Genomic DNA, 223929 nt, shown 5'->3' on the forward strand with positions numbered 1-223929 from the left:
TTTTTTTCATTCATTTATTTATTTTTAATGTGTCTTATTTCTGTATTACTTTATCTTTTTTTCTTTGTTTCTTTCTATTTGCTTATTATTTGCTTATATATATATATATATATATATATATATATATATATATATACTTGCTTATTTTCCTTTTCACAATTTATTTATTATTGGTTCTATTATTTTATATTTATTTTTATAAAAAAAAAAAAATTATTTTAATATTTTTTTATTTGTATTATTTCTGTATTTTTTCTTTTCTTTCTTCTTTCTTTCTTTCTTTCTTTTTCTATTTGCTTATTTATTTATATACTTATATATTAACTTGCTTATTTATTTTCTTTTTATTTAGTGATTTAGTATTTGTTTTATTATTTTTATATAGTTTTTTGTTTTTTCATTTATTTTCTTTTTTTAATTTGTCTTATTTCTGTATTACTTCATCGTTCTTTTTTCCTTCTTTCTTTCTTTCTTTCTTTCTTTTTCTTCTGTCTTTCTTTCTATCTATTTGCTTACTTATTTATTTAGTTAGTTGCATATATATATATATATATATATATATATATATATATAACAATTTTATACAATTATTTGTTTTTATTTTAGTATTTTTTTTTTTTATTTGTCTTTCCTTCCTTCCTTCCTTCCTTCCTTCCTTCCTTCCTTCCTTCCTTCCTTCCTTCCATGGAGAGCTGCTGACTTCCAGCAACAGCGATCGTAGGTGTTTCCATGCAGCGACTTTAGAAAGCTTAGAATTGTTTAACTTTATGCAAATTAAGAGTGACTTGCGGGGGCCACAACTAATAATATTGAAGACTGTGTCTGTGGAGTTCAAATGTCATATATGTAAACACATACGTGAATATACAGTATCTCACAGAAGTGAGTACACCCCTCACATTTTTGTAAATATTTTATTATATCTTTTCATGTGACAACACTGAAGAAATGACACTTTGCTACAATGTAAAGTAGTGAGTGTACAGCTTGTATAACAGTGTAAATTTGTTGTCCCCTCAAAATAACTCAACACACAGCCATTAATGTCTAAACCGCTGGCCACAAAAGTGAGTACACCCCTAAGTGAAAATGTCCAAATTGGGCCAATTAGCCGTTTTCTCTCCCCGGTGTTATGTGACTCGTTAGTGTTACAAGGTCTCAGGTGTGAATGGGGAGCATGTGTGTTAAATTTGGTGTTATCGCTCTCACTCTCTAATACTGGTCACTGGAAGTTCGACATGGCACCTCATGGCAAAGAACTCTCTGAGGATCTGAAAAAAAGAATTGTTGCTCTACATAAAGATGGCGTAGGCTATAAGAAGATTGCCAAGATTGAAGAACACAATCAGAGATATATTAATAAATATCCTGATGCATCTGAGCTTTATAGTGGCAGTGAACGGGACCAAAGAGTATGATGCACTTTCTTCAGCTTCATACCCATTGGTCCCGTTCCCTGCCACTATAAAGCTCAGATGCATCAGGATATTTATTAATATATCTCTGATTGTGTTCCTAAGAAAGAAGAAAGTCATATACACCTAGGATGGCTTGAGGGTGAGTAAAGCTTGGGGTAATTTGAAAGTGAACTAATCCTTTAAATTCCCTAGAGTGACGGCACAGTACAGTGACAAAGTGGCTGCCGGTGTGAACAGGGTGTAACACATTCTACACTCTTATCAAAAGGTTTAGTGGGGTTCTATATAGAACCCTAGGGTTTTTGGTTCAATTTTAAAGAACCTTTATGCCAAAAAGGTTCAAAATAAGGAGAAATGTCTTAAATGACTGCATAATATACTTTCATGTTTAACGGGTTATTTCAATTTTTTCAAAACAAAATGAATTAAAGCTAAATCCATAAAATGGTCCCATGATTGGAACCCCTAAAAGGTTCTATATGAAGTGCCTTATAGAACCTTTAAGGTTCTACAGTATATAGAACCTTTTTCTTCTCATACACTCACAAAAGCCAGAGAATATTTGATATCTGCTTTATCAGTGTATAAAGAAATACCACATAACCAACGGCATGTGTATATTCTTAATCTGTGTAATGTAATGTAATGTAATCTGCGCTGTTAAATTTATTTAGAACCGTTATCAGAACAAATGAGCTTTGATTTATAACTGAACATTAGAGAGATAGATAAAGAGAGGGAGGGAGGGAGACAGAAGAGAGAGAGATAAAAAGATCTCTTTTACTGCCAAATTCTTCTTGTCTTTAATCATGTTTTCAAAAATCAACAATCTTTTTCACATAGACAGTAACATTTGCTTTTGGACAAGCTCATTATGTACAAAAACAGTAAATACCGCAAGTTCTGTGGCTCACACACATCTGTCTGGCTCTGTGTTGTTTAAGTTGGACGTTTTCTGCATTTTAGAATTTCTGACGTAATGTAAAGACTTAAATAACACAGTGGGATGGCAGATGTGATTGGGGGGATGTTGAGAGATGGAGAGAGTGGAACTGTTCCCTGTGTGAAAGGTGCAGAAGTAGATTAAGATCCCGAGGGTGGAAGCTTATCTGTGTATGAAGCGTTACTGATTAACTAACCTCACACATACATAAAAACACATGACACACATTTATAAACCTTTCTTGCTCCGCTTCTGTCAGCAGTTATCCATTTGATTTGGGCTGATGAGAGAGAGTTTTATGTCTGATATACAAATAAATAAACATCTGAAACATTGGCAGTGGAATAAATGTCTCATAACAGTAAGACACAACTAGTAAACTGGAATAAACAACTTGATTTATCCAAACCTATGGGATAAATCAGTGCTCTTCAGCCTCTCCAGGGCAGGACTTCTGCAAAAGTTAGAGTTTTGTGTGTACATTTTTTTTTCTTTGCATTTATATTTTATACAGGTTCTATTCAGATTTAGAGCTGAGATGCAGTATGTGGCATGTTTGTGACATGTAGCACTCTCATTGGGGACACAAATCCCTACTCTTTCCCTCTACTTTCCTGTCTGTCTCCTGTTCTGTCCATTTAAAGACATAAAATGTCTGTGAAATAAAAAATAAAAAAACACAGGTTCAGTAGCAGTCCAGCAGCTGTATATCCCATCAGGCATCAGTGATGAGCCACTGGGCACAGCTGGTGGATTGGAAGTTACACTGATGTCACACTCAAGGGTTTCTATGTTTTTAATAAATAATACATTACAAATAGTAAATATGAATTCAAAGTGTATTACTTTTCCACAACACTACAAACCTGCAGCTTTGTTTTGTGTAAAAAAAATAAATAAATAAATAAATGTATAGAGTTCACATAATTTGCATTTATCCATTCTCTATATTAATAGTCTGCTTGCTCAGTATATTTCATACACATTATACTCTTACTAAATTATGAGGGCAACTCTCCAAACACTACAGTTCAAAGCCAGATATCATGAGACAGGCTAATTCGTCTGACACTAACTACTAAGGAAATTTCCCAACGAGCCAATAGGACGCACTGGCATGTGAAGTGGAACTCGCACACATCTGGAATCAAAATCCGTTTTTAATCAAAATAGATCATATTTAGCCGAAAAACAGACGTGTTTTTCCGTCTGAAATATGACTGGTGTTGGCACACTGATTAAATTCTCATGCAGTTCAGGTTCCTCTGCTGTTTACTTTTAAAACATATTTATACATACATAATTCAAGGAACTCCAGATCAGTTGGCCGAAGAGAGGTTTTAGTATATACAATATATGCCTAAATGAATTTGATCAGTGATAACTTCTCATTCACTCTACAGGATCCCTTTCATTTCAGTAGATGTGATGGTATCAGTCAGCTAGAAAAGCTATGAATGTTATTAAGAAGGATAAAGTAACACAAAACTTTTCATTGTTTCTGTGAAACCGCTAAACCTTTGTTTTCTCTTTGGGGTCTTAAAAATCCTGATGGGGCTTTTTAATAGATCAAAAAGAGACTTACCAGTGAAGAATCATGTTGAGACATAAAGCTTTTTTCTAACCTTATAAGAACTGATTATACACAAAATTTCAACTTGCTAACATGCTTTAAACATCCTCCATGAAAAAGAGACCACATAAAAAGGATGAAGAAATAACTGTGATGATTTTTCCCATGCTCAAATGTTCTGACTGTTGCACACACTGTAAAAGTACACTGCTTTCAGTGCTTTATTATGATGTGTTTTATTGTGTGTTCTCTATTATTTTGTGTGTGTGTGTGTGTGTGTGCGTGTGTGTACATTTCTTATTCTAGACTGGAGATGACTTCCATACTTGTAGCCCTGTTAAACGTGTACAATTTGTTACCTGCCTACTGGTGTGATTTCAGATATTAACTTGTTTGACATCTGCTCCATGTGTGTCTGCCATGATTTGTTCAGGCAAATAAGAGTGAACATCAAGCCATGTCCAAACAGGCAGACTGAGGTTTGTGTCTAGAGAGGCAGAAAGGCAGTTAAGTTAATTTCATGTGATCGTAAATTTCCCTTGTAGTCCTCCACACCTCAGATTGGTTTTGACTTGACTGTCTTGAGACATAACACTCTTATGATCTCTCTCAGATAAGTCTTTCAATGGAATTTGCTGCTCTCTAAACGCTGTCTATCACATATCCGCTGTAATTTATGCACTCAAACGAGCAATGAGGCACTGATAAGACTGATGAGGTAATGGAGAGGCAGCTGTAGTATCACATTCTAGAAAAGTAAGTCATGGGGTTTCAATTTACCATTTGGTGTACCATTAAATGGATAGTTGTATATTTTTAACATTAATAAGTCTACCAACATGCCATATGAAAGCTTTAGGGACTATTTGAATTTAAAATTCACATTCCTGCTTGTATTGTACAACAGGGTCACTATTGTAATTTTTTTTTTTTTTTTTTAATTTGGTTTAAAGTGCCCCTATTATGCTATTTTAAAGGTTCTTAATTCTGTTTTGGAGGTCTTCTATAACAGTTTTACATGCATCAAAGGTCAAAAAACACTTTCATTTTCTCATAATATACATTGCACATCACCACATTTTTCAATGATTCTCAAACAACTTGTCTGATGCTTCACTCTCTCTAAATCCCCCCTTTCCGTGAGCCTACTCTGCTCTGATTGGGCAGATGGCCCAGTCTGTTGTGGTTGGTCTACTGCTTACACCACATGCAGAAACAAACACCCATTACCATAACTGATTCAGCTCAGGAGGCTTCCGGAGCTCAGCGATTGTACACACTGTAAAGACAGTAACGATGGCGTAGATTTTACCATATCAATCTTAGTGCGAGTCCAATGATGAAACATTGGAAGAACTAGTTATTCAACCTGAACCTCCATCACAAGAACGACTTGAGCAGGATGTTTCTCAGTGATACACCACTCAGTTAGATGTTCATCATGAGATTTTGCAACATGTAATTCCTCTACATCACCATTAACAAGTGTATATTTCTAATTTATTGCAGTGCACATGTGGGAACTATATCATTAACTGTATCAATAATAGTGCTAACGTTAGCCAAGCACTAATGTGAATGACTGATGTAACATTATGGTTTGTAAAACAAATCTTGCTCCATCCTTTATAATTACTCAGAGTTGTAAGAATGACAGACAATCTGCATTAATGGACACAATTTTAGGTAATAGCGGACCATCACAGGTGATTTGCAGAAGTATTTCAGTAAGACAATGATGACGCGAGTTAGCCCGTTACCTGGAGACCTAGCACAATATAAAACACAAAACTACGTATTTTGAACACCCGGTAGAAAATAAATACATCAATAATTAATCATACTTACAGGCTGTGATTCTGAGGAGCAAGTTGGTCCAAATAAAGTGGCTATTATTGTCCTATCTTTAATGGCATATGTAAATCCCATTTAGACCTCTTGGAGATTTGAGAAGCAATCATGAAAATGTTATTCTGCTGTTGTATCACTGTGGTAATTTTAACCACTGACTCTTCACATCCTCATCCTTTTGGAGTGTTTACAAAGAGAATTTGCAATTGCTGAGCAGAAAACAGCGTCTTCTTGACATGTATTGAGGGTGGGTCAAAGTAGACGTTGTTCACAGGCAGCCAATGAAGATCATAGGCAGGCATTAGGCAAATGTGTTACTTTGTGAAGTGTAGCCGTCATGGAAGTGGGATTCGAATTCCTAACGACTCGTTTAGGCTGTTCAGAGTCGATTCTTTCTTTTTGAGAGACAATAACTTTTTTATCGTGCGCTTTCGGCTTCACAACTTTGCAGACCGTTTACATTCACAGACAGCTACATTACACATTGCATGAAAGATAATATTTGAAAAAGCATAATAGGGGAATAAAATGGACACTGATGCTGATGACAAAGATGGACACAAATGAAATCGCAGTGGCTGGAAGCCAACAGCAAAGCACTTTTCATTCTGCTATAAAGTGTGGTCCTTAATTGGATTCATTTTTAAGACTATTTTGTACGTTAGTATAAGTGGACAGTAGTGCTGAAACCAAGTACTGTACGTTTTGAACCCTTTTCTCTTGCTTTTGTAGTTCTGAAGTGATTCTTTGTAAATGAAATGGTGCTTCAGGGTCATATTCTTTAACACTGTCGTTGCATTCAGCATGTGTCTTGTTTTCTGTTGGCTGTGCAGGAGAAACAAGCAGCAGTCACATTAGCTGATACGGTGTGTCCCGTGGCTGTGATTTCATAAATGGGGATGCTGCTTCTTTCCTCCAAGTCCTTGATTATTTTAGATGTAAATCTCAGTGGCTTCCTCAACTATGCTTATTAAAGCTAAAATATATAAATGCAAGTAGAAATATGACAAAAAAATGCTCTGAAACATCTTTTCTTTTCAGATAGTGTCACATGGACCATGCCCTACATAATCAACTGGAAACTCACATTCAGGTCTGGCTACATCATGGTCCAGTCTATTCCCAATGGAAAAAAAATCAAGTCTGGGTCTTCCTTTTTTCCTCACTTGATGTTTAGTTTAATTTGGGAATACACTACCATTCAAAAGTTTGGGGACAGTAAAATCTTTTTTTTAAGAAATTAATGCTTTCTGAAAAGTAAAAGTCACAGTAAAGACATTTATAATGTTACCAAAAGATTTCTAGTTCAGATAAATGCTGTTCTTTTGAAAATCAGCATATTAGAATGATTTCTGAAGGATCATGTAACACTGAAGATGAATAATGGCTACTCTGAAAATTCAGCTTTGCCATCAGAGGAATAAATTGTTAACATATATTAAAATAGAAAACAGTTGTTTTAAAGTGTAGTCATACTTCACAATATTACTGTTTTGCTGTATTTTTGATCAAATAAATGTAGACTATGGTGAGCATAAAAGACATTTAAAAAAAAAAATCTTACTGACCCCACACTTTTGAACAGTAGTGTATATCACATTGCTGTGTTAAAATATGTTGTGAATACTGGTTCATGTTGACTTTAATACTCCATATTTAGTATCTGAAAACGGTTTATCATACGTTGTTATGGCTGTAGTATTATACAAAAAGAGGCATATATAATATTGGGATCTTACTCAGAAAATAAATCAGCAACTCTACTTGTTTGTCTGATTACAAGAACTGACCGCTCTGTTATTGCCTTTCAGTCTCTCTGAAACCTCAGAGTTAGAGTGTGTGACCAAATGACTGTTTGCATATAGTGTGTCAACGTGATATATGTTTTATGTTGACACTTTCAGCATTTGCATGAACAGTATCCTATGTTTTCCTATGACTTGTTTAGTGAAGGCAACCAAGCAAATAAATGCAAATTTCTCATTGCACAAAAGATTGATTTCAGGGTTGGAGGGGAAGAAAGGGGTGGATAGATTTTCTTCTCCGTTTTCAGAGCTAAGTGGCTCTGAGACAAGAGCAGCGTACACTCCGAACATCTCATATAACCACACACACACAAACACACACACATTGCACTCATTTCTAAATGCTCTCTCTTTATCGTGGCTGATGAAATCATATTTCAGACCTTCATTAAGAGAGCTGGGATGAAATAGATCATTTAGAAAGAAAACACATCGCTGGACATTTCCTTCATCTGGTGGTTTTTCTCAGTTCTTTCATCAAAGGAGCAACATATACATTTTCATTCTTCACATCTCTCATATTCATTACCCAGAAAGCATTTATGTGTGTGTGTGTGTGTGTGTGTGTGTGTGTGTGTGTGTGTGTGTGTGCGCGTGCGTGCGCGTGTGCACCTTTATTCCTCTGTTCATATTGAGAGGATACAGCTGCTCCTTTAGATTTCCCAAACATCCCAAAACCAACCTTTTTGTTTATCCAAGAGTGTGAATTACAAACAGCTGCATGCAGTACAACATGACGTGTGTGTGTGTGCGTGCGTGTGCGTGTGTTAGCGTCGCCTGACCCCTTCATTTCCTGTGTCTGTGTAAAAGTTCCTGCTGATTGTTCCTTGGGGTTGGAATCAGAGACACAACCCAGCAGCCAACCACTTCCGGGAAAGAATCACACACCCTTCTCCTGTCTCTTTAGCTGCAGCTTCGCACAAGCAGAGAGAAACAGAGAGAGAAACAGTTTGTTTGTGTGAATCTAAATAACCGCAAAATGAATTGCTTTCTATTTATTTTGAATCATTTTACAGTTGATTGAAAACAGTGAAAAGACACACAAAAAGGCCTTCAATCAGCTAACCACATTATATACCGGACCATATTGTTTTTGTGGCCGCAGATAGTTCTCCGTCTTTGTGTTTTGTGTGTGTGTGGGTGTTGCCTGGTTCTAACTGTACATGAACTTGATGACTGTTTGCTTTGGAAATTAAATGATATTTCTCACAGCATACCCATTCTCACTTGCGTACATGTGCTGCTGTCTCACTGTCCCTGGGCCTCTTTCTCCCCCATCCAACAGGGACTTGACAGCGTAGGGAATTGTAAGCCAGCTCTTTGAGTGTGGGTTTGTAACAGGGCTCAGCCCGGCCTCTCTTTGGCTCCCAACCCTGTTGGCTTTGGTCGCTGGCTTCATGTCTGGCTGTAGTCTCTGCTGAAATAGTTGGCTATTGCATTAGTACTGGATTAATCTAAGACATCTAATGCTAGTCTATTAGTATACCTACTTCTGTTGAAACCTTGTTTGGAGTGAATAAGTTTACATTAGACATTGAAACGTACACTACTGTTCAAAAGATTCTTGGAGGAAAGACGTTTTTGAAATAAGTCTCAGCAAGGCTGAATTAATTTGATCAAAAATACAGTAAAAATTGGAATATTGTGAAACATTGTCCCAATCTAAAATACTTGTTTTCTATTTTAATATTGTAAAACGTCATTCATCCTGTGATGGAAAAGTTGAATATTCAGCAGCCATTATTCCATTCTTCGGTGTCACATGATCCTTCAGAAATCATTCTAATCATGGTAATTTGCTGCTCAAAAAAATGTTTCTTTTTATCATCAGTGTTGAAAACAGTTGTGCTCCTTAATATTTTTGTGGAAAACCATGACACACTTTTTTTAAAAGAACTGCATTTATTTGAAATAGAAGTATTTTGTACCATGATAAAAGTCTATACTGTCACTTTAATGTGTGCTTGCTAAATTTCTTTCCATAAAAATATCTTACAACTCTTTTGATAGAGTACATTATTAACATATTGACAGCATCTAAAATCCATGAACAAAACTTTTAGGTTCATAGAATATTTAATTCATGGAATTAATAGGTTGATTTCATTGTTTTTAAATGTTTATCAATGACATTAAATACATTAAATACCATCACATTTAGGTAATGCATTTTCGCAATTTAACATTATAACAGTTTCATTCTGTTCTGTGTCATATTCAACTCTTTTCAGAGGATATTATCACTCTACACAAGCCTAAAATTTAAAATGCTATATCGAATGGAAATTCTGCCATCATTTAATCATCACACCGAATTATCATTTTGTTTGACAGCTGCAGCTATAAAAATGACAAAGACACCATAAAATGGCCATAAACGTAATCGTTTACTTGTGTGTTACATTCCAAGTCGTCAGAAACCACATGATAGCTCAGCGTTAGAAAAAGGCCGTAATTTAACTTTTTATGCATGTATAATCATCCTCATCCTCCATCATACTCAAATGTTGCATGCATTTAAAAACTGGAGACTTAAAAATATCTATATAATAGTGTGTTGTAACTAAAAATCTTTGTCACTGTACATTTATCTGCTTATTACATTTTTTATGTTGTTGAAAAGTTTGGTACTCAAAATGATTTGTGTCTGAAGCTGTGCATATGTGAATACTTTTATGTTTAAATGCTGTCATTATTGTACATGCATGTAAATGATACATATGAATAATAATAACATCAGGCTGATCAGACATCTACGCGAAACTATGCCGATTGGATTATTTTTCCAAACAGGACCACTACTTTCAAACAAGCCTACATTGGTTTAAACATTAATGAAGTTGCCTTTAGTGTTTAACCAAATACTACAATTCCTCAAAGTAGGCTGCATTACTAAACCCCAGTATGGAGGCCCAGAGTAGAGCTTCCCCCTTTCCTAATACGTTTTGTTATGCAAAATAAACAGTTAAGCGAAAAAGAGGGGCTTTCTGAGGTCTTTTATGTCAGTAGGGGTTGCTACTGGTAATGCTCCACCCTCTAATGCTACATTATAGACTGAACCTTTAATGGCACAGTAAGGGCTGAATCTGCACATGCTGAGAACAAGAGATGAAAAACAGCATCGCTTCCATTGTCTCGGGACAAATAAATACTGACAGAGATGAAGAGAAATAGGAAGATATGAGGGACAGAAAGAAGAATGTGTGTCTTCTATAGACAGGATGTTTGTTTTTGCAGTGCTCAGCGTGTACTATTATTTGCGGCCCTCCTCTCTTGTTGTCTGTGGTTGATTAAGAGAAGAGATTTCACGGCAGAACGCGTTTGCCTGTGCAGGGAGAGGCTTCATTTCACAAACCACAGAGAGACCACTGCAGTTCACTTCTATAAACATGCCTAAAACCAGCCGAGGATTAAGATCATTGTTTGTCCTGGACCGCAAATACACGCCGACAGCTATGAGAAAGAGAGACTGCGAGTTTGCTTTTAATCTGAATTTGCTTTCTGTAAGTATGGGTTATGTTCTGTGGTGATTTAGTAGGAAAACACCCTCCGTATGTGTCAACAACTTAAAAATGTATGGAAATATAATGAATATGAAAGTATAATCCATCAACCGGTGCACTTGCTTTGCATTGTATCATTTAGATGTTTTTCGACGTTTAAAACAAGCTCATTTTAGAGCATTCATGCCCCAATTAGCAGGTCAGAAAGGGTTTTTTTACATAATGTATTTTCTTTATTTAGGCATGATGTGACACCATTGCACTGAGCATTCTGGTTTAGTCACATCACATCACGCCACTCGCTTGCGGTGTCAACAGTGTGTGTTGCCATTATTAGAGATCTGCTGTGGGCCCGACTCTGTTATTCCAGCCATAAAGCCTCAGCCTTCACTGTAGAAGTCAAAGCACAACACTGTCATCTTCCTCTCTGGCCTTGTCACAGCCATCAGCAGCAGCGGCAGCCTAAACACTTTGATGAGTAAATTGGATGTTTTGACCAGAATGGGGGGTTTTGGCTTCACTGCGTTTATGCATCCCAAGTAAGCGGCTGCTTCCTGAAGTCTCCTCTAATTCCGTCTTTGACTTTTCTGCGGGTCAGCTGGAGCTTCACGATTCTTCGCTTTATGCGTGTGTGAATGTGAGAGAAAAGGAGAGAGTTAACAAAGCAAGACAGACAAAGAAACACAAAAAGAGTCTCTCTCTCTCTCTCTCTCTCTCTCTCTCTCTCTCTCTCTCTCTCTCTCTCTCTCTCTCTCTCTCTCTCTCTCTCTCTCTCTGTTCGTCTCACTCGGCCCTTCTGTCTATGAATGTGAGAGACAGAGACATGCAAAGGAATGTGTGTCAGACAGAAACCAAGAAAAAGAGAGAGAAACAGAAAGATTTCCTAAGCTTACGCTTCAGCTCATGAGAAGTACTTTGATATTAGATCTGTCACAGTATATTTATTTTACATAGCCTATATGAATGTGTGTGTGCGTGTCTGTGTGTGCATTGCATGAGTAAGGCTATAATGTTGATTTAGACATACTTTTCACATGAAGACCTCACATGTTATTACACTACATTGTATCAAGTGCAGTTGTTAGTAGTTATTTCTACCTGATTTGGCACTTAAAAATTACTTTTGATGGTATAACTAAATGCGCTCATGTTTATTCAATCATAATAAATAATATATGTCTGTTTTTTTACTTTAAAATGAAATTTTTCAATTTTTTAGTGCATTTTACAAATACAAAAATAAAGTTCCTTTTTATCTATTAAATATTATCCATATATTAATTAAATACTTATATATATATATATTTATTTATTTATTTATTTATTTTAAAGTTGGCAATAAAAATTCACCTTATTTTGTAAATGCATCTTAATTCTTTTACATTTTGTTCTTTTTTGATAATTTGTTTCACTCCACTCAGATGTATGTCACAATATGGAAGAAAAGATCTGCTGCTATGTTTCATCTCTACCTTAATATTTTTGATATTACAAAATAGAGTTATAATTTTTATATATTTTATTTGAATTATTATAATTTTATTGTTTTATAATTTAATAATATTTTGACTTTATTCTTTAAAAAATGTTAATATAAACCACATGGAACTTTTTTTTAAAATTACCAGACAGCTTTTTTCTTCTATTCCAGAATAAGAACAGATGAGATAACTTTTATGACTTTCTAATACATTCAGCTGTAGGAGTTTTACCATGTTGAACCAGTTCATCATTTCTCTCCTTTGTTATTTCAGTGGAGTACCATGGGATTTGAAGTCCTTCAAGTCCTATGTAAAGCCTCTGAGGTTGATCCTTTCATAAAATTTCTGGGGAGCAGACTGTGATGATACAGATATACTCACTCAATCTTGCACAAACCACTGTTGTGTGTCTTTTATCAACATGTTTCACATAACAATGTCTTTTTGTCCTCCCACTCCTCTCTCTTTTCACATCTTTTCTCTCCAGTCTCATGGACACGTTGCGAAAGAATATAGTCAGAACTGCAACCCCAGATTACAAAAACAGCCTGATTTCCCATCAAAATAAGATGCACACACACACACTTGATCGCTTTTGGATATGTAAAGCAGAGCTTAAATCTGGGTGTTGTCCAGATCATATGATTCAGTATTAAATATCTTAAATATTTTGCTGTGGTTCATTTAGGCATCTTGGGTAACATACATCTCTGTGCTGTGAAAGCCACGGCACAACTACAGAAGATAAATAGTAAGATGATTAGCTGTGTGTGAGAGAGTGAGCAGTGCATGCCTACATCTGTACAAATAGAAGGTGTTAAAAGTTTTCTTAGCAGGAAGGCAACCGCTTACGATGAATCCGTCAGCACCGAGGGGTCAAAGGGAAAGACACGTGGTAAAGGATACAGCGGTGTGTGTTTTCTGAGACGGTTCTCTGTGGTGTGTCTCTAGAATACTCACACACACACTTATTTATTCACTTATTCAGACCAGCCATTTTTTTTTTCATGGTATTCCGTGAAAATATTGTTTTGGTTTGTGTGTCGACCTCAAAAAACATAGATGAAAATAAGACTGTATAGTGTCTGCAGGGTCTGTGCTGTGTATCTTTCTGTAGTTTGTGCTAAAACAAACAAATAAAAAACAGTTTACTCAGCCAGCGCAGCTCTCTCTCTCTCTCTCTCTTTCATCTTGAGAAAATTTGCAGTTCTGTGATATACAGTATGCGACAGTTCAGGACTAAGTAAGATGACAATAAAATCAAACACATGGTGTCATTTCATTGCCAAGTGTAAATTCAAACACCGTCCAGTTCAAAACAAAACATACACACAGTTAATTGAAAGTGTCACTGAATGTAATTTCTTCACATGCCTGCATCTTGCCGTTCACCCATTCTAAATACACCACTTGCTTTTGTCCGAGACGTGTGTGTAGTGTGTGTGTGTGTGTGTAGTGTGTGTGTGTGTGTGTGTGTGTGTGTGTGTGTGTGTGTGTGTTTGTGTGGTCCTGGTAAACCCTATGGGGACCAAATGTCCCCACAACAATAGTAATACCAGTAATTTTTGACCTAGAAGGGACAATTTTTTTGGTCCCCATAAGGAAAACAGCGTATAAATCATACAGAATGAAGTAAAAATGCAGATAATTTTCTGTGATGGGTAGGTTTAGGGGTAGGATTAGGGTTAAGGGACAGAATATATAGTTTGTACAGTAAAAATCATTATGTCTGTGGAAAGTCCCCATAAAGCTAACACAAACATATAAAAAAAACATATAAATATATAAAAAATATATTTATTTATTTATTTATTAAGGTTAAGAAATTAATAAATCATAATATTTATAAATTATTCATAAATATTCAGCAAGGGCACATTAAATTGATCAAAAGTCAAAAGACAATAAATGTTTCTTGAGCAGCAAATCAGCAAATTAGAATGATTTCTGAAGGATCATGTGACACTGAAGACTGGAGTAAAGGGCTGCTGAAAATTCAGCTTTACCATCCTAAATTACATTTTAAAATATATTAAAATAGACAGCTAATGAATTGTAATAATATTTGACAATATTATAATAATATTTTACAGTATTACTGTTTTTTTCTGCATTATTAAATAAATGCAGCTTTGAGAGACTTCTTTTAGAAACGTTTTTAAAAAAATCTTATAGACCCCAAATTTTGGGGGGATAGGCGGAAGTTACTTAAAAGCATTAAATTGACATATGTCTGTCTGCTGCCTTTGGCGGTTCAGTGAAATTTTTTGGATGGCGCATGCTTTTGTGCTGCCATCAGCCAATCAACTCAAGAATGATTAGTCACATGGCATTTACAGCTCAGGTGATTGACCTGGGGAAAAAAAGAAGCTTTAAGATGGCAACTTGCCGATTGCTTACTTTCAGAGGGTCCTTTGCCAGCCAGCAACTGCCATTGAGATAAATGAGAATGTTAACAGATTTCTCCAGACATTACAGACCTCATTGGATGGACAGAGACAGGATGTGGTGGTAATTTTCCTGATGCTGTGTTGTAAAGTACTTTATCTTTCTCCATCTCACCTACACACACACAAACACTCACACTGAATTTGATCTACCATATAACTGCACATGCTTTACCTCATCTCCTCTTTGCACTGACACTAATGTAACTTGGCAAAGAGGACAATTTTTCTGTCATTGGGGAAGGTGTACGGGGCCGTGGACCACACATTCAGATACACACTCATACGCACAGGCTGTAATAGAATTGTGAGTCAGTATTTGTATAGCTGAGCGGATACTGGCTCTCCAAACATCAGTTCAGAACAGTCGTCCTCCAGAGAAGCACACACACTGTTGTCATTCATTCATACAAACACACACACACACACACAACATGTTGGGTCTCACAGGTCTGAAATATTACCTGCAGGTATCACTTGTTTCAGTGAGTTTGCATATTCAGAAGTAGCAGTTGCAGCCTGTTCCTTTTGAATTTTTGAACATTTTTACAATTATTTTACTAAATAAACAATGAATATTCCACTGAACAGCCACACAACAGACCCAGGAACACCTTTTTACGCAACTTGTTTATGGCTAATTTAAGACTAATGCAATGAATATGGCTGGTATGAGAGGGTCTGGGGGAAAACTGTGACAGCCCATCACTCAACTCCATCTGTGAATCACAGTGTGGGGTCTCATGGCTTGGACATGGGGGGCTTCTACTGGCCCTGCTCACTTGTCTTTGTGGAGAATATAGTAGATGGATAAAGTTTTTTTTCTACCAAAATATCTTGGCCACTCAGATACAACCATCATCTAAATGTGGCTTTACAATATTTTTTTATTAGGCCAGTCAGAAAACAGTTATTTAAATTTTAAAAAATTATATATTATTTTAAATTTCACATGATCCTTCAGAAACATGTTCTAAAATGCTGATTTGCTGCTCAAAAAAAAAACATTTCTTATTATTATCAATGTTTAAATCAGTTGTGCTGCTTAATATTTTTTTGGAAACCGTGATGCATTTTTTCAAGATTCTTTGATATATAGAAAGAGCATTTATTTGAAATAGAAATCACTTGTAACATTATAAATGCCATTACTGTCAGTTTTGAACAATTTAATGTGTCCTTGATGAATAAAGGTCTAATTTGTTAACATTAGTTCATGCATTAACTGACATGAACTAACAATGAACAATATATATTTTTTAAAGCGTTTATTAATCTTTGTTAATGTTCATTTAAAATGATCATTAATGTTAGTAATGTTATACAACTTTTGACCTTAGAAGTGAATTGTGGAAATGTTGAGATCAACATTAGCTAAGATTAATGAATGCTGTAGAAGTATTGTTCATTGTTAGTTCATGTTAACAGCATTAGTTAAATACATTACTTAACAAATGAAACCTTATTGTAAATTGTCAAGTCAGACTTTATTTAAAGAGCACATTTAACACAATCGCAGTTTATCCAAAGTGCTTTACAATAAGGAATATAGGAAGAGTTAAAAAGCAAAACACAATACATAAATAAAACATAATAAAAAATATTTTAAAAAGTGTTACCAGAAAAAAAAAAAAAAAAATCTTACTGACCCTAAAATTTTGTGAATATATTGCTGAATTACATAAAAAATACAGGCATTTAAAGAGCCACTCAAACATCCTGAAAGTGTGAGCAGCTCAGGCATTAGGAAAACTATTTCTAATTCACACAGTGAGTTTGATTTATCTCATTAATTTCACAACAGATATTTAAGCAGGCTTTTTCTCCAAAGATAAATGTCACAGCAGTTTAACTATTAGTGTTTAACAAGGAGACAAACAAATTTATCTGTGCCTAGGACAAAGAGGAGATTACAAGAAGAAATAAAGAGTCACAGGGAGGTTCACTTTTAGCTATGCGAGAAACACGTCTTATCTTTTTATCCAAGGTTAATAAATCTCTACAAATTATTTAATACTTTTAATTTAATATCCCTAAATAAACTGTTAAAACAATATTCACTTCTTCACATTATATGCTAGACAAAAATTGTGACCGTCAAGTTGAAAGCAAAACAATAGAATAGAATCCGTTTAAACTATAGTTCCTGAATGTGCTGTAAGTGTTAACAGCAGACTGAGATCAATTCTGACTGAAGGGAACCTGAATACTGTTGTAAGAAACTGTTTAACTGAAGGGCTTTGACTTATGTGTGTTTTTGGTGCAGATTTGCGGTTTCTATGGCTCCTTATGAAGCAGTTGGTTGTATTTCTGAGAATTCCGAAGCACAAAATCAATCAGCACATTTCATTACGCACACACACATTCCACACAGAGGTATGTAATGCAGATTCTGCTGCCCTCTTCTGTCATTCTGACAAACTGCAGCCTTTCACCACTCTCTTTACAACACACATACGCCAAGTACAGGATACATTAAACTGATTTATATCCAGAAATACTTGTATGTATACTGTATACTTTCACTTTTTGAGAATGACACACATGAACACAGATTGAGTAGTGTCTTTCTGATTAGTGGTGTTCTGTAAACCTCAGCAAATTCCCAACTTGACCTTTATCTTTCAGGGGTCAGATGTCAAGGATCATGATGAGTAACTCAGTAACGTGGGAAAGGGGGGCACTTGCATACACTTCAACCCCTAATCAAAGGCACAACAACAGTGTACACGTGTAAACCAATTAATATCTTCCTCCAAATTCAGGGTACTAGAATAAGATTTTTATTTCCGTGTGTGATTGATTCAGTGGAACAACTGTCCTCTCTTAAAACTGTGTATATCATGTGAAACTAAGTGTTTCTGCATCCGTTTGTAAGTAAATGCCAGCAAGTGTTCTTAGTTGGTGTGCGTTTCAATTGATCTTTATCTCATCTTTGAAGTTTGACTTATGCCCTCTCAACTGTGACCCCATGTTGGATAAAGCTGCGGAGGGGTCGGGTAATTCATTCACAAAATGAACATACACACAAAAGTTCTCTCAGTCTTCTCAGCAGCACAGCACAAAACTAAAGAGTATGCATATCGAGAGAAGAAAAGAAAGAAACCAAGGAAAACATTGATAAAAAATAGTGGAAATAGTGAGAGTGTGTCTTTTTCCTTCTTTCAATTTTCTACTTTTGGGGAAAAATATATGGAATTCTGCAAAATGGATATACACATGGTCAAATAGAGCTCTTAATGTGATGTCACACCCTTATAGGAACACCCACCTGGAGGGTAAAACAAGGTTGTCCTACACTGCCTGCCAGTTATTTTTTTAAAGGTACACTACGTAACTTTTGGCCTGTTAGCGGTTAAAAAAATAAAAACTGCAACGTTGTTTTGGTTGTGCTTCAGCTCTGCGTGACAGTGCGGATGGATGAATATGGTTATCCTACTGCTTATAAAACATTCACTACTAGGCTTAAGAGATATAACCAGTTTAGATGGAAAGGATCTTAAGATTTTTTTTTTTTTTAAATTTAAAAACATTTTAAAAACATTCCTTTTTCTTGCAGGATTAACATTTATATGCTTTTAAAAACTAAATGTCCCCAACACTTGGGCCAATGTTAGTGTGTGTTGAAATAACAGATGCAGATGAACAAGATTAGACGGCTGTCTAAATATATAACCTCATGACTTGAGTAACAAGCTGAAGTAATAAAGAAATCCAGATTTGCGTTTACCTAGTAACAGAGGGTTTGCTGAATTACACATAAAGAACCAATCATATTAGAGAAAAATTATGTAATGAGCAGTGTTGGGCTCGTTACTGAAAAAAAATTATTTTTTACTCATTACTAGTTACTCCTTTCAAAAGTAATATTATTACCTTACATATTACTTTATGGCAACAGTAATTAGTTACACTATTAGTTATATTACTTTTCCTTCACGCCCCACAGAAGTTGTATTTGTATATCTTCCCCATAAAATTCTTCTAAAATGTTACTAACAATATATTTCTGCCTCATTATTTGACCAAAATCCACACAAGATCACAGTCAGAAGTTATTAAAACACTCAATGGTGATTAATAGTGACTTTTAAGTAGAAGTGTTTTAATCTCATTAATTGTCATGTGTAGCTTGAAGCTAATTGTAGCTATAATTTCTCTGTTACCCATATACGATTATATTTCATGATGTATTTTATCAAAAGAAATCACATTAGTTCATAAGAAAATGTTTTGTTTTCCAAAAAGATTTTTTAATTATAGTAATATAATTTATATTGGGATCAGAGGGATGTGGGTGGGCAAGCCATGTAATGCCAGAGTAAAGTAATGCCACAACTTACACAACGGTGTTCAGATCATCTTTTCTCCTGACAAAATCAATAGAATGGCAATATTTCCATCTGAATGTAAGCTTTTCCATATTCCAAGCTTGCCTGCTGCACTGGTGACTTCATGTGCCTATGCGAGTCATGAAAATTATGAAAATAAATCTTGGAATTATTTTATTGTTGGATTTCAAATCAGTAGGCATCTTACTGATCTTCCAAAAATTACTTCCAGATACTAGAAGATAAATTCTTCAAATAGTGGTACAAGAGGATGTGGTGCTGGTCCTTCAAAAGTCACTTTAAATCTATCTATAAAGCCTATTAAAAAAAGCAGTCTTCATGTATATTACTACACTTTAGTATGTGATTCTTAAATATGATCAGAAAAAAAAATATGATCAGAAAATCAACTTGCAGTGATCAACTTGATTATGCATGCACTGCATTTCCATTCCCAAGTGATAGTGCTTGAGTGAAACACTAGAGACCTTATTCCCAAGTGTGATAGTGTTCAAAATGGGCAAGACGTCGTCCGACTCGAAGCAGGTGTCGAAGAGGAGATGCCTAGTAGAGTATACATTTGTAAGTGTTGATTAGGAGACTCCCCAGGTCAACTTAAGTCTGGTGTGTAGGGGAAGTCTATCACAGCTGACTGTAGCTATACTCATTAATAGACATAGTACTTCCTTGAAAATAAATTCCAGCACAACGCTACAACAACCATAATAAAATGACCCTTCACCTTACGCTTTACAGTGAACTCTTAGAGAGCTACTGTACATATGTCAGTGTTCAATAAAATACCTTACTTACCTGTTGAATAATAAAACGCCATCTCCACGTTCTTCTACAACATTTCAAATCCCTCAGTTCTCACCATCTCTGAAAAGCCAAGTGAATCTTGATTCTTGTTTTATTACGGTCTCTGTCGCATTCTCTTTTTGCAAGCAGAAGCTTTCTCTGTTGGGCTTTTTTTTTTAAAAAAAACAAAAAAAAAAACAGGTGATTTCCCGGAGTTTTGAAATTTAGTTGCGTCAAAGTAGCTGGTGTGGTGACAAATCAGGTCCTCCCTTGAAATCGGGTCTCTATTAGGACCCCAAGCGTACTTTTAATAGGAACTCTGTTTAGCGCCTGATTACAATTCCTACAAAATCATGTAATGATAAATGCTGTTTGAACTACGTTATAATGACCATTAATGTCTGTATTAGTTAGCTTATGTACTAGCATAGCATATAGATACCCAGTTAGCCTGATAGCTTAGTTTATACACGCATTATACACTTAAAGTCTTAAATGTAATTGTGTTAATTTAAGTGTTAAATGTCCAAATATTTCAGTTAAAAAATGTAATGATGTTCAGTTATTCACTTAATAGGCTATTATTTTTATTAATTAATTAACAGTTTATCAAGTGAAAGAAATTGTTACATTTGTTTTATTATGCACTATATAGTAAGTTATACATACTTTAAACTAATATCGTTCACATGTACTTGGTATAATCATTAACTGATAAAGACCCGATTTCGAGGGAGGACCCAATTTGTCATGACACCGGAGCAACATTTCTCTGTTTACGGATATGACACACATGGGCGAGTGGCATCCCACTCCGTCTAAAATAACACTTATAATGGGCTTACCATAGTGAATCAGACAAAAAGACATTTTGGAAGGACTGATGGTGTATTGACTCATTATTTAAATTTTGTTAATTTTGAACAAAAAAAGTTATAGTGCACCTTTAAGTAATGTACATTGATATAAAAAAAAACAAATTCAGTATTCACCATATTGATGATCCATCCATCCATTTATTCATTCTTACCACTTATCCTAGGGTCACAAGAGGCTGGATGCAGGCCTATCCAAGCATCTCGGGACGCAAGCAGGGAAACATCCTGGACAGGGGGCCAGTCCATCGCCTTGTTGATGATGCATACTATATACAGGCAAACAAAATATGAAAGCAATGTGCTAAATTGCACATTAAGTGTTTTCCCATTAAAAAAAAAAAAAAAAAAAAAAAACATTAAAATGAAAATGCTAAATATACCTTAATGCAAAAGACAGTGCGTTTATACATGTATACTGTATGCTTCCTTGCATATAGTATGGATCATCAATAAGATGTCCACTGAATTTGGACTTTTATTATCACTGTCTTAGTACATTAAGCGTTTTACATGTTAAGCATTTTAGTTTGTTCACATACATTTGTTTTTCTTCTTTTGAGAAGTGTTTTAAATATCTGTGGCTTGAAACAGATGGAAAATTGATAGGCCCGTGCTGCAGTTTTATGGATGTTTTGCCACGCCAGTCTCCATGCCAGTCACATGACCGAAAACTATAAATTGGGAGCTAAAAACAATATAAAATTATTCAAAATATTTAATAAACAAAAAAGTGGATGCAGGGATGTGTAAACCTTTCGAATTGCCAGCAGTCTAATGTCATAAGCAGAGCATCATTGAATATCGGCACTCTGAATTCCACAGAAGGTTCCGTAGATTTCAGTGGAATTCAGTGCTGACAGATTCCATGTGGGATTGATTGTGAAATTTACAATGCCGCAACATTTCCCTGTTGTCTGCCGAGTCTTGATGTACCATTACAAACGTGCTAGAACATAGTTCATCATAAAATAAGACAAGCTAATCACAATGAAGGACAGGGACATCATATTTGCCTGTAAAGGTGCAGAAAAAGAATGTAACTGCTTGTCTGTGAAAAGACAAATTTTGAGGGCCACTGCACCAAGATAACATGTGATCTGAAAGACCTAAAAAGTTGCTCCAAGTGGATTCTCCCTGTAATTAGTGTTCTCTATTTTGCTTTGGATAAAATCTAGTATTTAGCATCTGCTACTAACTAACATGACCTCAAACTTCAACACTGATTTCCGGATGAAAAGAAGTCAGAGGAGCCCCCGCCATTTCTCTTTTACAAAAGCACTCAAAACAAATGCTGTCTGAGGAGAATACTAACTCTTTCATAAGTCCTGCAGGGCTTGCAAATGCTCTAGAGTTTATTTAAAACCAGTAAAAGATCTGGACAGAGCTAGCTAGGCCCCAGAAACACACCTAGTCCCTCAAGGCTTATTATAGCACAGGATCAAAAGTCCAGATGATAAATCCGACCCTCCCCTCTCAACACTTTCCAGAGGCCCTCAGTTCACGTTGTTTTCTCTGCTACTGCTGCCAAGTTTCGCACTACAGACTCTTACATGGGTTCATAGCGCCATCTAGTGTGGAAAGTCTGTGCAAGCCTATCTATCTATCTATCTTACAGAAAATGATGATAGAAAAAATCATTGAATATTGATGGAATATTGAACACAATATCAGTTAAAGAACAGTTAAAGAATTTTGACAAAAGGTGTCCTTTTTCCTGGTTAAATTTTAAAATATTTCACATATACATCTTCTGTATTGTTATGCTTTCATTAAGTAAACTGTGTACATCTTAGAGCAATAATTTTACAAATTACACCCACCTTGCACATCCTTTGCCAGAAATCCATTCATCCCTACTTCTCCAAAACATTTTTACAGTACTGCAGGTGTTAAAGAAAGTACTGTAGTTGTTTTATTGCCATGTAGAAAAATGTCTACCCTAGCTTCTAGTCTTTTACCCCAGTTTCATTCCTTTATTAGAACAGTATGTGTAGGGGCTATTTAGGCGAAATAAAACTGATGATTTACCTGTAAAAATTAAGAAATATAATACAGTATTAAAATAATTATAAATGATAATAAAACTATTATATAAGAATGAAAAAAGTCAGTTGTGTTGACATGTCACAATGCCTGGTTCCAGTGCTAAAACCAAGTGGTATTCACAGTTTCTTTACCGAAAACGGATCAAAGTGACCGGAAGACAATCGAAGGCACATTCCCCCAGTGCTATGACGATGCTCTGTGCTCATAACCGGGCTCTGTGTGTCTGCCCACCCGAGGAAGGCGAAGGGGGTGATTCCTCAAGGGGTGGGGTGGGCAACAATGCGCGCTGTTGAATGGTGAGCGCATAGTGAATGAAGTTTCAATGGAGGAGGCAAGGATGCGCGCGACAGCGCACGCGCCACACCCCCGCCTTTAATTAAAACATCTCAGGGTTCGGCTGAGTGCGAGCGAAGATGGCGACAGAGTAGAGGAGACCACGGAAAGATGACAAGCCCCCTACAGACAGACAAACGCGCACGAGCTCTTCACCCCACCGCCTCAGAGATGCCCGCGAATGAGTAAGACGCGGCTGCGTACGATGTGTTGTCAAGGAGATGCGGGGTAGGTGATGGAGTCTCGCGGCATGTGCTTTATCATGCACTGTCTCGGTAATTCAGACGCAGGTGTTTGCAGTGCAGCTTCATTTTGAGCAGCAGGTGAAAGGGATGCTTCGAGCCATCATGTAAACGCCGCGGTGGGGAATATTGCGGAGGAGACCCGCCCGTGTGAGCTCGCGCTTTGTCTCCCCCTCTAAAATATGATCACGGGCGCCTGGCGGTGTGGAAGGAAACTTGACGCCGAGTTAGAAATCTGCCGCGTGACCGAACCCATCGACAAACCGTGCGCGGAGCCGGAGAAGGTGCAGAGATGGCGCATGAGCCTCGCGTCGCTGCTCTTTTTCACGGCGCTCCTGTCTGATCACCTCTGGCTCTGCGCGGGAGGCAAGCTCCGCTCGAGAGACCGGACTCACCGGAGAACCTGGAGCAACGCGACTCACGACGCCCAGACGGGCCTTCGCGATGAGGACTGCGGGGTTCTCTTGAGCAATCTGACAGAAAACGGGCCAGAGTGCGTGGAGGCTGACGCGCGACGCCGCGCGCCTCTGGAGTCCGCGTGCTCTACGCTTTACCGACAGAAGAGCGGCTCGGTGAGCTCCTCCTATTCTATACCGGTGCCCACGGTGTCGCCACACGCGTTTTTGGAGTACTTCCGGAATTTTAGCTTGTCGTTTTGCGACGCGCTCACAATAGCGGACCTGCTGGAGAGCATGACCAGTCCAGACGGGCTCAACTGCACCCTGGCGCGTGTCATTCGTGACCTGTTCAGCGGCGGACCGGAGGACGGGGACGTGTGCAGCGCGTGTGTTCACGCTTACATCCGACTCGACCAACACGCTCAGGAAAAATATGAGGAGTTTGACTTACTTACGCGCAAATATATGGCGGATGACTACTCAGTGCGCGCGCAAACGCACCTGTGTCAGGTGAGAGGCTCTTTTAGTTACTACCATAAACATTTTAGATGAGGTTGTGTACATGGATTTAAATGCTCTACAAGAAAGCACGTAGTAATACCAAGCACCCACAAACTTGAGTGAAACATTTAGCATAAATGTGAATAATGAGAGCATGGTCATTTTTGTGTTGCAGGCAGTGTATAAAGCCTGGCTTTGTGCAGAATATTTTCCAGTTCCCCAGCGGCAGTGTGTAAGGTGGCTCCCGTGCAGGCACTACTGTGGTGAGGTCACAGCCAGCTGCCCCTTCATCCTACCTGACAACGACCGTCTGCTGTATGCCGGCCTGCCCAGCTTTCTCTGTGCAGGTAAACGTCAATCAACGCAGGTAACACAGTACATACACTGTAAAGCTCAAAACTATATGGACAACCCCTTCTATTGCAGTAAATGTACAGAATTGTGTGCTTCCAACTTTGTTGCAACATTCTGGGCCGGTTGCATGAAAGTCCTTAAGTTAAGAAAACCCTACATTATGAGGTTAAGGGTACCCTTAGGTTCTAACATGGGTTGCAAGAAAAAAAAAAAAACTTAAGGAACCTTAAGGCTGTCATTAAGTATTTTCCCTTAATTACTTAAGTGTTCTCTTAAGTTCTTTTATGCATTGCAACAAAGTTCTTAGTAACCATTTAGCCCTAAAAAAATTTAAGGGACCAAAACAGGTCCCTTATGTCATCTGCTGAACTCAGACGCGATGGATGCGGGTCTAGGATTCAGACACAATATAACACGATATGCTTTTTTCTTATTCTTGTTTTCCGGTTGGAAAAATTAATAGGAATGCTTCTTGTTTGCTGATTGGCTGAAGTTTGTGATAATCTACACGATCAAAGTTTCAATGCCAAATTTCTCAAGCTTTTAACATTCATAAATGTAATTTCTGTTCACATGCTTTTTTTGCTCCTTGGGAAACTAATGATAATGATATTTTAACTATCCAGTCAAATCAAATCTGTTATGTGGTATTCAAGACATGCTTTTTTAAATGATATATAGGTGAATAATAGTAATAGTAATAATAATAATATTAATAATAACAATATGCACCAAAATAAATGTTATAAATTCAAAATATATATATAATATACACCACAGATCAAAAGTTTGGGGTCGGTAAGGATTCTTAATGTTTTTGAAAAAAGTCTCTTATGCTCACCACGACTGTTCAGAAATACAGTAATAATGTGAAATATCACTACAATTTCAACAAACTAAGTTTTCTATTTGAATCTATTTTAAAAGGTATTTTATTCCTGTTACTCCAGTCTTCAGTGTCACAAGATCCTTCAGAATGCTAATATGCTGATTTGGTGCTCAAGAAACATTTCTTCTTCTTCTTCTTCTTCTTATTATTATTATTATTATTATTACTAGTGTCACAATTCCTTGCGTCTTTGTTTCATGGACTCTTATTTTGATATTGTTTTGTCTTGTTGTGCCCATGTTCAGTTCCTGTGGTTTAGTTCCTGTTTCCCTTGTTTCCATTGCTGTCTTGTTTTGTTTACATAGCAACCCTTGTTCAGTCAAAATCGAGGGAGCGAGGGTCTGTCCATATAAACTTCCCTCGTCCACTTCACGAAGTGGAACGAACTTCAAAATGGCGGCAGGGATTCCCCCGAGGGGAAGTGCTTAGGGAAGTTCACGAGTGCATGTCTAAAACTGGAGTGGAACGCAGCCTTGTTAGTTTCCTTATCAACCCTTGTTTGTTACCATGACAAAATATCACCTACACCTGTCCTTCATTTACCCCTATCATCTTGTGAATATAAGGGGTCATTTGCATGACACCATTTTTAACTAAAAATTTAATTTATGTGTTTTGGTCATTCATTTATATGGCAACAGCATTTTGGTGGCCTGAAAAAGCAAGTGTTCAGTCTTTAGACGCGTAATGTTTCTTTACAAAGTGACATCGCCAACTATTTATTATACCATGTTGTAAATACCCATTTTTTGAGTGCAAGCAAAAACATGCTGTTTTGGTGCATGTGTCTTTAAATGCAAATAAGCTTCTGCTCCCTGCCCCCCTATCCAGAATAGCACTTCCTTCATTCACAGCTCCTGCATGCATCAGATACTCTGCTAAATGCTAAAAACAAGACATCTGCTTGGTTTTGATTATCACCTATATCCCAATCACGCCCAGGGACATTGCAGGTCTTCTTCATCATGAAAGTTTATTATCTGCATGCGTTTTAAAGCTATAGTATACCGGTATAAACTTCAATAAAATTTATAGTTTAATGAGCGTTTTCACTGGCAGGTAGACCAATGTCTTGTGAGTATTAAACTAACTTCTCTTCACGTTTTATTGTGCTTAAACTGTCAAATACACAAAAGGTTGACAAAAACACACAAAGTTCACATAAATACAGTTGGTTATGTCTGTGAACGTAAACAGCAGGGACAGAAATGGCATGTGTATATTAGATCTGTGGTGCATTCCCTTCAAAAACAAAACTAATCCATTGCGTCTTCTGCGGCTGAGATGTCGGGAGTAAATGAAGACTGTTATGTTCACTCTTACATCCAACAACAAAACACCTCAATTGCTTACCAGACAATCCTGTAGCTACAGCTGCCTTGGCGTCGAGACAATGGCGTACTCTGTACAACTCGCTCAGGGCGGAGTCTATGCTACTACGGCAGTGTCCATTAACAGTCGTGGGCGGGGCCTGTACAAAGTGACGTCAGTTTGTACAGAATCTGCAAATGGCTTGTTCTGAGACACTACTTATTCTACTGACCCCAAACATTTAAATGGTAGTGTATATGTTACCGGCAATGCGTGATTATGCGTTTTTGTGATTATGTTGCATACTTTTCCTAGGCATTCTATACATTACCTAGGTATTATACAGAATGACAAGCCGGCTGGCCCTTTGGCATTGTATAGAATGCCTAGGAAATGTGTGAAATATAAACCATTTCATACTTTGCCTACAAACTTCAGGCATTCTATATATTCCCAGGCATTCTATACAATGCCGGATTTCACACATTGCCGGTCACATATATAATAATAGGCCTAAGTATAATAAATATTCAGAGAAAGACAATTAGACTACATTTTATTTGATGGGGGGTGGTAAGGGACCTATAATGGGTAGGGGGACACTGGGTTGAGAACCACTGTTCTATATGGACCTCACTGTGTGCACAGGCTCATTGCTATGCTGGAATAGAAAAGGGTATTCTTCAAACTGCTGCAATGAAGTTGAATTCTTGAGAAAATTTTTCCCCCACAGAAATTACACATTTGGCATTATAAAATGGTTAGTTCCTGTCCTTGATTCTGATTGGTCAATAGCTATGTTTTATTCATGATAAAACACGACTATGACCGCTTCACCCAACAGTTCTGTGTATCACTACACAACACCCTTAGCAACCACTCTCAGCAACGTAAATTGTTTGTTCTCAATTGATATTGTTCAGTGAAACTTACTGTATTATGTAGAATTGTGAGAAAAAGATTGAGTGAGTGAGTTTATTACCTCCATTCAGATTTAGCATTTTCCTTCAGGTCAGTCCCATGTTCATAATAAAAAATCTGTTTAAATGTCCGATGTATTATCTTGTCCTTTTAACAGTTAAAGGGTTTTCCCGTGACTGACAGCGCTAGTCAAAGCATTTGTCAGTTGCATCTTGTTCCGTGTTCACAACAATTCAGTCTTTTCAATATAAAAGTCTTCGCTACTGACTGACAAACTCATAAAGACAGTCTTTGCCATAATGGTGTAATAATGTAACTTCTATTGCTGTTCATGGTCAGGGACTATTTTTTCCAGTGGAAGGAAGGCTTTTAGTGAGACTTTACTTCATGAAAGTTGCATTGATACATATATTTTTTGGTTTTAATATTTGTATTGTGTAGTAACCGTTTTATAGAAGTAATAAGGTACTCGAGGCTAGTGTTGTATCGTGAATAAGTCACGGCTGAAGGGATTGCAGGCAGTCTGCTTTGCGTTGTGCCTAACAACGCCCTTATTAGATATTAAGCAGACACTTTGATCCATATGCATTTTTAATTGGTGGTCACTTGGATCAAAATAAAATTAACTAGTTAACCATTAAACTATTTACACCACTGTCTCCACTGCCACAACATAGTTAACATTTATTATTAGGAAAGGGAATTGCAAGGAATTTAACAATTGGTTCTGATTCCTCTCATTTGAATTTGTTGAAAACTATTTGGAAAATGCAAACTCTGTTTCCAAATGTAATTAAATAATAAATGTAAAACAAAGAACAAGTCTTTTATTTTTATAAAATACCACTGATAAAACTGTTATAAATGACTAAAACTGAAATAAAAGTAAAGTTCATGCTAAATAGACATTTTCAAAACTAATAAAAATGACAAAAGCACATAACAAAATCACTTAAACTAAAATTAGTATGAAAACTGAAAATATAAAAACAAAAGCTAATTCAAAATATTAATAAACATTGGGTTCATGGAGCTCAACGTGATGAAATGAATGACTTGCTGTTCAGTGAGTGAGTCGGAAAAAACTCCAACTGATTTGTGTTTGTGGTTTAATAAGAAGAACCAGCTTATTGGAGATATTCATTCAGAAATGTTTGTTTTTGATTCGCTAATATGACTCAACTCCTAAGAGCCATTGGCTCTGTGTACAGTGTTCTGTCCTACTCTAAGCCAGTGTTTCTCTCTCTCATCAGGGTTTGAAGAGGAATATTTGACCAGTCAGGGTCCAGACTGCTGTGATGTCAGATGGAGTGGGTGTGACTCCGCTGTAGGCGCTGCATGTGCTCTGACACGCCTCCCGGGCTCATTTTCTTTGCATAGGAGGTTATCATCAGGGGCGGTGTCATGTACAAATCGTCTTCATGGCAGTAAATTAAAACTGTGTGTGCTTGTTCTCTTCTTACTGCACACTGTCATCTCCATAACAACATTTCAGCATTGCAGCACTGGCTCCTTGGAGGCAATAGTACCTCTAGAAGAAGTTCCCATGAGAGAGGAGTAAGAGACTGGAATATCTCCCCCTTTTGGAAGACGCACATACTGTGAGAGTGTTTTTGTCTGCTGTGCATGAGACGAACCTTACCAAATGCCTGGAAAACACAGGAAGTCTCAAGCGTCTGTGCCTGTCTTTTTGAGGGTTGGAACATCTGGCTCGATCTGAGCGTGCATGTATCAGTGTGTTTGTTTGAGCGAGTGAGGGAGTGAATATTTTTAACTGTTTTTCAGTGTTTCGTTTGTTTTATCAGGACTAACTGCACATGCTAAAACACAGTTCATGAATGACAATCTTCTTTTGTTTTAGATAACACTCATGGAAACAAAAACGATTGTTTGAATAATGGATGGATGACATTGTTACATTTCTCCTCTAATAAAACCAACACTACTGGAGACATTTTTCATATTTATGATTCTCTTATATACATATTACAGGAGCAATCTGCATTTAGGGTGGTTTCTGTTGGCATTTTCTATTACGTGTTCTTTTGTATGTCTTTTAACAGTATTATTTTCTGTTTTATGGTCTGTTCATAGCTGTTCCTCTCTTTCTCTCTTTAAAGGCTTCCACACACTGCTGTAGCCAACACCTATTAACGCCTCTCACATCTACTCATGGGTTTTATGTTGTTCTTGATGTTTAGGGCTGTTAAGGGGGCTTTGGTAGTTACCATTTAGCAGATGCTTTTCTTCCAAAACAACTCAGTGCACTGAAAAAAAAATACTGTGAGAAAAACTTTGGAAACATTACAAATTCACTCCATGTGGTCTGTCACAGTTCTACAAACTCTCCAATAACAACATGAAAACAAGTTTGAAATTATTACATCAATCAGTCAGGGTGGTTTGGGGAACTTACAGCATTTAAATAAGGGTCAGTGAAATCCACTTTGATAGTAAGTGTATATATTTCAGTCTGCTCTGTTGTCAGACTGAGAAGCAGTTGTGGGAGAAAAATTAGCTGTGTTTAAGTGTCCCAGAAAGACTGACTGCATTAGTGGTGAGGATTTAGATTCTTTTGGCAGGTTGTATCATAACGTCAGTAGGTGGCGACAAGTGACTGTCTTTTTGACTGAGTTGGTGGTTTGTTTATAATGATTCTTTCAAAAGCAGTGAATCAAGGATCAGTTCACTTTCAAATGAAAATTACCTCAAGCTTTACTCACCCTCAAGCCAACCTAGGTGTATATGACTTTCTTCATTCTGATGAACACAACCTGAGATATGTTAATAATTATCCTGATGCATCCGAACTTTATAGTGGCAGTGAACAGGATCAATGAGTATGAGCTGAAAAAAGCGCCTCCACCCACATCCATCCATCCATCCATCATAAACATACTCCACACAGCTCCGGGGGGTTAATAAAGGCCTTCTGATGTGAAGCGATGCATTTGTGTAAAAATCCATACCCATATTTAACAAGTTATGAAGTACAATATCTAGCTTCCGCCAGACCGCCTTCTGTATTCTACTTATGAAGAAAGTGTAAAACTCTCGCAGTTAAAAAAGCTTATGCTACGTCCTACGCCTTCCCTATTCAACTTACAGAAAAAGCTTAACTGACGTGACGCCAGTTCCGTTTTTTCCGTAATTTGAATACGGAAGGCGGTCTGGCGGAAGCTAGATATTTTACTTCATAACTTGTTAAATATGGAAATTTTTTTTACACAAACGCATCGCTTCACATGTTTATGATGGATGGATGTGGATGGAGACACTTTATTCAGCTCATACTCGTTGATCCCGCTCACTGCCATTATAAAGCTTGGATGTGTCAGGATATTTATTAATATATCTCTGATTGTGTTCATCAGAAAGAAGAAAGTCACATACACCTAGGATGGCTTGAGGGTGAGTAAAGCTTGGGGTAATTTTCATTTGAAAGTGAACAAATCCTTTAATTCAAGAATGATACAAATGACTGGCTTTATTAGTCAGTCACTGAATCATTCATTCAAACGATTCGTTCAAAACACTGAATTATTTAGGAACGAATCAAGTGACTGGCTTTATGGGTGAGCCACTAAATTATTAATTTAAACAACTAATTCAAAAACAATAGGCTTGTTCAACTTGAAGCAGTGCTGCACAGACCGTTCGTATATCACATCAAAGTACCGCGAGAGTTATTCTAAAGCATACAGAGCTGTCAGCTCTCTAATCGCTTTCGCTGTACTTTGATGTCATACATCGATCGGTCTGTGCAACACTGCTTTGAGTCGAACAAGCCTACAGATTCATGAGGCCACGTACACACTGTAAGTTTCAGGAGTGACAACCGCATTTAAATGCGGGAGTGAATCCCCTAAATTATCGTTACGTGTGTGTACGGAACATGACTCACTCTCGAAAATGCGATGATTGACAGGAAACCAAAGCGACGTTCTGGCGTCTCTCGTGTTTGGTATCCGTTATCGTGACCAAAGTAATATTAAAGTGACAAAACACTCGTTTTTTTCAGCAATTTAACTAAACACACTAACACAGTCGACGGAGGCGTCGTGTTTTGTTTATGCTTGTATAGCCAGTTTCACACAGCGCGCGGCACTCATTCTGTGTTGCCATGGTCACTCATTATAAGCTTTTTGGGCTCGTCTCATAAAGCAAACGGGTTTATGGAGTTATTAAAGTGAGCAGACATGAATCGCGATTTTCAGCATAAAGCATTTGGATAGGCTTGTGCTTTCCCTGTGATTCGCCTCGCATACACGAGAGACACGCGTTACACCGGTGCACGTAAACGTCATTAACAACTAGTTGTTAAGTTCGGTTCCGTACACACTGCGTGGAATTTCTGTAAATGCGGTTGTCACTACCTGTATTTTTTGGGAGTTAATACGGTTGTAGAATGCGGTTGTCGCTCCGTATTTTACTGAACTGTGTGTGTACAGAACGCGATTAAGCACTAAAAGGTGTACTGACAACCGAATTTAGCTGCAGTGTGTACGTGGCCTCAGAAACGAAGCATGAGTGAGTCATTCAATCAAACAAACACACCCCTCCCTTTATTGCTCAGCCCCCAAAATGCACGAACACGCAATGCAAGAGTGGATGTCCCTTTATCATAGCAATCATATGATCATATCATAATGCTTTGTGAAAAATAAAGTGAATATGACAAATGAATGTCAAGGAAGAGCAAAAAAATAACATACAGTACACAAGAGTAGGCTGTACAAGCAAGAGTTTGTTGTTAGTCACCAGCAGCACAGCAGCTCCAGACAAACAACAACACTTAAAACTGTCCTGTTACTATAGTTAACATTACAACAACAACATATCTTGGTTCTGTGAAACATCAAAACCAATGTTACTCATGTATGGAGCAGAAACAACGCAACCTCTGTGTCTGTTTTCAGGCCTTCCCACTCTCTAATGTTTCTCCAGTGCTGGAAATCTTTTCTAATATTAACGTGGTTCCAAAAGCTCATGCCTGTTCATAACCCTTCTTTTCCCAGTGATATTCCTCTGACCTTTACTCTTTTGTAATGTCTCTCAGCCATCTCTCTTTCTACAATCTTTCTTCAAATCATGAGTGTATACGCCCCCTACCGTTGATTGGCTACAAGTGTGTTGTAGTGCTCGGTCCAATCCACATTCAACAGAGTTTCTCAGAAATCGCTTACTGTACCTTTAAGTTCTTCATGTATTCAGTGTAGTTGCAGGACCTTTTTGTCTGGCTTTTTTCAGTGTTTGCATACTGTAAAACAGGAACATTTCTAGTCGGGGACAAGACACTAAAAACCGGGACTTTCCCCAGTAAACGGGGACATCTGGTCACCCTAATAGATGGTTAAACACATCTAACTTGTTTCCTCTGCATATGTGTGTGTTCATTTCTCTGTATTGTTTCAGTTATCCAGGTCGTTGTTAGTCGTCAGGTAGAATTTACTCAACAGCAGCTGGGTCTGCTTATCCATTTGTTGAAGACATTGCCCTTTATCTCAGTGGCTTCATCAGTTTTCTGTGAGTGTTGAAGTCTGATAGATAAAGTCTGTGAGCTGAGTCATTGGATCTGTTCTCATGCTGCTGCTTCAGTGGGCCTTTTTTTCCTGCTGAAATGATCTCCTCCACGATCTAAACTTCTACCGGGATGTTCTGCATGAGCACAGACTTGAATCTTTCTGATTCTGATGCCAGTTCTCCATGTACGGACTTTGAGACTGTACTGTGGCAAACCAATGAGCCATGTATATCATTTTCTACTCATTCTTTTATTTACCCGTCAAATGTTAGTGCACGTCCTTTATAGGCCTGTGTGGTAATAGTTTTAGCCAGTAGGAGGTAGTGTTTTCTCATAGTGTGTGAGGTTTGAATGTATCTTGTATCTTGCAGATTGATCAGCATCAGTTTACCAACTTCACTGTATACCTCTACTTCATACTGTAAATACCGCTGTCTTCCTTTTTGTAGTGAAAAGAATAGGCCTAGCTATTCGTAAAAAGGTCAAGAGACGCATTTCACAAGGAGGACTAATCGAAACATTTTATGGTTTGATCATTAGCTAATCTTCTGTAAACTGTAAAAAAAAAAAAAAAAAAAAAAAAAAAGTTCAGGAACGTTCTCTCACTCACTAAAATAAAGCAATCATATTTTAACATTAAGTTCATCTTTAGGATGGTTCCCGTTGTTACTATGTGCTACATTTTGTAAGCTACTGGCCTTACTAATAATAATTGTTCCTCAAAAACCTAGAACAAACCGTCTACACGTGTCTCTCTTTCTGTGTGTGTGTGATTACTGTTTTCTTAAACTCTTAGCACCCTGATTCCAGCCTCTCTGGAATCCGAATGGGCTGAATTCTCTGTTAAGTTAATTTGTATAATTTAATTTCAACTGCCCAAGGGTCTTAGAGCCATACCTGAATATTCACTGCAGTTTTTTTTTTTTTTTTTTTTTGGTTTGATGCATTTTTTTTTTTTTTTTTTTTTGGTTTGTTTATGTGCGCCTGCGTGTGTTTTGGCGAATGTTGTTGTTGCGCGTTCGCGTGCGCGCGCGTAAAAGCGTATGCGTTCGTGTGTTTAGAACTTGTTCCAGACTTTCTGGGTGGGTTAAGCTATTGTAATGATGCTTTTATTACATTATTTAGTAATGTCTGCGTTTATAGTTCTATCGTGAATTGTCAGAGGACATCGCCTGAGTGTGAGACAGCTAGACCGCGTGCATGTGTGTGTGGCGCTGAATCGATTCAGCAGCAGTGTAGCTGTGAATATTTAAGTGATTTAAGATTAAAGAGTCTGGAGTCGAATAAAAGCGGCCCAGATTTAATATAAAACCATATTAAAGAGATTCAGCTTTATGAGGTCACAGAGGATCTGCAATACACAGAGCACAGCTGTGAGTGGAGCGAGAACAGAGAAAGAGAAAGCAATGAAGTGAGAGGTCAGATATCATCCATCAACCTTGGACTGAATTTTTCTTCTGAATTACATATTAAGCTCTATAGATAGACTTTCCCTCTGAGCCTGCAGTAATGCTGACTCAGATTATGATACTGCATCATGTTTACTCAAAGTAAAAAAAAAAAAACCCTAGAGACAACTACAAAGTAGTTACATCCCTGCAGGATCTCTTCGTAAACCATCCATCCCGCCACTTCCATCCTGCTTTTTGCTGCCACTTTCACTATTTTTCACATTATTAGAGTGACAAGTCTGAAAAAGCAAGAGAAAGAATAGCCTTAGTGGTTTCTATAGAAAACTATTACTCAAACAGCACACAGCAGAAGAGTCATGCGATTGTAATAAATAACCGAGTATTTTGGAGTTAAATTAATATGGTGTGTGTGTGTGTATGTGTGTGCTTTGGTGCTTGACAGTATGATAAATGTGTGTAAGTTAGAGTGCATGTATGTGTATAATTTTGTTGTTTGAAAAGCAGTGTGTGCTTGTGTGTTTCTGTGCATGTGTGTGTCATTTGATGTTTTTGTTTGATTGGCAGTCCTGTCCTGCTTTTAACACTCAGTCTGCTCTGATTCTCAACATATGCCACAATTACACTACCAGTCCTCAGTTCTAACTCTTTAAAGATGTGGAACTTCACACACTTGCACGCTCACACATGCGCACACACTCTCACTGAGTAAGCCTAATATACAAACATGTGGTTAGGGAAAGTTTGACAAGAAGGATCAAGATTGTTTAAGAGTAAAATAAATAAATAAATCATGATCTAAATCATGATTTCCAAGGGTCCTTGGGGGTCTCTTATGGATCTCCAGGTGGGTCTGTGAAAGATTTTCATGACATTTTTATATCTATTAACTAATGTCTAACATTCTAATTAATAATTTATTAAGCATTAGCTATATAAAGTAATAATGCTAGTTGTTTAAAATGTAGCCTAAGTATAGACCTATATGCTGGGAGTCTCTAGTTTGAAAACCCCCTGGTCTAGAAAGACAACCAAACGAATTAGAAAACTCTTGACTTCATCAGCTAACTTATTTTTTACAGATTGTTCCTTTCAAGAGGTTACGAAATGGGAAATATTGTGTAATCGGCAGCGAACGTGTGACGCTATTGGTAGCGCTATGATTTGTGTTTGTTTGCGTCCTCTGATGAATGTCGTAGTCGTAGTGCCTCGCGCTCTTTTCCGCGGGAGGATTTTCAATGAGTTGACGTCACGCCGGCAGCCAATCAGCTGCTAGGGGTCGGTCTCTGGAACTGGCCGCAGTAGGTTATCAGCCTGAAACCTCGCAGTCCGAGGTCAGGAAGCCAGATGAGCCCGCAGAGAAGCGATTGCTCACCGCGACCAGCCTAAGCCAACAGTCGCTGAGAGGACGAGGAAGTTCGGTATGAGCGGCAATGCTAACTGACCTGCACGCAGCCATGGTACCGAAGCGCGAGCCGGCGAAGTTGGAAGAGCGCGAGCGCACGCAGGCGGCGTGTGAGTGCCAAAGCCAATGCAACAACTGCAAAATCTTCCTGAGTTTATTCATCCTCTCGCTCTCTCTGCACCTCGTCACTCTCTTCTGTTACCTGGACCTGCGCTCGGAGCTCAAACGCGAAATATCACAGAAAAACAAAGATGAGGTGTCATCAACGGGGCCAATCCCGCACTATGAAGCCACAGCGCCAGTGCTCCGGTTACCGGACACCGACCACCCAACAATAGACGATCAGGTAAACTGAGTTACTGAGTTATCTGTTGTTCTACACAAAGAGCAGGCAGGCAACGAAACTTGCTTCCTGCTCTCATGTCACTTTGCTTCAGCTTCTGTTATTGAGAAGAGAATTTCTTATTGTCTTGCACCCCAGACTATTGATTGTGTGTGTGTTTGGAGACCTTTTGTTAGAGTCCACTTCCTCTAGGTCAGTGCTTATAAATCCTGGTTCAGAAGTGTTGCAGCACTGTTCATTTTGGAGGTCTCCTTTATTTGACACACCCAGGTGAGGTCTTTGAGCATCTACTAATGCGCTGATGTGTAAAACATCCAAAATGTGCAGTGCTTTATTAGTCTTCTATAGGACCAGGATTGAAAAACAAGTAATTGTTTGAGACAGAAAGTCTCAGGTTATAATGATTTCTCATTGAGTGAGTGCTGTAAAATGATATATTTGTCCATTTTCAAGAGCCATAGCACATTTACATTTACACACACACACACAAAAAATCACTGCACTAAAATAAAACTTTAAAGCAGCAATTAAACTTTAAGTAAAATCAAACAAGTGCCAAAGTCACAGCCTGTAGCGATTAGGTCATTTCATTTTTTTTTATGTAACACTTTCTTTAAAAAAAATCATAAAATTAAGTAGAAATGACAAAATTGTGATAAGTTAAAATTAATGTAAAAAACAAAAATGATCTTTTACACTGTATTTGTTGTAATCAGTATAACTATTATTAGTATAATATGCTATTATATTAATATTATAATATGCACATTCAGCCACAAAAAAAAAAAAAAAAATGCAATCTGCATTTAAGGCTTTTGCTCAAAGGCACATGAATTGCCTTTTGCAGGGGTTCAGTTCCCTGCGAGGGTCTTTAACCCTTTAACCCCTAGATATGACAACCACCTACCTAGTTTGTGAGCTAAACTTCAGTCACTGATTTAGATGAGCATTTGTCTCTCGCTCCACTCACGTTGTGCGTCAAAAGCCCGGGAGTAACAAGCTTCTCGTAACTGTGAATCGTTCACCTGCAGGGGACATTTGTTCTGTTTAAACAACATCTGTCCTTTTTACGAGTTCTCTTCATCAGACGCACTTTTACTGTCAGGCGGCACAGGTCGCTGTTTATTTAGCATTCGCTGCGGTTTGGCCCGAACTCGTGTTTGATTCCTTTGGCAAAAGGCCAGGCTCGTCGCAGCATTTCCTGATGTTCACCCCGCGGGCAGTGCATTAGTGCTGAATCCAGAGCGCTTGGCTCAGGGATGCGTTTTATTAGACATAACTGGAGGTGAATTCTGGAGGTAGAGTTACACACACAGAAGATTCCTTCCTGCAGTGAATGAATGAATCTAACGTACGACTATGGCCTTTCTGAAGTGAATATCAGGGTGCAGAGACATCTCGTTCTTAAAGTTAGTTGTATAAACTGTATGAACTGTCTTGTTTGCTTACTATGATAATGATATAGATGTTGTCATCCTAATTGTCCATTACTGCATCCACAATTTTCATATGTGATTTTAGAGTGTATGGAGCAGCCCTACATAGGTGCACATGGCATCGGTGTGTGATGGACACCATGTCTTGAACATTGAGGGGGACCAAATTTTTTTTTTTTTATGTAAAGCATAAAGAAATAGAACAGTGAATGAAATTCTAGGTCTAATTCTAGTGGAGAAATAATTGTTTGAACTATTAGCGAATAATATTTGCATTAATTTACATTAAAATATACACACATGCACTTTTATTTGTATGCCTAATATGTCAAAAACGTAAAACATTTCTCGTTTCGTCACACTCAGTTAGGAATTATATGAATCACGTAAATTTTCAATTCAAAACGGCCATATTTGAGAAAAAAGTCAAGTAGTTTGCATCACTGCATGCATGTTACTGTCGGTCTTTGACATTTCTAATGTAAAACAGTTGATGTATTAAATATTTCGCTATTTACATCTTACCTCACTCTTTCAATGTTAAACTGATGCTTCGAGCCGTTTCTAATTATGGGGGGGGGGGGGGGGGGGCTTGTCCCCCTCAATGTCAATGGTGGTTACGGCCCTGATGGACACTCACCTTGAAAGTATTGTTGCTAGGCATGGTGTTATTGTGTGCATGTGCGTGCCTATATGTGTCTGTGAGTATTGCGCTGATGCATGTCGGAAGGCGGCGTGTAACCATGACAACTCTGATTGATAGAGGGAGGCGTGAGCGTGGTTAGTCTCTCTGAGTAAAAATGACATGCAAGAAACCACAGAGCGAGAGAAAGCGTGTGTGCAACATGACCACTCTGCTGTCATGTAAAAACTGCTATAATTAATATAGTTTCCCTAGGAAAACAAAAACAACCAAAATCATTTTTAAATTTGTTTTGGTATGTTGTATGGTTGACGTTTTTATGACAAAACGGTATTACTTAATACTAGTGCATGGTGTAAGTATAAGGTTGCACAAAATAACGGTACTATCAGTATTGTGTATATATATAACGGTCAAACCTGAATATTTAATTGTGCATGCTCATTTCTTTTAATGTTTAGTTTACCTTTGTCGCTGTCTAATGCATTCTTAAAGTCAATATTTTAAAAGGATAGTAATTTAATAACACTGTTAAATGTAATCTTCTTGACCAAATCAAAATACTAGTTTTTCTAACTCTTTCTCTCTGTTCATTATAATGTCGTGATGCCTAAACGTACTTGTATCATTTAAAATGATTGTTTTTGGTGTTTGATTTTTAAAGACCAAATTGTATAAAATGTACATATCGGCCATTTATTATTGGTCATAATCCCTACATACCTGAAATACTCTCTATCAGATATGAAAATGTTATCGACGTCTCATTGTAGCACATCCATCTCTCTGTTTGTGCTCCAGTGAAGGTCATACCTGTTACAGTGGATCAGACCTGCTTTTCTTTTACAGTGTAGATGGGATCTTTCCTTTGTTAGAGTTTATGTGTGTGTGAGAGAGAGTATGGGAAAACGAAGGGAATATTTTCCCCATCAACCTCTCTCTTTCTCTCTCAGGCATTATGGCATGTGGCCAGATCGCAGTGTGAGCTCTCTAATGCACACACACACTATTCCTTATTAAGCTTTGTAGGTATGGGATTCCTCCTCGACAGGATATTACATTAATGGATGGAGTCAGCCACACTCTAATTACTCTCCATTCAACTATTTACCGCTGTAACTAATACACACACAAGTTTCTCACATGCTCGCGGTGTGTTAGCCCGAGTCCTTTGTCCTTTGAGTTAGCAGTGAGGAGTTAGCAGTAAGGAATGTGCTTGTTGATCAGCATCTTAGATCTGATATGGCTAACACTATATATCCCAGAGCGCTGCTCTGTCTGACTGATTGCAAAAGTGTGTGTGTATGTGTGTGCTAATGAGGGATCTAAGAGCGAGTTCACCTCAGCCAAACAGGTGTTAGAGAGCTGTGCTCTGAAGAAACAGAATGTTTGCACGACTTTAATGGCTTTACTTTAAACAGCTGGATCTATTTAAGGAGTCCCAGACAACAGCCAACACACAGATGTGTGTGTAAGTTTGGGAACCAAAGCTTTAAAATTACACATTAGAGCGGCATGATGATTGGATGGATGGATGAATGTAGATAGATCACTGAATCAACCTGACTACAATAGGTCACACAAATGAAACTGAAAGTTTTTTTTTTAAGGGTCAGATCAGGCAGACATACATTTTATTTTTTTATTTTTTTTAATCTTTTTTACAAACTAAATGGATAGAATTCTATGGTGTCAGAGTAGCTCAACTCTTTTCATAACAGTATGGCTTTTCCACTAACAAGCTATTTTTTAAACAAGTTGCAATATAGCGATGTCACACTACATTGCCTTTATCTGTGATTTTGTATTGCGCATCTCTAGTTTTTAGCTAAATGAACTAATTAATGTTTGTCTAAATTGTTCATTCTCGTTCTCTCATAAAATATTGAAAAATCTAAATAGTGAATCAGTTCATTTGGATGATTCTTTTAAATGAACCAGTTCAAATTGTTTTTCATTGAAGCGCAGCCCTTGTTAAGATTCCTGCACAATGACATTATACATTGTTTTTTGTAATTATGAACTGTCTAAAATAATATTGTAACATTTATTAAAATAATTAAAGAAAATATAATGTAAATGTTCTTTATCTCTTTCTCTCTTTTGTGGCAGATAAATACTGTTCTAAAAAGACTATTTTCAGATTAATAAATAGATAGATATTCACGGTAGGGCGGGCTGGGTATATACACAAATTTCAGGATTTGATTCGATTTCGATTCACATGCTTTTGATTCGATTCCAATTCGATATCGATTAATTTGAATATATATCAGATATACAGTACATGACAAATTTTCTCATGGAAAAAAAATTCTCAACTAATGCTGTAAACTAGGAATGCACCGATACCAGTATTGGCATTGGGCCCAATACTGTACACGTGAACTCGTACTCATTGAAATGCTCCGATACCAAAAACCAATACCACGTGGCTCGTGTACAGTGTTTGTGTCCAGACAAAGAAATTGACAAGAGAGCATAATGGAGATATCAGAGAAGGATGTCTATGAAGTAAATGTGTCTTATTAACCGAATATTAAACAAATTAAATATTCATGCATTGCTGCCGTTGCGAGTTAAGAGAAAAACGCAGAGTTTGTTGAGCGCATCTTTTTTATACAGACATCGCTGGAAGGTTTGTAGTTTGGTCGAATATGTCAATAGCAAAGAAAGTAAAATGAGGAACATATTACTAACATTAACTGATGATAAAGAGAGAGAGCGCACACACTTCTGTTGCATGCTCTTGGTTGCTGATCGCTCACTCAGCATACATGCGTCATTTGGATTAAAACTAAATCGCATATGTAAGTAAAAACATAAAGTGTTACATGATTTAAACAGGAATAATTAGGCGTGAAAATAATGGAATGAAATATCTTTACATATATATCCTTTAATTAACAAATTAAGCCTAAAAACTAATTAACTAATATTCTTCTGGTTTCTATACCCAATATTTTTAAAAATTACAAATGCAATGAATATACAGGTACCAAAAATGAAAGTATCAGTATCAGACTCGTTCTGGAAAAAGTTGTATCGGTGTGTCCCTACTGTAAAATATACAGGGAGTCAGTTGGTACTACATTACTATATTGAATGTTAAAATTAACTGATTTGTATACAAACACTTTACACATGGATTTTTTTATAATAAAGTTATAATACTACCTTTATAATTACATAATTATGTTTCTACTCCAATTCATTTTTTGAAATATAAATATTTAAATGGTGGCTGTCATAAAAACTTAACAGGTTTATTCAATCATACATTAAATATTGAAGAACAGTAAAAAAAATATATATATAATGAATATGTAATATGGTGCGTATATTTAGCAAAATGCTCTCTTCTAGTAGACTAACAAGTTTATGGTCACTGAATGGCTTTTCTGAGGTAAGTTTAACATTACATGACATTGATTACAAGCTTATTTATTGACGTCTTTCTGTGGTTGATTGAGTGATTACATGAGACATGATACATATTTTGGTAAGCTGTACTGTATCTTTTAACATACCTTGTGATGTTCATTCAAGTTTATTTCATGCTGTAACTAGTAGTAAAGCAGAAGTGATGATCCCTTCATGTCTGCTTCGTAATGCCGCTTCGCTTGATCTGAGGCGGCAACAGTGATCAAAACTGAACAAAATGAACAGAATTTGAAAGTAACAAAGCACGGAGCTTATTGCAAATTATTGTATGGGATGCGCGCTCCACTTTTCTGTTCATTCATCAGCAGAAAACAGCATAGACTAAAAGATTGATTATTGGGATTTAGGAATCAATATCGGTTCATAAAAATCGAGAAATCAATATTTTTTTACCCAGCCCAAATTCACAGTCCTGTTGCTTTTATTGTTTTTTGGTGGGTGTGACTTCATCTCCCCTTATTTACTGTTCTTGAGCTACATACCCAGGGTAGATGCTACCTAAACCATGACCTATGACCCTTCACACAAGCCTTCCACCTCAAAAACAACTGGAAACACATCAATGGCCTCTTTGACAATAAATTAAGCTTTTGAAATTTAAAAAGGTTTTTTTTAATGTGAGCTTATATTGGTTGTGACTGGAGTCTGAACACCCTGCCCCATTTTCAGCATGACTGTCCCTAAGTAACCCAGCGTGTGTGTCTGCTGGCCTGTGTGTCTTAGTATTTGTTTGTGTGCGCATGTTAATCTGTCTGTAAGAGCCTGTGTGTGTATGTATAACGTTGTATGTATAATAACACCCATTATTCTGGTCCTGCTTGGCATTTGTGAGGAATGCTCTGTCTTTCTGTTGTGGTGTGTGTATATGTGTGTATGTGTCTGTATCTGTTAATATTGTATTTTGTCTCTGTTGTGGTGATTTAAACTTTTCGCAGCGGTTTGTGTTTCCTGGTGGTTTCCGTCCTTGTTGACATCTGTGCGAGTATGTGTCTTTACACAGGAATGTAATTCCCTCTGTTGAATCCTAAACGAGTTTGGTTCGCCCTGGGGTTCACCGACTGAGAGAGTTCCAGACAAACATTATTGTCTGTGACCAGGCTATGATCTGTCATTAAGCTTAGAGATCAAGAGGTCATGTGTGAGTGTGTGTATATTTTGACAAGGCCTCCTGTTATCACTCCACTGAAATGACTCCTCTGAATAAAAGCAGTTAAGATGTTGTATGTTAAATTAATTTGAGCACAGCTGGGTGGGTGTATTTGATCATTTGTTGCCTTTGAGGAAACCTCCGTCCATTTGGAGAGGTAGAGGACAAAAAGAAGGGAAGATGAGTGAAATCTTGACTAAACAGGACAATCTAGCTCGGTGTCTGTGATATGTGAACCTCCCTGTGGTTTGAGATGAGAGCAGAGGCTTGTGTTGTTTTTGGAGTCATTACCAGCATATTCTTGATGGTCCTCTGAGAATCATATGAAATGTTGTTCTCAATAATGTAATCCATATGTGATAACATGCTCATAATCTAAACCTGCTCTAATCTGTATGTGTGGACGTGCACATCTGTATGGGGTGTGTTTGAAAATACTCTGATCCAGATGAGGCTGAAGTAAGAGTGATGAAGGTGGCATTTATAATCATAGATATGTTCTTTTATTACTATGTTCTTGACTTGTGCCCTTAATTCTGATTTCTTGTTCAGTGTATTGTCCTCTTGCATATCAATAATAATCAGAGATGCACTGATGTATCGGCCAATAATCAGTATCGGCCAATTAAAGAAATTATTTTCACTATCGGCCGCTTAACATGTCAGACTGCAACTCATACTGTGTGAAAAAAAAAAAAAAAAAAATCTCTCGTGTTGAATTTAGGGCAAGTAAATGTGACAAAAATGCATTAACGGTTTAAAAAATAGTGACGTAAAAGCAGGCTCTATTTGACCCTACGAATCTCCCGCAGTTCAAGCCAGGGTTGCCAGGTCTGCAGTTTTTCCCTACACCAAACACTGGTGTACCTCTATTAATAATTAGTTAAAGGTGCATTTTATTGATTCAGAGATGCAGGTTATGATTAATGATTTCAATAACGATTTCTGCTTCTGTCAGTTAATTAAAAATAATTGTCGTGATATCGGCCTGCTGTTTCTTTGTCCTAAAACTTGCATAGGTAACAAGCCTCCAATATCTTTCCTTCTTGGGGTTGCCAGATATCAAATGCTTAAATCCCCAAACTGAGCTTTTTTATTAAAATGATATATTTTCTACTGAGTGTTCTTCTTTTGTAAATCTGGCAACTGTGCGCATGTGCTCTCCCTGGGCTGCAAAAAAATCACTGATTTGGTGTTGCTGCTACTAAATCAATGAGTGAATCTCTGTGATGAATTATAATAAATCTAAACATGATTCTCGACCATATTGTTTGCGAATGGTTGCTAAATAAATGCACTTACGTAACCTCTGTGCTACAATACAAAGTATAAATGTATTATTATTTGGAATTATTGGAATTAATATTAGGAATTTCATTGTTTTAGCTTTGAGAGAAGCTTCTTTTTATAATATATATATATATACATATATATAATATTCCCCATCTCTAAATTTTTCACAAGGGAATAAAGACCCTGATATACTCACAGCAAAGTTCTTTTTCGTTCTTTGCTTTAAGGCGGGTGCACACTGTGCGATTTATAATAGTCCTTTACGATTGTTTCTTGCCAGACTGTACGAACATGATCCTCCTGTCACACTGTGGGATCTCAGCTGTCCTATATGTCAGACTGTACGACAGTCAAGACGCGTTAAAAACGGACGCGCGCTTAAATTTGTCCGGAGTTTTACATCAACCCACACACATTCGGTGACAGTGAGCTGCATTACATGCAGGACTGAAATGGTGGCTAACAAAGAAATCTCTAGCGTTAATTTTGATTAAGGCTTATCTTGAAAAACGAAGACAATTTGACATTTGTCGTAGGAGAAGTCACACTGCAGGACTGTGCGCCAAAACTTCTGACACTTCCAGAATTAAAATTTGATCGCAACGGTCATTAATCGGCTGTCGGTGAACATGTCAAACTAGCGATCAAAGACTACAGATTTTTGCCTAGGATTATAGGAATCTTTTAGGGTTCTCAAAATGTGTTTCAGATGACCAAATCGTGGCCAAAATTGCACAATGTGCACCCGCCTTTAGGGTAAAAAGAACTTTGAAATACATTAGCAGCAATATACTGTTAGCGAACATCCTGACGCTGTTCATGCTGCTGAGAGTAGTTAATCTTTGCTGCACGCTTTTGTTTCAATAACAAAATAAACACACAACAAAAATGACAACGATGAGAAAATACTAGGTAAGAAAGCATCTGATCATAGTGATGTGGATGTTTGCACAAGCTCTGCAATTTGGCACTCCAGTAAAGTCATGTCACGTTTATTTATGAAACCAACAATAAACTAAATGCACTGTAAATGACACAATTGTGTGTGCTTCATTAATTTATTTGCGTCAAATTAATTTAACAGTTAAGGATTTTGAATTAATTGCATGCGTTAATGCGTTAACGTTGGCAACCCTAATATAAATGCATATATATTGGCATTGGCCATCAAAAAACCTTTATTGGTCAACCCCTACACTTTACCTTAAGGTCATAGCAAGCTTTCCGTTCATATAGTTGGAACACCTCTTGTGATGGTCATTTTGGCATAGTTTAAGGAAATTAGTGTAAATGTAACGGTTAACCTTTTGTTAGAAAACTCTGTGTACTTTGCAAGCGGCCTCCCTTACATGACCATGGAGCTGTTTTACATATGGTGACATTTGTGTGAGGCTGTAATGATATGAATCTGAAATATGGATGCCATGCCAAGATTATATCATTGATTTATGATGACTCAGATGATTGTTCATGTTTTTCTGGCTAAACCCATGCCCTGCGTCATATATCTAGCAAGACTCCGGAAATGAATATAAATTTGGGTACATAAGGATGTTTCTCTGCTGTATAAATATGTAGGCCATATGAAATGATTCTATTATTAAATAGAGGCTGGCATTAAAGTAAAAGTTAGTTGGCATAGAAGTATTGTCATCTTTTGATTAAAGGAATCGTGACGTCACGATATCAGTGGTTTGGATATGGTGAAATCAAAAACTGATTTTATAAACTCATTCATACATGGACACAAAACATTGTCTGACTCTTCTCTTCGTTCTTTCTCTCTCTTTTTCTCACCTTCTTTCTTTCTCTTCTTCCTTCTATCCAAAAGCTGTATGTTCATTTGAGTGCTCGTCAAGCTGTTGAGCAGATGTCTTCTCTCTTTTGCTCTCTCTCTTACCCACTCACTAGCCTCTCTATCTCTTGCTCTCTCTGTTTCATGTGGTTTGTGGTTTGTCCCAAATTGGAATTGTTTAAAAGCCACAACACAGAGCCCTTTACACCAGGCAAAGCAGAGGAGGGGGGAACAAAGCCAGCAAGAGGGAGAATAAATCAAGAGAGCAGGTGGAGAAGAGTATGTGCCAAATTGCAGACAGGTGCGGCCCAGCCTCGACGGAATCGCCATACACTCGCACGTAAAATACTAACCACTTGATCAGCGCTGCTTTTTCTGACCACCTGACAAGCCCGCTATGGCATCATCCACCCGTTCAAGTCAGGGTCAGGGCAGCCACTGTCTGACGAACAAGGAAACTTCTGTTATTTGTTGATTTTTGGGGTTTTCTCATCCTATGATTGGTTGACGTGATGCCTTTTGGCGCTTTTCTTTTAAGTTGGATGTCTTGAAAAAACATATCATATGAAACTTTAAAAGAGTTATCCCTGAGGTCTCCCGTGAAAGAATGTTTCCTTTTTTAAGGTGTTTTAATAAAGCCATTAAAGTCTGGCATTAACAACACACTATTGAAACAAATCTATTGAAAAGGTGGAGCAGCAACTCCAGTATTGAACAACAAGCTGAGCACATTCCAGGCACATGTGCGTGCATATGTGTATGAACGTATGCACACATTTCTCTTGAAAGGCACTAGATCACATGTTAATTTAATGTTTGTTCTAAAAAGCCAGACTGATGATGGTGTGAATCTGTGAGTGATCACGATAGCCAAAGTGTGTGTGTGTGTGTGTGTGTGTGTGTGTGTGTGTGTGTGTGTGAATGCATGCGTGTTGGTGGGTGGTGTTTGGAGCAGAAATCATCTGGCATGTTTAAAAAGAGTCTCCAAGAACCAAATGACATCTCCAAAATTACATATTCATAAATAAAAAGTGGGTCTGCTGCTGATGCATACTTTTGTATGTGGCAATATCAGTCTTTGTCTCTCTTTAAAGGAATAATTCACCCAAAAATTTGCATTCTGTAATTACTTGCCTTCATGTCCTTCCAAACCCCTACAACTATTTTTTTCTTCAGTGCAACACAAAAGAAATTCTGAGGACTGTCCAGTTGCTCTTTATGACGTGCGTCCTATGTTGTATCCCATACATAAAATCTTTATTTTTTCTTTATTTTTTGACTTGGGCTGGTGCTCTGCATTAAGTCATACACTATAGGCATGCTGCCAAATTGGTTAAAGAGGACCTATTATGCTTTTTTTACGCTTTCAACTTTCTAAAATGTCTGCAAAGTTACAGAGCACAAAGTCCACTCCAAAGGGAATTGTTCTCTATATCATTAAGCACCGTTTCTGAACTCCCTGAATCATCTTGATTGTAGTCTTAAGTTTTCTTCTGGGAACATATACTTCACAATATTCCTCATTGAAATAATTCCTGCTCAAGGCATAGGCTATGCAAAATAAAGAGGACGAGGCCTGGTTGAGTTGCATTAGTAACTATATCATATCGAGATCTCGAAAAATGTTATGTCGATAACGATAATTAGCTCTGGACATTTTTACTTGATATGGATTACCCTTCCAGTCTCACACGGCAGAAATAAACAACAATAGCATATTCACGGTGAATGTCCACTAGAGCAGCAAAACTCTGCTCAGTGCCGCTGACAACGCTAAAATGTCTCCGTTTTGGGTTGTGTCTGTAGCGAGTGTGTTTAATCTGTTTTTTTGTTTTGTTTTGTTTTTCAACACACGGGCAATATAATCATCACAAATACAAGCGATTACAGTTGGAAATTGACAAGCTTTGTTTTTGAATGCCCTAATTAACACCAAACCGAACTTGCATTACCCTCTAAAGCTGAGGAAATTGTTGGAAAAAAAGGAACACAACGTCACTGGAAGTGGTTTGGGTAACGAAGTGCAGGTTAAAGGCCGGTTCACACAGAATGCATTTTTGTGGTGGAAAACGCAATTCAAAGTTCGCTCTTAAGACTCGTTTTTAAAAGTTCTTTTAACTTGAGGGCTACAGTCTAACGCATTTGTCTAACATGTTTACATAGAAAAACAATGCAAAAATATGCTCTGTGTGAACCGGCCTAGACAGTCTGCAAAATATTTCATCGTTCCAACCAAGGTGGGAAACGCAATGGACGTTTTCCTGAAACAGTACCATCCCAGCCACAACATAGAGAGTACAAAAATATGGTCCCATGTGTAGCATAATGACTGATTTACAGTGTTTGCATTTTGCACTTTTTACTCAAATTTCTAGAAAAAGCTGCTAGCATTATCAAATTATATATCGTGATAAATATCGAGATCGATCAATATGGAAAAAATGATTGTGATCATGTTTTTTTCCATATCGCCCAGCCTTAGTTGTTGCCATGTCCACCCTGGATCTAAAGCCTGGGATACACTGCACGATTTTAGCAATCCTATAAGATCATTACTTTATCACACTGTGCGACATGGATCTATTAAACTTGGGTACGACATGCATGTAGACTGTACGATGATGACACCTATTGACTCGTAGGCTACGATGCAAGTTTCTATAGAAGAATAAAATGTCATCAGCATGCGCTAGTGGTTAACAAAAAGACCATGTTGAATCACACTTTGGCAGTTGTAGTTTTAATGTGTGCTGAAAAAAAAGGAAGCGGCAAAAGAACAAGGAAAAGAGCTTGAGGTAAGCAGTTTTAAGTTTTAGCGCCATGTCGCGTTGATTTTTTATGTTGCATTTTTATTGGCTGGTCAGTAGATGTAGGTCGTAGCAGCAAACACACTATGCGTTGATCATGCTGAATTTCTGACACTGTCAGAAAAAGATCATAGGCTATCTTTGGTCGCAAGACCAGGAAAACAGCCGTCTTTGAACCTCTCTCACTGTACGACATAAGACCACCGATTAAGAGCCACTATCACAGAAATCGCCACGATTGTTTCACGATGGCAATCTTGCGACTGGGACAGCCAAAAATCGTGCAGTGTATCCCGGGCTTAATGCGATTATGGTAAGGGGTGTGACATGTCCAAAACACACTCAAAGCGGTTGATCAATCACAACACACTGATCCATCCGACCAATCAGAGCACATTGCGCTTTTCAGAAGGAGGGGCTTCATAGAGACCGGAACTAAACAAGAGTATTACTGACAGCTGCTGCAACAATGTAAAATTTGAACATTCAAGCATGACAACCTATTCTAGTAGATCCCAATAACAAAATCAAGATTTTGTAAAAGGGCATAATTGGTCATCTTTAAGATAAATATGTGTTCAAAATTAGACCTGTGTAGAACTTCAAGATGTGGATGGATTGTAATAAAATAACGTACAGAAAGTTGAACTGTTTTATACTTGCTGGAGTATAATCAAAGTTATTTGCTACAGTACTGTTACCATATCTGTTGGTTCTATTGTAAAACAACCATTACTCATGAATTCATTATGAGACCTCATCTGTGTTACACAAAGGTTAATTTTTCTTTAGTTTAAAGCCAGCTCTAGTGACTCATGCAACAAACATGAGAATGAGAAGGATGAATATGGAGAAAAAGGTATCAGAGAAGAGAAATAATGAGAGAACGATTGAGGAAAAACAAAAATAGGAGCGAGAGAGAGGGACATTCTTTCTTGTGTGTGCTTGATGAGCCAAGCCTTTTGTTTGAAGCTGTCATGGTTTGCATACAACACAGCACAACACACACGCTGAGACGTGTAATCCTTGAAAAATATGTGGAGGCCTCTGTGATCTCTTGCTTACATGTTTCCCTTCTTAAGTTCGGGATAAATATTTGTGATGTATGCGTACGAATCTGTGTGCGCAGTCCAAGCCGCAAGAGTTTGTTACCGATGACCAGGCCCACATGGGATCTGTGCCTGCAGAACTCTGCAGATTTCCACAAAATTTTGACAAAAGCTTGACACATTCCTTACCCCTTGCATGTTTGTTAATTAAATATTTTGGATAATATGATTATGCTTTCAGCTACCAGTATGAGTGTAGTACATTTAAATGCATTCTGCAGAATTCTGCAATTTTAGCCCAAAAATCCACAAACAAAATGCAAAAGTAGGCCTAGTTCAGTCTGGGCACACTAACAACACTGTCTCATGTTGTTTGCTGGGGGGAAAGTGAGGGGGGGAAAGTGAGTGTGGCTATGGTTAAGTGGTTGGTAAAGAGCAAATCTGTAGTGTAGACTGGTGTGCATGTGTGTGTACATATGTAATAGTCTGTATTAGCATATGTGCATGTTTGTATACTGTGGCGTGTGTAGTTTTGTGGTGTGGTATTGATTCAGCTTGAAACAGACCATGTACCCTCTATCCAGAGAGGTTTAGATGAGGCTCAGAGGTGAAGACTAACAGATGACAGAACCGACTTCTTTAAGCTGTCCTTGATTCTCTCTCTCTCTTCCTCTGCAGCTGCTCATTTTTCTGCTGTATTCTGTTCATCAGCTGGTATTAATCCTTCCAAACACTCAGGACACTTCAGACAAACGGGAACGCCTCACTTTACAAACCACTTATGGCACCAGACACACGACCCTTGGAGTATGTGTTTTGAGAGTGAGAGAGATAGAGAGGAAATGGAGCCCAGGGTCTGGTTTTATTTAAGAGGGCAAATACTTGTATGCAAGCACATACAAACTCGTATGCACACACTTATGCTCACTGGAACAGTTGTCGCTTAGCTACAGTGATGACAAGCAGAAATAGCCTGACTGTGCAGGGATGAGACAAAGTTACAGAACAAAATGGGCTTATGACTACACACACACTCATTTGTGGTTTTGTCGAAACGTTGATCACTTGCCATCTCTAGATATAAAACTAATGTGCCAATGCTGAGAAGGACAAATTTGATTTGATTTATTCAGCAACATTGGATGAACTAACCCAATTTGAGAATGTGCGTATTGCGTAAGGCTGCTAGTTGACCTTGTCACATTTCTAGATTCACATTTAGATTCTGTCTTCACTCTGGGATCGCTCATGATCTGATGTTTTAAAGTGTTCACACATAAACCTCACTGGGACGCTTCATTGTGAATCCAAAAATCTTGTCAAATGTCATGGCCTGATCTGATTGCAACCTCTGGAGCACATTCTGCTCTCATTTGGCAATATTCATGGGAGGGTGTAACAGTTTTTAGAGGTTGCTCAAGTTTAGCGGAGGTCTCAGAGGATTCCATTACGAGATCTGTATATAGAAGCAGGAGCAGGGATGACTGCTTCTACAGTGCGTTTTGTCAAAAAGATTCCAGAAGATTTCATTTGCATGCTAAAATGTCACACTAATAACAAGTGGATGCACAACATTTCTAAACTTAACATCATTTATTGACTTGATTTACATAAAAATTTATCATTTATCAAGCTGAATTTTTCAAGTTTGTTGGAACATAAATGTAAACTTAAATATACATTTAAATAAAATACAACTTTATAAATAAAAATCAATTAAAAACTTTGTCATGTTGCACAGCCTTGTATGCAAGGACAGTGCTAAACTCTTAGTGATTTCTGACATTCTTGACGGTTAACGTTAGACAGGTTTAATGAGGATAATAACTGTGCGACAATATATATATATATATATATATATATATATATATATTAGTCATTGGTCGGAACACATCATTTTATTAGGCTGATGTCCATTTCGCATTACACAGTTGATGGAAACACACGCAGATGCGCATATTCTTGAGCTGAATTTTCATTAATGCAAAGTTGGATGGAAACCCGGCTATTGTCTGCATCAAACCATGCTTCCGAACAAATGTCATACACTTCTGTGCAGTGGCGTAACACAAATCCGCGGGGGTTCAACCAAGAAGAGGAGCCAATGGATATCACACAAGAAGCAAGAAGTTATGCCAGTAAAAGCTTAACCTCGGTCAGTATTCAAAGTGAAAATAAAAGTGACGGAGCTGCCTGACGCTGCATTAACGGAGCATTTTCTCTCAGAGACGAATTTCAACATAATATGCTGATAACGGTATATAACTGTCTTAATTTATTCCATTATTTCTCTTGTTGCCCGTACATATAGTGAAACAAATGAGAAGAACAGTATTTCGTGTTTTTTTTTTTTTAAGTTGGTGCTTGAAGTAGCCTAAAGCTGCTCTTAATTTTCATTTATGACTGCAGTGTTAGGAAATATTATAGACTGTTAATAATTTTAATTATAGGTCTAATTCATTGTATAATTGACCTAAAAAATGTTTAAAACATTTTCAAAGAGGAGCTGATAGCCTAATCTTTTATTATCCTCACAGCACGTCAGTTATGCGGTGATGCGCTGTAAAATTATTGCGGGGCAAATTTATCATAATATTAATTTAATAATAAAAGTAGCTTACCTAATAGTAATAATAATAGATTAGAAGAATGTAACAGGCTTACATTAATTGGAAATGCCAAATCCTCTTAATATTGCCAATATTTGTCGGAGTAACGTAGCCCTCAATCACGCTGCAGTGTTTGTGAGAGCTGCCGCCTTCTCCACCCCAAGCACAGAGTGAAATTCTCCGACTCCGATACAGGAAAAATAAAACAGAACTTATAACTAATATGTTATGTATGGCTAATATGTTAGCAAGCAAGCTGCTGGTAGTTTTGGACTACAATCCTTAAAGTTAACTACAAGTAAGCGAACCTTCAACCAGCTGTAGCATTATGCCAGTTCCCGACGGTTCTATGCTATCCGTTGTTTCTTTCACTAAGTGAAACAACACTTCATAGTTTACTAGTAATATATAGTAAATATATGGCCATAGGACTTTGAAATATCAGAATTTAAGCCTTAGGCTACCTTTATCTCCCAGTACTGTTGTTGAATCTTCCAAAAGTTTCAAATCACATGCGGCAGCAGCACATTCCACCGCACCAATAACACCGGGCTGCCCGCGGACGTGCCTGGCTTTAAATCAGCGCTACTAAACACGGATATCGGCCGATGCCGATATATTAAAAAAAGACAAATATCGGCCCGATATATCGGTCGGCCTCTACTTCACAGCGGTGTGCTTTCGTTCCTTCCTAAAAGCCCAAACATCCAAATCAGACAAACAATTTAGTGTTGTAAAATGCAGTCTACTGTTGCTAAACTGCAGGACGTGTTTGATATTAAACAGCGTTATTAAAAGCGCATTAAGCCGCAAAAGAGACACTGTTCCCTAGGGGGATTTCTATGCACACGCTCTGAGTCTTCACATGAACACAGTGGGTTATGTCTTAAGTAAACACACACAGTTGAGAAAGAAAATGCCTGTGTAACCGTATATTGGATCTGTGCATTAACTCTTAAAGTGACAGCAGCCTAATAAACCTGCTGCAGTCTTTCATTAATGACAAAGGAAAATCACTCACTGATCTTGACTGAATAACTTAAGTAGCTTTAATAAGGATTAATCTATATTTAATGTGTACAGTAAGACTATGCAGTGTTATTTTACATTTGATAAACTTACATTTTTTACATTTGTTAAACTTTTTGTTGTAGGCTATTACTTATCTGAATACCACTGTTAGTACATCTTCCTGAAAATATTTGTATTTTCGTTCTGTTGTACTTATTTTTCGCTTTTGTTTGTAATTGTTGTTTCTTTGTTCTTATTGTATTGCTGACTGATTACTTGTTTTATGTATTTGTTTTAAGGACTTTTTCTTACATTTGCTAACCTAGTATTAGTTTTTGCTGAAGTATTTATAATTGTGAAATTTCACTGATATTTAAAATTACTCATATCAACTTTGATCAAATCACCCACCAATAATTATGTTAAATAATCGTGATTTCAGTATTGACCAAAAATAATCGTGATTATAATTTTTGTCATAATCTAGCAGCCCTACAGATAAGATAATACAATCTTGGTCTCCAAAAGGACAAAGAAGTCTTTGGTATATGTAATATTTTCTTGAGGCCAATTCACACGGCTCTAACAGACACCAACCAATGGTGACAGTCAGATTACAGTGCATCACTTCTCAGACATTCCAGACAACACCAACAGACTCAGACGGGGTAACACCCTGATCCGACAAAGTGTTTGTTGCCTTTGGTCAGTGTCTGTTGGTGCAGTGTGAATTAGTCTTTAGATTAAACTGGAGGTTTTTCTCACTCCACACCACAGGTTAAAAATATAATGAAGAATACAAATTTGGGTGGTTGTAGTATAAAGCTCACGAAGACAAAGGAAACAGTCTTTAATATAGACCTCACTCAGGAACACGCTGGAAAATGGGTCACACACACCTCAACATTAACATAGACAGGACAAAGGAACTCAGGAAGCACAGGGCTATAAATACTAAAGCAAAAAAGAAACGAATAGGATAGGATAATTAATTGGACAACAGGTGAGCAGAATGAATAATCAATACAACACAGGAAAACTAGGTCAAATGACAGGGCAATCACCTATGGAAAAAAGCAAAATAACTGACATGTGAGGGCATGTAAACAATAACAAAATTTTTATTTTTGTGCAGGGCTTTTGTGCCCAAACAATCAGACTGCAAGTGATATGCAATATAATATGAATGAGAGAGTGTGTCTGATACACTGGAACCAATAGGCTATTGACACACATCTGTGTTTTGTTTTGCATAAATATGGAATGCATTAATCACGTTTTTTCGCTACGCTTTATTTGAAATTGTTTTTTATGTGTCAACTTCTGGCTCATCCAATGGAGTGATTTTGGTGCAGGCTACCATCGAAAATGGTGGCAGGGCTATTATTTCAGTTCATTTTTGTGACGTTAACTGTGCAGAATTACAGTTTCTGGATATGGGTTGTATAATAAGGACCAAGCCATTAGTTTTCAGTCAGCTCTATTTTACTTTGTAACAGTATTTGCAGAACCACAAATGTCTGCTGAGTGGTATTTTTTTAGAAGAACAGATTTCTTCAAATTGGATATTGGTCTGTTTACTGTAATAGAGGGCATAATGGCTATTCCTCTCATTCCTTTGTTACTGTGTTATGAACTCTGATATTTGGTTGGCCACAAATATGCAGCCCAGTAACAAATATTTTGTGTGGTTTGTTTCGCTGTACTGTACGAGAATGCTCTGTGAGAGTGTGTAATGTGAGTAAATGTATATTTATTTCCAACAATATCAGTGGAACCCAAAGCATCCGTCTTCTCATGCTTGTGTGTGTGAATTTGAGCAAGATGGGTGTTTTTCAGAATCGGCAGCTATGTCAGTTTGTTGACTACATCTTCAAAACAGCTCTTTACATCTTCCAGTCTCTTTCTGTCTCTTTATCTCTCTCCCTCTTGCATCTATCCTCTGAGTCATAACAGTTGAATCATTTGCTCCTGCTGAACAAAGCTCTAATTGGGGTTGTGTGTTTTCATAGCTTTTGTTTAATTTATTTGGTGGTTTTTTTTTTGTTTTTTTTGTCAGAAAGGAAACTGGAGACTGATCTTCTGCCCAGGCAAGTGTGAATGTGAGCATACTGTTCATATCAAGAATTGTTTTGGTTACGTAGGTGTGTTGTTTAATGTTTAGGATGTTAAGTTTACAACTTGCTTTTAAGTTCATTGGTGAGTGTCGACTGACCTGTGCGTGTAAGGAGAGTGAAGCTACAGGATTTCCTCTGGAGATCCACTTTCAAGATCAGTTTTTTATTGGTAAATCTATGCCAGTATTTCCCTCACCGCTCATGACAAAAGCAGTCATATTTTGCCTGATTTGCCTGATAAATGGGGCATGTGCCACAAAAAATAATGTCAAGAAAATGCATCTTTCTTTTAAGTTGGCCTTGCAATTGCGAGCCATGCGTAGTAATCAACAACGCAAAAATCTGTCATTCGATTCACAAACAAATGACTCTTATGAACTGATTATTTTGAGTCTACAAAAGCATACAGCGCCACAAGTGAAGTCTGATTTATGAACAAATGACTCTTTATGAATGACTCACAAACTTAGGAGATACTGTTTCAATTAGTCTGACGAATCCTTCTCTACTTTGGAATTGAAATATAATTGAATCGAGAGCTTGTGAAAACAAATTGAATCCGGAAATTTGTATTGATGCCCAGCCTTAAAATATATTTCACCCTAAAATCAGCAGAATTTATATTTTGAGCATATTTTTTGTTTAATGCATTGTAACTTTTTTTTAAAAATCAGTCAACATTCTGTATTCTGTGATCTCTTAGCGTCTTGCCAACTTTTCATTTGTGTCAAGCTATCATCGCCATGTCCATGACACATTTATAGTGATCATCTTGCATTGGAGATTAATGTTTTTTTATATTTTATTTTATTATTTGCATGATGGAATGATGATATAATGCTTTTTTCTCCCGTGGGATGTAACATGAAATAGAGCAATAATAGATGAAAAGACAGAGGGAAATGAATCCAACACTAACAGCAGTATCAAAGCAGGAACACATGCTTTGATCAGCTTCAACACTGAAATCTGCAGACCGAAGAGCAAGTAGGTCATCAGAAGGTTTTCTTGTGTTTCCATTTTTGTACTTCTATCCAGATTTCTCCGAAGGTTAGCTCATAGTTTGGATTTAAAACCTATGAATAAAATCATATTAATAGACTATCTGGTTATTTTATCTTCATCATAATAATAATAATAAAAGCATTCCTCCTGAAGGAAGATAAGGTGATATGAGGATATAACAGGAGAGGAGAAGAAAAGGGCCTATTGATGAAGAGGCCAGTTAGAGTTTATCACTCTTTGCATCTTTTGTGTCTGTGTTTGTGAGTGTGTACGCACATCTTTTCCAGTGTTGGTCCCAGATGGGCTCCAGCTGTATGAGTAAAAAGCCACATCCAGCTGTCCATGCTGTGTGTGTCACACTGGCCTCTAACTGGAGAAACTCACCGCTTATGAGGTGAGAACATGTTGAGACCACTGTCACATAAGGTCTGGCACTTTTCCTTTATGTGTGTGTTTTATAAAACTGCCAGCCATTTTAACCATTGTTGTAATCGTTGTAATAAGCCATTGTAACCATTGTTAGCATATTGAGAATGACATACTCACAATGAACGATGAACGTGTGTGCTTTACTTGAAAAGTCATCCTGTACCAAACTCAAGTCCACATTCCTATCAGGTCAAACACCGCTCTGACCTGCCAGTCAGTATTGTGTGCTCGGAAACACACTTTGTGTGTGTGTGTTTGAGAAAATATAACTCTTGCCAGAGAACATTTGATTTCTGATGTGCTCTTTAGCCAAAGCAAGCAGAGCTGTAATCAGATTGCCACGGTAAAAAGATCCCTCCACTGAGGGAGTGACATCATTAACTGTTGTGAAGGTCTCTCATTCGCAACCTGACACAAACTGTTCGACAACCTTGACATGCTTTGCTCAAACTCTACTAGAGCCCTTTCTTTTAAACCCTTTTAGAACGTCATTGAACTTGTTTAAAGCTATTTCTTTCACGTAAATGAGCCATAACATCATGTGAACACTCTAGATGTAACAATGTTTGTTATTATTGTGTGTCAACGATAATAGTTGTATCAGCCCCCCCCACCTCTTTTATAATCCTCTTTTACTTTTGAAAATTACATGTAGTGTTTCAGGTTAATTCTGATAAATTGGGCCACTTTTTGGGATTCCTGCCTGATTTACTACTTGAATTCACCCAACATGCTTTCAGACGGCTACGGTGCTTGGTCTGTTGTTTGTACATTTTAAATGTCATGTGCTGGAAGCTAAAAGTGCTGGAAGCTTTTGTGCTCCTCTGAAAAGGGGATATGTGATTTTTATTATTAAACTCTTGGCTTAAATAGCTCCAAATGATTGTCTAATGATGGTAATGACGTGTGATTTATGATTGACCGGTCGTGAGATGGTCTCCCTAGAGCAACGTAGGATTAACTGCCTCTCACAATATTGTAATGGTGATAGAGCTGGCTGTGATCTCAGAAGCTTTCCATTTCCTGGAATACATCTTCCAAACTTTCAGCTAGAGGCCCAGATCCTTAACCACTAAGCTACCACTGCAGTCTGTCAGATTCTCCAGTTTAATCTAGGCATATGTCTCTTCTGCCCATGTCAACGAAACGTCTTCATATGCAAGTTAATTGATTCAGCATCACACTTTAATACACATTTCATATACGCACTTGAGTGTGTGCGTCTCTAGAGGATTGCATCTCTCAGTAGGAGAACCTATGATGTCAAGTGAGCTTCATTGGTCCAGGAGGACTGCGGTCATTCTCAACAATGAGAACATCTGCTCAAAGCGAGTGCTGTCTTGCTCTGTGATTGGGTCATAATGTCAAACTATCAAACATGTTAATCCATCCTGACATTTTTTTCCCTTCTTCTTCTAGAACATTCTGGATTTATCACGCAATTCTGTCAACAGATCTCTGCCCATCAGTGTTTAATTTATGTTAATGGGCAATCAACAATATGTGGATGGTTTATTGAAATATTTTAATGTCGTTTATTGTACATCTGGTATCTTGTGGGGGTTTGACCATTCGATCTTTGAGGGTTTCACCACTGAAGTGATAATTGACATGATTTGCAAAAACAAACTCGTACTGCTAAAAACTAATTTTGTCAGCTATTTTTTAAATTTAGTCTTAGTCTCAGTCCTGTGCTTAGTTTTATTTATTTATTTTTTTTTTTTATCATATTTGGTGAACCTTGTCCTATTTTTGTTTATTCAAGTTAGGGGTGTGTGATATTGACAAAAAATAATATCTCGATTTCCTGGGATTCTGTCGATAAGGATGATCAGACGATATTTTGCTGAGTGTGTTATTGTGCTGGTACATTGGCATGTTTGGGACTGCCATGGACAGCTGACTCCTAAGGTTTTTGTTATTCTTCATATTTTGTGTGGTGGTTAGTTCGCAGCAGTGACAGAAATTAAATTTTCCAATAAGTTTAAAGTGATTTTTACCTTTTATCTGCATTTTTACCTTTATAATGGCATTTTTCCATACCTAATTAAATGTAGCCTATGCATCATTTATTATATCAAATTATTACATTTAATCAATAAATTAAATTAGAATAATAAGACATCTATAGGGCTGTTACCAATCAGATGAAATCAGTATCAACAAAATCCATCTTGGCAATGCAGAGGAAACACAGAAGCTGCATCTGAAGTGGCATTTAGATGTATTTACACAAGACTGTTTAATGCAGCTCAGAGGTGACATAAATGCATTTAACCTATAGTTACAAATGCATAAATAATGTTTTGATGTTTTTAAGCATGATTTTAAAATTGAAAAGATACTTTAAATATGAAACTAAAACTGCTATTTGGCGGTCACTGTTAATGAGCGAAACATTGAGACATTAAAGGGGGGGTGAAATGCTATTTCATGCATTCTGACTTATTTACACTGTTAAAGATTTTTCAACAATGTCTGTGTCCCAATTCAGGGGCTGCACCTTTTGAAGGCTGCATACATATTCATTGAGGCAGTCTCATTTAAGAAAAATAACTGTTAGATTGCAAAGTAAGAAAGAAATTACAGTATTTTACACCTCACAATGAATATCAATGAATAACAATGACATCCTTGATGACGTATGCAGGCTTCAAATGCAACCTCCGGAGGACGCAGCCTCTGAAATGAGACGCAGCTCCTGTCAACAAAGGAGTGTGTTTTTGGTTGTGAGGGAAAGATTACCTTTTTCAGCTTCCCAAAGAACCCAGCGTTAAGAGAACAGTGGATGAAGTTTGTTTTTCCGGGGCAGCAACGGAGTTGTGCATGCATGTTTGTTTGTTCCCGGGATTTCGGTGATGCTTTGTAAAGTCCCAGTTCAGCGCTGGATTTGCAGATCACGGGTGGTGAGTAAAACTCCATCAGATGTCTGTGTTTTGTTGGCAATCGGCGTGCAAGTGCAAAAAATGTAAACAACACAAACGTTTTTGTTCCCTTTTTATTTATAATGATGTCACAGCTCTAAAATGTAAAAACTTAATTGTTTTTTTTAAACTGTTGTATAAAATCAATATCGCATTTGCAATCATGCTGATATTTGGGGGGTGGGGGGGAACGTACAGGGGCATTTTTTATGGATTTTAATAGACGCAGTAGTCTATCCTAAACCAAAAAGGCTATATCACGCAGTGTATGCACTCTCTGGGCATGTTTTTGTTTGGTTTTTGCCAAATGAGGGACATACTCGATAATGTCAGATTGTACATTGTTAAAACAACAATTACGATATTATCGTAGAAGTCAAGTTGTCTGGGCATTTTAGTCTAGTTTTTTAGTCAGTGAGAAAAGTGAAAACACATTTTCGTCATGCTGCGTAATGGTTAAATTATAATAATGATTATTTTGCTCAAAATTATAACCGCAATGATTGTTTTTATTTTATTTTTGCACTTTCGCCAGTAAGCACAAATCAAGAGAGTCAACTGATACGCATGGTTTATTTTACCTCATCTAGTGTAGATTTATTATATCATAATAAACACCCTGTCTGTATTATGAAAACTGGTAAAACAAGAAACGTCTATTTTAAAACCATTCTAAATTAAAACCATTCCAAAAATTCCAAATTACATTTGATGTTTTTCTATTAAAACAACAGCAAAAAAGACTTTGTATTGTACAGTTTGTATACAGTTTGTATAACTGTATTATACAGAGGTTGGTAAGTGCATTTATTTAGCAACCACAATCGCAAACAATACAGTCGAGATCCATGTTTGGATTTTTTACAGTTCATCACAAGCTTTGATCACAGATTTAGTTGCAGCAAACAGCACAAGTGACTTGTGACAGAACACAGACTGCCTGAATGACCATTTAATTTAAGCAGAATCTCTCAAATAGAGATCACTAAACTCCAGCTTGTTTGTCTGTGTTTTGGTGGGGGAGTTTTTTTTTTTTTTTCAGATTATCTATGGCGGCATTTTTGCAGTATAAAGAGAGCATGAGTAAAACACAGAGAAGAAAATGCATCCTTTTACCAGAAAGGCTCTGATTGGGGGATTTAAGCTCTTGACATCTGGCATCCGCATACATGAATGCTCGTAGTAGAGGCTTGTACCGCACTGTAATATTTTGTCTCCTCTTTTTTTTTTTTTTTTTTTTTTCCCAAAAAAAATGAAGAGATTTTGGCTTAAAAAAAAAGGAACATTTTAGTCTTTTTCATCAACGATATTGCCTGTTGATATAGTCACATTTATCATTTAATGACTTGTCAACGCAAAAAGCTTGTCAACGCACTTATTTTGTCATAGATTTCAAGCTAAAATCAAGTGTGCATCAGTGAACCACTCACAGACTTTATGTAATAACCTGTAATAACCACATATATTTTGGAATTATGTGAAAGTGAAAAAAATTAACATAGAGGGATTTGCATTCACAAAAAGTGTTCGTATACAAGTCAAAATTTTTGCAAACCACCCTGAAACTAATCAAGTCCTACAAAGACTGACAGAAACTGTTAAAAAAAAAAAAAAAAAAGTCAAGTCTGAATCACAGTTTATGGCAATACAAGCAGCATAAATCTGGCAATAGAGATGTGCGGTTTCATTTTTTTACCCGTATCATCTCGTCAGCACAGCGCTAGATTTGCCAGAAACAGCGAAGACAGCTGAACCTGCACAACACATGATAATTCATTTACGAAAGGTAAAAAGCAAAAAAAAAACAATTTTTAGACTCTTATGAACCAATTTCTTTAATTAATTGTTCAAAATGACTTTTCATATGAGATTTCATATTCTTAAAGTTGAGGGTTTATAACTGAAGTGTTCATGAGTTTACAATTTTGTAATCATTTTACACCTATAATAAGTTAAGTTAAGAAATTATTTGCAATTTAAAGTTTACTTCAGTTGATATCTACAGGGCAGTTTTGATTGTGTTGATTAATATTTTTAAATAAATGTTAATAGTATTTTGTAATGTACCAAATTAGAAGGGTCCCTGAATAATTTACAGCATTAGATGAGAGAGGATTGCTTTCATATGTAAGCAAAATTGACAATATATCCAAAATATGCCCAGATAAATTGGAATCAAATTGTGGGCTTCTGAATCAGAATCAAATCTAATATTTAGTATTTTCTGTAGCAATGGTAGTCACAGTGATGACACAAATGTATAGCATTTTGGACCTAGTTAATTGCCCCTGCTGGTCACTTATCACTGTGGGTTAAGAAGAAGGGTGGAAATGAACTCTGGTTTGACACAAATAACACAATAAAAAGTCACATTACATTGTGAGAAGTGTTTAAATGTGAGATTTTTTTTCTTCTTCTGTCAGAACAGGTCAAGAGCAGGTTAAAACTGTTTGCGTAGAGGGAAAGTTTTGAGAAAAAAATGACCCCTAATGTTTCAGAAAAACAAGAAAAATGTAAATAAAGTGCAGTGTATTAATGTGATACACACATGCTTTCTTGTAATGTGCTGTGTTTGTGTTGCGAGTATGTCTGTGTGGTCAGTCTGATTAAAAAGGTCGTTTTTCTCCTGCTGTCAGCGGAAAGAATGGAAACTGTCAAAATAAGTATGAGTGGAATAGATGCTACTGTTAGCTCAGACCACACACATACACAACTTCTTCAACACGCAATGTCATACAATTCAAACAGAATAAATTAGGCCTCTTACAGCGTGTACCCTTACTATAAATATTGTTTCAGAGCAACACATGTGTATGTGTGAGTCTACACTGTGTAAGTATGAGGGTGTGAGTGTATCTGTCCTCGGTGACAACTGACAAACTAATCACATGCACGTATTTATCATGCAGCAGCGTTTATCTGTTCACAATCTCATGTTTTACAAGCATGAAGAAATGTACACACATGCGGACACACGTTTGAGGGAAGCAATTTTAGCTTGATGGAGCATTTGACCAATCAGGTTGTGGGTGGTCGAAAAGACAAATCTGTCTCTCTCGCTCGCTATAACTTGTGTCCTCTAGTGTGTTTTGGCAACACTTTTCAATAAGGTTTAATTCATTTTTATTAGTTAATGCATTTGGTACCCTACCACTTAAAAGATTGGAGTTGGTAAGATTTATATTTTTATGTTATTACAATTTAAACAATTTAAAATTAAATGTTTTCTGTTGTAACATATTTTAAAATGCAGTTTATTCTTGTGATGGCAAAGCTGTATTTTCAGCATCATTACTCCAGTCTTCAGTGTCACATGATCCTTCAGAAATCTTTCTAATTTGCTGATTTGGTGCTCAGGAAACATTTCTTATTATCATTGATGAAAACGGCTGTGCTGCTTAATATTTTTGTGGAAGCTGTGATGCATGTTTTGAATGTGTATGGATTATATAATAGATTTAAGGTTTAAAAGAACGGCATGTATTTGCAATCTTTTGTAATATAAATGTCTTTACTGTAATGTTTGATCAAATTTTGATCATCCTTGCTGAATAAAAGTATTAATTCCTTAAAAAAAAAAAAAAAATCTTATTGCCGACCAATGTTTGAAGTTTTTAGTGCTATAAATAGATTGTTCATTTTTAGTTCATGATAACTTATACATTAACTAATCTAAAAAAAATTGATTTTTACAAAAAAAAAGTGTAAAACGTTACCTTATAAATAATCCCACTGTGCATCTCTTGTGATAATGCAGTTAGACAAAGTTAGTAATGACCTTAAAGAGAGAAAGAAATTTTGTGCACAGTTGAAAAAGGGTACAATGGTTCCTTTAGTGTGTGTGTGTGTGTGTGTGTGTGTGTGTGTGTGTGTGTGTGTGTGTGTGTGTGTGTGTGTGTGTGTTGTTGTAAAAGAGACAGATGAGATGTCTCACACTAGAGTCAAGTTACAAGGTCTAGACTGCACAGATCTGTTTCTCACACACACACGTCTTGCTAAATGAGGACATACCATAGACTTCTATTGTTTATATTTAAAACTAATTATAATTACTGCATACTAACCCAAACCATACGTCTAAAAGAAAACATTTAGCATATTTAATATTAGAAACACATTATTTAAATCCCTTTTAGTTAGGATGGTGAATTGAATGTCCCCAAAGGCAGGTTTTTGTCAGATTTGGCTAACTTCTAAGGTCCGTTTGGTCCCTAAAGTACATGTAATTAAACCTGCGTACTCACCTTCTTTTGTTGCTGATCATAATTGTAAATAAGCAGATCATTGTAATCTTGGAGAAATGTTTTCAATGCTCTCTCTCTCACACACACACATAGAGACTCTGAGCCAGAACATCATGTCCAAAGGCTGGAACATCCTCTGGCAGGAAGACAGGCCTACAGTGTCTGATTTCAAACACACAGTGGATTAAAAAACACAGCAAGGTGTTTACAGATCTAAAAGTGTCATCTTACTGGTAAAAACACACACATACTCATGTTCTTGCTCGCACTTCAGTGTTTTAGATGGATACGTGAATACACATGACACCAATGCACTCTGGGGCTGAACTCTGTGATTTAGTGGCTTCTCTAATCACATAAATAACATGAATTTTACCCATACACAGCTGCATGACCCTGCTAACCCTGCTCTATGAGTCTGTGTGTGTGAATTCAGACTCCTTTCCCTTCAACAATCCTGCAATGAAGATGACAATGGCAGTCTAGGTTTTGTAACGTGACTCTACTGTGAAGCACAGCAGGGTTATGTTCTCTGTCGTACTGACACAGACACAGATATGTGCTACTGCATCTGACCCAGAGTTTCTCTTCTCTCATCCTTTCATTATAAGCATACATGGGAACTCCAGACTGTCCTGAAGTATCCTGACCTGATAGTTATCCCTGAATATAAGATCTATGATTGTGTGTGTGTGTGTGTGTGTGTGTGTGTGTGTGTGTGGTTCAGGTGTCAGGTATGGCAATATCCAAAATTCTTGTGCTTGACATTCTTTTTGGTCCCCATGAGGAAAACAGCTTTTAAATCATACTAAATTGTTGTTGTGTTTTTTTTTTGTTGTTGTTGTTTTTAAATGCAGAAAGTTTTCTGTGATGGTTCGGTTTAGGGTAGGGTTAAGGGACAGAATATACAGTTTGTACAGTATAAAAATCATGGAAACCTAACAAGGAAAGAATGGAAATTAGAAGAAGGAAATTGAAAGACTGAAGGACAAAAGAAAAATAGAGGAAAGGAAAGGAAATACAGAAAATGGAAGGAAGAAATGACAAGGAATGGAAGGAAAGAAGGAAGGGAAAAGAACAGAAAAAGAAAATATGAATAAAAAGATGAAAGGATGGGGAAATGAAAAAGAAATTAACAAAGGAAGGAAAGAATGAAGAAGGAAACAAAGGAACAGAAAGTTTTTACTCTTCAGAGCACAATAACCTCATCAATTCAGTAAAAATCTCTTTTTCTTTCTGTGTACGTGTGTGTGTGCGTGCATGTGTGTGTGTGTGCTGTAGGCATGCAGCGCTATTACTCTGGTCATATGTGAGATAATGATAAGAAAAGTATTTCCTTTCTAAATAATTCATTACGTTTATGTGATTCTGTTTGTGTGATAGATCATCCAAATGGAATGTCTTACTGCTGTAAATCCACAGGGTTTCTCAACACACACACACACACACACATTGTTCATTATGTGTTGTCTTTCAGCAGAGGTGTGTGTGTGTGTGTGTGTGTGTATAGTTACAGTTTACATGGTGACATTTATTTTATGAAGAAGTGGATTAGTTTCAGTGATCATGTCTTGGCTCAAACTCAAGCTGGAGTTAAAATGTAAAATGCTTTGAAAAGGCTCCATGAATTAATTTTATTCTTCTGCACTGTATTTAAAAAAAAAAAACGTATTCCTTCATCTTCACAGAGCAGATGGAGGGATGAACACACAAGAGGGCTGGAGAGAGTCATTCATCGTACCAAACGTTCAGGTAAAAAAAACCCTCTTTTGTGTGTGATGGTATTCATGAAATTTAGAGCTTATATTAAGTGTGTGTGTATGTATGTGTATACGTGTGTATGTGAGTATAAAGCCTGTGAGATTGCCAGAATTTCTCTTTGATGTGGTTTAGAGTTCAGAACGAGATGCATTTCCTTCATTTGATCATGCTACCTCTCACTCGCTCTCTTTCCCCCTTGTTCATTCCTTCCATCTTACTCATTATTGGGCTATGCTGCGCGCACCAGTAGTTTATACGTGAAATCCCTCTCCTTTTTCCATTCTAGTAGCTTCTAACAAACCGATATTGCACCTCTGTCTCTTTCTCATTTGCCGACTCCAGCTTTGGTTACCTACTCCTTTTTCCACAGCAGTGATTGGCTCCAGTTGGCAGCGGTTTGATTGGCAGGTGGTTTTGGCTTTGATTATGGCTGTGCAGTGACTGGCTCTGATCGGGAGTTCTACTGTTTCAGCTTTTGCACCTGTGTGTGTCATGTGCCAAATCAAATACCGACACAACACAGATAACATGCACGCATACCACACACAAATGCCATCGCAACCACTGCTAAAGCAGATGTCTGGAGAGCAGGGTTACCGATGATTTATACAATATATATTCAGTATATGATATAATGCGGTTTAATGTTAACAAAATGAATGTGGATCAGGAAGGAATTATACAAAAAATTATATGATAGCCTTATGGCTTTATATTTCACATTGGTAGAATGACATGAATAATAATATTTTAAATAATAAAACAAATCTTTCTTTGGTCCACTTGTTATATTCAGCTTTCATCAATTTTAAAAGAGCTTTATTTTGGTCAAACATGTCAAAACTAATGACGCTTTTTGCTGAAATCTAACCTTTTTTTTTTTTGAGATCACAGCCTACAAATGAAAATATGGGCTTTTATATAATTTTTTTTTTTTTTTTTTTTTTGTGTGTGTGTGTGTGTGGGGCAGAGGTCAGCAGACAACACTTACTGTAATTGTCCTATTACAAAAAAGAAGTCTGAGAGGAGTTGGTATTGTTTTACCCCCATAAACTGTCATGAACTGCTCCATTTCAGCACTAGACAGTTGTGCTATATTACCTTTGGTAATGTGACCGCGTGTGAACAGTCAAATGCAATTTTTTGGTCAAAATGCCCATCTTGGCAAGTTATCAATATAAACACAAAAGGCAATTATTGTGTTTCAACTGTTATTGAGAATAACAAAAATTGGCTTTACTTTTGTTGCACATCTTAAGAGTGCGTTATGTAAACACATTTACATACTGTAAGTAAAATTTCATACAATTTATTAGCGAATTAGGCCCAGTATATTTCAGATTATTGTTCTGTATGTGTTTGTGGGAGTCTTGTGCACTAAACTGTACCAGTGTTAATTTTAACAGCAAATTCTGATTTAGTTTTAGTCGTGGTCTTTTGACTAAAATGCCATTTAGTTTTAGTCATATTTTAGTCATCTGAATTGTTTTAGTTTTAGTTTTTTCTAAATATAAGATTTTAGTTGACTAAAACCTAGTCTGTAAATAAGAAACAAATATAAGAACAAATAAATATTATTTCTTATTAAAGCTACCAAAATGCTCAGGCAAGAGCAGTGAGTAATTTTTCTCTTTTTCTTTTGTTGTTTGAATTGACATTTAAGGATGCCCGTCCACACAGAGACGCGTTTAGATGTATACGCAAAAATTTGTATTGTATTGGCGTTTCGTCCAGACGGATCTGGCGTTTTGGGAGCCTGAGACCGCTTTTTTTTTTTTTTTTTTTTTTTTTTAAACCGGGTCCCAGGGTGGATAAATCTGAAAACGACACCCTTGCGTTTTCGCATGTACAGCCAATCCGTATATTTTGTGAAATGATGTCATCACCCCACGCCTCGACCCTAGTCAGACACCGCTACATCACATAACAGCAACAACAACAATAGCGGACTGTATGCTTGCGTTCGTGCCGCAGAAGCTACCAAGCCTATTAGCTTTACTAAAATAAAGCTTTATTTCTAAGCTTTACTAAAGTTTCTATACAGCGCGCAAGGTTTATGCACATTCTCCAAGTCTTATTCTCCGTTTTTTGAGTATCTCTGTGGCAGAATTACAGTGCCACATACTGATCTGGCATTTATACTACATCGTTTTGAGTCGGTTTCAGCGTTTCGTGTGTACGCAGATATTTCTTGAGACGAGGATCGGATAGGGAAAGCTCTGGCTTTGTGTGGATGTGGCCTCAGACAGCAGCAGGTTTATGCTTCTGTAACTTTAAGAACTAATGCACGGATCCAAAGATACACATCCGATTTTCTCCCATCTGTTTACGTTCACTTAAGACATAACCGACTGATCAAATGAATACTCAGTTTGATTTTTTTTTTTTTTTTTTTTTTTGTCCTTTCAAGCGCGATAAGACGTGAAAGAGCCCTTATTGTATTGTATTTTAAATTTCTTTGTTTTCCCAGAGATTGTCGCTCCACACAGTTTCCAAATGTTATTGTTTTCCTTGACATCGAATGTAAACGTGCAGCAAGTGTATGCCATTAACCCTCCGGGTGCATTATCATTCAAAAGTGCACATCTAACCTCCCTACCACGCAAAGAGTTTAATTGTGATTGAATCTCTTCCCCAATCGTCCCTCCCTAACATTTTCATCTCATTCGTATTCATTTGACGAAAAGGTCAATAGATTGTTGTTATAGTTTTTGTCATCTCAAACTGGTTTTTAAAAATGCCGTTGATGACAGCTATGACTTATTGGTCAACTAAATTAACACTGAATTGTACATTAAATTCTCTTACACACACTAGTAGAATGGCACACTCAAGTGTGCCGCAGATGGACTCAGGAAACAATGTCTGTAATATGCTGAGCTGTAAATCTCTGTATATTTGACAGCAGTGTATGGATGTTAATAAATCTCTAACATACTGTTATGTAGACATATTGCAGGGTATTGCATACAGCTCAGTGTGTGTGTTTGAAACTATAGACCTCACTCATCGCCGTGAGCTCATTTTGAACCACGTGCGCACACATAGCTCATGTTGTAGTTGATTTTTATGGCTTAGTTGTAATTCTGTTCAACTAAATTTCCATGAAATGTTGACAACAAATTTGAATTGATTCGATTTTAGTATGAAAATCAAACCATCAGACTGGTAGGCGAGTATTAAAGAGCTACTCCATCTAGTGTCAAACTGTGTGGAAGCGTCTGTGTCTACATGCGTGATTATTTATTAAAGGAAGCCATTTCTAATCCATTCTTGTGATCAAAAGTCACAATGTTTTCTTCCTACTTCTCAGATTCATGGGTCAAAGCACTTGCACATGGACATACACAAACTCACTCACTTTGTGGCCTCATAAACATGCACTTTGTGAATGTACAGCTGGTGTTTGGTGTGTTTGTGTGTGCAGCTGCATGTTTGGTGTGAAATATGGTTCCAATATTGTCTGTCTTTGATGCTAATTTGTTCCATTCATTAAAGACTTTTAACACTCGTTTTTTTTCTTCTTCGCCCATTTAAAACAAACACAGACATACCCACTGTCAAGTAACCCTCCCTTAAAATTCTTTGGACGAACGTGCAAACATGCGCGCACACATGCAGACCAATTTTTATTTTTTTGGATTTATTTTTCAACAGTTAAAAGCACTTACTACGGATTAAAATCCTAAAAGATTATCTTAGCTGCATCTATATTCATGTGTAAAATTAGAGTCAAAAGTTGCAACTACAAAATGGTCCATTTTCCTGATGCTTCTCTGAAGCTCACCGTCACCACCAAAGGGAGTTCATTCAATCTGTCAAACAAACATCACATCTGGTAGTCTTTTAATTTAAACATTTTCTGATGAAGAGATTTTTTGAGAACTAGTAAGAATTGTGTAGATAATAACAAAGGTTTTGTAAAAACATACGCAGAAAGCTAGATTATTTGTGAGGGCGAAATTCACTAAAAATGTTGCATGTTTTTTTTATCTTAAGCTTTGAAAACCTGGCAACTCTAATACACTTAAGTAATAAAATAATATGGTTGGCATATTATGGCACCTGTCAAGCACCTGACAGTTTATGGGCCATGGTGTCACTGTGTTGTTAGCACAGAAACATGCATAATCAACCTGACTATAGTTTGCGCTTCCATGATTACTAGAAATGTACAAAAACTTCTTCTTAACCGTTTTAACCATCTGCTTTCCATGGCCATTAAAAGTGTTGTGTTAATTGCACCTGGCAATTGCGGCTGGTTCAACTGAATTGCGGGTGGTATGTGAATAGGATGCAGGGTTTGCGCATGAAATAACTATTTGCTGAGTTCACTCCAGATTGTTTTAAAAAGAACACAGGAACTTCTGCAAAGCGGTACTGAAGGCAGGTCAAGTTCTTTGCATGCTTATTATGCATGTCATGTTTGGTTTTTGTTGTGCATGTCTGATTTTATATATGTGCATGTTGGTCTTTCTTCCAACTTGAGCTCCCCCTCCCCTTCTGTTGTTTTTCATATAATGAGAAAAAACGATTACAGGAAAAGATTAAAGGCAGCAAGTTGTTTCTCTTCACTTTTGATATTCTGTGTTTTGAGAAAAAGAGATATCGCGTGCGAAGCCCACCAGACAACACAATGAAAGCAGCAGTCATTTACAAATGAGTTGAAGTAGTTTTATTGCGAAAAAAAGACCCCCGAATACTAGCCAACACAAACACAAGAGTGACCTCAGGCCTTAGGAACACAGATCTGTCTCCTGAGAGTCAGTGTGTGTGTGTGTGTGTGTGTGTGTGTGTGTGTGTGTGTGTGTGTGTGTGTGTAGGCAAAACTTTAAACTATAAAACAGTGGATTTTGTCAGACTTGTTTATTACGGATGTGCTCGATTCTCACATGCACACACAAACACACTTGCAGGATATGGTTTGACTGTTGTCTCTACATACGTGGCTTCAGTTGTATTATAGATTGTTGTTCAGAGAGAAAATGTATTAAACAAAAAATGTAGTACATGCATATACATACTTATATGTGGCCAAACACACAGAGAGAGAACAGGCCAATGCATATTTTAGTACTGAAATGCTAGATGTTTGTGTGTGTTATTTGTAGGCACCAGCAGAAGCAAATGTCCTACAAATTACACTGGGGTTTGTTTTTCTGTGGTCATGTGAGTGTCATCATCAGTTTAGCTACTTTGAAGCAAATAAACAGTCTCTTTGAATAAATCATCTTTTCTGAAATCTGAAGCAGACGTTCAGGAGGAACATTTTGTTGCAATTGTGATTGTGAATGTAAAATGATACATTTTCAACTGATTATCTCTTATCCCTTTTCCAGAAACTAACGGAAAAAAGAAAGGAGAGCGGAAAAAAGGTAATTTCATTTTCACTGTTATTTGAAAATTAAGTGGCAGTTTTGAGGTGGTTTGTTTTGTTTCTCATCAGTTTTTTTTTTTTTTTCCTGAGTGCTTTACTGTTTCAGTTTATGTCAGACTGATATTGACCTCTCTCTCTCTCTTTCTATCTCTGTAGGCAAGAAAGGGCCCCCTGGCGCTCCTGGACCTCCAGGCCCACCTGGTCCACAAGGTCCTCCTGGAATTCCGGGGATCCCGGGGATCCCAGGCAGTAATGCAATGGGTCCATCTGGCCCACCTGGCCCTCCTGGACCTGCAGGGCCACCTGGACCACAAGGTCCACCTGGACCACAGGGACCTTCAGGTTAACACACACACTTGCCTCTACAAGCAGTCGCAGCAAGCTGCTAGTTTAAAGTACTATTCACATCAAGAGCGATCCTTCTTGGTGTGAACAGATCATAGTGCAAGACATTGATATAAGCAGTTCCCACAATTACAGTTAATTCAAGAATGTTTAGCATATTATGATTACACGATTCAAACTTAGAGTATTGTAAAATTATTTGTCATTTAGTAGATGCTTTTTATCCAAAAGCAACTCATTTCTTTTCCCCTGTGCGTCAATAGGTGGCGCCGATAAAGCCAAGCACAGAGAGACACAGGTATGTGCGATCTCTTGCACTGCTCATCTCTCCATGCTACTTTCTCTCAGTAAAAAAGAGGATGTTTGGATGTGTAGATCAGACACAGTTTGAACATGATAATGAGTATGTGTAATGACTGTATATAAAATGTGCTTTTAAATTTGTGAATGTTTGTGATGTTTCTGTAGCCAGCTGTGGTGCATCTTCAAGGTCAGGAAACCACTATTCAAGTGAAAGAAGGTAAGAGTTAAATAATGATCCCTTACGTACACACAGCTACATGCATATGCTTGAAAATGCTTATTGATATTGTGTGTTGGCATGACTTTCATTTGTTAAAGGCGGTGCAAAGGGTTCAGCTGTAAAGATGGCCAACTGGGCCAACATTTGATGGGAGAAAACAATTCACTACTGTTTATTATTTCATTGTTGTTGTTGTTGTTGTTGAAAGAAATTTAAAGTAAATGCTGTTTTTTAACTTTCTATTCATTATATTATCCAGAAAAAAAAATGTATCAGTTTCCACAAAAATATTAAGCAGCACAACCAGTTTTCAGCCTTGATAACAAGAAATGTTTATATAAGAAAAGTTATTTTAAATTGTAATATATATATATATATATATATATATATATATATATATATACTGTTCAAAAGATTTTTAATGTTTTTAAAAGAAGTTTTGTCTGCTCAAGGCTGCATTTATTTAATTAAAAATAAAGTACAGTAAAAACAGTAATATTGAGAAATATTATTACAATTTAAAGTAATTTTCTATTTGAATATATTTTAAAATGTAATTTATTCTTGTGTTGGTAAAGCTGAATTTTCAGCATCATTACTCCAGTCTTCAGTGCCACATGATCCTTCAGACATTGTTCTAATATGCTGATTTGCTACTCAAGATACATTTATTGTGTACAATTGTACAAAATATTTGCGTACAATATTTTTTTTTTTAGGATTCTTTGATGAATAGAAAGTTCAAAAGAACAGCGTTTATTTGAAATATAATCTTTTGTAACATAAATGTCTTTACTGTCACTTTTGATCAATTTAATGCATCCTTGCTGAATAAAAGTATTAATTTCTTTTATTTCTTTTCAAAAAATTCTTACTGACCCCAAACTTTTGAACAGTAGTGTATAATGTTACAAAAGCTTTGTATTTCAGATAAATGCTGTTCTTTTGAACTTTCTATTCATCAAGGAATCCTTAAAAAAAAAAGTACACAACTGTTTTCCACACTGATAATAATAAGAAATGTTTCTTGAGTAGCAAATCGGCACATTAGAATGATTTCTGAAGGATCATGTGACACTGAAGGCTGGAATAATGATGCTGAAAATTCAGCTTTGATATTACAGGAATAAATTACTTTGTAAAATATATTCAAATAGAAAATTTGTAATAATTATAATAATATTTCAATAAATTGTAATAATATATCACAATATTACTGTTTTTACTGTATTTTTAATTAAATAAATGCAGCCTTGGTGAGCAGACGAAACTTTTTTTTAAAACATTAAAAATATATATATATATATAGTACTGTGCAAAAGTCACCATTAGATGTTGTTTTAGCAATGATATAATGACATATATAATTATTTCTCAGTCTTTTTAATTATAGAAACAGAATATATAATATATAAACAGAAAATACAGTAAATTTGTATGCAGTATTAAAAAAAACAGAAAAAAAACAGCTTTTATAGGCTAAAGTGGCAAGTACTTAGTGACCTCCCTTACACTTGAGCAATAGCAGGAACCTGGCTCTCTTAAATCTAAATGGAACGGAAAAGAACTGGAAGACCAAGAAAACTTTCAAAATCTGAAGTTTCTTTTTTGAGAAAATGGAAGAAGTCTAGGAGGTCACACTAAATACTGATTTTTGCTTAAAGAAACAGTTTTGTTCAGAATTTGTTTTACATTTTATGTACATATTCCTGTATTTTCTGTTTGTATCGTAAGAAAGAGATTGAAAAATAATTATAAATAAATTATTCAAAATAATAAAGAATTATTAATGATATTATTATTTATTAATGAGAACTGTATAATTTTTTGGTGTAAGGGTCAGTGAAAATGTTGACAAGGCAAGTAGAAATGTGTAAAAACTCCTTAGAGTTGAGCCCTGCTGTGTACGTGTCTTAATTATGTGTCGCTGCTGTCATAACAGATGATTGAGTATTTACTGGTGTCTGTTTGTGAGATTTGTCAGAAGGTGTGTTGAAGAATTGGAGAATGATCTCAATCCATCAGAGAGTGTTTAAAATGCACTCGCGCTCTGGAGAGCTGGAAGTCCTGCTTGACGGAACATACTTTATATATAGTCAGGTAGAAGTGAGTACAGTCCCTGGACTAACTCTACTGCTTATACACAAACATATACACTATACATTCATACAAATACAATAAAAAACAATTTATTTTAACAATATTAGCATGATTAGAAATCAATAACCATTATCCCAATTTGCTTTCTGTGTGTGTGCAACAGGTATACTACCTGAATTTCACGGACATAGCAAGTTATGAGGTGATGGTAGATAAGACTCCATTCTTACGCTGCACGCGAAGCATCGAGACCGGCCAGCGCAAGTTTAACACCTGCTACACCGCGGGTGTGTGTTTGTTGCGAGCGCGCCAGAGGATCTCCATCCGCATGGTGTACGAGGACACCTCCATCTCCATGAGCAACCACACCACCTTCCTGGGCAGCATCCGTCTAGGGGACGCCCCGGCTGCTGGACACACCTGAGGCCATCGGTACGCAGGTCGACCTGATCAGACACTCATATCATGCTCTTTAGATGTGCATGAGCCAATGAGCTCACAGACCACGCCCACTGAACTCAACTGAGCCAGTATGACTCATTATCCCCGCCACATTGACATACCCAATCTACAGCCAGCAATTTATGAACTAACAGGTTTAACTGCATATCTGTCAAGCGTCAGACAAACGTGACTATGTAGCATCACCAACACTGACAAAAAGAACCAATTCTCTCTGAGCACTGAAACACCCTCTTTTAGTCCTCAAACATTAGCAGCACAACATTCACCACAAATAATCAAACTGTCTATTTACAAATGAGATGACACTGAATGAACATTGTGACCGGAACTTCCTGAATGAACAGTGTGAGCGGATGAGCTCAGCGCCATCACAGCTGCCGTGTGTGTGTAGATTAAATCACACGCCGCCCATCCAGCGTTAGCACAGGGAGGAAGTGCACCGACAGTGATTGCAGTGACTGGAACTGCAAAAGGAGTATTTCAGTGAGATACTCTAATGTGTTTGATGCACCAATAGCAACCCACTCAATCGTGACATTCCATTCAACACTTCATAAATAGTGAACCTGTGTACTATTCTTTTTAAATAAGCACTGATGTTGGCAATGTATATAAAACAGAATATCTATGTTCAGTTATCTCTGATCTTTTACACACACAGTCAAGATACCCATTTTTAATATGAAGTCATGAAGTTCTGACAGTTTTATTTTTTTGGCATGGTTCTTTGCTCTTTAGCTGACATTACCTGTAGGAAAGACTGAGTGTGTGCATATGATGGCAGTGGTTCAGGCACTAAAATTAATGATTCTTCATAATGGTTTCCTTCATCAACATTCTAAATATATGCGATACAATACCATATGCCTCCTGTAGGGGGCAGTCGTGCTCCTCTAGAGTAAATGTAGCACTGAGAGTTTGACTGGAAGAGTTTGGTTGTGTTTGGAATAGATTATTATTGTAATACTCTTACTTTTGCTGCAGTATATAATGTGCATGTAGTATAACTAATATATATATTCTACCATTCAAAGGTTTGGGATCAAACATTTTTTAAATTCAGTTCTATTCACAAGGACACCCGAATGATCAAAAGTGACATACATTTATAATGTTGCAGAAGATTTCTATTTCAAATAAAAGCTGTACTTTTGAACTTCCTATTTATCATATTATTTTGAATAAAAATGTATCAGGGTTTAAATAAAAATATCAATCAGGACAACTGTGTTTAACATTTTCTAAGAACAAATCTTCCGTGAGCAGCAAATCTGGATATTAGAATGATTTCTGAAGGATCATGTGACACTGAAGACTGGAGTAATGATGCTGAAAAATCAGCTTTCATCACAGGAATAAATTACATTTTACAATATATAAGAATAGAAACACGTTATTTTAAATTGTAACAATATTTCATATTGTGCTGTATTTCTGATCAAGTCAACTTCTTTTGATTTGACCCCAAACTTTTGAACGGTAGAGTATATACGCACAAACTTACTGAATACTGTATCCCACAATGCAAAATACTACCAGTATCCTCGTGATTTGATGTGACAAATATAAAATTGTACAAAATATGATTTTAAAAAATAACATCTAAGATGATAACTTGCCGTCATGACAAGGTACAATGTGGCATACTTTCATAATCTGTTTTTACATATACTGTTTTTAAGCATAGTTAGCAGTATTCAGTAGATACTGCGCAGTATAGAGTAAGCAGTAACCTAGTGTTCCATTCGGAACATTTGAGCCTATTTTCGACTCTAACACATACTGATAAAGTCATGAATCAGCGCCTGACTGACAGCTCAGGATCGTGGATCTAAATGGGTTGTAGAGAAAGACTGAATTATGCGAGTGTAGTTTAGTTAATAGGAATCAGATCCAAGATCCTCACAGTGAGAACAAACTGCTTTATTGTGTTCAAAGGTCTTGGAATAAAAAGAACCATGGGAATTATCTGGAACTTTCTAAAGGGAGCTGGTAATCTGCCCTCAGGTTTCCTCTCCATGTTCCCACTGTCTCCACATGGAAATGTAAAAACAAAACAAACCAAAAACACACAGGAGAGTCTGAATGTGATTCTGATAGACTGGTTTATATCTCTCTCTTTCTTCCCTTAAACATCATGTCCAACCGACAGCTTGTTTTAGTTTTTGTTTCTGGTGTGTTTGTGTGTGTTTTAGAAACGAGTGTGTCTTTGTAGGTAAATGATTTGTATACTGTATGTAGTCCTGTTTTACTGAAGATAATGTATATTTGTAAACTATACAGGGAATGTATATATGTACATAAGATATTTTGCTCTTTTGTAATTTTTTATGTCCTATTAAATTGTTTTTGAGAGATTGTTTTTAAAGAGTGGTTTAATTTTCTATGTTCCCAGAGAAAGAGTGAACCAGTTAGAGCTGCAGTTTTGGTGTGCAGTGCCCCCTAGTGTCAATAAAAAAAAAATTCAGTTATATAATTCACATATGATCATCGGTATGTGCTTGTATGGTAGTGATATGAGATGTTTGTGGCCTAATTTAATTCAGGTTATGATGTTTGTTCATCAGATCAGAGTAAGTTTATGTTAATTAAAACTTTTAGTAGAGAAACCAAATCAATTTCACTAAAAGTATGTCAACTTCATTGCTGTTCCATACTGTGTAGATATAGAACAGAAACGTCCTTTCTACCCGTGTGTGTGTATTCAGTGTTAAGTGGTCTGCAGGGTGGCGTAATGGCTAATAACACCTTACAATGTCATTCTTTCACAAACATGAAGGTTTCGTCACCTCTGTTTCCACATTCCTCTCTCTTACTGTCTACATCGTACACACACAAATACAAAAGACAGGATACATTCTTGGCACTAGGCTTTTGTCTGAAATCTTAGGACAATTAAGTCAAAGAGCATGAGACAGAAAGCAAGGACTCGTCCTCACAAGCCCCCTGACTGCTTCAAACAGGTGAACAGAACGGTTTCTAGGTGAGACTCCTTTCTGCATCTCACACCTCACTGTCCGCAGCTCACTCATGTTTCTGTTATTGCTCAGAACTCAAAGACCCTGTCAAATCGAATAAGAGTATGATGTGCTACACCTCAATTCATGTCCACTGATTTTCTAAACCGTAGAGATATATAACATAGAGATATATAGCATTTAAAAATCAAGTCCACAGTAAGTTCAGAAATATTTTAGGTTTCCATACAATTATTCATTGGTATATTTTGGAGAGAATACCTTCCTGTGGTTGTTAGTTCCTCATTCAGTAGTATATCACTTCTTGAAGTTTACAGTTCCACAATCAATGTTGACTTGATATGATCTCTTCAATATGATTTTCTTAAATTAAAACCTTTTTGGTCCAAGAGTACATTTGTCATAATGTGAATATTGTGCATGTAAATGTATTGTTCTGAGATTTTTGGATCTGGACAGGTCAACGAAAGGTCAAATTAAATGGAAAGATTCCATGTCTGGCTTTCAGCCTCTCTTTGAAAAGCACACTGCATTTCATAAATACTGCATACAGCAAAGAAAAATACACAAGTGTGTTTGTGATCATACTTATTTATGGATTAATATAAAAACTCAGAGAAACCCACTGGTTTATTTACAGCGAGCTTGCCTATTTACAGCACACAACTCTCATAAAACCTGTTGATTAGGCCTCCGATTACGGCAGGATTTGTTGATCGGATTAGGAGCCCCGTGAGGCACTTGTATTATTCTAGTTCCATTAAAGAAAGGAGAACTGGTTTGTTTGATCTTAATCCCGACTAATTCATGCACTCGCATGCACATCAATTAAAATTCCTGTTGCAGTTTCGGCCACTGATGGCCCATTGCGAGATCAATAAGCAGTCTATTCTTGATGCAGGTTTGTCCCGACACATTTCAGCAGATCGTATGCAAGGACGAGTCGAATCAAAGAGAAGCTTTTCTCGCCTTTCCGTGGAGTGGCCGAGCTGCCTGCTCGCAAAGATGAGGGATATGTTATTTCTGATTGTCTCGGTGAGATATGACCGCTCTGGAACCTGTGAATATTCACACCTATGTGATGATCAGACTAGAGTGATTAGCACCGGCAGGACTGTCTCAGTCGCCACCATTCACATGCGCCAGGCTGCATTCCGCAACTGAGGCACATTCAGCTCAACTGAATAAGCATCGGCTGACCGTACGATTAAAATAGATTTGTGTTTACTGAACCGTTTTAGTTCATGAGCGCTATATAGTGATTGTATATATGTTTACTAGTAATAGTACACAATCAAATTAGACTTCGTTAAAAAAAAAAAAAAAAAAAAAGTAGGGCTCGTCCGGGATTTGAACCCGGGACCTCTCGCACCCTAAGCGAGAATCATACCCCTAGACCAACGAGCCGCGCCGCGTGAGCGAGGTTTGAAAACACGTATTTTAAGGTATTTTAACAGACACAGTAAAGTTTCAGGCAGAAAATGCTTCATTCTTAACCCTCGAGAACCTATAAACGGTAACTTGGAAATGTATTCTAAGACTTTGTTAAGATTAATATAGAACTATGGATCATTGACATTTAATGCTCTCAGCAGCTTTTGCCTAGTTACAGTGACCTACTGCTGTTTTAAGATGTTTGCGCTTGTAAGGCTTGAGGAACGAGAAATCCGGCTTATCTTCAGGGAAAAGCCGAATCAAACATATTTTAATGTAAATGAACGGGTTGTTGATCCCGTTTGGACAGACATCTTCAAAAGACTAAAGCCTAATTGTTTCCTTTGGGAAGGCGCACACCCTGAAAAGCTGAGCTTTAGAGATGATGAGGCTGTTGCTAATGGCATTTTTTACCCTTAACCTCGACAAATCAGTTAAAACGTTGTTTGCTCACAAGGCTACGCGCAAAGGAAATAACAACAAACAAACCATTAATATATAATATATAACAGTTAATATATAAAAAACAGTGTTTGCATAGTCGACTGGCCAGGGTAAGGTACATTAAACTTTGCTAATTGGGTTTGATCTGCTTGATAGTAAACACTTTCGTGAGCTTTGATAAACTCTAATTTAATTCAGCTGCAATGGTTTGACATACGCTGTTTGTTTAACTGGTGTGACTAAACAATGTGGTTAATTTTGTTCTTTTTCAGTATGTTTTCCCTCCTATAAATTAACTGTAGTTGGTAATCCCTCCGCGCGCTTCTTGAATATGAATATTGAGACCGCCCACGCGCCATGGGGGGCGGGTCGAGCCCCATTGCTGACCTATGAAAGAGAGAGAGCTTCACTTGGACGCGGACACATTTCAGCGTTGGCATCAGGCAGTTCGGTGAGCATCTTGACCACTCAAACCGGACTTCATTAGGATTTCTAAACGACAGAACAACGATATGACAGAACACAGGGATTTTCTTCTATTTTTCGTGATGTCTTTGAGCGCGATTTATCCATGCACAGGAATATCGTGGCTGTAAGTATTTATTTTTATTCTGCAATTGCGACATGGGGATTAATTGAATGTTTTATGATTTATACATTTTCAGCTAATTTATTCCAGCTCTAACTGTATTAAATGTCTCGTTGATTCGAGAACAGAATACGTTATATTCAATAATCATTCAGATAGGTTTTATGAACGAATTCGTTTAAGTTCATTGAAAAGTTCACCAAATAATCATTGCAGTTTCTCTGAGACTTTTGCCTTTTGTATTCGACCGAACAGGTTCAGAACAAACTATGACAGGATTTTCATCTCTTTTTGTTTTTGTCGATTACCTTGTTGAAAACACGTTCAGTCACGTACAAGATAGCATTATTCACTAACATAAAGTTAGGATGTTTAGCTAACTAAACTATCTGTCAGACTGGCTCAAATATGGTGTTTGTATTTGCAGTGGTTTAACGGCAAACGGCAGCTCTGTCGGGTGGAATCAGACGCACCACTGTAAACTCCTGGATGGGCTCGTGCCAGATCAGCTTCAGCTCTGCAAACGGAACCTCGAGCTCATGCACAGCATCGTGCACGCGGCCAAACTCACCAAGAGCGCGTGCCAGGGCTCCTTCAGCGACATGCGCTGGAACTGCTCGTCCATCGAGAACGCCCCTCACTTCACCCCGGACCTGGCGAAAGGTGATTAAATCTATATTTATCTATATCAGCATTGTATTGACCAACAGCCACCCTGCTTTTTAGATAGAGATTTTAGATACAAGTATCAGCTGTGTAAAAAACACTAACTTGCAGACTCAGGTTGCTAGTGGTTGCATAGGTGATCTAACAGTGCTATCTCTGTGCAGGGACCCGCGAGGCAGCGTTTGTGTTCTCCCTGGCCGCTGCGGTGGTCAGTCATTCTATCGCTCGTGCCTGTGCTTCTGGAGACCTCCCCAGCTGTTCATGTGCACCAGCACCGTCGGAGCAGGCGGCCCCAGACTTCCGCTGGGGTGGCTGTGGGGATAACGTTCGCTACGGCCTGCAGATGGGCTCGGCTTTCTCAGACGCGCCTATGAGGAACCGCCGCTCGGGACCACAGGCCTTCAGACTCATGCAGCTTCACAACAATGCAGTGGGAAGACAGGTAACCTCAATTGCGTGCTTACTGGCGTCACTAACATCATTCAGCAATTTCATTTCATTAATTTGTGTCTATTTTGCTGTTTTTGTATAGGCACTCATGGATGCTCTAGAGATGAAGTGCAAATGTCACGGTGTTTCTGGCTCTTGCTCTGTGAAGACCTGCTGGAAGGGCCTTCAAGACATCAACAGCATCTCCGCCGACCTCAAGTCTAAATACCTGTCGGCCACTAAGGTCATTCCGCGTCAAATAGGCACCCGCCGACAGCTGGTCCCCCGGGAGATGGAGGTGAGGCCGGTCGGAGAGAATGAACTTGTCTACCTGGTCAGCTCACCTGATTACTGCTCACAGAACGCCAAGCAGGGGTCATTTGGAACCACAGACAGGTGAGATATCCATCATCAATCAGGATTATTGATTACTGATGAGTTGAGAGAGAGAGAGAGCAATCAGTTCTCAGTCACTGTAATGAATGAGGGATTATCACTGATCTGACAGATGGAACAGAGCACAAAGGAAAGAAAAGAGGCACATGAATAGAATCAGTTAAACATTATCACACAGACACAGACACAAATACTGATTCTCACAACACAAACACTCAAATGCTGCCGTATGAGTTATTTGGTTAAAGTAAACTATGTGTAAATAATTTGCTCTACCTCATCTCTGCAGGCAGTGTAACAAGACTGCAACTGGCAGTGAGAGCTGTGGACTCATGTGTTGTGGACGGGGTTATAATGCCTATACGGAGGTGCTGGTGGAACGCTGCCAGTGTAAATATCACTGGTGCTGTTACGTGTCCTGCAAAACCTGCCACCGCACCGTTGAGAGATACGTCTGCAAGTGACAAAGCCACCTTATGGACTGTCTTCATCGACAGAGACTAAGAAGCGTGGTGCAGTGCTGGGCAAATGTGCATGATCATTTTAGAGCCATAAGTGAGTGGATAATCCTCTAAGTGCTGTAAGGATGGCATAAAAGTGAAGAAAGAAGAGCCGGAGTTGGGGAATACGGATGGTGAAAGAGTTAATGAATGGCTGTAAACAAAGAACCCTGCGGTGAGGCCCTCAAGGCACCCCGTGGAAAACCAGAGTGATAAGTAGTGGCCGCTCACAGCAAAACTCATCAACTCCGACACAGAGAAAGAGACTGGGGGAGGGTAGGACTGTGCTGGTGAAGAGTGACTTTACTGCGGTAATACTTAACACATTGTTTAACACATCTGTTTTGGTCACATGAATTTCACGACACCGGTTACACAGCAGAAAGAGATGGAAATCAAACTGTTTAGTTTGGTTGACCTCAGAAATTCTCTGCACTCAGTATTGATTATGAATATTTTTATAGCAAAGTAACGTGTCCTTTATTTTTGGGATGTTAATTGGCTGAATTTTTCCATTGTATTCATGAAAAGAAAGATGAAGTCCTCGCTTTTCACTCTGGGAAAACTTGTACATTTTCTGTAAAAAATGAAAATTTGTATTTATTTTATTAAAAATATTTAATGAGAAAGAGACTAATTTGTAATTTTTCATCATAAATTGAAAATGCTGCTATTATTTACTCAATCTTTTTTTTTTTTTTTTTGAAGAATGTTGGTAACCAAAAAGTTTTGGTGACCATTGACTTCCATTACATGGACAAAAAAGCACAAAATAGATATTTCTCAAAATATCATCTTTTATATTCCACAGAAGACAGAAAGTTGTAAAGGTTTGGAACAACATGATGGTGATAACAGAATTTTTGGTAACACTTCACAATGAGGTCTCATTTGTTAACATTAGTTAAAGGGATAGTTCACCCAAAAATGAAAATTCTGTCATCATTCACTCGCCCTCAAGTTGTTTCAAACCTGTATAAATTTCTTTGCTCTGCCGTACACAAAGGAAGATATTTTGAAGGAAGTTTGTAACCAGGCCGCTTTGGGGCACCATTGACTTCCATAGTAGGAAAAAAAATACTATGGAAGTCAATGGTGCCCCAGAATTTATCAGTTTCCCACATTCTTCAAAATATATTCCTTTGTGTTCAACAGAACAAAGAAATTTATACAGGTTTGGAACAACCTGAGGGTGAGTAAATGATAGAATTTTAATTTTTGGGTGAACTATCCCTTTAACGTGAAATTACTATGAGCAATATATTTTAGAGCATTTATTAATCTTTGTTAATGTTAGTTAATAAAATACAGTTGTTCACAGTGGGTTACTACTTATTTAAAAACAAAGAACATGTTGAAATTGACATAAGCTAAGATTAATAAATGCTGATTCATTATTAGTTCATCAACTAATGTAGTTAACTAATGTTAACAAATTAATTATTATTGTAAATTGTTACCATATTTTAATATTTGTGTCAACTATCCCTTTTAGGATCTTGCTTACAGTCTGAATCAGTTTTTTTAGAAGATTTATGTTGCTCAGGTTGTGAATTTTACAGCAGTTCTGTATGTGATCGTGAGCATGTTTTCTCTGATCTCTCATCAACATTCTTTCACATCAAAGACATTTTCAGGATATCAGTGCTATAGAGAGATTAAGAACCCAGATAGTAAGCATTCAACAGCAGCTACAGGAGAAAGAGACAGAGGGCTAACCTGTTCTGCAGTTCCTTTTGTCCTTTGATTTGCCTGATTTTTATCTCTGCATTGTTACAGAAAGACAAAGGCACACACAGACTTCTGGGCCCTATACAGGACAGGTCTGAGCCTCAGAGGGGGTTTAGCTTTGCTCAGCGGCTTACAGTTACAGTTAAAGTCTTTGCATTTTATATCAAAGATGCTTGTTGATACTGGAAGAATTAGTGATGTTGCTAAAATAGTAGCAGTTATTTAGGTGTGTGAGATGCTTTTGATATCTCAGAGATGAAGGAGCATAATGGAGTTTCTTTTTCTGTATAAAAAATATTGATCTCTTCTGAAATGAGATGATTCTCTCTCTTTTTCTCTGTTGACTGTGCACCTGGTGTGAATCTCTGTGGAATGCAGCGCTCCATTTAACCGGGTCCCATGTATTGTTTACTAAGAGCACAACACCACACTCCCACACAAAGAGTATTTACACACACAGTCTGAGGAAGAGTTTATTAGTGCTTAGCTGTTTGCCAAGTGACTGTGAAAACAGATGCAGGACAATCCCACCGATCTCTGCTGACAGATTCATCCAAACCTCTTTTTCAAACACACATTTGCTTCACATTGATTTCTGTTGTTTTTATGCGGAGATGATATTTTCTATCCCCTAACGCTAAACTGTTTTCTTCGTGGTGACCTTGGGATGGTCTTTCCACAATGTTGGTGGCTTCAGGTTTTACCATCAACCTGAGCCACACACAAAATCAAGAGACAAAATCTTTTTATATCATCGTCCATTAATTTACACTATTGACCTAGACCATAAACCTTCCCCTTTCAAAGACCTTTTGGCTTTTTTGGTTTGAATTAAAACATTATTTAGTCCCTTTCGTAAGCTATTCACCTCAAGAAAGGGACATTTGGTCCATTTGCTTGATTTCCACTTGAGTTCTGTGAAACAGCAGTTTTTGGACCGTGTATTTGAGTGTGTGTGGCACCTGTCAGTTCTGCCCCCCATATTGCTGGTGCTGCAATGACAAAGCAAAGGGCACAAAAAGCTGTAAATCTCACAACATAGTCGGACACACACACGCACCATACTGAGAATAGATCTGCAAGTGACTCCAAATATGTGAAGAATCAACAGCCTGGCGTGACAAAAATAGAACTTAAATACCTTTTGATCAATGCGACAAGAAAAATAAGTAAGAAAACTGGGTAGAAATGTTCACATGTATGCTGTTATTTCAATTCTCTTCAGCTCATTGGGGTTTTCTGGTGTTTATTTGATTGTCTGTGTTGGCTGTTATTCTGTAGGCTGACAGTTGATGTATGTTGCATGTTCCAAGGGTAGAGATCAGGGTTAAAGGTCATGACTGGGTTAGGTTTAGTCCTCCACTATGAGGGGAATTTTCTTTTCATGGCGAGAAAGACAAAATAACCTTATAGCCCATTAAAGTGAAAAAATATAGTATCTTTAACACACATGAGAGAGTGCACAGGATCTCACACCTGCTCAAAGGCCTTTAGCTGCAGACAGAAAGTTAAAATGTGTGGTTATACATCAGATTAGGAAAAGACGGGATCAGGATCAGTGAACTGAATAAACACATTTGCCTGAGCCTAGAGAGAGTTCTCGTCTATCATGATAACAGCTCTAATGTGTCTTGGTTTCCTAACAGCTGATCATGCTAGAGGTTCAGCGATACAACACCATGGGAAAATGAGTCGAGTTTCCGCTTTGTCCTAACAAAGGCTCAGTCTTCTCAGTTAAAACAGCAGCCCTGGAATATGTTTCTTCATGAAGTTTATTTGTCCTACACAGTATGAATAATTTGATTAAACACTCAGACTCACTAACTGCAGGCGAAATCATTAGTATCAGCCAAATGTGCTAAGTTGCCCTCATACACTCACACAAACAAATAATCCAGCACACAGTAATGCATACAGTGGGACAAATGGTTTCTGAATGCTAATGTTGTCACAGATCTGTGTTTATACTGGGTGTAAAGCTTTCTAAAATGAAAACTGAGTGGACCTGTGGGAGATCTGTTTTTTAAGGTTTTTGCTTTTCCTATTTGAATTTTTAAAAAAATATATAGTTCAGGATGGTCATGTTGACAGAAAAAGACCAGGAGTTTTACTTGCAAACTAGTTTTACATGCAAACTGAGAGGCTTTTCTGAATATTTTCACTGTGTTAAGTCAGCCTTTTGATAAATTAAAGAAGCAAAAATATGGTGTGGGAACTCATACCATTTATATACTGTCCAAAGGAGAACAAGAGAGAAATTCAGGGCATGAAAGTAGTTTTTGCATTGTGTATTTTTTGTGTAAGATATTAGGACTTGTTTTGCCTAATGGCAAATTGTTTTTTCTTGTTTATGCATAAAAAGATAGGATGTTATGCATAGGGTTTTTTTCTGGTAAACTCGTACTTAAATTCGTATTGTAAATACATAACCCTGTTTATGTTTATATATTCTATAATAAGGGCAGGATGGTAGCTACACGTACCCTCCATAACACACTTAGAGACGGCAACAGCAGCTTAGGACAATTAAAATGTAACAGTGTAACAGTGTATTTTAACTTTTAGATGAGGAATGGGTTCAATTCTTTTTCTAATCTGTTCATTGACAATTCTTCTATGGCAAATGTAAAAACAAAGTTTTGAGGTCACTATTACAAAAGAATATTTTCCTATTCCTGTTAAAAGAAATGCTTTAGAAGGTTTTCAAAAGCTGACTCAATCAAAATTAGAATTAGATATTTTTAATTTTCTTTGTAACCTAAAGTTAAGGAAATTCACTTCAAAACAATTAATGATATTTATCCATATAGCGAACTTTTAAGGATAATATGATGTTATACATTATTTCAAAAAGATCTCAGGAACATCTTTTCTGAAATCGATTTTCTTAAGCGCGTTTGTGGTTAGTTACAAAAAATGTAATGCCTGCTTTTTGATACCACATTGTTAAGTTTGGTGTTTTTTATGCAAAACAAAGAGACTGAATTTTTTTTGTTTAATAATATTTTAATTATATGTAAGTTTTATTTACACAAATGTATATTTTGTTGCTCCAAGTTTTGCAGCATTTAAAAAAAGTATTTAAATTTCTTATTTTAAATCTTAAAGCAGCTAAAAATGAATGTCTTAAATTATTTGCAATGGCTATTAAGTTAAGTTTAATTATATTTTAATTTATATTTTATTTTATATACCTCGCTATTTATTTATTTATTGAAAAAAAATGTTAACGATAATACACAATTTATTGTTATCTAAAGAGGAATAATATGGGCTTGGTTTAACCTTTAATGCGACATTAAAACCACAAGCAGAGCAGTCGTGAACTGATCTCTACTGACATCTACAGTCAGTCGGTCAGAACACCGAGAACCGACCGGATACAAACTCAAAGAACAGGAACCGACGGAAGCCGAGTTGGGTCTTAAATACGCTTTGAGAAATGGCGGCTGCTGAAGACACAAACAGTACACAAAACCCCAGTGGTTCAGATGCTCCGAAGCTGTCGGATTTACTGGACCGGGGTTGGAAGCTGTATGATGAGGTGGACACCACGAATGAGTCGAGCAGCTCCAACGCAGTACAGGTGAAAGTAAAGCGCGGCATCATGCAACTGGAAGAGGCGACGAGGATGGTCAATCAGCTGAATCTGTTCAGGTTAGAAGAACACACACAGACGCGCTCTCACGATAAAGAAAACACCGACTGCGCGCGAAGTGCTCATTTTATAATCAACGTTGTTGTCAAAGCACTACAAGCTAGCGGCGCGCTGATTATGATGAGAGTTATTTTTCGTCTAGTCATCAGTTTCAAATTAAAAGAGTAAATGTGCTTTATATTTTTACAGTGCAGTAGTATACAAAAAAGGGCATTATTCTACGAAACTGTGTATTGTTACCCAATTCCTGAGTATTTACAATATTACTCAGCTGTGTATTGCGTTTTACTTTGGATTGAGGACTTCATGGTTATGTCATATCTTCACCAATTTTCTTTTTTGGCTACACATTAGATATTACAAGCATAATGGTTTTATATATACATTTTTTTGACCTAAACAATATAATTATCTAGTCAAGTAATGTAAGTGTATTGCGCTAATGCACATTGCAGCAGTAGTTTAGTTCATTCAGCAGCTGTAATGTATTTTGTTTGTATTTTGCTTATTTAAATATCAAACTACTGACAAATAAAGTAACAATATTATCAAACTGTTCAAGAATGTATTTGAACATGACAGTTCAAATACAAATTCAAAAAGTCACATGATCATTGTAAAACAACAGCCAGTGTAAAACGAATTAATTAATTGACGTCATTTTTTTTCTGGTAGTCGTAATGAGGCACTGGAAGAGATCCCCACCACCGACCTGAAGTACCTGCTGTTGCCGGCTCTGCTGGGAGCGCTCACCATGAAACAAGTGAACCCCAGCAAACGGCTGGAGCACGTGCAGGCGGCCCACGTCTACTTCAGGGACTTCCTCCAGAGGTGCAAGGACTATGACATATGTAGTTTTCAGCTGCCCAGAGCCAGTGAGAACACAACAGATACTCCTACTGAGGAGCGGATGAATCCATCAGTCCCCATGCCAATGTCACAGCCAGACCTTATCGCCATGGCAACACAAAGACAAGCCAAAATAGAGAGGTGGGTTAGGATTGAATATTATGCATGTATCTATCCATCATCCCAGGGTACACCAATAAAATCTTTTATAATATTATTGTTTATTATTATTATTATTATTATTATTATTATTACATACACTACTGTTCAAAAGTTTGGGGTCGGTAAGATTATTTAAAATGTTTTTGAGCAGCTTTTGCAACAAATCAACAGGGTATACGCATCCCTGACCAAAGTTCAATCTTCACTGCTGAGGCAAACACTCATTGAAATTCATTGAGACTTCTTCACAACAGAATTTTTTAATAATAACTGATTCAAAATCATGCCTTGAAGCATTGGAATCTATAAAAAATGATTACCCAACTATTGTGAAGATTTTAATTAAATTGTTTACACTCTTCACGCACCTGAAACCAACTTTAAATGCATACACCAAAAACAAATGGGATCAGTGCTTAAACAACAAATTACATAAATTAAATCCGGATGTTGGGACAAAACTATATTCACTTTTAATAATCGCTGGGTTCAAGTTGTTTATACAAGATGCCGGATAGGACACTCAAAACTAACACATTTTTACTATTTGGAGGAAACTATCCAATGTGTTCATCTTGCCTGAATCCATTGTCCATTAAACATATTTTACTGGACTGTAATACTTCTACCCATTTAAGGAAATTGTTTTATTCTCTTGATTCTTTCGAAAATGTTTTTAACCAAGTAAATCCAAATTTAGTTTTTAAGGTTTTTAGAAAAAAAAATAATCTTAAACATCTTATTTAGTTTTATTTTTGAATAACTAAACCTGTTTCTCGCCATGGATATAGCCATAGAAACTGGCAAGGCCTTAAAAAAAAGAAAAGAAAAGAAAGAAAATGTTTTTGAAAGAAGTCTCTTCTGCTCACCCAAGGAGCATTTATTTGATCAAAAATAAAGTAAATAGAGTAATACTGTGAAATTGTTACAATTTAAAATAACTGTTTTCTGTTTTATGTAATTTTAAATAAACATTTTAAAAATTAGTATCTATTTTAATATATTTTAAAATGTAATTTATTCCTGTGATGACAGCTGAATTTTCAGCATTATTACTCCAGTCTTCAGTGTCACATGATCCTTCAGAAATCATTCTAATATGATGATTTGCTGCTCATAAAACATTTCTTATCATCGTTGAAAACATTGCTGCTTAACATTTTATATTCAGGATTCTTTGATGAATCGAAAGTTCAAAAGAACAGCATTTATTTGAAATGACATTTTTTGTAACATTATAGATTTCTTTATTGTCACTTTTGCTCAATTTAATCTATGATGAATACAAATATTAATTTCTTTTTTAAATCTCACTTACGCCAATCTTTTAAACAGTAGTGTATATGTAATATTTGTAAAATGTTTGTATCTTTTCCATCAGTCATGCTAATGTTTTTGTAACGTTCATGTGTAGGATATTTACTCTTTGGAAGTTGTTTCCAGGTTTAATCAGCGTAAGGAGACAGAAGCCAAGCTGAGTGAGATCAGAGGACTAGTTGAATCTGGTTCAGCTGATGAAGAGGTGGTGAGAGATTTTTACCTGCTGCATGTGCGCAGGTGGGTGACACTAGCACTTGAGGAGATCGACTCCATTAACCAGGAGATAGAGATACTGAAACGGATGGAGCTTTTCAAGCAGGTATTTGATTGCCACGTAACTCTGAATTACAACTGTGCTTTTATTATGTGCGAATGATGTGTTTATGTAAATCTACCTCTGGTTTACTGCAAAAAAAATTATATAAGATTAATCACAATTTAAATATTTGAATTGATTTGAAAGCTTTATTGATAATTATTTGTCTCTATAGAGCGCCCCTCAGCCATCCCCACCCAAAAGACCGCCCATGAAGCCTTTTATCCTGACTAAGGATGCTATACAGGCAAAGTACGTGTGCGTTTGGAGTATGCCTGTGGAGGTCAGTGCTGTAGTACTAGTGCGTGTGTGATTGGTTTTTTCCATGTGTTGCAGAGTGTTTGGTGCGGGGTATCCCAGCCTTGCCACCATGACAGTGGACGAATGGTATGACCAACACCGGCGACAAGGATGTTTACCAGACCAGGGCATACCACGCAGCGCAGGTGCTTACACACACATTGAGTGCTTAATCTTTCATTAAAAAATATAAATAGAATCTGTCTTTAATTTACATTCAATTAGATGTGTTCAGTAGGCCTGTCAAAATCATGAAATTTGCAGTTATTGCAAATAAATAATTGCAATTAGATCAAATTACCACAATCAGATGATTAATCGACAGTCGCAACAGGCCCAGCGTTCCTTTTATAGTACTAAAACTTAGTAGAGAATTGCCTTTTTACTCAATTCAGTACTTCTGTCTTTCCTCCACCGCAGATGGCAATGCAGAGGAGGACGAGAGAGCCGAAAGAGAGAGGAAGGAAGAAAACGATGATGAAGAGGCACTGCAGAAGGCACGTGACTGGGACGACTGGAAGGACACACACCGGAGAGGATATGGCAACCGCAAGAACATGGGCTGATCTGATCTCATGCACGCACATATACACACGCACACACATATGCGCATCCCTTCAGTTCCCACAAATAAATGCTGTTCCCAATGCTGCCAATGTGACATGGACACAACAGAGAATGGAGCTGTAGCGGTTAGTTAATTTGGTTACTTTTTTTTTCCTAAACCGAGTTTGCATATTTGACATTCTTTTAAATGTCTCTTTGTAAATCTTAAATGATGAGACCTTAAGCCCCTGAGCATCTATAAAGATGGATGTTTGAGCCTCCTCATTGCATCGCTCCACGTAATTTTTTCCCACATGGTTAAATGTTTGCCTTTTCATGGATGTTGTTTTGAGTGCAAGATTTCTACGGAAGTGTTCCCTGTATCGTTAGCTTTTAAATTCAAAATCCGTCAACTCAGAAGGACGTTGTCACCCACATAATTACACCTTATGTGCTGTTTGATTTGGAGCCAGATAAGACTGCATGTTCTTTAACTATTAGCAGATATTACTAGGCCTCGTTGTCTGGTTCAGATGAGCTACTTCAGCGAAGACTGTTCAGCAAGAGCAATTAGAACAAGTATCAGCACTTGCTTGGATCTGACACTGATTAATGTGGTCAGAATTGCTGAAGAAACTGTGGGACATTGGAACAAATTGTCTAGAATGCCTTTTTATTCTGAAATTTATTTATTGCATTATCTGGAAATTTTGCTTTTCTTTAGACAAATCTTTGTAAGGTCAACCTCCTGTTCTTGAGTAAACATAAAGAAAAATCACCTATAAACAGCCTTTTTCTTCTCACTTCTGTTACATGTAATCTGAGATGTATTAAATTACAAAACGTATACGTTATTAGTAGACAACACATTTCAGTATAGGTTTATTATCAGCATAATTTGAGAGATGCATTGAATTGAAAAATTAACATGAATTTTTGAGGATTTGGTATGTCCTCTGGTTTTAATGACAGCTCTACAAATGCAAAACCCAATTGTCCATATTGTAGCATGATTTTACAAAACGACAACCAAAAAATCTGAGCTTTTCTATATGTGCCGTTCATTGAGAATGCCTTTTAAATTTCACTTACATTTTAATTTGGTAGCAAACAGGATGCAGAACTGCAATCTGTATTTGAATGTAGGAAAGTATAAAACTTTTTAGTAATACTTATCATTTTTTTTAAACGTATTAACCATAAACATGTAGTGATCAATGTTTTAAAGCTAAATACCATAAAAAGAACGTTTGCTTGAGACAATTTTTTTTTTTTTTAAATTCCGGTTCAGTAAATTCCCCAGGATCTCTTCCTGTTCAACATCCTGTGTGGTACAGTGTTTATTATATAACTTTTTTTTTTTTTTTTTTTTTCATGTTCAAAATCCTAAAACTATTTTCAGGTTTAACTGAAAGTCTAGGGCTTTTGCACCCCGCTGTATATCTAAAACTTATTTTACAGGACATGTAAACATAAATACTATTAGTATTATACTAAACAGAGTAAAGAGCACACGTTGGCGACACTTGTTTTATTATCAGACAACTAAACATTTCTATGCTTTCACTATTTCTTAATCCCTCCCTGTTCTAGCATGTACTATTCTAGACAATGTTTGAATCTTGAGATGAATCGTATGTTGTATTTTTCATTTGTTAGTCACATTGGATAAAAGTGTCTCCTAAATGAATAAACGTTAACGTAAATAATTAATATTTAAGAGCTACAGAATGCATTTAACTCAACAAATAATGACAAAATTGATCAGTTCCAATAAAGATCAGAAGATGTAAAGAAAAAAAAAAGTTTTAGTATTGTAGGTTTAATTGTGGACGTGGAAATCCATTGCGGAGGTTTCCATGCTCAGAGGAACTGTTGAGTGGAGCACGAGAAGGCCGATTCTGTGTCTGTTTGAGTGATAAAGAGCAAGAGAATTATTTATTTGAAGAGAAGACCTTTGATCATCCACAGTAAGCTCATATCAGAACAGCTTCTAAATTGCTCATATGCTGTATATTGTGCCATAATATGCTCTCTGACTCCATGGAAAAAACAAGCAAACTCAAGAATATAAATGTTTACCAATCTATTCCTGAAACTGTAATTGTTTAGGACATTTGTGAACCTTACCAGGTCTTCATATGTGTGTGAAGGGGCTTGTGGTCTGTAATTCTGGTGGTCTTCATAGGGGTTTTGGCTGGATGAATCTCTAGCATAAGGGTTGCTAACAATCTGACCCCGACCTGCACCAGTGCTACAGAAATACACAAATACACAACACAAAAAAACACTGAATTAAACCCAAGGACATGCTATACAAAACATGGAAATTTTGGTCTTTATATATATAACCCCATTTCCAGAAAACTTGAAAGACCTTCAAAACCTGTGATTGGTTAATTCTCTTTAACCTTTATTTAACTGACAAAAGTACAAAGAAAAGATTTCCAATGTTTCCACTGACCAAATTAATTGTATTTTGTAAATATAAACAAATTTTGATTTTTACTCCCAAAATATTTGGGACAGGCAAAATAAAAGTGAAAAGGTTATAGAATATCCAAGTTAAACTGTTTTGAAACAGTCTACAATAAGCAGGTGAATTGATAATAGGTGAGGGTATCTTGATTGGGTAAAAAATAAGTATTTAGAAGATGGGTCATGGCTCACCACTTTTGTGCCAAATATCATGAGAGAATTCTCAATTCAAAATCACTTTTCTCAATGCAAGATGCTCAGTCCATGTGGGGCAATGCAGGAAACCTCTGTTGAATGTGCGTGACCTTCGAGCCCTCAGACAGCACTGCATGAAAAATCGTCATGCTACTGTGTTAAATAAAGCCACATGGGTGTGGGAATACTTTGGAAAACCATTGTCACTTAACACAGTCTGCCGCTGCATCAACAAATGCAACTTGAATCTCTGTTACGCAAGGAGAAAGCTATACATCTGTCCAATGCAGAGATGCCGCTGAGCTCTGTGGGCCCAAGCTCATCTCAGATGGTCCAAAAGACAGTGGAAATGTGTGCTGTGCTCAGAAGAGTCCAAGCTTGTTTTTGGGAATATGGACGTCAAGTTCTCAGTCCCAAAGCCGCAAGAGACCAACCAGACTTTTCATCAGTAACAGGTGCAAAAGCAAACATCTGTCATATGTGTGAAGGAATGGAGGCGTATATTGGGATTGTACAGAGAGATATACTGTCATCAGAATTACAATGCCAGGCCTCGTTCTGCACATGGTTCAACAGAGTGGTTTCTAGACACTCTACATCGTAGAAAGATCGGCTTGACAGCCTGCCAGCAGTCCAAATCTGTCTTCTATTGAAAATGTATGGCCCATCATGAAAAGGAGAATCAGACAACGATGACCACAGACTGTTGAGCAGCTGTTTTGTATCAGGCAAGATTGGGGAAAAATTCCACTTGCAAAACTGCAACAATTAGCATTTTCAATTCCTGAACTTTTAAAAAGTAATTAAAAGGAAAGGTGATGTGACACAGAGAGGTAAACATGACTGCCCCAACGTTTTTGGAGAGTGTGGGTTTACAACCTTCAAAATCAAAATTTGTTTATATTTACAAAATACACTTGTTGATCAATGAAAACATCGGAAATTTTTTCTTTGTACTTTTGTCAGCTAAATAAAGGTTGAGAATGAACAAAACACAGATTCTTGATTTTATAGCATTTTACTATATATATATGTACACACACACATACAGACAGTATATTTTAGCAGAGAATCTGTTTTGAAACCTTTATGAGCTATTATTATCAATTTATGTAGAATTATCAACTACCTGTAGGGCTGTACAGGACCTCCCATTGGAGGATCATGCATACCATTGTACATCCTGTGGAGACAAAGTAAATTTAAGTGACATTCTTCAGTCTCATAAGTATTTACTGTATACAAGCAGCACTGTTATTCGATTCTAATTATATGCTAAATGTGCCAGATTATCTGAAAGTTAGCATCGTTTCAATGGAGAATTTGAATTGCATTGTTTGATTCCTCTAGCACAGGCCACCAAGCATCCTTCACATGTTGTACAGCCCACATACCTGTTTGTCTCACGGGGTCTTCCATCAGTCTTGACAACAGATTGATACACACTACTGGATGGACTGAAGAGTGATACGGATAAATATTATAATACATTATGATACGGCAGATAAAATAAACAAAATTACTTTCCAACTACTGCAGTAATCTATAATATATAGAGGTAAAAAAAAACAATGGTTTAGTGTCTTGTCTTGTAATAATTATAAACAAAAGAGATCAAATTCACCTATAGGGCCGGTTGGAATTGGCTGTCATGGGAATGTGATCTTGTTGTACAGGTCTCATGTTAGGGGGAGGTCGACCCTTTAAAAAAAGGCAGAAAAAAACTTTTATAGTTGGCAGACCATTCAGGAAGTTGATATGCCTGTCAGGCTTTAAAATCTCTTATCCACTGTTTATGATTTGTTGCGCTGTTTTTATGACTTTCAAAGGTAGTTCCAGGTGGTTTCACATTTCTGATTAGGATTATGGCAGCCTAGTTCTACTGGTACGAATCAATAACTATTTTTTTTAACCACAAGACACATTGACTCACATTCATATCAGAAGCAAAAGTAATTCCAGGGAACAAGTCCTGCTCTTTAGAAGCTGTCTTGTGTCTCTTCATTTCTTCACTGGACACACACACACACACATGCACAGAATGAATAATTTAGACATAACACAAAAATTACTTTACAGCATCATGGACTGTAAGTCATATTTTTTAATTACCCTCATAAAGTCAGACTATGTAAGAGACACTTGCTATTGAAGCTATTCAAACTCAATAAAGCCATAATCAGCTCCAATAAAACTAGAGCTGTGTTTTTTATTCTCACCCTGTGTGGCTCTTTTCGGATGACAGCATCAGCACGTAAACAATCACCCCCACCAACACAGCAAGTGTGAGACCAGGCAGAGATGCCACCAGGGCAAAGGTCGTTACTGTCCATCTCTGAGAACAGTTTTCATCAATGTAAAACTCACCTTTTTTACTGTTGCACCTACACAGAGAACAGAATATAAGGGTGAATCCAAAAACAAGCTAAAGTTTAACTTACAGTGCAGAGTACAAAAGGTGGGAGATTACCGACAGAATGGTTGTTTATCGAAACAGATACATTTGCTTTTTGTGCCATCACACTCATTGTTGGAGTCGCATTCATTAAAGTCAGCAATATTCTCACAGACAGCTGAAAAACACACATACAGAAACAATTGTAATTATTAGCTTACAGCTAATATATCATGATTATTTGTGAAACAGATACTACACAACAATTTTAACATATCTGAGCCTTCTTTTGGACACACACTTACAGTTTGTCGTCTGTCCAATTGCCCCATCAGTAACAAATAAGATGAAACACACGTACAGTAACACCTTCATCTTTTAGTTCTCACACACATCTGAATTCTACCAGTGGCACTTGCATAATAGGCTCTTTGCTCTTGACTCGGTTATTTATTTATTTACACACACCCAACACAGCGAGAGCTGGAGCATGCGCAAACACTCACCTACACATATTGGATGTGAAACTCTTGCTGTCTTGAAGATATTTGCAGGTGTGGACATGTGAACTTTGGTCCTGTGGTGTAGCTATTAAATAGCTTATTCAGTTTAATGAATTAACATGAGGTGAACTGATGAAGAATTATTAAGTTATAACAATTATAAAAATGCTATTTAAAGAAGTTTTAGATGGTGTTTATGTCGTCACAACGCAGAACATTTAACTTTTTTCACTGACATTTGGATTCATATTAACTAAATGTTACTAAATTAACACAAATACACTACCATTCAAAATTTTCTTTTTGTTCTTTTTAAAGAAATTACTATTCTTGAGCCTGGTTTCTCCAAAGGTTTCTTTTTTACCCCCTCCGTTCTGTCACCTGATGGAGTTTGGGTTCCTTGCCACGGTCACGTCTGGCTTGCTCAGTTGAAGACACTTAATATTCAACAGAATTACTGATCTGACACTATTGTATGAGAACTCAACTGAGCTGGATGATGACATCACTGTTTTCTGGAGAACTGCTTTATAAATGAAGAACCATACTAAATAATTTGATGTTCTTTGCAATGGAACTGAATCAACACTGAACTGACTTCAGCTGAACAATGACATTATTTTCTTTTAGAGCATCTGTACAGTCAAAATGAACTCTGCTTGCATCAATGAATCATTTAAAGCTGCTTTGAAACAACCTGTATTGTATAAAGTGGTATATAAATGAAGGTGACTTGACTATTTAGTTGATTGAACCCCTTGTATATTTTGCATTAATTACTTTTTAGAGGATAATCTGGGTAGATTGCAATTATTTTGTCTTCAAGGAATCATGTAGATATCTCATGTAGCTTCTAAAGGGCGGTGCTAAATGAAAAAAAGATTTTTTTAAAAAATAAGAAAATTTACAACCCATGGCTCTTAATGCATCATCTTACCATCTTGAGCATCAGTGAATGTTTTCACCTTGCACTAAAAGTTTGTCTGAGTCACTCAATTGTCCTCAGTGTGAGAAGATAGATCTCAAAATCATACAGTCACTGTTGAAAAGGGTTCAAATATGCAAAAGATGCTGGAAAATCAAACAATGTGAGGAACATGGAGGATTTTTCTGAAGAACAGCGCACAGTTTAACTGCTCAGGACAAACAAGGGACTCATAATCAACTATAACAAAAACTTAAAAACATTGTTGATCATCTAGGAAATAACGCACAATATTAAGATTCAATGTAAACTTTTGAAATGGTTTGTGTAAATTCAGTTATTATTTTGTCTTGTGGACTATATGTCAACATCTGTTAGGTGAAACAGCTTATTCAGGAGCTTATTCAGGATTATTAAAAAATAACAATGCAATACTAACATCTTCTGCAAGGGGTATGTAAACCTATGATTAGAACTGTATAATGTTACAAAAGATTTCTATGTCAAATAAATACTGTTCCTTTGAACTTTCAATTCATCAAAGAATCATGGAAAATGCATACGGTTTCCACAAAAATATTACAGCACAACTGTTTTCAACATTTATAATAAGAAGAAATTATTCTTGAGCAGAAAATCAGCATATTAGAATGATTTCTGAAGGATCATGTGACACTGAAGACTGGAGTAATGATGCTGAAAATTCAAGTTATTTCTAATTATAATAATATTCCCAATATTACTGTTTTTACTGTATTTTTATTTATTTATTTATTTATTTTTTCAAATAAATGCAGCGTTGATGAGCATGAGACTAAAAAACATTTAAAAAATCTTACCAACCTTAAAACTTCTAAACAAGAGCAGTGTAAATCAGATGGTGTCACCGCAGCACTGATTAAAAAAAAAAAAAAACATGGTAGAGGCTCCACACAAACATTTTAAATCTAATAAATAGTACGAAGCAAAACTGTTCCTCTTCCTAACTCAATATATATAATTTTATACCCCTGAGCTCAGGGGTATAAAATCAAGCACCTAGCCATGCAGTCTGCATTTACAAACATTTGTGAAAAAAAGAAAATTGTCACTCTGAAGAGCTCAGTGAAATCAAGCATGGTATTGCGATATGATGCCACGTTTGCAAAAAGTCAGTTCATGACATTTCATCCCTGCTAAATATTCCACGGTCAATAGTAAAATGTATTATTAGCTTCATGGGTTTCTATGGCTGAGCAGCTGCATGCAAGCCTCACATCACCGTGCAATGCCAAGCGTCGGATGGAGATGTATAAAGCATGCCGCCACTGGGATAATGATATATGGGGATGTTTTTCAGGGTTTGAGCTAGGCTCCTTACATCCAGTGAAGTGAAATCTTAATGCCTTCACATACCAAGACATTTTGGACAATGCTATGCTTCCAACTTTGCAGGAACAGTTTGGGGAAGGCCCTTTTCTAATCCAGCATGACACAGTGCACAAAGTAAGGTCTATAAAGACATGACTGGATGAGCTTGGTGTCAAAGAACTTGACACATCTCAACCCCATCAAACACCTTTGAATGAACTAGAGATTGCGATCCAGGACTTTTCATCCAACATCAGCGCCTGACCTCACAAATGCTCTTCTGGATGAATGGGCAAAAACTCCCACAGAAACACTCCACAATCTTGTTAAAAGCCTTCACAAAAAGTGTGGAAGCTGTTATAGCTGGAAAGGGGGGGTAATACTCTATATTAACGTCTATGTATTCAGAATGTGATGTCATTACAGTCCCTGTTGGTATAACGGTCAAGTGCCCCGATATTTTTATCCATATAGTGTATTTCTACATTGCGGGTTTCACAATGACAATTACATCACAGGACAGTTTTTACATTTTACTTGAAACATAAAAAAATTTGACAAGATAATTTTGGTTATTGACAAACTTTGCATGTTTTATTTCCAGTTAAGTAATAAAAATAGGACTTTTTTTATTTTGGCCTTTTTATATATAAATAATAAAATGAGTTCAATGAGTTTTAAAATTAATTTTGAAATGATGGATCGTAGATAAAAGTGTAGTTTGGCAGAGTGAATTAAGGTTTAGGAGGGACAAAAAGTGTACATTTCAGATACATAAAAATTTATTTCACCCATTCTCCATCACAAACGTTGCCTGAGCCACTTAAACAAAGCTCAATAAGTCATATAAAAATAACATGTAAAACAACCATTAGAACACTACGAAATATACAGTTATGTGCAACACCATCATGACCAACAGGACAGTTACACACAGCACATATGACAGAAGAGGAATAAGCATGTGTTAGTTGTCAGAATCCATGTCACTGTCTCCTCCAACAGATCTGAATTCTTCACTGTCCTCCTCATCATCACTGAGCTGTGCCTGTGTGAGAACACTAGGCCCTCGCCTTCGCTCATCCTCCTCCTCCTCCTCTTCTTCCTCTTCACTTATCCCGTACACCTCCTCTCCATCCCGCTCTCCTGTCCTGGGGCTGGACACCTGCCTTTGCATCTGACTGTCTCCATCATAGTAGCTGCCATAGCTATAACACACAGGAAGTGAAAGAGTGCATTTAGAAATGAGAAGACAGGTGAGAGAACATTTATATGTTTTATTAGACTGCAGATTGTTTTATTAATGAGGTAGAGATATTGTACTATCATTTCCATCACGTTTATGCTCACGTGAAGTTCCCCTGCTGCGCTGCCATGAAAGTTTGTAATTTGAAGGTGTTTTTAAGTCTTGTGGTTTAAAAAGCAGAGATTTTAATGAAATGCACTCAAGTAGAGCCACTGCTCATAGTGTGCTCGAGTACTGAAAAGAGTTCTTTTTGATGCCTTACTGGGCTTCAACGGTCAAATATACACACTTGTGTGTCCAAATGCCCGCCGTTTATGTCTTTAGTGAACATAAACAGTTGAGAAAGAAACAGATGTGTATCTTTACATTGGATCCATGTATTCAGTCTTAAAAGTGACAGCAACCTCATATACCTGCTGCCGTCTCATTAATGTTAATCAAAAAAAGAAAAAAGAAAAGAAAATCACACTGCTCTTGACTGAATAACTTTAGTAACTTTAATAAGAATAAATGTATATTTAATTTACACAGTGAAGACTATGCAGTTTTTTTTGAACATTTGATTACTTTATACAATTTCTGTAGTATTTCTTATTTCTAGTGCTTGAAGTTTTTCAGGTGTGTCTGCTCTATTGTAGTTTTTTTTGTCCTATTGCTTGTAATTAGTTTCTTTGTTCTCATTTTATCACTGACTGCTTACTTTGTTAATAATATTCTCAGCCCTGAAACTCAAGCTTTTTTCCAATGTAACATTGCTAACATTGTTTTACATTACAGAGAAAAGGGCATTACCAAGATGTACTGAGTAAACTGACTAACATAAAATAACTTTTGGTGAATGTGTGTGAGAATGACAAAGTACTAGGTATTAGGAAGCACATTTGAGACTTCCTAAGAGACAATGTAGAATTAAACAACTACATATAATAAATAAATCACAACACCCACTGAAGTACAATGCGAACATTAGTAGTATCAACTTGGTTAATGGGCTACCAAACAAAGACTCTAGCATCCTGCAGCTATTGAAGAACAGTAGCATATGTATAATACTGATACAAAATCATGATTTTACATGGAATTACATCAGCCTTATTTGAACAAGAATATGTTTGTGTGCATGTATTCTTACCTGACATTGCTGTCCTCCATGTGTGTTACCCCATCAGGCCCCTCCCCCTCATAAGACATCATACTTTCATCCTGCTCTAGTCCAATCCGTGTGCTCTCCTGATGCCCCAGTTCAGCATCACTGTCACTGCCACTCTCTGACAGTTGGATAGCTTCAAATTTAGAGTAGAGAGTCAATGTTACATACACAGCAAAATTCTCTCTCTCTCTCTCTCTCTCTCTCACACACAAATATGTCCTCATAACGTAACTATGTCCTCATATTTATGTCGTAATACCAGTGTAATACCCATGTCATTATACAAATTTGTGTCCTCATAAATCACAAAAACGCACGTGCACGCACACACACTTACAAGAGAATGGATTATCCCCTTCCTCCTCACTGGCGTCGTCTTCTGCATCTGACATCAACAGATCCTGGTAAAGCACACTGGCCTGTGGTGGCCGGCTGGAGCCTTCATCATCCTCGTCCTCCTCTTCATCTCCATGTATTCGCCTCTGTGGCCGCATGAGAAGATCGTCATCATCATCATCCTCGTCCTCATCATCCAGATCTCCCTCTTCAGCCTAAAAGTACATACAAAATTCAAATCTCTGACACTGATCTCTGACACAAATCATTGCATTTGCTTTGATTTAAGTTAATATTGTATTTAAGGTAACACTTTACAATAAGGTTACATTTGTTAACATTAGTTAACTACATTAGTTAACATTAACTAACAATAAACTATCAACAGCATAAAATTAAGTGTTAATCTCAACATTTATTAGAACATTTTTAAGACCAAAAGTTGTATCCGTCAACATTAATGCAGTGAACTAATGAACATTTTTAACTAAAAATATATTGCTCACAATTAGTTCATGGTTGTTAACGCATTATCTAATGTTAACAAACAAGACTATATTGTAAATTGTTACCTATTTTGTTTAATGCATATTTTTATTTTATTCACAATAATTGGTTAATTAAATCAAACAGTAAGGGGTAAAAAAGGGACTGAGAATCCCCTGTTGAAGACCCCTGGTTTAAAAGGTGCACGTGTTTATTACCGGAGCAGGTGTTTTAGGTTTGCCATCATCATCTTCCTCAAATCCTTCTATGTCCACATCAGACTCCTCCTCGCCCATTCTGCCTCTGCCGTGACGACCCTAAATAACGTACACACAACAATGTACTTCAGGACAGTGTGGAGGCAGGAGAGGGAGAAGGACAGGACCAATCAGAAAATGCATGCAGCAGACGATGTATAGATGGACAGATGGAGGGAGGGATGGATTGATGGAATTAAAGGCACAATATGTAAGATTTCTGGATTAAAATATCCACAAAAAAAAAAAAAAAAAAAACACTAGAACATTATGTTGACTTGTGTACTTAAATTATCCCAAATGTTTTCAAGAATGTTTAAATCCAGAGAAATAAGCAATTTTAACCAGTGTCCATGCGTCGCCCATCAATGACATCATACCCGTGTTACCCTCGGTTTCTGGTTTTATTTTGTAGAAACCATGGAAGCACCAAAAGTGTTTCATTAGACAGGTGAGCAACTGTTTGGATGGATACATTCATTGACAGAAAACTAATCATGTTATATAGCTCAACACAGTAAGTCTTATTGTTTAAATCTCATTTTCTTGATATACAGCGAGTACCATGTTTTACCATGCCTAATATCAATCTAGCTTACCGCAGTGTGCATTAAGTGTCTCATAGTAGCCGGCGAGCGAACGCAGAGTAGCACTATAACTTTCAACACATAAATGTATATAATATAATAAACAGCGCTGCTTTACCCCACATAAGCTTGACCAGAAGAAGCAGAAGCGGCGACTGCAGTATAACAAAAGTTCCGCTGCTCTCGAGCCGTGTGTCGCGCTCGTCTTTCATTAGCAATCGCTTCAGCAGCCTCGTTTCTGCTTGCACAGCACTCGGCCCTGCTCTGCTTCATACTACAGTAACGTTAATAATCTCATCCATGAACATGATTTCTGCCCGAGTCCCATCCTGATTCTTTTCCACCGGCTGTAGACATGAAGACAACACCTCCCATGATTTTGCGAAATCAAGGCATCATCAAGCTACGCCTTCGTTTTGAATAAGCGACATCTAGCGGCGAAAATTTACATATTGTGCCTTTAAGTTTTTTTTTTTTTCAGTTTAGGTTTTACATTTTTTGTACATTAAAACCTTAAGAGGTGTTTCAAAACTAAAAAAAGTTGATGGCTGCGACTTTGGAGAAAATGCTACAGATTTGCCCCTGTAAGCAGGATTTCAGTTACAGTCATTGTTCTTGGCTGGTAATTGTCTCTGGAAAAAAATCTCATTTAAAAAACAAACAAACAAAAAACAAACAGATTTTGGATCAGATTTAGCTCACTAAAGACCAGTTCTAAAATCATTCCTAAACATACCTAATAGTTGAAGATGGGTTAGAAAGCAAATCAAGCAGCACACAGAAACCATCACAGGGGTGGGTGACCACAAAATGGATGGATGAGAGGACATATCTAAAGGGGCAAAGCAAGCCAGCCAATAAAATGGACGAAAAGATGGATGGACAGAGGAATAGATGGATGCAGAGAGGGAGAGAGGAATACCTGCCCCCCTCTTTTCTCAGGGGTGGGAGGGATTAGCGTAGCCTCGGCTAACAGACTAGAATCTCCCTGCAAACTCACAGACACACTGTTCTCACACACATCAGGCTGAAAGAAAGAAAGAAAGAAAGAAAGAAAGAAAGAAGGAAAGAAAAGAAAGTAAAGAAAGAAAAAGCCCCAGACACAGAAAGACAAATAAGTTGTAATAAAGAGAGGAGGAAAAGACAGGAACAGTGAGGAAATGTGAATCAAACAGCAGTGCAGAACGTTCGGACTATGAACGAGAGAGAGAGTACAAGCCTTCTGTTCTGTTTCTGGCAGAGTCTCTTATGATGACATGCTTCATTTCACCTGCTATGAAATACACTTGCACACAGAGCAGTTGAGACACCCAAGACCATGCCCTCAGTGTGATGTGTGTGTGTACCTGTGGTGTGTACGGTCCAGGAGTCAACGGGTCTAAGCTCTCAAGGTCTGCAGCGTCCAGAGCAGCTTCTTTAGCAGTAGAGATGTCCTTCTCCAGTTGAGTCAAGTGTTCGTCATACTAACAGATAACACATTAAACATCTCAAACACAAAGTCAAACAAAGCACACACAATAGCAAAGAACTCCTTCACTCTCACAAAGACGTACCTCTGCTAAAGTCTGCTTGCAGACATTCACAATTTCCAGAGCTGTTTTGGTATAAGGACTATCAGGACCTGAGAAAAAAAAAAAAAAAAGAATGCATACAAATGAGAAATCATGATTTTTATTCAAAATGAAACAGCATTTTCCTAACTAAAAATATTCATGTATTTCTCACCGTTGTACTTGACACTGTTGGTGTGAATGAGACCAACATCAGAAAGAAACACCTCCCGGTTCTGATACTTGTGTTTGGAGATGTTCTACACAAAACACACACACACACACACACACACACACACACACACACACACAGTTCAGAGATTCTGAAATAAACCACATTCCTACTGAAGTTTCTAGTGTCCGCACACAAATATTCCTGACCTTACGGAGACTGTCCAGATCCATGGGGTTGATGATGACTTTATAATAATCAGGAACAAATTTCTTGTTAACAGGATGATGGAAGGGCCAAGACTAGAGAGAGAAAGAGATATATTAACTAATTAAGAAAGAGCAATTCACTTTATTTTTGCTAAACGAACATCCTATGGAACTATCAAAAACGACAGATTAGCTGGACATCTTTTGTTTCGGTGTTAAAGCTGCTGAGCAAGTTTGTTTAATGTCAAAATACTTTCGTAGTTGAATGTAAAAATCAGCCCTAACTTTGATATGTGGATTAAAGATGGGTTTACTTGTATAAAGTTAAAATAATGTTGATTCTCACTCATAGGCTCTTTAAGACCTTTGATCAGACATGGCGTTACATCATTTTATTTTATTTTACTGCTTCAGTTTTGTTTCTTGGTTATGTTAATTGGGGTAATAATATCGCTCAATTTAAACTGCAATGAACGGGTTTGTTATCTGTGCACTTGTTATTCAATGTAGGAAAATCCAAAAAGAAATAAAAAATAAAAAAATGAAAATAGGTTAATATTGCCCAAACTTTAAGAGGAAATTGACTTGCAGTTACTAACACTGGATAAAATGTGTGGAAAATCCTCAAATACAAGTAATTATAAAACATTAAAAGGTAAAACAGTAAGTGGTTGCTCACGTCAGGGACAGCCATCATCTTCTGTGTGACAATGTTGTCGAGGATGAAGGAGAAAGCGACCTGATCATCATCGTCCAGAAGAGGATTAATGGCTTTTTCCAAACGAACCAAACGCTCCTCTTTCTGCAAAGGAAGTAACAATAATTACTCTCTCTTTTCAAGTGTTTTTTTTTTTTTTTTGTCCTAGTAAAATATTCATATCTACCTCTTTCAGTTTCTCATCACACAGACTCAGCATCGCTTGACTAACAAGGGTTAAAGGATGCTTTGCACCTGAAAAATACATATATTAATACATAAAAATAGATCATGACTACATCTATTCTGAGTAAATACCCTAAAAGATTAGTTCTCTCAAAAATGAAAATTCTGTCACCATTTACTCACCCTCATGTCGTTCCAAACCCATAAAACTTTTGTTCATCATCAGAACACAAATGAAGATCTTTTTAATAAAATCTCAGAGATTTCTGTCCTTCCATAAACTACGCAACTACCAATTTGATGCTTCAAAAAGTTCATAAAGAGATTGTAAAACTAATCCATATAAATTAAGTGGTATATACATTGATTAACGCACACATCAATTGTGGCAAACAGAAGCTCAAGCATGTTTGTTTGACGTGCGAGAGCCAATGAGGTTTGTTCTTGTGTGTTAAGCAAGTACAGTTGAGCTACTTTTTATGTTCACTGATCAATGTTTATATGTGAATAAAAGCCTAAATTCAATCTGTTCATCATATAAAGCATGTCTCTTCAGAAAAATTGGACTAAACCGCTCAATTCATATGGATTAATTTTAAGATCTCTTTATGAACTTTTTGAAGCGTTAAAGTGGTAGTTGCGTAGCTGTCAATGGAGGGAAAGAAAGCTCTTGGATTTCATCAAAAACATCATTTGTGTTCCGAAGACGAACGAAAGTCTTACAGGTTTGGAATGACATGAGGGTGAGTAATTAATGACAGAATTTTTCATATTTGGATGAACTAACCCTTTAAATTCCTATATGCACATGTAAAAAAGTACCATTATACGTTGCACTATTTTTGAAGATGAGTTCAACGCTCTCTCTGAACTCTTCTCGTGAAGGGTACATGCGCTTGCGAACATTTTCACGTAAGGTCTGCAGGTCCATCGGCCGTGTGATGATCTTGTAATAATCCTTAACCACTTTGCCATTCACAGGAGTGTGAAACGGGTACGTCTGAGAGACAAACACCATATTCAATCAATGTGTCAAAGCATGTTTTACGTCCAGTATATAACATAGGTGAATGTGTCTTACATTAGGAAGGTCCCTCATGTCATTAATGATGCTCTCTAGGACTGAAGAGAGCGTGACCATGGGGTCTGTCCTTCTGCGATGGATGGACTTATGAGGACGCTGAGAGAAATATAGAGAGTATAATGAAATATGATGGCACACTAAGATGCTGCCATGTGCTGATCACTCAGGGTCTACAGGAATCTGTGAAAAACTACTGCACAAACAAACACTTAAAACATACTCTTACATTGAGGTAGTCACAGTGCACTGTTGTCCCCACACGTCTCTTCTTTTTAGGAGGAAGCTGCTGCTTGGGGAACTTCAGAACCAGAGATTTCCTCCGCACTTCATCAGCACTGTGAACATATTAATCATGTATCATAACAACATTACAAATACTAGCACATTTCAGCAGCTTAGAATAATGAATGTAATGAACAGTATTTTGGTAAATATTTTTAATGTTATTATGCATACAGCATATTAATTACTATTAATTAGTGAGTAAATGGAGACAGAATTTAAATTTCTGGATGAACTAACCCTTTAATGTTTGGGAATAGTCATTTTGACATGCTTTGCGATTAGAACTGTGACTGACTGCATTGATCATCTGAACTGAAGCGCATGTGCAGGAGCGGCACTCCTCAAAGTGAAAGCGCAAACATTTACATCACCATATTACATTTAGTTTTAGTAGTGTGATTATTCAAAGCATTTGATGGTTTATTTTTATCATGCAAGTGCATTAATAGCAGGAGAGGCTGGACATAGCAAGCACTGGCAGAGTCTGTGTGCACACGGCTTGTCTGTGTAAGAGATCCAATGAATGCCTGCACTGAAAGCATAAGTGTACTGCGTGAGAAAAAAAAAATGAAAGTTGTCTGTGCCTCTGCATGCTTAATCCACTCCGTGTGTTTTGATTATCAGCTCGCACACACCAGCTATATAGGCGTAAATATTTAATTTGTTTAACAAATGTTTAACATGCTATTAATTTGATACATTTACTTCATAGACATCCTTCTGTGATATAGCCATTCTGCTCTCTGTTTGCTGTTGTCAATGTTTCTTTGTCACAAGCACTGTAGTGTACATGCTACGTGGTATCAGTTGTTGGTATCGGAGTATTTAAAGTACGAGTACACAAGCGCAGAATTGGGCCCGATACTGGTATCGCAAATGGGTGCATCCCTATTTAAAAAAAAGTCCACAAACATGTTATGCAACTACCATGTCTGTATTACCTCTCAATGAGCTGTTTTCCAAGCACAATCTTGGTTCCTTCTACTTTAATGAGTTCTTCATTGTCATTGTGGATCACAGTCTTCTCGAGCTCCTCTTCCTGCTCCTCTGTCATGGCCACCGGATTAGAAGGTGGGGCATTAGTTTGATAGTACAATGGGCAAAATTTATTGGTTCTCATGTGGCCAATTGCACCACAAGCTCCACACTTTAGCTGTAGACGAAACCAAAAAAATTGCAATCAGTCTGTGCAGACAAATATGATGTGCTCATTTCATTCACAGCAAAACACTTTCAGAAGAATTGATCACATCAGTGATAAGCAGGAGTATTTTTTAATTTTTTGTACCTTCAGGTCTGGTCGTTCTTTGGCCTTCTTGGCCTTTTTCTCAGGTGGACCTTTAAATTTGTCTTTCTCCTGGTTTCGTTTAAGGCGTCGCAGTTGCTCCTGAATTCTTCGCCTTTCCTTTCTCATCTCCTCCCTGTGCTGTTCATCGAATAACGCAAACTTGCGACTGCAGAAACATGAAGAACAAACACAGACATTGTTATTAATAAAAATAACAATTTTATTTTATACATTTATTAATAATAATACATTTTTTTTTTTTTTTTTTTTTTACATTTGTTAATATTTATATTAAACATTTTAAATAAAAGTGTGTTCAAAACTATATTAGTTTTTGCTGTGTACTAGTACCGACTACTGAACTTTCAGTTTAACGACAACCCTACTAAGAACACAAACAGATACTTACATGAAGTCATCATCCTTTGTGGTGCGTATACGCAAATAAGCGTCTATAACGGCCGGTTTGCGTACAGTCTCACAGCGCACATACTCTTTGCCATCCTCGTCACGGAATGTGCGATAAATTTTCAGCCTTCGCCCTGTTGCTGAAGAGTTCAGGCTAGTGACGGAAGAAGCGTCATCATCTTTGTGAGAGCTGGTGGAGAGCGCGCTCGCTAAAATGCACAAACAGACGCTGTGTTATTAGATACAAAGAAAGACAATGATCTGGGTATAGACGAGGGCTGGGTTAAAAAAGTTGATTTTAATAGATTCTCATTATGATGAACTGATATCGATTCTTAAATCCCAAGAAACAAGATTTTAGTCTATGCTATTTTTAGTTGATGAATGAACATAAAATGTTTAACCTTTAATATTATAGTAATGTACCAAATAGTGTTCCCTGTATAGTTAACAGCATTAGTTGAGATTTTTTTTATGTACTGTACTTGATACATACCCTAAATAATCGATATTGAATTGAAATCAGAATTGAATCGAATCGTAAACTCGTGAATCGAAATAAAATCGAATTGTGAAATTTGTGTCAATACCCAGCCCTTGCATAGACAGTTTCAATTTCACACACACGTACAGCCTTTGCGTCGTTCCTTGCGGCCCCTCTCTCTGTCATTGTCCTCTCCCATCAGCATCCGCTGCAGCTCTTTTCTCTCCTGTTCTTCTCTCTCTCTGCTGAGCTGAGAACTGGTCTTCTTATTCTGCAACATGTTTTCTATGTTCTTGCCCATCTCCTCAAAATCACTATCTTCTGCTGAGCTGCTGTCTGTGTCTGTTGATAACACCTCTGTGGACTCCAGTACTCTAAAAACACACACATTAACAGTTTATATGCACAAGAACATTGCAATATTAATCAGAATTGTCATATTCCTATTATGTAACCGTCGTGTTAGAGTTAGAATGAGCATAAACAGTGCTACTGCAAAACATTTTTGTTGTGAGATATTGCAGAATGAAATGCAGAAGAGTTCTGCTAGTTTCTCTCAGGTTCTCACTTGTTCTGCAGGTCAAAGATCCTCTGGCACTCCTCTTTGTAACGTTCCTGATGTTCTGCTACAGAGAATCGAGACCCACGAGCAAATTTACTCATAGGCCCCTCCCCTGAACGAGCCTGTTCAGTAGACATGGTCCTCACGACGTCGATCACCTCCCAACGGGAAAGTTTCTTTATCTAAATACACACATACATACACATATTAAAGAATATAAAGGCAAGAGACTACAAAATGACCACCAATAAACATTATCATTACGGAGATAGTCAATAACATTAAAAAAATTACACACAGCACCTTTATTCACCTATAACTATTAAGTGATTAGCTTAATCTGAGGTCAATCAGAGACTGTATCTTTGATTAGTTCAGTGTCACCTCTTCCTCAGGAACTCCAAACTTGCGGAGCAACTGTTTGGCATTTTTGAGTGACAAGCGTCTCAGATCTGCATCAGTCCCCGTCACAGTCTTTTTCACTGGCTGGGGCTCCCGATCATCCTGAGCATAAACAGGAAACACAGTGTTTAATAATGAGGGTGTGTGGACATTCTCATGCATCTGAAACATTCTTAATGGCCAGGAGCTGTGCTAAATGATCAAAAAGCATGTACCTTCTGCTGTGTAGGTTTGTTAGGGACTTTAACATATGAGAAACCTTCTCCACAGCCGGTGGGGTCAGCAACCCCTGTGACCTCCAGGAGACACTTCCCCTTCATGGCTGCAATGAACGCCCGAGTTGTGTTCCATGGCGCAGTTCGTACCTGACCATACCACCACATTAATAAAACCATAAATAAGACAAATACCATCCAGCATAAATACAATATTCAAGTTTACTTATTTAACCCCTGACCTCATCATCAATCTTCATCTGGAATTCCTCTTCATTCTCTTCCTCAGGTGCAAAAAAAGACTTTTCACCATAACCAGCATCCTGGGAGAGAGAAGTGTACGTTAGCTGGTGTGGCTCTGTAAGGAAAGTGTGCACATCGGGATAGAAAGCGCGCATGTGTAAACCTTTAGTCTCTGCTCCGCAACCAGCATACTGTAGTACGCACAACACTGCTCTGGAGAAACCATTGCTCTGATCTCCTCTTCGGTTGGAAGCCGGAAATCAGGTTTCAGCACCCACCAGTTCGAATCCATGCCTGATAAGAGTAGGTATGAAAGAGCTTCAGCACAGAACACAAACTGCATCTGCTACGCAAGAACTGCAGACTCGGATGGCGCTTTCATACTGACAGCATTTCTGCTGCATAACAGACCTGCAGTTTTAAAAGAAAATACATTGACTTCTGGTTTACTTCGATGAACTTCCTTTAATAATGGCCATAAATTATAAAATGGTCACTGGAAGTGTGTAATTGAAATGAATACAAACTTGCTCGTCTTGAGATCTGATTTACACCACATTTACATCTTACACAAAATGTAACCCAAACTGTAGCTATAACCTGCTAAAATCATCTGGATTTAGACAGATTTACAGCATAGAAAGTTTTTATGTTTGGATCCCTGCTATCTGCAAGATCCCCGTCAATCTTGCAGACGTCTTTTTTTGTGGAATGCTGTAACCAGTTAACATGGGCGCAGTATGTGTAAAACGAGGCAGAATTATGTGATCTGGTGTATTTCCTTAGCTTTCTGTTCCTGTCCTACCTTCCCAGTAACAGGAAAAGTACTTGCTGCATCTGTCAATTCTCCTGTCTGACAAAACACACACACAGTAACTGAAAACATTTTTTCTTTCTCTAAGTTCCTCCTGTTTTCTATTCCCTGTGTATTTCTTAATGAAAATGACAGCAGGAAAACTTGGGCTAAAAGTTGATCACAGAATTTAAGATGAACATGTGTGCATGAGAGTAAGTGCACCTGTGCGTTTGAAGTCAGCACAGAGTTTGAGGCGTTTGCGGATGCTGCTTTCAGAGTGAGAGGGAAAAGCTTTCTTGATGTCCTCCATACGTATACGGCGAGGACGATCTTTACTCTTCCAGAACAGACGATAGATGAACACCTACAGAGAGAGAAACTATTTAATACACTCCATGAAAACCCAACAGGTGTTACAAACAGGATCATTTCAAACTTCTATAGGTGTCCCACAGGGCTGGATGCTGGGCTCAAGACCAATTCATAATTGTGTTACTCTAATCTGCATGTACAACTGAAGATGTTAAATACACCAAGTAGTCAGCTCATAGTAGTACTGTCCTACATAATCAGCCATTAGATTTTCAAAACTTTGCTCATCCATACATAACTTATCACTTGTTAACATGCAAGCAGAATAAAAATTGGGAAGGCAGGAATGGGTGCTGCTGCTACCTGTAGGAAATCTCGAATGTGTGTGTTAGCTCGTTTAGAGTTGGGCCCTGGCACCTCATAGAGAGGGCACTCCTGACCAACAACAAATATGTCCACAAGCTCTCTGATGAAGTAGCCCTGCCTTGTCCGGATAATCAAGAAATCAGTCTCAGGCATCTTATGTAGATAGATGGGAGCTCTGAACAAGTTATTTTCAAAGGCCTGTGAAATACACACACACACACACACACACACACACACAAGTGCAACATAATTCAGAAGAACAACAATTTAAGGAATTGCACAATGTGATAAAATAAAAACATGAACTTGAAGAAGGTGGCAGAGGGTGACAGGATTGTGTAAGTGTGTCCATATGTTACCTGCAGTAGTTGTCCAGGGTGCAATGATCCCAGGAATGGAGAAGTGTGACAGTAAACTGTCTCTCCGTATTTACAGTCAGGTGCTCCTGGGTCTTTACCTGGTTTCTACAGACAGAAACATTGACAATGCCATCATCAGCAGTGACCTTAGACTTAGAGAGCCAGATCCAAACCAAGACCTCAAATTATTGAGACTTAGATCTTAGGCTCAGACTTGATCTAGTTCGAGTCCCAGAAGATTAAAATCACGTTTATGTTTCAAGTCTTCAATCAAACCTTACTGGATATCTCAGTGGCCTATGTGAATTTGTGACTTACTCTTTTGTAGTAGTTCTTGATCTTGGTCGCCATGCCAACTTGCATGAGAAGGGGAGGATACTCCTCACTATATTCAGCCAAAATCAGGTCTCCATCTTTTCCTGTCAGATCCTGAGCTGTGCGCATAAAGAACATGTCCCCTCCGCCCGATGCTTGACGCTCCTGCTCTCGCATCTGAGAGAGATTTTAAAATATAAAAGGACAAATGAAGGACAAGTGTGAACTTTACCATGTCAATGTATATTACAAGCAAACACACACTCACTGTCACATTCACAAACACACAAATTAATTCTCAGGCTGTGTCAGTCTACCTTAGCCTTCTTCTTGATGTGTTTGAGGAGAGGCTGGGCTGGGTGCGGGCCAGGCTGGGACAGTGCTCCAAATGAGTACTTCTTCAGGGAGGGTCGATGAAACTGCCGTAATTTCATGGGTCCCATGTGAGTGGGAAAGAATGGCTGCCTCAACTCCACAGCAGGAATGGAGTGCTGAGGAAAGAAATGTTCACAGAAGAACTAAATAAGAGAAAACTGGCAAAAGAAAACAAGGAAGTCAAATTGAATGAATAAATTTACTCATATTATTGTGTTGTAGTGTTTCATCAAATGAAAACGGCACTAAATAAATCTTACACTGTTTTTAGAGGGTCATTTTTACAATAAACCTATGCATATGCTCAGAAAATACAAAGGGATGTTAGCTCAAAGAGACCAGATTATTCAGATCAGACTCTGGGTCCCTATTCACATCCCTAGTTCCAATCCCCCACCTGGATGATGTTTCCTCCAAAGCTGCCCCTGAGCCCCTGCTGTTTAGGGTAGTAGAACTCATCGTTCGACAGATTCCAGGGATCTTTAATCTCCGGTTGGGACATATTCTAGATCAGAGTAAAACAAAAATGTCACATCACACAAATTCACCTACTTTTCACATCCCTGCCTTCTTTTCCTCACTCAACATTTTGTCCATATTCATCTTACCTGTTGAGGTTCATCTTTGATGACGCCCGTCTTTCCCAGCAGAATGCGACTTTTTTTCAGTGCTGTCTCTTTTTTGTTTTCTTTGGAAGGAGAATGAGATGCTCTCTCCTCTTTTTCATCTGGGATCTCTGCAAATACAGTTCAAGGTCAAATGTTGGGTTCCATGTACACTTGCATATTTTCGTTAATGGCCCTTTAATTTTGTAAAGCAGTGGTTCTCAACCAGGGGGCAGGAGCCTACTAAGGGGGCTCAAGATGAATTAAATTTATTTAAAATTAGACAAAACAAGCATTACAACAAACTAAAACAACTAAAAATGAAGATATTTCTTGTTTTAATTCACCCTCTTACCACCTTTTTTTCTTTTAAGATTCAGGGTTCCTACGGTCTTGGAAACCCTGGATATAAGAGCTAGCCCTGATTTAAAAGTGTTATTTCTAGACCTTAAAAAGTCAGCTAACTCATGGTTATTTTCATAATGAATATACATTATTTTAGCTATGCAAAGCTCTAAAATGTTTTGTCAGGTAGAAATTGTGAGATATTGTAAAATATTTTTTTATATTTAATTCTTATACAGTATATAACGAAAAGCAAGATAAGTCATGGGGCCTTCGAATATTGTTGTAATCAATAGGGAACCTTGGAGTCAAATTGGTTAAGAAACAATTTTGTAAAGGCAGATCACTAGCAAAGTAATTATCGTTAAGTACATTTGACTAAATAATAACTAATAATGATTTACTATAAGTGAACTTCCCCAAAGTCTAAAGGCGCCTCTGTGGTGAAAATAAAGTTTTTAATGTTGTTTATATGTCTATGTGGTGTGTCAATATGCTTTAAGACAAAACGTGCAAATTAATCAGTCAACACCATTGCTGAACATTTTCTCCTTAAAACTGCAGTTTACCAAAGACGGTCTCAAAAACATAATCAAACATATAATCCAGTCTATGTGCGGGGCAGGCTTTAGCACATTATTAACTATGCTGCGAAGCAGGGGTGTCTCAAGAGAAGTCAGTTTATCCCAGTGTATTTTTCTATTGACATGAAGAATCGGGTACATTTAGCAATATAGCGGGTGAATTATGTATATGATGTATATTATGATGTTATGATGAACTATATGACTTTCTCCACTGATGTAGCGTTTGTAAGGATGCTGATTTTTAGAAGGCAGCTGTCTGACTCCAAGATGGTGAATGGGAACATGGTTTGTGTAACATTAGCAACACATTATTACATTACACTGACTAGACGAGCCTGTATAATTTGCTCTTCCACTTCTTCTGAATCAGTTTCTGGTTAAAACATATACGGCTGAATTAAACCAGTATTTCCACTTGCCATTGTGTACTGTTTACTACAGTAAAGTTGACCGAGTGGATTAGATAATCCGAGCTGGTGTGAGTGAGTGGAGGCGGGGACTAATATGCATATTCATGTATCCGAGTATACTAAATGAAGCAAGGGTGTAGAGTTACATTCAAGCTATTTTAAGGCATGAAGGATTTATTTTCACAGGAAAAAAACATCTAAATATGTCATTTTGGTGATCAAAGATGAGTTTTATGGGATAAAATTAAAATATAATACCGAGTATGATGTTTTCATCATTAGGGTTGAGGGTGAGAATGGGAGGAGAAGGGAGGCGGTCCATGCTCTGGTCATCCCAGATTATGTTGTCTTCCCAACGTCCATACACAAGCTCCTCGTTATCAATCGGGAATATGGAGAACCAGGGAGTGTCATCCTCATTAGCAACTGTAAGAAAATAAAAATTAAATTCTTCTATTCTGAGCCCTAAAGAGTAGATATGCTTCATTAAACTCAGGACAGTACCTTGATGATCATGATTATGTTTGTCTCTTTTGGAACCTGTTATGGATGGAGTTTTGGTCAAAGGAGGAGGGGTCGGGGGTACCAATTGAGAATTACTGCGACTTAGACCTGTAAAACGTGCACACATTCATTCCACAGATCAGTTATCCATCAGGACATATGAATATGTTTTTGATGTGAAGCACTGTCAGTGTTGTGAATGTACATGTGTGACCTTCTCTGTGTATTTGTTGCATTATGGCTGTGTTCTCTCACCCTGCTGAGCATTGTAAGCATTGGCGTTACGGGTCATGCTAGTAGGAAGCCACCCGGCCAGACTGGCACGCTGAGTTTTAGTGCCCTTGTGTTTCACATCATCTCCATTCCAGATGATGTCTTCCTCCCACTGCAGCTGGGTCACCATTAAAAACAACTCATCCTGCATCGGAGACTCCTCATCCCCCTGCTAACACATACAGACAAAAGCACACATACAAGTAATTGGGCTGTCTGTAACTATTACAACTGACTGTACCTAATGTACATGTCACATCACTGTTAATGGAAAACAACCCCTGATATACCAAATGTTTCTATCCCCTTTTTTTGCAATGTGGAAGTGAGGTATTTTCTACAAATGTGACTTCATTATCCACTATATATAAATAACTATAACAAAGTAAAGTAAACTGTAAAACTATTTGAGTTACAAACCACTGTATTTGATTATGATAAAAATTTTATATATATATACACACACAGTATCTCACAGAAGTGAGTACACCCCTCACATTTTTGTAAATATTTTATTATATCTTTTCATGTGACAACACTGAAGAAATGACACTTTGCTACAATGTAAAGTAGTGAGTGTACAGCTTGTATAACAGTGTAAATTTGCTGTCCCCTCAAAATAACTCAACACACAGCCATTAATGTCTAAACCGCTGGCCACAAAAGTGATTACACCCCTAAGTGAAAATGTCCAAATTGGGCCCAATTAGCCATTTTCTCTCCCCGGTGTTATGTGACTCATTAGTGTTACAAGGTCTCAGATGTGAATGGGGAGCAGGTGTGTTAAATTTGGTGTTATCGCTCTCACTCTCTCATACTGGTCACTGGAAGTTCAACATGGCACCAAAGATATAATCAAATATTTACAAAAAATGCGAGGGGTGTACTCAGTTCTGTGAGATACTGTATATATCGCACTTCGGTTGCTCAACAACAACAAAGCTGGAGAATCTTATCTTATGCAGCAAAATTACGATTGTCAGTAATGGTGCTCAGCCTTACATTGTTCAAACCTGAGTCGGACACTGATGGAGAGAAGAAGTTACAACTTTTAGAATGCAAATGGACGTTTCTGAACGGTTAGTGGATAAATTTATGTAGTTGCTATGGAGTTGATTCAACTTATAAACTAACATGTGCAAATCATGTTAATCTTTTGTGCAAATCCAGCACTGAATTGACCCTCGTTTGTGAAGCAGTCCGGCGTAAAATGACGGCATGGCAACAACACTCAACTACAACAACTCTTCCTCTTCTCTAAAGCAGCCCAACATGGCCTCGCCCCCTTTTTTGCATGTTCTCAGGGGCAGAGTTTATTTAAATTTTAGGGTTAGTGATGTCACTAAACCGGGAAGAAGCTTGTTGTAGTCCCTACCAACCATTTGATGTAGTCCTTAAACAGCAAATTCTTTAAAAGAAAATATCTCCCTTTGCATTGAACTTTGAGCGTTGTAACTTTGCAGATGTTGTTTATGCTCAAACAGCAACATTACACATTAAGTAACTAAAGTAAAAAAAAAGTGAAATCATAATCAACCATCCTTTTAATATTCTATGTTTTAGCTTTATTTACCAATAACAACACTGACCTCAGCTTGTGCTTCTTGGGGTGGTTCCTGCTCAATGACTGGTTCAGAAACTGGTGGATTTGCAGTTTTTTCCGCTGCATCAGTACAGTCTTGCTGTTGGTCATCTCTGAGTTTAAACCCATAATGAAAGCCGCTGCCATCCTCTGGGACTCCCAGCATGTCATACCAAAGCTGTGCTGGACCATAACGCCACTCTGCCACTTTTGGCCTCACCTCAGACACCTTATCACCTTCACCAGATACTTGCAGGAACTTGGACTCCACTGGAGCCATCATGGTGATCTACAAAGAAACAGACGCTAAGATAAAGAGGGTTTTCTTCTTGATCCCATCATAATAAAGGTCCTTTTTCTGAAGCGACCAAGTGGACATGTTGTCTGTCTGGATTACCTCATCATCAGACAAACACTGCTCTGGTGGTGGAGGTAGTGCATACTCATAGTCCCATCCTGATTTTTTCTTAGCCCCTGGCTCAGGTGGCTGCGATTCATTGTCACCTGTAGCCATGTCTGACTGTGGCTCTCTCTGCTTTCGTTTCCGTTTCCTACGAGCACTTCGCCATACAGATGGCATGTTCTTACCGGGACCAAACAACCGCAAGAACCGCAACACCTGGTAGATCAAAAATTAACACTCACCATGAAACTGCAAACAAACTGCTATTGGAGTGCAAATGAGTTTAACAATCTGATGAAGTGTGTAATCAAACTTTGGATTATTTCTAAGATATATTATGTGCTAGTGTCACCTTTCCAGGTCTGAACTCAGGGAAGAGCTCTGTGACTCCAGGGAGGGCTTTAGCAGCATCTTTCTGCATAATGCCTGCAAGAGGGAGGGTGAGACATCCTGCCTGTCCTCCTGTCCCGGAACCCTGAGAAGGTCGATCGCTCTCACTCTCACTGTCTGATGAACTGCTGAAATCAACTTTGTCACCCACAGATGATGGAGCGATAATGGAAGGCAGGATGATACCATCACCTTCATCAGTCACTACAAAGAAAAAAAAGTGAAAAAGGCAAGATACAATAAGAGATGTTAAAAAAAAGCATAAGAACACTGACACAAAATTCAGACTGATTCATCTCTTAATCACATTGTCTCATTTACCACTGCTGTTCTGAGTGGGTGTGTCTTCTTTCTTGGCAGGGACTGGCAGACTAGGGGGAGGGGGAGGAGGCATGAGTTTGGCATCAACATCCTCACAATCAGCATCGTAATCATCCTCTTCATCTGCACACCAAAATACACACGTCAGTAATATATATATATACGTCAGTGTTTTCTGCACCAGTTGTGCCTGTGTGTACCTGTTTTCCGTGATGGCTGCAGGTTGCCCATGGCCTGTCTGTATTTGCGGGTTTCATCTTCTGCAACTTCACTGATATCCGAGTAATCAACTGCATCATCTGTGCTCCTTACCCATCCTACATCAACACACACAAATACTGCAAAAAGTTAGGTTATTTTGTCACATTTTTCCTCTAAATGCACATTTCTGACTGCTTGGAGTGACATTTCTCAAATAACTAGTCAGAAACAGACCCTCTGCATCAGTGTTGCTCTGATCTTGATCTTGCTCAGCTGTTTCCTCCTCACTGGCTGTTATCTCTGTAATGAGCGAACCCAAACCCAGAGAGCCCAGACCAGCCAGGTGCTTCTTTGACTCCTGACAGAGAGAAAGAGACAGTTGACAAGCATATATAAAATATGAAGGTCATCATTCTTTTTTAGCCTCTCTCCACTAAGGCCGAAAATGGCATTTTCGTTTTTTCATCCGAAAGAGAAAAACATCCGAAAATATATGCCGCCCCACCCCTCCGTGTTCAGTGCTCAGGTTTGACACTCGCTCTACCCGTTATCACTGCACGGTGTGACACTCCGCTCAATATTCGGCTCTATGCACGTGCAGAGCTTACTTGCTCACAGCCTAATGCGAACGCTCCACTCATGTACCGCTCATTATTGGCTTATTGAAAAAGCAAAGTCCGCTCAAATAACGCACCATGAAATTTCTATGTAGTAGTAATTCTGTTTGCAATAGCCCTATACTGTGCCTTGTCATGGTTTGGTATAGCAGTGCTGGACAATGCTGGTAAAATGAAGCTACTGATCGGCTCCCCGCTACGCTCTGCTCACATGCTCTGATAATAATAGCTTTGTAGGACTATACATTATTTTGATATTTGGTCAAAAAATAAATCCGTAAAATCTGATTCTGTTGCATTGAACTGAATAACACATTGATATTTAATTAATATTAATATATTTGTCCTATTTTAGTGTTATTTTCAATAAGTGTTATTTTATTGGCTTGCATTTTTTAAATTCAGTACCATTAAAATTATTGAATTTCATTAAAAAGTCTAAAATACAAAAAAAAAGCTAATTTAAAATAATAAATCATTTTTAAAAAGCATTTTTGGTTTCAGCTTTCGGACAAGTGCATCCAGAATTTTCGGTTTCAGCCCAGAATTTTAATTTCAGTGCATTCCTAATTCATTGGTGGTTGGTTAGATGATGGCAGATCTGAATGCGAGTTTGCAGTCATTTGTATGAAAGGAGCAGGGACTAAATGATTGGAGAAGTCCGGCATACATCACAGGAGAGAAGTCACTACTGAATTATAACTTTTAGATTACAAATTACACAAACTGAAACATGAAATATTTCCATGTATACATCTCAATAAGATCAATAACATACAATTAGAAAATAGAAAAGTGAGAAAAAATAGGAAGGTGAATTTTCAACTCATGCCGATATCAAGAGACATTCAAGAGCAGGGAGTTAGTTACTTACTGTATCCAGCACACTGTCATCTTCCAGCTGTCCATTCTCATTGATGTTGCCAAACAGAAACCCTGTCAAGTGGAAGGGCCGGTCCTGGTCCTCATCGCTGTCCGAGTCCGACATTCTATACATACAACAACAAGATATACTAGCATTCATCAGCCCACCACAACTTATGAGTCCATGAAGCAACATAATGGATATTATTTCTGGCAAAGTCAGGTAAGCCAGCAAACATTTAGTAGTTACTTATAATCTATTCCTTTTGTGGGACTCCAACTTGCAACCTTTCAGATTTAAGTTCTTTAACGACCACACAACTCTCTGATTAAAACTACTCAGTCAGAGTTTCCATAGAATTAAAAAGCAAGTACATCACCGCTACACAGTTTATAGGCTACAGGAATTAATGGAGTATAACTGACAATACAAGAGAAGAGCTAGGAAAAGAGATAGAGGAGATGTTCCGCTTCAGTATTCTTTTACTTTTAACCTGCTTTTTAGACACTGTTATGACTTCAGCATAATAATCTTTAAGAACATGTACCTGCTCCTCTGTTGCTGTTACCCGGCTCGAAGGCCTCTGGATCCTCGGGCTCGACTGAAAATCTGACCGAAGGAGGAGCTCACTGTCTCCGGTCGATTAGCTGTTAGCAGCCAGCCAAAGGGAACGCGTAAAAGCATACGCGCAAAAAAAAAAAAAAAAATGTTGCGTTCAAGAATAGTATATGCAAACTTAGTTTGTTTAATGTGTAGATATAAATAACTCAAAAGGATTTGGCAATGAATTAGCTGCTGCAGTATGCGCGGGTAGAAGCAGCAGCTCTGTGTGTGTGTGTGTTTCTGTTTGTTGTGTTCGGAGCTAATCCAGTTTATTTGACTCCCCCTACAGGTCTAAAGATGCAGCTCCGCACTGGAGAGTAGAGCACATATTAAATATTGACTGCATTTTTCTCTGTTCAATTTAATTTGCTAAGAGGAGGGTAATTTGCTTAGTTAACTGAATTAAAAGTGAACAAAACAAAAGAAAAACTCCTGGAGAGACCCAGCCCGTTTCATGGGATTATAGAATATCCTGGAATTGCTTTGATGTTTATTTCCATATATTGTTATGGAAATACCAAAGCTGAAAGTTGGCTATAATCTAATAAATATTTTTATTTTTTATTAAATGCCTTAATGTTTTTGGACAAAAACAGAACCATTCAGTGTATTTAGGGCCAGAGCACCAATGGTGTAAGGACCCTCTTGGTATTGTTCTGTTTATTATTCCTAAATTGTGATTAAAGGGATAGTTCACCCAAAACAATCTGTCATCATTTACTCACCTTCATGTTGCTGTTTTATTTAAGCCATAAATGTTTGGTATGACATGAGGGTAAGTAAGTAATAACAGAATTTTCATTTTTTGAGTCAACAATCCCTTTAATGACTATAAGTTTGGTTTATTCAGTTTATTGCTTTTATTAGTAGTTGCCAAACTAAAAACTACTAACTAGCCATTGCCTAACACATGGTTGCCTAACAACCATTGCCTAACACATTTGTCTGATATTTAAAATGTTGAATGTTTAATTTACATGATCTAATTTATATGTATATACCATTAATTGACGGTTAATAACACTGGTCTACAGCCAAAATGCTTTTGAAATAAATGTAGTCAAACTGTACTAATCCTGGGTCACTGAGATTGAAAATTATGCTTAAATTTGATAATTGGCTCTAGTGTTCAAGATATGCTATTGGGTCAGTAATACAACAGTCTTAAAGTTGTCTGTTTTGCTGCATAATGGCAATGATTTGCCATCAACACGATTTAACATCTCATCTAGATTTTTTACACCGAACTGCAGAGCAGTGAGCTACAAGCATGGCAATTTTACCAGGACATTGCAACAATTGCGAAATGCTATCAGGACAAATGCAGCCCATCTTTGCAGACTATTGCTGGACAGTGACAAGAGATGCTCCATTCAATGAATGCAGACAAGCCAAGAAGCGTAGAGTAGACACTGAATAGGACTAAACTAAGTGCGTAATAGTTTTTTTTGCTTTTTGTTTCATAATAAACTTGATTTATATAACCCTTTTTGCTGATTTTTAAAGCTTTACATAAACAGGACAGGTGATAGGTACTATCTACACAATTTAAAATGTAAAAACTTAAATATCTTAGAAACAATAGCCAGTCAGTTGTTTTATTTGTCATATTTGAATTCAGCACATCAATAAATAGCACATTTTATCTCTGAAGCAGACAACCTCTAAAAAAAATTGTAGACCAGTGTAATCCAAATGTTAATATAATTTTACAGTCTTTTATGTTTTTCACTTTCTATTTGAGTCTTTTAATGACATTATCCACATATCAGGATTTATTATTTATTCTTATATTACACATGTACTACTAACCAACCAATCTTTTTCCATAAAGGATGGTGGAATAATTTACCATTCATTTAAAAACATTACAAATATCTCTAGTCTAAATTAATTTCATGTTGTTGTTGTTTTGTTATCTTGTAGTAATTGTAATATCAATTGTAGGTTAATACAGCAAACACTGAAATGTTACATCATCCATGAATAAGAAATTAACCCTGTGCCTACTTTTTTGTAAAGAACAACCTGTCCCAAAATAAATGTTAAGCATTCAGGCCTAAACATTAGATCATTACTCTAAGAACAATGCCTCAACACAAATTACACATACACAGCTGACGGTTTTGTTAATCTGTGAAAGCATTGTGAAGAACGTCAGAAAGATGCAGCTGTTCTTTCTTTCTCTCACTTGTTCTCTCTCATTCCCTCTTTCTCTCTGCATTTATACAGAGTATCATAAACAAATCTGAGGTCAAAGAACAGAAGCCAACCATTCTGTTTTACTTTAAAACTGGTTTATTTTCTCATGCAAGTGGAGGTATATTCTTAAACAATAATGACTGTTTCAAGAAATAAAAACAGCTTTAATACAAAAAAAAAAAAAAAAAAAAAAAAAGGTGTATTGATGTCCTAAAAACAAAATTGTTGACAAAGCAGCTTTTTGCTAAAAATGAAACAGCTGATGTTTATTATACAAAAGGTAGACATTCAATATATAAAATGCAAATGTTGACCCAAATGAAGCCTAAACCTGAATGTTTGGAGTGTTTGTGTATATTAACCACAGTCTGGATGTTCCTTGTATAACAGAGATGTAAGATATCTCCTTCAATAGTTCTTATTAGGGCACTTCATTGGAGTGGATCAACATTCATGATAAAATACAAAATAATACAAATATTAGTGGCACTTCAGATTCAATAACAGGGTTGTAAATTGTGAGGATTCAGGCACAACAAGCCAAACAGTAAGATCTTCATTTCTACCCCAAGGGTGTTATAAAAAAAGCACTCTATCCCTTCATTTACAGCTCTAACAGAAGGCAGGTGAGCTACAGCAGCTCTCTGTAAATTTTCAGCAGCCCTTTCCAGCAATAAATGTCAAATGGCACCCAAAGCAGCACCCTAGACGAAATGAGCAGAGAGGAAGGAGCTCGTGAGATGTACGGGCTGAGCCGCTAAAGGCACGATGGGATTACACAGCACTTCCTGAGCTGTTGATCAACACTACAAAGGTCAGAGATCATTAACAGGCAACAATACAGGAAAAATGGCATGTTGTGGTAAGCATAGGCCATCAAACCTATAGGCCTTATGGTCTCACATTAACACAGCACTCAAATTAGGGGGATTGCAAGCCCTCATAATTGTGTTACTGATGCGGTAAGGCCAAGACAGCACCTTCGTAAGACCTCTGGTCACATTAGACTTTGGTGCATGAAATATCCTCTGAGTGATTCCTTAAAATATGCTGGGGTTTAAGGCATTATAGGAAGGCAGATGTCGTTGGTGCCTGTAGTCCTTCAGACAAATTCACTACACTCTGCCTGATTTTAGATTACAACACCACATTTATGTCTTAAGTGATATGTATGTAAATTTGAAACACAAATACACAAGCACAAACAGCCTCATTCTCCCTCATTATCAGTCTGTGCACCTATTGCTAACTGTAGTGTAAAGATAGGAACAAAAAGTGGTAGCAACACACAATCACAAGACTAACTTACATTCCACCCTTCATAAAATCTCTCTCACACACACATCCTCATGTAGTTATAACAGCACACATTTCTTGGCGTGCTTCTTGGCGTTGGGATAGAGAACGGCCCTGACTGCTTCGTTGAAGACCTCTCTGACTCCTTCCTGCAGAAGGGCTGAGCACTCCAGATATCGCACCGCACCTATGCTCCGGGCAAGAGCGCTGCCCTGCTGCGGAGTGGTCGGACTCATGCCCTGCTCCTTCAGCTTCTCCAGGGTCTCCTTGTCCCCCCGCAGGTCTCTCTTAGTGCCCACCAGCAGCACGGGTACGCCAGGACAGTGGTGGCACACCTCCGGGTGCCATTTATGCCTGACGTTGGCGTGAGAGGAAGGACTTGCCACAGAGAAACAGATGATGAACACGTGTGTTTGCGGGTAAGAGAGGGTTCGCAGGCGGTCATATTCCTCCTGACCGGCCGTGTCCCACAGGTTGAGACTGACGGCGCGGCCGTCCACACAGGTCTGAGTGCTGTAGTTGTCGAACACCGTAGGAATGTACTCGTCTGGGAAGGCATTGGTGGTGTAGGAGATCAACAGGCAGGTCTTTCCCACTGCACCATCACCAACAACAACACACTTTATGGTCTGCATTTTGTTGCCTGGCACAGGGGTCCCTGAAAGAGAGAGAGATTTCATATCTCACTATACATGTACCAGGACTTTGCAAGTAACAGCTTAGACAGTAAAACAGCAAATAATGTTACTATACAGAAGGGACTACTAAATAGCAGTTTATCTGTAAAAATTGACTTCATAAGAGTTATTTTTCCAGGTTAGACCTTTGGAAGCAACAAAGACCCAAAACAAAGTAACAAATCTGCTCAGCTAGTACGTTAGCAGCTGATCTCATTAATAAAACCGGCCATTGTGGGATTCAGTAAGGCAGTATCACATAATCTTTGTAAAAAGTATATTTATTTAAAGTAAAACTCACTGTGTTTGGGTGGTCTGGAGAGCTGGATGAGTGTTTGCTTTGAGCTGCTCAAGTTTCCATCATCGCAGCGGCAAAGGCGCTTTGCTAACCGACTAGCGGATGAGCCTCACATTAATCAGTTATTAAACATAGACAAACAATTCCTGAAGGTCGGTAACTACGCGCAACAACCGCTCAAAACCTGGAAAAAACATCGAAAGTCTCGAAATACTTTCATATGAACACCATTTAATGTAATTAATACAAATTGTTCTATGTGTATCGCAGTCCTTTTCTCTCACTGGCTCATTCTTCAACTAAACGGAGACGACATAGCGGAACACGCCCATGTCGCAAAGCCTATGGGAAATGTAGTGTAGTTTCAGAGTAAAAACTACAAATGATTGTATTTACATTTACGTAGTCATAAATGATTGATTAATAATCAAAATATTAATACAATTAATATTAACACAAGTATGGTTGAATTATGGTATTACTTTACTAAATTGTACTAACTTTTATAATGGTTTTAACACGTTCTACCTTCTAGGTGTCTTTTTATGACATTATACACACATATAGCTCACATGTAATTAAACCAAATTTCTCAATGTGAATCGCAGTCCTTTTTTCTCACTTGCTCATTCTTCAACTTACAGGTAACGGAGATGACATTGCGGGACACGCACATGTCGCAAAGGCTAATGGGAAATGCAGTGCAGTTTTAGAGTAATAACTACAACATTAGCTATAGGCTTTGTCTTTCATTTTGATATATGCTTTGAATGAACTAATCAAATTAGTAAACGTATTACATCAAGAGCAATGTGTAATTTTGCCAGTTCACCATTAATTAAAGCTCAATATGTTACTTTATCCTTGTTACAGTACTAAGTAACATTACTTAACCACATGTACTTAGGCTACTATAGGGTTAGGACTGGGGTTTGGTTTAGGGTTAGTTGCCTGTAATTATTCATAATTGACTGTAATTATTTGGCCTATAACAAGTACATGTAGCCTAACATGTGTTACAAGGACACTAAATAAAACACTGTATAATAAAAACGAGTTACTGCTCACTTACATTAAAAGAGTGAGCAGGGTGATAGGGCTAAACGTCAGACTTATCAGTAGCTATATAGTCATAAATTTTTATTTATAGAGCAGCATTTTATTGTCCCATAAGCCGCACAAAATATTTTAAATATTTGTGTTCATTAAAGCTGAGCAATTAAGCATGTTATAATTTCTGATAAACTCAGCTGTCTGGAAGAACAGTTTTATGTAGGCTAGAAATCTTTAAAGTCTAATAAAATCACATCTCCAAAATTACCCGGAGAAGATTTCATGTCCTGTTTCGTAAAAGTGTGCACAGGATAGCTCAAATGACTAATGACTAAAACATCATCAATGTTTAATTTACTTGTACAACTGCAAGGTGCGTCTTCCATTATAACCAACTGTCGACGAGCTCGCCTGATGGGGGCGACAAATCACCGCCTCTTGTCACTCAAACTCCATTATCGACCAAAGAAGACTGATAAAAACTTCCCGTAGAACAATGGCGACTTGGGCCAGGTTAGGTGCTAGTTGGCGGAGTACAGTGAGAAGTTTGTGGCCTCTCAGAAGTATACGGTATAGTCGTGCTGTTGGAGCCGGTCTGTTCGGCTCTGTTGTAGCTGGCGGATTTATTTACTATAAGAATGAACCGAGATGGACACTGTGGCCACACACCGTGTATGCGGAGGACGCGAAGGTAAACAAACTTTACAAATCAGAGACAACTTTTAAAATAACCTCTTAACTTTTTAAAATGTCATGTTGTCCGAGAAGTAAAACATAACAGGCTCACTGTCATGTCGTCTGTGTTTGTTCGTAGAGTCACTATGATTATATTGTCATCAGTTGAGGTTTAAGTATTAAAATGGGACTAACCAATATTTACTATTATTAATCGGATTTACCCGTGTTTTATTGCAGTTTTGTAAATTGTATATGGAGTCTCAGTAAAAGCCCAATATGTCTCCTGTTGCAAATGTTTATGTATACATATTTTGGATAGTAACACTGTTGCTATCACGTTGTAGGTGGAGGTATGTCTGTATGGTGTCACAGCAAACTGTTGCTACACTATGGGGGTAGTCAGCAAGGTTACATAATCTAAATGCTTGGTTAATGACTCATTATGTGATTAACATTTAGAAAATGTACAGAATTAATTTAAACATAGTACAATGTTATAATCAGAGCCACAATTTCATTATTGAAGTGAATTTTCATGTACACATAAACCTATTACTATAAAACCCCAATAAACAGTTTAAACGGTTATGGGGTAATCTTACAATAACAGTGTTTACATTGGTTAAGGAGAAAGTAATAATAAATCTTGAGTCCACATGTAAAGAAAAGCAAATCATATTTTATCCCTCTGTGCACATTTGTCATAATAAATTTAGTATTATTTGTATACTATATTATAGTATTTAATATATATTATCTATTTTTATATATTTTTTTACAGTTTCATGTTTTTTAATTTTATTTTAAGTTTTATTATTAATTGCATTTATGTCTTTTTCTATTATTTTTTTATATTTCCGTTTAACTTTATTTTTATTTTAGTTTTAGAAAGTGTAGTACTTCGGCTTAAACTTTATTTCAGTTAGTTGATAAGGCAACTTTGTTTCCATTTAAGATTTTTATCTAATATTTATATTTTATTTTCTTTATTTTTTTCTATTGCCAAAAACAATTTTAATAGTTTTAGTTTTAATTAACAATCACGACACTGCTCCCCTGTTGCCCCTGCTTAAAAAGTCATAGAATTGCCACTTGCTCTTTGTTTAAAAACTTTCCAGTTACATATTATTTTTAACATTATTCAATTTACTGAAAAGATAAGGGCTCATAATTTTAATGTCTTCATTCTAGAGGCCAGGTTAAGCTCTAGATAGAATGCATGTGCACAGTTTATGAATGCAACATGTACTCTTTCTTTCCATTTTTGTATGTCTGTAAAGAAAGAGGAGATCAGAAGACCACAAGTGTCCATGAGACGACTGCGGTTCAACCAGTTTGCCTCCATGATCTATGAAGAGGAGCCATACATGACACCCAGAGACTTCCTCCATTCAGTCTTGATGGAGAAGGTGGATCGTAAGTGACATACCATCATATGCATGTGCGAACACTGAAAAAGAGACATGCGTTAGGAATTGGCTGTAAATTATTATGTGATATTGTGCTTTCCTGTTCTGTTGGACTAAATAAAATATAGCTTTATTACACTTTACTTTAGGATGATAGTTTTCACCTTTATGAAAAGTGCAAACTTTAAAATTTCTGTTTAAATGTAAACTCTTATCAAAAAACACCAAGACCCCAAACTGCTGACACATGCAGCCTTCCCCTCTCTCTCACTTGTGCTCTCATTTATATTAACATGTTTCTGGTTTGAGTGTACATCCGAGTGAAAATGCTGTTTATCTGGAAGTAATCACCTCTGCGTGTTAGGCCTTGTATTCATAAAGTAAGCATAATGTAGTAAGCATAATTTGGATCTCTCCAAACACCACTTCAGACCTCAAAGCTATTTTTTTTTTTCTGTTGAATTTCACTATGCTGCAAAATAATGTTACAACAATCTTTGATCTTCCTCTTATAGACAAACTAAAGAAAAAGGTGCTGACCAAAGGAGTAAGTGCATTTTGTTAGTTCACATGAATGTTGCTCAGAACACAAGTAGACTAGTTCTAAACGAATGCTGTTATTATATGATCATATGTGATGTGTGATTGTGCTGGAAATCTCACCTACACAATTAAAGCTTTGCCTTATTATCTGATTGGTCCACTCACAGGATGTGGACGATATGGTATGGGTGGCTTCCAGGGCTGAGGCAGGAAATCTCTTGTTCAGAGGAATCGGAGACAAAGGTATATGTTAAGCGAACACATGCCTTACATAGTCTACCTGTCTCAGTAATGTGGCTGTGTGCGCCAACTTCCTCCCATTGTGGAAATGTCATAATTAAAATGTAATTTTGAATATGCTGTTTCTGTTTACTTGAGTGTTTTAATTAACAACATTAACATTGAATCTCCTTGTCTGAACCATTATTTTCAGGGCTGATCTCATACACAGAGTACCTGTTTCTCCTCACTATTCTTACAAGTAAGTATTTCCAACCATTTTTACATCATTTCATAAACAGTTTTCTATCAGCTACGTGCCCGTCCCTGGAACCAATTATTTTTGTGACATTCCTGAAGTCTGATTCTTTGACACTGTATCAAAATATGTCTGCACCATCCTGCACTGCTGCTAAAATCACAGCATCATGGCAAAATTAATTTTAGCTGAGCTTGCAGCCTCTGTGAAATAATACAAACACAATAATTAGACAATGCATCATTGTAGTGTTGTCACGGTACCAAAATAACAGTAGTCGGTACCAATTCCATAAAAATGTTACGGTTCTCGGTACCAATTTCGGTACCACAGCAAAATCTGTTGTAACTATTTTACTATTTTATGTAGCCTATTTTAAAAGCATATTAAATATGGTAATCATACATATAAATATTTGGATATATATATTGGTATGTTTGTGTGTGTATATATACCTCAATGAAATAAATTTTGATATATATATATATGTAAAAATGCTCAAACATCCATTTTGTAACAGACGTGCGTGTTTATTTTAGCTATTCCTTCAATGAAACGACACACTACAGCCTGTAAAACTATGAAATAAATATCGGTAAATAATGGTTACCTAAATAATAAGAAAGTTAAAAAAAAAAAACAAAAAAAAAAACATTTGTTTTTTATTTCTACACAAAGATGCGTCGTATAGCCTACCGCTCTGCGCTTTGAGAGGGATGTGGGACACGAGCAGGAAAGAGACCATTTCGCTTTAATAATATCTTCAATTTATCTCTTGATGTTACAAGCAACTGACACTTGTTAGAAATGGTGTGAAGAGCGAGTTTTATCTTCACACATTCAGGCTATATTTGACTTAGCGCTGCCAGGAAAAGCAAAAGTAAAAATCACCAGCGTGTGTGAAACTCGCTATACAAATAAACTTGACGCGCCTAAGTAAGTCTAGTAACAAGCACAAACTGTGTTAAATAGAAACTGACGTGCAAACAAAAAGGTTTCTGTCCATCGGTGTTTATTCTACTTTACCACAGTAAAGAATGCGAATAGCCTATAATAGGCCTAAAAGCGAACTAAAGAAAGAAACGTTTATAATCCCCTTTGTGAGTGAAGATTTGGGAAAAGAAACCATGTTAAGTGAAATAACTAATGGAATATTGTTAAATTCTCTGCTAATCGGGTGACCAGATCGTGATTCGCAATACAGAATACAAAGCTTAAATTTATGGACTCTCGTACCTCTCTCATTCGGCATGAACCAAAATGTTTCCATGGCTGCGATGTCACATTTAATTGCTAACCTATTATTTATTTTGTAAACAAAGCTTTGTGCTACCGAAGTACTGGTACTTTTGACAACACTACATCATTGTCCTTGCTGGTTGCATGCAGGATTAAAAATACAGCATGACCATATAGTCCAACTTGGGAACAAGTTAATTTGAGAGATTTGATGACATGTTTTCTCACAAGTAAAAACAAATCTTAAGGAAACAAAATCATTAAGTGGAACCAAAGCCAAAATATTTCCTTTTGATTCTCATTCCTAGTCTCAAAAGTCACAGAAGATGGGTAGAAGGACAACTTAATTACTATTTAATCACTTTCTGGTTCGGCAGCAGAATTTATTGGGCCTCATTCACTAACCGTGCGTACACACAAATTTTTGGGGGTGAAATCTGCGAATTTACGAACAAATGTAGGAACAACTGTCTATCTATCTATTATATACAGTATATATATAACAGTGTAAGAAAATTATAGCTCAAACTGCAAGGTTCCTCTGCATACAGATGCAGGTTTGCGTATGTACAGCTGGCTAATCATAGGTCTGTGATCTGGGTCTGTATAAAAGTTGTTTATTGTGTTTGAACTTGTTTGATGTCGCCACCTTTAGCATTGCTTGAGGATCTTACTGTATGTGCTCTCAGGTGAGAGCATGTCGTTGGAGAGCATCATGTTTGCTGAGTGTGTCGAAAGAAAAGGGTGTGCAGAAAGCCCTTATATGGACATGATTTGGGTGTGCTTTATAAAAATTATCAATCGCTTTATAAAAATTAAATCGCTGATTTAGAGTACTCTAAATTCATTAACGTTAGAACAAGTTTAAGAACAAATTTAATGCGCATACGTACTTGTCGTGAATTAGGCAGAAATTTTTCATGAGAAGTTCTCCTGTGCATATAAAACGAATAATTTACGCAATTATTAGTGAATGAGACCCATTGTTCTTACACTTGAATATAATCAGAATATTGTCTAAAAATCTAACGATCTTAAGTTTTGGTGAGTTTGCAATAGGTCTGTACTTGACTAGATGCACATTTTGTGTACAAAAAGTCTGTTCAGTACCAGCAGTTTCAGTCCAGTTGTACAAGTTTAGAGCCCTATGTTTGTTTTTGATATAAAGTTTTGCTAATTAGCTGGAAAAGCCAAAAATACTGCATCTTCACCAAGTGCTTGCTGTGAAACTATACTGGAGCATACTGTATTTACCAAAACATCACAATTATGTCACAGTTGTATTTGTGATATTGACTGACACTGGGGCAGCTGCATTATACTCGTTAGTGTTTTTAGTCTCCTCGTGGGGGGGTCTCTTTTTTCAGATTAGAAAGCCAGTGGCCATTACTTTACTCAGTTTAACTGAATTGTGATTCCAGAACCTCAAACAGGATTTCATATTGCTTTCAAAATGCTTGATATTGATGGCAATGAGCATGTGGACAAGAAGGAATTTCAGAAGGTATGGCATGTCTTTTCACACATGATTTATTTGACACCATGTTTTCTCATACTCAAATTGAACAGTGCAAATGTTGTTTAAAAACTTTTTTTTTTTTGTAAATGTAAATGCATTTGATTTATTAGAAGATATGCAGAACTAGGAAAGTTCCCCTGACTTAGATTTATACATTATGGAATGTAAGTAGTTTGGTCAAAAGGGTCTATCTGCTTTGTGTTTCTGTTAATGCTGGCATGAGATGAGACCGATGTGCACCAGGTATGTGGAAATGGTTGATGCATGATTGGTGCATGATAGGAGCATCAGAAAAATACATACATTAATTGAATTTAGTTTGATTTAAATGTTCAGTCTATCCACATGGATTAGTGTGCCATGTGGAAGTGCAGAAGGTTAGATTCACAAAAACTCAAAAAGCTATTTGAATAGACTCATTGTTTTTCAGAGCATATCTACATCCCACCACCCCTTAACACACAAAAACATGTGTAAACACTAGAGAATCTGAGTAAATAAGTTCATCAGTTATTTGAATGTGCATGACTTCTTTTACCAGCAGTCTACTAACTTTGCTCTCTTTTTTTAAGCTGAAGAAAGTTATTCGACCGAGGAAAGAGCTGCTAAGGCAGGGTGGGACAGAGGTGGGTACATGTTTAAGTTCAGCAACTTTGCATGTTATTGTTATTGATTTAGAATTTGTTATTCTTATATTCTGTATAGAAACACTTCCTAGTTGTGTTCAATATCAAAGTTCCGTTGTATTGAATATCTTTGTAAAAACATTTGTTACATTTAGATGTTTTGACAAACCACATTGTCTGTTTTTCTACAGTTTTTAGCCAGTGATTATGAGGTCAACACTACACTACAGGTTTTCTTCTTTGGGAAAAATGGCAAGAAAAAACTCCATTACAAAGATTTTTGCAGGTAAAGCAGCAGTCCCTTATGCTTACCAAGGCTGCATTTATTTGATCAAAAATAGAGTAAAAACAGTAATATTTGAAATATTATTACAATTTAAAATAACTTTTCCTATTTTACTATATTTTAAAATTTAATTTATTCCTGTGATGGCAAAGCTGAATTTTCAGCATCATTACTTCATCAAGAAACAAACAAACATTAATTATTATCGATGTTAAACAGTTAATATTTTTGTGAAAACTGTTATATATATTTTTCAGATTTATTTAATGCATAGAAAGTTCAAAAGAGCAGCATTTATTTGAAATAGAAATCTTTTGTAATATTCGTGAATGCCTTTACTGTCATTTTGTTCAATTTAATTTTAAACAGCAACATCTGAACAGTAGTGTAACATTGTTCAAAGTCTCCCTAAGTCTCCTGTGTTTGTTTAGTATTGAGAGATGTATTGCAAGGATTTTGTTTTGGTTTTTTTGTAGGTTTATGGAAGATCTGCAGGCAGAGGTGCAAGAAGTTGAGTTCCTGCGGTTTTCTAAAGGGATGAAGACCATGAGGCGGGAGGACTTTGCTGAATGGCTGCTTCACTACACGAATGAAGAGGACAATGAGGCATACTGGGACAACATGAGGAAGAGGATCCCCCCGGGACAGGTAACATGTTTTAAACTCTAATACTGATCGTCCTGAATATTATTAATATACAGCCTTGGCCATAGATTATTGTGCAGAATGGTCATATGCATTTTAAATTATTGCAAAAAGCATTATTGGCCAAAAAAAAAAAGAATTTTATCACAATCTAAATTTCACTGTTTTTTGGCCCTGGCACAAAAGGACCAGCTAATAACATTTCACTAATCATATCATCAGCACATGGGAAAGTGTGAACGAGTACTAGTCAGGTGAAATCACTCTATCATTCTGATTGGATTATAAGAGCAGACTGATTGCTATAAAAGAAGGGAAGAAGTGCTTCCAATCATTGTTCTTGTGTTCGCAATGGTTACCGCCAAAGAAAGATGTGCAGCCACCATTGATTTGCATCAAAATAGCCTCACATTAGGGGTGGGCGATATGGCAAAAACTTTTTATTCAGGAAAATCACAATTCACGATTTTATCGTGATTTTTTTCATGTTGGTTTTACTATTTTGCAAGTGACTGAGCAGTACAGCCAAACTAATTTCCCTATTTTAAAAAGTAGCCTTACAAGGCAACAAAATATAAAAGAAAAAAAGAATGACCAGCCATTTAGGCCAAAGTAGGGGTGGGTGAAGATGAAAATTTGTTTTTTATTTTTGGTTATTAAAAATAAGAATAATTATTATTATAAATATTTGTTATTAAAAATAAGAACAAAAGAACTTGAATAAACAAATGTAAAAATAAAACACTACTTAGACATCACTGTATAAATTATATATACACTGATTCTTATTAAAACTAATGAAGTTATTCAGTAAAAAGCAGTAAGTGATTTTCTCTTTGTTTTTTGTTGTTTGATTAACATTAATGACAAGCGGCAGCAGGTTTATTAGGCTGCTGTCACTTTAAGACCTCATCCAGTTTTCTCCCAACTGTTTACGTTCGCTTAAGACATATCCGAATGTGTTTATGTAAACCTTGTGTGTATTGTACAGTTAAAGCGCAAATAGACACAAAAGATAACTTAGTTTAGTATTCACATGCTGTTTAAAAGGCTTTAAGTGCGCACGCACTTTGGGTGTACGTGCTCAGAAAAGCTTGTCAGAACAACCTGCGAATAAAATGTTTAACCGGCAAGGCTTTAAAACGCATGCAAATACTTAACTTTTGTGATTATGAATAACTGCAATGTCACGTGAGCTTAACCCTAAATCTGCGTTAACGTGATGTGAATGTATGTCGCGTTGGGACGGAGGCACCAGAACTGCAACTGATAGAATGCACTGTAGCACGATACTATGATATTTCTTCAAAAGCAGATTGTGGAGACATTTTAATTGTTCACAATCAAAAATTGTGATATCGCACACCCCTACCTTACATGCAAGAAAATTGCTGCAAAGAACATTGCACCTGAAAGAAACATTTACTGGATCATCAAGAACTTCAAGGAGAGAGGTTCAACTGCTGTAAAGAAGGCTTTAGGACGTCCCTGAGTGTCCAGCAATATTTGCAACAGGTAGGTGTTAGTGCATCTGCACGCAGATTGAGGCCAAGACTATTGGACAATGGCCTGGTATCAAGAGGGGCAGCAATGTCCAAAAAAAAAAAAAGGTAAACGCTACCATGGTTCCTGTGTTGTGCCAACAGTGAAGCATCCTGAGACCATCCATGAGTAGGGTTCTCATCCAAGGGAGTGGGCTCTCTCACAATTCTCCCCCAAAACACTGCCATGAATAAAGAATGGTATCAAAACATCCTGTGAGAGTACAAATTAAAATTACTTGTATAAAAACTGACCTCAGGTCATTATTTTTTAGTCTTGAGATGATTGGATTCTAGATGTGGTAGAGTTGGCAAATCACTCTTGAGTACATGGCATTTACAGTCCACCTAGAGTTGGACAAATGACATTTAGAGCAGTGGCTCTCAACCAGGGGGCCTCAGCAAAATTCCAGAGGGGGGCTGCAGGATTACTTAAAAGTATTTAAATGATTTACTTATTGTTAATATATTATAATAATCAAACTCGAATACTGTGAATATTGTGTTGGACAATGGGGGGCCCTTTGAGTCAAAAAGTTTTAACTACTGATTTAGAGGACTCTGGAACCTGTCGACCTGTTGAAACTGCCGTTTATAATAAAACCATCAACTAGCTGAAATATCTTGTGAAAAACATGGTGATTATTAACGTTATTTATAACATAAGAAGGATCATTTGACAAAATAAAGACCTTGTGCATTTGTAGCATCCTGTAACATTATTATAATTCCATTAGTATATTTTAGAATGTCTTGTAAAATAGTGTCTGTGTTTTTTGTCTTTGTCAGAGCATCACCTTTGATGAATTTAAAGCATTCTGTCTCTTTACTAACAATCTGGAGGACTTCGCATTCTCAGTAAAAATGATTAATGATGCCAACAAGCCAATAGGAATGGGTAAGACTGATCTGGATGCCAATAGTTTTAACTTTTAATAATACATAATATCAATACATTTTTTGACATTTTCCAGATCAAGGTTGTGTTGATTGAGTCATTAAAATGCATAGCAATATCCCTCACTCTGTTGCTCCATAGCTCAGTTTAAGCGAGCGGTGAAGATAGCGACAGGTCACGACCTTTCAGAGAACGTTTTGGACACCGTTTTTAAGATCTTTGACCTGGACGGGGACAACTGTCTGAGTCATAAAGAGTTCCTCGGTGTGATGAAAGACAGAGTACTTCGTGGACTCAGGGTGAGAAACCATTTAGCCCTTTATTTGATAATGAATTATTAATTTGCATAATTTAATTTATTTCACTTACAATGTTGTGCTATTAATCATTTAATAAAAATCATTGGTGTTAAAAGAATTATTGGTAGTAAATTCTGACATAAATGCTAATGTCTATGCCGACAATAATACACATGATGGACGTTAATCTGAACAGCAACTATTGCTCAGTTTTGTGACAGTAGTTAATCTCTGTGATTTTGTGTAAGTGGCTCAGCGCAGAAACCAGTAGACTTACTGTAGATTGCACCTGTGTTGCATAGGTTCAGCCCCATCATGGTATTTCTGATTATTGGAAATGTGTGAAAAGAGAGACACTGCAAGGAGCTCAAGAGGCACTCCGTGAAACCGGCAGCCCTGTCTGACAGAGGAAGAGGTCTGCCTTTGAGTATGTGGCTGGCCGGATGTGGTAATATTTGCAGTTCCATATACTTCTGGGGAGGAAAATGGTACATAATTAATTAATTAATTACTTGTCAATTGTACTGTCAGTTAAATCGTAATCTTTTCCTTTAAATGTTTACATGTTACAAAACATATTAAATACTTATAAATTAAAATTATAAACAATCTTTTATATAAAAATTGGTTTCATGGTTGACTTGTTTTCTGTTTTTGTTTTCTTTTGGAAATCTGTGATGTGCTCTTCGGCCTTGAATTTGTGAAATGGCCTGTGTACACTCAATGGCCTGTGTGTCAGTTCATGATTTTTCTTATGTGGATAGAAAACTGTTTAATAGTAAACATGTTTAATTATATGTAGCATTTATTTTGCTTGGGATGTGGTGTTGTTTACATATAACCTCTATGTAAATCTTTTGTGTTATAGAAGATTATATTATCCTGTGGATAATCTGCATCTAATGCAGATTTTGAATTATGCAATTATCACCCCGAAACTCTAGTCTAGAGGACTCTTGTACTGGATTTAGTTGCTTCTGGGGGTGTTTTGTGACTGAACAAATGAGCAGTTCCATCTTAAGAACACTTATTGTAAAACCTTTTTACATAGAGTTTTGTCCTTTTTGAGTTTTATTTGTGAAATTGAAATAAGACTGTGAAATACAGTTTTCTTCATTTAAATTGAAAGACTCTATATACTGTAAGTGACCGTGTGGTATCTGTGATGACAATCTGATTAACTGTTTAATCTGTGGGGTGGGGAGGGGGTGTTTCTGTTATTTTTGTAACATGTACATGCTATTTTTATTGCTAGGGCACTATAAATTTTTCAATCTTATAAAAATATGCTACCATTTTCCATTTAAAAAAAAAAAAAAATCATGTGGTGACTATCAATTACTTAAAAATATAAGACTGATTAAATTCTCTAAAAAGTATACATATATTTTGCATATTTATAAGTTTACGCTTTCAACATAAGTTGTCTTTGTACATGTAAATAATCTTGCCTTTAGGAAATCGACGTCTGCAAAATGTAATTTATTCCACATTGTAGCACTTTGAAAGTAACGTATTATTTAATAATCCCCATATGTAACATCCTGCTATTATATTCGCAATTATAATTGGATAGTTATAGTTAAATGGCAAGTTGTTAAACTAGAAGTGAGTCTGTACTCTGAAACTTGCTGCCGTTGAAAAACTCTTTTGGAGGATGCGGCCCGTGACGTCAGGTGGACTCTCGCGCTCTGGCTCACAATTGGTCCAGGGATGCTGCGCGAGAGCTCTTGTCACCCGAGCAGCCGCCGCCGCGCGCTGGCCAAGACTCTCGCATCTCTGAAACAAAATCTTCTCTTTTACACTCCAAAACAAACGGACTGACACCGTCAACAGCAATACACTCACTCACTCCTTCCAAAATCAGGCTCCGCTGCACTGAGACCGGAAAAAGGCGAGCGACAACGACGTTTTAACTGTCTTTTTGTTTTGAGCTTGAATCTTCACTTGTTTATCTTTTAGTAGTTTGTCAGCGCGAGGCAATGGTCGCGAGAATCTTTTTGGAGAGGGCGCTGCGCGTGTGCGTGAGGGCTCGTTAAACACAGACGTCTCAAGTGTCGGGTGCGCGCTAATGAATAGACTTCAGTGAATTGATTTTTATATTTAGAGCTTTAATGCGCCTCTTCTCCCAACGGGAAATAGTGGACAGCGCGGCAGAAACGGACGCACGCAGCGACCCCGCAGCATGGCATTTTTATGACATTTAAGGCACCAATACACGTACGGACAGCTCGGAGGGGAGACGCTGACTGATTTTTATATGCTTTCTAACGGGTTTCGGTGCGCTAACGCGGTGTAAACTCCAGCCGGTGACAAAATGATGGCTGGCGGGGCAGTTCAGCAGAACGGGATCTTCTCCAGTCCTCAGCACCTTTCACAGTCGCCACACATGGACCAGGATCTCTCCGATTCCCGAAAGAGACCCCTGGAAACACCGACCGAGGCGAGCAGCACCAAGCGCTCCAACACCGGAGGTAAGATCCGATCGACAGTTCGCGGGTGTTCAGGCAGCTCTCGGGCCTGCTGCTCTAGATAAGTCATGTCAAACGAGACACTCGAGTCTGCTTGAGTCGCGTGCCGAGTCCAGTTTTACATTTTCTTTTCTAAATAACTGCTCTTTAACTATGGGAGTTCAGGTGGTAAGAATTGTCCTTGTTTTTTAATTCGTAAGAGGCTGTTTTAAGCACATGTGAAATTAAATGTCACAGTAGCGCTCCAAATAATTAATACTACAATTAAAAGGGGTTTGTCCTATCTGACCCTGTATGACCCGGTGGGGTGTAGCTGGGACTGAAGCTAAATTGAGCAGAAAATGAATGAAAGGGAGAAAGCGCACATGCTGCTGTAGTTTAATCCCTATTCATATGGAGTAACAGACTCCATTGGAAACAAAAGATTGAATTCCCCTCTATAGCTTAGTTTGAAGCGCTTAATACATATTCAAAAGAGCATTAGGGTCCATTTTGATTTAGAAAAGTTTCCTTTAGGTTTTGCTGATAATGTAAATCACTTGTGAGCATAACAGAACAGTTATTCATTTCTTGAAGCATCTTAGACATAATTTACAAGTATGCTCAGTTTCTAGGTTGGATTTTTCTTAGAATATTTAGGTTCTGATTCATATTTCTTAAGACGGTGGTCCGAGTCATTGGTCTTTAATAGCTGTAAAGGTCACGTGATAAACACAATTCTATTCTAGAGCGCTTTTTACTCTATAAGTAAGTGTTTGGACATGTTGGATTTGAAGGAAGCGAAAAAAAAAATCTCAGTAACGTTGTGTGTGAACATTTTTGTGAGTTTAGCTCACGGGGCGGCAGTTCCCGCTGTGGAGAGCCGGTGCAGCTGTCCAGCGAGTGTTTTAACGAACATCACCCCGCGTTACAGTGTAGGGTCACACACACACACACACACACACACACACACACTCTGCCGTTTATGTCACAGATTATGCACAGCTAATGGTTTTCGGTGTTCGGAGCTAATGAGGCGAGTAAAGTTTGTTATGAAGGGTTTATAAGTTGAATTAGTTGAGAAAACGACTTCTGAATCTTTTATACACACAACTAAACTATAGATAGACAGTAGACACAAGTTATTAATTTGATGATTAGTACTTACTATTTGTGTGAATAATTTAGCCTATATTGATATTTGATTTTTATTCTGACTTTGCGTAGTGACAATATGATTCATAGGAAAACAATGGCACAATTAACTGTATTATTTTTTACTTTTTACATTTTATTTTATAATTTTACGCAGTTTATTATCATCATTGTTATTATGTTAAATAATGTGATATACATTGATTTACAAATTATTAAAAACTGGTCCTATATTTTCAATACGGACTGTACAGGATAATGTTATAATCTTCTAAGCCTTCATTGTATTAATACAAAATAATAAACTGAAGGATAGCAAGCTGAAGGCCTATTGTGCACTGTAAAACACAAAAATTAAAAACTTTAATGAAATTGAAATCATAGTTAAGTTCATTGCATTTTTTTTTTTTTTTTTACTTCAATGAACTACAACTGATGCAGAAAATTGAGCTAAAACTCGATTGAGTAGAAATTATAGAAAAGACAGTGGCAAATTTGAACATTTTTGACTAGTGTGTTTGACAGCTTTTGCCAAAGCATCTCATTAAGCACAGTCTTTTTTGTCCGTAAGTTAGTTATCTCATTGTTCACTGGCAGTTCAGACCATCGTTAATTCTGTCCACCTATCTGGCATTGTTAATTAAAACATAATCCTATCAATGGACGCACCCTTCCCCCTTACGTGACCTTTGACCTGAAGAGAGCGACGAAGAGGACGGTCAGTGATTGAGATCTTCTTTATGCCCTCCCTTTTGTAAACAGCCATTGATTGCTGATGCTAATTTCACCAGTGCACACACAGTTAGAGTGTGTGTGGCCTCTTACCAGTCGCAATTGAAATGGCATGTTAATGTTGCTAATGGAGTTTTTGGCAGAGCTATTTACGTTGGTGTGTTTTTGTGCGGTTCGGTATTAGATCAAAAGGTGCGAGCGAGAGAGAGTGAGAGCAAGCCGAGAGAAGGACACAGGTGCCCTTGCAGTGTGTGGTGACGTGAGTTGACTGTGAATTGGGCAGGTGGTGGGGAAAGGAGGGGCTAGAGAGAGAGAGGGCTCATGTATTCTAGAATGTCCAGTGGATGTGTTGAACGTGATCAGCATGCATCTATACTTCTGCATGCTGCATCTCTGACACCCAGCAGAGCATGTCGATATACCTAGTATGGATATGTAGGGAATTTATCAAGCTCAGCTGAAAAAGCTACTATGCAAATGAAGTATGACCCTGGGACTGAGCTCAGACACCCTCCCCCCGCCGCGTGTGCGCGCACCTGCACGCTCGCGCTGGTTGGGTATAGCGTCGCTGGATTTATAGGCAGTAATTTAGTTGGCCGGCCCCTTGGCGCTCTGCGGCAGATCCTTTCTGCCATTTTCAAAAATCTCTCTCTCTCTCTCTCTCGCTGTGTTTCCAACATGGCCGTCCAAGGAGCCCACTGCCTCCCCGCTTTCGCTCTATACCTCCTCTCCGCTCACGCAAGGTCACTCCCTCGCACTTTCTTTTACTCTTTCTTTTTCGTTTCCTCTTTCTCTCCCTCCGCAACCTCCCTCCATCCTACCTTTTCATATTTCACCCAAACGTGAGCGAGGCGCTACGTCTTTTATAGTGCTGCGTCAAAGTGGTGGTGGGGGGGCGACGAGAAAGAAAGCCTTGGTGTGTATGTGTGCGCGTGTGTGTGTGTGTGTGACGCTGGGGAGGGGTGCGGGGTGATTGGACACGCTAGGTGCCTCTCTGTAGAATGCAGCACAGGGCTGGAGCTCTCGCTGAATATGGATGAGAAGGAAAGCAGAGGGTGATGCAGTAGGAAGATTCCCCCCGTCAGTCCGCCTCTGCCTGAACAATACCAAACCTCTCTGCTTCAAACACTCACTCACATACACATACACACACAGCACACACATACACACACGGCACATAGCAATTGCATTGCCATCACACACAATCAGAGAAAGAGAGAGAGGGAAATTGAGGGAGAGAGAGCAAGAGAGAGACGGGGGCTGACTGCGGGTATGGAGGGGAGGATGCGCTGACGTTGTCCCCCTCTCGGATACGAACCTGGGGAAAAAGGTTGACTGGCCACATTCCTTGACGGCGGCAGAGCTTCTATGATCAGCCTGCAATCGGGCATCGCTCACAGGTCCAGCCTCACGGCGTCCATGGCTATCTGAACCCCACCTCCAGCACGCTACAGCAGAATGGGTAAGAAATTCGGTCCCCTTTTGTTGACTTGTTGAATGCGCGTGTGCGGATGAGTTGACCGTTTCGCTTTGCGTCTTTTGTTCTTTCGCCCTTTCTTCTCCCGTCCTTCGTCCGCGTCTCTTCATTCATTCTGTGGGAAGGAGAGGCTTGCTTGTCCTTGCAGTGTGCCTAGGACAGGCCCTCCTTTTCACATGCAGAGTGTGTGTGTGTTGCTTGGGGGTGGGGGGGTTTTAACAATGCAATCCCTCTTGACCCACTCCCTCTGTGTGTTTGCATGACACTCTGTTCACACTCTATGTGCTGTGTGTAATCATAGGTTTGAGTCCGTAACCGTCTGACTGTGTTAGCGGCTGTGTAAGTATGGCTCACTGGCAAACAGCAGCAACAGATTGTATTATTTACTCAGACACTCACTGCTGAAAACCTGTTACACCAGCTTTCCTTACATCATCACCGCAAGCAGGAGCGCACGGGTGAGGAGCGCTCCCAAAGCTCTCGTCATTCTCAAATCACTGCTGCATGAGAATGTGCTCTAGGTTTTCCTTTTAACAACAGGTAAGCGACAGCAGACCTTTCCATTGGCTCTTTGTGCCTTCAGAATGTCACCTCCAAGTCATCTTGGAAACAACTGTGAGGCGGTCGCGATGAAGAGAGTGAAGTTTCGTTCTTCGCCGGCCAAGGTCAAACGGTCCTCACGCCGACACTGCCGCTCTTTAAAAAACAACGGCTTCCGGGGGTTCGCTTTCCTGCGACGCTGTGGCGTGCTGGTGCGACGTACTTCAGTGATTGCGAAAGCTCTGATTGCCCTTTCTATATCCTTTCCGTTCGTATGAACGCACTCACTCTTTTCTTATCTCCCCTCCGGCTGCACTCTTCAAAAACCTCCATCATGGATTCCTGAGCTTGTGTCCACTGCGTCCTGTCCTCTTCCTCCGTTCACTGCAAAGTGCCCTCATTAAACAGTCCCTCTAACAGTGTCTGCATTCATTCCATTCACACTCGCACCCTCCCGTTCAACAGACCGGTCATTGATAAGATCGGGATCTGCCCAGCTGTGTGTGTGTGTGAGTGTGTGTGTGTTTGCTTGGTTGCAGCGAACATCATGGACTGGAATCCTATCATTACCTGTCAGTCATGTGTGTGTGTGTGTGTGGCAGAGAGCATTGAGTCGGATGAGGCAATGATGTAATGCATATCCCACTGCGCACCTGGAGCGCTGCAGAGGACAGGTACAGATTGAACCGCTCTGCACTGCTCTATCCAGATCTCAATCATGTCCACTAGCCCCTCTCGAGGGCCCTACGAAGGGAGCTGGTGTCCTTGTGTGAGCATTTGTGTATGACGTCGTCACAAGATGAAGTATATGTCGGACGCTGCATGTGTTTTATAGAGAAACCCTGATGTCAGTGTCAGTGCAGAGAATAAAAAAATCTCTCACCCTCTGACATTTGCTCATATTCATTTAACAAATTATTTTCTCTAAAGTGACTGAGCACAGAGCAAAGTCAGTCAGTCAGAGAGAGATAGGGAAAAAAGAGAGGGATGAACAAAAGAATAGCAATGCTGCAGCTTTTTGATCTGTATAAGTGAGACAGGAATGCAGTTTTTATTTTCCTTTTTCATGCATTTCTATAGGATGTGAGTGATTGGGTCGCTCTGTGTTTTTCTCGAATTGTCTTTTCAATTTAAATTCTGCTCGGGTATCTTTCTAACTGTGCATTGCACGTTCAGCTGCGCTTAAGCGACTTACTGCATGTGAGCTTCTTTCTTTTTTTTCTTTCTTTTTTCTTTCTTTCTTTCTTTCTTTCTTTCTTTCATCTCCCTGTTAGACTAGATAATGTATTACAACTGAAGCTAATGTTTGCTTTGATCCTGGTGCCATCTACTAACTGGCCCTCCCACTCGTGGCTTGATTATATATGCCTGGGCTGACAATTACATTTCATTGGATTTCCCAGATTCCCAGATTTTCTGGTATTAATGGGATTGTCTGGATAGGACGATTGATCACATATCGACCAGACTGGCCTTCCAGTTGTGAGAGAGTGTGTGCTGCATTTCTGGAAGAACTGCACAAATGCTTCACGCCAACATTAGTGTACAGGTGAAAGCGGTGACGTGTATGCCATGTAGCGGACTTTGGTGTGATTTAGAATGTATCAAGCATTCCCATAGGAGAGTCAATCAGAGTTGCTTAGAGACCATAATATTTTCACCTTCTCCCTGCCGCCCCTCCCCTCTCCTCTTCTCCTCATCTGTCCTCTCCCCTCCTAGTTGCTTTTTTCCTCTACCACTCCCTGGAATGGCCTTTTCCTTTCGGTAGAATATTCCTTTCTTTATTGCTAACAAATCTTTTGCATCCCAGCTGCTCCTTCTATATCTTTTCTCATTCTTTGCATGTTTTTCATTTATTATTAGCGTGTTTGCTCTTATTCTGCAGTCTCTCTCTCTCTCCTTGTATCTCTGACTCTCTCTCCTTCTCTCTGCAGTGGTAAAGGGTCAGCTGCTGGAGATTGGGGGCATTTGAGTCTGCGAAACCCATCTTATCTTTCGGATTTACTACAGTCTCTGAAAGACACTGATATAGTACACAAACACAATGTACTTTTGTATCTGCTTCCATTTTGTCACACAATACATTAATAAAAATTACCTTAAATACCATCTCTGCTACAAATCAAATTAAAATAGTTATTGAATTATTTTAGCTGTGCCAACAATAACATTTAGAACGGTATATCGAGTATTCAACATGACATGAGCGATTAAAAATGTCATTGTGATGTCATGATGGAATATATTTGCATGTTTAATGCAAAGGGAGTTTGATGACTCTTGTGTATTTTTTTTATTTATTTATTTTTTGATGTGTTGTAATCACCTTCTGGTACTTCCCTTGCTTTAGCAATGGACTCTGGGCCATATGTTGTGTTTAGGATGTGTAATATTGTGGTGGGAGAGGGAAGCCTTGTCCCCCCGGGAACCTCTGAGTGACTTATGCGCTGTTGGCTGGGTTCTTCTGGACAAATCTGAGGATTTAGCATCCATATGCTCCTGCCTAAACAGCCTTCCAGGCAATTACCCACAAGCCCACGGCCTCAGTATAGTGAAGTGCTACTGCCTACACACCACCCGCCACATACTCTCACTTAAACCTCAACTTCTGACTGTCACACAGAACCGCCATGCTGAGTATCTGAGCTGTTTGTCGGCTGTCCGACCCTTTGTATGTATGTGTGTGTGAGAGAGAGAGATGGCGAAAAAGATAGTGAAGGACACAAAACACAGAGATAGTTTGGTTAAATTTAGACCTCTACCAACCCAAAGCAGGTCACTTTATCTCTGCATGGGGAAAAAGTGGGACAGAGGCAGAATCAGTAGGAACTCATCAGGGAGAGAAAGAGAGTGAGAAAAAGTGAAGAAAGAAATATAAATGGAAAAGGAGGGGAAGTGAACATAAGCAACAGACGCGTCTATCTTCATGTTTAGTTTGTATATTGTTTGAAAAGGAGAAGTCGTAGTGAGGTGCACTCATGTGGTCTCTGTTTGGCTTCATGAGGTTTTCAAACTGTTATATAATCTTACTACAGTTTTACAGAAATGTGTAACGCATCCCAAAAATCCTCTGAATTAAACATGACTACAGATTGACATATGATACAACAAAAAGACACATGATATTTTAAACAAAAATATTATTATTATTATTATTATTATTATTATTGTACTATTATATATTATTTTACTATTAAACATACAGTGATGCTGTTAATTTACATCCTCCCCCCCCCACCCCCCTTTATCTCTAACTTTGTTTTTGTCTGTGTGTGTGTGTGTGTGTGTGTGTGCAGAGGAGGGTGAATATTTCCTGAAGGTGTTGATTCCCAGCTATGCTGCTGGTTCAATCATCGGTAAAGGGGGTCAAACCATTGTCCAGCTTCAGAAAGAGACTGGAGCCACCATCAAACTGTCCAAATCTAAAGACTTCTACCCAGGTATGCATCACATCTTCTGTCTGGCTTTAATGATGATCAACATTACTTTTTTCAGAGCTTAGCACATACCTTTTTAATTTTAAATAAAACCGTTCTCTGTCTGTTTCAGTTCTTCATCTATTTATAATTTATGTTATTAGATCTGTGTTATAAATCCTCACAGTTAAATCATTTTATTTACTGTGCAACAGATGGTGGAGTTAATGGTGCCATGCATAACTCTCGTTCAGGCTAAACACTCTTGAAAATAAAAATCCTTCAATGTTTTTTTTCTTCTCCTTATCAGTAACTATTTTTCACTGTATAGGATTCTTGGAGACACATTTTTTTGATGTCATATGATGGGTTCTTCAGATCAGTACATTGGTTTTTGGGTTCTTTAAAACACAAGCACATGGATGGTTTTCTAGTGAACTAGAGAATAAGAAGTTCTTAAAGTTATTCTATGGCATCAAGCTTTAAAAACATTTTTGGTATTAATTGGAGTATTTATTTTTATGAATGAAGGATACAAGTTGTGCATTTTTTATAATAAACAATCCTTACTCTCACTGATAAACAGTTTTTTTTAACACCAGTAGATTGAAATTTCTAGAATTGTAGAAAACGGCAAGCTTGTAAGTGTTCTGAATGTTATGCAGAAGGTCTGATGGAGGTAGATTTATGTGTACGAGGATGTTTACAGATGTTGGCCTGTTTGTGTCATTGACTATAGTATCTTTTCCACCATGTGTCATTAAGAAGCTGCTTTATGTTGTAGCGTGAAAAATAAAAACGGCAGAGAATGACAGTGGAAAATGTGCCCATAGGGAGAGGAAATATGTGAGAAAGTGTGTGTGTGTGTGTGTCGCAGCTGTGAAGCGTACAGCTGAATATTGTGAGCATAATTTGTCTGTGAATAGCTATGTTTTCATTCATTAAACACACCCGTTACAACTAAAACTATCCTGAGACCACCTGTTCTGCCTTTCACCCTTCTACTAACACACACAAACACACAATCTCGCTCTCATTTGCCTTCTCACTTGCTTTTGCATAGTTTTTTTTTTATCCTGCAAATTCATATTCATTCAAAATATTTATTTTCCAAATTTCAAATCATTTATTTTCCCTGTGTTTATTCTAACAGCACAATGTCATAGCACCACACAATATAATATATGATACAACCAGGGTTATTCACCAATCAGAATTTAAATGAGAATGACTTTGTTCAATTTCAATTCCTGAAGTGAATCTTAAATTCAAAGAAATTAATATAACTCTGATTATATATATTAAATAGAAAAAGCAAAGTTCAAAAATTTTTTTTGTTTTTTTTTTAACCTTTGAAGTTTGAAAGTTCATACTCCATGGATGGATGGATGGATATTTGATTTCATCAAAATTCATAATAAATTTCTCTTCTGTTATTCCAATTCAATTTCCAATTCAACTTCCTGTGTGATGTGACCAATTCAATTCAAATTCCAACACATGCATTTAAACTGAGCTAATTCATAAAATTCTGAATTTTGCCAAACCCTGAGTACAAGAAGTAGTGCTGCTCTGGCACAAACACCAGCACATCCTCAATCATTCTGGTCTCTGATATAATAGCAGCTTCTCTTCCAGACCTCATTTATCTTATGAGACATTGAAAGGGAAACATTTAAACTCTCTCTGGCTCGCAAGAGAGCTATAAAAAGAATTCACCTACAGCTGAGCGGTTTTACTCCAGCCAGCAGTGCTTTAACACACACATTGTAGTCTGTCACACATGTAAATTACAATTCAGTCTTTTCTTAAAACTCATTTACCTGCAGTCTCTTACCACAAACCACACCTCATCAAAGAGGGCAAGACTGAAATGAACACTGCGCACACAGACACTAGTGCGTGCTTTATTGGAGCATGTTTTATTTGTAAGCCTTCAAAATCTTGAAGCGCGAATGTTGAAACTGGTTGTGTTGTGCTGTGCTTCAGATATGAATAGTCTGTGAAACATCACAGCCGAGGAACAAACACTTGGTTGGGTATGCATGTGTGTTGGAGCTCTCTTTCTCTCTCTCTCTCTCTCTCTCTCTCTCTCTGTCTCTCACACACACACACACACACACACACACACACACACACACACACACATGCAAGGCAATATCGCTGCACTGTTGCCCGGAAACAAACACACACTACCAACAACCATATGCCCCCGCTTCCCACATCTCTCTCCGTCCAAAAAAATAGAAGATGATCATGACAGTATATTTAGGACATTGAATGATACTTTCCACCGCAAGACTGAACAAATCCAAACTTGAATTCAGGTTGACACAATACACAGACGATTGTGTAACAATAACTCATCTCTCTGGTCATGGTGAACAGGGTCCTGTCCAACGTGAGCTCTTTGGTTTCTCACAGTTACAACAGTATTTCAGACAGTCCATGCACTTCAGGGCAGTGAGATGCCAGAGATTAGGAGATTGGATGTGTGTCCTGCACATTTGTGTGGTGTGTCCCACAGGAGTGATGTGGTTAGAGAGGACAGGTTCAGAATTTGATGCATTCGGAATGAATTACATCATGCAGCCATATGTTCATCTGTCTTTTTCCCCTGTGTTACAACAGCCCTTATCATTCTTTCTTATAGATGCATTTATACTGAAAGGTGAAATTGCTTCTTTGAAAATGTAACATGTGTTTCCATGACCTTATAAAATATAGTTCAAACAATACAGCATGGTGGCGCTTGCAACTCCAAGGTCATTGGTTAAGCTCCCAGGAAACTGATCAAATGTACATCTTGGCTTGAATGCAGTGCAAGCCAAGTACACAAATGTAATTTAAACACAGCAATGTATCTGTATGCCATTATTTACTTGATTTATGTTAAGCTTTGCTAACATATTTTTTTGTACTGTATTGATATACTGTATGTCCATATTTGATACACTATCGTTCAAAAATTTGGTGTCAGTAAGTTACAAAAGATTTGTTTCAAACAAATGCTTTTAAAGTTTCTATTCATCAAAGAATCCCAAAAAAGCTTCATGGTTTCCACAAAAATATTAAGCAGCACAACTGTTTTCAACACTGATAATAAGAATCAGCATATTCATCATTTGACACTGAAGACTGGAGTAATGGATGAAGAAAAATCAGCTTTGCCACAACAGGAATAAATTACATTTTAAAATATAAGAATAGAAAACAGTTTTTTTTTTTTTAATTGTAACAATATTTCACAATGCTATTTCACTATACTGTTTTACTCTATTTCTGATCAAATAAATGCAGCCTTACTGAGTAAGAAGTTTCTGTCAAAAACATCAGAAAATCTTACTGACCCCAATTTTTAATGGTAGTGTAGTGGTACTAAACATATATATTGATATATTATACATAATTTCTACAGCTGGGTAAAAATATTGATTTCTCGTTTTTAATTGATTCTCCTTATGAACAGACATCGATTCTTAAGAAGAATAGATTTTTTACTATGCTGTTTTCAGTTGATGAAGAACTTTGTAGCGTTGCCTCTCATCCAATAAGTCGCTATAAGCGTTGTGCTTTTTTAATTTTGATATGAAGCAAAGTCTTAGATTTCAGATTCTCTCCATTTTATTGTGAAATTCAAACAATAAATACCATTTTGGTGCTCTTTAATATGGCGTGACAGATTGCTGTTGCCCCTTCAGATCAAGCGGCACATGAACCGATCATCTTTTCCTCTTTTCTAGTAGGTACAGAACCAAATAAACATAAATGAACATTAAAAGGTACGTTGAAAGATACAGTACCACTTACCGTAATCCTTATCATCTCTGATGTAATCACTCAATCAGTGTTTCAACTGTGGAAAGATGTTAATAAAACAGCTTATAAACAATGTCACATAACGTCACATTTACCTCAGAAAAGTAGAAAATGTAGTCAGAATATGTAGTCAACTAGAAAAATAAGAGAGGAGCATTTTGATAAATATATACACTTTATTACATATTCATTATATATATATATATATATATTTTTTTTTTTTACTGTTCTTCAGTATTTAATAGTAGGTCTATGTTTGAATAAATCCTGGCATGAAAACAATTATGACAGCCATCATTTAAATATTTATATTTCAAAGAACTAATTGGAGTAGAAACATATGTAATTATAAAATTAGTGTTATAAATGTATTATTATAAAAACTTCCTTGTGTGTAATTTGTTTTTTATACAAATCAGTTAATTTTAACCTTCAATATTAGAAATGTACCAGCTATAGTTTACAGCAGTGGTTCTCAACTGTCAACTGGTTTGACCATAAGACCCTCATTTTCCCGTGGTCATTAAGAAAGGACACAAACACACACATATATATATATATATATTATATATATTAGGAATTTAGTCAAATTTGAGAACCATGTATATTATAATTATACAAATTAAAATAAATTTGCTTTTAAAAACACAAGCAAATTTATTTCACTAAATGGTTGACACACACAAGTACTTAGTTGTAACGGGTGTGTTTAATGAATGAAAACATAGCTATTCACAGACAAGTACAGTAAACTGTAAGAATATCACTAACACTGATGAATGAACAGTATAAGGTAAAGCTATTAAATAGCAGTCCCTGACTAGGTTTAGTTAATACAGTAAAGTTGGTATGAGCCACCACAGTCATTAAAAATATAGAAAATAACAAAATAAGTGAAAGTACAGTTACTATGGTAAATACACAATACTAACATGAACTGTTAATAAAATATATGGACGTAGATCCTGATGAATAGAATGAAAATCATACCTGCATGCAAATTCTTTCCCAGCTAACACATAACGTACCAGATCACACAACGTTACATTACGTTATTAACAGTTACGCAATTCACTGGTACTTTTTAACAATATCATGACCAGTGTTGGGGGTAACGTGAGTTACGTAATCAGATTACTTTTTCCAAGTAACTAGTAACTAGTTACTTTTTCAAATAAGTAATGCAAGTTACTTTGTTTTCCCATTTATTGACTGACATCTTTCCTGTCAACATGTTGACAGAAAACGGGAGTAAGGTGTAGAGGTGTTGTGTGCGCTGTGTAAACATGATGGTTATTAAAGAGAGAGACTAAATGTGAGCATGCATTTACTCATCTCACTTAGACAAAAACAGATTAGTATTTCTCAAAATAAATAAACAGTGAAATGCAAACTCAGAATATTATGCAAATCTTGCAATAATTAAATAACACACATACTTTATGTATTTAATCTTACTTTATTAACCAATGTCTTTGCTGCTGACCTTCGATGATGCAATTCAACCATAGTAATAAGCAAAAATGACTTTAGTTAAATATCAAATTTGTTTCTTTTTTTTTTTTTTTTTTTTTTTCTTGCTGAAGAATTAGTGTTGAACTCTATTCTCTTGCATCCTATTCTTCTTCAGTCCAGAATGGCAGCACAGCTGAAAGGTTTGTTTGAGATAGGCCCTCTACTGTACAGGTGTGAATTTACATTGGGTTGTGACCCACCAGTTGTGAAACACTAACACATTGAAAATTTCCAATGTACTATACCTGATATGAATCGAAATCAAATTGAACTGCAAGCTTGTGAATTGAAATCGAGTCGTGAAATCTGAGTTAATACCCAGCCTTAATTTCATTTTACATGTGCATTTTGTCTATATTCTAACGTTATGTTTTTTTTGTGTGTGTGTTTGATCAGGTACAACAGAGCGTGTTTGTTTGATTCAGGGTACAGTGGAAGCTCTGAATGGAGTACATAACTTCATCGCTGAAAAAGTTCGTGAGATGCCTCAGAGCAGTCAGAAGACCGAACCAGTCAGCATTCTCCAGCCCCAGACTACTGTTAACCCTGACCGTGTTAAACAGGTTCGTTTGGGAAGTTGCTCTACTACTACACCACACCAAATCCAAACCGAAGTTCCTAGTTATTAAATGGGTGATGAAGAGTTAAACATATCAGACTTTGCAGTTTAGGAATTAAACATGTAAATCAGTTATTACCCGAACCACAGCTTAGATCATAGTATTTGTAATATTGTGATTAGTTTGCTTATGGAATGACAGCAAAGACACTGAGTACTTTTTACATGTGCAGTTATAATTACTCAAGCAGTTTGGATGTGTACAAGAGCATTTACATGACATTTTAAAAGGTGAAATATTGTTTTAGTCTGACTAGAAATCAATTTCTAAAGTGCAAATGTACTTACTGTCAGCTATCTGACAGTGATAAGCAACACTGAAGACAGGAAAATATACCAGCCCAGAGGAGGCAGAGGGCAGGGCAGGCTGGTGGTTGTTCCCCAGGGAAAGAGTGGCTGAGAGGGGCAGCAAAGTGTGAGAGCAGTGGGTTATTTTTACCTGCTTGATCTTTGCAGAATGAGAAACAGAGAGGGAGTGAGAGAGAGCAGCTGCAATGTAAGACCAGGGATCAACAAATGGCTGAAATAAGCACTGACTTAAGAGCCAGACCTTACACAGTCACACACACACATACACTATTATACACCCTTAAAAGTATACGTGCATTTAGGGTTACATATTGTAGCTGCAACTCTCTTTAAACATATGCAAACATGTTTTACTGTGTAAGTGTGGACAGAAAACAAATATCTACATAACCAGCACAGACGCATTTGAGCTTATTGCAGCATCTATTTTTGGGGCTGTGTGCAGTCTCATGCATGTAATTCTGTTCCTCAATCAAAGTGACACTTCCCCTCCTCCACAGGCTAAACTGATCGTGCCCAACAGCACAGCAGGACTCATCATCGGTAAGGGTGGGGCAACAGTTAAGGCTGTGATGGAGCAGTCAGGAGCCTGGGTACAGCTTTCTCAGAAGCCTGAGGGCATCAATCTGCAGGAGCGCGTTGTGACGGTGAGCGGGGAGCCGGAGCAGAACCGCAAGGCAGTTGAGATCATTGTCCAGAAGATCCAGGAGGACCCACAGAGCAGCAGCTGTCTGAATATCAGTTACTCCAACATCACCGGCCCCGTGGCCAACTCCAACCCGACAGGATCTCCCTTCGCCAACTCTACAGAGGTGTTACCCAATGCCGCCGCAGCAGCTACAGCTTCCACACTCCTTGGCCAGGCGGGTCTTGCAGGCATGGGTGGGTTCCCTACGGCCATGTCAAGTCTTTCCGGTAATGATCTGCTTGCCATTACGTCTGCCCTGAACACTCTGGCCAGTTATGGCTACAATACCAATACACTGGGGCTTGGCCTTAACCCGGCCGCCGCATCTGGGGTGCTCGCTGCCGTTGCGGCTAGCGCCAATCCAGCGGCTGCAGCAGCTGCCAATCTGCTTGCTACATATGCCAGCGAGGCCTCTGGAGGGGGCGGTCACCCTGCCGCACCTAGTTTAGGGGGCTTCTCGCTGGGCTCTCTAGCAGCTGCCACAGGGGCTTCTAATGGGTACCTTAATCCCTCATCACCGCTGGTGGCATCGTCTCTGCTGGGCACAGAGAAGCTGGCAGAAGGTGGAAAAGAGGTGGTGGAGATCGCTGTGCCAGAGAACTTGGTCGGTGCCATCTTGGGAAAAGGCGGCAAGACTCTGGTGGAGTATCAAGAGCTGACGGGCGCTCGAATTCAGATCTCCAAAAAGGGAGAGTTCATTCCAGGCACACGCAATCGCAAGGTGACCATTACGGGGTCGCCGGCAGCGACGCAGGCCGCCCAGTATCTCATCAGCCAGCGAATCACGTACGAGCAAGGCGTCCGTGCCACAAACCCTCAGAAGGTGGGCTAGGGATGGACAGGAGCGGGGAGGGGAACAACGAAAGCGAAGGAAACCAGAGAGAATTGATAGATGACTGAATGAATTAAATCAATGGAAAAACGAGATGGGTTGGAGCAAGAAACATGTCCAAATATTTAAACACAAAATAAGGACAATTACAAAACAAATGAAAAAAAGATCTGATGGAACTGTGGATAGATAACCTGTTTGGGAAGAAATATGATATTTTGTGATTGAAATTCTGCTGTATTTTTAAAGTTGTTACGTTGTGTAGGTCAGAGTATTGTGCCCTGAGGCACTCAGAGGAGGAGGAGCTCAGACTTCACTTCCTCTCTCTTAGCCAGGGTCTTTTGAATTCTATGTTCTGTTTTTGGCTTCCATTGCAAAACCCTCACAGTTTAGTTCATACCTGATCCACACCCTGAGCAAGGAGAATTGGAGTTTGAAGCGGTCCCCCTTTTGATATCAGTAAATTCAGTCTCCACAAGTGTAGGCCTGAAATGAAAATGAAGATACCTGTGAAACTTTTCCATAGGTACTCTTGGATCCCCCTTATTGTTTTCAACTGAGACTTAATCCAAAACACCTGCTGAAAGCTTTTGATCTGCATTACATTACTAATATCTCTGTGATTATTCTCCATTATGGTCAGTTCACACTCAGTCTCTTTTAGATTTACACAAACCTGTGATTCCAGGTTGACCTGAATGTATAAAGACTTCCTGATATTATTGGGGTTTTTTATATGTAAATAGAGTATCAAATTGAGATGCTGTCAAAAGTAGATAGCTAATCTTCAGCCACAGACAGACAGAGACAGACATCATTTGTCAAAGTTCAGATACTCGGCATTAGAGAACTGGAATGTAACACGTACATACAAGTGCAGTTTAGTCACAGGATCCCACTTTGGTGCTATAAGAAAACACATTTGAAGAGATTTTGTTGTCATATCTACTGATTTTAGTATTTATGGGAGAGTTTCTCGAGAGCCCTCATGAATTATTAGGGGGCATTTTGCGATTTACTCACGAGACTGAGGGCGAGTGGATATTCAAAAGATCCTGCTAGAGCAGAGACACAACAGTAGGATCTTAAAAACCGTCTGTTTTGTCTCACTGACTTTTAACTCTTACTACAGAAAACCTTTGGACACACTACCAAGGAATTGAAGTCCTTAGAATCCTGAACTTGAAAAATAATTGGACCTGTTTAGACAGATGTACCTCTTAACTCCTCCTCTTCCTCTGATTGGAGGAGCCAGGCAATGTCCGTGCCTGTTTCGTTTGAAAGGAGCTCAGGTTGTCATACCTCATGTTTGCGAAGAAGGAGAAAGATTTCCAGTTTGTATGCAGTGCAGCAAAGTCTTGGGTGCATTACAGATGCCACCTCGTTCACGTCGCAGTTTGGCAGGATGGCAGCAGAGGTGTGGTTGAGGTAGTGAACGAGAGAATAAAATGACACACAGCTTTTGTAACCTGTCTGAACTTATTCGAAGGCCGGAGGATACTACTGTCGACCTTCAGCCTTCTTCTGTAAAGCGGCGTCACTGCGAGGTGAACTCTTGCAGGCTAACTGATCGTAATTCTGCTTCCTTTGAGAAACCAAACTGCAGGCCGTAGCGTCAGACGCACAGCTCCGTTTGCCCAACATTTCTAAAGCATTGCAGGAGAGTTTCACGAGCCCTCCACCTTTTTCACTGATCAACAGGTCATCAGTTGCACAGAACGGTGGTGATAGTTACTCATTAGTTAATTCCACAGTTGTACACTGCATCAAAACGTTTGCTGCTAACAGCATTTTCGGTCTTGCCAGCAATTGGCTCTTGCATGGAGAGTGAGCAGGAGCTCCCGTACAGAGCGAGCGATCGTCTCTGAACCACACTGTGAATCCAGCGGCCTGACGCCATCACAACTATGGAATGTACTGTACATATTTCACACCATCGAGAGTGCGTCCACTGAGACACGGCGTGATGGAATAAAGCAATGAAACCAAGCGAGCACAAGAACACGGGCCATGAGGCTCCGCTGTAGGAACGTCTACCTGTAGTTTACCTTGCTCTCTCGCAAAAGCAGAGGTCGCCGAGGGTCCGATTCTCCCCGCGGCGCCCAGACCTGTCATTAATTAGCAGATCTCCATTTGAACCCTGGACTTCTATATATAACAACACTGCACAGCCCAATCTACTGCTGACCTACATACACACTCTAAAAGTCATTCATCATCTCCCTCCAACTACCAACCCTCTAATCTACTCGCTAGAGGCGAAGCGGAAACGTAGAAAAAGAAGGGAAGAGAGAGAGGGGGAGAGAGATGGAGAGAGAGAGGGTGAGAGAGTAACCTATTTATATTCATTGCATAATTGTGAGGAATATTAACATTTCCACATATCTCGTGATTGCTGTTTAAATACCATTCAAAGTTTAACATGCCATACGCTCACTTAATGTACTTCCAAACTAGTTACTGTATTTCAGTACCAGCCGTGAGGTTCTCCAAGTATAAATTGTTGTTCAATACTGTTTGGAGATCAAACTGTACCTGATTTCAGAAGCACAAGCACTTGGTGCAGCAATATGAGGGTAATATGATTACAGACAAAGATGTCATTTATATTTGTAGTAAAACAGTTCAAATTTGTTGATGCTCATGACATTAGGGTTAATTCTGTCTCTCACTCTCTCCGTGTCCTCCCTGTCTTTGCACTACCTCTTTTTCTTCCACTTTTTTAGACCCCCTCATGTCTTGCTCTGTTACCACTTTTCCCACATTCTGTTGTCTCTCCTTTCACTTTCTTCCCCTCCAGGCTGCCGGTCGCCACGGATGTGTTGTGTGTGTGTGTGTGTTTATCACAGAGGGTGTGCGTGTCTCCACAGGGGTTGATGGGTATTCTGCCGCGTCGCGAACACCATACCTCTGGACTAATACACCACATACAGTAGTCTAACATTAATACATGTGATTAGATTCTCGTGCTCTCTGCCTGATTGATTCAGTATTCTACCTTAAATCTGTGCTCTGAGAGAACGTAGAGGTGTGTAAACCGAGAGTAAAGAACTCTGGTTAAAAAAAACAAACAAACAAAAAAAAAACAACAACAATAACCTAAGGGAGATGGATGTGATAGCCACCTCAAACTCAAACGATGACGTCACCATCGTTTGTGCTCTGTGTTCTCTTTCCTCTCTCTGAGAACTATCGAAGATCATTTCTGCATTTTTCCTTCATTTTTTTTTAAAAATGAAACTGTGGAATCCGTCGCGTCTCATGTTCTTTGTGTATTTTGGTGTAGTTCCTCTAGTTTGTGGTCTAAATGCAGTCTTGCGCTGTTGGTTTCAGTGTGTGATTATCCGTTATACTCGTGTGGATGATGAAAGTGCCAATCAAGCCTGGTTAAGATTAGCTTTGCAATTTGTTTGTGCATTAGAGTTGCTCTCTTTGGAGTGCTGGTGTCCATATCTACGTCATTGATAATTTTAGATCGACTTAAAATGTAAAGAACTATTGGAAGCAATATTGTAGCATGTTGTCAAGTTTTGTGTTTTGTTATGTCTGTTGTATGAGCCTTTGGATTTACTACAAATTTTGAATGAATAGGTTTACATGTACTTTTTTGTAATACCGTAAGTTTAAAAAAATTAAAAAATGCTGCTATTTGATAAGTGAAATATACAGAAATATTTTAGTTGAGAAAAAAACGTCTGGTCTGTTGATTAGGATTGTGCTCGTTTTTTTGACAGGGGTATAAACGAGGTGTATCAATATTAATTACATAGACGCAGTAATAATAGTCAACCTGTGCCAAACTAGACCTTCACAGCTTCTCGACATGTAGGTGTGTGATGAAACATTAGATATCGATAACTTATTTAGAAGCATTGAACAAGTGCCAATTAATCAATATCTTTTAGTTCCAATGAAAAGATAATCAGCGAAGGAACAAAAAAAAAAAAAAACAAACAAAAAAAAAAGACATAGCGCAACGTTAGCATTGTTTTGACCCCATAGCTGCATAGACTAAGAGAAGAATTGTTTTATGCATCCATATGGTTTTAATGCCCTCAGTAGAGGCATCCTGTGCATTCGTTTGACCTGTGGCTTCCGCACTGCTTTTAAGTCATATTGTCTCTGTAGGTCGGCATGGAGTAGGCATACACATGTTATACGCATTCATAACACAGCCATTTATGAAAGTGTGTTTTGTGGATTTAGGTGTTATCTTTTTGCACGTCTCTATTGCATGATATCCAAGTGAATTATTGAGGGGTGGGAAATCAAAACAGACAAACATTTTAAAAAAGATGAACGTCTTGCGTCGCTCTGAGACACACTTCTGCATGTGTCACAAACGGAGCGTTTTTTCTTTCTACCACTTCATTTGTGTTTCTCTGGTTTGTACCGCTTCTGTTTTTCTCGGTCAGATGGGTGTGGTCTTCTAAAGGCCTAAGAACTGCAGCATAACCATGGGAACTGGAGTCAATCAGGAATTCATAAAAGCGAGAGGATTCCAGTTTACGACGGCGGAATGTGTACGTACTTACGTGTGAGACTCCATCTCTCTGCCTCTAATGCATGGAAACGTCATTTGAGTTGAGTTTTTTGGCTACGGTCGTGTTTATTCATACGAGGAGTTGCGTTCATCGGTTTCAGACTTCTCTAGTTTCTCAGCTTGATTCTCCTAACCCCACATGTAATTTATGAATGTATTTACATTTGCATAAACTGAAACAAAATGTTATTTCAATGTTAAATGTCTTTTAGGTGTGATGTTTACGGCGGAGGTTGTAAAGTTCATGTAGCTCTATCATATCTGTCAGTGTTAGGAAGGCCCAGAGCCACATTAGCACCCAAATTCATTTCTCTCTCTTCCTGTCTGCTGATGCATCAAATGCACTTTACTGAGCATTAGGTCCCATCACAAACACACACAGTGTAACCTTCTACTGGATGCAAAACTGAACCAAGCAACCTGTTTTTAACATGGAAAACTTTGACAGATATATTGTTGTTTTACCTGTTGTTGTGTTTTTATTCTTTTCCTTTTTTGGTGTTTGTAAATGAGTTGTAATTTTTTAAAGTGTGTTTATTTTTGTATTTCTGTTCATTTTGGGGAGGAGAGGTCAGAAGGAGAGCGTGTGTGATATCTGTCCTGCATTCCACTGTCTCTCCTACTACATTCCCTTCAGTGTGTGTGTGTGTGTGTGTGAGCGCGAGTGAGAGCGTTTGCATGGGTGTTTGTTTGTGAGTGTCTAGATAATGACACGCAGACACTCTTGTTACCATTGTAATTGCCAACTGTGTGAAGCTGAACTGCTTTGAAAGTGAAAGGTGTTATTTTTGATTTTCAAAACTGTACGTTCTGTTCAGTTTAGAGGAATGGAAAATAAATTGCAGAAACCTCTGAAAAGTTTGTCTTCTCAATTCATTAAAACGGTGTTTCCCAACATTTTCTGTCTCAGGTACTCCACAGATTCAAGTACCCCTTCATTGATTTCATTTAGTATTATCATTAAAGGTATTGTCCACCCAAAAATGTAAATTATGCCTCATGTCAGTCCAAACCTGTATGACTTTCTTTCTGTATGACAGAGTTTACAGAGTTACAGAGTTTTGGGTGAACTATCCTTTTACTGTTACTTAATATTATTAAAGTAAAAAAGGAACAATTAATGGGTGAAAAATAGACTCACCAAGTAGCATATTTAAATTTTAAAAACTTGCACACATTTCACACAACAAGATTTCTTTCATGAAAATAGGAAGTTAATTTTATACTCTAAATAGACTTTTTTTTAATTATTTTTTTTTATTGATTTTATAGTTGCTTTCATTTATAATGCTTTTGGTTGTCTGCTCTAACAGTTTGCAGTTTTACCAATTGTGATTTGTTGTCCATTTAGATAAATTTCTTCATTATATATATATATATATATATATATATATATATAGTATTTTTGTAGCAGTATTATTCATCTTTGGTGTTAAGGATGGGTGTATATTTAACCAATATATTGCACAGTGCACACACACAAGTAATTTATCCATTCAAATCTCACATAGCATACTGCATGTGCAGCAGAGCCAACACAAACTGATTTTGAAGCTCTCTTCTCTCCCTCTCTCTCTCTCAAACACACACACACACACAGTTGTTTGAGTGGTGATGCTGTGTGGAAGCAGTATGGTCCTGCAGTGCTGCAGTTTGACGGCGTGGTTGAAGTGTCATTATGATGAATGGCAAGATCAGTATGAATCATAACGCCTGCCTGTGATGCTGTTAGGTCGCTAAAAGCCAAAAAGTGTGTGTGTCTGAGACTCATAAAGAATAAGAAATGCATAAACAACATTTATGTAATGAACTAACACAAATTATAGCCCAGAAAACAACTGTATGGCTGTTAAAGACTGAGTTTAATACATTTAGGCAATACGCAGTAGCAGGAGGGACTGTGTGAATGATTTAAGTGTTTATATATCTTTGGTACTGCTGAGCTGAAGTGGCTACCTGGTTGCCTTGGATACCACTTACAGCCATACCTTAAATGTCCTGTTTCCTGCTCTAACAAATGCTTCTCTTCAGCACACACACATCTCCTGAGTGCCAAACCTAACTATTTCTAGATCTGTTTCTCACTTGTTATTAGAAATTAGACATTTCTAACACTGAATAGTAAATATATAGTAAGGTATTGAAAAGAAATTATATCAAAATTGAGGTTTGTAAAAGGATTTTCTATTTTATACATATAATATGATAATAAAATAAACCAGTTAAATATGTCCCTCCGTTTCACTATTATTATTATTATTATTAGATTTTCTTGTCTATTTGAGCTTTACCAAATCTTTAATACAATAAAGAGATATCCGTAAGTTAAGGATTTAAGGTGATCACTTGTTCTCGACTGCCCCAGCAGTTGCCATGGCAGTGAGACCGCTGTAAATTGTGTTCTGTATGGATCTTCATACGTGCTATGTTTCCTTGATTATGCCTGTAAACAACTAATCAAAATAATGTTTCCCAGAATGCCATTAATTCTAGACCTCAGCGCTTATAGCCTAGATTGTAAAGTGTATTGAAGTGTGCCAGATTAGGCTTATAGAGGCCTATGTTGAACACACATCTCAGATACTGATTGTGCACATTCTGCAGTGTTGGGGAGGCTACTTTGAAACTGTAGGCTATCTTGCCAAACTTACAATTTGTATTAGTTGCAGTTCAGTCAAGCTACTGTTTTGCAAACGCGGTTAGATACACTACAAGCTATACAAACAAAAAGGAGCTAGCTGAATTTAAAGGTAGGGTAGGCAATTTGTTTTATAAACACTTTTTGTTATACTGGTTGAAACTCTCTTCACATCCTGATAGCAATCAATAATAGAAGTAGTCTAAATATTAAAATGTACATATATCTTCTGTGGAAGTCTCAGGACCAAAAAATGTTTGTCCAATCATTGCATTTGGTCCAAATGTAATGATACGATGGTCCTATACCTGCCTGTCAACATATTTATACGCTCACCCTGCTCGCGCAGACATCACACGTCATCAGCAGTGTTGCCAAGTCCGCGGTTTTGCCATGGAATTGGGCTAAGTTGTTGCCGCAGGTAAAAAAAAATTCTGCGGTCATTGGGCTACATAGTACTCAATCTATCAAGAATGCTCCACACGCCTAAGCCAACATTACTGTCATTGACAGCATTGATTTCAGCCAACATCTCCCAGATATTTTCTACTTGTATTAAAATTATGTCATAGTCAACGTTTTGATTGGCAACTTCATCTGCAAGAGTCAACAACAGATCTTTTACTGTACGCTCAGCCATGGCTTGTGACGTGCTGGCAACCATAACCCTGAAAATGAAATATGGAGGCAAATAAATAATTAAAAAAGCAAACAAACACACACACACACACACACACACACAAACAGACAAATATATATATATATACAGTATATATAACAAATGCAATTTTTGACAACACACTTAAGTTGAAATTAAAATAAATTATTTTACATGCGCTTTAGTATATTAGTCAATATATCAAAATAAGTGTACTTCTTTAAAGCACTACAAAACCATTATTTAAAAGTGCACTTAAGTGTGTTAAGAAATATTGTCATAAGTGTGTACTTTCTTGCAGTACACTTAAGTGACCTTTAATTTTAATTATATTATATATTATATATTAAGTGTTCATTTTAAAAAGTGTACTTTTAAGATTTGAAGTAGCCTACACATTCAATACAATTAAGCACACTTCTTTTTTACAAAGGAATTCTCAATAGAATTCAAATGGGTTGCACATTTTATCATCAGTGTCGCGATAAGAAAGGCTCGCACAAATCTCATCACACTTTTGTTCCATGGTGATTCGCATGCAAAATTAAACAATTTGGCTCCAGTCATATTGTGCAGACAATTGGTCTGTTCAGTTCGTATGGCTTTTAAAAGCTCAGAACGTGCAATGTGTTTGCAAAATGCAAACAAAACTGCAAAAAAAAGAGACATTTTCAGGCAAAAGAGTTTGTTGGCCAAAATATCAGTGAAACCTTGATCACCTCTAGTCACTCAGATTTCATAACCACATAAACGGAGCAATTTCAAAAAATGTTTGGATGAACACAGCATGCAACCTGTTTACATAAAGGCTCTAGCACTGCGCATCCTCGTATTGCTGACTGTACAATCGAGTTTATACTGAATGGACATTTCGGACTATAATTGTAGGAATCAAATGTTCTCTTCTTCACACAAATTGTTGCGTTTTCTGTCAGCATTTGACATTTTTACACGATTGGTTGTCTGGTGCTAAGCAAATGCCGTGACGCCAAACCCCCTCATGGAAAAAGAACAATGACAATAAACGTTTATCAGGATCAACTAAATGCTGGATTTAAAAGTATGTGACGTTCGCAGCTCCATTGTTGCAGTAAACTTGCACAACGTTCTTGAATGAATAATTTATTAAAAACACACTGATCTGTTATTGTAGGGACATCGACATTATATTTTCACGCCCCTAAACGACGCGGAACAAAGTGAACTGTGATTGGTTTTGTTACATGTCAGTCAAACGTCCTCTTGGGCAGTCTTTGGCCAGTGAAAGCTGCGATAAAGTCCAGACCTTCTGCTGTCAGTCTAAAGGTCTGGAGGGGGGGGCGGGCGGGGGTGAATTCTCCCTCGGCCGAAATCGCGTTCCGGGGGGCACTTTCACTTTCGCGATCAAAGGGGCAGGAGCTCAAGCCCCCCCAGCCCCCTCCTTGTGCACGCCACTGCTCAGACTTAATGTCAAACTTTTTGGATACTATCTATATGTTGTGGTAGATTTCCCCTACACAACTGACCTGACTTAAGTTAACCTGGGTGTCTCCTAATCGACACTTACAAATGTATACTCTACTAGGCGTCTCCTCTTCGACACCTGCTTCAAGTCGGATGATGTCTTGCCCCTTTTGAATACTATCATTTGGGAATAAGGTCTCTAGTGTTCCACTTAAGCGCTATCGCTTGGGAATGGAAGTAAGATCTCTAGTGTCTAGCCTGCTGTGCAGCAGTAATCAGACGGACTCCAAACAATACCTTTGAATATGCTTTAATCACGGCCAGGAGGATCTCAGACCAATTTCAGAGAGCATCCCCCAACCAAAAGAGTGCAACAGTTTATGTAGAATAATTGCATGGTTAGGTGCATGCTATCAGACAACGAATACATTCACGGGCGATCCGCCCTGCAATCCAGAAGGGGGCGCGTGCGGCAATACAACACTGTTTACTAACTGCCACAACAGGAAAAAGAGCAGAAGAAGAACAGCGCATACACCGCATCAGAGTTGAAGACAGACATTAACCAAGCGCCAAAAACAAACAGCAGTCACCTTTTACTGTTACTCCTGAACCAAAACAAGGAGCTTATGCTGCGTTCACTCCATATCGTAACCGTAATTACGAGATGGTGACGTTCTACCCGGAGCTGTTCACATCCTCAGACTCGGATTTTATGCGTTTCTATGTCAACAGTAATGAATCTGTAGCAGTCAGGTGGTACAAGTAGAGTTCTGTAAGTTGTTTACATTCATTTTTACTGTAATGTTATTGAGAGATCATTTAACGCTCTCTTTCATGATGCTTTGCAGGCTTTAGAGAGTGCTCTGAAGGGAGGGTGGGATCTCATGCTTTCAAAACTAGTCTTTCCGCAATTGCCTACACTAACTTTAAAGGGTTAGTTCACCCAAAAATGAAATTTCTGTCATTAATTACTCACCCTCATGTTGTCCCAAACCCGTAAGACCTTCGTTAACCTTCGGAACACAGATTTTTTGATGAAATCTGAACGCTGGCTCAGTATTGGCCAACTCTGTACATGTGAGCACCACGATGCATGTGTGTGATGATGATGCTACCCAATGATATAATTAATAAATTATAATTATTATCTAAAATAATCTAAACAGTAGCCTATTTCTGGCACAAATGAAATTCAATGTATGAAAAATAAAGAGTAGCTATCGCACTTACACTAAATACAACAAAAACAACCTAATTTACATAACTGAGGTGAAATTGGTACACTGTATACAGACTCTGATTAGTGAATCGCTTTTTATAGAATGCATCCGGCTTTGTTCAACGCGTGAGGGTGTGAGGAATGAACAATGAAAAAATAAAGCGGCCGTTTAGGATAAATCGATTCACTATAATAAACCTGACTTCCCAAAAATATATAAGAAAGTTGCTCGTTTAGGATCGGACTTTCTATCGCTTCATCATGAGATCATCATTTCATCATTTTCCTACAGAAAAGGACCGTCAAGGTGAGCATTTCACTGTTCCCTGAGATCAGACGTAGGCCTATTAAAACAAATCTTTAAAAATGTAACGTTAAGCTACTTATTTTAGCGTCGCTAGTCTCAGTACTAAATTACTCCCTAACACAGGTAGGCCTACACTGTATAGCTAAAACAAACATTATGTTGTAGTATAGGCCTACTGTACTATAATTAAACACTGTATATTATAATAGTGGCTGTTTTGCTGTTCTTTTATTCTCTGTAATTTTTAATAATACTTATTATTCATGGTTAGGTTATACTAGCCAAATAGGCCTAGGTGTCATAGTGGGACATCGCTGGACAACTAAAATTCATTTAGAGGCCCAGTGGTACCAACTCTGTGGGTCATAAAATCAATTGTTTTTTTTGTTGGTGTTTAGTAGCGGAACATTTCATTATAACAGACCCAAGGGCTCATTATCTCTGCACAAGGCTCATGACAACTTATTAAATCCATGTATGATGAAAATAAAAGATCAGAGGGGATTCTTTTATCATGATGAAATCTAGTTAAGGATCCCAGTGTTTCCAGTCCTTTAGAACTTCAGGAATTTAGACTTCAGTCATTAATACTTTTGGATTTCGTCTCAGCAGCATGTATTTTGTGATAAGACATGCACTGTTAAGTCATTCTTTTTCTATATGCAGAAATGTCCACGAAGACAAAATAAAAGATTGGTAGCCTAATGCCAAAGTGTGAGAGCTCAAACTTACATATGCCGATGTGTTATTTTACTATGTCTTGTACAATGACTTCACAGGTCCCACAGCAGACAAGTACATCTTTTCTCCGCACACAACCCCTCATTAAAAGCATGTCTTACTCACCCGATAAATCAGGCATCTGCTGTCTGTGACAGAAAAGTGGCCTACTAGAGAGTGTAATGTTTCGCAGACATGAATTTTTAAACTTGTTGATATTTCAACACATGTTGTATTGGAAGATGGTTAATTAGGTGTCAAGGTGGTGATGTTTTGTTTTTTAAAAGAAGATGAATTCTTTTCATTTTGCGTGTTTTTTTAAAAGGTGTTGGGTGTAACGCGTTACTGTAATTAAATTACTTATCCACTGAAAAAGTAAGGGATTACTGTTCATTTTTAGGTAATTTAATTACAGTCACATATAATGTACTTGCGTTACATACTGTAAATTAGTTCAACAGTTCTGTATAAATCAATATTGAATTTAAAATCTAAATTTGTCGTCTAAAGGTAAAAGTGAACGCTGCCTCTTTAAAATCGTTAGCTGTAGTGCAGTTGCGCGTGAGTTCGCAACTTCGAACCAGGTAGCTGTGTAGTCGCTGTCTGTCGATGTCGGCAGAACATCTGTTTTGCAGAATGGAAATATTCCAATTACTTCACTATTTTTGACACAGGTAGGCAAGAACATTACGGTAAAATGTGAGCTATGTCTTAGGGAGAAAAAACTGCGCGCGCTCTCTGAGAGACGCTCTTCAGTCAGTGCGCTCTCAACCAAAGCGCACACACATAGCCGCCTCTCGCGAGTGTCAGATTTTCGCGGTTTATTACACATAAACGTTCAAATACACACACAGTTATGTCAAAATGCCCGTCTTAGCGTATATTCGCGTTGGTTATGTGAATGTGAACAGCATGTGTAACAGCATATTGTCTCCGTCCATTAGGTCTAGTGACAGCAGCCTTTAAAACATGCTACTGTCTACTATTGGCTGTCTGTATTATAAATGATAATCAAACAACAAAAGAAAAGCTTTAATAAGGATTAATCTATATTTAATCTATACAGTTATGACTATGCAGAGGTATTTTATATTTGATTATTCAATTTCTGTGGTATTTTTACTTACTACTATTAGACCTACCTGAATTAAACTACTTTTAATTTAACTCATTAACACATTCTGCAGTTGTGCCAACTAGCATGAGAAAATTAAACAACTGAATGCAAGTGTGGTCACCCACTGGGGGAAAATAAAATGAAATCATTATTATCAGTTTATTATTATACGTTTCCTTATACTCAAGAAAAGAGCCCCAAATTTTATAAAAGTTCTTGGATGAGCCCCTCAGTGAATGCCTTTTTTTTCCAGTTTGATAAAGTGAAAAATCTCTTTAATTCACATTGAGTGGGTGGGTGACATAGATGATTTCCAATGCATTAGAATGAAACGTCTAGCCAGAAGGGATACAAAGGCCACAAAGTCTGCCTTTGTGATGAACTGGTAATTGTTATAATTGTTGAGTTTGATTGTTATCCCAACTACCTTTGATACTGTCTTAAATATTTGAACCCAATATCCATGTAAACTTGGGCAGGACCAGAACATATGTGCCAGGATTGCGGGACCCTGGCGATAGCCGTCACAGATTAAATTTTAGAGAGTCTGACCTTAGTCCAGTGAGTACGATGGAGTATTTTGCATTGGATCCAACCATGATTGGCACATAAAGATGAAGAATGTACCCAATATAAGATACTTTTCCCATAATTCATCTGGAATATCTTCTGATAGGTCGTCTTCTCAGTGAACTTCTATGTAGGCAACATATTTTATCATAAATATGTGAAATCATCCCTTTCCCAATAGACATCGGTTCAAGAAATGAATCCAAGAGGGTTGTAGTGGGGAGACTAGGAAATTGAGGATGCTTATCACAGATAAAACTACGAACCTGCAAATACCAGGAAAAAAAAAAATGTTGGGCATTGAAAACGTATCTAAGAGCTGTTGAAAGGATGCAACAACATCATCTATATATAAATATTTAAACATTGATATGCCATATGTTGGGAAAAGGTCCTGTACATCAATAATGGTGGGAAACAAAATTTAACGCTATAGGGGCAGGAGCCATTCTAAACAGCATAAATGATGCCTTCGTAGGGTACTTTAAAAGGGAGAACAATCATGGCAGCCATACAGAAAGTCAAAACACTATAGGTGTGTCCTAATTCGCGTACTTATGTACTATTCTATGACGGTTTTTATAAATAGTGCGGGTAGTGCGTTCACACAGAAAATTCCAAAAAGAAAAAGTGCACTTTAAGTACCCGGTTGATGCACTAAATTAACGTAAAAAATAAAGTGTGGAATGTTGGACACTTCATGCTCTCAACTGTCGCAGCTTTAATTATGTTGCTGACAAATAAACTTCTAAAATTCATACACTACATGGATGAGTACATAGTGCATAAGTACATAGTGCATAAGTGCATAGTGTATAAGTGCATAGTGTATAGTGCGTCATTTGGGACGCAACTTATGACTTTAACCCTCCAAAGCTCTGATGGGTAAAGCCTTTGAAACTATACAGTCACACTCACACTCTCGCCTTAAAGGGTTAGTTCACCCAAAAATGTCATTAATTACTTACCTGTCATTCCGTTCCACACCCGTAAGACCTTCGTTAATCTTCGGAACACAAATTAAAATATTTTTGTTGAAATCCGATGGCTCAGTGAGGCCTGCATAGCCAGCAATGACATTTCCTCTCTCAAGATCCATTAATGTACTAAAAACATATTTAAATCAGTTCATGTGAGTACAGTGGTTCAATATTAATATTATAAAGCGACAAAAAAAAGCAAAATAACGACTTATATAGTGATGGCTGATTTCAAAACACTGTTTCATGAAGCTTCGGAGCGTGTCGAATCATGATTCGGGTCGCGTGTCAAACCGCCAAACTGCTGAAATAACTTTGGTGCTCCGAACCGCTGATTCGACACGCTGATTCATAATGCTCTGAAGCTTCATGAAACAGTGTTTTGAAATCAGCCATCACTATATAAGTCGTTATTTCGTTCTTTTTGGCACACCAAAAATATTCTCGTCGCTTTATAATATTAATATTGAACCACTGTACTCACATAAACTGATTTAAATATGTTTTTAGTACATTAATGGATCTTGAGAGAGGAAATGTCATTGCTGGCTATGCAGGCCTCACTGAGCCCTCGGATTTCAACAAAAATATCTTAATTTGCATTCCGAAGATTAACGAAGGTCTTACGGGTGTGGAACGCCATGAGTGTGAGTAATAAATGACATTATTTTCATTTTTGGGTGAACTAACCCTTTAATTCAGTGTGCTGTCTGCATTGTGGCAGTTTTTAAAATTTACTACTGTCCAACATTTTACATGCTTACACAGACACAAATACAGAGGCAGCACTGCAGATAAGACATGATTATTGGCAGTACAAAACATGTCACATACTATTTTATGTCATACCGTACTTCATTAGACACACATCAAGCGTGTACGTTGTAGCAGCAACCCAGGAAAGCTCAGTGCAGCATTACAGCATCTTCAAATCTCAAAGACATCTTTATTAGTAGTACTAAATATCTGTGAATAATAAAACATTATTTATGCAACACCGATTATAGGAGTCTAAAGCGCAGTGTACAAGATCACAATAATAATAGAAAATAAATTATTTGTAACATTAGTGCCATTAGCAGTCCAGTTTCATCTGGAGAGCTCGGCTGTAAATGAGACTTATTTAAACCAATGAGATGCTCTGTCACCTTCATCGACATTCAAGGACATCAGAAATGCATGAAAACAGACCGTTATGGCAAAATGTGCGCAATACAATCAAGCCGCCTTCCCCTTTTCAAATGGCAGAACAGTGTCTTGTCTGATCATAGGAGAAGGATGTACTGAAGTAATCTGTGAGATTACTGTAGCTCTGTTTGCTGCTTTCTCCTATAGATGTGTCTGTTTTTCGAAGATAGTTGTAGGGGAGGATCTCATCATTAAATCATGTTGTCAAGGCGACAACTTTGTGTGGAGCGTGGCTTTGAGGAGAGTGTGTCAGAAAACAGGCGTATTCCTGTCACGATTTCATCACTATTTCTGCGTAACCCTGGCAACCCAAACTCCCTAAAAACCGCAATACTACAACCTGGTAAATGCATATTACAACACGAACACCCAATCATACTGCTTTGTCAGAATGATTCATACCATCAGAACAGTTGTGTACTGTAAGCATTTCTAATGCTGCATGAAGCTCTGAGCAATACAAACGTACTATGGATTAAAGACAAGGAGTACATGATATTTATTATGCTTCAAATTTACATTATGTGTTTCACAGTTGTTGGTCTTGCTCTGTTTATGCAACAAACACTGCAGTGGCCAGTTTCCACATTTACATGCTGGTCTATTTCTCTCTCTGCTTCCAGTGGTCAAGAGTGATGAAGGCTTATGCAGTCCCGCACTGTGCTCCTGGAGTTGATGTTGTTAGCATTATCACACCTGATCAATAACTATTAATGAAGGAAACCATGGCTGATTCAAGATGTGGCTCTTGCTCTGCCGTTGCTATGGAAACCAGAGCTGCAGCGCTGCAGGCTCAAATTGGGAGTTGGAAGAAAAAGATGGGAAAGAGAAAAAAAGACATAGAGAAGGAGGGGGTATTTCAGCTGGAATGGGGGAGAAAGGTAGTCCCTGTAGTTATAAACACAAATGCAAGTGTTTTAGGATTCTTTTACCACTTACTAGCAAACCATCTTTGGCTATCTGATTTTATAAACAAATGTATTTGTTTTTGTAAATTAATATTTTTTTCTGTCTTTAGTGTTTTGGAGGCGTTCGTGTACTTCCTGCGCTAAAACATCATGGTCTTCTATTGATATTTATGCTTTATGCGTAGGCTACATTCCTGACGACTCGTTTCAATAGTCACAGCGCCCTCTGTAATGCGCACTCCCGCTCCGAACCTCTAGACGGCGACGGTAAGTCACGTGTTTTACCAGAGAGTACACGAGGAAAACTTCAAGCATACCAAACACTTCAGTGAACAATCCTTCCTGCTCATTCAGCAACAGTTCAGTGATTTAGAACTTAAATGCCACTGTAAACATAAATTAAGTTATTTTTTTATGTTTGTCATCTTATAGATGTAGTTGCTTTTAAAGAATGTTTGTTTCGAGACTCGTGAGTGTAATGACAGTCAGTTTCTTGCATTGCCAATAAATCTGTGATGGTTAAATATTCACATGAACGATGGCAAATCCATGTAACATTGCTACTGACCTGGAAAAATACATTGTGAAAGAGGTAAGCGTTGAGGTTTGTCATAATGTTTGAATGTTTAATGTTTGAATAAACGTATATTATTGTTTTTAATTCTAATGTACTTAATGTTGACACTTAGGCTCCTCCAACTATTTATTACTTTCCAAATTTTATAACGGAGACTGAGGAGGAGTATCTGTTGCAGCAGGTAGGACGTTTAAATGGTTGTAATCCTACTATCTACACATAACATCAGTAATCTACACTCTGACCTGTCTCTTTTGTAAGGTATACAGAGCTCCTAAGCCCAAGTGGACACAATTGTCAGGAAGGAGGCTACAGAACTGGGGTCAGTATTAACAGGCTATGTTTGACACGCTACATAAGCATTTAAAAATGGAACAGTTTATTACTGAACCTGAAGATTAATATATATTAAGCAACAACAACAAAAAATTGCTTATGTGTTTAATATTTTGTATCATATTTGATACATCAGGCTTTTATGAACCTTATAGTATAATGAAATATATGGAGTCAATTTTATTCAGAGACCCAGAGCAAACTTAGCAAACTGCAAAAGATAAAATTCTGATTGATTGTAATGTAAATAAATGAGATTTTTTTCAACAGAATAGCAGACCAATACATATAAATATCTCCTAATAATATGTATTAGTAAGATGATATTTAAATGCTTATTTTTATTATCAAATCTCTGTAGTTTAAAATATTGGGGACAAAACCATTTTAACATTTTTCTAAAAAAGTATGTATGGACACAGAAATACACCCAAGTTGCTTCAGTCTAGTAAATGTTCACTTTGAAATATTACTAACAATATAAAAGTTATTCTTATGTTTACTTTATAAAAAAAATCATTGCAGATTTTACAGCAAAAAGGCACATGTACCATGAACTAAAATTGGAAATTTTAATAATTATACTAATAGGCCTTTTACTTTCTAAAAAAAGTATGAAGTATCAATCAGAGGGCAAAAGGCATGTAGTATATTGTGCGCAACAGGATTTTCAGCAAATCTTTGATCATGTTAATAATTTAGAGACCACCTTAGAAATATGATACAATAAACTTTATAGGGTTAATCACTATAGTCAGATATACTTAGGGTTAGGAATCGTGAGAAATGTTCCAGTTCCATTAAAATAATTAAACCACTAATAAAAAATAGTAGTAAGGGAAAAATGCACAATACTCGAATCAAACAGTCCTTTTTGTCTTTATTATTCTTGTAAAATGAATTTAACGGACTGTTAATCTCAACAAATTTGCTAACACTTTACAATAAGGTTCATTAGTTAACATAAGTTAACTACATTAACATGAACTAATAATGAACTGCATTTCTACAGCATTTATTAATCTTTGTTAATGTTAATTTCAACATTTACTAATACATTATTAAAATCAAGAGTTGTATTTGTTAACATTAGTTAATGCACTGTGAAGTAACATGAACAAACTATGAACGGCTGGATTTTTATTAACTAACATTGACAAAGATTAACAAATACAGTAACAAATGTATCACTCATGGTTAGTTCATAAATTAACCTTATTGTAACGTGTTACCACAAATTAGATAAGATGCTTGAACACACATGTAAGATTCAGACAGGTGAAACAATATTTTAGTAAGTTGGATTCATAAAGATTTGTTTCTGAAAGAATGATTCAATGATAGACACATTTTAACAGTAAATTTGTTGCCACCTAGTGGCGTAACAATGCAATCGATACAGTCGTTATTTGAAGTCCAGTTACTTTCAGAAGGTAATTTTTTATACATAAACATCAGCGTCTCTATCTGAATAATAAACTTTTGTATACTTATGTTATAATTCATTAATAATTCATTAATTATTCATTGCTATAATATTCATGATGTGAGATGACTCTATTAAAGTATACGCTCACCCATCACACCAGAGCCGTTTTCGGAACCGAAACTTAGAAAACTTGCACGGTTACGGTTCTTTTCAAAAAACACTAGGCTACTGGTTCCGGATGAGAACCAGTTCTCGGTTCCCAACCCTAGATATACATTATCTTATTTCTGTTTGATGACATCAAAAAAGATTATGGGATATTTGAAAAAAAAATTATTGATTGATTTTTTTTTTTTTTTTTTTTTTCTCCCTGTTACAGGTGGATTGCCAAATCCCAAAGGAATGCTTGCTGAAAAACTCCCTGATTGGCTGCTAAAGTACACAGAGAAAATATCTGCCCTTGGAGCTTTTGCTGGAAAGACAGCTAATCATGTGCTTGTAAATGAATACCAGCCTGGGGAGGGAATTATGGTGAGGAGAAGTACCTTTCCTTTTAATTTCCTGTAGTTATCATTTTTAACCCACCTTTTTTCCCTTTCAACCTTCTCTCCCGCAGCCTCATGAGGATGGACCACTGTATCACCCCACAGTAACAACTATCAGTTTGGGTTCTCATACAGTTCTAGATTTCTACAAGCCTGTTTGTCAGACTGAGGTAGCAGCAGACAGACTCACACAAACAATCTAACTATCGAACAGCAGTCTCTTAATGTTCTCATCCTCTCCCTGCAGTCTGAAGTTCCTCAAACAGAAGAAAGCCGCTACATGCTATCGCTGTTGGTACAACGAAAAAGTCTACTGATTCTCCAGGATGATATGTACAAGTGTTATCTGCATGGTATTCAAGGAGTTTCTGAGGATATTTTGTCAGAGCATGTGGTAAATCTCTCATCAACGGGTGCTCAAGTGGGCGACGCCCTGCCCCGTAGCACCAGAGTCTCCCTTACCATCCGCCACGTTCCCAAAGTCGTCCGGGCCAATCTGTTGCTTGGCAAGAAGTGACACAATCAGACTTGATTGAACTTTGAACTAGACCAACAGGTTATACATGTTTACACCCCCAAAGCAAAGTGTCTAAATGTAATGCACAAAAGTGGCTACAATATATTATTGTACATGTCTATAAGGATATCTCACTGTAGATACCTTACTGGGTGACGTTTATGCAGCAGCCTTTGAAATACTTGTCCTCTGAAGGCTGAAAGGTCTACAGTGTTGTCTAATCTTGTACAAAAGCATCTACATTGACCATTTTCAGTGAAAAGTTAAACAAATGGCTATTTTACAACTAAATAAATAAGGATTTTTGCTGTATTTGCTGACTGTTGTAGTATTGTTATTTGTTTATTTATTACTCTTTTTTTATAATCCTTTACCGTTCTAACATGCAAACTAGAACTAGTCGGTCAGGTTTTGCATCTTCCCCTCCTACAATACTTGGAAATATGGGATGGTCTTTCTTTACGACGTTTGCGTGTCGCTCGTTTTGAATGTGGATTGTGTTTGAGTATGAGAGGTCTGCGGAACAAAGTGGGCGTTTCTGTATTTATGGGTGTTTTCAAACTGGTGGGTGTTTATAAATCATGCAATGAAAATGATGTCCTTCAGCCGACCCCACATCTGACGTGGGCAAATCAGGTAACTCTCAAAAACGCCCCTCTGTTCATGGCCTCGCCCACTGATCTGGTAACTCCTATTACTTGTCCAGCAGAGACCTGTACTTGTTTCACTCTGACACTACGCCGTTTGCGTAACTTTTCTTGGAATCCGCGTATCCTGTCAGATGCGCACTGTACTGCTGTGTGACAGACGGCAATTTACATTTACCTCCTACTCTTTACTGGTGAGTGTATTATTTCTACGTGTGTAACAGCTAATTAAAAATATTCTTACACGTGTACTAGCAAAAATATTGTCCAGTAAATTTAAGTTACTTGCGGGTTTTACTTGGTCAATGCGGATTCATGTTGGGTAGCTTGTTTAGCGTGCTAGCATGTTTTACTGTCTTCCAAATTTAGCTGAGCATCTAAAAACACACTCATGCTTTGTTGCCCAGATGATTATTTAATTGCCAAGCATTATTATGTTTTTAAAGAGGACTAACAAATACTGTTACCAGGAGAAGATATCTGCTGACGAAAAAAAAGTTAAAAAACAAACGTATCCTCCTTATTTAAAGCTATTTGCCAAGTTGAAAACGCCCCTGAATTGCATCTAAACTCTCACTCTATTGCAAACGGTTGAGTATTTAAACGTCATTTTATACATACTTCGCTTGGTAAATGTGTGATTTTTTTTTTTATTTTTTTTTTTAGCTTGGGTGTTGGATGGAAGGGGGAAATACTTGTAGTGGGTGTGTCCGCAGTTGTTCCAATATTTCCCCCCCTGTGTGCTCATATTTCTGTATTAAACCTTTCAACAAACATGTTTTAATGTAGTTTGTGTTGCTATTAATAATATGTGTATACTAACGGATTTAAGTTTGGTTTGGTGATTTAAGTGACTATATATTGCATAACAATTCAGAGACGTTATTCTACGTTATATCTTCTTCCTCTCTGAAAGTGAGTGAACCATTTGTGCCACAAGATGTTCCTAGCCAAGAAACTCCTTGGAGGCATTATTGATGTGGTCAGGTGAGGCAATATTTTACTACAGTATTTCTCTATATCTGTACATAAGCCAGCCTCTGAGGCTGAAATCTCACTTTATTATTATTATTATTATTATTATTATTAATATTATGCTTCAAACCACAAAGAAAATAAAATAAAGGAAAAGTAAATAAATAAAATCCAAAAATAAACACACAACTAATATTCTTTATAGCTTTCCTATTAGTACTTTGAAACCTTTTATTCTGGGACTAGGCTTAAGCCTTGTCTGTGAAACAGGGCATTAATGCTTAAGAATGGAAGAGAGGCTAAATGACTCTTTCTGACCTTTCTTAAAATATATTATTGTTTAACATATCTAATGACTATAAATCAAAGGTTTTATATTCACTGCCATGTTAATTCATTTAAGTGCTTTGTGGGATTGTAGTTCATTCTTTTATAAAAAATGTTAAGGACAAAGTCTTGTAACTTTGTCTTTCTTCCTGATTTTTTGATGCTTTTTGATTCAAATCAAAGGTACTTGCGGGGAGAAAAATATATATACGTTCCGTAAACGCAGACTGTTCTGCTTCCGCTATCTTATTTTATAGAATTTGGATCAGTAGTATTGCTTTGGTTTTAGTAATATTTGTTCATTAATAAGATGGAAATACTAATACAACATGTACTTATACAGCTGTGATTTCTTGTGTATGTGTCGTCGATTTGAAAGCATAATTATGCCTTCTCGTCCTGTTTCCACAGCAACATCGACCCCGGCCAGTTTGTGCCTTCAGATCCTGTGAGTAACAGGAGCTTTCAGTGATGTTATACTGAAGTGATCCACTGAAGTGGTTGTTGTCAGTCATCTCTGACCTGTTTCAATAATAAGCCAATGGAATCCTGCAATGTTGAGTAGTGTAGTGCCCATATGTTTGATGTTTACACTCAATAATAAAAAATATCTTTATTATTTCTACAGAAATCTTTGAAAATTGAATTATGAATGGAAAGCAGTAATATATTTGGGGCTCAATTGTGGCACTCAATAATCATTTGGGTAATTAATAAATCCGTTAACTAAGAAGTTGATCAATTAATTGAAAGTCAGTAAATCAATCAAACAATCAATTGTCAGCATGTGGATAAATAGATTAAAAAAATGTGCAATCTGATAAATAATCAATTTAAAAAATAATCAGTTAATAAAAAATGTAGATGCAAAATTTAAAGTACATATTAGAATACATATATTAATATTAAATATTTTCATTTAGGCAATTACAGATATTGAAATAATTATTAAATAATGCAATGTTTTGTTGAGAAACCAATAATCGGGCAATAGACAAATTGAGAAATTGGATTTTTCATTCACTTTGTAATCGCATATTAAAAAATAGCTATTTGTTTTGATTTTTTTCTATATTAATTGCTACATTTTTGTATTCATAATTTGATTTAATAATTTTTTGATTATGTTTGAATATCAAATTGAATAAAAAATCTGTGAATCAAAAGATCTGTTTATCCACAAGTTGACTGCTTAATTCTCTGTTGACTTTCTAGATTGATTAATGTATCAATTTCCCAAAAGATTATGGAGTGTCACCTATTTGTTGCTTGCTGAAAAACCGGGATAGAGAAACACCATTTAGACTTTTGAAGAGCTATATCCAATGTAATTTATTCTTTGCCAAATGCTTTTTTTGATGTTTTTGTAAATAAATCCAACTACTAAAAATTCATTAAAGTATTGTCTGTATCATAAAGACACTGTACAGCGTGTCTCTGATAGCTTATTCAAAATATGAATGATTGAGAGTTCTTGCAATATTCATTTCCAATGCAAATGTGCCTATAAAGCATTTGAGATGCTGATACTATTAACATCCCTATCCAGCCCCCACCCCGCAGACCGCTGGCTTATGCTGAGGCCAATGAGTCTGAGGAAGAGAAGCAGTTCCGTAGAGTGTTCCAGCAGCTCGCTGGCGATGTTAGTATTACACAAACAAATATTCATATATATATACACAGAGACATACAATAAATACTGGCTGTCTTAAACATTTCCTTTTGTTTCAGGACATGGAAGTAAGTCCCAATGAACTGATGAACATCCTTAACAGAATCATCTCCAAACGTGAGTGGTATGTGTGGGTATGTGTGTGCCTGATGTCTGCTGCTGTGTAATGCTGATTCTCTCTGCCTTGTATGTTATTGCAGATGGTGATCTGAAGACAGATGGCTTTACTATTGAGTCATGTAGAAGTATGGTGGCTGTCATGGATGTATCCTTCCTCATTTGACCCTGAACACTTGCTTTCATACAAACCAAATTTTTGAGCTGATTTGATTGGAAAATCTATTACAATAATTCTAAGTGATACTGATAAGACGATAATGATGATAATGGCTGTAAATGGATACATAATTTTGTCTTAACTAAAAATAAAACACAAAATCAATTATTTTAGATGCTACAAGTGAATTTAGGCATCACAACATTATAATGTACAGTATGAAAGATAGATATTAATTATGATTGATAATTAAAGGTAATATAAAGCGGGAATTGGGAAAGCCAGTACTCAAACTCGGGTCGCCTACATGCCGGTGTGCTGCCTACGAGGCTATTGGCTCCAACAACCAATACCAAATATGTATAAAAAATCTTTAAGCTGATGTTGAGATTTTTGATGGTGTTTGATCTTGACAATGTGATCCAGAGTGACAGCACAGGTAAATTGGGCTTCCATGAGTTTAAACACCTCTGGAACAACATCAAGAAATGGCAGGTGAGTAGAGGATGTAACAATAGCTTGAAGATCTGTCTTTGTGATTTTAAACTAGAGATTTGGTTTAACTAAGCTGTGTATTTGTACGTTGTTGTGTTTGATCTATTCGTGTTGCCGATTCAAGATTTACATGTTTTAACAAAAAAACAAGAGAACCAAGTTAACATAAGCCACTGTCTGTTTTATAGGCAGTTTATAAGAGTTATGACAGGGATCACTCAGGAACTATTGGAGCAGATGAGCTTCCAGCTGCCTTCAGAGCTGCAGGTAAACACCCACTGTGGATTTACATCATCCACATCTGTAATGATATCATTAACAAACCCCAGTTAATGGATTATTTAGGGGTTCAGGATGTATATTGTATTGATTATAAGACTGCATGGAATTGTTTGGAGTAAAAAAATCATCTTGGACAATATTAGTCATGTGCTAGTTTCAGTCCAGTGGGAGCTGGTCCCTGAACAAGGCTGGCACAATAGCTCTGTTTTCAATGATGTTAAAGGGGTAATTCACCACTGACAAGATGGGTTTTTAATAAAACTTTGCTGTCTATGCAGTAGATAGGCAATTAAAAAAAACAAAAATGGTGCTTCATGACTATAAAAAACAAAATAGGGCTGTGGTGTTCCCTTTTGCCAAAAAGAAACTTCAACACCCATAATGCACTGAATTCGATAATACAAAATGTGGTAATACAAAATGTGGACCTGTAATTTTAACAATAGCCCTGGAGCTGTCAAAAGTCTGCTTCTGCTGACAAATAAACTAGGAGAGTAGGTTGCAGCTAACATTGAGAAAGAGTATACATTGTTCAGTTACATATACTACCGGCATTGTAACAATACGAAGCTGGTTAAAATTGGCAAACTTGTCTTTAATATATTGTGGTTATCACATTTGAACTGTATGTTCATCCTCTGTATCATCTTCTATCTCTTGTGCCCCCGTCAGGTTTCCCATTGAATGATCAACTCTTTCAGATGATTATTCGCAGATATAGCGATGAGAGTGGAAACATGGATTTTGACAATTACATCGGATGCCTTGTGAGACTTGATGCCATGTGCCGTAAGTTGATAATAAAGGAAAAAATACTTTTTAAATAGGTTTAGCTGAGTGAAATAGTTTATTTCAGTGTTTAATAGATCTAGTAGTAGTGAGATTTGAAGCCACATGGGGACCTCTCTTGAGACTTTTGGATGTTTAACAATAATATACTCTGTAATCCTCTCCTTTTATTTATTTATTTATTTTTAACTTGTATAAGTCTTATATTCTTCCCCTATGGTGATATAACTGATTTACAAAACAGCTGTGAATATTGTCAGTTATATTTATATTCTCAATAATTATTTTGTATATATTTGCTGACTGAGGCAATCCAGATGTTTTGTTTGTTTGTTTGTTTTTTTTCCTCTGTGTTTTGTGTAAATGTGTGTCCTTGTTGTCTTAGATTGGTCACTGTTTTATACCTTTGTGTTTGTTAAGATAACTTCAAAACTCTAAAAAAAAAATATATATATATATATATATATATATATTAAAAATAGATCTAGTACTACACAGATTAGAGTGAGTACAGGAAATGAGGAGGAAACAAGGGAGTAACGTGGTCTGAAAATGTAAACACTTACTTTGCCTTGTTTTTCCTAATTTGAAAGATGGCTTGTTTAGTAGCCGTTAAATAAAATGGCTGCTATGAGGCAAATTTGATGTTTACTTTTAAGGTATGCAGGTACTTTATATAGGTTTCATATCCTTTAGTCCACTTCTGCTTTGAAGTCATGTGTTAGTGGACTGCTTGAGTTGGATGATGACTCAGCTTGCACACACAGGCACTACAAATGTTTGTCCAATAAAATGCTTTCTATAATAAGAATTCCCCCTCCCCCCAATACCACGTCTCTAACTAGCAATAGCAAATATCAAAACATGAGTGTGGTGTAACCTGAAGGCTACTGGAACATGTCAGCACAATAACAAGCATCCCACCTTTTCTGGAAGTTCCGGAAGTCTCCCAGTATTTTGATAGCAGCTTCCTAACACCTGCAAATTATTCACAATATCCCGGAAATCGAGCAAGCGAGAGAGAGAAGGCCTGTTTCCACCCAGTATTAAGATGCGTTTTTGGTGATCCGATCACAAGTGGTCAGCCAAGACGCAAAACTAATATGCAAAACAACTGTTTTGCATATTAGTGTTGTCAGTTACTGTTTAAACCTTGTACTAAGATGAGTTTCAAATGCGTCTCCTGTGACCACTTGTGTTCTGTTTTCATTGAGACCTTCCTCACTTATACCTGCTTATACCAGCTTATTAACCTGTAAACCCATGTTACTCAGCTTTTGTGAAAGGATATAATATAATATATTCTGGTAAAGAGTTTTTGCAGGGTGGGAACATTGTTCGTCAGTCCATTTTAAAAAAATCTTTATGAGCAGCTGTTGAGGGATTAAAGGTATTTTATCAAATTTATTCAGTTCGGTTACTTGTTGCTCCCCCTGTAGGCTATTGGAAAATTCAGCCATTTTGTTAATTGCTTCAGTATGTATATATGATGTCTCAGTCTCAGAGCTAACAATTTCAAAATAAGGTATTTTTCACTGACTTTCGGTAAATGGTCGTTTTGGACTGAAAGTTACAGTGGTTTTGTGTATTTATTTATTTATTTTTTTATTATAGGACCCCTTTGAGCTGTGTGTATTGAATTTTATACAGAATAAATGAAATGATTCTTTAGTTAATGAAGTGTTAAAGATACTTATTTGTATCATATTTGTTCACAACAGGTGCCTTCAAGACTCTTGACAAAGACAATGATGGCACAATCAAGGTCAATGTTCAGGAGGTAAGAGAATTTGAATATCTTTACAACTTAATGACACAATGTTACAAATACTATCAAATAGTATCAGATTTACTGAGGATAAAAGGTTCTGTAATATATTATTATAAATGAAATTTTGTCTCTTCACAGTGGCTGCAGCTGACAATGTACTCCTGAGTGATGTGAAGGTCTGCGATGACGTCAAAAACTATCAATTATATGCAATAATGACTTTATGCTTTACACAGCTCCATCTCTTGTTTTTCACACAGTATAGCACTAATTCTAGAGAAACACCAGCATGGAGCTTTTCAACCACTGGGGTTATGTGGGTCACTCGGCTATGCCATTTTCTTTCTCTGTGCTTTTTTTTTTTTTTTTTTTACTTTTACCATTTTTAGTGCATTTAGTCCATTAGTAGCACTGTGCTACAGAAAACTAACCAAAGAAAGAAAATTATAAGATGTGTCAAAATTAACAAATATGCCTTTATGAAGAGTCTAGTTTCAGTTACAAATATGCACAACTGTTTTGCATATAAGTGTTGTCAGTTGCCAATTTTGCATGAAACCAATGGGGGATCGAAGAGATAAAAATATTGCCACGAATTTATTATGAAAATCTGGTGTCAAATACAATTTTATATTGAATAAAAAATGATAGTGATACCTTTGTTTTCATCAACAGTTTGTTTATTGATTCATTTGATCATTGATGTGTTTTGATGCAGTAATATTTTGTATGTTTCTATATATTATATATCTGACCAACGTATTAACTCCAAATGCTATAAATAAAACAAACGTATTCACATAAACGCGAAAATTTTAGCTAATGGGACATTGCCGTCAGCTTTAGCTAAAGCGTGTGTACTGAACTGGTTGGGGTTAGGTGGTGAGCACCAGCGCCACTGACACAGGAGTGGTCAGACCTGGTAACTGCACCCACCCGTCTACGCCACGGAGAACAGGCTAGCAAATACGCATGCGCAGCGCATACGCTGCTTTCTACGAAGTTTCTGGATATCTGGGCGCAACGCAAAATATTGATTACATTTGACCAGTCTGAGGTATTTTTCACGGTTTTGCTGTCTTAAAGTACTTTTATATGCTTACAGCGTTTAAAGAGTTTACAAACTAACTGACAACGTGAATGTGATCCCACATATCGTGTAAAATAGCTAACGTGAGCTAGCTTGAATAGCTAGACAGTGATGATGTAGGTAAAAAGAAAATGGGGGCGAAATGTCCTTCCGCATCCAAGCGTTTTGTTTCGTTATGATAAAAATAAGATTCTCTGTAGAGGAAGATGAATTATGTTTGCTCGACAACAGTTGTGTGCTGCTTGGGGATGTTTGTGTTTGGTTTAGTCCATTTGCTTTACCAGGACGGCGCTTCCGCACGGCACAAAGAGAGAACGCGTGATCGTAATGTATTTATGTAACTACAGTTCTAACTACACCTCGATGGAAACATGGGCTCGTGCGTGTGGAGCGAGTGAGTGAATGAATGAATGAGCCGGTGTTTTAGTTGCTCTTCCTTCCGGCACATTCATCATGTGTTAAGACCCTATGGTTAAGACCATCTTGTAGTTGGAAATCAAGTGAATTACTGATATGAGCAATTCATGTAAAACATTTCGCTCTCATGGTGACGGTCGCTGACGTTCACTCACTGATTTGTGAGACATGTTTCGTCCCATGTCTCATAACTTTACCTGCCATTATTGGTGATCAATAGAATGCTTTAACATGAATGTACAATTTAATTTAGCAAAATTACGCAATCATCCCTAAAATGATCCCTGAAGTCACCTCTCCTCATACCACATAACTCAATACCTGATATTGATTAAAATATGTTAATCTTAAGAAAAACACAAATTTCTATCTTTAAAGAAGCGTTGCTACTATTTCCTAACAGAAGGAAATAAAAAGCTGAGGCCTCTTTCCATATTTAATTTTCCATAAGTTCTTAGTTTTATAGTGTTTATAGTGTATTTTAACAATTGCTTATGTTTTCAGTGTCATAGCCATGTTATGTCAACTTTGTCACACAAATTGTAAAGAAAATGTTAGGAGGTTGTAGATTATTTCTCACTGTCAAAATAATGTCCATATGGCAGTAATATCCTGAGGTAGAAACAGGAAACCAAAAAAGAATAATTAGCATAGCTGCTCTTCAAATCAGTTTGAAACGAATGCAACATTTGTCCATATTTGTAATAAAATATTTTTGTTTCTAATGGTTGCCTCATATTGAGTGACCAGAAAATACACATTTTGTGAGAAAATGAAAGCGACAAGATTTCACCCAAATGTCTGTGTGAACAGGTTAATCTTGGTGCAATTCGGTTTGTAAAGTGAATTAAATGGCAGGGTTCTGTATAAACAAATAAGTTTGAATGACAAATGACATTTTTTTTTTTTAACAGTAAATACTGTTGAAAACTTTGTCGGAGCAATGATTCAAATCATCAGGATTACTTAGTTGTTGTTTTTTTGTTTTTTGTTTTTTTAAATGGTCATTTCTATACTTAACACAGACTACCCCTAATTGGAGTGAGAGAATCGTTCTGCCGTAAAAATGTCTGTGTCTTCGCTCTACCTCAATCAAGACAACATGGTGCGCTTCAAAAGGAGAAAAGCACGTTTCTCCTTCAGTGAAGTGCACATCCTGCTGGATGAAGTGCGGAAAAATCGCCACATTGTTGTGGGTGAGTTTATCCCTGTTTGACAAGCAAAACCTTTCTTAGCAAGTTAGCAGTCTTATAAACTGAGTTTACTCTGTTCAGACAACCACCAGTTATGATTCATGTCCCCATAAAACTGATAAACTGAAAATAAATAAAATGTTCCGATACTTCTCTGTGTCTGTTCTTAGGTAAGTTTAACGCAGGCGTTCCCTCCGACGTGAAGCGCAGGAAATGGGCAGAGATCACGGCGCGTGTTAATGAGATTGGAGAGTGTGACAGAGAGATCATGGAGGTGATCAAAAAATGGTCCGATCTCAAATGCGACACAAAGCGCAAACTGGCTGCTCTGCGGACCGGTGCTACAGTGTCCCAGCGATTGGCACGATCCAATATTGAACTGTCCCCGATGGAAGTCATTGTGGAGTCCATCCTTGAACTGGACAAGAAACCGTGGGAAGCTACACAGCGGTCCAGAGCTCGCAGTCATGACGAACAAGAGCCTGTGTGTGAGGATGAGGAAGAGGAGGATGGGGGGTTTGTGGGGATGGGGTCGGTCAACAGTTCCCCGAGTGGAGGAATGGATGTGGGAGGAATGCCTGCTACTACAAGTGGAGCTGGGGTTGCAAGTGAGATGCAATTACAGTATGACGGATCCAAAACTGGAGGTAAGTAAACTGAAAATACTCAAGTTGGACCATATTAAGCCATTTTGCTGTGGTGCCTGGGGAGCGATTGGGGGTTGGGTACCTTGCTTAAGGGCACGTTAGTCATTTCCTGCCGGTATTGAGAATAGAACCCGCAAGCTTCAGGTTACCAGTCTGACTCTCTAACCATTAGGCCACGACTGCCCCATAGAGTACCTCAGGGATGACGTGTTTTTGTAGGCCAACCCGGAAGTTAGCGGCGTACAGGTTCCCTCGATCGAAAGCCTATGCATTTTTCCCATAGACTTTTGGAAAATCGCAAAAAAATAAGCTCTGTGTTTAACAAAGGGTTATGACACTTACACATTTTGTCTATCAAGATAATCTTTACAAGTTAACACAACATTTATACATTTTGAAGCCTAAATATAGTCGTCAGATATAAAAAGCTAACAGTAGGTTATAAACGGACTACAGCACACCATGGTTGCGGATCAACGTCACCACCACCAAGCTTCCTCAAACTTTATTTAAAAACATGCTCGCTGATTATGATCTGCGCTGTGTATGAATACTTATCCACTTTTTCATGATAAATGCTGTCCAAATGTCTTGTTTGTCATGAAGACGTCTAAAGTCCCCGGCAAAGGAAGTAGTCCCTTTTAGCAGTTTGTTAGCAACCGCTGTTTTTAAGACACAATAAAGGGTTAAAAAAAATCACAAGCCGGTTATAACTGGTGTGTTTTTGTCATAGATCGAAACGTTAAAATATTTAGAGGCTTTGTTAACCACAGACCTTATTTCAGGTGATTTAGCAAAAACCCATTCAAAAAACCCATAGACTTTAGGGCGATGGAACCGGAAGTCCTAAAATGCTAACTCGCTTCCGGGTTTTGCCTACAAAAACACGTCATCCCTGAGGTACTCTATTTAGCACTGCAGTGTGGCTTTGTGCAAACCAGAGATCCATTATCAGTGAAAGTTCAGTGCAAGAATTTTAATGCACTTTAAATATTGACATATTTGATATCAATAATTAATCAGCTGTGTTTTCAAAACCTACTGTTTAAAAGTTTGGAGTCGGGACAGTAAGTTTTTTCAATGTTTTTGAAAGAAGTCTCTTATGCTCAGTGCTCAAATACAATAAAAATAGTAAAATAGTAAATTGTGAAATATCATCACAATTTAGAATAACTTTAAAATCAGAAAGTTCTATTTGAATATTTTTTAAAATGTAATTTATTCCTGTGATGATAAAGCATCATTACTCCAGTCTTCAGTGTCACATGACCCTTCAGAAAACTTTCTAATATGCTGATTTGGTGCTCAAGAACATTTATTAGTATTATCAATGTAAACCTTTGTGCTCCTTAATATTTTTGTGGAAATCCATGATGCATTTTCTCATAATTATTTGATAAATAGAAAGTTGAAAAGAACAGCATTTATTTGAAATAGAAATCTTTTGTTACATTATAAATATCTTTACTGTAATTTTTGATAAATTTAATGCATCATTGGAGAATATTAATTTCTTTAAATGTTTGGGGTCAGTTTACTTTTTTTTTTATTAAAGTAGTGTATTATACCATCCAAGCTGAATTTAATGTCTGTAAAATGTCTGAATATAACACAATTTGTTCATAATGTTTAAATCCCATGTGTTCAAGAAAAAAAAAAAAAAAGAGTATCAAAACCAAAAACTTGTGATCATATGATGTTTAACTTTGTTTTAAAAGTCTGTTTGCTTGTTTGATCACAGATCCTGAATCCCACATAGACTCAGATGAAGACAACCGTGACCTCTTCCCATCATCCTCTATGGCATCTGTCAGTAACTCTTACTCTGAAGAGGACGGAATTGCAGCTAGAGGCAATATTGGACACGTCTCCTCCACAGCCACCACCTCTACTAAAAGACCCTCAGCTTTCTCAGGGGCAGAGCCAGACAGTTCACGTGAGCAATTAGCACACAACGCAAGCCTTAGCGTGCAGGAGCAGCACGCCACTAACGCTCTTCTGGGCACGGTCTCCCGCTCGATTGAGCTTCTTGCAGAGTCAGTGCAGCAGCTAGCAGAGACGCAACAGGAGTTTGCATGCGAATCATTGCAGCTACAGAGGGATACCGTACAGGTGTTGCGAGAATTTGCCACTGGCGCGCTAACGATACTACATGAAAAGGTCAATGGCAAACCTGCGTTGTGAAATTTGTGTTTAGCAATCAAATGATGACCAACAAACATCACAGAGTGTGACCGGTTGTTGATAAGAAACTGCAGTCAGACAAAAATCATGCGATATAGACAGAGACAACTTTTCACTGGAACATTTGTGACCATCAGAGGGCGCAATGTCAAGATGTCAAAATACTGTGATTAAGCGCAAGGACAAAGACAATTATTTGAAAAGATGCTTTTGTAGTTTTCAAAAATACGAACATGTTAACATTTGTATCTGGTCTCTGTAAATCAATAGGGCACACTTAGGGTTTTTGTTTTAGTGATGACCACTCCAAAAATGTTAGCTAAAACCATGCAAAGGGATTTTGTTTGTGCCTATAGTAATATGATCTTCCACAAAAAAATATTACTTCTTTTTTTTTTTCATTCACAACATCATCACACAGGAATTGTTGAGATTAACCTGTTGTTGGGAGATTCACAGGACCTACTTTATTACATGCTTTTATGCAACATCTGTCGATGAGTTAAAGATATATTTCACCCAAAAATGAAAATTCTGTCATCATTTAATCAACTTCATGTCGTTCCAAACCTGCATGACTTTATTTGTTCAGCGGAACATAAAGATATAATGTTGGTAACCGTTTTGGTGACCATTGACCTTTATTTTATTTGTAGCGAGTTTATCATCTGAATGCTGCTGTAAGGAGCGCGTTTAATTTACTCACGAACACGTATGTTTCATATTTATTACAGCTCTGTGAGTGACGATACTTCTGTAATATTAACTGTTATTAACTTGCAGTCCCATTTAATGGTGTTTAAGAAGACCTAACATTTTTCTGGTGTAAAAGAAGGCATCTGAATCTCATTAAAATAGATCTCATATTGTCTTTTAGGACATTCTCTTCCAGTGGAACTTTTTACATTTATGTTTATTTTTTATTTTTTATGCTGTGTTCACTGATTTAAAAATGTGGGACAAATGACATTTTCAGGAACTAAGTTTCTTACTTTAAGCTCATATTTCAAGTTAATGCTGTTGTTTTGTCACTAGAGGGCAGTGTGTATTTTAATTTACACAGTGTATTCCTCAAATGCTTATTTTACTGCATGTGTTTCTTCAAAATCATTGGGTTTTCCAGCAGTGTGAGTTTCATGTGTATGTATGTTTGGTTTCTGAATGAAAACGGCTCCGTAAGTGAGCAAGATATTTCAATAAATTTTAACTGAATGATTTGACTAGTGTTTATTTCAAGTTCTGCTGATCTTATAGTCTTTTTGTGGACACGTACATGTTTGTGTGTGTACTTGTACTGAGATTCTGACATGGACACTTAGCTTCTCACTGTAAGTTTCGGGCAGGATGTGATTAGAGCTCAAGTATTGTTCTCCAGCTCTCCAGGGCTGAAGAGTTCAGCTTAAACAGATGCTGGTTTGTGTGTGTGTGTGTTTCTGATGCAGAGCGGTGTTGGGTGTGGGTGTGTGCTGATGTAGAGCTGTAGTTGGGGAATGCTTTGTGCATGTGTAAGACGGCAGCTGGTAGCCCTATTGTGTGGTTTAGGGACCTCTGCTGAAAAAAAAGTACTTTATTGTGGCTGTCTGCAGATTGTGAATATGTCTGTATAATGTATCGGTCATTTATCATATAGGCAATCTACACCGGGCGGCGCACCAGATACACAATAACAGATTTTGTCTTTGGTTTAGGTTACATTAAACTTTTTTTTTTTTTTTTTTTTGACATTTGGTTATTTGAAAACAGGTTTAGTTGTCTTGCTTCTATTTTGTTATTTGGCAGATAGATAAGATACATTACTGGATTATCTGTTCAAGCTTGAAATATTAAACTTTCAGTTTCATGTTAAAGCTGATTTTTTTTTAAACCTTTTTTGTTTGAGGGGGGAAAAACACCGAAAAGCCATTTTCCAGGACTAAATAACTGTTTTTGTGATTTTGTGTATGTATACGGTGGTGTATACATACGTTCAAAAGTATTGGGTCAGAAAGAGATTTCTCTTTCTGAAAGAAATGTATTCAGAAAGAACATTAAATTGATCAAAGATGACAGTAAAGACATTTATAATGTTAAAAAAAAATCCTATTTCAAATAAATGATGTTTTTTTTACTTTGTTTATCAAAAACAAAAACACGGTTTCCACAAAAAAATTTATGCAGCACAACTGTTTTCAATATTGATAATAATAATAAAATATGAAGGATCACGTGACACTGAAGACTGGAGTAATTATGCTGAAAATCTTTAAATATTTTAAAATAGAAAACATATTTTAAATTATAAAAATATGCCAGATTTTTAAAAATTTTACCACCCCCAAATGGTACTGTATACATATTTCGATGTGATTTCTCTGTAGAACCTGCCACACATCAGCTGCCATCTGGAACAAAAGAGGCAGACTGTGAAGCAACAGCGAATAGATTTATCGATCCTTCTTTTTTTCAAGTACAACTCTGTCTTTCCTCCCCTTCTTCTGTTGGTCTGCTGACCTCTTCACCTTTTCTTCTCTCTCTTTCACCCCTGCTGATTCTCCTGCCCTCTCTTTTATCCTACATCTGTCACTCTGGGTTCTCTAATAACATAACGCTACCTCTGCTGTGAGGCCCTCTTTTCCTCCTCAGAGGTTCAGAGCTTCATGGTTGGGCCCGTGTCAATCCCCTCTATTCAGCTGCATGAGCCAGGCGTGTGGCTGGCTGTGAAGTTGCGGTGTGTTCTGTGCACCTGTTCTGACATGTAATGTCTAACACTTATTAATATTAATTTTTTCACATTCACCTACAGGTTTGTGTTTGTTGTTGTTAAGAAAATTATTTTATTTATTATTTTAATCTGAATTAAATGTTCACATCTTGGGAAAAAAAAATTAAAAGCTCCAAAATAAATATTAAATAATTTTTTTATTATTATTCTATAGTTTGTATTTAATAGGTAAAAACTAAATATTCATTTTTTACATTTTATGTTTTTTTTTTTTGTTTTTTTTTTGGAACTGGGATTTCTTTTTAATAGACCCAGATGTAGAAAGAGACAAGGGAATAGGTTGAGAACATGAACCAAGCAAGACTCAAAATCGAATCTCCCATGAGGACTTGCACTGAACACAAGACCACTCCTCTGTCTTAATGTATTTTCCAGTGTGATCTGTTTCTGTGAGATTATTCCTGTCATTTTCACATGAACGCAGCAACTCCGATCCTACACACATTTACATAGTTTGACTATTGAGCAAAGGTCAGTACTTCCCTCAAGGCCAGCAGATTTTGTGCGCGTATGTAATTGCGAGTGTGTGTGAAAGACTGGTCTGTGGTCCCAAAGGGCTCAAGGCCCAACAGATGCAGTTAGAGAGTGTGTGTCCTCAGGATGCTGGTCCGGTGTGGGTCACTAATGTAGGCAGATGAACCGTGTGTGTGTGTGTGTTTGTCGGGAGCTGGTCTCCAGGGTGAGCAGATGTCATGAGGTGTGTGGAAATCCTGGGTCGGGTGTCATCTATAGGCTCGAATGAGGATATGACAATGTGAGTAAATGAATGTATGAAGTTGTATGTGTGTACAGTCGAATATCTTAAGTCTGAGGATTGTGAGGAATGGACATCAGTCTGTTTATGTGTATGAATGTGCAAGCTCATTTTGTTTGTGAATGGTTTGCTGACATTTTTTAATTAATTATAGAAATCATCTTAATTGAGATGAAACTAATGCTGCTTGAGGTACTGGACAGTGACTAAAAATGACTGAGAGGAAAGTCTTTGTGTATATCCCTTTTTGCAGGCCTGTTTGCTTGCACATATGTGAGATTTGAGGTGTCTGGGTGTGGGGTCATAAATATGGATATATGTATGTGGAGTGAAGGGTGTTCTGGGGTTCCCATGCTCCTGCCACGCTTGTGTCCCACCTCAAGGGACCACCATCCCCCAACAGCCACGTTACAAGACACAAATCAGTCATTGCCCATCTGCATCACACAGACAATGAGTCAACACACACACACATGCAATAATTCACTGCAAACACAGATACAAACACAGAACCATTCTCTTACACTGATAACGAGATTAACAGATGCCTTACTATTGTATTAAGTTTAAGAAACATTTGCATAATAATATTAAAATTCATCCACTTTTGATCAGTCACTGGTTCTTGAGAAATAGGTCGAAACATGCCCCGCAATTTTACTTGCCATTATAAAACAGCAACATTTCCATGGTGAAAATAATCAGAAATTATCACTAAAATATTCTTGACACAGATTTACGATTTCATTGGATTTTCTCATTATTTTTTTCAAAATTATGACATTTTCACTCACTATCCCTAAAACCACCTGTCCTCATACCAGAGACACTTCACATTGATTAATACATGGTAAACTAAAAAAAACAACAATAACAGAAATATAAATATATCAAATTCAAATAGTAAATACAATATAATATATATATTATAAATATGTTAAGTAAAAAATACTACGTCATGACAGAATAAAGAGGAAAATACATACAGTATATCAATTTCACGGGTGTTCCTTAACTTCTTACTGACAAACATTTATGAAAACACTTCAAAATCAGGCAATATCATAGACAGTTTATTTTATTTTATTTTATTCTTTATTTGACAGGGACAATAGACAATGGACAATAAAAAGCTGCCCCAGAATTAGCTACAAAGCTAAATTTCATCTGCGTTCCCTGGGCAGGAGTAGACTAAAATATCAATATAAGAATATATATGCCTACAATAAGATCCCCCCATAAGTACAAGACAAACACAATAAAATACCCCCACAAATACAAAATATATAACATACAACCCATCACTTAACAGTATAAACTAAAACAGAAAAAAAAAATTCAACATTACATTATATATTCAATGATCGCAAACCTGACTCATCTTTAACCATTTTTTCAAATGCTCTTACAGAAAAAGCTGATCGACCAAAATCAGTTACTCTAAAATGTGCTTCACAGTCACCTCTTGAAGAAGCTCTTGTTTGTCTTATATTATCAGTACATAAAGAGAAAAATGCCTTTAGGGGTGAAAGTGCAAGATCATTGACGATTTTGTACATCAAACTACAATTGTAAAACAGTCTACATCCAGGAAGGTCCTTTTTTCATATTTCATCTGTTACGGGTCAAGTAAGGTGACACAGAATCCATTAAAGGGATACTTCACCCAAAAATTAAAATTCTGTCATCATTTACTCACAGTGGTATCGATTCAAACCTGTATGACTTTTTTTCTTCCACAGAACACAAAAGAAGATATTTTAAATGTAGGGAACCAAACAGTTTTGGTGACCATTGACTTACATTATATGGACATAAACAAACAACAGCAAAAACAACTCATGAGGGTGAGTAAAAAATGACAGAATTTTCGTTTTTAGAACAATCCATTTAAGTTTTAAGTATTGTTTTTAAGAATACAATAAGAAAATAGTAACTGTTAAACTGTGTGTGAACACTTTTTTTCTCATTTCACTGTTTTCTGAAGAAAGTGTTTACTGTTTTATTGCCTTGTTTACCTTAATTCTTCAGTTAAGTACCTCTGAATGCTATATTGAGATTCTCTCTTTGGATAAGTGCTTGTCTTTCTCTCGTCTGTGCAGATGTCAGGGCTCTCAAAAAGCTAAATCCTGCTAACAGCCTTTAGCCCAGACCATGTGTCAATTGCTTTTAACTGAACCTTAACTGTTAGCACTTGCAAAGCTTTCATTTAAGGATTAAACCATCTTGCATGCAATAGCCACAATGTTTCTGTTTCAATTCTGTATGATTTTAGTTGTTTTACTTGAATTAAAAAAAAATAAAAAAATAAAAAACACTGAACAAATGCTTTTGATGCTTTTCAGTGAATATGTTTTATATAGTGACTAACAGCACATTAGGATATTTAATTGTTGAATTGCACTTTTGCTCATCATCAACAGCTTGATATTAAAGTCTACCTTTAAGTTAGATGCTCCATTCCTTGACCATTAGGCCATCGTTAACTTAAAGATATTCTCCACATAGGCTACTGAAAACTTTTGTTGTATCAAGTGCAGAATATCATTGACACAGCCATTCTATATCTCAAGCTTGTTGTTTTTCCTCACCTGGTCATCTGCCCTCTTACCCTCAACATGAGCTTATCTCTGCCAATACAGCTGATACAACACATGTGTGTGGCATAAATTGGGTCTTTGTCCCCAGCATCAGTAACAGCAAACTTCATAAGTTAGCCTATACATAATACATACATAGCATATATAAAAGCTTGGTTTAATGAAGTGATTTTGTTAGCTTACAGTGTTAAGTAACTAATGTTTCCTGACACACTTTCTAGATTTATTTACACTTATATCTGCGGTCTTTGAGACATTATTTATGAGGTATTTTAAAAGACATTATAAGTGATGCATTGTGGTTATGGCTTAATGAAAGGGTTCTGAGGCACGCGCCACTCATTACCATAACAACAGCTCGTGAGCATGACACACAACCACACGTCACAACTTCTGCTGAATAAAGGTATAAAAAAAGAAAAGAAAAGGAAATTCAGTTCGCATAACACTGAATGACATTAGCCTGTAGCTACAATATTCTTTACTATTCGATATTCTTTACTTTCATATTAATCACAGACATACTGTGGAAAATAATGAACAGGCATGGCTAATAAAATATTATACGTTATATGAGTGGAACGGCTGCAAGCGTTTTACCGACCGCAACAGATGCCGGTTGGGTGAGTTCGGGCGGTTTGTGGCGGACAATAAGTGACCATGTGCCGCATGTTAACATACAGCTGTTGGAGCTGACCCACACAAAAGCGTCATCATGATATTTCCCCACCCATCCTCCAGAGCAGCCTGCGCGTCTCTGCATACTGCACAACAAAAGACACACACACACACACACATTACGGCCTCCCCCTGCCCGCACGCGCCAGAGCGAACACACAGTCCAAGGTTGAGTGTGTGTGTGTGTGTGTGTGTGTTTGGGTGCAGAGGAAATAATTAAAAACTGAAACGTGCGCTCGATGTAAAAGTAGCCTATACACTATACCACTCAGGAACCATAGAAACAACAGTAGGATAAATATATTTTTACTAAATAGCATAATAATTTAATAAAACAGAAATAACTGTTATTTTGGCCTATGTTTAATATAAAAATAAATAAATAAATGAAATTGTTTTTTCATTGTTAAAACATTTGTCAAAATATTTGCAGTGTTTTAGACTTTGGTCCTGTACGTTTTATTTTCGAACAAACTTCTTTTATTAAAGATCATAACTACAATTCGTGCTCGCATTCTGTGGGATGTAATAGCATGAAATGGCAAAATTGCACCTAATAGAATTTTTGGTACAACGAATAATAGAATAGTGTAAAGCAGCATGTCTGTTTGCTTTTTTAAATTCATATAAAGCATATTCTACCTGCTAGGCCAAACTTTAAGTAAACAAATCTAAATCACTAGTTAGCCTACAGATCGTCTACAGTAGGCTGTTCTATGCATTGGCTAATTATAGTTCAAGTCAGCTAGTGCGAATAATAAACTAATTCTGAAATTCGACTGACACACGCGCCTGTTTGCTGAATTTTATTATTTCACAAAATAAAGAAATATTCATCAAGTTTTCATGCTCCTGTTCCCATCTGCTCAACATGACTGAAAAAAAATCCCTGTTTTGATACAGACAGTATGGCTAACTTCAACTTTAACTCCATCAACACCACTGCCACACGCAGCAGATCAATTTAATCAGGCCAATATTATGCCATATGTCCCCTCTGACGTCACGTGAAGGGGGGCAAGACGTATATAACGGTGTCCATTCATCAAGGCATTCAATGAAGTGAAGCCGCGCGCGCTGAAGAACGGAGACGACGAGTGTGCTTTTTCTCTGAAGACAGTGGACTTTCATGGACGTGCCGAAGATTTCGTACAAGGACATCTAACTGTTTTTTCCTTTCTTTAACTCGAAACACTTTAAAGCTTCGGATGAAGATACATGCGCGTTATTGTAATAAAGTTTAGGATTAAGTGAGCGAGATGGCGCATCTGTCTTTGTACTGCCTGCTGTCTGTGTCGCTTTTGCAGTTGGTAAGGAGCCAGTTCAAGGCTTATACTTCATTCATATTTTCATTTTCTCTTTAATGTGACTTTATACTATGAATATTTGTCTCCTAGGTAGCGCATTGTTTATTTTTTAAACAAAATATAGAAGTCATATATAGCCTTTCTCTGTTCTTGAACAGGTGGTTTCATCGGGTGTATTTGAACTGAAAGTTCACTCGTTCAGCACGACACGGCGCTTCTGCAGGAGGACGCGAGACTGCAACATCTTTTTCAGGATTTGTCTCAAGCATTCTGAGGACGTCATCTCCGCCGAACCTCCGTGCACCTTCGGAACCGGGCAGACGAGTGTCCTGCGAGCGGACCAGAGCTCTATAGCCGGCAGCGCAGCCATCCGGGTGCCTTTCCACTTCAAGTGGCCGGTAAAGTTCCTTGACATTTGTAACATTATACACTAGATTAACTCTAGCAAACAATATTCCATTATTTAATGGTGTAATTATTAAGCTGATCTGAGGAAATGATTAATAAAACAAATGCAGCCTACATTTTTGTATTACTGTAAAATTATTATTTTATTCAGGTGCCCTTAAGTTTAACTAAACACTTTAACATGTATGTCCATGCAGAAAACAAGACTGAAAAAGTCATTTCATAACAAATAGGCCTATAAGTGAAAGTCAATGAAAGACAAAGGAGAATGCTTCTCAGTTTGAGTGAAAGTTATTAAGTTTTTCTTGGTCTTGTTTTCTCAGGGGACATTTTCTCTTATTATTGAGGCATGGAATGCAGAGTCTCCCAAAGAGCATCATGATTACACAGGTGAGTTGCCCTTTTTCAGAGATTCTGTAGAAATTTAATGCAAAGCAAAGATACAGACATGATGCATTACTAAATTAAGAGTTTTTTTAATGTAATTAACTTATTCACTGCTTTTTCAAGCTTAAATATTCCTTCAATTTTCCACAACAGAGAATCAAAACAACCTGATCAGTCGTTTAGCAACACGAAGGCGCTTGGCGATCGGGGAAGACTGGTCTCAGGATGTTCATTTTGGTGATCAGAGCGAGCTCCGTTACTCATATCACGTTTTTTGTGATGAGTTTTACTATGGCGAGGCGTGTTCGGATTACTGTCGTCCCCGTGACGACACGCTGGGACACTACACCTGCGATGAGAACGGGAACAGGGAATGTCTGGAGGGATGGCATGGAGACTACTGCTCTGATCGTGAGTAACCTACCACCTATGTGTGTGTCAGATGGCTAGAGGTCTGTACAGTCCTTTGGGATAGTATGTCTGGGTCTCTGAAAAGAAGCAGTTCTATCTCTTTCTTGATCACTCCGTATTTATGTGCTATTGTGGTTTGTGTGTGATGGAACCTGAGCAGCAGCATTACATCCCCCTTATCTCTCATATCTTTGTGTGCATGTGTGTCTGATGGAAGTTGAGCTTCTCCTTCAGAGCTTCTGCATTTCTTTTGTTCAGTCTAACAAAGAAACCCGAACAGATACATGCTAGAGGGTCGTTCTGTGTGTGTGTGTGTTAGTGTGTGTGCACGCTTGCCGCAGCTCAAAATACAAAAGAGTGCATTACCTCTGTCAGCTCACCAGCTGCTGGCCCCAACACTTAACACACCCATTCATCTGCCCTCTCCGGGGGGCGTGGTGTGTGTGTGGTGTGCTTACCCCCCTCTCTGTCTCCTCCCACAGCCATCTGCTCTTCGGACTGCAGCGAGCGTCACGGTTACTGCGAGTCACCCGGTGAGTGTAAGTGTCGTCTGGGATGGCAGGGGCCATCCTGCAGCGAGTGTGTGCATTACCCAGGATGCCTGCATGGGACCTGCTCACAGCCGTGGCAGTGTGTGTGTAAGGAGGGCTGGGGAGGCCTCTTTTGTAACCAGGACCTCAACTACTGCACAAACCACAAACCCTGTGCTAATGGCGCCACCTGCACCAACACTGGACAGGGCAGCTACACTTGCACCTGCCGGCCAGGATATGGGGGCACAAACTGTGAGCTGGAGATTAATGAGTGTGACTGCAACCCCTGCAAGAATGGTGGCAGTTGCAACGTAAGTCTACACTCACTTGTTAATAAAACATAGTCATCTATATATATATATATATATATATATATATATATATATATATATACATACATACATACTACATTTTATGTGACATGCAATTTTAGTAGATGCAGCATGTTACATTTTTGTTCAGAAACAAACATTTACACACTTAGAGTTAATGTATTTTATTTAAAAAGGCAATATAAATATCCTAAATCACATACACATAGTTATTTATTTAAGTAAATATGCTCAGATGTGCTTTATGTGCACAATGGATTGTGGAGATCAAAAATTATTTGATACCTAAATTCTTTTAGTGTTTATGCTTTGCAAATAGATGTATTTTTCTCTTTTTCTTTGCAGGATTTGGAGAACGATTACTCCTGCACATGTCCTCAGGGATTCTATGGGAAGAACTGTGAGATTATTGCGATGACATGCGCGGATGATCCCTGCTTTAACGGAGGGACGTGTGAGGAGAAATTCACCGGTGGCTACGTCTGCCGCTGCCCCCCAGCCTTTACCGGATCCAACTGTGAGAAGAGACTGGACCGCTGCAGCCACAAACCATGTGCCAACGGTGAGTTTTTGTGTTGATTGCGAACAATGCAAAAACAGAACTGTCAACAAAACACTGAACAAAATATTGTCACCATTTACTAACCCTCATGTTAGATTTCTTTCTTTTGTGGAACACAAAAGAAGTTTTGAAGAATGCTTATGCTACTCATACAATGAAAGTGGATGGCGACCACAGCCTCGCAAGCTTCAAAAAGTAAAAAGATATTACATATGACACATACACTAAAGGTGATGATACACTGGGTAACTTTCTAAGCAATGTTGCAGGGCAATTTTGCCGAGCGATGTTGCTTGGGCACTTTCCCATTGAGAATGGAAAACAAATTTCGATCTAAAGTATCCAGATAGAAATTTGTTGCACATTCTCAATGGGAAATTCCCCTAGCAACATCACTCAGCAAAATTACCCGGCAACATTGCTCAAAAAGTTGTCCCGTGTATCATCACCTTAAGTCTTCTGAACACATACAAGTTTTATGGAAAAAAAAAAAATTAAGTTCACTTGACAGCTCTGGTCATCATTCACTTTCATTGTATGGAAAAGAATAAACTTCAGTTCTAAACATTTTTACACAACCACACACATATGTACTACTGTTACAGTACCTCTTATGTTCCTCTCTTCTAAACCTACTCATATTTAACCTCCTCTCTCTTTTTGTTGTAGGTGGTGATTGTGTGGATCTGGGTGCTAGTGCTCTGTGTCGCTGTCGCCCTGGTTTCACCGGCCCTCGCTGTGAGACAAACATCGACGACTGTGCCCGCTATCCATGTCAAAATGCCGGAACCTGCCAAGATGGCATTAATGACTACACCTGCAGCTGTACTCTAGGATTTACTGGTAAAAACTGCAGCCTCAGAGCAGACGCTTGTCTCACGAACCCATGCCTTCACGGGGGAACGTGCTACACACACTTCTCAGGTCCAGTGTGTCAGTGTGTGCCTGGGTTCATGGGTCCAACCTGTGAGTTTCCTGTGCAGGGAGGTCTGGAGATGATGGCCCCCCGGGTTGGGAAGACCTCGCCTTCAGCGGTGGCGGTGTCATGTGTGTTAGGTGTGCTGGCTGTGTTTTTGGGAGTGTGTGTGGGACTGGTGGTGATCAGGAGGAGGAGGCATAGACTGCGCAGACAGCAGCTGTGTGATTCTGTGTTTAATGATTTGGAGACGGTTAATAATTTAGACAGGCAGCACTATCCCTATGACCGAGACTTCAGTCAGGTGAAACCCAGCAACACTGAGGGCCGAGTCTCATTGGCGGCCTCTCACACACTGCCTGCTGGGCAGGACTTCCTGTGGAGTGCCGGAGGAGGGCTTAGATGAGACCTTTACACATGTACGTGTGTAAATCACAACACACAAAACACATGCATACACTGATGTAGACACGCGAGCATGTACACGGACACACAAACTCACAAGCAGGGATGAGAATTTGGATGTAGCACTTGCTTTTGTCTTAATTTTTATGAATGAATGAATGAACACATGAATGAACGAATGAATGAAGTATGTATTAGCTGAATAAGGGATTGGACCTTTGCCATCTGTATAGGTGGAAGACTGTGTAAACCAAAAACTAAAAGAAACAAACACTCACACTACTGTGTGCTGGGCTCTGTGAATCTGTTTCCATATGAAGACAGACACAAGCGCTGAAACAGACTTAGGTTACAGAACTCTATATGAAGAGAACTGATATCTTTATAAAAAGATAAAGAAGTGAAAAATAACTCTATACAAAGAGAACTAAGTAAGGAAATACCTCTATTGAAAGAGAATGAAGTAAGTTAAACTGAAGAGCATTAAGGTTGGGTGCTTTCTATTCAAACTCTGGGTTTTGTATAAGACTGATGAAAACAACAACTTTTTTTTTTATCTCATAAGGATGAGAATATCACCTTTGTTTATTTGTCAGGATGTTACTAGCAACAGGTGTTTTAATAAAAAATAAAAATATAAAAAAGAGAAAGGAGGGAAGCAGAACACAGTCAGGAATATGATCAAACTATGTACTTAAGACCAAATGGAAAGATTTTGCTCCAGTTTTGTATTGCGTATTAAGCAGTGTGTTTTCTTCCTCGAATGATATGGGGAAATATGTGTCATTGGTTCTTATGTTAAATGACATAAAATCAAATTTTCTTCAGTGGGGTTTTTCTAATGAATGTTTATTTCTTTTGCCAGATGTTTCCTATTAATTTAAACCTAAGTTTATGCCTAAGTTTCTATTTTGCATTTTTGTACTTTTGCTTTCAATCATTGTCTTGTCTTTGTAAAGATTTTATGTTAATTTATTTTGTATATGTGTTTGTTACTTTAATGAAATAATAAATTATATGAGAAAACACCTAATTCATTCAACTCTATTCTTTCTACAATGTTTGATTACAGTTTTTTAAAATTGCTTACACACTAAAAGTGGTACTTGCCCAGATAGCAACTTTGTGTAGGCCCAAATCCGGCCCACAATTGCCATGCGTGGTATGATGATCTGGGCCACATGTGGTGTGAAATGATGGCACTTGGGCAGATCGCTCCTGTTTGCCAGATCTGAGCCACAAGCAGGTCATAGCAATGCCACGTCAGTCAAAAGCAAAGAAATAAACCAGAACTAGACCTTATCTGAGCCACAAAATCTTTATATATTATTTATAGAATAATCTTAGCGTTAACAAGCAGAATTGCTGAAGGAAAGAAGAGAACAGAAAAAAAGAGAAACAGAAACACAAGAGCTAGAGCTGATTTCAGCCACAGCCTTAGATAAAATTAACTGAAGATAAAAGAAGACATTAAATCTCTCCAGATCTCAGCAGAGGGGGATTAAACAACTCCACAAACAGCATTACAGCTTCACATATTACTAACCAGATTGACTTTATTTCTGTCATTCATCTACACAACTTATTGAGAATTAACAGAAGTTTAACACTCATGTTTGTTTAATTTGAAGTCACCATAATGGTGATTGGTGTTTCCATTAGTTGGGCTCTTAACTCTTATGTTTGTTTTCTCTGGCTGCTGTGACAGTGTGTGAGATCAGATGGTGATTTTTAGTTATTGATTGTTTTATAATAATTGTGAAACAGCCTGGATCACTGATGTCATTTGAATGTAACAATTGTATTGTGCCATAATATATTTAAACTACAAACTCAGTTTCACTACAACATGAGATCACACTGTATTGCAGAAATAAGTTAGAACACATTCCTGGAGCCTCCCCACAACTGCACATTTGCCTTTGTTTGACACACCCATTTCAGGTCTGTTTGATTAAGAAAACATGCAGTGTTTAGAAACCCCTGAGTTAGAAGATTGAAGATACAGATCAGTAGCAATAAATAACAAACTATAATGACAAACAAAAATATGAGCAATCAGCCAATGAATCTCAACAATGGTGACAACAAAATATTGAGACAATCAGATCAACTCTGGACATCACAAAAAGCTACTAAAAGACAGAACAAAACAACAGCAAAAAATAAAAGCAAACAGTTAGAATTAAAGAAAATAATAGGACAATTCAGCTGCATAATTTATTCATGCTGTGATGCATGCTGGGCTGCAGGGAGTTTTGTACTATTGTTTCCAGTATGCATTAAGGCACGACACTTTTGATTGTCACCATTGTTGAGATTCATGTGCTGATTCTTGATGTCTTTTTGGATGTTTTTTTTTTTTTTTTTAAATAAATCTTCTAACGGATTTCTGCAATATAGCGTGGTCTTATATTGCAGTAACACAGGGTTTATATTGTTTTAGTCAGCCTTGACGAAACTCCCCTCAGCTAGCGCGTCTTTCTGAAGTGAATAGCAGCCTTGTCACCTGACCTGAATACTGCGCGCTGATTCGTTAAAGCAGACTTATCGGTTTCTGTGAGTATGAGGTCTCTGCGGAACAAAAGTGGGCGTTTTCTGCATTTCTGGGTGTTTTCAAACTGGTGGGTGTTTATAAATCATGCACTGAAAATGATCCCCTTCACCCGACCTCACCCCTAACCTTACCCACAGTCTGACGTCGGCAAATCAGGTAACGCTTTCAAAAACGCCCCTCTGTTTATGGCCTCACACACTGATCTGGTAACTCCTATTACTGTAACAGAGACCTGTACTTGGTTTCTGTACACAAACAACAAGGGCGCTTGTCGGTTTCAGCTGTAAAGCGTGAACTCGCGATGCCTTGACAGTGGACAATACCGGCTTTTCTGACAAAACGTATTTAGGGTTCAAAACGTGCTATATGTGGAGAATATATATATATATATATATATATATATATATATATTTTTTTTTTTTTTTTAAATAAATGGCATATATCGTTTTTTGCAAATTAACTCTTCAAATGTATACATTGCAAAAAAAAAAAAAAAAAAAAAAAAAAAATTATATATATATATATATATATATATATTTTTTAGTATTTTTGTCTTGTTTCCAGTATAAATATCTAAAAAATTCTTCAATCCAAATGCTTTTACTAAAGTAAAATGATAAGATATTTTTTTTTTTTTTTCTGAAAAAAAAAAAAAAAAATGAAAATGAAGTGAGTTTTTGCTGAAAACAAACCAAATTATCTGCCAATGGGGTAAGAAAAATAATCTTGTTTCTGTTTAAAATTTTTGGGCAGCCACGCCATTGTTTTCAAAAATCTCTGTTTTGGTCCGTTTATACTAAAACGCAACCCCAGCGATTTCAAACTAAAACGGGGTCTTCAAAAGTCTCCGTATTCGAGGTTCAAAACTGCTGGCATAGTTTAAACATAGCAAAACTTATGCGTTTTAAAACAAAAACGCACTAGTGTAAATGGGGCCACAGTCAGACGCAAACGTCCTATAGAGACGCGCACTTAAGACTGCGCATGCGCATTAGCTTGATCCAGCCTGAAAAATGCCGTTTTTGTCATGATTTGAGCGTTTAGAAACAAAACTTATGAGACAGTTGTCAGATTTCATTGGTGATTTCAAATAGGAAATTTAATCGTAAGCTTGGCAAACAGCTTTGGAGAATTTGATGTTTCCCCATTCAAAGAGATAGGAGCTGCACTTGCATACCCGAGAGGTGTTTCAAAGAAAGGGACTTTGATTATAATGGCACACACTTGACAATTTTCAAATCTTAAACGATTTTAAAACTGTGGGAGACCACAGACGTAATGAAAGTTTCAACCGATTTTTAGCATTATAATCCTCTGAACGCACACACTAGATGATTCAGCCGGACCATGAGACAGTGACACAAGATCTCACGAAGAAAAACAAATGAAGGACAATCACCGTTGTCAGCTGGCTCTCCTTGAGCGCATTCTGCTTTACACTGAAGAACAAAATAGAAAAAATACTACACTTTTGTGGCATGTTTGTGGCTGCCAAGTTTCAGCTAAAGAAGCACACAACATCCAGTAGGTGACGCTTGCTCACTCTCATTGGCTATCACGGGTATCACGTCAGAGACAACCTGATCAAGATTTGTAAATTTCAAAAACACTGGTCACAAATCCACCTCACTCCTAATATATAATTTGAATGAATCCTAGATGACACCAGCTATAGTTATACAATGATTGCATCTTTATCAAGCAGATAATATCATCAGCTTCTCTTTCTACAACAAGCACAGTCAGAGCAGCTAAAACACAACTAATGTTAACAAATCAAGAGTCAAACTGCACAACTAAAGCAAATACAGACCACCATAATGGTGACTGAAATGAAGTCAATATGTTTAGTCAAAAGTAAAGCTGGTAATGCTGTTTGTGGAGTTGTTTCATCCTCCTCTGCTGAGATCTTGAAAGATTTAATTCATGTGATAAGATTTGGTACTGCATATTTATAAATTTATTGAACACATAAGCCAGTGGTCTCTGGCTAAAATTTGAGTTTAGCTTCAACTCACACCTGCTTGGAAGTTTCTAGTAATCCTGAAGACCTTGATTAGCTGGATCAGGTGTGTTTGATTAGGGTTGGAACAAGACTGTGGCTCTTCAGGAATTGAGTTTGAGATCATTGATGTATATACACGCAGCAATTTATAAAGCACTATTTATATTTTGTGAATTTTAACATTATATGCATTTTATATACTTAGTTAACAATAACACAACTGCATGTACTAAACCATTCATCAAAAAGCCAATCATAATCTTTTATGTTTTTACATATATGTGTTATAAATAATGCATGTTTGTAAGTACTTCAGCCTAACCACAGGTTCTACTCTCCAGCACAATGGTAACCCCAAAAACTCAGACATACCAGAAACCATTTTAAATTCCAAAATAATAGAACAGAAGCCCTGCAGCGGTCAACCTGAAGCTTCACCTGCACACCCACTGAAGCTAAGCGGGGTTGAGCCCGGTCTATATCTGGATGGGAGACCTCCTGGGAGACTGGGTAGCTGAGGGAAGAGGTGTTAGAGAGGCCAGCGGGTCTGATCAACCTGTGGCCTGAGTGGGTCCTAACGCCCCAGTATAGTCGCAATAAGCTGTACTGTATAAAGGGTTAACAAAAACCCCAGAATATAAGGAGTGTAACCTTGGTGTAAAACAGTCCATACAGCACATCACATACCGCCCAACGCCCCAGTGCAGTCACCATAAACTGTACTGAATAAAGGGTTAAAATAAACCCTAGAAAATAAGGGGTGTAACCCTGGGGCAAAAATAATCCCTACGTAGTTAGTTAGTTAGTTAGTTTCACATCACAAATGATATAATACTTTATTTAGTTCTTACAACTTACATGGAAGCACTTACATTTTTTTTTTCATTACTATTTTTAATGTTTTTGAAAGAAGTCTCATATGCTCATCAAGCCTGCATTTATTATCAGTGTTGGAAACAGTTGTGCTGCTTAATATTTTTTGGAAGCTGTGTATTCACTGATGAATAAAATGTTAAAAAGAACAGAATATTTTCTAACAATATAAGCCTTTACTATCACTTGTTATCAGTGTAGCGCCCCCTACCCTCTTAGGATTTACCACGCCCACGTTCTGTTAGGGTGGAGCACCGCGTTCTAGTAATATGTCTCTCAACAAGTTTATAAATTATTACACACCTCTGATATTTATAATAGTCATAAGCTAAGCCTTAATTTTCCCTTTTCTGTAGTCAGATAGGTGCTGTAAAAACACCTATGTTAAAGGACTTAACAATACAGGTAAGTATAACTCACTACACCAGGTAAGTATGGGTAAGTATAACAAACTACAATGTTTTATTATCACAGAAAGTAGTTCAATAAATAGTCAAGATGTCAATAAATATGTCAATAAATAGATTAAATTAAAATAAGAATAAAATAAGATAATAAATAAATAGTTCAATAAATAAACCAATAAATAAATAATGAGTAAAGAATAATACAATTATACATTAAACAGTCTAATATCACACGTATTAATAACACCCCTAATAAAGTAGTTCACATGAAAATTGTCTCTGAGTGGTTTCTTCCAAATATAACTATTTATAAAACAATCTCAGTAACGTTATCTGCAGATGACTGAACCAGAAAATAAAACACACCACTCGATAACCTTATATAGGCACGGTAATGACCTCAGACTATGTATGACTTACAGAAAATGTTTTCAGCTTGCTCTTTTTTTTTTTTTTTTTTTTTTTTTTGTGAGACATCAATAATCAACATATGAACCTCAACGATGGTGACAATCAACAAAGCTTTTGTGTGACTTTAGTAGCTTGTTTTGTGACATTATGACGGGTTTTTTTTTTTTTTATTGTCACTATTGTTGAGATTCATACGCTGATTCTTGATGTCTGTGTGAGTCTGCATGACCTTGACAAAACATTTTCTGCACAATGATTCAATAAACTTGTTTATAGTATTACAGCACTGCAGTAGCATTAATATGTGAGATTACAACTAACTTTAAACAATTTAGTCAGAGACCAGACTCTGGTATCTGTGAATCAGACCACTTTCTGATAACTACACTATCACTTAAAAAGTGGCCAACACTTTTCTTGCTTATTTTATTTATTTAATTTTTTCGCTATAATAGATACGTATCAGAAATACACAGTTAAAACAATCAGAAAAAAAAACTAATGTTGAAGAGTCAAAGGTCAAGAGCCCAACTAAAGCAAATACAGACCACCATAATGGTGACTGAAATGAAGTCAATATGTTTAGTCAAAAGTAAAGCTGGTAATGCTGTTTGTGGAGTTGTTTCATCCTCCTCTGCTGAGATCTTGAAAGATTTAATTCATGTGATTAGATTTGGTACTGCATATTTATAAATTTATTGAACACATAAGCCAGTGGTCTCTGGCTAAAATTTGAGTTTAGCTTCAACTCACACCTGCTTGGAAGTTTCTAGTGATCCTGAAGACCTTGATTAGCTGGATCAGGTGTGTTTGATTAGGGTTGGAACAAGACTGTGGCTCTTCAGGAATTGAGTTTGAGATCATTGATGTATATACACGCAGCAATTTATAAAGCACTATTTATATTTTGTGAATTTTAACATTATATGCGTTTTATATACTTAGTTAACAATAACACAAACACACCTGCATGTACTAAACCATTCATCAAAAAGCCAATCATAATCTTTTATGTTTTTACATATATGTGTTATAAATAATGCATGTTTGTAAGTACTTCAGCCTAACCACAGGTTCTACTCTCCAGCACAATGGTAACCCCAAAAACTCAGACATACCAGAAACCATTTTAAATTCCAAAATAATAGAACAGAAGCCCTGCAGCGGTCAACCTGAAGCTTCACCTGCACACCCACTGAAGCTAAGCGGGGTTGAGCCCGGTCTATATCTGGATGGGAGACCTCCTGGGAGACTGGGTAGCTGAGGGAAGAGGTGTTAGAGAGGCCAGCGGGTCTGATCAACCTGTGGCCTGAGTGGGTCCTAACGCCCCAGTATAGTCGCAATAAGCTGTACTGTATAAAGGGTTAACAAAAACCCCAGAATATAAGGAGTGTAACCTTGGTGTAAAACAGTCCATACAGCACATCACATACCGCCCAACGCCCCAGTGCAGTCACCATAAACTGTACTGAATAAAGGGTTAAAATAAACCCTAGAAAATAAGGGGTGTAACCCTGGGGCAAAAATAATCCCTACGTAGTTAGTTAGTTAGTTAGTTTCACATCACAAATGATATAATACTTTATTTAGTTCTTACAACTTATATGGAAGCACTTACATTTTTTTTTTCATTACTATTTTTAATGTTTTTGAAAGAAGTCTCATATGCTCATCAAGCCTGCATTTATTATCAGTGTTGGAAACAGTTGTGCTGCTTAATATTTTTTGGAAGCTGTGGATTCACTGATGAATAAAATGTTAAAAAGAACAGAATATTTTCTAACAATATAAGCCTTTACTATCACTTGTTATCAGTGTAGCGCCCCCTACCCTCTTAGGATTTACCACGCCCACGTTCTGTTAGGGTGGAGCGCCGCGTTCTAGTAATGTCTCTCAACAAGTTTATAAATTATTACACACCTCTGATATTTATAATAGTCATAAGCTAAGCCTTAATTTTCCCTTTTCTGTAGTCAGATAGGTGCTGTAAAAACACCTATGTTAAAGGACTTAACAATACAGGTAAGTATAACTCACTACACCAGGTAAGTATGGGTAAGTATAACAAACTACAATGTTTTATTATCACAGAAAGTAGTTCAATAAATAGTCAAGATGTCAATAAATATGTCAATAAATAGATTAAAATAAAATAAGAATAAAATAAGATAATAAATAAATAGTTCAATAAATAAACCAATAAATAAATAATGAGTAAAGAATAATACAATTATACATTAAACAGTCTAATATCACATGTATTAATAACACCCCTAATAAAGTAGTTCACATGAAAATTGTCTCTGAGTGGTTTCTTCCAAATATAACTATTTATAAAACAATCTCAGTAACGTTATCTGCAGATGACTGAACCAGAAAATAAAACACACCACTCGATAACCTTATATAGGCACGGTAATGACCTCAGACTATGTATGACTTACAGAAAATGTTTTCAGCTTGCTTTTTTTTTTTTTTTGTGTGTGTGAGACATCAATAATCAACATATGAACCTCAACGATGGTGACAATCAACAAAGCTTTTTTGTGACTTTAGTAGCTTGTTTTGTGACATTATGACGGGTTTTTTTTTTTTTATTGTCACTATTGTTGAGATTCATACGCTGATTCTTGATGTCTGTGTGAGTCTGCATGACCTTGACAAAACATTTTCTGCACAATGATTCAATAAACTTGTTTATAGTATTACAGCACTGCAGTAGCATTAATATGTGAGATTACAACTAACTTTAAACAATTTAGTCAGAGACCAGACTCTGGTATCTGTGAATCAGACCACTTTCTGATAACTACACTATCACTTAAAAAGTGGCCAACATTTTTCTTGCTTATTTTATTTATTTAATTTTTGCGCTATAACAGATACGTATCAGAAATACACAGTTAAAACAATCAGAAAAAAAAACTAACGTTGAAGAGTCAAGGGTCAAGAGCCCAACTAAAGCAAGCACTGACCACCAGAATGGTGACTTCAAACTTTTTATTTTATTCAATAAAACATCAACATCTAAACCTCTGTTAATTATCAACAGGAACTTTAGTATAAAAGAAATAAAGTCTGGATTGTAATAAGTGAAGATGCTGAGATCTTGAGAGATCTGTTAGCGTTTCATGTTCTGTTGGGATTTAAAGGGTTTCTGTATTGTGTGTTTTGTGGGTCACCATTGTGCTGGAGAGTAGAGCCTGTGCTTCAGTCCAGGATGAGCCAGAAAATACTGCATGTTGCTTTATTTCAGAGATAGTAACGTATAGTTGCATTAATTCGTCTTTCTCGTTAAATACAAGAAATTCCCATTTTACAGTGAATGTGTTTTGTTAGTAACAGTTCAGGATACATGTATAAAACAACGTTTTTGCTGTAAGAGTGTTTTGCACTTTATTTAAATTAGGATATTTTACATTTATTTTACAGACTTTGATTGGCAGCCGTTGCTTTTTTTAAAAAATTGTTTTGCAGTGAAGGTGTTTTATTGTAATAATTCAGGGAATACCTGTAAAATAACAGTGTTTTTCTGTAGAAAAATTTTAATGAAAATTTCTGTTAAATTTTTTTACACTTTATTTAAATTAGAATATTTTACTTCAATTTTAAGGTTTTTGTTTGGCAGCCGTAGCTGACAGTCATTGACCATTTTTTTTACGATTTATTTTTTTACAGTGTAGGGTTGGGGGAAGGTGTAGGGTGGGTTTTTATTCTTCCAATAAGGCAGCATCCATTTAATAATTTTAATAAATATAATCATTTATACTCTATGATATTATTGCATCCTGTTAATGTACAAAAATACTGAGGTGCAAATAGTATCTGTCAGTATAAAGTATAGATAGCTTCTTTACTTTTATTGCAAAGAACTGATACTTTTACATGGTATAGAATCTGTCACTAATATTAGATTTATATGCTCTTTCCTCAAATATCGCTTCTTACCTTTTCTGTTTTGTCTGTTTTCCAAGTTGCTATTATATAATCAACAAAGAAATTATTTTCTACTTGTTTGTAGCTTATACGGCCACGCAGACTGTTGCTCGAATTCACCGGCGGGCGGTTTTATTTCACTAGCTGTCATACAGTATAGGCTACGTAGCTACTCATTCAGCAATTCCCCTGCTCATATCACCATACGACGGACATTATTTATATAATTTATTCACAAAAAAAAAAAAAACCTCCCAAAATATGCTTCAGTGCGGGATATAAAGTCGTGAGAGATACATAATATTGTCATGAGTTTAATACGTTTTAAAAATATGTAGCATGTAGGCTATTAATCTCATGGCATTACATACCGCATATTCAAGCATATGTTATAACTAATCCTGACCAATTAAAATGATTAAACTAAGACATAATTAATTTCCAACACCACACTGTATTCAACTATCATCTTTGCATTAATGTTGCAACAGCAACAATACTAATCAAATTAGTTCTTAAATTTAGCTCTTAATGAGAGCTCTGTAGTCTCACCAATAAATCACCAAGACCGTTCAAAAATTTTCATGACATTTAATTCGTAAAAAGACTTTGATTCCCGAACTGATTCTTAAGCTCGGCTATCTATCACTGTTACTGGAAAAACTTTTACCCGGCATGAGCTATTCCTGAAGCCATAAACCTGGAAGTGTGAAAATGGCGTTTTCAAAAGTCTCCTTTTTGGTCTGTTTATACTGAAACGCAACCCCGGAGTTTTAAAACACAATTTTATCAAAAATTACTAAAACGTCATTCAAATTTGACAAATTATCAATTTTCTTGTCCTTAATCAACATAATTCAGGGGAAACAGTATCGAACAAAACTTCAAACAAAACCGTCACTGAAATCTCTTAACCGAACAAAACAGATTGTCATGGAAATCTTGTAATGGAACAAAACTGATGCTGAAAATCGACCGTCATTGAAATCTCATAATGGAACAAAACAGACCGTCATTGAAATCTAGTAATGGATCAAAACTGACACTGAAAACTGACCATCATTGAAATCTTGTCACAAAACAAAACCAACAGTTTGAATCGGTTTAAAAATCTAAAATCTCGTAAAAGGAACAAAACTGACTGTCATTAAAATCTTGTAAAAGAACCAAACCAACCATCATTGAAATTTTGCAAAGGAACACAACCGACCGTTGTTGAAATCTCATAACTGAACAAAACTGATCATCATTGAAATCTCATAATTAAAACTGACCATCATTGAGATCTCCTAACCAAACAAAACCGACCATCATAGAAATCTTGTAACCGTACAAAACCAACTGTCATTAAAATCTCATGAAAGAGCAAAGCATACTGTATTGAGCTCTCATAACTGAACAAAACTGACTGACAATGAAAATTGACTGTAATTGAAATCTTGTAAAGGAACAAAACTGACTGACAATGAAAATTGACTGTAATTGAAATCTCGTAAAGGAACAAAACTGACCATAGTTGAAATTTTGTCACAAGACAAAACCAACAGTTTGAATCATTTTAAACTCGACTGTCATTAAAATCTCATAACGGAATAAAACTGGTAACGAAACAAAACTGACTGTCTTTGAAATCTCATAACGGAACAAAACTGGTAATGAAACAAAACTGTCTTTGAAATCTCCTAACAGAAGAAAACCGACCGTCATTAAAAACTGACAATCATTGAAATCTTGTCACAAAACAAAACCAACAGTTTGAATCGGTTTAAAAATCTAAAATCTCGTAAAAGGAACAAAACTGACTGTCATTAAAATCTTGTAAAAGAACCAAACCAACCATCATTGAAATTTTGCAAAGGAACACAACCGACCGTTGTTGAAATCTCATAACTGAACAAAACTGATCATCATTGAAATCTCATAATTAAAACTGACCATCATTGAGATCTCCTAACCAAACAAAACCGACCATCATAGAAATCTTGTAACCGTACAAAACCAACTGTCATTAAAATCTCATGAAAGAGCAAAGCATACTGTATTGAGCTCTCATAACTGAACAAAACTGACTGACAATGAAAATTGACTGTAATTGAAATCTTGTAAAGGAACAAAACTGACTGACAATGAAAATTGACTGTAATTGAAATCTCGTAAAGGAACAAAACTGACCATAATTGAAATTTTGTCACAAGACAAAACCAACAGTTTGAATCATTTTAAACTCGACTGTCATTAAAATCTCATAACGGAATAAAACTGGTAACGAAACAAAACTGACTGTCTTTGAAATCTCATAACGGAACAAAACTGGTAATGAAACAAAACTGTCTTTGAAATCTCCTAACAGAAGAAAACCGACCGTCATTAAAAACTGACAATCATTGAAATCTTGTCACAAAACAAAACCAACAGTTTGAATCGGTTTAAAAATCTAAAATCTCGTAAAAGGAACAAAACTGACTGTCATTAAAATCTTGTAAAAGAACCAAACCAACCATCATTGAAATTTTGCAAAGGAACACAACCGACCGTTGTTGAAATCTCATAACTGAACAAAACTGATCATCATTGAAATCTCATAATTAAAACTGACCATCATTGAGATCTCCTAACCAAACAAAACCGACCATCATAGAAATCTTGTAACCGTACAAAACCAACTGTCATTAAAATCTCATGAAAGAGCAAAGCATACTGTATTGAGCTCTCATAACTGAACAAAACTGACTGACAATGAAAATTGACTGTAATTGAAATCTTGTAAAGGAACAAAACTGACTGACAATGAAAATTGACTGTAATTGAAATCTCGTAAAGGAACAAAACTGACCATAATTGAAATTTTGTCACAAGACAAAACCAACAGTTTGAATCATTTTAAACTCGACTGTCATTAAAATCTCATAACGGAATAAAACTGGTAACGAAACAAAACTGACTGTCTTTGAAATCTCATAACGGAACAAAACTGGTAATGAAACAAAACTGTCTTTGAAATCTCCTAACAGAAGAAAACCGACCGTCATTAAAAACTGACAATCATTGAAATCTCGTAACCAAACAAATCCGACCGTCACTAAAATCTCGTAAAAGGAACAAAACTGACTTTCATTAAAATCTTGTAAAAGAACCAAACCATCCATCAATGAGGTAAGGAACAAAACAGACTGTCATTGAAATCTTGTAAAGGAAAAAAAAATGACTGTCCTTGAGATTGTGTAAAGGAAAAAAAACTGATCATCATTGAAATCTCGTAATTAAAACTGACCATCATTGAGATCTCGTAATGGAACAAAACCAACTGTCATTAAAATCTCGTGAAAGAGCAAAGCATTCTTTATTGAGATCTCGTAACTGAACAAAACTGACTGACAATGAAAAACAACTGTAATTGAAATCTCATAAAGAAACAAAACTGACTGTCTTTGAAATCTCGTAACAGAAGAAAACTGACTGTCATTGAAAACTGACAGTAATTAAAATCTCGTAACTGAACAAATCCGACCGTCACTAAAATCTCGTAAAAGGAACAAAACTGACTGTCATTAAAATCTTGTAAAAGAACCAAACCAACCATCATTGAGATCTTGTAAAGGAACAAAACCGACTGTCGTTGAAATCTTGTAAAAGAACCAAACCGACCATCACTGCGGTAAGAAACAAAACAGACTGTCATTGAAATCTTGTAAAGCAACAAAATCAACCATCATTGAAATCTTGCAAAGGATCAAAATTGACTGTCACTGAAATCTCGTAACGAAATGAGACGAAAGAACAAAGGAACAAAACTGAGCGTCATTGAAATCTTGTAAAAGAACAAAGGAACAAAACAGACTGTCATTGAAATCTCATAAAAGAACCAAACCGACCATCACTGAGATCTTGTAAAGGAACAAAATCGACTGTCATTGAGATCTCGTAACGGAACAAAACCGACAGTCATTGAAATCTCGTAATGGATCAAAACTGACACTGAAAACTGACCATCATTGAAATCTTGTCACATAACCAAAACCAACAGTTTGAATTGTTTTAAACTCGTCATTCAAATCTCATAACGGAATGAAACTTGTAACGAAACAAAACTGACTGTCTTTGAAATCTCATAACCAAACAAATCTCGTAAAATGAACAAAACTGACTTCCATTAAAATCTTGTAAAAGAACCAAACCGACCATCACTGAGGTAAGGAACATTGAAATCTTGTAAAGGAACAAAACCGATCATCATTGAAATCTTGCAAAGGAACAAAACCGACCGTCACTGAAATCTCGTAATGAAATCAAACCGACCACTGTTGAAATCTCGTAACTGAACAAAACCAATCATCATAGAAATCTCGTAACTGAACAAAACTGATCATCATCGAAATCTCGTAATTAAAACTGACCATCATAGAAATCTCATAACTGAACAAAACCAACTGTCATTAAAATCTTGTGAAAGACCAAAGCATACTGTATTGAGCTCTCATAACTCAACAAAACTGACTGACGATGAAAACTGACTGTAGTTGAAATCTTGTAAGCGAACAAAACCGACCATCATTGAAATCTTATAATGAAACAAAACCAACTGTCATTAAAATCTTGTGAAAGAGCAAAGCATACTGTTTTGAGATCTCGTAACTGAACAAAACTGACTGACAATGAAAACCGACTTTAATTGAAATCTCGTAAAGGAACAAAACTGACCATCATTGAAATCTTGTAACTGAACAAAAACGACCGTCACTGAAATCTTGTAACCGAATAAAACATGTTATTGAAATCTTGTTACCGAATAAAACCTAATGTCATTGAAATCTCGTAAAGGAACAAAACCGACAGTCTTTGAAATCTCGTAATGGAATAAAACTCGTAACAAAACAAAACTGACTGTCTTTGAAATCTCGTTACAGAAGAAAGCAGACGTCATTGAAAACTGACAGTCATTGAAATCTCGTAACCGAACAAATCCAACCGTCACTAAAATCTCATATAAGGAACAAAACTGACTGTCATTAAATCTTGTAAAAGAACCAAACCGACCATCATTAAGATCTTGTAAAGGAACAAAACTTACAGTCATTGAGATCTCGTAAAGGAAAGAAACTGACTGCTATTGAGATTGTTCCTAAAAGGAACAAAAGTAATCATCATTGAATTCTCGTAACGAAACGAAACTGTTGTTGAAATCTTTTTAAGGAACAACTGACAATCATTGACAACTGTCATTGAAAACTGACAGTCATTGAAATCTTGCAAAGGAACAAAATAAACCATCACTGAAATCTTGTAACGAAATGAAACCGGCCGTCACTGAAATCTCGTAACTGAACAAAACTGACCATCATTGAGATCTTGTAAAGGAACAAAACTTACAGTCATTGAGATCTCGTAAAGGAAAGAAACCGACTGCTATTGAGATCTCCTAAAAGGAACAAAAGTGATTGTCATTAAAATCTCGTAACGAAATGAAACTGTTGTTGAAATCTTGTTAAGGAACAACTGACAGTCATTGACATCTCGCAAAGGAACAAAACCAACCATCACTGAAATCTTGTAACGAAATGAAACTGTTGTTGAAATCTTGTTAAGGAACAACTGACAGTCATTGAAATCTCGTAACTGAACAAAACTGACCATCATTGAAATCTTGTAATTAAAACCGACCAACTGTCATTAAAATCTTGTTATGGAACAAAACCAACTGTCAATAAAATCTTATAAAGAAACAAAACAGACTGTCATTGAAATCTTGTAAAGGAACAAAACTGACCGTCATTAAAATCTTGTAAAGGAAAGAAACTGACTGCTATTGAGGTCTCCTAAAAAGATCAAAAGTGATTGTCATTGAAATCTCGTTGAGAAATGAAAACGATTGAGATCTCTCAACCGAACAAAATCAGCCGTCACTGAAATCTCGTAATGAACTGAAACAGAACTAACCGTCATTGAAATCTCATAACAAAACAAAACCATAAACCATTGAGATCTCATATAGGAACAAAACTGACTGTCATTGAGATCTAGTAAATGAACTAAACCAACCATCCTTGAAATTTCGCAATGAAACAAAACCGACCATCTTTGAAATCTTGTAAAGGAACAAAACCGACTGTCATTTAAGTCTCGTAATAGAACAAAACGGACCATCTTTGAAATCTTGTAAAGGAACAAAACTGACCGTCATTGAAATATCATAACCAAATAAAACTAACCATCATTGAGATCTATTAATGGAACAAAACCGACCGTCATTGAAATCTCACAACTGAACAAAACCGACCGTCATTGAGATCTCATAATTGAACAGAACCAATCGTCATTGAAATCTCATAACAAAACAAAACTGTCAACCACTGAGATCTCGTAAAGGAACAAAACTGACTGTCATTGCAATTTAGTAAAGGACCAAAATCAACCATCGTTGAAATTTCGTAAAAAAAAACCCCAAAACCGACTGTCTATGAAATCTTGTAAAGGAACAAAGAAACAAAACCGACCATCATTGAACTCTCATAATGAAACAAAACTGAATAAAAAACAACTATCGTTGAGATCTCATAATGTAACAAAACTGATTGAACTCTCATAACATGGAACAAAGCTGTTCGTCATTAAAATCTTGTAACGAAAATGAGTGTCATAGAAATCTTGGGCCTCATTTATAAAGCACATGTACACTTAAATCCACGCCAACGCTCATATTTATAAAAACGGTCTTTGATGTGGAAAAGTGCTTAGGGCCACGTCAGAGTCTGAGCAGACATGCGCACTTTTCCTTGTCAGATTACTGCAGGTTTCTGGAAATCTAAGCTATTCTTGCAGCTCGCCAATCTAAATGAAAGGATTTGGACGATGACTGGTGATCTTTTATATGTAAATGACATTAATTAGGTGTCGTTTACAATGTGGAGAACTAAAACCATTCAGCTGCACACAAGTTCAAGATCATTTGCAATTTATAGATTTCACATTTGAAAGAGAGGCGTAAGATCAAATTTAGGACGGTTTCTGCGCAACATTTTATAAATGAGGCCCCTTGTACCCAAATTAAACCGACTGACACTGCAAACTGATGTCATTAAAATCTTGTAACAAAACAAAACTGACCATTATTTAAATGTTGCAATGGAACGAAACAGGCCATCACTGAAACCTTGTAAAGGAACAAAACTGACTGTCATTGAGATCTAGTAAAGTACCAAAATCAACCATCACTGAAATTTCATAAAAAACAAACAAAAAAACGACCATCTCTGAAATCTTATAAAGAAATCAAAAAATAAAACCAATCATCATTGAACTCTCATAACAAAACAAAACTGACCTGTCTTTGAAAAATGGGGAAAAAAACATCCATCGTCGAGATCTCATAATGAAACAAAACCGACCGTCATTGAAATATCATGGAACAAAGCTGATCATCATTCAAATCTTGCAACCAAATTAAACCGACTGATACTGAAAACCAACCTTCATTAAAATCTCGTAACAGAACAAATCTGACCATCACTAAAATCTCATAAAGGAACAAAACCGACCATCGTTGAAATCTTGTAAAGGAACAAAACTAACTGTCATTGAAATCTCGTAATGAAACAAAACTGACAGTCATTGAGATATCAAAAAGGAACAAAACTGACTGCTATTGAGATCTCCTAAAGGAACAAAAGTGACCACCATTGAAATCTCGTAGCAAAATGAAACCGATTGAGATCTTGCAACCAAACAAAATCGTCCATTACTGAAAACTTATAATGGAACAAAACCGATCCGAAGATTGAAAAAAAAAACCCACACACACACAAATTATTTTAAGCTGACACACAAAGCCATCAAGAATCAACACATGAATCTCAACAAAAAAGGTGAATCAAAGGAAAATCAAGTGTCATGCCACAATTCATGTCGGGAACAACAGTACAAAACTCCCATCACAGCATGAATAAATTATGCAGCTGAATTGTACTATTATTTTCTTTAATTCTAACTATTTGCTTTTATTTTTGCTGTGGTTTTTGTTCTGTCTTTTAGTAGCTTTTTGTGATGTCCAGAGTTGATCTGATTGTCTCAATATTTTGTTGTCACCATTGTTGAGATTCATAGGCTGATTGATCATATCTGTGTTTGTCATTGTAGGTTATTATTTTTTGTTCATGTTTTTTTTTTTTTTTTTTCAATCTGCAATACAGTGTGATCTTGTGTTGCAGTAAAACAGGGTTTGTCATTTAAATGTATTAATAGCACAACACAATTATTACATTCAAATAACATCAGTGATCTGGACTATTTCACGGTGATTATAAAACCATCAATAGCTAAAAATCATCATCTGATGTCATTTCAGCTTTCTTTGTTACTGTAAATGTGTTTGACAAACACACTGTCACAGCACTTCAAATTAAACAAACAGTGTTAAACTTCTGTTTATTCTCAATAAGAACTTCTGTACAGATATATAGTCAATTTGGTTAGTAATATGTGAAGCTGTAATGCTGTTTGTGGAGTTGTTTAATCCCCCTCTGCTGAGATCTGGAGAGATTTAATGTCTTCTTTTATCTTCAGTTGATTTCATCTAAGGCTGTGGCTGTCAGTTGTCTCTTTTTTTCTTCAGTGATTCTGCATTTTAACAGGCTTGTTAATGCTAAGATGATTCTATAAATAATATGGCTCAGATAAGGTCCAGTTCTGGTTTATTTCTTTGCTCTTGGCTGACATGTGGCATTGCTATGGCCTGGCAACCAGGAGTGGCCCACCCAAGTGCCATCATTCCATGCCACATGTGGCCCAGATCATCATACAACGTGTGGCAGATGTAGGCCGGATTTGGGCCGGCACAAAGTTGCTATTTGGATGAAGTCCACTCAGTGAAACCATTCAATCACTCATATGCCTAATCTTCAGACCAATTCTGCAAAACTGCAAGCACATTATATACTTGACATTTAATTGTTTGCAATTGTAAAACAAACTTTTTGCCAAATGCTAAACACAGTTCTCTACATTAGACACAACATACAAAACTAACAGCTCTTGTTTTCTTTTGGAAAACACATGCCATTCAAACGACATACTTTTACCAATTACTCACACCCAATGATCATGTGTAAAAACACTATATATAATTTGTTCACTTTAAAATGAAATACATTTGTGTTTCAATGCAGCTTCACAATAGTAGCTATCAAATTCAAATTCTGCTGTAAAGCAGCTCTAACAAGCCAATAGTGTCATTATTCAGCTCAAGTCAGTTCAGTGTTGATTCACTTCAGTTCAATAACTGTAATGTGCATCAATTGTGCATACATACTGTAGGCTATAGTATACAGTGTTTGTGCACATACATGAATGTGTGAGTGCTATGACAAAATCCTGTGCTCTCCACTGCACAATGAACAAGAAAAGACACAGTTTTACATGAGTTATAATACCATGAGTTAAAATAGTTTTGAATGAATTGTTTGCTTTTTCAAGAGGTGTGTGATATTTTGCATGTTGTGTACGCTTTTGTGATTTTGTGTGTAGAGTTTAGAGAAAAGGGGCCATAGTTTGAAAAATTGTTTGTAAAACTGTAATAGCACGTCTTAATTTTTTCAACTTTTCTTCTTGGCTTTTCATAAAATAATATTTATTTTTTTCTATTACGACATTTAATGTACCCCATAAATCCACGAGCGTCTGACGTTGTACCTCCAATCAAGTTAAGCGCGCGTCACTCACCGTTCAGCTTCTTCTGTCCGCGCGCTCCTCCACGCGCTCATTCTCAGACAAGCACAAGCATATGTAAACATGGCTGAGGAGATTCATACCGGTCATTCCCCGGATTTAGAAACTGCTCGAGAGCACGGGATGAACGTGCATAAGCGGCAAGCGCGCGTTACGGTAAAATACAATCGCAAACAGCTTCAGAAAAGGCTGGACGTGGAGAAATGGATCGACGAAGGGCTTGAACGGCTGTACGAGGGCAAGGTGAGTGTCCACGCTCATCCTCATAGGTGTAGCTAGTGCAGTGTAGACGCTGGAATCTACAAGTTGATGAGTTCTGAAAAAAAAACGAGTCGATTTTGATGGAAAAATGAACGAGAGCGCCGTACAAGCTGTTTTCATGCGTTATTTTGAAATGTTTGACTGCTGAATGTGTAACATTTCCTTCTCTAAGAAGTAGACCACAAACGTTTACACAACTCTCAATGTCAGGTTGAAAAAAAAGCATATCCACCTACTTTGCATTTCTATAAATTCATGTTTCTTATTGTAAATAGGTGTGTACATTTTTGCAATGCAGTTGTATAGTTAGCCTAACTATTTTGTCCGTAAACATGAATGCATGGACCATCTTTCATGAATGTTTGGTATTTATTTTAAAACAGAAGTACCAAAAGAATAAGAATGAGATACTTCTATGCTTACGAGTAACTTAAAATTCTGAAATATTTTACACCACTATGTAAATGAAAGACTGCTTCTGCATTTTAATATTTTCATCTTGAGTATGTTGATAACATATGTTTACATTTACATTTTTGCATTTGTATTTTTTCCCACGCGACTTACAAAAGAGGAACAAAAGAGGAAAAAAGGGAACTAAAAATTAGCCGAAGATTCAACAATATTTGACCTTTCAATAAAGCCAGGTTTATTAGGTTGTATAAGCTAGGTTATATGCAATTATCTCCTTATGCACCTTTAAATGGACTGAGAGGAGACATTGTTCTGTGAGTCTCAAGTTTATAAACAATAGCCTTTGTTAATGTAAGTGTGTGTGATGGATGCTGTGACACGAATACATCTGACAAAGCAATATTAGTTGTTGGATAATGTTAGATACATAAGTTGGCTGCCCATAAAAGGTGAGGAGGACCAGGCCTCTGGAGGTAGATGGGGAGGTTCTGCTTTTTCTCCCTTAATTACAGGGGGGAACACTTGGTTTTATTGCTACCTTACATGGACACCCCTGAGAAACAGTCTGTAGCAGCAACAGGCAGGAAGTTCAAACATAAGCTGTGTGTGTCGAGACGCTGTCCCACAGTATGAGACACAGAGAGATGTCTCTTGGGAGTTGTGTTATGTGATCTGTTATCTCGATTTCCTATTTAGTTCATGTGTACACAAAAGTTTCCCACTGAGATTATGGAATATTGAGACTGAAGATGTTCTGAGATACTGAAGCCGTAAGCTGCTGAAAAGTGGCGAAACAATAAGATATAGTGTGAAGTGGAATAAGCAAATGAGGTCCAGTGCAGCAGTGCCGTAATTGTCCTATTGGCTGTGATTGTTGGAGCTACATGTCTTATATTGGACTTTATGTATTCATCTATACAGTTAGGCCTATATATTTTTAGCTTCTCATAGTACTACTTTCTGCAGTGTTTTATTTTTAAATTCTCATACCTACTATGTATTTTTTGATGTTTCTGGAACAGTTGATGCTTTTAGCACCCTTACTAATTTTTATGTTTTTTTGTGTTTATGTTGGAGGACACGCCAGAGGAAGTGAACATCGATGATTTGTTGGATCTCCCAAGTGATGAAGAGCGAACACACAAACTACAGGTCGTATAATCCTCCTCTCTCTCACACTAAATCCTGTGCTTCTATGTCTTGCTATATTTACATTTACGCCTTTAGCAGATGCTTTTAAAAGTGATTTAGAAAAGAGGAACAAAAGCAATTTAAGGAGCCAATAATATTCAGAATATACAATGTCAGGATTTTTTAGCCAACTAGATTAAAAAGCAAGCTAGAGAAAAGGAGAAATGCATTTAAAATATATATATCTACTGGTTGTACACAAGTGCATGTTAAATGATTTTTTAAATGATTAGAAATTATGTAATAATTTGTTTTTGTTTGTGTTACAGGTTCTTCTGCAAACCTGCACTAGCAGCACTGAGGTAATTTTCTCAATCTTTCCATCTGTAAATCCATCTCTTTGTCATCATCTCTCTGTTTTAACATTTTTCTTGTTTCTTTTTAATCTTTTTGTTTAATCATCCTCATCACCCCTCTATAGGCCTCACTCTTTTTCTCATCCTTTGTTACTTTCCTCTTCATCTCTCTTTCCCGCTCTCTCCCACTCTCTCTGAGGGACACTGCAGTGGCTGACACTCCCTTCCACGTGTTTCTCACTATGATCACAATGAATGAATGATTTGTTCTCTCTCTCTTCCCCCTTGCCCCTATTGCTCTCTGTTAGTACAAAGCTATTCTTTTATCGAGGCTCTTTAACAATGTTCACTCTCAGCCTTTTGATTAGTGTGTGTACATGATTGTTACTGTACGTGTATGTGAAGAAGATTGTGTGTCTCTGGGTAAGCTAGTGCTGAAGTGCTGACACATCATGGAGAATCAGTAGAGAGGAACATGGCACTTATCTACACTACACACAAATAAACATATATATACACACACACACACAGACACAAAATATACTGATATCTGAAAAATGTTATCAGTTTTCCCATGTGAGACATACCAGGGCACAATTCTCACCATCTTCAGTTTGATTGTTAAAGATTAGGAGACTTAAAAGAGTAAACATAGAATCTGCTGACTGGTACACATAGGCTACAGTCTGCAGAAGATATTTATAGTTTTATATATAGTTTACGCTGAACAACCAGTAGATTAATCGAGAATGTCTGCAGTTCATATAATTTACAGCATATTTGACATATTTTGTTTCATTTTGTGTAACATCCTCTAATTTAGGAACAGAACTGCAAGATAATGACTCAACATTACCACCTACTTTATTATATAACCAGTATTTGCCACTAACCATTTTTTTTCTTAAGATAATAGGAACACTTTATCTTAAGTATCATAAAGTTTTACAGTAAGTTGTCCTCAGTCTTGGGTAAGTTGCTCTAAAAAGTAATTAATTACTAGCTACTAATTACATCTTCATCGGTATAATTAGATTACTGTACTAATTACTCTGTCTAAAAAGTATTGCATGACTTATTACTAATTACTTTCTAAATCCCATATAAACCTCAACCAGTTAAACAATACAAGGATAGACATGAAACTGTTTTTTTTTTATTCTTTAAAATAAATATTAATAATAAATTGCATAAATTATTTTTGAACTGAAGTGTTTAAAGGGAGAAGGTTACATTAAAACATACATTTTAACAATAGACATTAAATTTTGATGTTAAATCCACTATTATTTTATATAGAATTGTTTTATAGTATTTAATGCAATTAAATCAGAAGAAAATTAAGTATAAAATTAAGAGTAATCCCTTTATTTTTTCAAGGGAAAAGTAATTAAATTGCAGTAACTAATTACTTAGTAATGCATTACACCCAACACTGGTTGTCATAAATTCTATAACAATATACAAACATTACATGCTTAACCAAAATTTCTATAAGTGCGTACAGCTGGAATAAAGTTAAACTGTGTGTGTGTGTGTGTGTGTGTGTGTGTGTGTGTGTGTGTGTGTGTGTGTGTGTGTGTGTGTGTTTAGGCCTTCATTGCTGAGCTGTTGCAGAAGCTGCATGGTCTCCATAAACAGGAAGAGCTGCAGAATGAAGGAATTGAGCATCCCTGTCTCCACACGTACCCACATCACCATGGCAACATCCATCATCACAGAGGCAACCATCAACATCCAACACATCAGACACTGTGATTGTATCTGGTCCGGATAATTGTGGTCGCTGAACTGAGCTCCCTAACACACTCAGGACACACGCACAATGTTCAGTATCCAACTAGTTTAGCAACTCGGTAACTATGAGGTGTTTGTTTACAGACTTATAAGAGTGGTACATTTAATAGTGTTCAGTTGTAAAATTGCCATCACTGCTGGTAGGTAATTATATGCCGTAGCGATAATTTGTTTGCAGGGTTCTTTGTTGCTTGTTGACTGGGTTTTGTTTGAACTAGCAGTATGCAAGATGCAATTTAAAGCTTAATCTGCTGACAAATGTAAATTCATGATAATATACTTAACACATGTTAACAATCACAGGAAAGTACCAAATTTGAGCAAATACTTTGGACATATTATTAAGTATGGACATATTATAGTTTAATAATGTTTATGAACTTGTAGATTTTATAAAGCAAACCTTTAATAAAAGTAACAATTACTTGAATTTGTGTGTGGTGTTAATGGCAGGTGAACGTGAGCATTACATTGATCTGAGGTGTGCTATAATGTATCGTCCACCAGAGGGAGAAGTAATACAGAAGCAGAGATGTGCACTTTTCTCTATTTTACAATAGTGCCTTTAAACTGTAGATACAGATGAAACAACTAGGCCTGCATGACAGTAAGGCAGGTATTAATTGGGGTGGCTTTTATTTATGTCTGTTATTTTTTTTTTTTTACTGTGTTTTTACAGCTCAGTGCAAAATTATGAAAAAGATTTTTTTTTTTTAGGTAAGCATGTCTGGCTAAAATGTCTGTGGAAAACAATCTAAAGACTCGTAGTTATCCAGGTCATATTAGAATGTTCTAGTTCAGTAGTTTTCAACCCTTTTTGACTCCAAGGCCCCCTT

The 223929-nt window shown here is 37.2% G+C and overlaps 14 protein-coding genes and 1 non-coding gene across 26 annotated transcripts; 11 read left to right on the plus strand and 4 right to left on the minus strand.

The window, feature by feature from the left end:
- Positions 1–23340: 23340 nt before the first annotated feature.
- nalf2 (NALCN channel auxiliary factor 2) lies at positions 23341–29976 on the plus strand. 2 transcript variants are annotated; one of them, XM_051893956.1, is made up of 3 exons: positions 23341–24560; positions 24727–24918; positions 29280–29446. In XM_051893956.1, exons 1-3 carry the CDS (start codon positions 23835–23837, stop codon positions 29298–29300), a joined length of 939 nt encoding a protein of 312 aa, XP_051749916.1. In that variant the 5' UTR covers positions 23341–23834; the 3' UTR covers positions 29301–29446. The 2 variants fall into 2 exon arrangements, with proteins under 2 accessions (XP_051749916.1, XP_051749915.1); XM_051893955.1 differs by having other exon boundaries at positions 23355–24560; positions 24727–24898; positions 29280–29976.
- A 6183-nt stretch (positions 29977–36159) lies between these two features.
- On the plus strand, positions 36160–77593 carry eda (ectodysplasin A). 5 transcript variants are annotated; one of them, XM_051895034.1, is made up of 8 exons: positions 36160–36710; positions 66349–66412; positions 71761–71796; positions 71955–72140; positions 72407–72441; positions 72612–72663; positions 74642–74766; positions 74930–77593. In XM_051895034.1, the coding sequence occupies exons 1-8, from the start codon at positions 36393–36395 to the stop codon at positions 75188–75190; spliced, it is 1077 nt and encodes a 358-aa protein (XP_051750994.1). In that variant the 5' UTR covers positions 36160–36392; the 3' UTR covers positions 75191–77593. The 5 variants fall into 5 exon arrangements, with proteins under 5 accessions (XP_051750994.1, XP_051750996.1, XP_051750997.1 ...); XM_051895036.1 differs by having other exon boundaries at positions 74651–74766; XM_051895033.1 differs by having other exon boundaries at positions 36163–36710; positions 74642–74772.
- Positions 77594–79544: 1951 nt separating this feature from the next.
- trnap-agg (transfer RNA proline (anticodon AGG)) lies at positions 79545–79616 on the minus strand. Its single transcript has one exon. It is a non-coding gene; the product is annotated as a tRNA-Pro (tRNA).
- Positions 79617–80215: 599 nt separating this feature from the next.
- On the plus strand, positions 80216–83296 carry wnt11f2 (wnt 11, family member 2). The gene is made up of 5 exons (XM_051894445.1): positions 80216–80679; positions 81104–81339; positions 81507–81784; positions 81875–82167; positions 82457–83296. Exons 1-5 carry the CDS (start codon positions 80600–80602, stop codon positions 82629–82631), a joined length of 1062 nt encoding a protein of 353 aa, XP_051750405.1. The 5' UTR covers positions 80216–80599; the 3' UTR covers positions 82632–83296.
- Positions 83297–87786: 4490 nt separating this feature from the next.
- On the plus strand, positions 87787–92933 carry igbp1 (immunoglobulin (CD79A) binding protein 1). The gene is made up of 6 exons (XM_051894884.1): positions 87787–88055; positions 88732–89046; positions 90511–90706; positions 90879–90955; positions 91040–91149; positions 91424–92933. The coding sequence occupies exons 1-6, from the start codon at positions 87841–87843 to the stop codon at positions 91567–91569; spliced, it is 1059 nt and encodes a 352-aa protein (XP_051750844.1). The 5' UTR covers positions 87787–87840; the 3' UTR covers positions 91570–92933.
- zgc:158432 (uncharacterized protein LOC555281 homolog) lies at positions 92479–97090 on the minus strand. 2 transcript variants are annotated; one of them, XM_051894885.1, is made up of 9 exons: positions 96923–97090; positions 96693–96795; positions 96442–96606; positions 96156–96234; positions 95847–95923; positions 95617–95679; positions 95352–95405; positions 93680–93803; positions 92479–93456 (listed from the first exon to the last, which is right to left on the minus strand). In XM_051894885.1, the coding sequence occupies exons 1-9, from the start codon at positions 96990–96992 to the stop codon at positions 93358–93360; spliced, it is 834 nt and encodes a 277-aa protein (XP_051750845.1). In that variant the 5' UTR covers positions 96993–97090; the 3' UTR covers positions 92479–93357. The 2 variants fall into 2 exon arrangements, with proteins under 2 accessions (XP_051750845.1, XP_051750846.1); XM_051894886.1 differs by lacking the exons at positions 96693–96795; positions 96923–97090 and having other exon boundaries at positions 96442–96630.
- A 3065-nt stretch (positions 97091–100155) lies between these two features.
- taf1 (TAF1 RNA polymerase II, TATA box binding protein (TBP)-associated factor) lies at positions 100156–121736 on the minus strand. Of its 5 annotated transcripts, none has more exons than XM_051894309.1 (41): positions 121416–121736; positions 120878–120992; positions 119621–119744; positions 119386–119502; positions 119186–119308; positions 118827–119068; positions 118469–118690; positions 118079–118360; positions 116472–116658; positions 116217–116324; positions 115971–116138; positions 114374–114501; positions 114163–114270; positions 113708–113881; positions 113394–113567; positions 113076–113180; positions 112714–112914; positions 112261–112402; positions 111406–111536; positions 111242–111322; positions 111000–111149; positions 110767–110886; positions 110389–110564; positions 109968–110194; positions 109338–109545; positions 108929–109094; positions 108582–108793; positions 107576–107690; positions 107353–107451; positions 107094–107271; positions 106273–106340; positions 106068–106190; positions 105389–105481; positions 105183–105267; positions 105011–105078; positions 104804–104920; positions 104380–104484; positions 102832–102930; positions 102129–102342; positions 101774–101924; positions 100156–100603 (listed from the first exon to the last, which is right to left on the minus strand). In XM_051894309.1, the coding sequence occupies exons 2-41, from the start codon at positions 120989–120991 to the stop codon at positions 100363–100365; spliced, it is 5946 nt and encodes a 1981-aa protein (XP_051750269.1). In that variant the 5' UTR covers position 120992; positions 121416–121736; the 3' UTR covers positions 100156–100362. The 5 variants fall into 5 exon arrangements, with proteins under 5 accessions (XP_051750269.1, XP_051750270.1, XP_051750268.1 ...); XM_051894310.1 differs by having other exon boundaries at positions 107582–107690; positions 116472–116661; XM_051894308.1 differs by having other exon boundaries at positions 116472–116661.
- A 2088-nt stretch (positions 121737–123824) lies between these two features.
- On the minus strand, positions 123825–126276 carry rhogc (ras homolog gene family, member Gc). Its single transcript, XM_051893124.1, has 2 exons — positions 125948–126276; positions 123825–125627 (listed from the first exon to the last, which is right to left on the minus strand). Exon 2 carries the CDS (start codon positions 125602–125604, stop codon positions 125029–125031), a length of 576 nt encoding a protein of 191 aa, XP_051749084.1. The 5' UTR covers positions 125605–125627; positions 125948–126276; the 3' UTR covers positions 123825–125028.
- A 1156-nt stretch (positions 126277–127432) lies between these two features.
- Positions 127433–138297, plus strand: micu2 (mitochondrial calcium uptake 2). The gene is made up of 12 exons (XM_051893123.1): positions 127433–127688; positions 128956–129091; positions 129600–129631; positions 129795–129870; positions 130061–130108; positions 132766–132848; positions 133436–133489; positions 133681–133775; positions 134252–134423; positions 136751–136859; positions 137001–137158; positions 137461–138297. Exons 1-12 carry the CDS (start codon positions 127494–127496, stop codon positions 137560–137562), a joined length of 1260 nt encoding a protein of 419 aa, XP_051749083.1. The 5' UTR covers positions 127433–127493; the 3' UTR covers positions 137563–138297.
- Positions 138298–138860: 563 nt separating this feature from the next.
- On the plus strand, positions 138861–160111 carry nova1 (NOVA alternative splicing regulator 1). Of its 2 annotated transcripts, none has more exons than XM_051893121.1 (4): positions 138861–139632; positions 146809–146952; positions 152659–152825; positions 153691–160111. In XM_051893121.1, the coding sequence occupies exons 1-4, from the start codon at positions 139476–139478 to the stop codon at positions 154708–154710; spliced, it is 1488 nt and encodes a 495-aa protein (XP_051749081.1). In that variant the 5' UTR covers positions 138861–139475; the 3' UTR covers positions 154711–160111. The 2 variants fall into 2 exon arrangements, with proteins under 2 accessions (XP_051749081.1, XP_051749082.1); XM_051893122.1 differs by lacking the exon at positions 138861–139632 and adding an exon at positions 142168–142957.
- A 10629-nt stretch (positions 160112–170740) lies between these two features.
- Positions 170741–174720, plus strand: alkbh6 (alkB homolog 6). The gene is made up of 6 exons (XM_051894103.1): positions 170741–171596; positions 171694–171762; positions 171843–171903; positions 173726–173877; positions 173963–174061; positions 174139–174720. The coding sequence occupies exons 1-6, from the start codon at positions 171543–171545 to the stop codon at positions 174406–174408; spliced, it is 705 nt and encodes a 234-aa protein (XP_051750063.1). The 5' UTR covers positions 170741–171542; the 3' UTR covers positions 174409–174720.
- Positions 174721–175067: 347 nt separating this feature from the next.
- On the plus strand, positions 175068–182299 carry capns1a (calpain, small subunit 1 a). Its single transcript, XM_051894104.1, has 11 exons — positions 175068–175249; positions 175972–176042; positions 176769–176805; positions 177907–177999; positions 178089–178146; positions 178230–178294; positions 178733–178801; positions 178990–179068; positions 179756–179872; positions 181594–181652; positions 181782–182299. The coding sequence occupies exons 2-11, from the start codon at positions 175996–175998 to the stop codon at positions 181806–181808; spliced, it is 651 nt and encodes a 216-aa protein (XP_051750064.1). The 5' UTR covers positions 175068–175249; positions 175972–175995; the 3' UTR covers positions 181809–182299.
- Positions 182300–182543: 244 nt separating this feature from the next.
- zgc:153990 (uncharacterized protein LOC768125 homolog) lies at positions 182544–188389 on the plus strand. The gene is made up of 4 exons (XM_051894102.1): positions 182544–182700; positions 184176–184346; positions 184514–184990; positions 186732–188389. Exons 2-4 carry the CDS (start codon positions 184217–184219, stop codon positions 187172–187174), a joined length of 1050 nt encoding a protein of 349 aa, XP_051750062.1. The 5' UTR covers positions 182544–182700; positions 184176–184216; the 3' UTR covers positions 187175–188389.
- A 6627-nt stretch (positions 188390–195016) lies between these two features.
- dlb (deltaB) lies at positions 195017–200254 on the plus strand. The gene is made up of 7 exons (XM_051895627.1): positions 195017–195277; positions 195433–195672; positions 196006–196072; positions 196223–196480; positions 196963–197324; positions 197691–197907; positions 198577–200254. The coding sequence occupies exons 1-7, from the start codon at positions 195227–195229 to the stop codon at positions 199227–199229; spliced, it is 1848 nt and encodes a 615-aa protein (XP_051751587.1). The 5' UTR covers positions 195017–195226; the 3' UTR covers positions 199230–200254.
- Positions 200255–219107: 18853 nt separating this feature from the next.
- On the plus strand, positions 219108–223523 carry ppp1r14aa (protein phosphatase 1, regulatory (inhibitor) subunit 14Aa). Its single transcript, XM_051895372.1, has 4 exons — positions 219108–219377; positions 220887–220961; positions 221270–221302; positions 222890–223523. The coding sequence occupies exons 1-4, from the start codon at positions 219198–219200 to the stop codon at positions 223052–223054; spliced, it is 453 nt and encodes a 150-aa protein (XP_051751332.1). The 5' UTR covers positions 219108–219197; the 3' UTR covers positions 223055–223523.
- The last annotated feature ends 406 nt before the right edge of the window (positions 223524–223929 follow it).

The sequence above is a fragment of the Ctenopharyngodon idella genome, chromosome 5 (assembly GCF_019924925.1).
Source record: "Ctenopharyngodon idella isolate HZGC_01 chromosome 5, HZGC01, whole genome shotgun sequence".
NCBI lineage: Eukaryota > Metazoa > Chordata > Actinopteri > Cypriniformes > Xenocyprididae > Ctenopharyngodon > Ctenopharyngodon idella.

Bases quoted from the DNA above. Each gene is read 5' to 3' on its own strand.
- dlb (XM_051895627.1), top strand. From the start codon at position 195,227: ATGGCGCATCTGTCTTTGTACTGCCTGCTGTCTGTGTCGCTTTTGCAG. The intron at 195,673-196,005 runs GTAAAGTTCCTT...TTGTTTTCTCAG, and splicing joins CTTTCCACTTCAAGTGGCCG to GGGACATTTTCTCTTATTAT. The intron at 196,073-196,222 runs GTGAGTTGCCCT...TTTCCACAACAG, and splicing joins AGAGCATCATGATTACACAG to AGAATCAAAACAACCTGATC.
- nalf2 (XM_051893955.1), top strand. From the start codon at position 23,835: ATGATCACGGGCGCCTGGCGGTGTGGAAGGAAACTTGACGCCGAGTTA. The intron at 24,561-24,726 runs GTGAGAGGCTCT...TTTGTGTTGCAG, and splicing joins CGCAAACGCACCTGTGTCAG to GCAGTGTATAAAGCCTGGCT. The intron at 24,899-29,279 runs GTAAACGTCAAT...CTCTCTCATCAG, and splicing joins GCCCAGCTTTCTCTGTGCAG to GGTTTGAAGAGGAATATTTG.
- igbp1 (XM_051894884.1), top strand. From the start codon at position 87,841: ATGGCGGCTGCTGAAGACACAAACAGTACACAAAACCCCAGTGGTTCA. The intron at 88,056-88,731 runs GTTAGAAGAACA...TTTTTCTGGTAG, and splicing joins AATCAGCTGAATCTGTTCAG to TCGTAATGAGGCACTGGAAG. The intron at 90,956-91,039 runs GTACGTGTGCGT...CATGTGTTGCAG, and splicing joins AAGGATGCTATACAGGCAAA to AGTGTTTGGTGCGGGGTATC.
- wnt11f2 (XM_051894445.1), top strand. From the start codon at position 80,600: ATGACAGAACACAGGGATTTTCTTCTATTTTTCGTGATGTCTTTGAGC. The intron at 80,680-81,103 runs GTAAGTATTTAT...TTGTATTTGCAG, and splicing joins TGCACAGGAATATCGTGGCT to TGGTTTAACGGCAAACGGCA. The intron at 81,785-81,874 runs GTAACCTCAATT...GTTTTTGTATAG, and splicing joins ACAATGCAGTGGGAAGACAG to GCACTCATGGATGCTCTAGA.
- ppp1r14aa (XM_051895372.1), top strand. From the start codon at position 219,198: ATGGCTGAGGAGATTCATACCGGTCATTCCCCGGATTTAGAAACTGCT. The intron at 219,378-220,886 runs GTGAGTGTCCAC...TTTATGTTGGAG, and splicing joins AACGGCTGTACGAGGGCAAG to GACACGCCAGAGGAAGTGAA. The intron at 221,303-222,889 runs GTAATTTTCTCA...GTGTGTGTTTAG, and splicing joins CCTGCACTAGCAGCACTGAG to GCCTTCATTGCTGAGCTGTT.
- capns1a (XM_051894104.1), top strand. From the start codon at position 175,996: ATGTTCCTAGCCAAGAAACTCCTTGGAGGCATTATTGATGTGGTCAG. The intron at 176,806-177,906 runs GTGAGTAACAGG...ATCCCTATCCAG, and splicing joins AGTTTGTGCCTTCAGATCCT to CCCCCACCCCGCAGACCGCT. The intron at 178,295-178,732 runs GTATCCTTCCTC...AATGTGATCCAG, and splicing joins GTATGGTGGCTGTCATGGAT to AGTGACAGCACAGGTAAATT.
- alkbh6 (XM_051894103.1), top strand. From the start codon at position 171,543: ATGGCAAATCCATGTAACATTGCTACTGACCTGGAAAAATACATTGTG. The intron at 171,763-171,842 runs GTAGGACGTTTA...CTCTTTTGTAAG, and splicing joins AGGAGTATCTGTTGCAGCAG to GTATACAGAGCTCCTAAGCC. The intron at 173,878-173,962 runs GTGAGGAGAAGT...TCTCTCCCGCAG, and splicing joins AGCCTGGGGAGGGAATTATG to CCTCATGAGGATGGACCACT.
- micu2 (XM_051893123.1), top strand. From the start codon at position 127,494: ATGGCGACTTGGGCCAGGTTAGGTGCTAGTTGGCGGAGTACAGTGAGA. The intron at 130,109-132,765 runs GTAAGTATTTCC...TTGTGATTCCAG, and splicing joins TCTCCTCACTATTCTTACAA to AACCTCAAACAGGATTTCAT. The intron at 136,860-137,000 runs GTAAGACTGATC...GTTGCTCCATAG, and splicing joins CAACAAGCCAATAGGAATGG to CTCAGTTTAAGCGAGCGGTG.
- zgc:153990 (XM_051894102.1), top strand. From the start codon at position 184,217: ATGTCTGTGTCTTCGCTCTACCTCAATCAAGACAACATGGTGCGCTTC. The intron at 184,347-184,513 runs GTGAGTTTATCC...GTCTGTTCTTAG, and splicing joins AAATCGCCACATTGTTGTGG to GTAAGTTTAACGCAGGCGTT. The intron at 184,991-186,731 runs GTAAGTAAACTG...GTTTGATCACAG, and splicing joins TGACGGATCCAAAACTGGAG to ATCCTGAATCCCACATAGAC.
- eda (XM_051895033.1), top strand. From the start codon at position 36,393: ATGCTAACTGACCTGCACGCAGCCATGGTACCGAAGCGCGAGCCGGCG. The intron at 72,141-72,406 runs GTTAACACACAC...GTGCGTCAATAG, and splicing joins TGGACCACAGGGACCTTCAG to GTGGCGCCGATAAAGCCAAG. The intron at 74,773-74,929 runs GTGAGTACAGTC...TGTGTGCAACAG, and splicing joins TTATATATAGTCAGGTAGAA to GTATACTACCTGAATTTCAC.
- taf1 (XM_051894308.1), bottom strand. From the start codon at position 120,991: ATGTCGGACTCGGACAGCGATGAGGACCAGGACCGGCCCTTCCACTTG. The intron at 111,323-111,405 runs GTTTACACATGC...TCTCTCTCCCAG, and splicing joins TTGCGGAGCAGAGACTAAAG to GATGCTGGTTATGGTGAAAA. The intron at 105,482-106,067 runs GTGAGCAACCAC...TTCTCTCTCTAG, and splicing joins AGATGATGGCTGTCCCTGAC to TCTTGGCCCTTCCATCATCC.
- rhogc (XM_051893124.1), bottom strand. From the start codon at position 125,604: ATGCAGACCATAAAGTGTGTTGTTGTTGGTGATGGTGCAGTGGGAAAG.
- zgc:158432 (XM_051894885.1), bottom strand. From the start codon at position 96,992: ATGAAGGTGTTACTGTACGTGTGTTTCATCTTATTTGTTACTGATGGG. The intron at 96,796-96,922 runs GTAAGTGTGTGT...TGTGTTTTTCAG, and splicing joins AATTGGACAGACGACAAACT to CTGTCTGTGAGAATATTGCT. The intron at 93,457-93,679 runs GTAAGGTTCACA...TCACTCAAACAG, and splicing joins CACACACATATGAAGACCTG to ACACAGAATCGGCCTTCTCG.
- nova1 (XM_051893121.1), top strand. From the start codon at position 139,476: ATGATGGCTGGCGGGGCAGTTCAGCAGAACGGGATCTTCTCCAGTCCT. The intron at 146,953-152,658 runs GTATGCATCACA...GTGTTTGATCAG, and splicing joins ATCTAAAGACTTCTACCCAG to GTACAACAGAGCGTGTTTGT. The intron at 152,826-153,690 runs GTTCGTTTGGGA...CCTCCTCCACAG, and splicing joins ACCCTGACCGTGTTAAACAG to GCTAAACTGATCGTGCCCAA.